Source organism: Battus philenor, unplaced genomic scaffold (assembly GCF_028537555.1).
Source record: "Battus philenor isolate CCGP_79_NKW_IND1 unplaced genomic scaffold, ilBatPhil1.0.hap1 SCAF_1, whole genome shotgun sequence".
Lineage (NCBI taxonomy): Eukaryota > Metazoa > Arthropoda > Insecta > Lepidoptera > Papilionidae > Battus > Battus philenor.
The window spans coordinates 773,206-1,042,157 of record NW_027181661.1 but is presented as its reverse complement, the minus strand read 5'-3'; the positions used below and the strand labels follow the sequence as shown (position 1 = coordinate 1,042,157).

The window sequence follows — 268,952 nt, the reverse complement described above, 5'->3', positions numbered from 1 at the left end:
ACTTAATTATTATATCTCTTTGAAGTTAATAAATGAATACAAATGACTATAATATCAGATAAAATATAAGATAAAATACATATATTCAACATTGGAACTTTTAACAGAACTCTTGTTGATCGTCAACTTATTTATTTATAACTCTACTCTGCTCTGCAAGGTATTATAGTTGTGGAGAAGAAACAGGAAGAAACTTTACAACAACATATCTTATAATAAAGTTTAACGATACAGATTTTTACATATACACTTTATCAGGTATAGCCTAGATCAACATACCCGCCAAAGTTTCTTAATTTTAAGTACTCGTTTATTGAATAATAAGCCTTTTCCGTCAATTTACTTTTAATATGCGTTCTAAATTTTATCGAATCTTATTCTGGTTTTAACACAATAATTACAGTTTATTTTCAGACAAAACTTTGATATGGTCAGTTTTTCACGGTGCCTTGTACCTTATGTGTACCTTCAAATTTATTGTAATTCGTTGAAGTTTAAATTATTCTTTTTTTATTACCGACAATCGCCACGCCGACAGTCGAGTTGATATCAATTAATTTGGTACATCTGATGATGATTTTTTTTATTTTATTACCTCGCGAATACAAGATCAGCGAGCTCCGAGTCCGGCGAAGTAAAAGCAACAAAAGCTATCATCGCCTAAAACAAATCTAATATAGTCAAGTGTTTTAAAATATAATTCATCAAACATTATAATGTTTTTAAACAGAGGGTTTTATAGTCAAATTATGCATCCTCCATATAGCAAACCATTTGTAAATCTCTTAAATATGAAATCTATATTCCGGATTAATGTAGTGGCAATTTAGTTACGTTTTTATTTTTATTGTTTTTCCATTGTTTCACTATAAATCATTATATGTTCTCAGTGAGATAGTTATAAGGTAACAACTGTAACTAATTTTATATTTTTAAGCTTCTAAGTTTTTACTTTCTTACTGCCTTTTGTTACTGTCTATCTCCAATAAAGTAAATAAATAAATAAATAAACTATAGAGGCATGGTAGACACAGCTTTTCTTTCTGAAAAGTGTTCTACCTTTCAGTCGATAGACGCCCATTGCATGGTATAAGCCTTTTTCAATGATTGACTCGATGACAGGTCCTTCGATGCCTGCACTTGGCGAATTTCAACTACTTTAATTACTTCGTCTGTTCATTTAATGGAAGGTCAATACACGCCACGTCTAACGCCTCGTATAGAAAGTCTAATAACAATCAATTGTCTTAAAACACTCCCTTGACAATATTAATGATAAAATGAATACATTTAAAAAACTTTTAAGTTAAACGGTTTTTTGATACCCATATTGTGGTGGTTGTGGAAAAATATGTACCTAGTCCGCCATATTGGAACGGCGTACATCTTGAATTTTAATTTTTGACATAATCATCGTGTTTTACTAGTGTAGCCCTTTCATTTGATACCCATATTAAGGGGGTTAAGGAAAAATATGTAATCCGCCATTTTGTATCGGCGGCCATCTTAGATTTATAATGTTATTGATTTTATTATATTGTATTGTCATCTAATTTAAATGTGTGTACCAGATTTCAGATCAATCTGACAACGGGAAGGTGCTTATATTTCAATTTCTAATTTTGACCCAAACAAATAAATTCCGTACGGGTCTAACTAAATAAAACCGTTTAATAAGATTATTTAATAAAAAAAAAAACACAATAACATGTAATATAACATTTATAAGAAACATACAATTTTAAGTAGTATATTTTACAACTATACCGCAACATAGTGTAAATTTAAAAGTACATTACATAATCAAAACTAAATAAATAACGGCTGATATACAGCGTGATTTATTATATGTATAAAATATTTAAAGATGTGAATATGTAGCGAATTTACCAGTCAATTGGTGTACAAATATCCTTGTACCAGGTGCCGAAGCCCAAAGGTACCTGGTACAAGGTACGACCAGGGTCTATCAGCTGAAAAGAAGATAATATGTCCTTGCAGACTTTTGTATTGCAAGAAGTTATACGTTCGCTTTTCAATAATAAAATAACTATAATATATTTCAGAGTGATCAGTTTATAACGGTTATTCGGTTTAACTTTTTACACATATAATCAATCATCCTGTATTGTACAATTAACTTTATTTATGTATATCATCACTGTGTTTGTGATGATAGACCGCAAAATGTGTTTAGCAAAGATAAGAGTTTCGTGAAGAGTTCAATCCGCGCTGAACACAACCGCATTCGGCAGGCTAGATACGAGAGCTCGGCTCAGGGTCGATATACCATAGGACTCCTTTCGAAAATCACCGACAGAAAAACGCTGCGAAAACTCATCAAGACATTCCATCTTACACAACTACTAAGCGGGCACGGGTACTGCAAGCAGTACCTGCACCGTTTTAAAATATTCGATAATGAGACTTGCCCATGTGACGACTCGACAGTACAGACTTTTGATCACTTACTCAGACACTGCTCCCGATTCGCATCCAAAAGACGTAACCACGTGACCTTATGTGAAAACCTTAATATACCTTCGTTCAATTTACCGGACCTTCTCAAGAAAAAATCTACAGCAAAATCTTTTGATGAGTTAGCCCGGCGCATTGTCCTAAATCTCAAGGCATTTAACGGTCTGTAGCGCTTGGGCAGCGACTTGAAATAAAATAATGTAGCAACTAATATAATTGAGTATTCCAAATTGTATTGTTGATATGTATCAAATTTAGTTGTATTTAGCCATAAGAGAAAATTGTGTAAGAAAAATTGTAAAAAATTAAAAAAAGGCTCTCGTGCCTCGCAGCTGGGAGAAGAAAGATCCGTATCAAATAGCGGCAACCCTCTCCCAACTGTCTGCGTTTAGTTAAAGTGAATAATAAATATTGTAAAAAAACATGCGATACAAATTAGAATTAATAAAAAAAGCTAAGTTATGAGGTCTAAATTAAGCGCCATCATGCACTAAAGTTACTAAGCATAGGGTCATAGAAATCTCGACCGGGGCCGTTATGTTATTTATTTTATGGAATTGGGAAACCGCCAAGCTCTTCGGTCGCTTAATATAATGCTGTATAAGTAAATTGGCGCATTGGATGTTTCACATTGTACATTCTCTACTTCTACTGTTCTAAAACTATCTCCATTTTACATTCTCATTTAATCTGCATGTAAATATAGATATACTTATTATATATATGTGTGTGTGTGTAATAGATCGGTACAGCAATCCCAGTGTGTTCGAACACAGTTCAGTTCAACATAACGTATTGATATAGTTCAAAAACACATGCATTTGATTTCATAACTTATTGCGTAAAAGATAAAGTATATATCGCGTCGGCAGCCGAGTTAACAATGCCTGCGCTCATAATTCAACACGGATACAATTGTCGCATAGAATGGCGAGTTATCGATTTGAAAATAATTCGTTTTCTTACGCCGATAATGTTTTCAACATCACATCGAGAGTTTGATTTGAAAATTGTGTTCTTTGTAGGGCTGTCGATTGTTCAAAATTATCATAATTTAATTATTTATTTTCGAAAATAAATACCATATTGTTTATTTCGTTATATTTATCTATCCTTTAGATTTTGCATGCCAAAATAAAAGTATGTTTTTTTTTCGATCATCATCTTTTTGTCAGCCGGTGGTCGCCCACTGTAAGGCACATACCGCCCACAAAGATCGCCACGATGTCCGGCCCTGCGCAGCCTTCTATATCGGTCGACGTAGTGAAGAGCCTATCCACGCTACGTCTACAGTCTCGTGGTCGCCACTAGAGAAGCCTTCAATCATTATTATTATTTCAGCTACAGGTTTTCTGCAGGAAATAGGCCTCCATGGATTTCTCATAGAACCCATTCGAAGTGGCGTACATTCCAAAAACTTTAATGTTCTCGTGACTATTTTCTGTTCCATACGTGGCCGACACACCGTCACTTGAACTTGCCACTCCGCTTGACTTAATAACTTTTAAACAATCAATCTCTAACATGGACCTACACAAGCTACAACTGAGATTGGAGTCGCTCGACGAATGGAACAAGAGCTATGTGGAAGGAACGACGGCTTCAGTGACGAGGATATTTTTCCCGGACGCCATCTCAGCCTACCGCGTGCTCCGCAGTGTCGAGGTGAACGCGGTCTTGGTCCAGCTCTTCACGGGGCACGGGGGGTTCTCTGAGTACCTCCACAGGTTCAAGCTCTCTGACCCCTAGTGCTTCTGTGAACCGGGCGTGGACCAGACTGTGATCCACCTTGTGGCCCAGTGTCTCTTATTCGGGGGACTCTGGTTCGACTTCGAGTGCCGGTCTGGTGTGAAAATCAGGGAGGAATCAATAGCCTCCCTGATTAAAGAAGAAAAACAAAGGAGGACTTCCTCTCAGTCTGTAGAATAATAATTAGCAAAGCAATTGATAGAAAGAAAAGAAACAAAACTAATGTTAAATAAGGTAAACAGAAATAAAATAAAGAAAAGTAAATGAGTAATTAGGGCCACTAAAAAAAATCATGGACCTACAAACTACAATTTTCAATTTTCTCTATGAAATATGTTTATTTTTTTTTTCTATAAGAATCTTTATTCGACGTTTCAGCCCATAAACACCCACTGCAAGGCATAGGTCTTCCCTAAAGATATCTATGGGGAGATGTACCATAATCGCCACGTTTGGCAAACAGGTTTAGGGAATGCAATGTGGTATTATGGTACGCAGAGGATGCTGCTATCTATCCTCTGGAAACTTGTATGTGAGCTGTGGCAATATATAATTTAGGTACTAAATGTGAATTATATAAAATGGTATCCGGGGAATCGAAGCCGCGATCTACGATCTCAAGTCTTTTAACTTACAGTCTCAAGCTGCCATATGATAGCTAACAGAACAGTTTTCATTTCAATCGCATTTGTTAAAGAGTACTTTAAAAAAGTTAAAAATATTATTTGAGTTCAGTTTTAAAACGTATCATGTATTTATTTACTATATAAATACATTTAAAAAACTTTTAAGTTAAACGGTCTTTTGATACCCATATTGTGGTGGTTGTTGAAAAATATTTACCTAGTCCGCCATATTGGAACGGCGTCCATCTTGAATTTTAAATTTTGACATAATCATCGTGTTTTACTAGTGTAGCCCTTTCATTTGATACCCATATTGAGGGGGTTAAGGAAAAATATGTAATCCGCCATTTTGTATCGACGGCCTTCTTAGATTTATAATGTTATTGATTTTATTATATTGTATTGTCATCTAAATAAAATATGTGTTCCAAATTTCAGATCAATCTGACATCGGGAAGGTGCCTAAATATCAATTTCTAATTTTGACCCAAATAAACAAATTCCGTACGGGTCGAACTAAATAAAACCGTTTAAAAACAAATACGAGGTACCCGATTTTAGATATAAATTCTGAATAGTTACTTAGATTTTAAGTATACGCGGTTGCATTTTGCAAGTCGCATTCCCGTCTGGGGGCAACAAAATTATCTCCGACTTGAGTTTTGCTCCAATGGGAAATTATGTTTTAACATACCATAATGGTACCGAAATGCATTGCCTCGTTCGTTTTTGGATTGTTAAATCAAACATATTTATTATAGCATATTCTATTATAGAAAACAGATAAAAAAGAATTATTAATAACCATGATGTAATGTTTTGTGGTTTTAGCATTTTTTATCGTGATTATTTTTATTATTATTATATCCTTCGTTTGTTATCTCATTGTTTTGTTTATTATACAATATATATTATTCCATTTCGTAATTACTGCTTTGAGTCATTATTTACAATTGCATGCCAAATTTCCAAAATGTATCTTGATCTATTTTATAACTATTTATTACTTTAATTATATCATATTTATAATAACTTCTCCATACTTAATTTATTTCTTCCTCAAATTTCATTAAGCTTACCCTACCTATGATTTTACCTTGTTTTATTTTGAAAAAAAGAAAATACCTTTTTTAATTTTTTTTATCTGCCTATTTGTTCAGGTTAATCTGAAATATCTGGACCGATTTTGACAGGACTTATACAGGCAGATAGCTGGTTTAATAAGGAGTAACTTATGCTATATTTATCTTAGAGAAATTCGTAAACAAAAAACAAAAATTGTTTATTTTATTATAGTTATAAATGAATTTAAAATAAATTCACTGTTAAATAGATTCTGAACTATGCAGCTTTTAAACGGGAATATAAATTTGCAGCGTGTGGTGAACTGTCAAATGCGAAGTTTGAATGGAAAATAATTTTATGTACAGGTATAATTATTAGATATTAGCCTGCGTTTTTATTTATTTATTTTCCGTTGTACGTCATAAATATTACAAACGGTGTACACACCTTAAATAAGCAGGTGTGCAACAGAATTTTTAATGCATCTGCTACTGATGCTTTTTCCTAAATAGATATTATTTATGTATTATATTCTCTAATATATTCTATTTTATATAAACTTGACCGTTATGTATATATTTTTTTTGAATCTGATTTATTAAAACAATATACGTGTATGTACGTACGTATATATTTACTAAAACTTATATTGAATCACATTTTATATGTTCGTAAAATAACACCCTTTATTTATGAAGACTGCGATCATTTATTGTTTCATGCGTAATTTGAATAATCAACACGGACACAAAAGCCATTCATACTAGTGTTTTTCTCTTTGATTACAAACGGGGAATACCCCGCTGAATTCCACGACATTATCCCACCATCCCCTTTCTACATCGTCGTTTACCAACAGGCGAGTCGGTAGTCAAAGTTGGACTAATAACTGATAACAAAAAATAGAATCTTCTTCATTTATCCACTTCTCTCCGTTTTAAGCATTGAGAGTAGAGTTACTACCTTACACCTTCATATGGTCTTTCTTGCAGTCTTTTCTGATCCTTAGATGAATGCACCAGTAATATTGTTTTCTAATAATGAAGCCTTCCACTTCCTATTTCAATATATCAAAGATCGTGACCTTTTGTATATGATATTGGGGTAGTAAAAATTACGAAATAAAATATTGCAAGATATTATACAAAGTGCCGACTAGGTTAGGTTTCCTATACACCTTCCGTTTCTTACTCTACTTCCGTTTATTACACTATAATTGAAAGTATATTTTTAAACAAATCTTATTAAAGCATTCAAGAGTGTTTATTTGATGGAAATGTGTGAAACTTTATGTGTTGATTCATTTACATAATTGATATTATATTGTACACAAAAAAAGTTATTAAACTTCATTTCAAAGAGCAACTGTTGACTTTTTAATCGGCTCTTCTCAACAGATCTTCGTTTCGAATCGGTGGTAGCTTAATGCTTATAATGTTAAAATAATCGAAGATTCAAATACGCATGTATATTCCTACTTGAATAAATATATTTTAAAATAAAAACTTTTGATTATAGGAATATTTGAATTTTATTTGTTGCTCTAATTTCTGTATTTATGGTTTATTTAATTTTGGAATTATTGATTTTTAAATATTTATTCAAGCACTTGTCTTTGTCCTTCTTCTAAAATGTGTATATAAGGAAAGTAATGCAGAAGTAAAACTGACAATATTCGATGTTTTTACATGACATTTGTGGCAATATTCTAATTGGTACTATTTACCTTTTATCTCTACTTATACATGCTTGCGCTTTTTATAGATAAGTTTGTAAGGTTTCGTCGTTTCATTGACGCCCACTGCAAGGATTAAGCCTTCCAATGACATCTACGGGGGAAATAATAATCGCCAATCTTGGTTGAAGCGATCTCAGTGTGGTATTGCGTTACGCAGATACTGCACATAGGTTTAAACTCAAGGAGAGTCTCTCGTACATCTGTGACAAGACTTTGTCACACCCTGGTCACCGGCTGTACCGTTAGCGCGCTAAGTTCGTACTACCAGTTTCGGTTGCAGCAAGGGTTCGAACAAAGGAACATCACATCACTTATGGACAACGAAGAGAGTCGCAGGATCCTAAAGTCCTGCAGAAGGGTTATATAAAAGACAAGTAGGCAAAAAAAAGTGTCTAAGACTGGTCAAAATAAATACTTAAATCTGTGATAAATATAAGGAAAATTGAAATTAAAATTTAAAGGAATATAAATGCATAATGCAAACAAAGAAATAAAAATATAGCAAAACAGAACAAAATGTAAACCTGTATTATTCTAGTAGGAAGGCGTTGAAAGTGAGGTGATGAATGAAAGGATTAGGAAAGAATGAATAAATTCGTGTAAAATAAAAGATGAATAAATAAATGAATGAAGGAAAAAGATGAGTCCTTGTACGCAAAACAAGGAAAGTACGAGAGACCACCAAATTTGGCGCCAAAAAAAGGTGCTGCTATCCATCCTCTGGAAACTTATTTATGAGCAATGGCAATCCTAGGTAATTCCTATATAATATTGTATCCCTGGAATCGAACCCGCGATAGCCTCACTCCTACCGCTGGGCTACTAACCTCAAGTAACTTTATAAGGTTTATATTATTGTAAATAGTTGTACAACTTTAATAAAAATACATAACGTATTTAATAAACAAATTATACATCATGTAAGTTTATTAAATTACCCATTAAATATTAAAAAAAGTCAAACGAAATCACATTACATTCATGTTAATATAATATAAAATGAAAGAAACTAATACAAACATTGTTTTATCGTTTAGGGTGAAAAATAGTAGTTACTTTTTTTTTTTAATTACTAGCGGAAATTATAGCTACAGTGCACAAGGTCGGCCGTTTATTCGTGTAGTAACATGGACAGGCTATTTTATAGTCGAACCAACGACCCCCCGTGGCTCCACCCCGCCGTTCTCTGCACGTCAATCGGGGACAAACTATATTTTATATGAGTAAACATTTACTTATTTCCTAAACGCATGGCACGGGTAATGGACTAAATGCTATCGACTGATGGTTCTAACGAAATTATAATTGCTCCAACGGTTGTAGATAACGATCTATTTATGTGTTTTCATATAAAGATCGATGATTGTTCTCGTCTTGTTTCTGTTAGACTTTTGTTATAGCTTTGATTTCATTGCTCGCTGAAATTTTAATTTCTTCCACTACTAATTTTAATCGATCTCGAGTGTTCCTACTAGTATTATTGTGGGTAGCAGTTTCTGTGCATCTCAGTGTTGAAGTACTCTTTCTGGGGACCCTCTAATCATGTCTATATCGTGTGGTTAATGTTGTAGGCTTCTTTGGTCTTAGTTGGCGGCGCTTGTGTTAAATCAAAAATCATTATTTCACCAAAATGTTTATATATAGGTCTCACCGATAGATTTATAATAGGACCGGTCGAAAGCGCCTTGTATTCAGTGTCTTTCGATGACATTAACTAGGTAGTTTGACCAGGTCTTCCTTTCAGAACTTTAAATACCCACTGGCCATCTACTTTGCGCGCTAAATATTTTCGCGTTAAATAAATAAATATATAATAGTGGTTATAATTAACTTAATAGAAACAAGTGTTTATCTTTAATGGAATCAGGCGTTGCCTTGCGGAAGTCCATCCTAAGTAAGAAAAGAACCAATATTTAGCCACTTCCGCCCATGCAGTGGTAGTCGTGCAACAAAGTGCACCGCCCGCCAGCCCGCTGATAAATGCGTATGCGGGAAACAATGCGAATTACACAACTGCCACCGTCAAATCACTCAACACGTGTTTCACCCCTCCACGGGGTATCTTCAGGAGTTATGTTACACCGATTAGTGCCGTGTTTATCTATAGGTTTTCAGACTTATGTCTTAGATGTCACCTGAAGTTATGCATGCAATCGCATTCGCTGCAGAGCTGTTTATACAAACTATAATGTGAGATATAATTACTCTCTTTCAGAAAAGTATAGTAAAAAAAAAATAATTTAATAACTGATATATGTGTATATATTCATCTTGTTAATTTATTAATTAAAAACTTTTTTTTGCAAAACAACGTTTGTGGAATCAGCTAGAATTATTATAATTAATTAATTTAAAAACTTATAAAAATCTTTTCATAGTGTGAAGGATTTTGGAAATGAAATCTCAGAAATTAATTTCCCTAATATATATAAGTATATTGTAAACGTACCAAAAAAACCCCGTCTGTGTTCATTTTAACAAATTCACCTCCATACACATTGTTCACTATAAATCAATCAATTTGAAATAGATAATTTATTGAACAAATATCACTGTAATTTTTTTTTATGCCCCTAAATCTATTCCTGCATGAACCGAACCGAAAAAAAAAAGAAAGAAAAACAAACTCTGTGTCACTAATTGCGTATCCATAGCTCTAGTATCAACACATCCCATCGTTTGTGTTCTGAGATTTTTAAAACGTGAACTATATAATTTATGACCTATGGTTTTTGAAATAAGGTTTATATTACAACGTGGGTAGTGTAAGGGCTGGCGCCAAGACATCTGTCATCGTTAATAACAAGCAATTTGAGACAATTTCGCATTTTTAGAATGTAGGAGTGAGGCCATGCAGGAAGTGTGGCAAAAAAAAAAACAAACAGTAAATAAGGTGGCGGTTGACATTATGCCTTTTTGCCCGGGCTTGCGCGTCGCGTGGAGCACGGCGAACATGCTCGCGCGCGGTGCAACGATATTTAAGCAACATATGTACGTAATTAATATTTACGATGGATCAGATAACGGATCGCTTCAACCGACGATCTGTCTAATTGGGCTTAAATTAGACGAGGAGATTCTCTACTTGTGACGTGACGTCTTACCATTATTAATATTTTATTCTGTACCAACTTTCCTATATTATACAAATTTTGTGCTAACATGTAAGATAAAGGACATTCAATTAAATTAAATAAAACGTTTATAGGGAATGAACACATTACTAAATAAAAAAAAACTATAGCTATAATAACCTATTCGTGTAGTCTATAATATGAGAGCAAAACTATCTAAACTAAGTAATATATATATATAATATATGTGCGCGTGTACGTGTGTGTGTGTGTTAATAATAATAATGGCCATCGTAATCTTAGAAGAAAGTGCAACTAACATTGTCGAGAAGATAAGCAATGGATTCTCCTCACTATCTACATGTCCACAGCTGGACATAGGCTTTCCTAAGGAGACATCTAATAGGAACATTTGGATACAGACTTCATACATCTTCGATGGTCTTAATGAAGTCATCAGTATACCTTGAGGGCTGGGATAGAATAGTAGTATGTAGCAACCGAAGCTCAGACACCCTCGGAAGATATAGAGCTTCGCCAAAAACAAGGTCCGAAAAAATCACAAAATAAAATCTTTATATTAAAGTAGGAGTACTACTTGTTCTATTTTGATATATTTCAATTGATTGTTTTATAATACCGTCTTTTTACACAGAAGTTTATATTAAAAGTATATACAGTTGCCTACAACTGCTTTAATTTAAGAAACATAAGAAACACTTAAAAGGTAGAGTTTTCTTATATCTATTCTACCTTCCCTTTAATATTAGATAAGTAAAAACATAATTAAAATACATTTATATAACTCTTGCATTGTACAAAATATTCAAAAGATTTACGTAAAATATCATTTATTATCAAGACATTAATTAATAAGTGAATAAAGTTGAAAATTGAAGTACGTATCATTTATTTAATTTATTATATACAATAACATTGTAAGATTTTATTTAAAAAGCTACTATTGAATTTCTGGACAGATCTTCTTACTAGATCATCATTCCGAGCTGGTGATAACTTACTTACAAGTCACCTTAAACTTTAAAAATAGAACATTTAATTCTTTATTGAAAAGTGAGAGAAACGTCTATTTGAATAAAGATGTTCTAAATTTAAATTTGAATGTCAAATAACTTTTTGTTTTTTTTTACAGTATTACTGTGTATAAGTAGAAATTTACATTAACCACCTTTTTCGGAGCGTTCGAAAGTCGCGAGTAACAAAAAAAAATGTACAAAAAAAAAAGTACAAAGTCGAACGCATCCGCGCGCCTTTTTCGGTTCGCGTATAAAAAAAAAAAGAGCGACGAAATAGAAGGCAAAACCGCACTCACACAACGGCGGTCGTCCGCGAGGGACGTCCGCGGGCGCCGTGTTAGCGCGTTGATTAAACACGGTCGCATTGCGAATGCAGGCGGACGGATACATCGCGGGCCTCGAATTCTGATTGTTTAGAGAATTTATTACACTCGAGCCTTGTACAGTTAATTGAATTCGCCTGTACAACGTCCGTATTGCCCGGCAGTCGATGCCGTCTTCCCGTTACGCATACCGCTTTTGTTCATATTAGCATTGTCCACAACTGTGCCCCGAAACCCTCTTAGCATTATGCAATTACCACATTAGAACCCAATTAAGTGACTATCCAAGAACTGTCCAACTCCATTCTATTATTTTTAAGCACAAAAAACAGTTACAAATAGGATGTAAAATCTAGTTAAAGTCATCGAAAAGTATTTCCGGCACTATTTGAAATATACGGTGGAAGCTTATGTGCAGAAGTAGAAGTTCTTTAACTGAAACGATAAGAAGAGTTACAATTTTTGATAGAAGATTACACAAGAAACGATCTAAGTTTATACCTATACTGAATTCACATTGAATAAAAAAAACATTAAAAATTTGAAGATATACGATAATAAGAGAGATCTACAAGTATATACAGCTAATTGGTTAAATATATTAAAGGTATGAATGTATAGCTAGTTTTTCTGCAAATAACCTATTATTTATAAATTCGTAAAACTAAATATTGTTTACTATCTGTTCATACAAACTTAATACTGTAGTCATTGATCTAATTGTATTCGTATAAAAAAAGTAAATTAATGACATATTTGATAAGTGCAGTACTTTATACAATGTAATTGAAAATAAGTTTAGAAGTTTCTAAGCGACAAATAAGCTATATATACATTATTGATTTAAGGCTTTTAAACCTATCAAATAGTTGCCTCATTTCCTTTCTTCGATGATACAATAAGATGTACGGATTCACGACAGCACACGATTGAAATTCCTTCAACCTGCACTAAGCGTTTTGCTAAATATTTTATACGGACAGCCAAGTAGTGGAACAACCGGAATCATTGTTTCCAATTATAACTTATAAGTCATCAAGACCACAGTGAATAGGTTTCTTATAGGCAAGAATGTACCACCGTAGATCTCTTTATCATCTAACTTATTTATTTACTTTATTGGTGATAGACAATAACAAAATGCAGTATGATAGTACAAACTTAGAAGCTTAGAAATATAAAATTAGTTACAGTAGTTGCCTTATAACTATCTCACTGCGAACATATAATGATTTATAGTCAAATAATAAAAAAACAAATAAGAATAAAAACATTGCTAAACAGGGATCAAAGACTATGGTTTATATATTTATATTATGGTCTAAATTGCATTGTATGTACTCAATAATTTCAAACGAAATTGTTTTTTTTAAAGATACAAGAGAGCACGAGAATATATCAATATCACTAACATATGAATTGTGGAAGTCACACATTCTGTATAAGGGTGCACGTGTACCGATATTTGTCCTAGCCGTTGATAAATAAAGAGAGATCTAGAACGCGTTCTTGCTGCAGGAATTCGAAAGTTTACTTCGGACAACAGTTCCGAACAGTTAACATTGCCACCACAAATATTTTTAAGTGTTGTGGCGTCCATTAGAGAACGTCGATCCTTTTCCATTATGAGAAGATCAAAAGCTTCGTATTTAAGGGATAAAAAATAACACATTGTTTAAGTTCTTTGTAAGTTAAATTCTTCAGGACATAGCCCACTCCCCCACTGGTTTTGGGCTGCCTGTATCCAGGGATTTCCTGTGACCTAACTATATCCTAGTGGGAGGCCTATCCAGGCCGCGTCTTCCGGCTCCTGATCACCTCTGGAGAACGCCCACTGCTACTTTATACGTTAGATTACGATGTATTAATCTTCAATTTATTTAAACCTTATATAAGTCAATTAAAAATCTTTCCAAGTTAAACGTACATCAGATGTAATTGAAAGAGGCAGTGTAATAAATTTTAGTTCAAATCGATTAGGATGAAATCATTAATTACTTAACAACACAACATGCGTTATCTGTGTACAAAACATTATTTATTTAGTTCGTTCCATCGTTCATTCATCATCGCACTTGTCGCCAATCAGCATTGTTTATCTGTGGTACAATGTATAGATTGAAAAAAAAAACGTTCGAAACGAGATGATCGATTGGTTAAACTACGATTTATACTTTGTTAAACGTATATTAGAATAATTTACTAATAAATATATTATTGTATTTGAAGAATTTTAGCTTTCAAAAGTCAATGTTTAGCATTGAATGTACGGAATAATAATGATGAAAGTATTTTTTTCGTAATTTCACCAGTTTATGTTTAATTAAACATTTAACAGATAATATATCAATCAGTTCTGATTTATGTCCATCTGTGGGCGCCCTACGGGTGAAGTAATTATGGTAATGGAGTCATTGATTACAATAAAATATAGATTACTATAAAATGTAAGTTATGTATATATATATTTATATATAATGTCCGTCTGTCCACTTTGCAGGTGTACGTCCTTAACAGCACTTTCCGAGCTGTGATCTCTACTCTTAAAGCCTTAAGACCATAATAAAAAAATAATAAAAGCGATGCAATAAATAAAAAATAATATCTTTATATAATAGACAGCAGTTTTTTTTTTAATGTCATGTTCGAGTCATGAATAATATCCAAGACAAGCAATCTCTAGTTTCAATTCGTGGGTTTTACCCATAAATGCTTTTGTTTATTTAAAAAGAACGGTATAAAGGGTGTTCAATTATTTAACATTCGCTCCGTAGTGCTGGCCACTACGACCAGAATACATTTATGTCAAATTATTCTTGAGCGTTCGAATTTAAATATAGAACGCCGATTTGAATTCCGACGCCATCAGTGATGTGGTCACCGCCTTTGCCGCATTATGTACATATGTGAATACACCTTCTTCCATCACTCTTGGCTATCATCTTCCTCCCGCAAAACGCGTATTTATTGAAGTATGATCAGAAACTACAAGAGCAGTAACACTCCTTTGTTTCTCGCGTACAGTGATATTTTTAAAAGTTTTAATTATGATAATATGTAGATTATTTAATATGTGGTTAACACTATCCAAAAATCGATTATTACATTACGGAATATTACATATTAAAATCAGTTATTTTATCTGTCTTCACAAACTTCGTACTGCCAGAAGTTTTTGGCCGGTCTAATTTCAATATAAAAAAAAAATATTTAACATTTTTTAGGATCACTTACTACCAGCGTTTCCCAACGTGGGCCCCACACCCCAAAGTAGGACAATATATTTGTTAAGAACTGCAAATCGAAAAAGGTTTTGAGATTATTTAAAAAAAAACTTAGGTGGGACATGATCGAAACGATTGGGAAATGTTGCTTTATACAGAGTGATTTAAAATATCTTCAAAAGCTATGAATTTTTGGGCTGATAAATATAAGCTTTTAAAGTTTTTACACCTATACCTAATCACCCTGTACGTGGCCTAATATTGCGTAACTAATCTGTAAAAAAAAAATGGCGGACGGATACCGGAAGTAAACCGCACCACTTATGTATCCCATCTGTGAACACGTGTCGTCGACCTCTTCATTTGCGTTTTCAAAACAACCGCCTAATTGCGTCTTCAGCCCCGGCTTAAGTGGACAAAGTGACGGTTTGCAGTCCATTTAAAGCGTTTCGTTGTTTTGTACATTTACAATCTAAGTATATATAAAAGAAAAACCAATGTTTTGTTTAATACCAAAAAGTACATGAAAACCTCCTTAAACCACAACTTTACAAGTACTAAGTATAGTCAATTATCCAAAAACCGGCTATGCTGTGTTTCTTTACTCAATCGAATCAAAAATGAGGTTATCCGCTGAACCAAAGTTACAGATTTTGCTTGCATGGATTGGCAGTTGACGGGGCATATTTCTCGTGCAGCCGAGGGCCGTTTGGGCCGAAAGAATCTGGAGTGGTGACCAAGAACCGGTAGATAGTATAAAATCAGGGAGGAGACAATAGCCTCCCTGATAAGCGGAAAGGAAACTAGGGAAGAATTCCTCTCATGCTGCAAGAAAATAATTAAAAAAGTTATACAAAAAAATAAAAAAAATAGACAATAAGAAAAAAGGTGATATAATGTAACTCAAATGTGATATAAAGTATAATAAAAATGTAAATGAAAGAAAAAAGTTAAAATATAACAAGTAATGAGGGAGGAATGAAAGGACACAGAGCAAAAGTGAAAGAAAGCAGAATTGTGGCATAAAAGAATAGAATGAAAGATTATGTGAAGAATGAAAGTAGAGAATGAAAATAAAAAATTATGTGAAAAAAATTAAATTGCCAATAAAGACCCTGTCCCACCTAAGATAGGGGTACGAGAGGCCCCCAATAGCGGGGGCCATAAAAAAAACTGTATCCAGAGATTTCGCGGGAAATCTCTGGATACAGTCAACGCAAGGCCGGTCTTCATGGCACAAAGATCGCAAAGGTCTATACCTTGCAGAAGGCTTCGATAGGCTGATATTAACAAAAGAATAAAAAGTTAATGCCATCTAATTAAAGTATTCAAAAGGCGTAATTTAGTGACAATATTGAATTATAAAATTACTATTTTTATATAATCAATTCAATTCTTCTTCCATTGGACCTCGAGAAATATTTTCAACACTTACTAAGCGTTTTGATACTACACTTTTATAGTGCGAACAGCGAAGGAACAATATACCAACAATCTTCAAGATAAGAGTGAATAGGTTTCTTCTAGGCAAGCATGTAGCATCATAGATATAATTATTGCTTAACATTAGTAAGAAAAGGACTAATATATAGCTACTTCCGCCAGCCCGCTGATAAATGCGCATACGACAAACAATGCGAATTACACCACTACCACTGTTAAATCACTCGACACGTGTTTCACCCCTCCATGGGGTATTTTTTCTGAGGATGGCGGTGCACTTTATTCTACTACTGCTGCATAGCGGAAGTAGCTATATATTAGTCCTTTTCTTACTTAAGATGGACTTCCGCAAAGTAACGCCTGAATCTATTAGACGCTTAACATCAGGCGAGATAGTGGTCAAATGATTTGCCTTTCTTTTTAGCTAATAGGCGCCCGCTGCAAGGCTTATGCCTAAGTTAAATATTGCCACCGCACTCCACCGACAAGATGCAACCTTGACTATATCTGTATGGCTAATGGAATGAAATGAAATGGGAAAATTGTAGAATGAAAGAAATAGTACGACAGATAAGATGATATGAAAGAGAAGAATGATAATAACAAAAAAAAAAGAAATGAATAAATTACTAGAAAGAAAAAAAAAGTTAAAAAGTCCCTGTCCCACACGAGATAGGGGAACAAGAGGTCACCAACAGCGGGGACCATTTAATAAAAAAAAACCTTGACTATATCATCAGTCCATTTTAATTGTTTGTACAATAATTTTAAAATAAAATATTCTCGGGCATGTAAAAAAGCAAGCGCAAGTTCCGCAAGCAATATATCGTACGATTGGAGACGGGATAACTTAAATCTCTTACGGGTAAAGTTTATTTCGAAATTTGTCGAGTCGTAGGTATAGTTTCGTAGACGCTGAGAGCGTTTCGAGATGAGCCGACGGAATGCATTTACATGTCATGAGGCGCTGTGGGAGCCGAAGCACGTGACGTTGATTGTCTCTTGTACTTGCCCGCGTTTGCACCGTGTAACAGCGGAATCGATTCCCGGTTCGTCGACGTTCGATTCCCCGTTTGATCTCGTGCCTAGATCATTAAGCCTCCGCGTGTTTGTACATAGCGGTACGCCATCTTGTCTATGTTAGATTCGCCTTTGAGAATCTCACTGAAATTTCAATCAACTACAATCGTCTGTGTGTTTATACAGCGTGTCTTTGGTGTTTAGTATTGGCCTATATTTAGCTTTGAGACAATTGAACGACTATTTTAACGACTTTATATATCACCAACTTTTACAGCTATATATTAAAATTAAACAAGAATTATTTAGGTTAATTTGTCAGTTTATTTTCGAAAAAAAAATATTTTTTGAAAATTTCAAATAATTACCGATCTCTGTATTAATTCTATGGCATGGTGTCTTTCAAAATAGCATGTAAAACATATGGCCGCCTAGTTTTTAATGTTTTGAAGTGGAGATCAATAACAAGATGAATATATACTGCTAAGAACCAAAGATATTGCGGGAAAAGAAAGAAGAAGAATTAAAGAGTTTATCATAGTTCCTATCAAACATATAGGTAGAATGACCCTTCTTAAACGAGGGTTTTAAAAAAGACAGAGAGAAGACCTTGTTATGGTCGTCGGGAGATGCTGGATTACGGTCTCTATCAACCAGTTCTATTTGAAGATATCTTACGTCTGAAATGAACTGAGTTATTTTTGGAATCATTTCATCTTTACCAATTCGGTTCAAAAATATTTTATTTGAAGCCAGAATGAAATCGAATTCGCCAATAATAACATCTTTTGATTTAAATTACCTATACAGTTACAATGGTACATGTTGCGATTGCCTTAAACGAATGTAACAAATATTCATCGAACATATTCAAATTCAAAAAACACTTTATTCAACCTATGATGGAGTTCTTCTCTTTGTGACGTTAAATTTAGTCCATCACCTATTCTGATTATAAATGCTTTGAGAAGAAACTCATTGAAACTATGTATATATATAAAATAATTTAAAATTATATTTAACATTGAAATGACCTGTAAACCATTATTCTCAAGATGTGCTTTTTTTACGAAATAATCTTTAGCACGGGAAAGAAAGCTCACTTCACAAGAGAGCTCAATGTCACCCACATAGCAAAATAAAAGTCTATGGTCGGATTTCCGCGAGATCTAATTAGAAATGTGGGCCGCAGAAGACCTAAAATCACCGAGGTAGCTCGAAGAATTGCTCGTCTGAAATAGCGCAACGAAAGAGCGAACACGAGCCCTTAAACGCGGCGTAGATATCCCCCCACTAGTTCAACCGACGACATAATTAAAGTTGGTGGAAGTAGCTGGATACGGGTAGTACAAGAGCGGTCATCGTGGCGATATTTGCGGGAGGACTATGCCCAGCTGTGGACCTCCATCATCTGAATAGAAGATCTAGTAGCATACGAACGAGATACTGACTAGAACGGTTAAATAACTCCGTGTCAATAGGACGCTGAATAGATTTTGGCGAAGACATATATACCCTTGTAGTGGTTGTCTCTCATGACATGATTGAATATCTTTTTCAATAAACGTTATATCAGAAATATTACATAAAGTAATAACAGTATAGTAAGAAGATAAATAAAATTGGATTACTGCATAGATCATTACTATTAAAATTAATTATAGTCTACCATTTGCCCGTCAACGTGAGCACGAATTTGGTAGACACGGTGGTTGGCTACTAGGTGAAACGACGACATTGTTACCAGCGACATTGCGTTCTTTGGGGTAGCAATATGCCGTGCAATAGGCATATATAGGCTTCTTCTTCTTCGTCCTTCCCTTTTCCCTTTATTTGGGGTCGGGTCTCCTTATCAATTTGCGCCAGGTCACTCTATCCTGGGTTGTCCCTGCATCAAGTTGAAGGGTTTCCAGTTCCTTTCTGATATTAGACCACCACGTAGCTTTTGGACGCCCTCTCCCTCTTGGGAATAGGCCGAGAGGGAAAAAAGCCTCCACGCACACAAATGTTCTTTGAAAATTTGATTAAATCAAATTATAGAAACGTACATTTTCCTTGATAAAATTCGCTGATTCGATGATCAACCTTAGATATACAAAATCGTTTTCGCTCCGATTGTTTATATTAAAATTATTTATAAATAATTCACAATTATCCGTACATTTAATTGTACATTCATAATTGCATCAATCACATGAAGTTATTTTAAGTAAATAAATTAATAATATAAAGTAATTATATACACTTTGATAATGCAGTAAACATTTTGTTTATATCAAGACAGATAGCACCAAAGTTGATTATATCGTCATGCAATAACACTATAGCCTAACTTTCAATCTTGATACTAGTGAAGTGATCTATTTGAACCAAATCAAACTTTGTTATATATTATAAATCGAATTATTTTATTTTACTACTTTTAGATAGGTGGTGGAATTTTTATAATTTTTTTTTTTTAAGTTTACGCTAAAAAAAATTAATAACCTAATTATATATTCTAAAACAAATGATTAACGATATTAAGTGTAATTAAACACTCTAATGATTTGTAAATGGAAAAAGAAAACTTTTTTGAACAATATTATATATGTATATCTGTAGTTATATATATTAACTGTTGGCGAATATAAATGCTGTATATATATGTACGTAACACGTATAGGTAACAAACAGAGAGGTTCAAAATTCAATCCGTGTTTGATTCAGAAACACCTCAGGATGGCAAACTAATATCTTGTACAACTCCCCTTTCAGTACCGCGGGTTGGGGGTTACAACTTGGGCCGTCGTTGCTCCTTTAATATATTCTGTGTTTAGAATAAGATTATAATATTAAGGAGAGAAGGGGGCTTGTTGCGGGGGACGAAGTAGAAGGGGGGGGCAGCGAGGCAGAGGAGGGGGCGTCCGGATCGCCCTCCGGAGCCTTACCTTTCACTATTCACTGACGAATTATAATTGGAAATTAGTGGAACCCGATGGCGATGTTGGACATGACCGCATTAATCCCTTGTTAATTTTTAAATTAAGAACCGGATGTAGATTGGAAGATCTATATCCGGTTTAGATAAATAAGCTTCTAATAGAACGTTGTTAGAAAATACAATACGCGATTTGATGTTTTATTTTCGTACTTGATCGATTCAAAAATAATATCCGTAGTCTAGCTGATTGGCACGTTGAAATGTTAGTGTTGCCCAATATCACATCACATGTCACACAAAACAGGTAGTTGCTGGAGTATCCACCCGATCCTCCGTGGAGGAAGCATTTGTGCAACTGCATCGTATTACCTCCATGCATAATAGTCCGCGCGGAGGTTTCTAAAGGAGCTGTTGGTAAAGAGGTCTATATTGAGTGCCTTTATAACTCTCTCACTTTACATCCGGCAAAGCTATGAATTCTAAAGAACAAACATCATGTAACTATGACAAAAAGTAATGCCTGTTGATAACAGAACATCTCAGATCTCAGCGCGATAAACGGCGAAGTTACTAGTTAAGACAACAGCCAAGTGTTGCTCTGTGGCCTGCAAATGTATGCCTCCCACAAAGTTGGCAATGATCACCGTTCTCACGACCTCATATCTTCAGTCCAAGAGGACAATGATCAATTATCACTTAAAACTTTTTAAAAAAAAATGGAATAGATATTAAAACTGATCGCTGCAAAGTCTATATATATATCTAATATAACTATAAAATTCTCGTGTCACGGTGTTCGAACTTGAACTCCTCTGAAACGGCTTGACCGATTTTTACCAAATTTTACATGCGTATTCAGTAGGTCTGATAATCGGCTACTATCTATTTTCTATACCCCTAAGTGATCAAGTTTGTTCACACTTAAAATTTTTTTTATTTTTTTAACGAATTATTTTGTTTTTATTTTTTTATGATACAGCATACAAGAGTATTCTTGTATACTGTATCATATACAATGTAATGATAATGTAAAATGTATGTATATACAACCATAAATTTTCACCCCTCTACGATTAACGCTTATTTTTTTTTTGTAAATTAAAATATCATTTTTTTTTTGCAAAACAACGTTTGCGGGATCAGCTAGTATATATATATATTTATTTATTTGACAACCAATTCGCCTGTTGGAAAGCTACAATGTAATGGAAGATATAATCCAAGACTCAGTAAGTGCCTGTTTACAATGACCTGCCGAGTTTTATTTAATAAACATTATAATAAGTTTATCATTGAAATCATGGATCGGCGATAGCATAACTCTAAATACAACTCTGTCACTACCGAAGAGAACGCGATAAAAGGTGGGATACTAAAACACAAACCGCACGTAACAGAGATATCTAAACTTAAACGATGTCCTTTATTAACCAAATAAATAATCAAGGTACAGACACTCGTATAAATTTGGTTAGTTTAAAAGCCGGAACACGATAATGCGAGGGTATCTGTCGATGTGTGAGCGAAGCACAAGAGTAGAGCTGACTAAATTGTTCATTCACAAAGGTAAACGACGCACCATCGTCTCGCCTTATCTCGGTTCATTCATTTCCATCTTGCGTCGCGTCCGTATTGGAGTCGACGGGCCGAAAACGCATGACGCCTATATTTTTTTGTCACCCCACTTAATTACCTGGATTTATATGACGATAAAATCAACCGTCGGGACCAAGCGAGTTTTTGGTAAAAACAAAGGAATAAGAGAATCACCTTCGAAAATGAACCTTTTACCCTGATTGATCGAGCGTCTGTTACTATAGATATTTATATCCGTAAGTTTTTAAAGTTTTGACCCCGGCCCGAAGGCCTTTTATTGACTCTTTTAGATAACGTAGATATAAGTTTTTTTTTTAACACGTTCACTGCGGCTTGAGGCCGATTCAGCCTCATGGTAGACTTTGCACTGGTGCGGCGCGTAAAACTCGTGTTTTCTCTCTAGTGCGGCGGCTGTTTACACTCAACCGTATGAGGTATGACAAAGACAAATATAGCTTTCTTTATGTCTGCGAAGCATTGACTCAATATTGTAAAAAAATATTGATGAACATGAGGCAGAAAAGGCCTCAACCGCACTACTAGGAAGTTCAGCTTGAGGCTGATTCGACCTCAGCCGCACCAGCTGAAAGTTCTTCAAAATTGGGCCCGCAGTGAATGTGTTAACGAAACATTCTATTATGTAATAATGAATCAAGTTACATACACACGAGTTATTATTTTTCTTTAATGACCTTATGTTATTCTATCGTCTATGAAGAATTTATTCACGTTTTCCTAATGCGAATTTATCAAACTTATTTATACAAGTAAATATATGAACATGATGATTGAAAATCTATGTGAAATCTTTAAAAGTATGAATTTAAAGCTCTAGGCATAGCTTGCTTGGTTTCGGTTGAAATGGATGCTGTTAGCCCGGGGATTATTACAGCTTCATCGATACTGAGTTCACGGAGCGGAAGGTTCTTTGAACTTAAATCAAAGCACAGACCTCTCCAATATATCTATAAGACATGCAGGTGGATTATCGATTGCAGTGTGGTTTTATAGTACATAAACACGCTGATGTCCATCCTCTGAAAAAAAAGTTTAAATCCTTTATAGCCGAAGCATTTGACCTCTGTATCGCCTGATGTTAAACGATGACGAGGTCCACGATGATACATGCTTGACTAGGAGAAACCTATTCAAACTTTTCTTGAAGATTCTTAAGTTATAATTGTCTGAATGACTTTTTTCTTAGCTGTGGAATTATATGCGATTGTGTTCCGGTTGGAACCCACGACTTACGTTCGCAAGTCTAAGTCCCTTACCACTGGGCTACTACTAATAGGGTATATATATATATTAATTGGTAGTCAATGTGCTATACATTCATTAAAAACACATATTTCCAATCAACATATTCCATTAGTAATAATTTACGTATGTTTAGTTGTTTGGTATAGTTCTAATTCGTGTTCTAAATTTAAATATATTTATTAGTAAAGTTATAATTGTAATGTTTAGTAATAATATTGTGTTAAATAATTATATTAATTTTCTAATGCTTAAAATTAGAATCATAAAGGCTTTCAAATTCATATGAATAGACCACAATTAACTTAGTCGTACTTATATACCCAGCTTCATTCTGTTTTAATTTTTTTAAATAAACATTTATAAATTTATTGCAAGATTGTTTATATACACTACACGGGTCTTATATTAGCGTAAATAGTTGCTTCGTCATTTCAATCGTAGAATATTCGCTTCTGAAGGCATGGAGATAAAAATAAAAATGTACACGTTATGTCTGTGTTTTCGATTGTTACTCATTAAACGGTTTTATTTAGTTCGACCCGTACGGAATTTGTTCATTTGGATCAAAATTAGAAATTGAAATTTAAGCACCTTCCCGTTGTCAGATTGATCTAAAATTTGGTACACACATTAAATTTAGATGACAATACAATATAATAAAATCAATAACATTATAAATCTTAGATGGCCGCCGATACAAAATGGCGTATTACATATTTTTCCTTAATCCCCTCAATATGGGTATCAAATGGAAGGGCTACATTAGTAAAACACGATGATTATCTCAAAATTTAAAATTCTAGATGGACGCCGTACCGATGTGGCGGACTAGGTACACATTTTTCCACAACCACCACAATATGGGTATCAAAAAACCGTTGAATTTAAAAGTTTTTTAAATGTATTTATTTATTTAACTAAGGTGTAAGACTTTACGTCCACCGATGGACTTAAGCCTCTCTATAGGTTTCCAACAGTATTGAGTGGAAACGGAGCGAATCAAGCCGCCTCCGACCTTAAGCTGTTGATGGAACTCCATCTCAATACACTCACTTTGCGTCGTGGTTACGTTCCAAAAAAAACACGACGCAAATTGAAACGCCGCATAGTGAATTAGGATTTTCTATAGCAAACCATGTAAAGATCGAAGATATGTTCCAGGGTCTCGAAAATACTACTTTTTATAAGGAAAATTAAACAAAGTATACATTTACAAAACAAAAATAATATAACTCTGCCAATAAATAATTCGAAAAAATATTTATATTTTCTGTAACCAGAAAAAACACGTTTAAATTTATATAAATTGATTATCCTCTTTTAAAAAAAGCACAACACACTACATTATAACACACTACGTAATTGAAACTGAACTCTAAAATTAGTAAAACAAAGTGAAAATAAAATTGTGTTCAAATTGCGTTGATTATTGGTTAGAAAGGGAATCCCCGAGTTTTGATGGCATGGCGCAATTAGAAACAAAAGTGTTGCCATCTATTAGAAAATTTCAAAAAAAAATTAAAAACTCGAACCAAAAACAACCTCGAAAATCTAACGACGCACAACGAAAACTAGTACTAATTAAGCAGCGATGCAACTTCAAAAAAAAACGCAAAACGTAACGACATAAAGCGAGATATTGGTGTAATTAGAATAATTGAAAAAATTTAAACGACCGATGACCGAGGCTTGTGATCATAGGTCGCGGGTTCGATTTTCGGGATACAATCTTATAATCATATTTAGTGCATTCAAATTGGATTGCCATTGCTCAAACAAATCTCTAGGTGATTATATTTAATAATATTTCGATCGCCAAAGTGTAGCGATTATGTTACATCTCCCATAAATATGTTTAGATGTGGCCTATGGCCATTGGGCGTCTGTGGAAACATCGAAATAAATATCTAAAGTGATAATAATCGAAAATTCAAACATAGAACGTGTTCGATTCCAATTTTAAATTTAAAAAAATAACGTATGAGAATAGTAATTCTTTAATAAAATATTTACAGCGTATACGCGCTTCTAAGAGATTTCAGTTATGTTTGTTAGTGATGGATACGTAATAGAAAATTCCCGTTACTCACCGCCCACAACAACTGCGTTCCTTTACAATCCTCTGCCACACCTTTATTGTTCTGTCAGCTTGATAGACTAACATGCATTTGCTTTCGGGGAATCGAATGAAATAATCACATATAGAAACTTTTCGTTCAAATTATTTCCTATTTTATTCTAATTTAATTATCTTTATTTTACGTAACATAAAATAAACAAATTCATCTTAAAATAATACACAATTGGCGGTCTTATTTATTTATATATTTAGATCTACAACATTAAAAGTTACCACATAAATAATGGTTCAGTTATGTGTTCCTTTATAAGCGAAACAACATTCAAAATTTACTTTGTACAACACTGCAGAAAGATCAGATCGCATCAAATCAAAATAGCGTGATCGCACGTGCCATGCGACTTAGACATCAAAAGAGTTTTTAATTTGAAAATGTTTATTCCAGTCTTAGCACTCAATGGAATCCACTGGCGATCATAGTATGGTATCATAGGTAAGAAAAGGACCAATATTTAGCCACTTCCGCACATGCAGCGGTAGTCGTGCAATAAAATGCACCGCGAATGCACAATGCGAATTACACAACTGCCACTGTCAAACCACTCAACACGCGTTTCACCCCTCCACGGGGCATCTTCATGTTACACTGATTAGAATGACTCTGTGTTTGGCACTAATCGATGTAACATAGCTCCTAAAGATGCCACGTGGAGGGGTGAAACACGTGTTGAGTAGTTTGGCGGTGGCGGTTGTGTGATTCGCATTGTTTGCCGCATACGCATTTATCAACGGGCTGGCGGGCGGTGCACTGTGTTGCACGACTACCACTGCATGTGCGGAAGTGGCTAAATATTGGTCCTTTTCTTACTTAGGATGGACTTCCGCGAGGTAACGCCTGATTCCATTAAATATGGTATCATAGGACATGTAGTCGGCTTGTACATACAAACACACGCGTATGTATTAAATATAAATGTATTTATATAAATAAATATCATAAAGTAAGGTGAGATTGTCATTTAAAATTTCCGTACTTTAGTGAGATTATCTAAAACATTTGCCAAGAGTCAGTTTAAAAAAGTTATAACATCATTTGGCTTGGAACGTTTTATATATGTTAACAATATATGTGTCTACAATACAATTACGCGATTTTATAACGCTGTCACGCTGACATATAATATATTCATTAAAATAAACTACATTTCGTACTGTTCCAACAAAAAATAAACTTATGTATATACTATGTCAAAAAATAAAGTGAAATTGTCATTCAGATATTATTGACACACAGACGAGTGTCATGTTCGTAAAATCAAAAATTTGGTGCTTGAAAATAATTTATATAGACAATTAGAGATATCGCTGATAACGTTGGAATAACATTTGGCTCAATCCAAACCATTGAAGGGTGTTATGTGTTTCAAAAGCTTCAAATTTCGATTAGCCGATGTCATACTGCATTGGTTTTTCTCATACTCCCGTTCCAAAAACTCGACTGATATCGTTCCGCTACTAACATATTCGCCTGATTTGACTCCATATGACTTCTGGCTATTCAGCAAAATGCCAATGCGGGGATGTCTTTTTAAAACTATTGACGATATATAAACGGAATCGAAGATTTTAAAGGCTATACATTGAAAAGACTATTCCGATAGTTTCGAGGAATGGAAAAAGCGTTGGAAAAAGTGCGTTTTATCGGGCGGGAATTACTTTGAAAGGGATGAAATTGATTTGGAAAAATAGATAAAAAAATTACATTTTGTAAACAAATTTACACTAATTTTTGATCACAGTATTACACACATCTATATGTTTATATATACATATATATAGATATATGTATGTATATATATTTAACTCGAATAACTTTGCACCTGTCTGAAAGAGAAAACGGATAATTCACAAAAAAACTTTAATCGACGATTAAATAGTCGCGGTTATTCCTCGAATTAAAATTTCTTCACAAAAAATCCTACTAAGTTTGATGATCAGTACGCATTTAAAATCTCACTTCATCATCAACTTGAATACTAAGTCACTTTTATGATTCGTGAGTCTTTATTAGTCTCAATCATTTTCTATGTTTGACAACTTCAACTAATGTCGAACGATGCTGATAAAACTTAACTAAAACATCACTTACAACAAGGTACAGTAGCTTAGTCAAGTGATACTTGCCAAAAGCAACTTGCTCACTAACGCACTGGACCCGAATCTCCAAAGATTTATGCGAAGGAATTAGAATACAGTTTATGATACCATATACGTTGTTGGTTAGCTAGAAGCCAGTTACTAATTGCCTTGTGTGGGCGATAGACCTATCTGAATACATACGTGAATTGCTTATATTACTCCACTGTATTTACTTTAAGATATACCAATTCAGTATGATAACAATTTACTATGCAATTCTTGTCTTAATTAACATAAGTAAAACTTTGCACACGGCTATTATAGTGTCCTTGCAATTACGGTTGACCTCATCAAGCCATCTGTTCTCATGTCTCATGTGCGTTTTGCGAAATGCTTCCTACCCGTCAACTTTTTATATGCCTCAATCAGGCTATAGTATGCATGCAAATGCTAGATCATTGTTTCAGTATATATGCGTCCACTTCAAGATATACTCCTGGGATATCTATACTCCTAATATATATACCGCAATTGCCACGGGGCAGTCAGGTTTGCGGTATTATGGTATGCAAAGATCGCTGGTATTCATCCCCTGGAAACTTTTTGGATGATTTTTGGAATTTGCGACCTACAATAGTAGGCCTCTACCGCTGGGATACCAGTGCAGAGATATGAAGTATCTCGTGTGCGTTCTGTCAACTGTGCCTGTCTGCGTCTTACCGCTCACAGTTCAGCCTGTGACATTTGCACAAGTTCCAGTCACCTCTTAGAATACGTGACCGGCAGAAAGAAGATGCACACGTCAAGATGTTTGTTCTTATATATCTCGTGTGCGCCAATTGTGCCTTATATACACACATTCTCTTATAATATCATATCGGTTTATAGCATTAAAGATTTTACATTTTCCAGCAGATCTATAGTATACTGTAATAATAAAAATTAAAAAGAATTTTATTAAAATGTTTATAAAATAAAATTTTACGCATTTCATAAATCCAGTCTAAGTTGCCACTGAAACAACCTTAATAAAATGTAGTTGAGAGAAATTGCCTCGGGCCGTACAATTTTAAATTCCCTCTTAATTTCTTTTACATTATCTACTACTGTCTTTGTTTCGGTGTAATTATATCAGGGGTGTACCTTTTAAAAACGGCTTGTCCGCTTGGAGTAAAACAATATTTTTATTAAAGGAATTTGTAATGATAAATGCTATGATCTTATTAGTGGGTTCATCCTGGCAGAACACGTATATATAGATAGATCTAGTACCGAAACCGATATACCGCGCCTTAGGTATGCGCGCGGCGAGACGGGGGAGTCAAAGCTCACAGTGGCAATGCTAATGATCTTTCTTCGTCTTCTCTCACCTAACTACGCTTTTCTAAAACACACTACAGTACTTTGTAGGAAGGTAGTGTTCTCTATACAACTTGTATGTATGTTTACTCGCATCGTCAATCTTATGAGCAACTTTTAATGGAATCAGGCGTTACCTCGCGGAAGTCCATCCTAAGTAAAAAAAGGACCAATATTTAGCCACCGATATGTTTGGCACTAATCGATGTAACAACATAACTCCTGAAGATCCCCGTGGAGGGATGAAACACGTGTGGAATAATTTGGCGGTGGCGGTTGTGTGATTCGCATTGTTTGCCGCATACGCATTTATCAGCGGGCTGGCGGGAGGTGCACTTTATTGCACGACTACCACTGCATGTGCGGAAGTGGCTAAATTTTGGTCCTTTTCTTACTGATGAGCAACTTGTCCGGATCCCTGCCGGTGCTGGCTTACGGAGTATCTCTGGCACTTCCACTATAGCAAAGGTGGCTTTAAAAGTTTTCCCGATAAACTTAGAATAGAACCTAGATTGCCGACTTAGATGAAGGAAATGCTCATTTGAAGTAGCAATGGGCGGGAACGTCCTCAAGTGACGACTACCAGCAGGTAGACGTAGGTAGACCAATGACATAATTAGGATCACGGGGAGTCGCTGTGCGGCGCAGGATCGGTGCTGGCAATTTTTGGGGCAGCCTTTTGTCTAGCAGAAAGCATCCATCAGCTGCAAAGAAGATACTGATCATGTCAATGCCCTTTTGTGTTCTCTCGAATAAAGATACAAGATACGATTTATTTGATATTTAATGGAATCAAGCGTTACCTTGCGGAAGTCCATCCTGAGTAAGAAAAGGACCAATATTTAGCAATAATGTACGGAAGTAGCTAAATATTGGTCCTTTTCTTACTTACGATTTATTTGATAGTCAAATTTAAGATCCTTTAATAACTAAACTTGATCGTCTGCTAATTCGGTATTATGAGTAATGTGATGGTACGAGCTGATGCCTCTGTTGTAGCCTTCGAGGATAGTTACTGTATATAGATCTGGATAAAACGCCTTCTAGATTAAGACACCTCGAACTCTGTTAAATTGTTAATGAAAACGACCATACAGTATTTACTGTTGACGAAATACAAAAAAAATATGTAAACACTAACCTACATAGAAGTGAGTGATGTATGTTAGCTCTCATCTTTATATATCACAGTTTTGTACAAAATATAGATTTATTACGTATAATAGAGAATAAGATGCAACATCTTAACATCACAAGTAACTTACTCCTGAATTAAATAAAGATGGAGCGACTAAATAGTAACAATAGAAGAAAAGAATAGGAGATGGAAATTGAAGAATAGAGTAGTTTTGATTATACCTAGTGGGGGGTCATGTAAAATGTAGCTAATTTAAAAGAAAATTTTTTTAATGTTGGAGTAATAAAGTCTTATTATTATTGAGAACAACGTTTTTTCCCGTTTTTTATATACTATTTTTATTCTTTCCAAAAGATAATGAAAAATGTCGCTGATATACGAATCCAGTTAACAAAATCAGCATCAACGTTTTAGTTTTAAAAATGAACAATGAACTCACAGCGATATTTCCAGAAATGTTTTCAAAAAATATTCATATATTTATATAAAACGCATTAAAATAATAATATAGTAAATAATTTGTTATTTTCGTAAATACATTTGTACGATTTAACAAACTAATCGAAGAAATAGATATCGATGGTCGAATGTTGAGATTTAAGAACGACCTGTATAATGTTGAGACAAATCCCCTCTCTGAATATCCTTCCTCCCTCGCTCCCCTAGCGATTGTTTAATCCGCGACATGCATTTTTCGAGAATCTCGCATCCTTTGTTGCGTCGCGTCGGCGGGGCCAGTGGTCATCCACCCGCGCGATAATGATCTCGCATCCAAATGCCCACCCTCGCTGGTGGCCGACGCACAAAGGCTCGATGCCATCGATATTCCGCCAACGCTTTTTATCATTCTTATTTCAACGCTTTTAATTAGTTCGGTAAATATTCTCACAAATAAAAACCGCCCCGAGCGGGGAAGGTCCACGCTTCGTGCCCCCGGCGACTGTTAATGGAATGATATACCTGCGTTATTTCGTTTGGCTCCTGTATTGACGATAAAGTACAGTAATAACTGTAATTAGTCTCCTCGCTTAACGATTGCCCGTGATAGCTTCGACGAAATATGCTATAAATGCCCCGGAGCTAATCGACGTCGCGCACCTATAAAATACATATTCTATTTACTTTTTCGCCTCTGAAAAACTAACTGCGTTTCTCTATATCATAATTATTAAATCAAAAGAGAATTTACAATTCTTAAGCAACATATTTGAAAGAATAAAAAAGATACAAATTTAAATCTTTTGAAATTATCTCACGTGTGTTTAAATTTAAAACTAAAGAGTCACTAATAGATCTCAAAACCTTAAAGAGGTGAATGTCATTAAATCACAGGAATCCCCCAATGATTTCTAAGGGGGGATATACCGTAACCATAATCGCCAAGTTAGGCATATGGTTTGGCGATCGCAGGTTGGTATTATGGTACATAGAGGGCGCAGCTGTGCATCCTCTGGAAACTTGTTTATATGCTGTGGCAATCCTATATATGAATGTGAATAATATAAGAATGTAACACGGGAATCGACTTGGCTATATATATAATTTTCTATCAATGTATGCTAAAGAGTATCGAAAATGGTTTCAGGAGGATAGTAAGAAAAAATGTTTTCAAAATTCAGATAACTATATATTAAAAATAATTAATATCTACTATGTGTCTGTACGGATCTTGTATTACTAGAAGTTATTGGCATGTCGAATTTAAATAAAGTTTCACAGTGTTCACTTGTCAGCTAAAATTCTGAAGATTTTTTTTAAGCTACACATTCAACACTAAAAAGTTTTTACACGCATAACCAATCACCCTGTATAAAAAAATAATTTTAAATTTCCTAGACAGTTTTATATAATTTGTATATATTGATTTTGTCTTGTTTTATAAATGTAACTTTTGAGTTTTTGCTCCTTAAATCGCTAAGGTTTCACTTTCTTCTGCTAGACATCCTGCGAGGCTTTTCAATTAGGCTGGTTTCTTATAGTTCCGTTTTTGGGACCTCTAGTGCAATCCCTATCATGGATGGACAGGGTCATTATTTACATGATAATTTTTAAATAATTTTAATTACTTTCAATACTCGTCTACCGTTTTTCTCAATGTATTTCATTCTTTCCTCGAATTTCCTTCATGATATCTGTCATTTGTGTTCATAATCCGCCTCGAATTCTTCGTCAACTCTCCTAATTTTATTTCTTTATTACCTTTTATACATTTGTTAACCAATTTTTTTATACTAAATTCTTATTTATTTTATTACTATCTCTATGGCAATTTATTTACTTTAACTATTCTTGTTATTTTTTTATTTACTTTTCGCTTTCCTTTTTTTCCCTATTAAAATTTTCCAGAACTCCAGAAAGTTCTGGCGATACCCCTCTTTCACACCTATATCCTGCACCTTCCATCGAACTGAACAATCATCTGTAAAAAAAGCAAAAACCAGTACGGCTAATACTAGTAGTAAGATATGACCAATAAGCAATGATTTGAGGGAACACCTTGACCTGGAGACACATAGAAGGATCTAGAAAAAAGGTTAGAGGTTAGAGTCCGACACTACCTGGGCAACATTCCCAGGTGTCCAGGAGGATTTTCCCCATTTGCTAATTAGCTCGACAACATTTTATATTAAAAAAAAAGAACAATCATCTGTCCACCTGATAGACGCCCTATGCTTTGTCTGCTGGCCTGCGATCTCCGCTACAGAACTTGAAGTCCCAAGTGGCCAATTGTGCTGCGCGCACCCTGGCCACTGCCACTTCAAACTTAACGAATCCGATGGTTTATATTGGTTACTTCACATTCCTCATTCAATTTTATAGACAATAGCTTACTTTGAGGTTCGTTTAGCTGTGAACTAGCTTATAGGTAACCAATACATCTAATATATAAAATTCTCGTGCCACGGTGTTCGAACTTGAACTCCTCTGAAACGGCTTGACCGATTTTTACCAAATTTTATATGCGTATTTAGTAGGTCTGAGAATCGGCTACTATCTATTTCATACCCCTAAGTGATAAGGGTTGTTCACCCTTAAATTTTTTTTTTTTGACGAAATTTTGGTTTTTATTTTTTTATGGTACAACATACAAAAATACATACAACCCTAAATTTTCACCTCTCTACGATCAACCCTTATTTTTAAATTGAAAATTAAAAATATTTTTTTTGCAAAACAACGTTTGCGGGATTAACTAGTTAAAAAAAGAGATCATTAAAATAGCCTATTCATGTAGTATATAATATGAAACTCAAAGCTAAGTTTAATCAAGAAAGAATATATATTTGATATATATGATAATCGTGTTTATGTGATTGACAAATTTAATAATTCTGTAATGGATCGGATTGAACGCATACATATTAAAGTTACACTAGATATTTTAGACCAGTGTTTTTCGTGGATCCCACGCCCAGCAGGGGGGCAATTTGATTGTTAAATGGTATAATTCTAAAGTGAATCTGACACCAGTTTAATCCTTTATAAAAAGTATTTATGTTACATAGGGAGATGTAAGAATTATAGAAAGGTTAAGAAGGACATTGCACAAAAATATGTGAAAATACTGTCTTAGACCTTTCGTTTCTTAGTTTTGAATCTACAATTAAAAGTATGTTATTAAATAAACCTTATTACCACATTAAATAGTTTTTAAACGGTTTTTTTTAGTTCGACCCGTACGGAATTTGTTTATTTGGGTCAAAATTAGAAATTGAAATTTAAGCACCTTCCCGCTGTCAGATTGATCTGAAATTTGGTACACACATTTAATTTAGATAACAATACAATATAATAAAATCAATAACATTATAAATCTAAGATGGCCGCTGATACAAAATTGCGTATTACATATTTTTCCTTAACCCCCTCAATATGGGTATTAAATGAAAGGGCTACATTAGTAAAACACGATGATTATCTCAAAATTTAAAATTCTAAATGAATGCCGTACCAATATGGCGGACTAGGTACATATTTTTCCATAACCACCACAATATGGGTATCAAAAAATCGTTTAATTTAAAAGTTTTTTTAAATGTATTTATTAGATTATCGAAATGTATTGAACTTCATTTGTTGACTAACATGTTTGATGTAATAATGTAAATATAAAAAATTGTTAAATTTGATTTAAAAAGAGCAACCGTCGTGTTTCTTGCCGGCTGTTAACAAATTAGCATTTCGAGCCGATGGTAATTTACTACTTATTATGTAATAATGATGGACGAATTAGCAGTTGTATCCCAGAGGTTGAGGACTGAGATTTGCAATTGCAGGTCGCGGGTTCGTTGTTCACAAATAATTTTTAGGATGCAACAGCGTCTTCTGCATACCCTAATACTGTATTGTGATTGTTCACCCACTTCTCTAGTATGGAGACTATATTATATCCAAATAAAAGTTCCAAATTTGAATAAATTACTTTCATCTGTATCTTTTATGCTTACAATTATTGACGTCTAAAAGATCTTATATAATAAAGCTATTTTAACTTTGACTTTGAAAAGCGGGCCTAGCCAATGGAGCTTTAGAAGCTTTCTTCTTCTATTCAGCTGATAGATGTTCACTGCAAGACATAACCCCAAAGATCGTCATGATTAAAGATCTGAGTTGTTCTCATAGTGATCGCACCTATGTCGTTGATCCACCTAGAAAGTCTATTGTCTACTACTGTCGCCAATCAAGAACCTTTCGGCCCCAACTGCCATTGGTTATATTGGTTGGTTGCTAGAAACTAGAAAATAAAAAGAGCTTTAGTAAAATATGATATTTATACATTGTATTCTTGACAACGAATCCACTACTGAAAATGTAAGCGATAAATATAAACCACATTAATTACGATTGAATTTAATAAAGGCAATTGTGTTCGGAACTGTACGTAATTACTTGTCCCCGGGCGAACGAACAGGAAGGAGCCAAAATGACCATATGCGTGTTTAAGAATCGAACAAAACCATATTCTTGTTAATTTTCACGTTACGTATTCACACATAAGATTGGCCCTGTTGATTTATAAGGTATACTGGCTCACATAACTTAATAACATTGTATTAAATAATAACGTGTAATTATAACTTACCTGCAAAGATAAAGAGAGGGACAGAGGAGTTTTTTAAAAGCTGTTTACAACGTCCATAAGCGGCCGTACAAGCGCCGACAAAACTGTTTTTGTTACGTTGAAATTATAGCAGTAAAGAGGTAATTAATAGTGTTGACTCCGTGAGATTGCTATCAGATATACCTGTTATAGAGTAACCCACAGCTTTGTTTCGTCGATGTTATTATTTGGGAATTGTGGTTGTGAAAACAATTCACATCATTACCTCGTTATTCATATAGAAAAGTGTATAGCGGTTTCATATTTTACATTTCTAGTTACATGATATAAAGAACAATGGTGTTGTAAAGATTGGACGAAGTTTTTTAAATATTTCAAACAATGTACATTACATTGTAAGTTTTTTTTAAGTACTTCTATCACTTTAAAATGGCATAATTTAAAACTTCGTTAATTATTCTAGAAGTTATGTAATAAGGTTAATTTCAATTAATATAAAATAGTAAATTTAATATCAAATCTTAGGTAAACATAGTTTATGAAAACACTACTATATACTTGTTACTTCCCCGCGTTCCTCCGCGTGTATAGCTAAGGCGCGGTACATCGGTTCCGGTAGCATATCATCATATATATTATACAGAGATGGAGTTAGGAGTTTAAAACATACCTGTCATACGTATTGAACAGAAAGGTCCGTTCCTCGTATGTAATCTAAATTTCTACGTCCAAGAGTATTTTTTTAGGCTTGATGTACACTGGCGTCTTATTAGTAATAATAGATTCTGAAAGCTTGATGGTACAGCGCGGAATAAATAATCACAGCTTGGTTTACGTAATTTAACTCCAGGGCACCTATTTTGGAAAAGCCATGAAAAAGCGTTCAAAGAACTACACTGGTAAAACATAAAGATTTAAATATCATGTCTCCTTCCTAACGTAACAATCGCTGACGATATGATACGAATGTATAGCTAAAAATCAATGGGTTCAGAAATATATATATATTTTATTGATATGTGTGCATGTAGTAAGAAAAAACTTCAGTGTTATTGTTATCTATCTGTCTCTTAATTTGTACTTCCTGAAGTTATATATTATATATTCTAAATATGATTGAAATATTTAAAACTTTTTGCCAATAAATGTGCATGTGAAATATACAGTATGGTATAGAAAGAAAATAAACATGCATCAATGGTTCAAATGTATTGTCGTATGTATATATACATATATATTTATATATATATATATATATATTTTATATTTAGTGTTCGTTCTCCATTATTTGTTGAAACCGTTCCGAATGGCTTACTATAACACACCGTTACCTCGCGTGTTACCGTCCGTATGTTCGCGCGAAACATTTGTTCTCGACTCCATAAACATGGCACAAGTGACATTTCTTAATGCTATTGAAAATTAATACAGTTCACGGCGCATACATAGTAATACGAAGAAAATTAAACGAATGCAATTGTGATATCTCATTAGGTTAGATATATCTAACTAATATTTGCGATTAAAATTAACAATTGAATACTGGCACATGGAGTTTCGTTGAAGGGATACTGATAATCCATATATATATATATTTCATTAATCTAATCATAAGCCTCCAAATTTCATCATCGTCACCATTTTACAGGCTTACAATAAGACCGGGTGGTCTGCATCTAGCAGCACCTTCGAACTTAACAAGGCAGCTGCCAAACCATCATGCAAATTCACTAAGAAAAAGTATTCAGTAAGAGTAATCGATAAGATAATTTTATATATAATAGTTATTTTGTGACTTTTATAGTACACGATTTTTTGGCAATTAATTATTCGTTATATAATTTAAATCTGTTTTTTGAAAAACTACCAAAAAGAACCATCGACTAAATGTCTTGATAACAAAAATCTGTGGAGACTTCTTATCGATCATTAACTTAGATTTTAATTTTTAATTTCCCTCTTGTCGGGGATATCTAGTTCTCACCTGCCATGTATATTCTTTCATTTCACTTTCTCCTTTTATCCTATACAATGTCTTATCTTCCATCGCTTATCTTCGTCCAAAAACAAGTTTGCTACATTATCACAGTTTTAACTCAATTTTTAATTTTCTTTATTACTAAACCTATATTGCATTATTCATAACCAACTTGGGATCTTGTTCGATCCTTTAATTTACTTGGTAGTTTTATTATTTTCTATTAAATATAGTACTATTTTTTTGAAGAATTGTAGGAATATAGGGCGACATTAATCGTAGCCCATGAGGGAGGCGATGCTGACATCTTCAATCCTCTTCTCCATCAGAACGAAGTCGTCCAACCACAAGATTTTATCATTTCCTTATTTTCGATTCGTTGAAATATTTGACATAGCTAATAAACTAAACATAATAAAAAAACATGACATGATTTAGATATGGAGAGTTTTAAAAATTAATAACAAACATAATTAAAACGATTTTCAACGCTTAAAACGGATTATTATAAATAAATATCGTAAATAATATTCTCATAACACGCGACGAATTTTAAAACGAACTTTTATTACGTTCCAATAAAGATACATTTACAACGCACGACTTTTGAGAAGCGGACGCGTTTTGAAATAATAAAAAAATAAATAAGAATTATAAAAAAAGGTTGTCGAAATGAATTACGGCAAACAGATGACTTTTAAGTCACTTCACACTCAACGACACGAGATAAAGAGATGGCGCGACTGGTTATTTTATGACGGGACATGTTTATGCATCATATGACAGGTCAAACTGAAATATAATGTTTAATTTTATATGACCGGCGATGATTTAAGAGAGGAAGGACATAAAATTATTAACAACGTTACAACAGGAACGTCCAAGCTCCCGGAAAGTCCGAAGCTTTTTTAATAAAATTTATTTTTACGTTCCACAACTGAATAAGAAAAAGATATTAACAATTAATATTATACCTATTAAATAAATATATGTATTTAATTAAAAATAAATTAACACCTTTGCTTCACTTATCTTTATAATTCTTTTTTATACTGGCTAGTTAACACAGTTCGATTTTTTCACTGCGACTTTTAAAATTAAAAAAATTGATTCACATATCTATGTTGTTCCGGGATAAATCTATTAATAATCGAAGCCAAAAATACTTCAAAGAGTCGAGTGTGAAGCAAAAGTTCCACACCCGTGGATTTGATCATTTTCATTTTAATTTTCATAATGTAATTGTAATAAGAACAACGGCTCAATTGTGGAGATAGTAGAGTGTTACTAGAACTTTTTGGAATTCTTTAAAATGGTAATAGGAAAAGATAAAGCAGTAAATAAATAAAAAAAAGGATTATAAAATGACTGTCATATTAAAAATGTAAATTAAGTGCGATATAGGTATTAAGAAAGAAGAAGGAGGAATAGAGATGATGTGTGAGAGGAATGTATGGAAGCGAATCAAAGAAATTGTGATCGAAATTATAGGAAAGAATGAAATACACTGAAAATAACGAAAGATGGGTATATTAACAACTCTGTATATATATGTTCGTAAAACAATTCATTCCAAAGGTTTAATATCACTTAAAAACCCTTCACACAATTATATGCTTTACAAGATTTTCTTTACAACGGGCCAATGGTAGCCTTAGAGGACAGAGACTTGCTCGAAGATAATAATATTATATAATTCACACTTTGTGTATTAATTATGTAGAATTGAAACTGCTCACGCGTTTCCACAGAATGGACAGCGTATCTCGCGTACCATAATACCACACTGATCGCCAACCCATCTGACAAACATGACGATTATGGTATATCCCATAGATATCTTTAGGGGAGCATATGGTTATGCAGTGGCGAATATAAGCTTAAAGTGACGATGGTCAATAATCTTTGATTATTTTACAGGTATGAAATATATATGAACATATTAACGTCGTCGGAAGACACAGGATAAAATTAACAGTATAACAATACACTCCGTATTGTAATACTGTACATTTTATTAGAGAGAGACGTAAGAAATTTATCTGTATTTATAGTACTAATCTTACAAAGATCATTGTCTATTTTAACCGTATTTATATTTTATGCACACAGACCAGATCACAAAAAACGTCCATAGTGTATTATTATTGTACAGAATTCACTTGTCGTCCGTTTTAAAACCTTTACACCTATAACCAATCTTCCTGTATATACAGGATTAAAATTAATACCAGCAGTTAAAATGCTGGAAGGCTAAAATTATATCATTGTTGATAAAACTCATCAAGTCTGTAATTTAAAAAAAAAAGGTTTTACACTCGTATTACACATAAAAATATGTTTTGAAATGAAGAAAAAAAACATTTTTGTACACCTGTATTAACTGTTTTAAAGCTGTATAAGCTGTATTTCTATTAATGTATATATTCTCTCGTCCACGTTGAAAATTGAATAAAGATACAATATACAGACACAAGTAAAAACCTAACTGTACACACGTTATGTTATAATGCATCTGGGCTAAAAAAAGGAGTTTATTTTCTTTTTGTTTGAGCAGAAGTAGCGTGGTGGGAAACTAAGACTTTCGATGCAGGTCACCGGTTCAATTCCCGAGATAAAATTTTATGTAATTCACATATTGTTAATTAATTACATATAATTGCCTGCTCACAGATAAGTTTTCAAAGGTTGGACAGCAACGCCCTCTGCTTACCATCATACTTCACTGTATATTTCTCCATGGATATCTTTGGTGGAGACTTTAGAAATATATGCCTTGTAGTAGACGTCTATAGGCTGAAACGAAAAGGACGACGAAATATTTTTTTATTTTTTTTTTTAATATTAGACTTACAAAAATACATTTTTAGTCACTGGATGCAGATAGTGAAAGACATGTGATCGTGGTGATCTTTGGGAGAGGCCTATGGGCCTAGACGCCCACTGCAGGGCATATTTTACAGTGGGCATCTAACGGCTGACATGATAAAGGATGAAAACTACTAAAATAAACAGAAGTATTAATTAGGTCACAGCTATTTAAAATTCGAATCAATTTAAATATAAGCTGTCAATAAAAAATCAATCAAATCAAGTCGCGTGTTATTCAATCGAAACGTTTTTTTTTGTTATTTCAAAAATGGAACACGCGACGCGATCCACGTTGAATTGACGCGACGACGACGGCGTGACCCGTCGCTCGCGACGACGGCGTGACGCGGCGCGAGCGACCAGATCACGACGGGGCCGATAAACACGCGCGCACCGCGCCGTCGGTTCCTTATGAATAAATTATTACGCAGCGGCAGGTGGAATGACCTAACACAAAATGTTTTGATAGAATTGTTTTAATTGGACGCTATCTCGGTCCGCCCATCGTTCCTCTTTAAACACGAGATATGAATTCATTTAACGCCGACGATATTTCCTTTAGAGCTCATCCGTCTAAATATTGATTGCAAAGCAAATATACGCCCGTAAACAGTTTGATTTCATTATTTGATATGATTGCGTGTTCTTTAATAATTCATTGGATAACGGTCGCTTTGACTAACATGTGTATGTTTTATATGCTTTTATAGGCTTTTTTTTACGCTTCATGTTAATATTCTATTGATGTATATTAAAATCCTACATCCATTCGTACTCTGGAAACTGTTATAAATATTAAATTTAGAAAATTATGAAGAATTTACGGAAGATGTTATATGACATTCGTCTTCTCAGATAGTGGCGTTCAATTCGATTTATATTTATAAAAACCACGAGGTTTATAAATGTGCAATAATTGTATAAGAATCCAAATCTGATTAAGTATTTTTTATGATTACTTCCATATAAACTCAATTGAGCAGTGACTTCCCAGTGGTAGATGACTGACTTGCGATCTTCCGGGAAGTCTCGGGTTCGATTCTGAAGTATCTTATATAATTTATAATTGTGCATTAATTATGCAGTGTCCCCTGCATTCCAAAGGCCGGCGAATATTTTTTATCCCCCCATAGATTTCTTTGGGAAAGCCTTATACCTAACAGTGGCCGTATATGTAATGTAAAAACTATTAAGTACTTAATAATTATTTTTTTAAAATTACAGTTAACACACCCTGTAAACATAGATAATATATAAAGCGTTCGTTAATCTTTATTCTAAAATGAATAACTTTTTTTATATATATATATTATTCATCGAACTTATCGCGGATCTTGAATGATCAAGGTAAAAAAGGCGTCCGTCTACAGGTGTAGAGGCAAGTTGGAATTAATTAATATATTGAATGATATTACATCGAAGTATTGAGTGTTTATTATGCGTATGGATTTGAAACGCGGTTTTACTATAGGCATCATGATAAGAGAATAGAAAGAGTCAAAAATGAGAAGATCCGGGGAGGATCACGAACAGGTAGGCGCGGCGATGGTAGGCTTTCTAGGTAGACCGAAGATTTAGTCAAGGTTGCCGGAAGCCGCTGCTATACCTTCCAGTGGACATCTGTCGATTAAAAAGAAGGAGTAAAATGTCATAGTAAATAAAATGGCGGGACTCCGGCTCGAATTCGAGTGCCGGTCTGGCGTTAAAATCAGGAAGGCGTCAATAGCCTCCCTGATAGGCAAAAAGGATACTAGGGAAGAATTCCTCTCATACTGCAAGGAAATAATTAAAAAAGTGATACAAAAAAATAAAAATTAAAGAAAATAAGAAAATTTTTAAATAGACAATAAGAAAAATGTGATAAAATGTAATTCAAAATGTGATAAAAATGTAAACGAAAAGAAATAAAGATAGAATGTAACATGTAATGAGGGATGAATGAAAGGTCACAGAGTAAAAGGGAAAGATAGCAGAAATGTGGCATGAAAGAATATGTGAAGAACGAAAGGAGAGAATGGAAATAATAAATAATTATGGGAAAGAATAAATTGGCCTTAAAGTCCCTGTCTCACCATAGATAGGGGTACGATAGGCCCCCAATAGCGGGGGCTATAAAAAAAATGGCTAGTTGCTGCTGTGACAAGTATATGTTTTGTTGTTCAAATTTCAACATAGCCCCGATTTTTAGTAATTATATTTAGAGACATTTATACATGCTACATAAGGACTGTATTTAAATTAAAAAATTATGAAAATCAAACAGATATATATCTTATTTATCGTCGAAATTCAGGTAGCGTAAGTCATCGTGAGGATTTTTAGTGGAGGCTTATCTTTTTTCTCTGTTGATGAAGTTGATGTTAGCCCGAAGGCTTTTACAGCTTCATCGGAGCTAAGTTCACGGAGCGGAAGGGTTCGTGAACTTAAAAATTTAAAAACAAAAAAGCTGGACTTGTACTAGTTGCATGAAGACGTTTGCACGTATCAAAGCGCTCTACCCATGTAGAGCTGTGTATTGTTTGTGTTGGTGTTGTGTATTCGACTTGGAACGGTAGCGTGGATCACAGGTGAGCCAAGGAGTAATCCAGATTGAAATCCAACCACGGTTCATCCACGCTATTCGCGGTTAGCGAGTGGGCGGCCGCAAAGAAGAAACGGGTGTTGTAATGGTACGTGGCGTTTGGTTCTGTTGTGTGTAACCCGGTGTCTTGTGCGAATTGTCGCAGATGCAGTGGTTGCTGATGCTGTGAGGTTAGCTCTTGCAGTGTTATGAGTATCTTCAGCGGGTGTGGTGTGATATCTTTTTCGTGGGAACACTGTCGAGGCTTATGAATTGCAGAGTATATCTCTCAGCTGATATAAAGACGATGATACGTTGTTAAAAGTATATAGATGTCTATTAACAATACCGTTAATTGTTGTAATAACTAACGGAATAATAATAATAACAATAAAATGATTAAACATTAATTTACTTAATATTATTATCTATTTATAATAAGGAATGGAGATAAAATGAAATTAGCCGACTGGTAATTTATAGTGGAAATAGGCGGGCCATAAAACGCGCGGATTACATGGCCGTTGGGGCCTTAAAGTTGTGAATAGTACGGATCAGCAAACACAGTGGACTTACTTCCAAGAGGTGGACATGTGGGAATGTTAAGAAAGTGCTCCAAATAGTTTTTTTTTAATTAGTTTTTGTTGACCTCTCATTCCTATTGCCATGTTGTACGGGTACATTATATTTTGGGTTAATAGATTTTTAACGTCTTTTTTTATTTTTTATTTAAATACTACTCCATTCCTTTAAAATATCTTTTATGCCATTCTATTGACCTTCATATGTTATATCTTTCCTCATTTGCAAATCTTCTGTACGTCGCCTTTCTTCTCTGAACACAATTTTACATTAGATATATATTTTTATGGCCAATTTATTAGTTCTAACAGAACGAATGATGAGCTTGGAAATAAGAAAATTTTTTGAAAAATTTATCATATATATGACCCTGCTTACACATGGCAAGGAATTCGGAGAGGTACACGAAAACGGAGGCTTTAAAACAGTTCTATTGGAACCTATGGTCTATAGTCATATCTCATCCTGTCTGAACACGATTATATATTAACTTATTTTTTTTCTATTGAAAGTCTACACGACAATAACTTCGAGAAATATTTCATAGTTAACTTATTTATTATAAACACCTCAATTTTTTGTAACACCTAATATTTCGGATTGATTGATTGCTTATTGAAAATAATTTATTAAAAATATTTAGTAGTCATCATGCACGAAACTAAATTTCAATAGATATGTTACTTACGTCAAGGTAAATTAAAATATATTTCCCAGCAATAAAGTTATTTTTTAAGATATTTAATTAAAGCCTTTTATAGTCAAAGGGAATATGAATGTTCGACAATGCAGATATATTACGTAACAGCTTAAGTTAAACATATAATATATAAAGTATATATTAGATTTAAAGCTTTCACATATATGTTACATTAGTTTATTATTTTTTATTGGAATGCGGCAGACCAATAACATATGGCTGTAAAGAATCTGCAGAGACAGATAATAAACAATTATTAAATTAAATGTATATTAATTCGAATTTTAAAAACTTTTTTTTACTTTGTTATCATTAGGTTGTTTATTGTTTTTGAAATCATCGATTTTTGGATATGAATATATTATTCGATAGCAAATGAGCTATAACTTCCCTCGTTTAAAGTTTTAACACCTATAATAAATCATCCTGTATTTATAAATCCTTTTAAAATTTACATGAATAATTACATAGCTATAAATAAATTCACTTACTAAAAATTTATGCGAATTAAAGTATATATAATGTAAATCGGCGGCGATCAACAAAGGAGAGTGAAATAAAAACGAACGCCTCGTATTATAATATTAACATAATTATTTAATTATAAAGAGAACAATGTAATTTTTACATTTTCACATTCGTTATTGGAGAAAATAAAAATGTAATTTTTTTTTTCAAGAAAATTATTCGAATTTTATTATTCCATTTGTAAAAATATTTAATATATACAGTAGGAATGTATTTAATAAGCCGGTTTTTTGTATGTATATATATACATATATATGTGTTGCATGAAATATATAACATAATACGACCTTGTAGAGGACGCGAAAAGAGGCTTGATAAAAGATGCTTTTAACACGTTCACTGCGGCTTGAGGTCGATTCAGCCTCATGGTAGACTTTGCACTGGTGCGGCGCGTAAAACTCGTGTTTTCTCTCTAGTGCGACGGCTGTTTGCACTCAACCGTATGAGGTATGACAAAGACAATTATAGCTTTCTTTATGTCTGCGAAGCATTGACTCAATATTGTTAAAAAAATATTGATAAACATGAGGCAGAAAAGGCCTCAACCGCACTACTAGGAAGTTCAGCTTGAGGCTGATTCGACCTCAGCCGCACCAGCTGAAAGTTCTTCAAAATTGGGCCCGCAGTGAACGTGTTTACGAGCCCAATTGGAAGTCTATAAAAAAGGATTATTCCAGCTGTGGACTAGCGGATCATTATATACATGTATATAGCTTATCACCACCCAGCTTATCACACCCAGCTTATCACAACGACAATTTATCAATCCGCTGGATACGAAATAACCCAGTCATTACTTTGTTCATTTCAGGCAAAAGATCACTTGTGAGTTGTACTATGTTTTGTTGTATTCTTATGAACAACACTATTTGCTTCAATCAAAGTTACGCGATGGATACTTCAGTGGCTTCCACTCGGACCTCTAATTTACTAATTATATCGGATTTTATGGTCCCTTATCTCTAAGGTTACTCACGAGGAAGCTTGCTAGTGGCTAGGGCCTCAGAGAGACGATATAAGCTCAATATCAGTTACCAAGCGGATTGTCCGGAGAATTTCACGGGCACGGCTTTGGCCCAAATGGTCTCTGAGCACGGGGAATCGATGAGTCTCTCATGTACCTGTGACCCAGCGTTGGACCAAACCGTGGTGCACGCAAGAGAGAGATGGGAGTGAGAAGTGGAACTGGAGGTACGGATAGAAATTGGCACCATCGCTTTCATCATGGGAAATAATAATGCCGCCAATTTTTTTTAAACATTGAAATAAAATGATATATTTTTTATAAATTAAATAAAAAAAAACTTAATACCAAAAAAATTATAAACTAAATAGTGACACAAGGAATGCGGCGAATAAACAGAGGCGATATTTGAAAGGATTGTGATTGAAAGAAAAGATTATAGAAGAAAATGTAAAAAATGAAAGAAGATATAGTAGAGTGCAGAACTTTTAAATAATGATAAAAGATAAAACTGATAAAAAAATACTTTAAAAATACTAGAAACAAAAGTCTCTATCATTAATTTAAGAAAAAGAAACAAAATTTAATAAAAAAGTTAAAACTACTTTCATCTGAACATATTTAAAGAATATATTTATTGGTTTACCTTTGAGTAGGGTTATAAAGTTTAGATATATTGTCACAGAGGCATATATTAAGCAAGAAACGTCAATGCTGTCAAACACAAAATGTTTAGAAAGGTTCAAAGAAGTTTGTATGACTAAAATCCATTAGAACGAGTATCCAAATAATAGTTCTTTAACGACTGCAGAGGTTTTATATTGCAGCTGGCTTGCAAGAAAATTGACAATGTCATTTAAACTTTCAAATATAAAAATTATTACATACTAGAATATTGTTGATGACTATAAAAGCCGATACTGAAAGTGAAAAACAAGAAGACTCATTATAGTGAGAACATCAAGGAAAATGCTGCAGTGGGCTAGAAACTCCGCCAGTTTCGTTGCCTGAACTCTACAATATTAAAAGGCGAGAATGCATTTCACTATCCCAAACGTGGGTTTGGGATCGACTGTGGATTCGGGACAATATATTGCAGATGTTATAAATGATTTGTTCGTAAAACAAACACAACTAAAACATAGTAAATTAATTTCGAATTTTACCTGGGCATTCAATTCGCTTCAAACTTATTTTAATCTATTATGTATGACATAGGAACGATCTTATTTAAACAAATATTTGAAAATCGCTCTTAAATTTATAGGTACAAGGTTCAAATTGAAATAACGAATTATTGTTAGTTTTTTTTTTCTTCATGCCTCATGTAAAAAGTCTTCGGTTATGCATCGTTGTTCCACTAACGAGGAGATATTAAAATACGAACGCAGTTTTGTAGCTACACCATATCTTTACCACTTGTTGGATCTTTTGTTTCAATAAATACAGAATATTAGTACGAAAAGTAACATTTTAAAAGCCAAAAAAATAATTGCTCTTCTTTTTTTTCTATCGATAGACGCCCACTGTTGGGCATTGTTCCCCAGCCCCCAAATAGATCGCCAAGATCAACAGTTTTGCTCTGTCATGCAGCGACTTTTTTCAATATTTAAAAATATAAAAAAAATATATGCAAAATTATAATTTTAATTTTTCACTGTAAACCGATCCTTATTACATTATATTCCTATGTACTCCATAATTTTTATAAGATCGCCAAAAACACACCATTCATAAAACTATATTTGTAAAGAGCAATTGTTGAGTTTCTCGTCGGCTCTTAGCAGAACTGCCTTCCGAGCTGGTGGTAGCTTCCTGTAGGGAAAACAATGCCGGTATAATATTGGTTAACTTTAATAGAATATTTTTGATCCAATAGTGGATGTGACAGCCTATTCGGGTATATTTTTTTGACTTTGAAAAGTGTAGTTTGAATAAGTCAATATATCGACATAGTATCAGGAGCATTTATAAAGGTGATCCCAAAAAAAATCACTAAAAACGTGATCCCTTTTAACAACAGTATGCGTTTGGATATTTATAAGAAGGTTACCATTATTAGAAAACTTAATTTGATAACACTCTCTATTGTGATTTTTTTATCACTCACCCCATCTTTGACCACCAGCTCTCCTATTTGAAAGCGATGATATAGTCGAAGATGAAACACGCAGACACATTATCTGTTCACTTCGACCTTGAAGAGGCTCTGGATTATAGATATAAAGAAACTCCATCGTGTAAGAGTGGTAGTGAAACATCCTTCTCGTCCTATAAGTGCGGCTGGTGGAGAAACGTCATTCAAAATGAATTCCGTAGATCAACAGACTCGCTACTATCAAGTGATCACGGTATAATGTTCGCAGAGGAACCAAGGACTTAAATAGAAGAAAAGGTTATCTGAAATGGCAATGGGTGAGATAAATCGCTGACCCAAGGAAGCCATTTAGGTTAAAACGACCTGGAAGTCGTGGCGTGTGTAGAGAGGCCAACAACAAGACCTGTCGTAGTGGTGATATTTGGGGGTGGCTTCTGCCTTGCAGCGGACGTCTGACGGCTGATGTGATGAGGATAATGGTGATGAAAAATTAAATATCAGTCTCTGCGCTTAGTTAGACAGTAATTTCACATATGTATTATAAAGATTTGTTTTCATGTACCGCATTGTAATGTATCAACAGAAATCATAAATCAAACATAACAAATTGAAGACGTGAAACAACATTTTAATAACGCGTGGATTTGTAAATAGAGATCATTGTTCTAGAAAGTTCGCGTGTGTATGTGTTTTTTTTTTAATGGCAACCACAAGGCGAGATGCTCGATACGGGGCGAACAAAGCGCTTGCGATTTGCGAACACACCGTAACACGCGACCCGCGTAACGCAGGGTGGGAATGTTTTTTTTTTTAATAAATTACACACATTGTAAAACTGTACGGAGGTGACAAAAGTCAGAAGCTAAAGTTAACACAATACAGTAATACCCCGCTTTACGCGAGGGATACGTTCCAAAAAAAAATCGCGTTAACTGAAATTCGCGTATAACGAGGTTCATGATTAAACATAGTCAAAAATTATTACAAAAAAAAATACAAATCATTTTAATCAATCGCTTTAATTCTAGGAACACTTTATGCAACACATACTCTTATTTTTCACGGAAAAATACATCTATTGTCTTTTGGGTAAGGTTTTGTTTACGTTCTTGTAAAATACGTTCATAACACCCAACACTGTTTTTAATTGTTTGACAGATAGTCAAGACACCATAGAAAAGTTGATGACTACATTATATTTATATGCACTCTTTCGCGAAATTTGCAATTCGCGTTATAGTGAAACCGCGTATAACGGGGTCGCGTAAAGCGGGGTATTACTGTATATGCGGAACTGTCTCCGATATTTCTTTGTACCTTCATTTCAGCTGATGAACGCCTTTAAGGCTTTGACCACCACCAAAGATCATCGTGATGAACGTTCCTGGCTGCCCGCATCTAGCAACTTCCCATGACCTTACTAATACAAATACAAATGCCCCCCATTTGTATGTAAAAGTAATAATGACAGTAAAACTGATTAATGGTGTTAAAAGCCAGCATATATCCGATGATATTAATTTTAATAGAAGCTTGCATTAGTTATAAAATATACAACCAACTGCCGCTTAGAATGACAAAATGGAGGAATCGAAGGGTTTTCTCAAAGATATTCAGGCATTTTTTTACAGAAAATAGACATATAATAATAATAGAGTAAAGTAGATAGAAATCATGATAATAATAGAGTGTAGATACATTCGCTTTTTAATTAATTTTATTCTATTAATCTAAGACAATTATATTACATTGTAATTTAACTTTATTTTACTTTAAAAAGATAAACTTTTCGCAAACTTTTGAAGTTGAAAAGCGTAACGGTTTTAATTCTGTCGTATATACGTAGATATAGATGACAAAAATAGACAGCACAGATTGTTTGAGTTGAAACGGTAATAGTTATAGCTGTATCTCTTGTATATATAGATATAGATGATTGTAGAACTAGGAAGAAGTATTACTAGATTATAAATTGATTTCTAGAAGATATAACACAGCTTTAGTTTTAGACGTTTCATAAAAAAGGACATTTTATTAACAACACCAAAATGTGAATATAACTTTTTTAATACAGCATGAGAATGAATTTCTCTAGTCTTTGGTTGTAGTTTCCTGAAACTGCATTCAAAACTGTTATACCCTTATTAAAAGTTTAAAGATTTAATCATAGTAAGCTGAATTTGATTCTAATTCCTGTCAAATTATTCTCACCTTCTACACAAAGCATCACCAAAAATGATTCACAATGAATAGAAGTAGACCTAACAATCTCTTGTATACATAGATATAGATGATTGTAGAATAATGTGGAAGTGTCAATTGATAGTAGATTGATTTGTAGAAAAGATATCAAGGCTTTAGTTGAAGACGTTTTTTAGATTAGGATACTAGTAACCTACTCTTATTATCCTCTTAATTTTATTTTTTAAAATACAACATGAATAGAAGTAGATCTAGCTATCTCCTATATATAGATATAGATAATAGAAGAATTATGTAGAAGTTTCAACTGATAGTAGATTGATTTGTAGAAGAGATATCAAAGCTTTAGTTGAAGACGTTTCTTAGATTAGGATACGTTCAGTAACCTACGTTTATTATCCTCTTGATTTTATTTGTTATAATACAACATGAATAGAAGTAAACCTATCTCTTGTATATGGAGAAATAGATTATTGTAGAAATGAATGCATGTGACGAAAGTCAATAGCGAAGTGTTAGTAAATTCTATCATTGCTGTGGATTGGTGAGTATTAAATCCGTTAGCAAATATGTTAAAAGTTCCAATATTGAAAGTTCGTTGGTCGCATTCGTCGTCTATAATCGATAATTACGTAATTTTTCAAGTTCGCCACGGCGCCGAGTATGTGCCCGTATTAATTATAACAGGAAACACTTTGCGTGCGAGCCGATGGCCGACTGAATTATTTATAAACGTATTGTGATTATCATGCAGTAGGCTGGTTTATTATCATTTATGTTATTATATTAAACGTTGTATTACTCACCCTCGAAAGGTTAAGCCTCGATAGGAACGATAAGGTAAGGAACCCTTGAGCGTTTGTATACCGAGAGCGGAATGCTAATTCTCGGTGTGTCGCCCGCCTTACACGCAATCGACTTTTTTTTTATAAGCAATTTGTAGTCGTTATTCGCTGTCGAAGAATTTGTAAAGGTTTCGTCGCACCTGTCTTATCCCTATTTGCGAATGGTGTCAATGATTTTACATTGAAAACTGTGACACTTTCACATATAAAAGTGTTGTGAAATGTTCACAGTTATTTTCTACAAGGTGATTGAATATGTATGATCTTCTAAATGGTAAAATAAAAGAGGTAATATATAAAGAGAACAAGATAGAGAAATTGAGAAGGACGTAAGAAGAGCGTAAGCGAGGAAATTAAATCATAAAGTGAAAAATTATTTAAAAAATTGACCCTGTCTACCCAACAAGGCAACGTGCAATAGGTCTCCAATAAAATGGATCATAAAAAAGGATATCATACCTCTTTTGCTGTCATTTTAAAAATAAATGGTTTAAGAAATAACGTAACGATTTATATAGTAGAAAAAAACATTTTTAAAATTATGATTAATACATATCAAAATTAATTATTGTTAAAAGCTACTAGCCTTTTGTAATTCTATTTAAAAAATATATTAATGTTACAAAATTTTAGGTGATGACTTTAAATAGTGCGATCGACAATGAGTGTATATAGACAATCAACCTTCAAAGCTTCTAGATAAATTTCCTATCATCCTGTATAAGCTGTGTAGACCTTTTTAGGACTCTCTGATCCATAAATATCAATCTGTATATCTATTTATTTAACTATATTATATTCTCTTTTTCATCACTTATAACAAAAAAATTGAACTGTGCATATTATACAGAATTGTTAAGAAAGTAAATATCAAATATTTATTCGTCATATCATTTATTATTCGAAACATATTACTTATTACGGTTGGCTTGTTAATATATCAAATCAAAAAGGTTATAGAAAGAAGGTTTTTTCCGGAAAACTTTGTTTTTTTTTTATTTCAAATCATGATCGTTAACTCAATAAGTGCAGTTTTTTTTTATCGATGAATATAAAAATAAATTCATTTATTCGAAATCGGCACTATTAACATCGACAAATTATTATTTTTTAATCTATTTTAATTTTAACTGTGGAAATGTTACAGTTGTGGAAAAGAAGCAGGAAGAAATTTTACAGCAACACATCTTATTATAAACTTTAACGGTACCGATTAATACATATTCACTTAACCGGACATAGCCTAAATCAAAATAATCAGGCGACATCAGCCAAGGATTCTTGTCATTTAAATATTCTTTAATTGAATAATAAGCCTTTTAAATCAATTTAATTGTAATATTCATTTTGATTTCTAGTTTAGCAGAAAATAATTATAAAATCTGATGCAGTTTAATAAAAATAAATTAGAGAATTGCTGTAGAAATTTATGAAGCTAGTTTTTCACGATTCCTTGTAAATACACTATGGATGTCCCCTATTTTTTGTATAATTATAGTAAACTTACAAAATATTATCGTAAATATATTGTGAAGCACTGTGAGAATATTGACCTCCTTAAACCGCTTTCGAGGAAATTTGCGGCCCTAAGCCGTAAACTAAAGGCTCTCTTTTGCAAAAATAATATATTTTCAATATTCGCACAAAAGCATCAATCATAATGCTGTGAAAATGACTAAAGTACACTATCCTAGCAGTGTCAATCAAAAAGCAGTATTTACATCGATATCAACATTAACAGCTTCTTTTTAAGTTTTTTTTTATTAATTCTAATTTGTATCGCTAGTGTTTTTTTACAATATTTATTTTTCGCTTTAACTAAACGCAGACGGGAGAGGGTTGCCGCTATTTGATACGGATCTTTCTTCTCCCAGCTGCGAGGCACGACAGCGTTTTATAATTTTTTACAATTTTTCTTACACAATTTTCTCTTATGGGTAAATACAGCTAAAATTTATACATATTAACAATACAATTTGGAATACTCTATTATATATTAGTTGATACATTTTTTTATTTCAAGTCGCTGCCCAAGCGCTACAGACCGTTAAATGCCTTGACATTTAGGACAATGTGCCGGGCCAACTCATGAAAAGATTCTGCTGTAGATTTTTTCTTGAGAAGGTCCGGTAAGTTAAACGGAGGTGTATTAAGGTTTTCTTTTTGAGTTAAAAACTTAACAATAAAACAATGGAAACATTAAAATAAAAGATATAATGAAAGTAAATAAAAAATGTATATTACATAACAATTTTTTTTTCAAAAATCTCATAAAAAATCTCGAAAGGTCGAGTCGTGTTTGTCGACCTCGTTTCAGATCATACATATCATTTGTTCGATCAATAATTGTTTCAAAAATTTTTTTCAAAGATTAGCAACCTCTTAAATACAATATATGATTAATTATTACGCAGCATTATAAAGAAGATAGAACTTATATAAGAAGATTTGGCTTCTCCATGAAGTATACATGAAGACGTGCTTTTTATACCGTTTTCTAGTAACTGCAAACGATTTTACTCATTGCAACGCATAAGGCAAGTCTCTAAGATATCTATGGGGAGATATATCATAATCACTACACTACGCAGGGAGGTTGACGATCGAATTACGGTACGCAGAGGATTCTGGCTATACTCTAGAAATTTATTTGTTATCTGTGGAAATTCTTTATAATTAATGTACAATGTGTGTACTATAAGAGATCGCAAGTCTCACTCCTTACCACACGTACACTGCTCACGGTCAAGTAGTTCCAAAATAAAAACTTAACTTTACTTAAAATTACTTTTATGTGTGCCGATCCTAGGTTAGAAGCGACCTGCATCTAGAATCTTCTGGTCTCTCACACAACGCTAGAAAACACGTGGTCTTCATTCAAAACCTCTAAGTTTCATGTAAAGGTAATATAGTGTTTGTTGCTCTACAACAAATAAACGCTTATTTAAAATAACATTGTTGTTTTTATTTGAATTCCTTGATATTCGAAATATTATTGCATACCAAATTTGTTATACCTTTCGTGTTTGACCGTTCCTTCGCTGCCTGAATCCACATTCTTAACTATGTCTTCGATCTACCTAGAAAGAGATCTACCACCACTGCGTCTACAAGCACGTGGTCACCACTCACTGAATGTTTCAACCCTAACAGTCATAGGTCGCAAGAGCGATGTACCCCGCCATTTTAGACAAGCAATACTAATAACAATAATCCTCTCATTTTTTATTCGATCTCGCAACGAAACTTTGAGCATAGCCCTCTCCATTGCTCTTTTTGTATATAGAATTAAATTTAACTTCCTTATAATGGTGTTAACTTAAAAGTTTTGACTATTGTAACACAGTAATCTGACAATTTTTTTATGTCATCATTTTCGCAAATATTCTTAAAATTTATTTCTAAAGTTTATATTTTTAATGGTATATGAATTAAAAGTTTTATTTATTATGTTACTGCATCGTCATATGTAGTGTTATAAATAAATTTGTTTTTGAATTGAGCTTTTATTTTCGTCAAAACATTTTTTTTTTAGCTAGGATTAAAATAAGAAATAAATTTATCCTACTTTCAATAATGATATTTTATAAGTGCATCTATTTTCGTCAAAACATATTTTGTATCTAGGAAATAATTAAAAAAATCTAAATGTCTTTATTCGAGTTTACATTAACACGCACTTTCGAATCGTCGACTTTTTTAACATTATAAGCAGCAAGCTATCACCGATTCGGAACGCTGATTTGGTAAAAAGAGCCGACCAGAAACTCAACAATTGCTCTTTTAAAATGAAAATTAAAAATATTTGCAGTGTGCATTATAATATCAATCATGTAAATAAGTTTTTAAACAAAGTTCCACGCATTTCTATCAACTATAAGCTATTGAATGCTTATTAATTTTAGAATTTCAAAGTAAGAAAATGAAGGTCTAAGATATCTAGTGGAACTTAATTGCGTGGTAGTTCAAAGACATTACAAGAGAGTTTATTACAAAACACTATACGTTCGAAGTATAATCAATTACTATACTTAACAAATAGGCTAATTAAAATTTTATTGCCGTACGACTAATTATAAAATCGATTTATGAAAAAAAAAACAACTGTTACGCATTCGTTTTGTGGAGTAAATAAATAAAAAATCGTGTTTCTTCACCGCTTACCCAGTCGTGTGAAGCCCAGCTGCTCCTTAGTGTTGAATTTCATTAAAATTACCGGTCGCCGGGTAAAATAATGCGGGTAGTTGTTTAACGTGCGGACACACGTGTCCAAGCGGCCACTTGGCGACACCTGAACGATACTGGCTTTCTCACGAAGCACTTTCGAAGGCGGATGGGCGTAATGGACAAAAGTGGTCAGCACTTGTAGAATAACGACTTTGAATAATCGGTTTCGCACATTGGATACATCCTTAACACTTACTAAAACCAGTGACATGTCTAATGTACATATTAACATGGACATACCATTAGTAGTCTTTTAAAAAATTAACTACACAGGTGGATTGGTCATAGACGTAAAAGCTTTATTTTTAAATAAATTTATTCATTATTAATAAATACCGTAATGATAATATAGTACATATATAAAATCGTTTTAATAACTTCAATTACTACATATATTTAATTATTGTCTATTATCTATCCTGGATTTCGTATTGAAATAGTCTCAGTATTATTTTATAAAGAAACGATTGTAAATATGGTGGATAAGCATTAATGTTTTTACCCATGTGACAATTTTCATTACATATAAATCAATAGTAAAAGTTTTAGATGTTCATAAACATAAAGATATTACAGATCATTTGCGGTCACTAATGAAAGGCAGATCCTGTGAAAAATCAATCATTTTATAAATAATAAACAACGTGATTATAATATATAGTATAAAAAGGCATTTTCAAAATTTAAATTACTATAAATATTTTTTTGTCTAAAATCTGTCCTGGAATTTTTACTGATATGAATTAATGATATTTTGCATTCAAATAGAGGAGGCACAGAGTCGTTTTATAATATGAAAATAAAAAATATAGTTGAAGAGCTTTACAGCTTGCAATGTAGTAATTCATGTTATATATAAATAAATAATCGAACAAAGATTAAGTAAATATAAAATAAAGGTTATAAAAATAGTAGAAAGGTATATCCACTGTATGATAACAAAGTGTAAATATTGAAAATCGCACCAATCCCGTACCTTGATGATGACCAACGTATACGTTTGAGTTAATCAAAACTTCATTACGTTACGTTCACGTTTAAATATACTTAAAGGATGTAAACACAGGAAACGTAAAAACAACGCAACAGTAGCCGATGTAAACAGTTACATAGGATAAATAATTTCTTAGACCATAACGCGGTTTTTTAACCATCGCGTGTTTTACGTTCTTGAATAATAGACTAATTAATTACTTACATTTTAAAGTTACTTAACATCCATAGCATGATCGAAGGCTTAGCGGTTGAAGCCATGAAAGCACTGGGTTCGAATCCTACGCAGTATAAATTATATATTAAAAGCCTTAGTTAACATTCTGAATTTGAAACAAATAATTTATTTTGTGTTAAATATCACAATCATATTATAGTCTTAACTATATCATCCCTAGATCTAGGGCAGGGTCTGCCCACGGCGCGTCTTCTGACTAATGGTCACCACCCAAAAACCTGTCAGCCCTAATGGTTGCCTGTTCTCCTCATTTTTATAACATTATACCATTAGCACATATTCAATTTACTTTGAACAAATTGATATTAATGTTGTATATAATGTTAATCATATTAGTAAGTCGAAATGGCAGCGAGAAAGCCGCATAGCGCGAAGAACATATGTGCCACTTGGACCCTAAGCTTCTAGTGTACTTTGTCAATTCACAATTTAAGTATCAGAAGTGAAAATTAATTTTTTACAGGTAAGATCCGAAGATTGTCGAGTGACGACCACGTGCCGGTAGTAGCCACTTATCTTCTGGTGTGGACTATTGCTTGCTCTTTCTGAAAATCTAAAACGGTGGCCTATATCCAACAGTGAACATGAAAGCCTACAACACTTACAGCTGAAATCATAATGACAATTATTCTTTTTGACGTAAACATTGGTCTCAAACTGCGATATCTCTAACGGGTCTAAAACTGGTGTTATCGCAATGATCCTTTTGCAAATTCCAAGTTAAGGCAGTTATCGTAAATCTGTCTTATGAAATCAGAAAGAACCTTTAAAAAGGTGATTACGTTTATTTAATACCATCAACACATTGATAGTCGAAGCACGTATGCGTTTCCAGTTTACTGCATTGTTTTTATCAGCGTCTAAATTAGCTCTCAGCTCATTATTAGACTCGTTGACTTTTATGATCTACAGTTAAACTTGTGATTGATTGAATGATTATATAGATTTTTCTAGAAATCTAACGGTGTCTCCTTTTCCGGTGTATAATTACTTGGAGTAATAAAATTGTTATTAATATTTTTTTGAACGAGATTGACGAGTAGAAGGTTCTAGAAATATGGATCGAGAAGCGCAGCATAGGGTGACCACACACATGGAAAAATCACCGGAAGGTGAATACAGGGTGATTGTATCCTGGTAAGGGTTTTGATCAAAATCGTAAATGCATAAAACCTGACAGTACATGATGACATCTCTTGGTGACCTTTCGTCTGGTAATTGATTTATTTATTAATCACAAAAGACACTAAAGGGTGCATCCTACCGTTTCTGTTGAAAAACTACGAAAGAGGTTTAGGTCTACTATTCTACTTTCAACGCCATATATTTTTTATTTATATATAATTTATAATGTCTGCTTTGTTGTTCCTATAGAAAGCTACCACCGGCTCGGAAGGCAGTTCTGACAAGATCCGGCGAGAAACTCAACAGTTGCTCTTAACAAATATAGTCTTATATATGTCCGCTACAATAATTAGCTTTCAGCGTGAACATCTAGAACATTTAATTCCACACATTAACCTCAGTATAGCAATCTTGAATATATTAATGTACTTTGTTTAATATTGGTTTTTAAATCTCTCCAGTGTCAGATCTGAAATCGATTATGGAATTTTATTGCACATATGTGTACTTTGTATTATAAATAATATATTCAAGTTTTGAAGATGAAAACTAGGAGTATATCGCTTATATTTATTTATTTAATTAACAATATATGGCTGATAAACAAAACATTATTATAGATATATTGAATCACAACAATAATACAAGCTTTATTAATAATTTGCCTCGCACTGCACTTTTTTGAATTACAAATAATGACAATGTCTGCAACATTGCCCCATAGTGATATACCATAGGACAATACGCTATGGAAGTAGTCAACATAAAGGAGTCAGGCTGTATCAGCATCTGTAAGATGTCTGATTGCTGTCTTTAAGGCTGTAGCAGCCATGAGGTAATTGTGTAACACCAAAAACCATTTTATAATGTTATCTACATAAATAAAAATGAATGTATATCTGTATGTCTTTTACTTTACCGATAAAGCGAAATAAATATAGTTCAGATTGAAAAAAAAAATGGAGTAATGTTAAAATAAACAAAATTATTACTGTGTGATGGAATAACTTAAACAAAAACAAACATTGTATCAAAGTTGACCATTAAAACTGTGAATTTTTGTCTGTATGTCCTTTATATAAATGTAAACTATGCATTTGATAATATAATGCTTTTTGGCAAAGTTATTATACACGAGCTCACAGAGGTTTCTAAGTTAGTACAATTAATTTTATACAGATGGCACCACTGCTATTTCAATATATTTCATATATCGCCGTGACAGTTCATTGAATTGAATTGAAATGAAAACAGCGAACGAATGATGATGTTTCGAGTTGTGAATGACGAAAGAATTAAAATAAAAACGAAAAATAAAACACTTATATTTTATTTTCCTAAAATGTGTGCAGATGAAGTCGCCAGACGCGGCTAGTTTAAATAAAATAAAATTGTGTTAGCAACACAGTATATCCCTCAAATATATACAAATGAAATAAACGTGTGTTAACAAGTAAAAACACTTTCGATTTGATGTAAGTAATCTAAAGCGGTTATAAATCTGGTAACAACTCGATCTAAACAATTTTATCTTGTACACGGAACACTGTTATGCAAATGAATGCAACTGGCTCAATCATATCTTGCTGTAAAATTACATGTTTACGTATCTATAAATTTATTTTATATATTATATTATAGAAATCAACAATAATTTCTTCAGAAATAGTATATTAATTAATATGTGAAATAAATAATAAAACAATTGCTCTGTGAACTAATAACTTATAAAATGACGGAGCAATCGCGGTCTTAAGTCACGGATTCGATTCCCGGCATACTACTACTACTACTACTACTACTCCGCTAGCTCAGTGACCCAAAGTGGGTCTTGGCCTCCGAAGCGAGAGACTTCCACTTTCCTCTATCTTGCGCCATCGTCTGCCATTGGTTGACTTTCAATTCGCGCAAGTCTGCCTCAACGCGATCGATCCAGCGATACCTGGGTCTACCCACTGGTCTTCGACCCCTCGGTTTTTCGAGGTACGCTACCTTCACGCTCCGATCCGATCCCATTCGCTCCAAGTGACCAAGCCAGCGGATTCTTGAGCTTTATATTTGCCAATGATATTTGGCTGTCCCGGCATACAATCTTATATATTTCATACTCTGTGCATAGATACAGGATTTCTACCACTGACTAAAGTTTCCAGAGGATTGGCAGCATCGTCTGCGTACCATAATACCACACTGCATTGCCACCCTGTCTGCCAAACGTAGCAATTATTGTATATCCCCCATATATATCTTTGGGAGAGAGATAGATATCTTATATGTCGATACAGAGTGATTAAAAACAGGTAGTAAAATCTTTAATATATTCAAACATCTCGTATAAAGTGATCATTTTGAAATGTTAAATTTTTTATAACACAAAGGAAGAGACATGTAGTAATATGAATATATAATGTGAATTTCGCAAAAGGTTTATTTACGTATTTATGAAATTTCACGTACACAGAAGTAGTATTTGTAGCGCTAATAATTTAAAAAGCAGCTAAAAGGTGGAAGGTCGAGGAATGAGAATTAAAAATTTATCAAATAATATCACGTAGAAATCTTTTTGATGTAACAAAAAATCTTGTGCGCTAAACGTCAAGCGAACGTAATAATAACGGTTGAACAACCTGTCGTATTCCTCAGTAAAACAATTCCTACATTAACAGACTTTAAACATGAATTACTCAAGACTGCGCGTACGCATCGAAAACATCTGCCTTCTACTCTATACATATATAATGTATCCATATATTATGCTCCTACAAATCATACAGTCGTTATAAAATTAACATATTAGCCTCGGGCTCTAAATTGTATTAATTATAAAATAATTTTAATACTTTCAAATGATTATCGTTAAACAAAGAAAATGATACAGCGTGTTTGATTACAGTTATAAAAACTTTTATGGCTTGTTATTGTACTTGCTCTTTTTTTGTCTATTACATACGAGATACATTGTACAATAATCAATGGTTTTATATATAATAATCGTTTTAAAAATTATGATTACTATATCTCAAGTTAGACGCTCAGTTCTATTTTTTTAATGTCCTTCGTTTGTGGAGGCCTTTCGTACCCTAACTAGTTTGGGATAGGGACTTATATTTTCTTTTTTTTTTAATTTTTTTACTTAATTTTTTTTAGCTCTTCTTTCATACATCTCAAGATCTTTCATTCTTTTCGTTACTTTCCACATTTCATCTGTCTTACCCTTCCATTCAATTTTCTATTTTATCTGATGCCTTTCATCCATCACCTCGTTCCTCAGTTTTTACAATATTTATTTTCGTTATATTTGAGAATTATTTCTCAGTCCTTTTTTTTCATGACACCAGCTATCCCTCTCTCGTATCCCTAACTGTTTTATGAATTAGGGACTTTTATTTTCTTTTCACAAATTATTTTATTTTTACGCTCTTCTTCCATGCATCTCAAAATCTTTTCCGTGCTTTCTACATTACATCTGTCCTACTCTTCCATTCCATTTTCCCTCTTTTACTATATCTTTCATCCGTCACCTCGTTCATTAGTTTTATCTATTCTGATTTTTATTTTATTGTACTTGTGCATATTTTTATTCCTTACATTTACTTTAATTTTATTTATTCAATCCTATTATATGATCATCATTGCCAATGACATATACAGTTTGTATAGAGAGATGTCAGATAGAATTATTTTATAACAAAAATCTAGAGGGAAAATAGTTTTTACCTCTTTTATAGAATATTTATAGAACTTTAACATAGCTCTTAGGCTTCTATTTGTATTCTTAGGGAGGATTGAATATTAGTGTAAAAGTTTAAGTCGACTGATTGTATTTTTGCTGCCAATTAATGTATGATGCACTTTCTTTTTCAGACGATAGATGATCACTGCTAGGCATAGGCCTTCCCTGAAGATCGACACGGTGACCTGCGCTGAACTCTCAATTAGCTGTTAATTAATGTATGATGCACTTTCTTTTTCAGACGATAGATGATCACTGCTAGGCATAGGCCTTCCCTGAAGATCGACACGGTGACCTGCGCTGAACTCTCAATTAGCTGTTAATTAATGTATGATGCACTTTCTTTTTCAGACGATAGATGATCACTGCTAGGCATAGGCCTTCCCTGAAGATCGACACGGTGACCTGCGCTGAACTCTCAATTAGCTGTTAATTAATGTATGATGCACTTTCTTTTTCAGACGATAGATGATCACTGCTAGGCATAGGCCTTCCCTGAAGATCGACACGGTGACCTGCGCTGAACTCTCAATTAGCTGTTAATTAATGTATGATGCACTTTCTTTTTCAGACGATAGATGATCACTGCTAGGCATAGGCCTTCCCTGAAGATCGACACGGTGACCTGCGCTGAACTCTCAATTAGCTGTTAATTAATGTATGATGCACTTTCTTTTTCAGACGATAGATGATCACTGCTAGGCATAGGCCTTCCCTGAAGATCGACACGGTGACCTGCGCTGAACTCTCAATTAGCTGTTAATTAATGTATGATGCACTTTCTTTTTCAGACGATAGATGATCACTGCTAGGCATAGGCCTTCCCTGAAGATCGACACGGTGACCTGCGCTGAACTCTCAATTAGCTGTTAATTAATGTATGATGCACTTTCTTTTTCAGACGATAGATGATCACTGCTAGGCATAGGCCTTCCCTGAAGATCGACACGGTGACCTGCGCTGAACTCTCAATTAGCTGTTAATTAATGTATGATGCACTTTCTTTTTCAGACGATAGATGATCACTGCTAGGCATAGGCCTTCCCTGAAGATCGACACGATGACCTGCGCTGAACTCTCAATTAGCTGTTAACTAATGTATGATGCACTTTCTTTTTCAGACGATAGATGATCACTGCTAGGCATAGGCCTTCCCTGAAGATCGACACGGTGACCTGCGCTGAACTCTCAATTAGCTGTTAATTAATGTATGATGCACTTTCTTTTTCAGACGATAGATGATCACTGCTAGGCATAGGCCTTCCCTGAAGATCGACACGGTGACCTGCGCTGAACTCTCAATTAGCTGTTAATTAATGTATGATGCACTTTCTTTTTCAGACGATAGATGATCACTGCTAGGCATAGGCCTTCCCTGAAGATCGACACGGTGACCTGCGCTGAACTCTCAATTAGCTGTTAATTAATGTATGATGCACTTTCTTTTTCAGACGATAGATGATCACTGCTAGGCATAGGCCTTCCCTGAAGATCGACACGGTGACCTGCGCTGAACTCTCAATTAGCTGTTAATTAATGTATGATGCACTTTCTTTTTCAGACGATAGATGATCACTGCTAGGCATAGGCCTTCCCTGAAGATCGACACGGTGACCTGCGCTGAACTCTCAATTAGCTGTTAATTAATGTATGATGCACTTTCTTTTTCAGACGATAGATGATCACTGCTAGGCATAGGCCTTCCCTGAAGATCGACACGGTGACCTGCGCTGAACTCTCAATTAGCTGTTAATTAATGTATGATGCACTTTCTTTTTCAGACGATAGATGATCACTGCTAGGCATAGGCCTTCCCTGAAGATCGACACGGTGACCTGCGCTGAACTCTCAATTAGCTGTTAATTAATGTATGATGCACTTTCTTTTTCAGACGATAGATGATCACTGCTAGGCATAGGCCTTCCCTGAAGATCGACACGGTGACCTGCGCTGAACTCTCAATTAGCTGTTAATTAATGTATGATGCACTTTCTTTTTCAGACGATAGATGATCATCATGGTCGTTGGGGCCGAAAGGTTACTCAGGACCACGTAGAGCGACGATATAGTTAAGTCGCTCAATGCGGGCAGCGCAGGACCGGAAGTCGTGGCGAACTTTGAGGGAGAGCTTTGCCATGCAGTGGGCGTCGATCGGCTAAAAGTAAGTAAAAGCAGAACCTCTCGTATTAAGAATACAGAGGATGTCAAACTAAAGCCTAAAAAAAACAATCAACAATTTTAAAAAAGTAATTAATGATATTCATTCCAGTTTATATTTAACAATGAAACTCTAGAAAATTCGAATGGAACAAACAAAGTTTTAAAAAGCACTTCTACAGTTAAAATAAGACGGTACGAGTTTTCAAATATCAAGTTTCTAACCAATAGTTTTATCTTTCGACTTCTTGAAAGTTCTTCCTGATTCCAATAAGGCGGATTGATTAAGCTGGTCTAAACTTTATATAGTATCAAAGCTGTCTAGACAGGTTAATGAATATATTAAAAGAAGATTATCTAAGAATAACCTAAAAGAAAAGAAATGATAGCTCGGAAAAACTTTTGATCACCGGAAAAGTGGAAATACGGCGACCAGAAGGACACAGCCCTGTGCAATGGTTCTATGAGGTCTAAACCAAACATACCATAGTGACCTAAACAATACATACCACCATCGTCACAGATGATGTATCATAGTGCATTAAGAACTTTCCAGAAAGGGCTAAAATTAGTTCAAGTAAATGATGCAATGAGGTAGAATAATCTGTGATTCAAAAACATTCAGGTAACTTGAAAAAACTAATTGTAATTACAAACATTGACAGATGGTGTCAAAAAAGCCATGTATCATAGTGGTTTAATATCGTCGAAGTCGATGTTGTTTTAGTGGGCGATGCTATTACAAGGCATGTACCTCCCCCAAAGACATCTATACGACCTGTGATCTCAAGTCTCTGTCCTCTAGTACTGCTATAATATTCATATTGCTAAAGACCAGTAGGGTAATCCCCGAAAAAGATGGCGTGAAAAATAATCTTAGATCTCTCATGTAACGTTTCTAAATCATCTTTTAATAAATTTAAAATTTCATTAAACAAATACAAATGTTAAAAATTTGAAATCTAAATAATAAGGAATGTTAAAATATTTTCTCTACTACTGTATTATAAAAGTGATAAAAAAAATATAATATATCGTCTGAGTTGGTTGTGGTTTCGGCAATAACTAATTCGAGTAATAGGGGAACCGGAAAGTTATGTCTTTTATGTTGACATATTTTATAGAAACACCGATTGATTTGTTACTTCTCCGGTATTGATTTTGTATACTAAATGGCAAAAGGTTGTTGATAACGAAGGTGAATATGTTGTTGATTAGAAATAAAAAGCTTGTTTAAGATTAGTCGTGTGAATTTAACTTAAGAAAGCGACATTACTTTCCAGTTCCCATAATAGTTGTAGTCATGTAGCTCTTGAAGCTTCGGTTGCTTCAGTCAACTTTATTATAACCCATCCTTTACTTGATTGGTCACTAGAATAGATCGTCAGACAATGGTGATTGTTTGCATTCTTAATTAAAATAGACTTTAAGCGCACGATTTTAAAATAAATAAAACAGTAACACCCTGTATCATGCAAATAAACGGGATCACAGTCAATATCTTTGACCGCGAGATAATTTTATTATAAAACAGAAAATGAACCGTTCGATTGGGCCGTTGTACACTGAGAGTTGCGATGCATATGTGAATTTAATAGCAAACGTGTTCCATTGCTGCCCGAGGCCATTTGTTAGTAATGGCTAATAGAGTCTGTATTTTAATCACGAATTGATGGAAGCTATACCTATCCGCTATTTCACTGATTGTTTTATTAAACCGAGTACTTATTACCGACAATTAAGCGTTTTAACAGTAGCTTAGGTATGTAATTTCCTTTGAATACATTACAAGTTTTATGGGGCAAGTCTATATATACAACCTCGCCTTTTCACTCAATGTTCAATTTTTACAGTTGGGTTCCTGGGGCTTTCGTCATTAAATTATGTGTGATCTTATAATATATTACTTACATATTTAAGTTGTAAGGTTCATTGTTAGTATATATATATATATATATATATATATATATACTTTCAATTCTTGAATATTGTTTTCCAGTCTACCTTGTTAAGGTCAACGAAAATCTCTGGATACAGACCGCAAGTAATGAGGAATGCTATAGGGGAGAGCTAAGCCCACGTGTGGGCATCCTACTGAAATAACGATCATGTAAAATATGTCATCGTCGTTGTTTCAGCCAATAGACGCCTTAGACGCCTCCGGCAAAGCGTGTGCCTTACTCAAAAATATCTATGAGGGGATATAACATAATCGCCTTGCTTGGCAGGCGAGTTGACGATCACAGTGTGGTATTATGGTACGCAGAAGACGCTGCTGCCCATCCTCTAGAACAGTGATTCCCAAAGTGGTCTATATCGACCCCTAGGGGTCTATGACAACTTGCAAGGGTCTACGCCAGCGAAAAAAAATTTGGGGGTCCATGGAATGAAAATGCGGGTCCACGATAGTGGATCTCAACACATTCACTTATAGTACCTATTTACTTACATCATACTATCTTATAATATCAAAACATTTACACTATTTATAAAAGTACCAATGAATTAAAAAAAAATGTTTATTTAATATTACGTATATTTTACATAACGGATACAAAATTTTATTTTGGGTAGTTTTAATTTAAATTTAATAAATAAATGTATAAATTTACATGTGTTTTTACTAAAGTTTAACACTAAACTTCACTACAGTTAGTAATTTACAGGAAATCAATATCAGGTAAGTAGGGGGTCTACCCAACACAGAAACACATGGCAAGGGGTCTACAACACAAAAAAGTTTGGGGAACTCTGTTCTAGAAGCTTATTTGTGAGCAATAGCAATACTATATAATTAATGCTAAAATTGTGAATTACATAAGATCGTATCACGGGAATCGAAACAGCAACTTACGATGTCTACACTATAAGGTCTGACATAAGATATGCTGAAAGAAATTTCGTCACCGCTTCAATCTTTTAAAGGAACAAAATATGCCATAACTGATCTCGAAGGCTTCTATAGGAAATGCATTGGATTAAAAAGAAGATAGAGAACTAAATGGACTCCAAAACTAACAGGATTGAAGATCCTGAACATAGAAGACGTGAGTGATATTAAGTCATTAAAACTGTGATCCTGTAATTGAAATGGATAACTGAAGTGTTTGAGGATGTACGAAAGGAATTAAATGATTGAGAAAGGAAGGTGGAATTGTAGAATGATAGAAGAAGTAAAAAAGATATTGTGTACTATGGAAGACAAGAACGAAAATAAAAATTCTAGTGAAAAAAAAAATATAGAAATACAAAACCCTGTTTCCAATTAAATAGGGGGTGGAAGGAGTGGTCCCCAATAGCGAGAACCATTAAAAAATATATTAAGTCATGCAAGATGAATCCAAAATGTGGAGATCAACCTGTAGTTCAACATTGCGTCATCATCAGCGGCACACCATTGTAGGATACTTCCTAAGGCTTTATCCTAAGGTTCTAGATATATTGACTACACATTCGAAGTAGAATTGTGTTTATTCGAGCTTCGTCCGTATTTATAACAACATATATGAACAATTTTATTTATATAGAATTCCCTTTTTTCGATGCGCCGCTGACAATATATGCCTTAATACCGATTTAAATAAAGAATTATATTTCTGTGGAATTCCCCTTTTTCGAAGCGCCGCTGATGATGACGTAATGTTGCACCTACTGAAGAACCAATATCACCGATGTGGTGAACAATTGCTCATCTGAAATGGCAGTGGGGGGGACATATTGCTCGTGTAATCAACGGCTTACGAGCTGGTAGACAAGGCGTGGGTGGTCTTCCCACTAGGTGGACAAAAGTCGGTCACAGGAATTCACCGGATGCAAGAAGTTCACGACTATAATAGTGGCTATTTTTGAAGCGTTTAATATGCAGATTTGATGAGATAATAAAGCAAATATGTGTAACGTGTGCAGGAGAAATAGCTTTTTGCATACATCGTCCATTTAACTCCCCGACACCCATAGACATTTTATACGATATCTAATCTAGAAAACTCGAATTCAACAGATGTTACATTTAACCATGTGGCACTTTATGTTCGGTAAATTGAAATCAGATAGTAATGTTTAGAATGTTATCCATATATGCACCATTTGGGAGAAACGCTTAGGTAAACATATTCACTTGTTATGGATTATTTTAAAGAGAATAAGTTAATAACACGTGTGTTAATCATTGTTGACAATTTTGTATATATAAACAATGTTTTGCAGTTAGCAAAACCATATTCCAATGTGCCATAGCTTTATATAGATAATTAGTAATAGAATTGTTGAACAAAGGTTTCTTTGGTCACTATATATTTATTTGAAACTTAACTGATACATTATTCCATTTTTATAACCGTTCATTAATGTTTTACTTAAATAAGTTTACCAGATTTGCTTTCGATTTGATACTACAAGCAAGTATACGCGGCGTGGGTAGATCCCCCTGTAGATGTTAAAGTTGGTGGATGCATGTCAACCTGGTCAACGAGTTATGATGGGCGACGACAACCTTCGCCCATCATTCCTATCTTTCGCTCGTGTGGTGGCGAGTGATACGGTTGAAAGAAATAAAACTGTATAGAATAAGGTACTTAATAAACTCTGCACAAAATAAATTGTTAACTAATAATAAGAAATAGAAAAATAAATGTGTAATAAATAATCAAAAAAGTAAAATAAATGTGTAAATAAAGATAAATTAAATATAAGATAAAATTAAATAAAATGTACCTAGCCAGCTTAGAGTGAGAAGATGATGGAAGAAAGGCGAGGAAAGAAAGAAGGTATAAAAGACCAAAATTTGTGTGTATTATTGTGAAGAACAAAAGTAAAGAATGAAAGATATTGTAACGCGTGAAAGAGAGAGATAAATAAAGAAAAGACTGAAAAAAAAATTATTGAATAATAAAGTCCCTGAGGTCAAAAAGTTAGGGGTACGAGAGACCCCCAATAGCGGGAGACATTAAAAAAACCTGGTCAACGTGATGATCTTTGAAGTAGACCTAAACCTTGCAATGAGCGTCCGTCTAAAAGAAGAGCCCGTAGCATATAAACGGAATATTATCACACCTATAAGCTATAAGTTTAACTACCTCAAAGTCAAGTCGACAAGAAAAAAATTGTAATTACATTTAAAAATTGTATCAACAAGAAATCCTTTTGCATAGTTACGTAACTGTGGAAAAGGAGTTTAGTACGAGTGTCGAGTGCGTGTCATTTTGTATAATGCATCCTCCCCGCGGGTGGCTGCCGACGGCGACCAACTTTAAAACCGCTAATGCTCTCATAAATTACATTCGCAAAGCAAAATCAACTCTCTCACTTAAGTGTAAGGAATATTTTTATTCGTCAATAAAAAGAGTTCAACGCGTGCTTTTAGCGTCTTAAGAAATACCCTGGTAACGTATAATGTAGAATTTAATTTCATATAATTATATCAACGTAGGCGTACGTGTGATTATTAAGCAAAGTTTTTTTTACTTTGTTAGCAAGTAAATTTCAAAAGGGAATGCCTTTTATTAATATATCAAATGTAGATGAATATGTTTATATTGTACTTTTAAAATGGTTTGAGTTATTTAGGCAACATCGCCACCCTTTGTGGAGGTTGGGGTAAAGATAGAAAACGGAACTATCGCCTCGTTAAAAGATAAAACACACCGCCACATATTTTTATAATTTTGCCATAAAATAATAAATATAAATAAAAACTATAGCTAAAATAGGAATACTAATAGAAATAGAGATAAGATCAATGAAAATTGTTGAACTAAAGATAGTGGCGAAGAAAGAGAAGCGATGGGTGTAAGAATTGTAAATTATAGAAAAGAGGACATAAAAAATGTAATGTTTGAATGAAGATAGAATGAAAGAAATTGTAAATAACGTGAGTTGATAAGATGAATTAAACGAAAAAACTATTCTAGAAAAATTCTCAGTTAGATATAAAATAGAGGGAATTAGAGGCCCCTAAAACGAGTCAATATAAAAAACCCAGCGCTTTCCGGACTCACCCTACCCCGTGCTTCGTTAGGTTCAGCCAGACACGGTGCAGGTCCAGATGTTCATGGGGGATTCACCGAGTACCTTTATAGGTTTAAGCTCAGGGAGAGTCCCTGGTACACCTGTGACCCACAAATTAACCAGACCGTAGTACACCTAATCACGGGCTGTTCTATATCTAACGCTGTAAGAGCGGATTAACAGTTTCACATCCGGCGAAGTTCCCGCTACCTATGTAGTCAGTTCACTCAATTCGTGGTCGCCACTTGAGAACTTTTCGATCCCAACAGCCCTTGGTTATACGAGAGATGTCACCTGCCTACTGCCACTTCCGACGTGAAATTTTCCAAGTTACTTCAGTAACCTTGACACCAGCAATACATGCTGGTGAAAGACGTTCGTTTATTGGACGGGAAGATGTTTCGGAGCTTTCTTTTTTCAAATGCTGGCTATCCGAGTAGGATTTCATGAATTATATCTTTCTGACAGTTTATCTTTCTTAAATATATATATATATATATATATATATATATATATATATATATATATATATATATATATATATATATATATATATATATATATATATATATATATATATATATATATATATATATATATCATGGTCACGGCTATTTTGACTGTCGTTGGTAAACTATTTTTGGTTTGGTTAGTTATTTGTTCGGTATTAAACCGTTAATTATCCTTAGAGAATATTTGGTTGGCATGTCAAATACTGTGTAGAAAAACAATACGTAAATATTAAATACAATATTAAAAAATTTTCATTAATGTAATATCATATAGTTATCTATTAAAAAATTAAATTTAGAACAATTACAAACTCGTTAGATTTTTTTTTAAATTACATTCCTTCGGGTAACTTGCCATAGATAATAAAGCTAATGAAAAAAAATGTCTCATATATTAATTCTTGACAACTGTTATCAGGTAGCTAGTGGAATAAGGTATGATAAGATGATCGCTTTTTTTCCAATGAGGCGTGGCCAAAAGCCTAGATCTGTGTACACATTATATAATATTATTTTCAAGTGTTTTCATCTGCGTTTAACATGCAATAACAAACACGCAGAAAAAAAATTACTTTTCATACTCTATCATACGGTTTTAAAATAAACACCCGTGTGATGTTTCTGAATCATAAATAAATATAATCTTATTATATTTAAGACTTGATTGAACAAAAATTGTAAAAAATCGTAAAGGATTATCAATGCTCTTGTATAACAAAGGAAGTAAAAACCTGCTTGAATTATCTTGTACACTTAGAACAGCGTGCGTTTGTAACTGTTGTTGCTTTAAATTGAAGAATATAACCATTTTACATACGGCAACCGCACAGACATTGGCGTACAACCTGAGAATGTCAATATGGAGTTGGGATTAGGTTAAAACTGTACATTGTTATGGAGTCATTTTTAAAAAAATATCAATGTTTTAAAAAAAAATAATTAGTTGACTTCAACTTAGTTTTAAATAGTTTACGATTTAAGTTAGTAAGTATCTTAAGAGAAATAAACAATGTAACATGACAAAAGGTAAGTAAAAAATATCAAAAATATTAATCTTAACAAATGCACGGATGCTAACATCTATGAAATATAGATCCTTATAAAAAAAACTAAAGTATAGATGATATCTCTTCAAATTATCGTAAATTAAAACATATGTTCTGGATAAATAAGTAAAGGACCAATATTTAGCCACTTCCGCACATGCAGTGGTAGTCGTGCAACAAAGTGCAGCGCATGCCAGTCCACTGATAAATGTGTATGCGGCAAACAATCTTTCTGTCTCTTGTTTCTAAATATTGGTCCTTTACTTAATTAAGATGGACTTCCGCAAGGTAACGCCTGATTCCATTAAATATGTGTTCTAGATGTCTTAAATACCTTTCAATTTGAATACCACATACCACGTGAGGGTCCAGGACGAAATTTATGTTTCCAGGTACTCACAGGTTCTGGAATGGAGATAGACTGGAATGGACAGTCTGCATCAAGATTATCGGAGATTGGATGCAGCTTTCAAATAATCCTATTTGAAATCTACGAAGGAATTCCATGTTAGTCGACGTTCAACTCTAAAATTATGATGATTCTATAGAGTATAAGAGTAAGTGATACTAGCTTAACGGGTTCCAAATTCATTTGATAACTTGATTGTATACATCTCTACTATTATATATTGTGGCTTCCTTATTTCTCGAAAATAACTCAGGTCTCTTTAAGGCCATAGTGCTGAATCAAAGTGTTTCTTCTTCGATCACATTATCGCTTTCATTTAAGCGAGTTGATGTGTTCATGTCAAACATGAACAATCAAAAGTTGAGAAAGATATCACTAGTGTTTGTTAACGCGAAAGAAACCTAACTAAACTTAATGTTTATATATTTTTTAAATATATTACATTGAAATATCCTAGAGGCGGCGAACATATAACTCATATCTCTCTGTAAGGTTTTCTATGAAGTAATTTCGTCGTCATAGTTTTAGCCCATACACTCTCACTGCAAGACCTGGGCCATCTCCAAAGATGAGCGATATACCGTAATCGCCACACTCAGCAGTTCAGTTGGCGATCGCGTATTTTGGCACTCAAAGTAACCTGTTGCCCATTCTTTGGAGACTTATTTCTGGGCAGTGGCAGCCGATGAACGTCATTGCAACGCACAAGACTGATCCAAAGATCGACACGACGACCCGTCTGCATCCAGGGACTTTCCGCGATCCTTACCGTGTCATTGGTCAACCTAATGAGAGGACTACCCACGCCGCGTCTTCCGGCCCTTGGTCGCTACTTAAGAATCTTTTAACTCCAACGGCCATCGGTCCAACTGCCCCTTAAAACGAGCTATGTCTTTGATCTTGGTTATACCGCGGATCTCCTCATTTCTGGTTCGATCTCGAAGCGAAATTCCGAGCATAACTTTCTTCATTGCTTTCTTTGGGTGACATGGAGCTTTCTTATGATCTAACCCGAGTCTTCTTTAAGACATGAACGTTCTTAGACAGTTTTTTTTAAAACATATCAATGTAAATTTTATATGTGATCTCCATTCCAATCTTACAAAACAAAACTTTTACAAATGGACTTAATAAAGTGAATTGTAACAAGAAGTTGAAATGTGAAATATCTCAATGTATTATACAGTTGAAAACATCAACGCCTTTTCAAACTGAACTACAATACACGCGGGCCGTACTGCAAAGTCTCCCTCGGGTGACTTTACGAAATTCGCTAAAACTTGGTCGAATGTTTCAGCCCACCTGTGCTATTTGTAAGCGGAAGTTGGCGCCGTACAACAAGAGAGTTTGTGTCGCGGATTAACCAACTTCCAGGTGTCGCAACGAAACTATTAAAACTAATGGTTGTTTACTTTTTTTATGTCCTTTCACTTCTTCGCGATCAACGCCCGGGAGCAAATATATCTTTTGGATTCTTTACATTTCTCCGCGATTGTTATCCGAATCACACTATATTTTCACAGCGATCAATGTTCGCATATAAATGTATCTATTTCATTATTTCCATTATTACTCTTTTAGTATCGGAATCATACATTTTTCCGTGATCAGGCGTCGTGTATTTTTTTATTCTTACGCAGATAATATAAATAAATTATATTTACTCAACTATCCATTATTTATACTTCTACTGTCTACTATACTAAGATTGTCTGTAAGAAATTGTCTCGTATGATAAGACCGTCAATCGTACTTTTTTGTTTATTATTATGAAACTATAAATGTTTTCTAGGGTGTACAGTAAGGAATATTAAATTAAAATTATATCAAGCCTTTATTAGGACGTCATTGCAAATCTATATATTGGCAGAAGTTTGTTACTGGACATAGGCTTACTTCTTAGACTCCCAATGGGATCGAAATCGGCCTGCAATCAAAGCTTTCCCACATGTGGGGTAACCTTCGCTGCAGCCGGGCCGTGTTTTCTGCCCTAGAACTTCAACCTGCCCATACACTAGGATATATTTGATGGTATGGTTAATTTCGATACGTTTTTTTTTTCACTGACCACCTCCATTGATTGCCTCTCCCTTGTCGTATTTATGGGACAAGACATTACAATCTTATTTATAACACATAATATTCTTAATTGAAATCTTTATTTATTTTCAGAACTAAACAATTTTTGCATATTTACATGTTTCTGTTTTGTTTATTTTAGCTATATTTATTTCACATTAGTGTTTTTTTTTTCTATTCTTTTTAATTACTTATCCAAATACTATTTTTACCTTTATTAATTACGAAGTCAATTATCGCTCTGTAACATTTGAGTAACGCAGACCTATTTTCGTATCTATTTATCTTTTTTCTTTACTGAAATTTTTTTTTTAAATTTCATTACTTGACATATCATTATTACCCGTATAGAAAACCCGACCTTATCTATCTCCATGGTAAATTTATAATTAAGTTTAGTGTTGATGTGACTTTAATCGTTTATTCAGTTTAACCTACTAAGAGAAAATTCAATATAATGGCGCCCACGTCGAACATAATTGAAAAATGATCAAGGCAGTTGCCTGCAATATATAATTTGAGTTAAAATATTCAGTGTAATTAAATAAATACTAATACCATAATAAAAATTATTCACTGATAATTATATGTGTATAATAAATAATATATATTAAGGAACTTTTATTTAAACTTTAGTTAAAACTTTTAAGTGAAACACGTCACACGATTACAATGTCTTTAGATGACGTTTCCTTTTTTTCAATTTTATGACGACTGAATTAGAACTGCAATCATTCCAATTTTAAATATACAACGTCTTGAAAAGGTCGTTATGTTTGTTATTATTGTCGTTTCAGCCCATAGATGATATATGCAAAGCATAGGTCTCTCCCAAATATATTTGAGAGAAGGATATACCATAATTACTTTGGCAGATTGGCGATTGCAGTGTGGTATATAAAGTTGTTTGTGAGCAATGACAATACTATATTAATTACTGTACAATCGAATCCACGACCTAACACAAGTGACATTCCTTACCGCTGGGCTACCACTGCCCAATATATAGCTTATAGCAATGATTTTATAAAACATATCATATATATAAATAACATATTTTTAATATAATAAGCGATTTTAAAATTAGAATCACTGTGTTTTAGAAGTAATAATCATTTATTTACAGTTTAAGTACTACCAGAAGTTACTGATTTGTCGCATTCTAATAAAAAAATATATTTACATATTTTAGAACGATTATTCAGAATGATTGGATAAATGAGCATTACATTCGCACATTTAAGTTTGTACTAACAAAAGTTCTTGGACTACCGCACTACAATATAAAATATATATCGATGTAACATATTTTAGAGTGATGAATTTATACAGGGTGATTGAAAATAAGTGTAAAGGTTTTGAAAGTTTTACACGTGTAATCAATCATCCTGTATCTATTAAAAATAATATTTTTTTCATGATAGTATTAGAAATCAGTGACGCGAATTTATCTCGTTTGAAAATTGAACAAACGACACAATGCTGGCAGTTAATAAGCTACTTTAATCGATTTAAATTAAAAAATATATATATTTATATAAGCTCCTGTAAGCTTAAGATTTAAATAGTGTAAGTTTATGGTCTGTTAAATTTATATTAAATTACTATTTAATTTATGATCTAATGTATATTTTACAGGTGAAAAATATGAAAACCCAGAGATATAAAAAAAGAAATATTTATAAACATTTTCTTGTACGTAACATGTTTAAATCTTTATAGATTATTTGAATATGTATATATTTCTTGTAACATATTAAAAGATATAAAAATGTATACAAACTAAAGAGCACACGTGATGAAGTCGGAGAAGTTTTTCATGGCTGGCATAATAAGAATAAATCAGATAAATATTTAAATTCATCGCATTATTAAAATTATATATTCGTCTTTGTAAGCGAAAAGATAATGCATACGTTTACGTCACGTAATTATGTACGTGAAAAATGCACGCAAATACAGTGTTTTTATTTATTTTAATACAGTATGCAATTATCAAACGAACTGACGAATATATATTATCTGTGGTTATTCTCGTACCCTTATAAAAATCTTTGTTTCAGTTTTTTTTTTGTTATTCTGTGAACGTTAATATAAAATGCATTACGAAGTATTTATGCATGGATATAAAATATGCATTTGATAAGATTGGCCGATTGATAAGATGCTTATTCTTGCGATCGTGTTTTGAAAATAATCAGCTATAATATAATTTGTAAAGTTTTAATTGTTTTCGTTATATATATGTATGAACTCTTTACATTTGAAACTTGATATTTATAGTTATATTTTCGTTCCACGATGTCGGGTTTGACGTACATTAAGTATGTGAATATAGCGTATATGTTAACATAGTTTAAAAATATATTTTGTGATACAAAATTTTTTTGGACCTTGAGCTCCGTCCTAGACTATATGTGAACGATAAACTTACGTCCTGCTGATTAAAGAAGTCATCCTGTCCCTCCTCGCTGGAGCACCCCATGTCCTGGAGCAGAGGAGTCACGTGCCGCTCCCAGTCATCCATTTTTAAAAGAACAGTTACGGGTGAACGCGAACAGTTATCACCTGATTCACCAGTCGTTCATTGCTCACCGGCGCAAGACATTTCGCGCCAAAAACTTCGTGTGGTCACGTGACACTAGGAGTCCGCTATGGCAGTGGCTCCCACCCGCGCCGGCGAACGGAACAGGAGTGCGGCCGGCTGGGCTGCACGCCCTCCGCCGCCCCTCCTGTCCCTCTCGCACTCCCGCCGCCCTCCTACCGGCGTCCCTCTCGCGCGGCAACACGCCACGCGCCTCCCATGGGCGGCCGCGATTTCCCGCCGTCCGGCAACATGGCCGTAGGTAACGTGACCATCGAACAGTTTTTCACACAAACAAGCTCGCAAACAAACTTCATTCTGAACCTCCAAAAACTATCCGATACAACCAATATCTTTTAACTATGATATTTATTTTAGCCCGACCATACACACTTATTACAACTAATATTTATTCAATGTCTATTACAGGTGTCAAAAGTTTTAAAGGGGTGAATAAATATCTCATTTATCAGCAAAAAGTTTTAAAAGCTTTTACACTTATATCCAATCGCCCGTGTAAAGTGATCACCTGTGACCTCTGATATATGTTTCATTAATTTTTTTTTCCAGTTAAACAGGCGAATAACTTCTGGCATTACAAAGTCTGCATGGACAGTAAATATTTATTTTAATTTGTAATAAATATGAATTTTTCTTACCATATTTTCATGTGTACCACATGTCATATCAGCGATTCACAGCTAAACCAATCACCATATAAATATCTATCTAAATTTCATATTTTAATATTTAATTACAATTCTAACGTATCACGTACGACGCTTGTACAAATGCCAATTTATATAGCCTTATTATAAATTAAGGTTATGTTGAGGTTTGAACCACAACACATGACCTACCAGTCTCAGCTGCAATCAACTATTTTATAGCAACTTCTTAGGCAATAGACGCCCAGTGGAAGATAAGACCTCCTTCAAAAATAGTCAGGATGACCAGTCCTTTGCTGCCCGTATTCAGCGACTTCCAGCGTATCTACGTCGTCCACCAAGTCCAAAGGCTCTTGATAAACCTTTCCGCCCAACGGTTGAAGGAGGTTGTGTCTACCCAATGCCACTTCATACAAACAATCCTTCGAGCTACATATGAGTTCTTGGTTCGTCTACTGATATCATTTTTGAGTCAATTGTCATTGCTTTCTGGTTGTCTTTTATATTTATAATGAGAAAGTAATCAAAATTTCTAAAAATACCTCGTAATGGAATTGGAAATATTTTTCAATTTATTTCGGCTTTAAAATTACTAAAGATACAGCAGAGTATAAACTTTTGCTAATCATTTATGTGAGCATGTTTGTTTGTATACAAAAATAATATTGTATAGTAATATGTACAAAGTATAATGGTCCATCTAGTGGGAGGGCTATGTAATATAATTTAATGACTTCGTAGATTTAAGAAAATATTATGAAACGAAATTATTTTTCAGTTAAATATATCGTTGTTTATTTTCATTTTCAATTTCCAGACGTAACGAGTGCTCTGCTAGCTGTACAACGTCATTTTCTATATTTGACAGACCATAAATACTTTTGAAATAACATCAGTTTGTTCTAAAATTCGCGAGACTATTAAAATTAATAACACAATAATCTGGCTGTGTGTTACCATCGATTTGATGCGTAGAACGTTCATCTACAAGTTCCCCAAACTTTTTTGTACCGTAGACCCCTTGCCATGTTTTTCCATGTTGGGTAGACCCCCTACTTACCTTATATTGATTTCCTGTAAATTTCTAACTGTAGTGAAGTTTAGTGTATGTTCAAAATGTATTGCAACCACAAAGCGAATACCAACATCCTACAATTTACACAATTTTATAAACATTTATAATAATTTTTTTACTTCATAGATACTTTTATAAATAATGTAAATGTTTTGATATTATAAGATAGTATGATGTAAGTAAATAGGTACTAGCAATGTATGTGTTGAGATCCACTATCGTGGATCCTCATTTTCATTTCATGGACCCCCAAATTTTTTTTCGCTGACGTAGACACCTTGCAGGTGATAGACCCCTAAGGTCTACAAGGCGGACAGACGTAAGGACCGATGGGAGCCGCTTCCAACTGGTCCCGTTAAAAATATTTGGAGTATATTCATGTTACGTTACAGTTGAATTGATTATGAAGGTTCGTTAGATGCTGCATTAGGAGAAGAGAATTTTTTTTAAGCGTGCACGCACACCATCTTGATCATTGCTGGTGGGACACGGATGTCCGAAAGAATATATTATAATACACATTTACATTTTCTCACACACACATCTGTACACGCACAATGATTCATAACCATAACCAAAAAAGTATATATTATAGAATAAGAGCCATTTTAACACGACTTGTCAGTAATAATGTATGTCAGTCTATACTAATAAAAATGTATAAGTAGCTCTGAAGCTAGATTAATACAGTAATCGTTGAACGAAAACGAGTAGAGAGAAAACGTTTTATCTTTCGTGAATATTTTAGAAACTGTCAACGGTTTTAAAAATTTTTTCGACGACAATGTGACTAAGGAAATGTGAAAAAAAATAAATATGCTTCGTATGTTAAAACATTTCTGTATGTATTTCTATTTAATGACCACGTAATAAAAACATATATCATACATTATTTTATTATTTTACCACCGAAATAGGAACTAAATTATCCGAGAGTACCAAGCGAATTGACGAATTGAAGTAGGCAGGCGACTGAAATGGCATTTGGTTCGCGGGCTCCCAGGCTCCCACCATCTTCCACTGAATGCGAACCCAATAAGGGCAACAATGCGAAGTGGTCTCGTGTTAGTACCGTACAGCGAGGACGCCGGGAGAGGCACAGCTTCCTCCTACTGGTGGTTGTCTGGACTGAGTAGCAGCTACGAGTTCCTCCTTCAAAGGTACCGAAGACAAGGGGGTTTTCTTATGAAGGAATCTCACTTAACCTTGTCCTTTCCCCAAGACAGCGTATCTTGCATCCATCCAGAATATTTCCTTCTCGAGAAAAGAAAGGCGCAGAACTGTTAGCTGGAGCTCTAAGGTTCTCCACCGGAGAACATCATCATCGCAGATATATCGCCGTAGACAGATGACCGTACTAAAGGTGCTCGATGCAGACATCTTTCATCTAATCTTATTGTAAATGTAGTCGAGAATCCTATGTCCAGTGATAGACGCACTGAAACTAGGGCGTATATATATAACACATCATAAATGTTAACTTACTTCAATCTGTCTGTCCACGTTGTGAATAACTTGAACGTCGCTGCATATTGACCACATCCAGCTGATGGAAATCTATGAGAGGCCTATGACCAACAGTGGACTCTTTAATTCTGAAACTTTCATTTAAAATATTTATACACATATTTGAAATTGGAATGTCTTTTTATAATATTAAAATAACAGCTTTTAATTAGCATATCAATATATATACGACAAGTATATAAAATAAAATTCTTTATTTAAATTTTTGTCTGTCTGTTTGTCCCGGCTAATCTCTGAAATGGCGTGACCTATTTTGACGTGACTTACACTGGTAGGTAGCTGATGTAATGTTAAACATCTAAGACTAAATTAATTCTAAAAAACTAAATATTTTTTGTATAAATCCACGCGAACGAAGTCGCGGGCACAAATAGTATAACATAAATATGTTAAAAAAAATATTCAGGTAAATTTTAAAAAGTTTCACAGTAATTGAATTAAAATTTAGTTTTAATGTAATGGATATAACTATAAAAAAATTCCAAAATCCACAATATGTTTGCTTAGAATTCTCTAGTACTGCGTGTAAAGTATGCAACACCATCGTGCAAGCATCTTTAGAACTTTAAAAAAAAAAATTCGGTAACTATCATGTTTTATAGCATACCTAGTTATGAATAAATAGCACTTCTTTTCTTTCGAGTTTTGTTCGATTTCCATGGAGATCTTGTAATGAAATTAAGCTTTATTTATCCAACAGGCTAAAGCAAACATTGTTCATAACGATAACAATCAAATCTAGTTAGTTGTACCCGCAAACTTAATCTTAGTACATCTAAAATGGTAATTCTGTAATACAGAGTACTTGTTCGAACTTTCTCTTCTCATGTATAACAGTACAAGAATCGAATGTAACAAACATGTAGAAATACTTTAAAATTAAAATGTTATTTAAGACGAATTTTAATAATCGTGGTATGGAATAGTAGATTTAAATGCTTCATAATAAATTGGATACAAAAATAAATATCAAACTTTCGATTTCCGCGCCATAACTTGATAACGATTTTAATTGCTCTATCATATTTTTAAATAAGTTCTCTTATACTCTGTGCAGAAGTTTGACAGTTCGCAATGAATTTCGTCCGTTTGACAGTTAGGTATGAACTTTGTACGATTGACGTGTCCCTGTGAACTTCGCTCGTTTGACAGTTCACTATGAACTTCAGCGTTTGACAGTTTGCTAAAAACGCCGCACGTTTGACAATTAAGTTTTAATTTTTGTTCGGCTGACGGTTCGATATGAACCTCGCTCGTTTGACGGTTTGTTAAGAAGCTCGCTCGTTTGACAGTTCGCTGTGAACTTCGCTCGTTCGACGGTTTGTTAAAAACCCCGCTCGTTTGACAGTTAAGTTTGAATTTTTGTTCGATTGTCAGTTCGTTATGAAACTCACTCATTTGACAGTTCGATATGAACTTTATGCGTTTGACAGTTCAGCCGCTTTTAATTTATATTGTCGTTTAAAAGCTGCATCGGTTGCTATTGATGTTGTGATCGGTAAATATTATTTATTTAATCTAATTCTGTGATCATATATATATATATATATATATACATATGTGTTATATATATATGTGTGTGTGTGTGTGTGCATGTGCGTGCGTGCGCGCGCGTGTGTGTGTGTGTCGTATTAGACATTACCCGTAAAGATGCAATTACCTACGTCATACGTATATATTTTTGTAACGACACGGATGCAGTATGTACAGACACGTAAATTGAACTTTACGCAATACGATCCGTTATTCGCGAAGCAGGCAACATTGTTAAACACTCACGGTGGATGGAGTTTCCGAAGAGAGTACAAGCGGCCAATTAAAAGTTAAATGTCTAATTCTTGTTAGACGCGGGAAGTCCGCAACTGGTCGGTCGGGTAGTGAATTGGAAGTTAGCGGCGCTTCCCCGGCTAGGTATGACATGGGCGCCTTTAATTATTAACTCCTGTAAGCGGTCTACCCAAATCCACAACCCGAGAACTGAGTAACCGCACAATTTAAAATGTAATAATAACATAAACCTAACATATTTGATGAACGACGAGTGAATGAATGAATGCTAAAGATTTTTTTTTTATGACCCCCGCTATTGGGAGCCTCTCGTACTCCTGTTTTGTTTGGGACAGGGACTTTATTTACAAATAATTTTTTCAGGGTTTTATCTTTATTTTTTTAGTTTTATTTTATCCTTCACAATATCTTGCAATTTTTTCTTTTTTGGTTCTTTCATTCCTTCTTGCTTTCATCGCCTTCCTTTCCTCATCTTTTTTACTCTTAGGTGGCTAGGTACAATTTTATTTCTAATCTTTATTTTATTCTTACATTTCTATCATTATCTTTTGATATTATAGATTTGTTTAGATTAGACTTTTTTCTTTTACATGTGCATGCTAAAGAATTAAATAATAAAAGGAGAGGAAAGTTAAATCATTTGACGAATAAATAGCAGTAATTAAATAAAAAAGTATGTATACAAGGGTCATAAAAAAAAATCAAGCAGGCCAAGAACGGTCATCTTTGACGAATATATATATGTGTATACATTCAACTTCATAAAATAATATAATAATGGCATAATCTATCTAAAATCAATGTTTTCTTTATTAATTCTAATTTGTATCGCTAGTGTTTTCTTTACGATTTTTTTTTCGCCTTTACTGAGCGCAGACAGTTGGAGAATGTTGCCGCTATTTGATACGGATCTTTCTTCTCTCAGCTGCGAGTCACGACACCGTTTTATCATTATCAAAATTTTTCTTATGGGTTAATACAGCTAAAATGTATACATATAAACAATACAATTTTAAAGTTTTACTCAATTATACAATAATTGGTACATTATTTTATTTCAAGTCGCTGCCCAAGCGCTACAGACCGTTAAATGCCTTATGTTTAAGACAATCTGCCGGGCTTAATCATCAAAAGATTGTGACGTAGATTTTTTCCTGAGGAGGTCCGGTAAGTTAGGAGGTACATTACGGTTTTTGAATAGGGTCACGTGGTTACGTCTTTTGGATTCGAATCGGGAGCAGTATCTGCGTAAGTGATGAAAAGTCTGTACTGTGGAGCCGAAAATCAATGGTAATTAATAAACAACGTAATGATAATAAAGTAAGTAGTGGACAGTGGTATAGGACTGAGGTTTGAAATCATAGATCACGAGTTCGATTCCCGTGATACAATGTTACATAACTCACACTTTGTGCATTAGTTATATAGGATTGTCCTGAAAGAAGGCAGCAGCGTCCCCTGCATACCATAAAACACACACACACACACACACATATATATATATATATATATATATATATAGTCTTTGGCGTAACTGTTTGTCACCTGTGGAACTCCAGAAGAAAAGTTTAAATGCAGACTAAACTATAATAAAACTGGCCAAAATGGTCGAATTCATTTTTATTGATATACAATGATTTTCGGTTGCATTTAACTTGCTTTTTGCTTAAAAAAATTCTAATTAAAACAATTAATATAAACGAAATGATTGTACCAATTAATTCACACAAAAGCATCCAACAAAGTTTATTGAAGTTAATTAACCATGTCTGTATTTAACAGCTACTTCGTTTCTGCATGGCTGCATTTTGCTGTTGCTATAAAAATTGCTATAGCAATCATGAGTAAAAATGGCTAATGGAAATTATCAGTAAAATAGCCATAGCAGTTTTAAGGTAAAAATAACTAAAGCAGCCTTAGGTGAAAATAGCAGAAGTAGCTTCAGTTAAAAAAGCTATAACAGTTTTGGGTAAAAATAGCTAAAGTAGCATTAAGTAAAAACAGCTGTAGCAATCCTGCGTGAAATAGCTATAACAGTTTTGGGTAAAAATAGCTACAGCAGCATTGAGTAAAAACAGCTGCAGCAATGATGCGTGAAATAGCTATAACAGCTTTGGGTAAAAACAGCTGAAGCAGTTTTCTGTAAGAGTTGCTAATACAAAGAGTGAAAGTGGAAACGTAACAAACTTGGTGGAAAATAGCTGAAACAGCTTTGGGTGAAAATAGCTAAAGCAGAGTTTGATAAAAATAACTATAGCAATTTTCGGTTAAAATAGCTTATATAAAGATTTAAAGTCGAAAAGTAAAGGGTAAAAATAGCTGAAGCACCTTTACGTGAAAATAATTACACCAGCCTTGGGTAAAAACAGCTATACCAACCTTAGGTAAACACAGGTATACCAGCCTTGAGTAAAAAAAAGATAATTTTCAATATTATAATACATAAATGAATAGAATCTGTATTTATACTCTAAACTATACACATTAAAACCCTTTTGATAAATTTAAATATAAAATAATATGACCGCGTAAGAATTCTTGAGGAATAAATAGAGAAATAAAAATCAATCGACACACGTTTTTTATTTTGATGAAATTTATTTTGGGCCACGCGTTCCACTTTTGTGATGCCGTTTATAAAGTCATATCTGAAGATACATTTACTATGAATATCTTAACCTGTGCATTTACTTGTATATTTTTATCGTCGTCATTTTAGCCCGTAAAACTTCCACATAGGCCTCCACCAGGATTGCGACCAGAATTCAATGCCCTTCGACTTTAACAAAGACATATTTCCACGTGGACGTACTACGGTGCGCTTAACAGTCCGGTTGTGTGACATTCATTTTATCCTATGTCCTCAAGATGGAACAGAGGGCATCCACAGTACGTCGTCATCCAGAGCGGTCTTGAGCCTCGAGGTTTACTTCGCTCCGCGTCATTCTAACTGCCTTCACTTCAGTGATCGTCCGCTGCCAGGTTTGCTTTGGGCGGCCACGTCTTCGCTTTTCTTGAGGATCCATTCTAGAGCTTGCCGCAGTATGTAATCAGGGTCCCTTCGGAACATGTGCCCCAGCCAGTTCCACTTGCGGTGTTAAATCTGTTTGTCACTCCTGATTCCGACACTACGCTACCGAGGTAAGTGAATATGTGGATTCTCTCCACTCTATTTGTGCCAATAAGTAACAGCAAAAAACCTGTTGCTTCGCATCTCATGCCTTGGGTCTTCTGGGTGTTAATTTTAAGTTCCGTCTCCAAAGCCTTTCGTTGTAAGTCGTTAATTTTAGCTTGCAAGTCGGCCTGTGTATGGCTCAACAGGCATAGGTCATTGGCATAGTCCAAATTTTTCAAGACATTGAATAGTCCCCACTCTATGCCACGGCGCTTGCTGTGACATGTAAAGAACAAATCGGAAATATAAAGTATAATCGTAAAAACAAATGCACGAACGCTAATGTCTTTGGAGTATAGAAAAAAATAACAAGAATTTATAAAAGATTTTAAAGCTGAAAGCGCTTAAATTGCCAGATGTTAAATGTACACAAACTTCTTGTAGCGCTTTACTGTAAAGTGTCACATTGTCCACTTAAGTCGGGGCTGAAGACGCAATTAAGCGGTTGTTTTGAAAACGCAAATGAAGAGGTTGACGACACGTGTTCACAGATGGGATACACGAGTGATGCGGTTAAAGCATTTCCGGTCAACGTTCGCCATTTTTGACAACGTAATGTACATTTTTAAGAGGTGAAATTTTTTGAATCTGGAACGTGTGTGAATGTAGAAAAATGCCAAGCATCAAAAAAAAATGATCAGTATTTTGCAATCTTTCTAATATTCTTACGCCCCTTTATAAAATACATAATTTTTAAATCGAAGCGAAAGGGTTAAACTCGTATCGTGTACACTTTCAAAATCATATTGCCCCCCTATGGGGCGTGGGCTCCACGCTAGGAAACACTGACATAGACTAAACATTCGATATGTTTAGCTATTTCACAGGCTGCGTCAATATACTTCGTCCTGACAGAAATTACTACCTCGCTACAGTGAAATATATAAAAAAACTAATTTCATAGTGATCTCTTTATATATCAAATATCTATGCCCACGACTTCGTCCGTGCAATGTAACAAAAAAAATATTTTGTTTCGTTTAAGAATTTTTCTAAAATAAATGTAGCCTAAGTTACTCCTTTTTACATCAACTACCGGCTAGAATAAATCCCGTCAACAGTTGTACAGACAGACAAAAAATTTTTATAAATGTAATTTTGGTGTACGTATCGCATGTATATCCATATGAATGTAGTAAAAAGTGTTGATTTTAGTATTACACATACACCTTGATGTTACTTATTTCTAAAAATATTAACCAATAAAATATAGTTCATTAAGATATTTTTTCTAATAACACTGCCAAAGGGTACAAACAAATTATCCACTTAAAACTTTCTAAAATTAACACGACTCCAAATATGTGACAAAAAAGTTCTGATTAAAGAGACGTGTAAATAAGATACTAATTATTTTATTAAAAAAGGAAACTATTTTCGGACTCTTTCTAACAGACAGGTGTAGTTTTTCGTCTCACTCGCACACAGGTATCCATCTATAAAAGCAAACTTGATTCCTGCCTAAGCGCGTCATTCAGTTAAATGTCATTAAAATTTAAAACAATAAAACGTGACCGCTCTTTAAAATTCTGCAGTATGCCAAGGTTTTTGCAAAAACCACCAAAAAACAACCAAAAAAACTCGTAGTTATGTCTTTTAGATTCAAATCTGGAATAGTATCTGAATATGTGTTAAAAGGTCTGTACTTAGAGCTGTTACATGGGTAGTCATTATCGAAATTTTTAAAACAATATAGGAACTGCTTGCAGCATCTGTGCCCGTTCAGCAGTTGCATGAGATGGCATAGCTCCCCTTTACTTTGGACAGACTTTCACTACTGCCCAAATGGCATTTTCAGATGAGACGGGTATGAGGTGGCAGCCTGGCCTATAGTCTCTTTTAATATAGCAAAGCTCGAGGGCTCCCGATGGAGCCTCGGTTCGGACCAACGTAGAACATTTTTACCGGTTTTGAAGACCACCGAGTTTCTAAATCGCTTTGTTAAACGCTCCATGTACCCCAAACTCGATAAAACCCACGAGAGGACCTCGGCTTGAGCTATCACTCTCCAGTATTGCCCGCTTAGAATTCCGACACAAGAGTGCACGAAACGGTTGAATCTCAAGAACTTAGTTCTCTTACATAGGCTTCACGAAACTTACTGAAGGCATTTCGTACTTGGAAATCTATGAGAAAGACCTATATCTAGCATTGGACATCCTATGGCTGGAATGATGATGATGTGAATACTTTTTAATTAAATTTTCTTTTTAATTAATTCCAGTTTAATAAATAATCATCGATACGTACACTATGTTATAAATAAAACGCAAAATATGCGTTTTATCTCATCATTGTAAGCGTCGTTTCTGCCATTAAACGCCCAGCAAGGCTTCTCCAAAGATATCTACGAAGGGCACACACGCCACGCTTGGCTGGTGAGTCAGCGGTGGCAGTGTGGTATCATGGTACGCAGACGAAACTGGTGACCATCCTCTTAAAACTTGTTTATGGGCAATGGCAATCCTATATAATTAAAGCACAAAGTGTTAATTATATAAGATAGAATCCCGAGAATCGGACCTCTAAGTTAAGTTACCTCTATCGAACCTCTAAGTTATAGTCCTTAACTAAGTTGGTACTGCTCCTAACATTTTATCTAACAAATTTAAACTTCCCGAATCGAACTACAGAAGTTCTAAATTCAATTGTACGAATCGAGTTGTCAGTTATTGACGCATTGTTCCAACAATAAAACAAAATATAGTAATATTTCTTTTTATAATATATGGCAAAGGTATAACATGGAATACGTGTTTTATGATAAATAATACACTATAATGAAAACACGCATGAAAACAAAATTAATTATATTATTTTAATTGGCTACTTTTAATATGAATTTATCTGAAAAAAAAGATGTGTGAATTAATTCGTGGCTGTATGTAAATACATTCCTTTGTCACAGACGCCGCATTGTCGAACAAACAATTGACAAGTTTTTTCCGTTATTCGTCCCACATAATCTATGGTTGACAATTATAAGTGAATGACATCACTATTTTGGCAAAAATTACCTATATAAGAAATAATTCGACAAAATAATATAGTTAAATTATAAAAAATATACACTATGAAAGATGATTTAAAATTAATTTCTCGAATGCAAAAATAAATCATAAGCTCATTTATTTCACATCTCATATTATAAAAGTATTATGCAAAGAAATTTTGGGTACCATCTATTATTAATAGCAAAGATGTCGCCAACTTAGGAGTTGACATTAAAATAAGCCATATACAATATTTTTATTCGAAAAATAACTTTTTTATAAAATAATTTAAAAAAAATTAATAAAAAAAACCGACATCATTCTTCACGATCCAGCCTTTGAGCAATGACCGTTTTTAAAAATACAAATTGAAAGAACAATAACACAATGTTCACCAAAAATCATTAATATAGTATTTAATTACCTATACAAATAAATAAATTTGGAGTGTTTGTTTTTAATATTATAATAACAGTTTTTTACTACATATATAAGAACGTATACACGGTTACAATTTTTTTTTTTTTCAATTTTTGTCTATCTGTTTTTTCCGGCTAACCTCTAAAATGTTAGAAACAATTTTGACAGGTCTTATACTGGCAGGTGGCTGATGTAATAAGGAGTAACTTATGGTAACGTTAACGTAACCTTATGGTTGTAGAGTGCAAATCACGGACCAGTAAGCGCAGCGAAAGACCACCAGGTGGACCTGATAAGGTTGTGGTAAAGCGTGCGAGCCGTTTGAACCAATCCAGTTGAAAATATATTTGGAAGGCCTGTGTCCAGCTGTGGACGTCTCATGACTGAAATGATGATTAATTGATCAACCATCATTTTACATAAGAAATAATTAAGAAATGGTTATGTAATTTTACTGATTATAAATGAATTATTTATTATCTGTATTAAATAAATATAGAAATTAAATTGTAAAAACATCAAATAAAAATATATGGTGTATAAATATTTAAAGATCTAACGTTAAAAAAGCGAACATCGCATCAGAACGCAATCAAATATTAAGTCGTCTCGTATTTGCGAAGTCAAACAAGCATATAGAGGCTATAAATATTTATCCAAACAATTCCCTTTCCGTCGTGCAATCCATTTACGTTATTAAGGAAATTGTTCTTGAGCGAAAAGGCCACACGCCGCGCCACTTCGTACACTGAAGTGAGTACACGGCATGATATTTGCACTTATTTGCAAAGAGACCGGCAACTGCCACATTTTCATCGAAATTCCAATGTCGTACAATTGAAGAGGTCCATTAAATCAATATATAAACGTATCCTCTTTGGGACTACTAGTCACTTGTTAACCAAGGTGTCACGCCTCATTAAGGCAAATTGAATTTAAACACGAATGGAATATTGGCAGAAACCACTCCCGATAGTGCTCTACCTTTGTAGACAATAGACTGACAGAATGCTGTTAATTACACGCAATCTAAATTTAGATAGATTTAACAGTATTATTACATACATTAATTGGCTTCTAATGCAATATAAAACGAAAGTTTTTTTAACATTATTAACCTACAGTTAATGTCAATATTAATTTGTTGTTTTCAGTTGTATGTAGAGGTACATACAACTTAAAACGTAATAAAGGTTGTAATATAGGGACCAATGAATTTTTTAAAGTTTATTTCCTTATTACGTGATATTTTCTGGCTGGGTCCTTAATTTTCTCTGACGCCGTTTTTTGAACAATATTAATGAATGTTAAAATAATTTTTTTAAGATAAAGTTGAATTTGTTTTCTTATGTATTAAATTTTTCTATGCTAAATCGCCATTGTTCGATCAGTTGAACTACATAAGGATCTATTTTTGTGTTAAACAAATTAAATTTAGCAAAGAAATGTTAATTTAAACTATTTCTAGTTACATTCGCACAGTTAGTATTTAAAAATGTATAAAATCAATACTGTTTTGATGACTTCAAAACATACTAATGCGTGTAACGGAACGTGAAATCAAAGTTTACAAAACTCGTGCCTTGCGCGTCACCTTCAGTTTGACATTTGTGCCAGTTAAAAACATTTCGCACTGATTCATGTAAATAGTTATCGCGATGTCGGCGCCGTCTGAATTAAGTTTTGACGAAATACTGAAATTCATGTTAGCCCACAATGGCAAAGTGACGAACCATGAGTTAGTTAAACATTTTAAAGTGTTCTTAATGAATCCCGATATGCGAGGTGAGTAAAAACTTTCAAAATGTGTCTTGTTTACACCGTGTTCTATCTAATTCGTAAATTGTAATTGTAGATGAAGCGAGAAATACTTTCAAAAAGCACGTGAACGCTCTGGCCATTATAAAAACTCAAAATAACGAGAAATGGTTGATTCTTAAACGGAAGTACATGCCGAATAACGGTAAAGACGGTGATGATGTTAAGGAAAGTAAAGTTTCGGAAACAATTACTAATACTTCAGTCGATAATACACCAGAGCCGGTAATTACACAAGCTCCTCCATACCAACCACCTCCTCCTCTTCAATTAAATCAGGATTTCAGTATTCTAGAAAATATTATTCATGACAACAATTCAAGTGCTGTTTCAAAAAGTTCAGACACGTCACACAGTGAATCAAAAGAAAGTTTATATACTTCAAATGAAGACATTCCCCCAAAAGTTCATCCACGGAGGAAAAACATTGAGAAATTGGAGAAAAACTCCAGCATACATTCTAACAATGGAACTAGATCCTCAATCCCCAACCAAGATACACCAGAGCTAAATGACAGTATGTCTCCATCGCTATCATCATCTCGTAGTGAAAGTATGTTAGTAGACAGTGAACACAAGATATCAGTAAAGGAGAGGAAGCAAATGTTCAACCGTATGGCTTCAGAGAGTGATGTGCCGAAACATAAAATTGGATTCAACAATTTGGTAAGTCATATCTTTTAATATAGTTATTCTCATTATTATACAGGGTGTAACATGACTGAAGTCTTCCATTATTGTCTCAATGTTATTTAAAAATTTTACAATAATAATTAACTGAGGTTATATGGTACAAAAGGCCTGGTATTCAAGTTACTTAATGGAAAAATATCACAAGCTTAGTTCTACCAGCTATGTTGTATTATATAATTCTTTGAAGCAATCAAGTACAGCCCCAAAAATCCCAAAAATGAATAATTGTGGTTAAATGACACAAAAGGCCAGGTATTCAAGCTAGCTTAAGGCAAAATATCACCAGCATAAGTTTAACAGCTAAATTGCATTATAAAGTTCTTTGAAGAAATCAAACAAATCATCTAAATAACATAACTGATATATAGGTTATCATTGGCATTTATTGCCGCATGCGGATTTATCAGCGGGCTGGCGGGCGGTTCACTTTATTGCATGACTACTGCTGCATGGCGGAAGTAGCTATATGTTGGTCCTTTTCTTACCTATCCACTGCCCATCTGTATAATGCAATACCAACTGACCAAGTTGAGGTTAAAGTATCATAGGCGCCCCTGTCTCCAAATCCTAAGCTGACATTATTGAAGAGTGACAGTCCAAGCCAAGGTCATGGGATCCCTTAAGAACAGTCAATCCATAAAGCAACGATCTAGGAGCTCAGTCTTCCAATTTGGTGAATGAGTAGCATGTAATGATCCAATCCGAGGTTTTCCCTTGAGATTTGCTACCTTATATAACATCTTAGACTAGGTGCCCTTTTCACCCTAACAAATCTGCAGAATTGGCAAGTTCTTAGGCATCAGTGAGAGTCTACTCCTAATTTCTCTAATTCTATATAAGCATAAAACTAAAACTTTGACATTTCAATAAATAGATCAATTACCAGTATAGTGGTAGGTCATAGGTTTGATTCCCAGGATGCAATCTTATATAATTCACACTATGTGCATTAATTATATAGTATTGCCACTGTTCACATAAATATCCTCTGCATGCCATAAAGCCACACTGATCGACAACCCGCTTGCATGAAAATTATAGTATATTCCCCCATAGATATTTTTTGGGATAGGCAAATGCCTTGCAGTGGGTGTCTATAGGCTGAAATGACATGAAATAAACCAACAAATAAAACTCTAGATCTACATAAGCATTTCTTTCTCCTATTTGAGTTGCTGAATTTTATGTCACAAAAATGCTTGTATCAAATGTCTATTACGCATAAAGTTTTTAGAAAATAGTAGTAACACAGTGCTAGACAGTAAAATAATAAAAGAAATGTAAATAAATAAGATGAGTCTGCAGTAAAATATAATCAATGATAATTAATGTAAACTGTGATCTAGGAATGTAGATAAAGGAAGGAAGGAGATGCAAGAAAAAAGATCATGTGAAGTGTAAAATAAAAATTAAAACAGTCATTTTAGTGGCGTCTCTGCATCCACACAAGGCATGGAAGACCAGATGTACCATAATTAAGTCGTAAAAAAATCATTTCAAATGATATATATATTTGCATAAATACAATACATTTACTGCATATAGTGATAATATATAAACAAGTTGACTAATTACTACATGATATGTCAGAATGTCATCAAAACAATTACTTGCACACACAGATAAGAAGAATTATGCATTTATTGAATCATAGATTGATACATTTATTTATTTAAACATTTTAGAACTGAAATTTCCTATTTTTTATAAAATAAGCTGATATTTCAGATTCCTTTAGTAAAATTTTTAAAAACCCTTAGCAACAACCACAATATGGTTCCAAGATACCTCATGCCTGCCAAAAGACACCCACTGCAAAACTTAAGCCTCCTTCAAAGATAACCACATTTACCGATCTTGCACTGGCTTACAGTGAGACTTCCCGCAACTGTAATTATATAGTCAGAATAGTGGGAGGCTATGTATATATATATAATCTTATCAGACATAGTCTAAATAAGCAAATGACATCATTGCCAAGGATTCTTGTCATATGAATTATTTATCCATCAATTTACCTATATGTATTTTAAATTGTGTATATTGTAGTCCAGTAACATTTTGCAGAATTTTATTGAAAAATCTGATTTCGTTTATTATAAATGTGTTAGACTTTTTTTAGTCTAAACTTTGAAACAAACAGTTTTTCTATGGATATCCCCTATTTTGTTGAATTAATTGACGAAGAACTTCCGTAATTCTGTTTGAACAGTCTCGCTGCAGTCCTAGCTTGATCTATTTTAGAGAAAGCCTGTCTAAGGATATGGGTTGTGCATGATACCTCTGCTATGTACTATGAACCTCCTCCAATGGTCTACGGCTATATACAACGAGCAACATTTCTATCCCCACTAATTTTTCTTTATTGGGAAGTGGTTAGCCACAGATACAGGACTGAGGCTTGCGATCATAGGTTGCGAGTTCAATTCTCGTGATACAATCTTATATAATTCACACGTTTGTGCATTAATTATATAGGATTGCTACTGCTCACATACAAGTTTCCAAGTGATAAGCGGCAGCGTTCTTTGCGTACCATAATACCACATTTTTTTTATAATGGCTCCCGTTTTTGATTATCTCTCGTTCTCCCCATGGTAAAGCAGTGTCTATTTACACAATTAATAATTTTTACCGAATATCATGCTTTCCTTTTCGTACATCGCCTTGCTTCAATCGCCTTTTCTTCAGTATCCTAATCAAACTGTGTAATAATTATTTAGGATTGTCACTGCTCACAAGTTTCCAAGTGATGAGCGGAAGCGTTTTCTGCGTAACGTAATACCACAATGCGATCTTTAACCCGTCTGCCAAGTCAATGTTGGAGGCGTAAGCCTTACTTGAAAAGTCGATGAAGATTCACTAATATATAAGAACTCTTTGAAGAACAATACATAGATTGTAAAGGGGACTATTTAGAAAAAAAAATGTCTATAAATTATTTATAAGTAATTTTTGGGGTTCCGAAAACTTGAGTGTCACATACATATAATTACGTGCCGTCTTATAAGAATTAAAAACGTTTATTCACAACTCACCGGTACGCGGAGCTCTAATCGTACTTTAATTATTACTCTCGTCTCTCATTCCATTGTAAATTGTATTTACTTACCTAATTATTACTTTGAACGGTCGGCTAATTATAAAAATTTTCGTGAGCAGTCTGCTAGACGCACCTGCCTTGTGTTTTCACTCGTAAATGGTGTGTTAACACTGACAGCTTTTACCTACCAATGTGTCTAACGATTGCATCCATTGTATAAACACGCGTACGAAATTTGTCTATCGCTCGACATCTTAAGCAGGTGTTTGATAATGTGAAATTTTAACGAACCCACACTTGATTGTCGAATATTTATTAGCGTTATAAATATGAGTTATATAAATATCATCATATTAATGTTGGTTTTCTTTGTGTTTAAATGTTTTTAATGAAGTATTTGTAGAATATTGTTTAAATTTATTGCTCTATGACTAACCGTGAGTTTAATCGGTTAGTTATTTTGTGTCCACTACGAAGTACATTGTTTACGGGATGCTCCTACAGTAATACCCCGCTTTACGCGAGGGATACGTTCCAAAAAAATCGCGTTAACTGAAATTCGCGTATAACGAGGTTCATGATTAATCATAGTCAAAAATTATTACAAATAAATACAAATCATTTTAATCAATCACTTTAATTCTAGGAACACTTATTTTTTACGGAAAAATACATCTATTGTCTTTTGGGTAACGTTTTGTTTACGTTCTTGTAAAATACGTTCATAACACCCAACACTGTTTTTAATTGTTTGACAGATGGTCAAGACACCATAGAGAAGTTGATGACTACATTATATTTATAAGCACTCTTTCGCATAATTCGAGGCATTTGAGCGCGAAATTTGCAATTCGCGTTATAGTGAAACCGCGTATAACGGGGTCGCGTAAAGCGGGGTATTACTGTATATTGATATTCCTTTATAAAATGTATCCTGTAAAAATTGTTACGTCCAGTGTATGGCTACTAAAATCACTGATTTATTAAGGGCTCCGGAAAGTAATGTCATTTTTGTGGACATATTTTTACAAAGGTGAATATATTGTTGATGTGAGAGATGTGAATGTCTTTTTTGAAAACCCGAAATTTTGATAATGCCTGTTTCATATATATACAATAAAGTCAATCTCAATTTAAATATACAGACATTTAATTAAAACGATTACAAAAGTAAAGCAATGCTTTAGCTTAAAATTAATTCCTATAACTTGGGAACTTACTTCTAACTGAATAAAAACTTGTAATATGAATGTATACATATCAAATAGATAATTCAAGTAAATATATTGTTTCATACACACTGAAACTCTCTTGTGTTTACAGTAACCGGCGAAAAATATATAACATCGACCTTTGGAAAGAGACAATCGGCTCACTTCGGCTTTGTAGAGCGTTATCTCTGTCGCACGAAATGCGACTGACAAAACGTCACATAGGTAGTGTGGAACAGAGATAGTGTTCTACGAAGACGAAATTAGCCGATTGTCTCTTTCCAAAAGTCGATGTGAAATATTTAGGTTTAGTTTTTAGTCGCCTTCAATCCTATGCCGCTTAATGGTGGAGACCTATAAAAAGGGAAAAAGTTTTCAAGTTTTCTTATTTTACAATATACGTAATGTAATACGCATCGCTCGTGCAATTGAAGGCCGTTGAATCAGAAAGGTTCTAGAGTGGCGATCAAGAGTCGATAGACGCGGCTTGGGTATGCCCCCCCCCCACCACCACCACCACCACCACTAGGTGGATGGACGGCATAGTTAAAGTCATAGTAAGTCGCTGGACGCAGACAGCGCTGGACCATTGAGGCAATGTTTGGAAAACTCTTATGCCTTGCAGTGAACGTCCATCGGCTGAAAAAATGGCAGTGGTAGCTCAGCGGTGGACTGAAACTTGAACATAGGTCGCGGGTTCGAATTCCTAGTTGCAATCTTACATTTTAAACTTTGTGTATTAAATAGATATGATTGTAACTGTTCACAAGTTTATAAAGGACGTGCCGCATCGTCTTCTGAATACTACTATAACCAGAGCGTGGCGATTATGGTATATCCCCTATGGATATCTCAGGGGAGACATATGCCTTGCCTCTTCATACATATATATATATATATATATATATATATATATATATATATATATATATATATATATATATATATACATATATATATATATATATATATATATGTATATATATGTGTGTGTGTGTGTGTGTATGTATGATAAATGAGTTGAAGCTCTAAACTTTAAGGGTTTTAACAGTGTTATCTTTTTTTTTGGGACTGGACCGTCACTGTTGCCCAAATGGCATTTGTATATTCCGCAGGTTTGGAAGCAAAAGCGCCTAGCTTTCGACCTCTTTTGAGGTAGCGAAGGTACTGCTCTCGGGGAAGTCCCGGACCGCTACATATAACCGTATTGAGATTCCTATTAACGTTCTAATTTCGAAAAAGCGTACCAATATGGTGTTTTTTAGTGATTACCTTCATAAATATTTTCCTAATAGATTGGCAATTCATTGTCAAGCTGGATTATTGACCGAGGATGTATATACACTTTGGGGTTGTAAACATCTGTCTGTTTAGTTCAAAGATCGGCTAACGTGTGGTCAATCAGCAGGTGTTCCTTCACGTGCTCAACGATTTAAAAATGTAAATAAATTTACGTAATTAGTATTATTATTGTTAAATAAAATGTTGGCTAAATGTATTCGAATATATTATTTTATTTTATTTTTACGTCTATAAGGTACAAACGCTAAAGAGAGAGGAGATTTTTTGTTGCCAGCGAAATTACAAAAGGTGTTGCCGTACATAAATATGAGCATAACGGTCAAAAGTAAAATGAGAGGAAATCGCTTTTATACGAAGTGATATATATATATTTATGTTACCTCACTTTGCGTCGTGGTTACGTTCCAAAAAAACACGACGCAAAGTGAATTAAGATTTTCTATAGCAAACCATGTAAAGATCAAAGATAGGTTCTAGGGTTACGAAAATACTACTTTTTTAAAATAAAATTGAACAAAGTAAACATAAATAATATAACTCTGCCAATAAATAAATTGGAAACATATTTACCTCTTTTGTAACTAGGAACAACACTTAAAAATTTATATAAATTTATTATTCTCTTACCACGTAATTGAAACTGAACTCTAAAATTAGCAAAACAAAGTGAAAATAAAACTGTATTCAAATTGCGTTGTTTTTAGTTAGAAAAGGAATCCCCGAGTTTTGATGGCATGGCGCAATTAGAGACAAAAGTGTTGCCATATTTTAGAAAATTTCATAAAAAAAATTAGACTAACCTAAAACAACGCAACCTCGAAAATCTAACGACGCACAGTGAAAATTAGTATTAATTAAGCAGCGACGCAAATTCGAAATAAAATGCAAAACGAAACGACGCAAAGCGAGGTATTGGTGTATACATATGTTTGTTAGTAAAAGGCTTCATAGCCACTAGATATCTAATGAATCTTCCTTGAATATTTCAATATAACCTATGTATATATATGTTACATGTTTCGTGTGTGTTTTTATATCATTTGTGTCCGACGTCGTCGACGTATTTTATTATGATTATAGAGGCAATTATAAAATATAAAGCTTTAAAGGTGTGAATGTATAGCTCATTTGGCAGCAAAAAGGTTTAGCGGTTTTACACCTATTTCATAATACCCTGTATATCACTATGAAAAACGTAATATTATTTTTTTTTTGCAATCCGACTGGCCAGTAACAACTGGTACTACAGTTACAGATAATAAACTATAATTATTTTAAATATGAAGTAATACGGATGTTGTAAACGTTTTTAATCTGTGATAAAAAAATTATAATACTGTGATACCGACTTAAGTTAAAACAATACAAAATAAGAATATAATATAATGTGAAATTAAAGTAAATAAATTATTTAATCGAAACTGTATAGTAGCGTTCCTGGAGGAACGGTGAATGATATGAGGCAAGGTATGAAAGGTGATGAATTAGATAGGAATGGAAAATAATGTGACTTATAAAAGAATAATGAGTGAGAGATATTAAGAACATGAGAAAGAGTGAGAGTGAGAAATTAATAAAAGGTATTTGAATAAATGATTAAGCAAAACTGTCCAAGTGAAGCTAAGACCCGTCTTAGGTTACTTAGTTTAGATTTTTGATGGTTTTGTAAAATTGATTCACTTGGTTTAGATTTTTTATTCTTAATATGTTCTTAATATGTACAACGGGTTGTACATATTAAGAATAAAAAAATAGTTTTACTTACAATATTATCATTACGTCATTATTTATAATACATATATATATATATATATATATATATAAAGCTATATAAAGTGATCACTCTAAAATATAGTATGTTAATTGATTTTTTTTGTATAGCAATCTGACAGACGAATATAACTTATGTTAGTATAGAGTATGCAACGACATATAGTAAAAAATAATTAATTTTAATATAACGCTTATATAAGCAGTGGTAGCTTAGCGGTAGAGGTCTGTGTATTGCGATCGTAGGTCGCGGGTTCAATTTCTAACATATCTAATATATAAAATTCACGTGTCACGGTGTTCGAACTTGAACTCCTCCGAAACGGCTTGACCGATTTTTACCAAATTTTACATGCGTATTCAGTATGTCTGAGAATCGGCTACTATCTATTTTCCATACCCCTAAGTGATAAGGGTGGTCCACCCCTAAATTTTATTATTAATTTTTTAGACAATTTTTTTGGTTTTTATTTTATTATGATACAGCATACAAAAATACATACAAACCTAAATTTTCACCCCTCTACGATCAACCCTTATCTTACATTTGTTAATTAAAAACTTTAATTTTTTTTTGCAAAACAACGTTTGCGGGATCAGCTAGTAATCTTATATAATTCACATTTTGTGCACTAATTATATAGGTTTACTACTGCTCACAAACAAGTTTACTGTCACATTGCGAAGTGATTACGGTATATTCATCTGTAGATATCTATGGGGGAAGGCATGTGCTTTGCAGTGGGCTTCTATGTAGTAAAATGACGTATTTAAACACGTAATTATAATTTTAAAAATGCTTTTACTTACGATTCTATTATTACGTTATTTATGAAGGATATATATATTCAACCGTTTGCAGCTTTTACACACACCCTGTATAACCTCCTCAGTCCAAACGTCGCCATAAGGCGACATACAACGCCATCGAGGAAAGGTAGGTAAAAGCCTTGTATTTTGAAGCAGCGGCAGTACGTTGTAGTAGTTTCTTGCTCCTCGATATATGCCGCTACCGCTCATTTATAAGTTTTGTCATAAAATTGCACCGCTAATTTTATGCAAGTGATTGAAAATCAGTGCGCGAAAAAAATTCATAATTGGCGATTCCGGCCAAGGTAAGTGCAAACTGTGTACATTATTTTATGTTTCATATTGAAATCAAAGTAGTTATCATATTTCTCAATAGTTAGACTAACTATTGCGCGAAAAAAAACAAACGAACTTGTTCATTCCTGTCACACGCACACATAGAAACGTGTATGTCGCCTTTTGGAGACTCTGGGTTTTAACCTGTAAAAAAGTACATTTTTGCCATATAATTTCGTACCTCCTTTTTTCCCCCTAATTTAGATATTTTGGTTATATTTCCACGAAATTTTTATTTATTTGGATCTTAGATAATATACTTTTTCCAGATAAGGAACTGGAGGATGCCCTATACGACGTAATCACTGGGGAGGACTCTGATTTAGACTATGATTTTGGTGATGAGGATATCGCGGATGATCCGGCCTATGTTCCCGAAATTACTGAAAAAGATGACGAGGAAGATGAAGAAGAAAATGAGGAAGAGGATAACAGCCTTTCTACAATGGTTCGCTCTCATCAGTCGACATCGAGTCATGTCCCTTCCACACCAAGTACTTCCGAAAGACGTGTATTTTGGAAGTCATCAGATAATTTCGATCCATTGCCACCAGCCCCACGATTCGAATAACCGAACACTGTGGCAATCAATTTGCCTCCTCACGACTATGTGGCAAAGTATTTAACGAGCGACATTTACGAACAAATTGCATTTCATAGTAACCAAACGTACCTTAGTAAGACGGGCACTAATTTGAACACATCTGATAAAGAAATCAGAACATTCTTTGGTGTAACTATCATGATGTCATACCTTCGATTTCCTAGGATCAGGATGTATTGGGATCAGAAGTCCAGAATTCCAGCAATTGCAGACAGAATAACTAGAGATCGGTACTTCAAACTGAGGGCCTCATTGAAACTTCTAAATGATTCCGAAATTCCGGAGGAAATAAAAAGTAGCACCAAGTTCTGGAAGGTCCAGCCCTTGATTTCTTGTGTTCGCAATGGGTGTCTTCTGAATTCCCCGTCGGCAGATGTTTGCATTGACGAGCAGATGATACCTTTTTATGGGAAACATCAGGCAAGGCAGATGATAAAAGGAAAACCCAATCCAGTGGGGTTGAAAAATTTTGTCTTAGCCTGTCCTAAAGGATTGCCACTTGATTTTTTTCTTTACGAAGGTAAAGGTGACAGCGTAATTGAAGATGATAGATTCCAATCTTTAGATATTGGTGGTAAAGTAATAATGCGCCTGTCCGCCCGATTACCTCCAGGTTGTTCCATTTTTATGGGAGATTTCGGGGAGAAACTGCTATAAAAACTACCACGAATGAAAGTAACGATTCTTTGTCCCAACCAATAACATTGTTTTTTATTTCAGTTGCTTACAGTAATTACTTTTTGAATAAAAGATTTCGGAAAATATATGGAGTTTTTTCAACTTTTTAAAGCATTGAGACCTGATGTCGCCGTATGGCGACATATTGGAAGAGCATTTTCCGCATAATTTTTATTTTCCTTGGGTCTTAACAAACCTAGAAATATATATATTGTCCATGGTTACCACTTTTTACAAAAAATACGAACAAAAATATACTCGGGACTGAGGAGGATAAATTGTCACCGACTGAGTAAACATACAGAAACAGTTGCGTTATATATAAATGTTTATTTATTTATTTAATATTCTTTATTGTACACGATAAGATACATAATATACAGATACAATAATATGCAGAAAAGTACTTATCACACAAGGCAATCTCTTACAGACAACCATAGGAAGGAAAAGATAATAGTAATTATAAAGGGTAGTTCATGTGTACAAAAAAAATACATATTTTATTTTATATTATGTTTATTATATAAATAGAGCATTGATCGATGTTGTATTAGTTGAATAAAGCTATGAATTCACTTATAAGATATAATAAAATCGGTTTGAATATTAAAGCTTATTGCCGTGGCCCGGGAGGTTTCCCTTCCACACCTGGCTCGGCTAATTGAATTGTAAAACACTCTTGACCCTTTGGCGGTCAGAGCTTCGATCTGATTATTATCGATAATCATTTTTCTTGATCTAGCCGGGATACGGAGACGGAAAGGGAAATTGCTAATACGCTCATAAAACATCTTATATACGTAATAAATGGAATGCCTGTCGCCGTTTCAAAATCCAATGATGCTTCTTTAAAACCATTATCGCACCGTGTACACAACACCGAATATTACACCCAATGGTGACATTAAAAAAAAATAATAATAAAACCGAAGAGGGATGTTCATTGCCGTTGCAAAAATTTCATAAAAATAATTTCGCACGCAAACGGGACTTTCCCGAGGGTTGAACAACGCCATCTAATGACAAATATTAGGCCGAAATGCTACGCCTACATACACCTAATGGATTTTACAAACGCTCCGTACTCGACATTCATTAATACCCATGAATGATATTTAAACTGGATCTATCTAAATTAGAACCTATCTTTCATTTATGAATTTTCTTTTATGAATTTAAAAAATTATTTCAAGCCAATAAGATGTCTAGGGAACTAGGTAGACCGCTAACATAGTTAAGACTGCAAGAAGTCGTTATCTAGATACGGGCAACGCAAGACGGGTAAGATAGCCACTGTTGTCAAGTTTTTAGAGGATGAGCAGCTGCATCCTCTGCGTGTCATATTACCACACTGACCGCCAAACCGCTTGTCAAGCGTATCGAATATATATATATATATATATATATATATATATATGTATATATATTGTATAGAGTTGAACAACAGCTAATTCCAATATTGCAAGATATTCCAGATTCGATTTCATTCATGTATCATATATATCAGCCTTTGCACGGAAAAGTCAGTTTTACGACTTCCATAAAACCAAATGTTGACAAAAGTTTCGCTATGATATTATTAAAGTACTTCGCATTTTAACGTTTTTATACATACATACCTATATGTATATATAGCCGAATTAATTCAAGCTTAAAGCTTAAGTTTTAATGTTACATTACGTTTTAGTTGAGACATATGCCTTTCTGTGGGCGTTCATCAGCTGAAAAGAAGGAGTCAAGGTCAAAGGTGATGCACATAGAAGTAAAATAGGTAATGCAGTGAGTGTCTTTCGACTGGCATGATGATAATAAGGTCTTAGAGAAAACGCATTTTAATGAAAGAAGTGTTTTAACTATATCGAAGCGTTTGCGGACGTGATATAGGATTGACGGTGTAGTGAAACGGTCTCGTATGAGCGGGGAAAGTAATAAATTATAAGTAACCTATCCGTCTCACAACTAATACGCCACATTGCCACCCGTCTCCAACAATCCTGAAGCATAAATCAACACTGAAATAGATCGTCGACGCTCGCATCCGCCCGTCATTCTGTGTGCGCATGAAAAAAATTAATTTACAAAGATTTTATGAAGTGTATCCCACTTCCAAGGCGCAATAAAAAGGAATGCTTTGTCATCTAACGGTTTTAAACGTTCATAATTTCGTTTCCTTTGATTAATATGTCAAGCTCTCTCCGCGCTATGCTTTACGTTCAAACTGGAATATCTATATGAAATATTTGCCTATATATTTTTTTAATCATAGATTTATATCTATACTAGGTTGATCGTAGAGGGGTGAAAATTTATGGTTGTATGTATTTTTGTATGTTGTATCATAAAAAATAAAAACAAAAAAATTCGTAAAAAAAAAAATAAAAAAAAATTTTAAGGGTGAACAACCCTTATCACTTAAGGGTATGAAAAATAGATAGTAGCCGATTCTCAGACCTACTAAATACGCATATAAAATTTGGTAAAAATCGGTCAAGCCGTTTCAGAGGAGTTCAAGTTCGAACACCGTGACACGAGAATTTTATATATTAGATTTTATATTTATTAAGAAGTGTTTTTACTCTATGATCAAAAAGTAAAGTTAAACCACTTCGGCAGATTTTTTCTCACAAACATAGATATATAAGATTTAGGTTCTAAGATGAGTATTTTAAATGGAATTTGTGTTAAATGATTAAATGTGTTTCAAATGTGACCCTCAAGTCGCTATTCTCAAGTGATATTTGAAACTATATGGATTCAGCTGCTTTTGATTCTATAAGCTTCATCTTATCATTTAAAACACCAGGGCATTATGAAGGCAGGTCAATTTTAAATACAATAATGCGATCGCCGAGTACATATATACCGTAAACTATAATCGCCGCCTTCCGAACGCGGCGATTATAGTATATGCTCCTATAGATATCTTTAGGGAAGGTGTATGTATATTCATGTATGTGTGTATATGTAAAAAGTCTTATATAATTCACACTTTAAACACTATTTATAGTATATCACTTCAGAAATATCTTTAGGTAAGGCCCTTACTTTGCAGGGGGGTATCTATGGGCTGAAACGTAAAACATGTTTGATTTAATTTTTTGGCTTAAAAGTTGGAACATAATTTAGCGTTGAATGAATGAATCTAGATATTGCTAGAGATTAAACACGGGGTTATATCATACATACAGAGCACGGGGCACTGTCCCGTGCGGGTCAATAGCGCCATCATTATTCATGGCGCAGACCGTATTGTATTCGCCCTCGTGATCGTTCGCCGATTGTCCCTGACGTCCAACGTCGTGTTCTGACCTCACGTGAGGCGTATGCGACGCTCGTGAAATCCGTAGCTCGTGTTACTGGCACCTAATTATTCCTTTGGTTTTTGTATGACATCGTTTTACTTATTAGAAGCTATAAACGTATCATTATTTCTGGGAGGTATACACGAGTGACGATGTAGTTGGAATAACATAAATGACTCCTTTAGTCTTTTGTAAACAGGCGACGTAATTAAGATAGTCGCTAGATTCTGGCAGCGTAAGAACAATCACCATGGCGATCTTTGAGGGTAGCCTATATGCCTTGCTGTGGGCGTCCATCAGCTGAAGAAGTCTGTGAAAACAGTCGTCTATATGGAGAAATTTTTCGAACTTTGACAAAGATATTTATGTCAGTCGTAAAACGTACAATGCTGAACATAAGCTTCCTCCGTAAATTAACCATAGGACAGTTTAGAAGCGGCATCAGGCGTATTTGGACAACTTTACGTAGATTTACAATAGGACAGTTTAGAAGCGGCATCAGGCGTATTTGGACAACTTTACGTAGATTTACAATAGGACAGTTTAGAAGCGGCATCAGGCGTATTTGGACAACTTTACGTAGATTTACAATAGGACAGTTTAGAAGCGGCATCAGGCGTATTTGGACAACTTTACGTAGATTTACAATAGGACAGTTTAGAAGCGGCATCAGGCGTATTTGGACAACTTTACGTAGATTTACAATAGGACAGTTTAGAAGCGGCATCAGGCGTATTTGGACAACTTTACGTAGATTTACAATAGGACAGTTTAGAAGCGGCATCAGGCGTATTTGGACAACTTTACGTAGATTTACAATAGGACAGTTTAGAAGCGGCATCAGGCGTATTTGGACAACTTTACGTAGATTTACAATAGGACAGTTTAGAAGCGGCATCAGGCGTATTTGGACAACTTTACGTAGATTTACAATAGGACAGTTTAGAAGCGGCATCAGGCGTATTTGGACAACTTTACGTAGATTTACAATAGGACAGTTTAGAAGCGGCATCAGGCGTATTTGGACAACTTTACGTAGATTTACAATAGGACAGTTTAGAAGCGGCATCAGGCGTATTTGGACAACTTTACGTAGATTTACAATAGGACAGTTTAGAAGGAGTATTTGAACAACTTTATCAAGTTCGTCCACTATAGGTAGGCCTTTGGTTATTAGACGTCCAACGCTGCCCTTCCTGATCTGTTGTGTTTACTCTAGTTTAAGAACCAGCGGTCATGTGTTTTGTGAGCTATGTGATCTGTATACTGCCATTTCAACCTACCAGTTCAAAATTTGTTTGGACAACTGTTATGGTAGAGTACTGCAACGAATATATGATTTTTGTACATTATACTGTAAACAAGTGTTACATAGCGTTGACTGCCCTTAGCTTGGACTTCTTTACGCACGAAGCCATATGAGAAGTCATCAACAATAACAATACCGTTATGGGTGGGCTGTATTGAATTGGAGCAGTGTTCGAATGGAGGCAACGTGTTACGTTAATATAGGCGATACGAGAGATAAGCACGGTTCGCAGACTACCGGCCGGCTCATTGTTCCTCGCCAGAATCACGAGTACATCTGCAAGACGCAATTAACGACCCTTGTCATGCAATAGGAGCGAATGAATTAGCCGTATGATAAAAAGCGAAAAAGCGCTTAATACGCTCCGTGGGGTAAGACAATTGAAAAACCCTATCGATGCTTGCATCGGATTTTTTTGCTGCATGCTATACAATGGTAAGGCAATTGAATTAATACGTACAAATCGGGTTACGTAGTTATCCCTACACAGGATGGTTTTTTACAGGTCTGAAAGCTCTCTTCTTGTAATATTAAATTTTGAAAAGAGGAGCTTTGGCTACCTCATTTGTAAGCAAAACACAATCACTATATAAGGTTTCACGATGAAATATGTCATATTAATATATTTTCTCCATTGGAATACAACACTCAAAAAACTTCTGAAACCAAAGTATAGATATAGTAAATAATAATTAATTTTTATGTGCAGTAATCCGAATTTTGTAAACATTTTTTCTTACTATATTATGATTATATTGTTAGTTCTTAAACCATTGATTTTGTAAATTAATAATGAAGCCTTTACTCCTATAACAAAACAATCTATATAGCAGTCTTAAAAAAGTTGACAAATTCTTTACGAGTATGGGTATAGTCGAGGTATGTCAGTATTTTGTTTTATTGTTATAAACCTAAAACTATATGTATATTATTAAATCAATGTTATTGTAGTTTGTAGTAGCAACATTATCGTCAGCGGCACATCGAAAAGGGGAATTCCACAGAAAGACTGTTTTTATTTAAATCGGTATAAATATGGGCGAAGCTCGAATAAATACACACGCTTCTTTGGACTTCATGCTGTTATGACCTCTAACCATTACGTTATCGTCAGCGGTGTATCGAAAAGAGGAATTCCACAGAAATACTGTTTTATTTAAATCGGTATAAATATGGGCGAAGCTCTAATGAATACACACACTTCTTTGGACTTCGTGCTGTTATGATCTCTAACAATGGTTAGAGACGTAATGACGTTATCGTCAGTGGTGTATCGATAAGGGGAATTCCACAGAAATACTGTTTTATTTAAATCGATATAAATATGGGCGAAACTCGAATAAATACACACGCTTCTTTGGACTTGTTGTTATGACCTCCAAGACCTACCAGCCCTAGGAACAATCCTACATTATACCGATGTATATAAAGAATTATATTTCTGTGGAATTCCCCTTTTCGATTCACCGCTGACGATGACGTAATGTATCTCATACAGTGGCATTCAAGAGTTTCTAGTTGATCGAAATGTACGGAACTTGGTTTGTTGACTCATTTACATGTTAAAGATTATAATGTACACATAAAAATCGTTATATTTTATTAAAAATTGCTATTGTTGAGTTTCTAGAAGGCTTTTATTTACAAATCAGCGTTCTCAGCCTGTGGTAGCTTAGTGCTTACTGTTAAAGTAATCGACGATTCAAAAGCTCATGTAAATGCCGACTTGAATAAAGTTATTTTGAATTTTTATACTTACTTTTGTTTAATTTCGAGAGTTTATAACGTTTGAATTTTACGTGTTAATGTTGAACTGAAAATAGAATACGAACGTATGAATTCTACTTTACTATCTACCAATTAAAACATAAGGAAAACTACCGTGTAATAATATAGTAAATTTATATATAATATAAGTTAATGGAACGTTCTAGACGGATCGAAACGGTATTAAAATATTAACCATCCATGTTATCATATGCAAATTATATCGGAACGAATAATCTTAATTTTTTATAGCCGTTATTAATATAACTGCTATTTATCGCGTCCTCACTGTTAATTTAAACGATTTTTATAAATTCTCATGCTTATTTACTGTTGTGCGCGTAGAAATTTCGAGAATTAAAAAAAAACGAATAACTTTGATAATGTTAATCGATTATACCTGTCTCCTTTCGTTATCTTGTTCCGGTCGGATCGATATCTCATTTATTTTATTATACAAGAAATTAATTAGTTATTTATCGTTATAATTATCAATCATGTATGAGCGTATTTTGAATTTCGAGCCAACTTAAAATACTTACATAATACTTGGGTTATATCTCTATTATACAGGGTGATTGGATATAGATGTAAAGGCTTATAGTTAATTAATATATTCCTATAATTATGTTTTGTTTGCCTGCAAAAACATCCGAAATGAATTTAAAAAATCAGCGATAGACACGTTGTAATAAAAAAAATAAAAATAAGCTGTATACTCTTAGTTTACGTCTTAAAAAATTAAATAAATCATTTATGGAACAAGGTATATTACGGGTGTATATATTAGGGGTGCCGGAAAGTAATGTCGTTTCTGTTGACATATTTTATTGGAAAACAGATTGATTTGTTACCGCTCCGGCATTGATTCTGTATACTAGATGGCAAAAGGTGGTTGATAACGAAGGTGTATATATTGTTGATTAGAAATAAAAACTTGTTAAAAATGTAGTCGTGTGAATTTAACTTAAGAAAGCGACATTTTTCAGTCCCCCTAATACAATAAAATTCCACAATCAATCCAAATCTGCCATTGGTGAGATTTAAAACCAATTTTAAAAATATTTTCTATCCAAGAATACTGTACTGATGTTATTGTGTGGTATTAAATGTTGTTGATGCTCAATCAGGAAGCTAATTATTGTCGCGAACCCTTTATAAAACTATATTTGTAAAGAGCAACTGTTGAGTCTCTCGCCGGCTCTCAGCAGAACTGCCTTCCGAGCTGGTGGTAGCTTCCTGTAGGAACAACAATGTCGAAATTTTATGTTAATCGACAATTAGAAAATGCTTGTATTGACTATTCGAATAAAGGTTGATATCGAATAATGATTTTTACACACCCGTACAGGCTGTATAGATATAACCATCCTGTATAAAATGACCACTGTGAAACTCCATTGGAATGCAATATGTCAGTCATTTCTGGCTGTACAAACTCTGCATGTACGGATAGTAAATTATGATTAATTATAATAGTTATACGAATTATAAAAACTCTTTTTTACTATAATATCAATACATTATTTCATTATATATAAAATCATTGAATTTTGAATTGCCTATGCAATACACTAATTGACAAAAAAGTTTTTAGTTTTTTACACCTTTTAGAAATGAGAAGTATATCTAATTTGGAATACTTCAGTTTTATTCGGTAAGATGTCCACTGCTGGGCATGGGCCTTCCCTTGAGATTTCCATAGGCAGAAAGCTGTCGGATTCAAGCGTTTTCCAAAGACCTTATTTACTAGATTTTATTTTTCTTAACCTAAATTATGAATATAATTAAATAATTTAGAGCTTGGAGCATCGACAAAATGTTGCCAGTATATATATATATATATATATACATATATATATATATATATACATACAGACAACAAGAAGTACGGATTCAGGATTTAAATTCTTTCCACTATTACTACTCGCATTAAGCGTATTGCTAATACTTTTAAGTACGAACAACTTACCGGCGGACTTGTTTTCAGATAATTATAACTTAGAAGTCTATTAGACTAGAGTGAATAGGTTTCTTCTAGGCAGGCATGTAGCTGCGTAGACTTCTACATCGCTTAACATCAGGCGAGATAAAGGTGCGGTTATAAAGAATAAAAAAAATTACGATTTATATATCTTTATATTGAAGGCCAATAAAATTTTATAGTATATCTTTAATGGTAGGCATATATAAACATAAAAGCAATGATAATTATTTGGCACATATAACACGTTGGTGATTCAATATATGTATGGTGAGAGCGTGCATACGTCAGTATTATACCCTATCAGCCCCCAGTGCGAAGCCGTCGCGGGTCCGGCGTCCCGGGGCGCCCGCCGGAGCCCTACGGCGACGAGCCGTCCGACCCGGACGTCGACTCCATACCATAGAAGTCACTTTGTCTCCCATAAATAAATAAGCCAGTGACACCGACGATTGTTTTAACTCATGACTTTTTGGTTGGTTTATTTCATTTCTATACGCTGTTTGAACATTTCTATAGGGCTTGGAGCGTAATAAATTTTCTTCTTTTTTTTAAAAAAATATCGTTTATTGACTAATAACCGTTATATACTTTGATAAGTAGATAACTTGACTTAAAACGTCTTTGGCTAGGCGCCATCTATACTCATTTCAACTAACTTAGACAAAAAAATGTAAGTAAATAAAGTAAAACTATGATGAATGTATATGAAAGTAGGAAGGCGATGGAAGAAAGAGCAAGGTGCAGAAGATAATGTAAAATATGAAAGAGAATGCAATAAGAACGGGGAACGAGAGACATCCTATAAGGGGGACTATAAAACACTTTGTCTATGAAAATTACATACAAAAACTGAGTGACATAGTCTATGAAACTAGATATGTTTACATCCTACTTGTATAAGTCAATTTGTATAATATATTCACAAGTTCAACTCAATAACGTACGGTATTCCTCAAGCATCTATTGTTGGATCTTAACTTTTCTTAATTTACATAAAAAACAGAGGTCATTTATATATATTTGAATCCAGTACAGGAAACGTCTTAAACGCCATGACATCCAGAGACTAGACGCTCGATGGTGAACAATGAGTGTCTCCCGCCGGGGAGACCCCTTTCAAAGCTATAACCACTCAACAAATCCGCTTATAGTCCTGGGACTGATCGCAGATGAAATAAGGAACACAAAAAAAAATTATATAAAAAAGACAATGGACTCCCCTGGGTTTAAGAGAGCTAGTACTCTCATGTACATGTCCTCAGTCTACTGCAGTAGATCTAGTCTATCACAGCCTCAATGCAGCTGCACTCGCAATAACAAACTGACAACTGACTCAAGTCACGGTTCAATCTTCCCCGATACCTTTGAGTGAAATTTTGCCGCCTCGAGGCATGGAACGAATCGCTCATATGACCATATAGAGACTGAGTTCTGAGCTAAAGCTTGTGATGGTGTCCTTGTTCCCTGCTGTCCTGCTGAAAGATGAGGTTTAATCTACGCTCTATCAGAACCTGTCGCTCTCAAATTTGACAATGCCAATAGTGAAACAATTAGTTAAAAAACAAGATCTATATGACACGGGTTATTTCGGTGAAAGACGTGTTGTAACGCCGACATTCCTTACCTATATTTCAGCATGAATTGTAGAAGTACAGAGAAGACGCTTCACAGGTCTGCTCGTGTCTAAAACTAACCTAACCTAACCCAACCATAGCTTGACGGAAACCAAGACTTCCTCCAACATTGACCAACGTAACCAGATTTATTTCTGCCCGAATTTACTGGCCTGTAGCATTCAAATAAAAAAAGTAAATGTGACGTTATTTAAAGTGATCGCTTTTTATTATTAAATGGTTAATTTAGGAAATTATTTTGTGATCGATATATACTAGATAACGCAGCTGTTTTTTAAACGCCACGTAAATCTCCGGCAAGTGGACTGCCAAACTATTAATATATATGTATGTATATATAAATTATTAATATATGTATATATGTACGTATGTTTTGTCCATGTGTACAAGTTAACAATCCGTTATATACCTCTCTACTGTTTCCATGCTTTGGTAGTCTGTGCGAAATTGCCTCGTGCGACAAGACCGCTCATTGTACGTCTTTCTGTACTATTATGCAACCATGTATATATATTTTAGCGTGTACAATAAATAGTATTTTAAAAACGCAGCTTCCAACGTGACCATAGGAATTTATTTTTTATGTACTACAGCTACGCCCCGCGACTTTGTCCGCGTGGAATAAAAAAATAGTTTATTTTTATTTTTATGCGAGCCACACATGAATTTCACAATTAACATAAATACAGAGGTCACCTACAATTCTAAACATAATCATTCGTTCGCTGTTTTCAATTCAAATCAGCGTGAACAGTCACGGCGATATATGAAATTCATTGGAATGACAGTGGCGCCATCTGTCGAGGATTAGTCGTACTAGCTTAGAAACCTTCGTGGGCACATGTACAATAACTTTGCTGAAGATTGTCAAACGAACTAATGCATAGTTTACGATATTATAAAGGACATACAAGACAAATATTAATTTTTATACATACATATAGATCGATGTGAATTATACTGTGATGATATCACATATCTCTTAAACTATTCTTGACATCAAAACAGTATCCACCTGACTGCCATAACTTCGTCATTTTAAAACATAATACGCGTTCAACTCCCACTAGAATGCCCATCGAACAATGGAATGTTTTATTGGATTACCCCGTAATTGTATTACCAGTGTTCATAAGCAGATGTTAACTACACTTAGTATTCTATACCTGTTCAATTAATGTGATGAAGAATTTAAGATCAAAGTGTTTACCCTAAAAGCGCATTCGGATACATACACGTTGACATTTACATCCTTAAGGTCAAAATTGTGTCAAAAACTCGACTGATATCGTTCCCCAATCACCGATTTGCTTTAATATGGCCCCATGTGACTTCATCCATGTGAATTCTCTTAGTTTTTTGATCGTACTCGATTCAAAAACCATACGTAGTATCTCGGCCATCATGCAAGACGAAGGGGAGAGAGAATGCTTCTTCAGCTACTGCAGGAAGGTGGTAATAAATGCAATAGGTAAAAATAAAACGAACACTAAAATATAGAAACAAAAGGAATATAGTAGTACCAAAAATAATGTAATAAATAGTATAATATAAGATGATAATTACAAAGAAAATAAGTGTTAAATATTTGAATAATAAATAATGTTGCAAAATAAAATAGTAAGGAAACCTAGAATGTAATGGTTGAGGATGGATGTATGGCTAAAGGAATGAAAGAGAAAGACTGGGAAAATTGTAGAATGAAAGAAACAGTACGACAGATAAGATAATATATGAAAGAGAAGAATGATAATAATAATAAATTTGAATAAATTACTTGAATTAAAAAGTCCCTGTCCCACACGAGATAGGGGACCGAGAGGTCCCCAACAGCGGGGACCATAGAAAAAAAAAACCATACGTAGAATCCTAGTGAAAATTAAATAAATTAGGTATATACCCGAGAAGGTGTTTACAATATTATTATCTTAATTAATTGTAAAATTTTATTCAAAAAGCGTGAAAAACTGTGAGGGACGTTCCCACGCCGCGTCTTACGGCCCGTGATCGCCACTCGCGAACCTTATGGCCCCAACGTGCCACTTTAGACATGCAATTCTTCGAGCTAAGTCTGTGACATTTATTCTTATGAGGTTTGTCGTTACTACGTTTTGGATCGGGAATTCGAACACAAAGTCCTTCGTGTTCAAACATTGCGATATTTTGGACGAGAAGAGGTTAATGAAAGCAGTGATGCGAGTGATGAAATTAAAGTAATAATTTTTATTAGCGTGTAATGAAACGTTTTTAAAGATTAACACTTTAATGAGAGTGCACGATCCGTTCCCGCGTATCCGAAACGCCGGCGTGGTACAAACTTAATCTTATTATTAAATCAAACACATCACATTAAGGATGTTATCATGTCAATATCGAAGTCCCTTACAGTGAGGCCAATAGTGTAGACATAAATATGCAACAACAGGTGGTAAAGTGGTCATGCTGAGAGGCGCACGCCCGTTCCACCGTCTCCGAAACCGACAAGTTAACTTTACCACCAATGTAAATTCAACCATACGCGGAACTACACAAGGTTTATAATACGTTTAATCATAAGATGTAAGTTAATACCTTTACACCGCGACAACGTACTCAGCGCGGGCCCGAAGACGGGAGAATTCGAATTTATTGACCATTAATTCAAAATATTATTTTCACAATATAAGTACTCATTTATTAATTTTGAAATATTAGGTTCCGATTAATTTATATGTGTCTTTATGATATTTATTATGTATGTAAATATGGTTCTTATTTATTGTACTAATCTTTTGTTTTCGTACGTTAGGTGTGCGTTCGAAAGTTTATTGATAATAGCTCTTACATATATGAAAGCATGCGATATAGTCCAAAAGTTTGGCAGGTTGATGTGACGATGAGCAGGCCATACCAGGCCACGCAGCAAACAGATGGCTGTTAGAGCCACGGACAGGAACACACAGCGTTGATGTCCACCCACAAGGTGAACAGGGCTGCCTTTATAAGGTCATCGGAAGACGCTGCATATAGGACCTTCTTTCTGATAATGTGGCGTTTGTCTTAAAAAGCATATATTTGTCGAAAGGAGGTGATGCATTCTCTGAGTAGGCGTACTAACTCTGAGGAATATATCTCGAAACAGAGAAACACTTTGGACCCAACTTTGATTAAAAATAGTTATTATTATCCAAAGTTACAGTACACAAGCAGGTTGGAGAATGATCGCAAGGCTCAGGGGCTAAAGCGCGAGACGGTCATCGTTGTTCATCCAACAACTGACACCCTCGGAATGTATAACAGTGTCCAGTGTGGTGGTAGCAATATCACGTCACACGAACTCGGGAGTGCATTACACGGATGAGACCCAAGATGCATCGATGTGGCGAATACGGAAACCACAACAGACACTGGCCCACAACTTGAGGATGTCAATACGGAGTAGGGATGAGGAAGAGGTCACACGAAATGTAATCTTAAAAACTGGACATTGTTAGGGTATCGTTAAAAACAATCAAGATACTACAATATTAGTAAATAGTTTCAGAGACTTAGTTTCACTATAACATGAAAAAACGTGAGCAAATAAATATTTCAGAAATATTAAACGTATTTGTAAAAACAAAAGCACGGTCGCTAAAATCTGTGGAATAAAGATTCTTATAAAAATTACGGTTCTATTGGAAATATAAGCTATGAAATAAATTTACACGAGGAAACCTTTCATTGCTTTACGACATTTAGTTCCAATTTACCTCTTTCAGTTTTCATTTTGTAAATCTATCAATCAATAGTTAGTAGTTGCCTTTGTTCATTTACATGTTAATGGAAATATTACACATATTTATTTTACTAAAATCTTTGTACTTTGGCCATATCGATCCCATCTAATTATGTCCATTTTGTTCACAGAGCGTGGACGAGGAAGATAGAGTGTCTGTGAGTATGAACAATTTTATCTTGATTGTGTATCATTGTAAGAAAGTTTCTGGAACGTTCCTCGCAATTGCAGCTGGACCACAAAAGTGAAACAGACCCCCTGGACTCGAAGCAGAAGCAATGGATTCTCTGCTCGGCTAGGGGAGAGTATCACACCCTGGCAAAGATGTGTAAGGACAATGCTAAGCTCGTGCGAACAAAGGTATGTTTTTTTATTGCATTCTTAATATCTCTGTTGATGTTTTTAGCCAAGTCTTCAGTCTTATGAGATGTTTCTTGTCTTAATTTATTATCCAGGGTCCTATAACGCCAGTTTTTGATTTTTAAATATAATATTGTGAAGTATGCTTATATAAATTTATATGATAAAATTTGCAAATTTTTTTGTCCGATGTATAAACGGTTGAGCCGATTTTGATAGTATAATCGGTAATTTTCGCAACAAGATCAATGTACAATCGATAATTGAATAATGCATCATACTGTATACATTCCCGGAGCGTAATATTTACAAACCGACAGACGAAGTATACTAGCCGAAGTCACACGAAGATAAATTCAACCTGTATGTGTACATGGTAAATGTACACGAAATTCACTTTGAATATTTTGTTAATAACTTTTTAATGACAGATTAGGAGCTCGATACGTGTTTTTTATACAAACCAAAGACAATTCATAGATATTTTACCTGATAATACTTTTGTGTAATTATTTTTGACTACGTTTATATTTCGTATTATAACAGGTGGCGCAAAAGTAAGCAAATGTCATAATGTGAATGTGACTTAATTTTTACAAAAAGCGCCAATAGTCACTGCGCTTTTACATTTATGATGTAGGTATATAAAGAATTAGTTTTCAATAAGCGATGTAGCTATACATAATACTGCGTATTTGTCAAATCTTTAGTTTGTTGTTTTAATGCAGCGTGCATTTCGTTGCCCATCTTCTATTTTATTTGGAGCTTTTTAAAATTCTCGTATTTACCGCAACATACCACGCATTTTACAAGCCTTAAAAGCTAACCTTGAAGAAGGTATAGCCAATTCGGTGCAAGATGTTTTGCACCAACAATTCAAAATGCTTTAAAACGAGCGCAATTGTACATCTACTAAGGAGGTGGTAACTTGAACAATATCTATATTTTTCAATTCATTTTATAAATCTTACACTTTTAAGTAAACTTTTTTTTAACAATTGGTCACTTTTTTTCTATTTTTTACAAAATGACTGCCGGTTTAAATTATGACATTACTTTTGCACCACCTGACAAAAGACTTAAGTATTTAATGGAATCAGGCGTTACCTCGCGAAAGTCCATCCTAAGTAAGAAAAGGACCAATATTTAGCCACTTCCGCAGAGTGTTTGTTTTCTGAGAGACTCTGTGTTTGGCACTAATCGGTGTAGCATAACTCCTGAAGATGCCCGGTGGAGGGGTGAAACACGTGTTGAGTAATTTGGTGGTGGCGGTTGTGTGATTCGCATTGTTTACCGCATACGCATTTATCATCGGGCTGGCGGGCGGTGCACTTTATTGCACGACTACCACTGCATGTGCGGAAGTGGCTAAATATTGGTCCTTTTCTTACAAAAGACTTAAGTTCACGAGATGTCGATTGATGCGAGCAGCACAGACCTGTTATCGTGGCCATCTTTGGAGTCTATTCCTTCAAGTGGGCATCTATCGGCTGTTATGATGATGAGGTAGTGATGTCATTGATTTCGGCAAAATTTGAGAATTAATACAAATTTCTGATACATCTTTATATTCCAGTGGCTCAAACTGATCCGATTTATGATTCCATAATAACAAAAATCCAAATCCAAATACTAAGTAAATAAAACTAAACAATTATTTTTTATCAAATAGGCTATCTAACCACACGATTTCATAAATTTGGTTCGAATACATTAAGTGATTTTACAACGCTATCAACCTGACTTTACTTGTAAAAACTGATTGTTAATGTTTTGGTACGAATTTCCGTGGTGTTTTTATTCGGGCTTCATTGACAAGTTCATCGAGCCTTTAAGAAGGTTATATGCTTGGATATAGACTTTGATTAGGTATGAACTTAAAAAGTAAGTTAAAAGTGAACTTAAAACCTAACTATGTGAAATTAAAAAGAGTTTAATATTGCATATGAGATCATACGTATGAAATAAATTTTTTTTTATAAATTTTCTAACGGAGGAAAATCTTCTGTGATTGAATGTAAGTTAGAATATGTGTATGTAAAGACAAATGCCTATTTAACTACATTAAACTTAAACTTAATGTCATCGGAAGCGATTCGTATAAATCTAAATAGGTCGTATAGCAAAAAAAATATTCGAACGATGGAATTTTCTGGAAAAAAGTGATAAACGTTAACGGATGTGCCGGTCCCACATCCCCGGGTTTTCGGGTGTTAGTTAGCGCCAATAGCACATGTCCAAAAGGTGTGCGTCTAATTGGGTCCCGATGATGGGGCGCCGGCCGCCCCCATATCTTGACATATCTCCGGACGTGGTGCCTCGTTTTATTTTACGAGCGATCTCTCCGGGGCCGTCTGTTTTTTTTTTTTTTTTCACTCCCATTGTGCTTGCGCTGTTAGACCATGCACTTGAAATATGGACGTCGTATTTCTATACGAAGATCGCTAATTCACAGCGCGTTCCACTGATTTATTCATATACCTCACGTATATTAATCGGGAGACCTTTTGCCGGGGTGTATCTATACCTTAATGAGACTTTAATTAATCTGAACGTATTAAGTATGTACTTAAATCATTTATGAATAATATAATGTTTTATAAAAATATTTTTAACAGTTTTATTTTTAATAAAGAAAATATAACTTTGGAATTTTTAACAGAACTCTTATTGATTATCTATTTTATTTTTAACTCTACTTAGCAACTTCACAACAATACATATTTTAATTAAGTTTAAACAAAGGTATATAGCCTATATGAAATCGAAATAATCAGGCTAAATTACAACCAAGGATTCATATAATTTAAATACACGATTATTGAATAATAAACGATTTACGATAATTTTTTTTTAAATTTCAATTTTAATACAAAATAAGATAGTGATATGCAAATATTTTAATTTTTATACTTTTTTATCGCTTATTGGCCGAAGCTTTTGACCTCTGTCTCGCCTGATGATAAGCGTTGACGAGGTCTGCGATGCTTGCCTAAAGAAACCTGTTCACTTTTGACTTGACTCCTTAGTTATAATTGGAAACAATTACGTCAGTAGATTGTTCCACTCTTTGGCTGTTCGCAGTGTAAAAGTGTTAGCAAAACGCTTAGTGCGGATAGAAGGAATTTCAATCGTGTACGGATGTCGTGAAACCGTGCGTCTTGTTGTTCGATAGGAGAAAGGAGATGGAGGAATTATTTGGTGTAATTCCGCTTCACAATCTAAAATGTCTGTGGATTTGAGGTAAATTAGCAAATTTAAAGCTTAAATTATTTACATATATGTGTGTGTGTGTGCATACGTGCCTTCGTGCGTGCGTGCGTGTGTGTGTAACTTTAATTAAGCTATTTTAGAATTACATATCAATCGAGGATATTTTGTGATTTCTTATTGAGTATGAAGGCTTTGTGTAAACACTTTAGAGTACTAAATAAAATTATAGTTTATTAATCTGTAAATTTTGAGTTAACTATCGATAGCTGTATTAGTGAAGCTATCAAAAATAATTTTAAGGTCGCCCGATGACTTTAATTATGTCGTTAGTAGACCTAGTGAGGTTTGACTTGTGAGGCTTTAATTAACTTACATGAATGTACACAATGAATTGTTTGTCTGAAGTGACAGTAATGGAAGTGGTGGAAGTGGTTCTCGAACGACGCGCTTTAGTTGGACCGACATAGTACGCAGGCGATATTTGGGGCAGGCCTATGCCATTGAGTTGGTGTCTATCGTATGAAAATAAGAAGGTATAAAGTACTGTGAGTTTTTTTTTTTGCCTGTAGATTTAATTTTATTGAATGCGCAATAAAATCGAGGTAATGTCGGCTGTCCCTTTTATTGGTCACTTGTAAATCAAGGGTCGATGCAATTTGATTCGGAATTTTATTGGCGTCATTTGCTCGAGAGAGTAGTTGTTAAATGAACTTGATGAGATACGGGCTCGTTTCGTCGAATAGATTTCCATCTAATGGTTAACTGGCACGTCTAACTGAAAACTTTTACAATTATTCTGTGACATATGTAGTTTGGAAGTGAATACACTGCACTGTGTTGAAGACACTGTGTAGGTTGTCTGACAATTTGAAACACGTGTAGCAGCTGGATCGATGTCTCGATGTCATATCTCGCCTCAAAAAAACCCTTTGATGATTATTTTCGTTTTCATCTCTCGATGATTGAAATATAGATTTGAAGAAACATCTCTGTGTCCACACACTTCTATGCTCATATTATTTTTTTTTTCATCTCCCGTATGCTTTAGGAATGAGACACTTTAATATGTCATCGTTGCTTCCTATCTAAAGAGTTTGAATATTTATTAATTGACTTAAGACCGCCCGCGGCGTTGCTTGTTCATTTACTAATATTATAATATTTCTGTCGACTTTAATCTTTTTTTTCTCTCGACATACGATCACTTTCTTTGAATAACTAAAAATAACTTGTTATACAGACATTTTTATAATGTATACCTCATGTTTTTTTGTAAAAAAAAAAGCGAATTATGAACGAGGACATTCAGAAAATAAAACTAAAAAAAAAAAGTTCGTTCGAGATTTGTAATTTATCTATTTAAGATTAAAGTCTGTGCGATTTTTTTGAATCGTCTCGACCCATTAGTTTGGGGCTAACAAAATGCCTTTCTCGTATTACAAACAGATTACAGATACTAGATAAAGAAAAAAAAAAGGTGTTTTTTTTTTCAGAGTATATGCGTCATAGGGGTGGTGCACGATATTCGAATATTGAAAATCGATGAATCGGATTCTTAAAATCGAATCAATAATATTTAACAGGCCACTAACGACCGTGTAATTGTGACGATAAAGGTTTGTTTAGTCAATAAAAATAAAGGAATGCTCCGAGAGTTTTATTGTTGATTTACGATTCATCGATTCAGAATGGGGTGGAGTCGTCGGTGCGGAGTAATTAAATCGAAATGATTCGATTGATTGCCTCTCCAACGATTATCTTTTACGTTCCGTAATTAACGTAAGTATCGGTTGGCGCATGTCATTGTTGGTTTCATATATAATTTTTAACGAAAGTGATATTTGACCTTCGCGTTCGGAAATAAATTTTTAATGGCCGAGTAGCACAATCACCCCAGGAGGTCTATTCACATATAACAATGATCTTAAGTGATTTAGATTTAAAATATTACGCGGGAGTTTTTGAATTTCGAATTGTAACCGACATTGTTTATTCTTTATATTGACAGTTTAATGGTAGAACGCTAGTAGACCATTCGCAAATTCTATTTTTAATTATTTACCCTTCGTATTAAGTATGTATGTATGTATGTAAAAATATATCTTTATAGAGGATTTTAAAGTTAAGACAATTTTCGACTGAATTAAGGCTCTTCTGCTACTACTATTACATACAGAAGTTTAAATAATTCAAAATAAAATATGCGGCGTATTGCTACCGAAGCCTTTGATTACAACTTAGGTGTTAGGCGTTCAAGCTCATTTATCCTCAACCCCCACCTCACCGCATTTTCCCAAGGCACGGTACAGCTGTTTCGGTAGCACTATATCAATCATTAAGCAATGGATTAGCGAGATGAATTACGATCTTTGAGGGTATAGTTGAAATAAAGTTTTAATAACACAAAACTTAAGACCGAAAATGCATAAAATTTTAAGATAAATATGTGCAACGTTGTCGTTTCAGCTCATAGACGCCCATCGCAGAGCATAGGCCTACACCCAACATTATATATATATATATATATATATATATATATATATATATATATATATATATATATATATATATATATCTGCATCGGGATATACAATAATCGTTACACTTGGCAAGCAGGTTGGCGATCGCAGTATGGTATTAGGAATATGATATAGATAATGAGTATACAAAATAATTTTAATGTTAAACTAAGGCAGATAAATGTAAAAGCCAAAAATAAAAGAGATTTTTAATGGATTCAGGCGTTACATTGCGGAAGTCCATCCTAAATAAGAAAGGACCAATATCTAGCCACCTCCGCACACGCAGTGGTTGTCGTGCATGAAAGTGCACCGCCCGCCAGCCCGCTCGTAAATGCGCATGCGACAGACAATGCCAACTACACAACCGCCACCGTAAATTCACTCAACACGTGTTTCACCCCTCCACGGGGCATCTTCAGGAGTTGTTACACAGATTAGTGCTAACCACCACTCCACTCGGTGTTCGGCGGGCGGTGCACTTTCATGCACGACAACCACTGCATGTGCGGAGGTGGCTAGATATTGGTCCTTTCTTAAATAAAAGAGAAGCAAAGTAGGCGATGGAAGTGAGGCGATGTACGAAAGGAAAGGTAAGAAAAGGAAATGTAAGTTACTGTGAAGGATAGATAAGATAGGAGTATGACAATAATAATATTCAGTGCAAAAATTATTAATTGTATAAATAGTGTCTGCTTTACCATGGTAGAGCCGAACGGGAGGTCACCAAAATGTGGTATTATGGTACGCAGAGGACGCTGCTGGCTATCCTCTGGAAATCAATACAAAAATTCAAGAAGAATCTTTATTCCTCAACAATGACAGGCCTATGTAATTAATGTACAAAGTGTGAATCATATAACATTGTATCCTTGGAATTGAACCCGTGACCTACGATCAACTCTTAGTCCTCTACCGCTGGGCTACCTACCACTGTTCAAAATATGCGTATAGATCTATTTAATAATCCTTTCAATAGACAATATCGTAAAATCTAATATATAAAATTCTCGTGTCACGGTGTTCGAACTTGAACTCCTCCGAAACGGCTTGACCGATTTTTACCAAATTTTACATGCGTATTCAGTATGTCTGAGAATCGGCTACTATATATTTTCCATACCCCTAAGTGATAAGGGTGGTCCACCCATAAATTTTATTTTTAATTTTTTAGACAATTTTTTTGGTTTTTATTTTATTATGATACAGCATACAAAAATACATACAAACCTAAATTTTCACCCCTCTACGATCAACCCTTATTTTTAAATTGAAAATTAAAAATATTTTTTTTGCAAAACAACGTTTGCGGGATCAGCTAGTATTGTATAAAAATGGTTGTTTTTTTTTTAAACTAACTTTAAGTGTTATTCCAGACTTAAAAAATCTCAAAAAAATACTTTTAAATGCTCGCAATAAAGTTAATACGCGGAAACCCTTTTTTTTTCTAACGCATGGCCGTCGAACATTAGAGGGTATGATAAAAAAAGTTTTGAGGCGCCCGTCTTAGGTTACACTTGCACGAGCAGTTGACGCCGGGGCCGAGTGTCCCTGGGATATGCTAATCCTGATTTACTCCAAGGACACGACCACATCGATCCAATTAAGACAGGCGCGATCCTTAGATGATTTATTCTCATTGATAACTTGCCTATTGGACAATTACATAGGCACCTGACATTTGATAACACTCAGTATATAATTAAAATTTAGCTTGTTGATGTTATTTTTTAATATATATTTTAAAAAAATCAGGGAGGAGTCAATAGCCTCCTTAATAAGCGGAATAGATAAAAACTCATTCATAGCCCTCTGCAAAACAATTGCAAAATATGCCATTGAATGGAACAAAACGCAAACACAATAAATAAATAGAAAATAGATTTAAAAAAAAAGGATAAAATAGAACCAAAGTGATACATAAAACTGTGATAGAGAATAATTATAGGATAAGTAATAATAATGTAAAATAAAAATGTACAATAAAAAAAATGTAAAACGAAAAATGTAATAACAAAAGAGGAAAGAATGAAAGATTAAACAGAGCAAAAGAGAAAGATAGAAGATCTGTAGCATGAAAGATAGATAATAGACCGAAAGAGACAATAAAGTACGAAAGAAGAGAAAGAAGGCCCGAGAGGCCCCCAATAGCGGGGGTCATAAAAAAAATATATATTTTAATCTTTAATAATAAGTTAGATTCATAAATACACCACTGACACCTCAGACGGACAATAGTTCGAACGAAAAAAAAATAGAAACTAATTGTGATACATTAGAAAACATACTATATGTGACATAGTGTTAGGAAAATAAAAAAGTAATAAGTAAATAAACATAATATAAAATGTATAAATTATATAATAAAGAAAAAGAAATAAAAATGAACGAATTAAAAATATACTACCTGTAGTTATTCGTCGAGGGAAGACGACGTAAGTATGAAAGGAATATAAAGAATGAAATGGAATACAAGAAATCGTGCCGAACAGAAGAGGAATGAAAGAATAACATTAGATGGAAGGAAGAAAAGTATGTAAATAAGAAAATTTTGTAAATAAATTATTATTGCAACTGTTATTCCTGTGTACTCGAAACAGTGAAAGTACGATAGGCCTACAATAGTGGGGCCATAATGTTTTTTTTTTTCTAATTTCTTTATCCATTGCTATCTGGGTAACATTGAGCGTTCTTACAAGCCTTACAAAGTCATTAATGGTTAAATACACTGCTCAATGATTTTTATCTTCTGATATTTCAGTATTTCTGAGTCGCGGATTCACTAAGCTGTCTATTCTAGTTGGATTTGGCGAGTGATCTTTTGTTATATTATATTTCACGGACCCTTCTATTCTTTGAAATCATTACAGGATTGTGAATTGAAGAAAATAGTATAGAAGTAAATGTAACGAATGAAAAAAGATGTAGTAAAAGAACTTGAGAAGGGTGACAGAAGAGATAATAATAAAAAATTTACTGATAGAAGAATTAATAAAAAATAACAAAGTACTCATTACCGATGAAGCTGCAAAAGCTTCCTGGACTATCAGGATTAATATCTTCCAAGACTATAGACACGCTATATATAAATATGATGATATATGATGTACATCTTAATGTCTTGGTGTTATGAAAAATTCAATTCGATAGAATAAATATTTGCTTCAAAGTTTATTGTAGTTTTAAATACAGCACGTGGTTGCTGGAAGCTAGTGGTATAGACTAAATAATAGATAACTTTTATTTAAGCATTGTTGTATCAACGTCCTATGTCCTCGAAGCCCATAGTTCACGGACCCTTCCGCTCCGTGAACTCAGTACCGATGAAGCTGTAAAAGCCTTAGGGCTAACAGCATTAACATCTTCAGGAACAGTAGAATAGATCGAAGCCCGTGTGTAACAATAACTAGTTGCAAACATAATGAATATCGGATGAAGATGACTTTATTCCTAACTTGGACTCGTGATGAAATTGTTCCTCACGAGACTCCCTAAATCAGCATTACTAGTACAGAAAATCAGCATTATTAATATATAACATTATTCTCGTTTAATACTTTAATTAGTGTAAATTTTTTAATAAAGAAACTTCGAAATATGTATTTAAAAACTGTTGGTTATGTTCCTCTATGATATAGCCTTAAGATTCCTGGATATTTACAGTAGGGGCCCTAAACTCCCACTACTTTTAGCAACTCTGATGATTTTTCAGGGGTATAATGAACAATGCATACCCTTAAACGGGTTATCTAAAATGGAATATGTTGAGAGACTGTAACTAGACTCTCCGAACAGAAATATAAAAGTTTTTTTATCAATAAATCCAATAAAATAGAGGAAGTTCATAGTGTTTTAAAAGGCACCGTTAAAATCTGGATATACCAGTTTTGATTGAAAAAAGTCTATAATTCATTTGTAATTATAAACGGAATCAAATTTTTCAATAAAATTCCGCAAAACATTATTGAACTACAAAATGTAGAACGCATATTAAAAGTAAATTGACGGAAAAATCATGTTATTCAATAAAGGAATAATTAAATCCTTGGCAATGATGTTGTTTGATTATTTTGTTTTAATTCAAGGCTATACCTGATAAAGTGAATGTATATAAATCTTTATTGATAACTTTATTAAAAGGCGTATTGTTGTTGAGTTTATTCCTGTTTCTTCTCCACAACTATAACATCTTGCGAACTAGAGTACAGTCAATAATAAAATGGATTTAGGAGTTCTGTTAAAAGTTAAAATATTGAATAAATGAATTTTATCTTAAACTTTTAATACAGTGATGAAGTTTTTTTAGTGCACTGCTGACCGAATGGCATTTGAAGAGATGCACGGGTCAGGCATAGGGTGTTGATGGCGTTTAGTCTAAATTCTCTTTTAAGGTGGCGAACTTAACCCTTAATAGCCTAGAGTTTCAATTTTGATACCAATCTTTTAAACCGCATGTTCACATTACTATTAGTTTTTTTATAGGTTAGCTATACGAATTTTACTGTTGTATAATATTCTTTCCAACGAAATTAAAAAGAAAAAAACTATTTTACCTTTCATCTAGACCCTCAAGCAAACACAGAAATATTAAAGAAAATTCACTTTCGTAAATCAGGCTATTAAGGGTTAAAGGGCTGACCCTGGGGTGACTACGCTCGGACCGTTACATATTACAACTTTGTTGTGTACTTCTTTATATAAATTCGAAGTAAATATGAAGTATGAAAGAGATATACCTACTTTAATATAGTAGAGAATGAAATGCTCTAACCGATTAGTATTCAACATAAAAATCAAATGAAGCTGCGTAGGCGACAAGACATAGGCTTCTCCCAAAAATGGATGACCTGACTTGCTGTGCCCTCATCCAGAGATCTCCAGCTACCTTAACTATGTCGGTCTACCTAATGGTGGCCCTCCTTACGCTGCATCTACCTGTTCGTGGTCACCTGTCGAAAACCTTTCACTCACTGCCGAAATATAAATCAGAGATTTGTTCTCAATATTTTTAATGTTACTGAAATTTATCCAAAGCACTAGGAACTAGTAAAGAACAGTAAGACTTCATAAGAAGGCACGAGGTTACCCACAGAGCAATGGAGAGGGTAATCTCGAAGTTTCGCTGCGAGATCTAATCAAAAATGAGATGTGCAAAGGAAACAAGATCACTGATGTGGCGCATAGAGTTGCAGGTCGGTAAGTTCAGGACCATTGTGGCGATCGTTGGGGAGTCCTATACTTTGTAGAGGGCGTGTATGATCTAAAAAGAAGAAGTAGGAACAAATTAAGACGTGTACGTATCGTGATTTAGTAACCAAAAAATTTTAAAAGACTCGTCTCATTAAATTCGTTATTTGACTTGGCTATGACGTCACTAAGCAGCCAAGGGTCCTCGTTTGTCACGCTCGATGACAAGTCGAGCGCGTCGGGCAGGAGCTTTTGTATGTGCTGGTGTTACTGCATGTGTGTGTGTGTTTTTTTTTTTTAAATGGGTGTGCTAAGTTCTCGAATATTCCGTCCGGCGCCAACGCGACGCAACCCGAGAACGACGCCTCGCCTCATTTGACCCATCAGGCGTGCGCTATTGTTTGAATATTAGACACGGCCCGAGGCGACAAAGGTTCATTGCGATTAGCTTTGTCACCGATCTTTTGTTTATTTGTGTTTATTTCACTAACTCCGCAATCTACATTCGTCGGTATTTCCTAGAAATGACATGTAATATAATGACAGATATCTATTATTTCTTACGACGTAATGATGGTACACTGATCTGCGATCCAGAGAAGTCTTCAACTCTGATATCGATTGAGGAAAATGTGTCCAAAGAAGAACTTCACGCCTTCCTCCGTCATCGCAGTAGCATAATTAGCGCGGAATGACCGGATTATTAGTCTCGATTGCAAGAAAAGATCAAGCAGGATACCATCGTCTCACTAGTGGGCAATAGAGTCGCAGGACCTTCCTACAGAAGTATGACCTACTATGGAAGCCAAAAATGAAAAAGAAATAAAATTGGAATTAACTGTGATAGTTAGGAAATAAAATGAAATCAATATTAAAAGGCAAATAAATATAAAAAGCTGAAATAAAAGAAAATGTGAAAGTAGTATCCTGCAAAGAAAGCGATGGAAGATGAAAGGCGATGTACGAAAGGAAAGATAAAAAAGAAATTTAATACAATGTTAAAGTAAAATAAGAGAAATGAATTGAAGATATTAGGAAGGTAAGAGAAGCATGACAATAATAATGTTCATTGGAAATTGTATAAATAGTATAAAAAGCAGTGGATTTACCAGAAAAAGAGGGAGAGACGAGGAGAGAAAGAGAGGTTCAGAAAAACATGTACCATTTAATAGAAAAAAGAGTGTATATCAATACGTCACAATTGACATAGTTTCTTTTTTATATTACCTAGGTAGTTTTGTATCCGTGAATCCGACGAAATCCAGAATCAGCACCGGACACCAAGCGAACAAATATCGTGAAATATTTTATAGTAAATTTACTGCGCACTATTAAACATAAATACATGGTTTCTAGCATAGGCCACCCTCAAAGACATCCATCGGGCGATTTACTATAATCGTCACACTGGAATGTGCGATCCCAGTGTGGTACTAAAAAAAATATTGTAAACAAAACACTAGCGATATAAATTAGAATTAATAAAAAAAAATGTTTGAACAAAAAAATTCACCCCGTACCAGTGTTATAGATACCGGAGGTACTTCAATGTGCACATAGGAGTACTTTAGTAGTGTGTAATATATACAGGGTGATCAGTTAGTATAAAAACTTTAAAGTGTGATTATTATTTATTTATTGTCAATTAATGTATGGTGCACCTTGAAAAATTAATTGTTTCATAAATAATAATTAACGTATATATAGTTAATAAATCAGTATTAAAATTGATTCTTGTTTATTATCTGTCTTTGTAGACTTTAAACTGTCAGAAGTAATTGATCTGTCGGATTTCAAATTGAAAAATAAATTAATGTAGAAAATTTAGTTTTCACTTTGTACGTAGTAATTAAAATGATAGACTTTTTGCTGAAAATATAAAGGCAGTTATAGATTGTACATATAATTGTTAGATAATATTTCGTTATACCTATCTAATATATAAAATTCTCGTGTCACGGTGTTCGAACTTGAACTCCTCTGAAACGGCTCGACCGATTTTTACCAAATTTTATATGCGTATTCAGTAGGTCTGAGAATCGGCTACTATCTATTTTTCATACCCCTAAGTGATAAGGGTGGTCCACCCCTAAATTTATTTTTTTATTTTTTAGACAATTTTTTTGGTTTTTATTTTATTATGATACAGCATACAATAATACATACAACCCTAAATTTTCACCCCTCTACGATCAACCCTTATTTTTATTTGTTAATTAAAACCTTTTTTTTTTTTTGCAAAACAACGTTTGCGGGAACAGCTAGTATTTATATATAGAAGCATCATCGGATGGTAATGTTTCTCGGTTTCGTTTATTTGTTGCCTGGATGTTCTTTTTCGATTTTTCTAGAACAAAATCCGGCTCAGCCTCCACTTACAAGGCTGTGCCGAAGTTTATACGCGGAAATCTTTGTAAAACTAGCGTGGAGACTGTATCAAACTGTAACTACAGATCTTGAACTCTATTTGTGAATAATAAAAGAATAAACACGTACAGTGTCTTTTGGAAAGAGACAATCGCCTTATTTCGCACTCTGTCGCACAACTGACGAAACGTCACATATGTAGTGTGGGACAGAGATAATGCTCTACGAAGCGGAAATTAGCCGATTGTCTCTTTCCAAAAGTCGATGTGCAATATTTAACACCGGTTACAGTACAAACATTTATTATTCGTTTATACTTCTCTGCATATATTTGTATATCTAATATATAAAATTCTCGTGACACGGTGTTCGAACTTGAACTCCTCGGAAACGGCTTGACCGATTTTTACCAAATTTTATATGCGTATTCAGTAGGTCTGAGAATCGGCTACTATCTATTTTTCATACCCCTAAGTGATAAGGGTTGTTCACCCTTAAAAAAAAAATTTTATTTTTTTGACGAAATTTTTTGTTTTTATTTTTTTATGATACAACATACAAAAATACATTCAACCCTAAATTTTCACCCCTCTACAATTAACACTTATTTTTTATTTGTTAATTAAAAACTTTAATTTTTTTTGCAAAACAACGTTTGCGGGATCAGCTAGTTTTAAATAAAAATCTTTTATTGCAAAGAAAATATTTCGACCACTAAGGAATATTGATAACGGAGCTTTCGTTTTAAGTTTGTTCGACTTTAATGTCTGAAAGCTTTAAGCCTTGTCCCCGTACACGACCCGCGTCGTGACGAAGCTGTATATTTTGAAGTTCATAATGCGTAGAGTTATGGATTGGTGTAAATTACATGCTTTTGATATACTCCCGAGTTTGACATGGGGGTTTGTAACATTATTATGTGGTAGGCATATTGCTTTACCAGTGTATCTGACACTGATAAAATCTCTCGTAGATAGAACTTTAATTATATCATCTACATTCAAAATATTACAAGTACTTTTGTATCGTCAATCAACATGAAATGTAGGTATTATTGTCTTTACAGAAAGCTTACCACCAACTCAAAAGGCAGTTCTGAAGAGAACTGGGGAAACTCAACAGTTGATCATTACACATATAGTTTTGTAGAGTGCTCGATAATAATTAGGAAACTCAACAATTGCTTTTTTGTAGAGTGTTCGATAATAATTAGCTACCTAAGTGAGCATAGATAGATAACATTTAATTCTATACATTGACACCAGTATAGAATTCTGGAATACAAATGTACATTTTACAATAATATTTTTTAATATTGGTTTTAAATCTCTCCAAACAGCACTGAAATTTACTAAGAATATAATTTAATTTGGTAAAAATCTGTCAAGCCGTTTCGGAGGAGTACGGTAACTAACATTGTGATATGGAAATTTTATATATTAGATAATGTTTTGCTGAATTTCATTAAGGAAATCTTATTCGATTTATTACAAATGAATTAGAAAATTTTTGCAATCGAAAATTTTCGCAACTTGTAAATACACTATGGATGTTCCCGATTTTTGGAAATCTATCGTGTTTATTTTAAACGAACAAAATATTATCATAAATATACTATGCGGCCACTGTAAGAATGTTGATCTCTTTAGAACGCTTTCTCAACGAGATTAGCGGCCATAAGCCGTAAATAACTCGTTTAGCTTCCTCGACCAATTCTTCTTATCGTCGTCAAGATCGAGTTGCTCCATCGTTTATTTAACCTAAGATTCATCTTCACCTTATGGGAATCTTCCTAGGGCTGGTAGATCTCGGAGAGTAGTAACAACACGAAGTCCGAAGTACAAGTGTGTATATTGATCAAACGTAGCCTATATTACTAGAAACTATAAAAACAATGTTCAACCAAAAAAAATATTCAGCCCATCACAAGTCTAGAAATATTGTAGAACGATGTCTTTCGCCCGATGTGTAATTATATTTCTGCGGAATTCCCCTTTTCGATACGACGATGACGTCATGCAGCTCCTACAACCTTGTTAGTAAATCTCTCTATGGTCATTGTATAAGCTTTCACAATAGTATTACATATAATGTTAAAGCTTCTATTGACTTGAAGAAAGGTTGTTAAACAATGTTTGTTTGTTATGACTTCCTAGAAACACACTTTGTACACTGTATATTAACCCTTGCCATTCCAACGTCGAGTGTCACTCGACACTGATTTTGTTCCACAAGCTCCACTGTCGAATGATACTCGATATGGTGTAATACTTCTTTTTGCGGAAAATTTTAAAACAGGAAAGATTTTTGTTACTAAAATGTTTGAATCACGAATGAATGAAATATATTCTAGAATCGCAAGTTACTATAATTCAATTAAATTTTATCGATGCTACAAAACAGCCTTGAAGTGGAAAGGGTTAAATATGGAATTTTATAGGCACGAACCACGTCAAATTGTTGGGGTCATTGGATGACTTTGGATGCAGATCTCGTTAAATCGATCCTATTTGATATCCATGGGAGAGGAGCTATACCCAGCTGTGGACGACCTTTGGCTAATGATGATGATATATTTATAAAGATATATACTCGGGCTTAATTTCTTTCACCTGTTCTTTTCAGTTCTGAGCCATTAATCATCCAATTAGATGATAAACTCATGTTTAAATTTTGGTCTGACGAAACATTTGGCATTTTAAACCCCTCGCAATATAACACTAGTTCATACGAGAAAATGAACGCTGTGTTTCAAATGATCATATTGTCTAATAAGTCGTTAGACAATCATCGGCTCGGCAAGATGCCTTGACTTGTCTTTGACCCATTTTAGGACAGTTTGTAAAGCACTTTTTATCTTTGCCGATCTTCGTCTGTGTGATTTGCTTCAGCTAATATAGTTTTAACCGTTCGAATCTGTTTCAACCAGAACATGGGTCTGCGGCTACTATTTTTCTAATGATCAGGATTTTACATGTTTTCGCCGCGACCATTCTGTTTCCGCAAAATCATTTCGACGAATCTGAGCATATCTGAGGATTTGCAAGATGGGTAACTCCAGCTCTACCCTAAGACGTTGAGACACTAAGCCAACGCGGTTAAAACTGAGGTTATATCGTATGTGGAAGCATTTCCATAATCTAAACAAAAAGGCTAATTAAAATTTTCCATGATTCGATCACGTCATTTTGAAAAAAATTCCGACTATATAATTGTATTTGCATAGTTATTGTAGCGTTTACCTTTTTTATTCATATATTTTCAGTTCACTTTTTTGTTTCCCAGCTTATAAATTCAAATAGGAAAAACAGTTTTCGTTGTATGTAATTTAAATAAAAATGTTGTGCACATCTATTATTGATGTAAGCACTAGATAAAGATTTACTAAGTTTTTTGTGCGTGTTCGTGTAACATAGTTGAAATGGTTCGACTTATAAATAAATACACCTTGACTTAATAATCAGCTGTTTCCGTGATGTCCTGTTTTTTGAACTTGCATTGGTAATGGAAAGTACCGTTATTGGGTTGACGAGACCAGCGAGTAGGTGACCACCTTCGAGGTATTTCTTCCTCTACTATATAGTGAAAGTTATTGTTAACCAGAAGAACTTATCGATATCTTGATTTTGAATACCTAGAGGCTCAAAGGCTTTTTGTTTGGTTCCGTTTTTAGGGGCCTTTCATTAAAATCCTTTACTTGGGTGGACAGGATCTTTATTTACATTGTTATTTTTCAAATAATTACAATTAATTTTAATAATGTCTTTCATTCCGTTAAATTATTTCCTTCTATACTTCGTCTCACTTCTCTTTACTGTTGTATAATTTTACGTTTACCATTTTTATCATTTGTTTATTACAATTTATTTATTTCTAATATCACAGCTATTTCAACATCCTTATTTATTATTTTCATATTTTTTTCATATATTTATTTATTACTTTATACTGTTCCCTATTACCTTTTAACAGAACTTACTAAATGTCTGCCACTCTCTTTGCACATCAGTGAGGCGATGTTCCTTTTCACTATTATCTCTCTTAAACCAGACTGGTAGTCTTTTCATTTTTTTTCTATTTGGGACCTCTCGTTCTACCTCCTATTTTATTGGGAACAGGGATTCACTCACTTTTTGTTATTTTTATACTCTACCATTTTTCACAATCTTTATCATTCTGTTCTTAATTCCATAATTCAGTCAATTTTTCTCTTCCGCTGTAATATCCTTTCATCTATCCTCAATTACAGCAAGTTAATTTATCTATACAATTTATATATGTCGCAGCTTTTTTAGTTAATTTTACATGTTATACATATAGACTGGTAGTCTGGGGTCCGAAAGATTCTCGAGCGACCACGGTAAACACGGCGTAGATATGTCCACCATTTGATGAATCGACGATATATGTCGCGAGCAACGTTACAGTGTTGCTCTATGAATGTATGAAGATTGTTGAATCATAGGAATTTCTCTATGAAATCAAATCAGGAATGACAAGATTCGAAGACAAGCGAAAGTAACCGATACAGCCCAGGAGCTGGTAAATTTAAGTGGCAGCAGATTATAAAGTTCGCAAAACAGACGACAGGTGTTGTTTTAAGTTTACGGAGTGAGAAGAAAGAATAATTGACATTAAGACAAAAGAAATATGAGGATGTAAATTATAGAATTCTATGAAGAATCCCTGTGAAAAAACGAGGACCATATTATTAATACTATTTATTTTTGCTATTGTGATTGATCTACACTACAATATACATAGATGAGGAAATTAAATAATAAACAATGGAATTGCGTCTGTAATAAATAACAAATATAAAACGGTTTCACTCTCCCGAAACGTTTGACGTGAATCGAAACTAGCCGGAGCGAGCAGAGTCTGTCATAAGGCACCCGAATCGCAAGTCATCCGACAATAAGTGATTTCGAACACGATGACACGGCGTTTTTATAATGGCTGTTTGTTTAGCGGTTCTACCTTACTCGTGTATCGACCTAATCATATATTCCCGTAGTTTTTGTTTTTATACGGTCGCCTCATTACATTTCATGGGCGTGCGATGTTGGCCGCGATCGAATTTGAGACGGGGCTATAGATGAGTTGGTGATTTGTTACTGGCGCCGCTGAAGTGTTGGCACCACTTTCATTTGTTTTCGAATTTGGATTTATATTCATGTTTTTTTTTTTAAATATTTATTGGCTTATGGCAGTTCTTTGCGAGATATTTGAACACAAATAAATACTAACTACAGTTAAGTATGCGTATGCGGCAAACAATGCGAATCACACAACCTCCACCGCCAAACTACTCAACACGTGTTTCAACCCTCCACGGGCATCTTCAGGAGTTATGTTACACCGATTAGTGCCAAACACAGAGCTGACGGGCGGTGCACTTTGTTGCACGACTACCACTGCATGTGCAGAAGTGGCTAAATATTGGTCTTTTTCTTACTTAAAATGTATAAGCGGGAGTTAAATTAAAAATCGTTCATTGTTATATAAATAAGTAAAGCACTGTAATAATAGGATAGTATCACCTTTTTTATGAACATATAGTATTAACGAACAAGTGGTAGAGGATTGAGATTGTAATGCTCCACACAAAGCAGAGGTAACAAGATTCTCATTTAAACGAAAACTTGAACTCTTTGATCACAAAAATCTCATAGCAAAACTGAGTGATACAAAAATCTCTGCTATATCTAATATATGATCGCAAACTAAGCGGCTTCTATCTCCCACTATTCTAGGCAAACTGATATTTACTCCCTTAGACATAGAAATCTCTGGAACTGCTCTATACATGTTTACATCCTACTTGCATAAGTCACGTTGTATCATATACTTTTTTTACTCGTGGAGAAATCCTGTATGGCTACGAAAGGGTTATATGCCGGATTCCAACAAAAACCCCACGATCTTCTTGAACGCCTTTTGTTAAAACTACGGGACCGCTTTCGCATACTACCGCAGTATTAACGGCGATGACCCAGTGTCAACTCCTTACTTACGGCGGATTACCCCTACTCCTTCGCCAAGACCATGCTAAGGGGGTTCGAGAAAGGCGCGGTATAACACCCTCCAACGTCCAGGTCTTTAACTAAGGATGGGGATCTCAGATGTTTTTTTTCTCTCTCTCTCCGCAACCTTCTTCTGCGACATCAAATTGTATCATATACTAGTTCAACTCAATAACGTATGGTATTTCTCAAGGATCTATTGTTGTACTTTCACTATTTCTAATTTACGTTGTACCTTACGGTGTCCATCATACGGTGTCCATCATACGGTGCCCATCATACGGGTTCCAGCATACGGTTTCCATCATACGGTGTCCATCATACGGTGTCCATCATATGGTGTCCATCATACGGTGTCCATCATACGGTGTCCATCATACGGTGTCCATTCTACGGTGTCCATCATACGGTGTCCATTCTACGGTGTCCATCATACGGTGTCCATCATACGGTGTCCATCATACGGTGTCCATCATACGATGTCCATCATACGGTGTCCATCATACGGTGTCCATCATACGGTGTCCATCATACGGTTTCCATCATACGGTGTCGATCATACGGTGTCCATTCTGCGGTGTCCATTCTACGGTGTCCATCATACGGTGCCCATCATACGGTGTCCATCACACGGTGTCCATCAAACGGTGTCCATCATACGGTGTCCATCATACGGTGTCCATCATACGGTGTCCATCAAACGGTGTCCATCATACGATGTCCATCATACGGTGGTAGCGTATCACGTCACATGAACTCGTGCGTGTATTGCACGGACGAGACTCAATGCGATCGCAAGGTTCATGGGGCAAATACGGCAGCCACCGCACAGATTCTGGCGTACAACTGGACATTATACCATACAAAAACTTGAGCGAAAAATTCGAAAAAAACTAGACGTGAATGTAAAAATAATGGCACAGACGATAATGTCTGTGAAACATTAATCCTAATAATAAAAAAGGATCTAAACTTGTTAAATGAATGTTTTAAATACAATGTATAACATTTAACACCGCTAAAATATCTTTAATAATTTTTGTTGCACTATGAACAATCAGAAATTACAACGTTCAAATCAAAGAAAACCTCAGATTATTGGTCGAGGAAACATCAAAATGGAAAGTAGACATTAATATCAAAAAGAAACTTTTGTCAATATATGAAGCTTTACGGAACTTTGCAAACTGTATTCCGTACAAAGTCCAGCATATACAATACATTAATAGAATCTAATCTGTAATATCTTGTAATATTAGAATCAGCTGTTGTTTATTCTATGGGATATATGCCATAATCAACACGCTTGGCAGGCGGGTTGGCGATTGCAGTGTGGTGTTATGGTATGCAGAAGATGCTGCTCCCCATCCTCTGGAAACTTATTTGCCAGCAGTGGCAATCCTAATTAATGCACAGAGTGTGAATTAAGATTGTATCCAGAAAATGCTAAAGATATCTTGCGTCTGCTCCAAGTCTTCGTTAACAACAATCTTCGTCGTATTCTCGGTAAATACTGGCCTGAGAAAGTCTCCAACGTAGACCTCTAGAAACGCTACGGTGAGATGCCGATCTACCGGCAGATCAAACGCTGCAAGTGGAACTGGATAAGCCACACGTTCCGAAGGGACCCTGGTTATGAAAACCTCAATGAAAGTGAAGACGTGGCCGCCCAAAGCAAACCCGGTGAAGCCTGGTGAACCAAGTGAAGGCAATGACGTGGAGCGAAATAAAGCACAAGGCTCAAGACCGCTCGAGATGGCGACATACTGTGGACGCTCTCTGTCCCATCTTGGGGACATAGGAATGAATGATCACGATGAATGAAAGGTCACAAGTCTCACTAGTGACCCAGTGCTAATATAAATAAATTATCTTTTACACGTACAAACAATAGCAATGTATTATTAAATTTTCAAGGTTCTATTAGATAATTTTCTTTATAATAGTTTAATATTCGCCGACGGTTTCGATTCGGTCGTGCGGGGCCCGACTTCTGTTTCGCTTAACGGCAAATTCATTAACTACGTTCCTCTTGTAAAACCTCCGGTCTGTTTATATTCGGGAGTTTCGAATGGATTCGCTAACAGACCTCGGCGTTGCGGTTTTAATGAAAACGTGTCCGAATTTGAATTCGGAACGCGCGTAATTAAACGAATGTGAACAGCCTTGAATAGCCTTACGGATCCTATGTAACGTTAGCTATGAAAATAAATATAACCTTGTTATATCTTTTCTCTATGCTTTATAATATTCTTAATTCTTTTTTTGGGACAACTGTGTATTACAATACACTATAATGTATTTTTTTTTGGTTCCAATTTTTGGGTACATCTCCTTCCATCCCTATTTATGTGGGAACAGGGATTTTATTTTTCATATTATATTTATTACTTTTATATTTTTATTCTCTTGTACCATTCCTCACAATATCTATCTTTCTGTCTCTTTGATTAAATAATTCATTCAATTATTCCCTTTTTTGACTCCCGTTTTTGGTACATCTCCTTCCACCACTATTTATGTGGGAACAGGGATTTTATTTTCCGTATTATATTTTTTACTTTATTCTTTTTATTGTCTTGTTCCATTCCTCACAATATCTATCTTTCTGTCTCTTTGATTAAATATTTAATTCAATTATTCTCTTTTTTGACCCCCGTTTTTGGTACATCTCATTCCACCCCTATTTAGGTAGGAACAGGGATTTTATTTTCCGTATTATATTTTTTAATTTATTATTTTTATACTCTTGTTCCATTCCTCACAATATCTATCTTTCTGTCTCTTTGATTAAATATTTAATTCAATTATTCCCTTTTTTGACTCCCGTTTTTGGTACATCTCCTTCCACCTGTATTTATGTGGGAACAGGGATTTTATTTTCCGTATTATATTTTTTACTTTATTGTTTTTATTCTCTTGTTCCATTACTCACAATATCTATCTTTCTGTCTCTTTAATTAAATAATTCATTCTATTATTCTCTTTTTTGACTCCCGTTTTTGGTACATCTCATTCCACTCCTATTTATGTGGGAACAGGGATTTCATTTTTCCATATTGTATTTTTTACTTTATCATTTTTATTCTCTTGTTCCATTCCTCACAATATCTATCTTTCTGTCTCTTTGATTAAATAATTCATTCAATTATTCCCTAATTGACTCCCGTTTTTGGTACATCTCCTTCCACCTGTATTTATGTGGGAACAGGGATTTTATTTTCCGTATTATATTTTTTACTTTATTATTTTTATTCTCTTGTTCCATTCCTCACAATATCTATCTTTCTGTCTCTTTGATTAAATAATTCATTCAATTATTCTCTTTTTTGACCCCCGTTTTTGGTACATCTCCCTCCACCCCTATTTATGTGGGAACAGGGATTTTATTTTCCGTATTATATTTTTTACTTTATTATTTTAATTCTCTTGTTCCATTACTCACAATATCTATCTTTCTGTCTCTTTGATTAAATAATTAATTCTATTATTCTCTTCCGCATTTAAAACCCTTCATCCATCTTCAATCACTGCACTTAGGTCTAATTAATATTTATTATATAACAGATTTTATTTTTATTTTCCTCTTATACGTATATCACAGTTCATATTACACACAGTATTGTTAGTTGTTACATTTTCACTTTTCCTAATGTAATTAATATTAATTCTCATTTTTTCTTAGCTATTATACTTATTTATTTTTATTTCTCACAGTTATTGTCATCAACCTGCAGAATTTGAGGAAGGATTCTATTCCTTCTTCTGTCATAATGTAGGCGATGGTCGCCTTCTACTATGATGTAATTATCTTGTAATAGATTTAAGAAGTTTTATCCCAACTACAAGGTATAAGCCTTCAAAGATATCTACAGGGGGATATAACATCGCCACGGCAGGCGGGTTGGCGATCGCAGTGTGGTATTATGGTACGCAGAAGATGCTACTGTCTATCCTCTGGAAACTTATATGTGAGCAATGGCAATCATTTATAATTTATGAATGCACAAAGAATATTTTTTGACCCTTTGATCACCAGAGCCGGAGTTAGCCGGCATTCATTTGCCGTTCCTTATATTGCATTGTTATTGAATTAATTACTTTTAGGGTGCAATCAGTTTTGTTATTGAATGCGCCTTCAGTTGAAAACAATTCTTTGCAAATGTAGTGAGTATTTGGAAACTAAAATTAAAAAGTAAGAAAATATATTAAGAAATCATTACTCAGCAAAATTCAATCGGATATTAAAAGTTTCGTTACATTGAGTTAAAATAATTATTTGCTGTCTTGTTTATAAAATATTATTACACCGTTATTAGAATGTCATAGAAAAGATCACGGAAAATTTCATTAACTACAGAGTTGAATGATTCTGATAATGACTATCAAAATAATATTACACATCTAAAAAAAAAACTGTAATTTGGGCCGATGTGTAGATCACTGTTTAAAGATTTATGACAGCCAAATGAATTACTAATAATTATACTAAGTTCTATTTTTAATTAATATACAAGTAAGACCTTTAAATATGTAACAATTAATTAAGAAAACTCGAACATCAGCTTACCACCATGCAAAATGCACACTTCGCGGCGCGCTGTCCGATTCAGTGGCGGCACGGAAAGGGTTGAAGGTTTTTTGCTGACATGTGAGCTATATATTCACCCCCCTCTAAAATTTCATAGCTTGAAGCATAGACCAGTTATCACCAGTTTATCGGTGTTCTATCAGCAATTTGGAGTGTGCAGTGGAAATACAATAAATAATTCCTCCATCTCTTTCTTCCATCAGGCAACAAGACGTACGGATATATATCCGTACACGGTTAAAATAAGCGTTTTCATCATACTTTTATAGTGCGAACATACAAGGAGAACAGCCTACCAGCGTCATTGTTTCCAGCGAATGATATCCTAAGATTTATCAAGACAAGAATTAATAGGTTTCATATAGTCGTCATCGCTTCGCCTATAAATGATAAAATAAATCACCCCGTACACATAGACATATAATATACACTTTCTAGGTTTCTATTTACAATTCGTCCAAATTAATCATAATGTTTTTATTGTAATTCAAATTATTTTTACACATATATGTCTGAATAAATTTGTGTCATCGTTGTGAATGGCTGTAACGGACATTGCTTTCTGTTCACCATATATCACAGCGCCGCGATCACAATAAACATTTAAACCGGCGTGATGATCGCCATTAATTCTCGAATGTTCCGTAAAGATGTTTTCCCGAATCGGTGAAGAAATTGTTTTTTTTTTTTATTCGACAATCTCGTTTTAAAGGATACAGGCGTGTGGGTGTTCGTGTATCGTGTCTGAGGTGGATGTACAAATAAAGCATTGAAGATTTCAATTCCGAATTTCGGTTTTTACTTTAACCATACACTCTAATGGCGTTTCGAAGTCGATGCAATGTTTTTATTCTAATTCGTTTCAATCATAGGAAGTAGTTTAAATGAGATAATGTACTTTTGTATCCGGTCCGTTCATTGTTTTCAGTTTTTCAATTTCTATTAGACGACTGCGTTGAAATAACATTTAACGTGCTATAAGACTTGTAGCATCGTCTTCACTCTAAAAGTTTTTATTTTAATTAAGACATTTTCACACGAACAGTCGATTTATACCTAAAGACGCCTAAACGTAGGTCTCCCTTAAAGATATCTATGAGATATACCATAACCACAATGATTAGCAGGCGGGTTGATGATCGTAGTCTGATATTATGGTACGCAGAGGAGAAGGTTCTCTCGTCTTCTTTCTACCATCGGACAACATTACGTACGGATTCACATGTGTACAAGAATGAAGTGCTTTCTACCCCTACTAAGCGTTTTTCATTTTTAAGCCAAGGAGTGGAACAACCCCGGCGTCATAGTTTAGTGAAAGCAAAAGATTCTTCTAGGCATGTATGAACCATATTATGCCTCGTCATCGCCTTTCATCAGGCAGAGACAGAGGTTAAGTGCTTCTTAAATAAAGGATAAGAAATATACAATGCGTGAATTATACAAGATTTCATCTCGGAAATAGAACTCGCGACATACAATCGCTTATACCGCCACTAATGCTCTCTATATTCAAAGTTTAATATTTACAACTATAAACACACACACATACACGCACACACACACATCTGTACGTCCGTGTTGAAGGACTTGCGAAAAATAGAGCAGGAGCGGAGGAAGCTGGCCTGAACAGCCAGTTTATCAGAGAAAGCTGCGGCTAAATCCCCCCCGCGAAGTAATGCCTAGCGGCCATGCCGCGGGGATCAGGGATACCGAAGAAAGAGGATTGTTTTTAGTCGGTATTGACGTCTAGATCGAGTCCGACATACGCGGCGCCACCATCAGGCCCTATGATACGTAAACGTATTTTTAAACCTCTTAGAAAAAAAAACACACACACACACACACACGGACGCACACATAGTAATGTATCTATTTGTTGAGCGCCTTGTCAGTTTAAGCCGCGTTAACCATGGTTGGATGACAGCGTGTAACATGAGAACTATAAAATTTGTGTAAATATAATAAACAATAGTCTTATTGCTTATTGGCGTCATGTAGCTCCTACATATTCATTTGGATAAAATCTTATTTAGATGAAGCATTGGCCTTACTTAGGAACTCCCTTAAAAATCAGCGTGGCGCTCAACGTGTTGATGTTAATGCTCTAGCAGCTTCATTGGAACTCCAAGGTCATGGTACTAACTGCAGAGATGAAAGCTTGGACTACTCGGAGCTCGTATAAGATACAGGTCTTTGAATCGCCATCGCCGTGCGGAGGCGGGAGCGGAATCAGCCGCTCCAATAAGCGAAGCGATTTGTGAACTATGATCTTTTTATTTTGGTTCTCGTGTTTTAGTGTGATGTGTCATAAAATAGTCACAGCGTTCTGAGTGACTGAGATATAGTGGGATACGTGGGTTGAGTGATGAACCGATGGTCGTTGGGGACGAAAGTTTCTCAAGTGGCCACCAGGAGCTGGTAGACGCGGCGTGGGTAGGCCCCACTAGTGGACCGAATTAGTTAACCCTTTCACGACCACGGGGACGCCGGTGTCCCAAGCAAAAATCATGGATTAATTAAATATTTACGTAACCATTGTAAATTATTTTTTTGTTTTAATATTTCAGCAAGTACCTTTTTATTATTTTTTACTGGAAATACATGATAACTAACACCGTTTATTGTCTATCGTCACCGGAACGTTAGAGTTCTTTTGGCGCGAATGATCTGCTGTTTGGAATAAATAATTGATATTGTAAAAGTGCTTTTCTAGTTTTTACAGTGTCAAATTATCATTACCTGGTAAGTAAATTGTTATTCTAAATATTCAGTAGTAATGTATTTATGTTGTATTCTGTGATAAATCGTTATAAAGATTATGGGACACGGATGTCCCTGTCGGCGTAAAGGGATACATTTTATACGGAATTTTTTAACTTTTGGCCTAGTGATATACCAAAATGCTATCATTTTCTTATTCATATTTTTCGCAGAATATGTTTCGTAAAGGACTTGAAGTTTTTGAACTTCGAAAAAATAAAATTCTTCAAATTTTTGTGGGTGACAATAGCGATCAGGAAGATGACTTAGTGCTTGATGACGAAGACCAAAGACTTCTAGTACAGGATGATGACCAGGAGGTATTTGATGTCGAGGTTGAAGAAACGACGACTCTTCAACGGCAAGAATCACCTGAACCTTGAACATCTCAAAAAAACAATCCATCTAATCATTAACCAATCATCTAACAACAGGAATTGTTTCGCCGAGTACCACAAATAACTTGCCCTATTATATTTATATTATTCATAAACAAGTAAAAAAGGTACAATAAGTAACAAATGTACATTATTTACAACAAAACAGACTTACCAATAAGAAAACCAAAATTTAGATGTTTAAGTAGAAAGTAACCCTTAGTGACTATAGGGACATATTTGTCCCATAAATTTCCAAAAAAAACGTAAAAGTTTTTTAAATTTTTAGTGTAAATTATGTTTTTAGGATGCCTATTAATTCATTATATCTAGCTAAATTGATTAAATAAGGTACCGTAACCTTATGGTCCTGAAAGGGTTAAGGTCGTGAGAAGGGGAATGCCTATGCCTTGCAGTGGGCTGAAAAGAAAATAGTGGGTCGTGTGATAGGGGACATGGAATGACATTCTCAAGACGCCTCTTTCTGGCCTTGAAGTAGATTAGGGAGAGTAAAGGATATAAGATCGATATGTGCGAAGAGTTCCTGGGACGTTTCGGAGTTTGAGATGATTGTAGTGATCACCAAATAAATTTTAATTTAGCCTATTGTCATAATAGCAGTTTTATTTAATCGTTTGTATATTATATTAAAAGTTTTTTTTTCGCAATAATGTTTCAAAAGCTTTTGTATTGACTTGAGTTGAGCTGGAATACGTAACCTATGATAAAAAACCAGAGATCTAAGCGTTCGGTTAAATAGAGTCAAAACCAATAAGACAACAGACAACAAAACAAATTTATATATAGATATGTGTACGTATGTAGTTACATTGTCATCGAGTGAAGCCTGTTTGCCGAAAGGCCTCCCAAGCCCCAGGGAGCGGGGGCATTGTATTCACCGAACTGTTGGCCGCTTGTTGCAAAATATGAAAGCTAATTGAAATTCAGTATGAAAGGGATAATCGGAGCAATGCCGGAGTGAGTATACCATCCCTCTTCATCCGCCACGTGGCTCTACGATTGCCCAACGTGGGGCCTGGAGAAACCTTCGAACATTCGGTTTAGATACGTCCAGTAAAATATTTTTAATTGTTATAAAAATATAATTTATTAAATAATACAAGTCACACATTATATATATAAACATACTAGCTGATCAAAAACAAAATTGATATTTTAATTTACAAATAAAAAATAAGGGTTGATTGTAGAGGGGTGAAAATTTATGGTTGTATGTATTCTTGTAAGCTGTATCATAAAAAAAAAAATTCGTTAAAAAAATAAAATTTTTTTTAAGTGTGAACAACCTTTATCACTTAGGGGTATAGAAAATAGATAGTAGCCGATTCTCAGACCTACTGAATACGCATATTAAATTTGGTAAAAATCAGTCAAGCCGTTTCAGAGGAGTTCAAGTTCGAACACCGTGACACGAGAATTTTATATTTTTTATATATTTATTAGATAAGCACTTATACGCACACACATGTACACAATAACATACATAAAGAAACATACACATACATTCAATGTTATTATTACACAAGTCATCCAATACTAGACATAAGTCTATGTCATTTTTTACTACGATATTGTCGAACGTACCACGTTTTCCTTTCGTCATTGCGTCCATATATAATGTCATTAATATAAATATATAAATAAACATAATATAAATACAGTAATACTCCGCTTTACGCGACCCCGTTATACGCGGTTTCACTATAACGCGAATTACAATTTTCGCGCTCAAATGCCTCGAATTACGCGAAAGAGTGCATATAAATATAATGTAGTCATCAACTTCTCTATGGTGTCTTGACCATCTGTCAAACAATTAAAAACAGTGTTGGGTGTTATGAACGTATTTTACAAGAACGTAAACAAAACGTTACCCAAAAGTCAATTGATGTATTTTTCCGTAAAAAAATAAGAGTATGTATTGCATAAAGTGTTTCTAGAATTAAAGTGATTGATTAAAATGATTTGTATTTTTTTTGTAATAATTTTTGACTATGTTTAATCATAAACTTCGTTATACGCGAATTTCAGTTAACGCGATTTTTTTGGAACGTATCCCTTGCGTTAAGCGGGGTATTACTGTATATAAACCATAGTCTTTGATCCCTGTTCAGTAATGTTTTTAATCTTATTTGTTTTTTCAATGTTTGACTATAAATCATTATATGTTCTCATTGAGATAGTTATAAGGTAACAACTGTAACTAATTTTATATTTCTAAGCTTCTAAGTTTGTACTTTCTTACTGCCTTTTGTTACTATCTATCTCCAATAAAGTAAATAAATAAATTATAATGTATCTTAAAAAACTTAGGTGATTATAGTATGGAGTTGATAAGATAAATGAAGATGCGTATATTTAACTGAAGGATTTAAAAAAATGTAAGACATACAGGATCAATAATTAGGATCGTCATTTCAAAGCGGACTCGATCTGATTGTTTCGATCTAAGGCAGTATCTCATTGAAACAATCCAATCAGATAGTCGCGGTGCGAAGTCGGAAATTCACTGAGCACGACACAATCTTATCGTGGGCATTGTAATACGATAAGAACATTGACGATTTCACGACAATGTTTTAAACTATATATATGCTGTTATATATTGTAACTAGCTGATCCCGCAAACGTTGTTTTGCAAAAAAAAAAATTTTTAATTTTCAATTTAAAAATAAGGGTTGATCGTAGAGGGGTGAAAATTTAGGGTTGTATGTATTTTTGTATGCTGCATCATAATAAAATAAAAACCAAAAAAATTGTATAAAAAATAAAATAAAAAATTTAGGGGTGGACCACCCCTCATCACTTAGGGGTATGGAAAATAGATAGTAGCCGATTCTCAGACCTACTGAATACGAATATAAAATTTGGTAAAAATCGGTCATGCCGTTTCAGAGGAGTTCAAGTTCGAACACCGTGACACGAGAATTTTATATATTAGATATACCTTCATCGTTTTAGCCAAATTATGTTCACTGATGGGCATAGGTCTTGAACACGAGCGATCACTCTAGCTGTACGCCATGATTTAAAAAAATAAAAAAATCGATTTTATAATTACTTTTGATATCGATTCAAAAAATTTAGTTTTAATATTTCAATTAAAACTCAAAATAAATATCATGTTTATAGAAAATTGATCGAATAATATCGATTATAGTCTGCATTGTATACGTGTATAAGATTGGGATTGACTTTAGTGGACTGTATTTAATTAAAAGGCCTTGGTCCAGAGAATGAATTAATATATTAAGACTTAATTTCACAAGGAAGCGAAAACACGTGTGCTCGCTAGCGGTAGGGAGCAGAGAGAGAGCACAGATAAAAACATATTTTACAAATTTGCCAAACCATAGGCAAGATCTTACCTAAAACATTTTTGGTTGGTACTATTGCGAACAATACGGGTCTCAGGTAGAAGATGGAAAGCTAGATTATTACTTCATATATATCATCATCACCAGCCGTAGAACATCGAAACCATTTCATCGTAATGCTATTTATAAATAGAAATAGTTATTTGTGTAAAAGATTTATAACGGTAAATGTATAGTTCATTTATTTGCAAAGAGATTTAAGATTTTCACACCTATTTCTAACCACTCCGTATAAAGGCCATGGATGCACGAATACTGGTGATCCGCCAACAGCAAAAATAATACTCTCGTACATTCGAAAAATATTGAATTCTATTCCAAAATTAAACCAAAAAAAAAATATGTTCGAAAAATAATTTGAATTTCGCGCGCGCGCTATTTGAATCTTTATATAAAGTTCAAAATGGTAGAGAAATCAAGAATTTTCTAACGCGGTGTGAGCAAGCGAGATAGCAATATTCCCGAATTCCTGATTGCTAGCGTAAATACACGAAGCTTCCAGAGTCGTATGCGCGGTATAAAAGCCACGGTAACCGCAGCGACCGACAGTTCGGTTTTAATTTGAGTGAAGTGTCAACAGAAAGAAATAATAATAAAATAAAAAAATCGAAACCGCCTTGCATATGAAAGTTTGGATGCAGTTCTACGTGTTGCTACAAATAAATTTGGACCAAATATAAAAAAAGATTGTAAGAACTGTGCAGTGCCGCGATTCAAATTAATAAATTCTTTTTCAATTTTTATAAATTATTATCAATTCTTTATTGTCTTTAATTACCTATACTTCTGGCGGCCCGCCATCAGTTCATGATTTGCCCGAGTGGCCCCTAGTCTTAATAAGTCTGTGCAACCATGCGATAGGCCAATAACTTAGTACAAAATTTGGAAGGTATCTATATTATCACTAGCTGATCCCACAAACGTTGTTTTGCAAAAAAATTGATATTTTAATTTACAAATAAAAAATAAGGGTTGATCGTAGAGGGGTGAAAATTTAGGTTTGTATGTATTTTTGTATGCTGTATCATAATAAAATAAAAACCAAAAATTTCGTCAAGAAATTTAAAAAAATATATTTAGGGGTGGACCACCCTTATCACTAAGGGGTATGGAAAATAGATAGTAGCCGATTCTCAGACCTACTGAATACGCATATGAAATTTGGTAAAAATCGGTCAAGCCGTTTCGGAGGAATTCAAGTTCGAACACCGTGACACGAGAATTTTATATATTAGATAGATTACGGTATTTAATATTTCAAAAACAATTGATAGATTATATATTCACCCCTTTAATGCTTTTATATCTATTACCAATCATTCTGTGTAAATATAAAATTGCGATACGTTTAAAAGAACGCCAAGTCCGCGCAAAGTTAAAGTTGTATTCAAACACGTATGAAAACCGTAAAAAGTTCTCAACGAACGAGACGGCAATGTTATTCGTGAAAAAGAACGAATTCATACCCCACAACTCACACAAACAAGTGTATTTATCTCGTGTACATTCGGGAGCGTCGAATTTTAATTTGGCGAAATTGGCGCTATCGCACATTGGGGAGATTGGCGCGCAATTTACGAATACCCGGGGCCGTGGGGCGGGCGGGGGGTGGAGGGGATCCTCGCACTTTACCGTGGAACATTAATTAACCGAACCGAATCTACATACGGCGCTGGTAGATTTACTGCCCGCTCGACCGCCATCTATCCGGCGCACTAATTGCACTCCGCTATTGTTTCTAAACACCGAGCGGAAATACGGCAGCCGATAGCACTCGATTCCGGTCAATTATCCGATTGTTGGTGCTCTCCTATCTTGGCGTGCGCCGATTCAATGACAGATGACCTTTCGTTGGCCTATTCTATTTGAATTTCGCTTTTCATAACGCACCACCACTAACAATACGATCTAAACCAATTGAATATAGTTAGGTGGATAAACTGCGTGTTTAAATACTTAACTAAGTGGAATGGTTGTCTTATCGAACGCTCTTGGATCGGAATGCTAAGCGGATATTATATACAAGTGACAGCCCAAGTCGAGTCCCCTTGTGGGAGCCCTTGACTTTAGTCAATCAATGGAACGTTCACATAAGCGATCTAAGAGCTCAGCTGCCTTGTAAAAAAATAGTAGGTTGTAGCGGCCTCAACCAAGGCTCCCGCGGGAAACCTCGAGCTTTGCACTCTGCACCCTGCTACCTCATACTGTATCTGCAAATGCCATTTGGGCAACAGTGAGAGTCCTAAAAAAAGGTGAAATGACCAAGTCAAGATCGCCAAAGTCAATAAGGGAAACGTTATTATAATTTTATATATGTGCTTCTGGCTTGCTTTTTCTAAATAAGTTTTTTTTTTTATTAAAAATTAAATGCAAACAGCTTTTGACTGTACGACGTTTCTCGGGTTAGCGAAATATAGAAACATGTTCACGGTTCCACGTAAATATATGTCATCATTACGTGAAAATAGGTCTATTTACGTTGGGGTTGAAAGGTTTTTGGATGGTAAACACGAGCTGATATCAACTGATATGCCCCCTACTAGGTAGACATACGACATGATCAAGGTAGCTGGGAGTTGCTGGATGTGGGCGGCGCAAGACTTGTCATTGTGGCGATCTTTGAGGTAGACATACTCCTTGCAGTGGACATCTATCAGCTGAAATGAAGAAGAATCTTCTAGAATATATATTTTTATTGCTTTCTATTATACTTATTGAGAACTTAATTTAAAAAGAATTTCCTTATATACAAGTTTTTCTTTATGTATACGACACGAATTTAGATATATAAGTTTATAAGATATATTTATATTTATAAAATAATATAAATAAGTGATTTAAAAAAAACTATATTTAACATATCGTTTTCGGCGTTTCCGTTCATAGCTGCCCACTGGTCTAGACTCCCTCAAAGATATCTATGGAGGGATATACCATAAATATTTAATGGAATCAGGCGTTATTTTGCGGAAGTCAATCCTAAGTAAGAAAAGGACCAATATTTAGCCACTTCCGCACATGCACTGAAAATTGAAAACTCACTTTAAAATGTATAAAATTAACACTCTTACCTAAAAATGTATATTTAAAAGAAATACAGGGATATCTTTAACATGCAAAGACATCCCGTAAAAATTTTATGACAATAAAACAGGTTAACCTTACGAACCTCTAAATTACGCGCGCACACTAAAAGTCATAGCATTAAGGCGATATATATTTATAATGTAGTAATAAGATATAATGTATGTACAAAAAAATATCAATTCTGCCACTGAAGTGATTTAAAACCAATATTAAAAAAATTATATTGAAAAAAGTATATTAAGCAAGAAAAGAACCAATATTTAGCCACTTCCGCACATGCGGTGGTAGTTGTGCAATAAAATGCACCGCCCGCCAGCCCGCTGATAAATGTGTTTGCGGCAAACAATGCGAATCACACAACCGCCACCACCAAATCACTCAACACGTGCTTCACCCCTCCACGGGGCATCTTCAGGAGTTATGTTACACCGATTAGTGCCAAACGCAGAAGATCTGTATTTTGCACGACTACCACTGGATGTGCGAAAGTGGCTAAATATTGGTCCGTTTCTTGCTTAGGATGGACTTCCGTGAGGTAACGCCTGATTCCATTAAAAAAAAAGTATATTATTCTATACAAGAATACTATACTAATGTTAATGTGTAGTTAAATGTCGATGTTCACGCTAAAAGCTGGCTTATTATTGTCGCAGATTCTTTATAAAAATATTTGTAAAGAACAACTGTTGAGTTTCTCCGGTTCTTCAGCAGAACTGCCTTCCGAGCCGGTGGTAGCTTCCTGTAGGGACATCGCCGATAATTTATCTTGATTGACGACTTAAAAATGTGCCTATTCGTATAAAGAATTGTTTTTGAATTGCGTTTATAACTGATGTCGGTTACATATAATCGACTTAGTGACTGATTTTCAAGGTCGAAACATATTCTAACTTGGAATTACTAATTGGAAAGTAATGAAAATTACTTTAAATTTAAGTGAGTTAGATAGTATTATATTCAATTATATTTTTAGTTATTTGTCATCATAATTTCAGAAGAACGACATTCACTATTGGATATAGGCGTCCACCTTTGTATTCCAATAGGAATTGTTAGAGAGCTGTTGGCGTTCAGCTTCTTTAGGCGCCCTTAACAATGTTTTCAGTGTGCAAATCTTGTAAAATAATAACCTCATTATGTGAAACGTGTGGCGGTTTCGTGTGAATCTAAGATAGAAGAACATGAGTGCCGTCGTTTCGAGTTTCGGAAGCTGTATAGGAACTTCATTTTCTAGAGGCCATTTATGTTTACTTAGATTATACTTACTAAAGTGACAGAATGACAGCTTTATATCTAAAGTAATTACTTGACCATCTAAGCATATTAACCAATGAGTCCTTGTTAAATATTAGTTGAGTTCTTGCTGTTAACCCTTAATAGCCTAGAGTTTCAATTCTGATACCAATCTTTTAAACGTACTGTTCACATTGCTATTAGTTTTATAGGTTGGCTGTACGTATTTTACTGTTGTATAATATTCTTTTCAAAGAAATTAAAAAAAAATCTATTTTTCCCTTCATCTAGACCCTCAAGCAAACACAGTAATATTATAAAAAAAATCACTTTCGTAAATCAGGCAATTAAGGGTTAAACTAATTGGTCTGTCTAGTACAGAATAAATAATATCTCTCAAGTGACAACCTTTCGAATTGATGCACAATTGTGTTCGTTTTACGGTATTTTCAATTGCTGCTAGCAAAACATCTGGCTCCAAATTGGCGATAGCTTCTTCAAGGTTAGCTTTAAGGCTTTTAAGGTTCGTGGTTTGATGCGGTAAACACGTGATTTTTTACGACATATATCACACTGCGTTAAAACAACAGACTAAAAATTTGTCAAGAGAGCTGTAACAATAATTCCACGTTCTTTAGATGTGTATTGTCCATCACTTATTGACAACTAATTCTCTATATATCTACATCATATATATCAAAGCGCAGTGACATTTGGCGCCATTTGAAAAAAATTAAGGCGGTTTCACATTATGACATTACTTTTGCGCCACCTGTAACTAATGTAATAGATTTTTCTGGAAAAAATTAATAAATAACACAGAGTATAAACCTTTTATAGCATATATTTACTATTTAAATTGAATATATAACAGTTCGCTTTGTGGTTCTAATTGATTATTCATAGCAAAGACATGTCTATAGAATCAATTCCTATATATATATATATATATATATATATATTGCAGGCAGTTTAAGACCATTTATTGTTGTGATGTTTGGTGGAGGACTGTGTTTTCAGGTCTGAATAGACAGACATGATAACTATATATGTTAATTGTAATTTTGTATTTAAAAGTGATTTTCACCCATATATCAGTCGCGTCCTGAAAAGTTCGTGATGTTATAAAACTTGTTCAATTGCGAAGCGCATTAAAATGATTGGATATTTTATTAATATAATCTATGTTGATTATAAGATTTATAATAGTTTTATAGTACAAATATGCATACAGAAAGTGGTGAATATATATTTAATTAGGAATCAAAGTAAACCTTATCCGAACAATTATAACGCAGAGAGAGTTGAGAGTACATAGCGTCGATAATGTTGGAATATGTGGGATTACATCCCGGAAATGTACTTGCGTATGCCTGTAGTAATCTGCGTGGGAGGTAGGTTCGGGCCGGGTGGGTGATGTTGGGGGGGTGTTTCGACTGGGCGTGGGGGTGTTTGGGGTGGCGAGCGCTCATGTCGCCGCGATGGCCGCCGGCGTACACGCTCCCGCTCGACGGTAACCCACACGTACCTACCCCCAAGATACACGGCCAATTTTCGCGCTGATATTGAAGAGCTATGAAGCATTAGTGGATGCATCATCACTGTACTCCGATCGAATTGAAAAATATATATAAAACTAGCTGATCCCGCAAACGTTGTTTTGCAAAAAAAAATTAAAGTTTTTAATTAACAAATGTAAGATAAGGGTTGATCGTAGAGGGGTGAAAATTTAGGTTTGTGTATATTTTGGTATGCTGTATCATAATAAAATAAAAACCAAAAAAATTGTCTAAAAAATTAAAAATAAAATTTAGGGGTGGACCACCCTTATCACTTAGGGGTATGGAAAATAGATAGTAGCCGATTCTCAGACATACTGAATACGCATGTAAAATTTGGTAAAAATCGGTCAAGCCGTTTCGGAGGAGTTCAAGTTCGAACACCATGACACGAGAATTTTATATATTAGATATAGTAAAATTATATGCAATACGGTTGAAATTCCCTTCACCCGCACTAAGCGTTCTGTTAACACTTTTATAGTCCGAACAGCTAAGGAGAGGACAAACCATCTCTATCTGTCAAACTTTTGACAGCGATAGAGAGAGAGAGATTGTACAGCGGATTTACATGAAATAAGTCCCCCATCTCTTTCTTCCATCGGTCAACAAGACTCACGATATCCATACTCGAGCACAAAAATTAAAACGCTTGGATGAAAGATAGACGCAGTTTATTTAAAAGTCATCCGCCTACAACTTTAGATAAACCAACGCCGTAATAAATTATTTGTCATGCGAATGAAATAATTTTTACATAAAACTTTCGCGCGTTTTTAAATATTAAACATTGATTCAAAATTGATATAGGATAGCATTTAATTACATATTCCATCACAGCACTAAAGATATAATACAAATTCACAAACAACGACACATATGTCACTTGACGCCGTTCGCCATTATTATATTTCATTATATTTATAGGCGTGAGACGCGGTTTTGACAACCGCTTACAAATCATACGCCGCGCGTCCTTACATTCTGCGCATGCGTAGACCGATGGATTGACAGATAAGCGAAAGCATTTTGACAACTTTGATTATTACACTACATTGCACTTACCACCAGTTCCTTGTTGCTTGCACCAGGGTCTGATCCACCGCTGGGGTCACGGATGCACGAGGGACTCTTCCTGAATCCGTGAACAATTGGGCCAGAACCGTGCCCGAGTGATAGCATTATACAGGATGATTGAAAATAAGTGTGAAAGCTTTAAAGCTTTTCGTTGACTAATGCTGTTCTCATATCAAAATATCCATGTAACTTTATTTTAAATCAGTTTTGTAGGACAGGTCAATTTGGATTCTATTTTCAAATAAATTTGGTTCTTCCTTTATTCTTCTCATGATATAAAAAATTTCAGCCGTAAGATGTTAGATATAAGCCACCCTATAGATTTATATATAGACTAGCGGTAGGTTTTTTCAACCCGTGGACGTCCACTGTAAGGGATAGGTCTCTCCCATATGTCGCTACTATGACAGACACACAGACACTTGCCGCGACTAAAACTATGTCGTCGATCCACTTAGTGGTGAACTTACTTAATGTTCTTCTGCCACGAGCATAGCCCTTTGCTCTCTGGGTGACCTTGAGCCTTCAATGTTTCAGATCCGTACGACATCACCTTTTTACATTTGTTTATTTACTTATACACAGACCGTATATAGATATGACCATCGCTAATCGTTCCAGTGATTTAATGAATCATTTTATAACTGTAACATCTCTCTAGTGTTACGTTGATTGGTGATTCAGAGTTTAAGGTTTATCTTTAATCCGCGAGCGGAGTCTGATGCGGTTCGTTTTACAATGTTTAAATCTTAAAATAACGTTTTAACCGCCTATCGGGCTAATCTCCGGTCGCGTACAGGCGTCAACTTGTCTCAATTCGCTTTCATCTCGATCCGTAAGCTCCTAGCCGGCGGTTATTCAAAGACAAAAATAATTACGAACGCGCAGCGGTAGGCAGAGAGCACCGCTAAGCCGCCGCGATTCGTCCGCGCCGAACAGCGCCCTCTGAATCAAAGGGATTCTAACATAATTAATGTAAAGACTCCTTTATTTATGGAGGGAGTCATTCTTGAAATTGCTCGCTTAATACGACCCCTTAAAAGCTCGATTAACACGTGTACCGCACTATAATTGATTCGGAAACAGCTTCGGAACTCGCGATGTAGGAATTGAGATCGCCGGGGCCTGTGGTAATATTTTCTACGTAATAACTTACGAAGAAGAAGCTGTTGGGTGTTCCTCAAGCAATGTTAAAACCTGGTACCTCCTTTGTAATATAAATAATTTCTATATTAAACCGAAAGGGTTAAACTCGTGTCAAGTTCATTTTAGAATTGCCCACCTCGTTGAGAAACGCTGCTCTAAAGAAACGAAAGTCAAACTAATGGTTTACAAATAAGATCAAAGTCATACAATAAAATGAAAGAATTTACAAAGAATGAGAGAGAGTTGGTGAAAATAATTAAAAAAGGTTACAGGAAAATTGCTGAAAAATGTATTTCAATCCCTGAAATAAAATAATGAATCGAGAGGTCCTCAATAACGGAGATCATTATAAAAAATATTTTTATTCATTAGAGCCCGACTAAAATAATATATACCAGGAATAAATACCTGCTGAAGTAGTGACAGAAGTCACAGAGTAAGCCACATGGAGGAATGACACCATGAAGGTAGCGAACAGCAACTGAACCCTAACTGCCTGGAACAGGGAGAAGTGCAGAGTCTTGTATGTAAATAAATGGTATGAGAACGACAGAAAATATGAATAATGAAAGAAGAAGAGTAGTAGAGATTGTGAAGAACGAAAGAGGAGAGTGATAAGAAAACACGGAACTGAAAAAAATATTAAAAATAGAAAAGTCCCTTTTCTCAATGATAGGAGGTACGAGAGGCCACGAAAACGGGGCCATAAAAAATACTCGAATATATCTGTGTACAAGCAACAGTTTCACAAGTGCTGTTCGGTCGACACCGTTATATGATACATAAATATGTCTATTTGATAAATATTTCATTTGTATATATGACATAAATCATAGAAAAAAATTTCAAGGTACCGTTTTGGAGTTTCATCTTGTTTGAAGTCCTATAAACATCGTATTGCTAAGCCCAACTTCGAGAAAGAGATCACTCCCCGATCAAACTCGAAATGGTAACGTTCAGGAAGCTCTGAAACAACTTCTTGTCCAAAATACCGCAATGTTTGAAGATAAAAGTCTTTGATCAATGTGTGTTGCCGGTGATGACATACTGATCCGTGACGTGGTCACTTACGACTGGCCTCATAAATCTCAAGGTCACCCAGCAGTGGAGAGGGCTACGCCCATTGCAACGCTTAGGCTACCCCAAAGATCGCCACGGTGACCGATCCTGTACTGTCTGCGACTACAACTCGTGGTCGTCTCTAAATCACTTGATTCTAAATTTGAATTTAATTTATATTCATTATAATATACCGAGGGAGAGAGATAAGTACCTCGAGATGCATAGAGAGGGCTTTGCTCGGAGTTTTTGACGTTGTTCCAAAAATTGTTTGTATGAAGTGGCAGGGCACATCGCTCGTGCCACTCATGGCTGCTGGGGCCAAAAGGATCAGGACCACCAGACGGTAGACGCGGCGTGGCTAGGCTCCCCAATAAATGGGTCACTGCATGAGAGTAGAACAGGACCGGTCGTAGTGGTGATATTTGAGGGAGGCCTAGGCCATGCAATGGGCGTACATCAGCTGAAAATATGAAAAAGAAAAATCTTATTAGTCAATGTCTCAGAGTAAAAATTATTACGGAATATAACATCGCGACAGGCAAGAAGTATTGCTGAACAAACTCCTCGATCGCACTGTGAAACTCACAAAGTTCAAGACAAGGAACAATAGAACAGCTTTACTCTTTCGGACATGTGTACAATACTGTACCCGTGTCTTTGGGATCGATCGAAGCACCAGCACTAAGCTTTGGACAACGAGACGTGCTAACAGGTTGTTAAAATTCTTTGGTGACCGCATCACTTCAGAGCTTGGAGCATCGGTGAAATGTTGCCAGTTTATCAGTGTTCTACAAACTGTATTTTGGACAGTATGCTATGAAATTACACCAAATAAACTCTCCTGTCTCCTTTCTTCGATAGAGCAAGATGTATGGATTCACGACATCCGTACACGATTGAAATTCCTTCCACCGGCACTAAACGTTTTGATAGTGCTTTCTTAGTGCCTAGAACAAATGAGTGGAACAACATACAGGGGATATTGTTTCCAATTATAACTTAGGAGTCTTTAAGTCAAGACATCGACCTCGTCAGGCGAGACAGAAGTCAAACGCTTTGCATATAAAAGATAAAAAAAAATATCGAGCTGAAATCAACTACATATGCATAAAACATGAAACAAAATAAAATGTCTTTGCGAGTTAATTAAAGTAATTGTTCAAGTTAGGATTGTGATACACTAAAGCGATCGTCTAAGAGTAGTTTATGGTTTTTTGAAGAGAGCAAGGTTTGTTGTGTGTATGTGCCCTTACATTCGTAAGGATATAAAAGGAGGATGCAATAAAAATGCTATTAATTTGTTTACCGTATCGTCAGTCGCGCGGCCCGTCACCTCGGGATCTGTTTCCGAGTCGCTAACCGTGTCCCCGTGTCCGGGTTATTTCTGTACGATCGGCGCTTTTAAATTTAGTGTCACCGCGACTCCCCGGAGACGCTCCAAACATTTGTCCGGGAATATTTATCGGCTCACGTCGCCGAGTATATCACACCGCGGCCGCTGGGGCAATCGATCAGCCTCCGCTCTCGACCGAATTGATTATTTATCCCGGCTTAGTGGAGTCTCGCGCGGTCGAGTTATTTGTAGACTAAACAGGCAGGAAATTGTTTGGACTCTATTAAAGCGGAATGAGTTCGCGTCACGTTATATTCATCGTTTGTCGTCTCGGCTAATTGACGTCGTTGCAGTTCTATTTGCTCTGACCGTTTTATACGTGAGATTATTTAATTTATATTGTTTTACAGTTTAAATTATTTATATTTAGCTAATTGAAATCCGATATAATATTAATCATAGTGTACATTTATATGTTAAGTTTCCTAGTAATTTTCCAATGTAACAGATTCGAAGCGATCTTCCAGTGCCTTCCAAAAACTTTAAATATCCATACATTCATATTAATCAATAGACGTTCAATACAGGGCACACGCTTCCCCCAAAGATCGTCTCATTGACCGATCTTACGCCGCCCGTATCTAGCGAGTTGCAGTGACCTTTATCATGTCTTCTGCCCACCTAGTGGAGTAAAAACCTTCAACGTTGCTATCTTTTCGTTTTCGCCGCTCGTGAACCTTTCGGTCTTAACATAAAATAGATGTAGTAAATTAATTATAGATGTAGTCTACACTTCTGCCTAAACACGTATATAAACAATTAATAATTAATTTAGTGTCTGAGAATTTAAAAAATATTACTTATGCAGTCTCTTTAACTTTTTTAATTACATTAAAGTATTTAGAAATGTTTTTTTTTTTTTGTTATTCAATCTCTTATCAGTTGCTTGTAGTTGAAATTGGAATTTGTTCTGTGTTTTATAAAATACTTTGTTCATTCATTCATTCCGGTCATAAAGGAGGCTTCGCACTAGGCGTACCAGTCCTCGTGACGACCTTTTGGTGAAGGCTATATCTTTATGTGGGCATCCATATCACCAATTGTTTGAGTAACCTAACTTTACTCTGGGCGATTAGGCGACTTTCACTTAAAATCATTGCAACCGACAATGAAATGGCTAAGTAATATTAAATATTTCATCCCCAATAATAGATAATTGCTCATTAAAGTAGCCCGTGTACGTAACTACCTTTTGCCCTCGTGTTTGCCCGCGCTGCACTTCTTCGGATACAACTCGACGGTCCTCTCAATTATATTACAGAGGAGGTTAGGGAGGGCCGCGACGTATGACCTCCGGGCCAAGCGGGGACGAGCGCCGCGGTCGGGTGGAAATATAAAACATGTTCATTATTTTAAGGCTAATTGGGCGAAGCCTGCCGCCCCTCGGCAGTACCGAATTCTGGCGCCGCGTAACTGTCTCATTATTCCAACACATGTGTATAGACAGCGCTTCTGCATTAAGCTGAATTACATACGCCCTATATACTCTGCGCTCCTGGGAACTCCCGGCGTCTAATTAAAATTCGAAAAAGGTACTTCCCCCCGTGAAACTATGATATAGAAACATTAGGCCATACCGTCTCCAAATCAAACTTCAAAAGGGCTGAAGAACTCGATAAACAGACGGGCGAGTTTTAGAGAAGAGGAATAATCCGCCCACCCGATGATCAAGCCGCCCGAGGCGTGTACGTTATTGTGAAACTTTTATATTTTGTTGCAGATCGACCGTTGTTTTACTGGCGAACTTCTCTTTATAGAATAAAACACAAAAGAACTTCAGTGCGGTACAACCCTCTGAGTTAAGATTACTCTTTTCCACGCGAAACTTTTAATTAATCAAATTGAAAGGGACCCTGTGAGATGTCCCACCTAAATCTCGCTCCAAACGCTCACAGGCGTATATAATTTTTTTTTTAATCTTTACCCTTTTGCAGAACGTTCCGGAATCGAAAACGTTTATTCGAAATTCACTAAGTACCTTGGTGAAAAATGTAACACTAATTTATAATTGTTTTGACCAAAAATACAAAAATGTATATATATATATATATATATATATATATATATATATATAAACTAGCTGATCCCGCAAACGTTGTTTTGCCATGTATTTTTTTCTAGGAAACATTAATGAAACATATAAAAATAAGGGTTGATCGTATCATATCATCGATCGTTGTACGTATTTTTGTATGCTGTATCATAAAAAAATAAAAACTAAAAATTTTGTGTAAAAAATAAAAAAATTAGGGGTGGGCCACTCTTAACATTTAGGGGGAAAAAAATAGATGTTTTCCAATTCTCCACCCTGGCCGATATGCGCGGTAAGATTCACGAAAATCGGTCGAGCCGTTTCGGAGGAGTTCAATCATGCACACCGTAACACGAGAATTTTATATATATAAATGTATGCCTATATATCTTGGTTAAGCCATTGTAATTTTTTTAGTTGCCCAAAATCTCCTTCAAAATTATTAAAAAAACACAATTTTCAGTGCGTTTTGTATTTGCATTATAAACAAATAAATACGAACGATCTCACCTATGTCCAGTTGTGTTCCTCTACGACTAAAGAGGTGGTTTTATATATAGCCTTTTTGTATGTCGCTTGTTCTCTTGTCAGAAATGCCTCGATGTCGTTCCATCCCAAAGACGCTTACTGCAAACCATACGTCTTCAAATATATCTATGGGAGATGTACCATAATCGTCAAATTTGATAGACAGGTTGGCGATTGCAATTTGTTATGGTACATAGAAAACTCTCTGGAAACTTGTGAGCAATGACAAATCTATGTATACTGGGAATCAAACCCATGACTCACGATCGCAAATTTGTCTTCTATCGCTGGTCTATCATTGCTAATTTAGTTTATATATGCACAAAAAATAGATTAAACAATATTGTTTAACAAAAAGCGTTAAAATAATCATTAAATGTTTTTAATAACATTTTTATTAAATATTTTCGTATTGATTGTTCATATCTAAGACAATAACGTATGTCAGAATAATAAAAGTTTTTTAAAAGATAAGAATCCTTGGCAGTAATGTCGCCTTATTATCTTGATTTAATTTAGGCTATGTTTGATAGAGTGTATATATTCAAATGTGTTTTAAACTTTATTAAAAGATATGTTATTGTATAGTTGCGAAGTTTAGTAGAATCAAAGATACAGCAGGTTAAAAAATACACTTTTCATTATCTTCCATTCCTATTCACTTTTTCACTTTTACCTTTCACCTTTACCTTTCGTACATCTCCTCTGTTCCTTCACCATTCCTTCAGGACTGCTACTTTATAATACTCTAATACCTCGTTTTGAGTTTTTTTCGAAGTTGCGTCGCTGCTTAATTTATACTAATTTTCACTGTGCGTCGTTAGATTTTCGAAGATGCGTTGTTTTGGGTTCGAGTCTTTAAATTTTCTAAAGATGGTAACACTTTTGTTTCTAATGGCGCCATCCCATCAATACTCGGGGATTCCCTTTATAACTAAAAATCAACGCAATTTGAATACAGTTTTATTTTCACTTTGTTTTGCTAATTTCAGAGTTCAGTTTCAATTACGTAGTGTGTTGTGCTTTTTTTTGAAAAGAGAATAATAAATTGATATAAATTTTAACGTGTTGTTTCTGGTGACAAAAAAGGTAAATATTTTTACAATTTATTTATTGGCAGAGCCATATTATTTTTATGTTTTAAATGTTGACTTTGTTCAATTTTTTTTAAAAGTAATATTTTCGTAACCCTGGAACTTATCTTCGATCTTTACATGTTGTGGTATAGAAAATCTTAATTCACTTTGCGTCGTGTTTTTTTGAAACGTAACCACGACGCAAAGTGAGGTATTGGTGTATTTATTTTGTTTTCTATATTTATTTAATATATTAAAATTTAATTTCTAATTTTTCTTTTATTGTTCATATCTTAAAACTACATCGAATAGTTGTCGAATCGAATCAAATGTGATATATCACATAATTTCTTAGGCGTAATTAACAACTCATCACATTTTCTTTTTCGCTTCGGCTTTTATTATTTAGTAAAAAATAAAATAGATTAAAAACATATAAACATTAATTAGGCGATCAATAAGATTCTGTTGATAGTTACAATTTTTAATAAACTAATTTAATAAACGGAAGTAGTCCAGAAAGATCAGGCGGTTTTCCCTCTTTGTTTAACAATGAGGCGATGTTTCTTTCATCTAATATTTAAACCTTAACGCGCTTAATACGAGACGACCCGAGATCTTAGATGGAATATCTATAGAGATACTGTAAGGTAAGTCACTAATGGAGACTTTGCCTCTAGCTGTCACTTGAAGGTTTTTACTAATTTCTATTTACGTAAATCAAATTGTGAGAAAACCGATAAATAGTCGATAAAAATTCTGCAGGGTATGTGGGACGTGTGACATATAAAAAAGAGTGTAATAACAGGTTTGCATGAACAAAACACAAACCGCATGAGTGGCGAAATTGAATTCGCGGTCGGGACGCGGCCGGCCGGCGAGCGAAACCGGGGGCGTGAGCTTGTTAATAACCATTCGCATCTGCGATGAAGCTCGCTTGTAATTACTCCGTGTGTGGATTTAAGCATTATCACCGAACGGGAGGAGGGCACCGTTTCGAATTTATCCCTCTCGGCCGATGCGGTGGTGGCGCGGAAAGCTATTAAAATATAGCTGATAAGATCACATCTCGCGGACCGGGAGGGCGTGGTCCGGAGTGCCTCGCTACCTCCGGACGTCCCGTATCATTCATATATTTACAATTGTCTAATATACCATCGGTGCCTGCTCTATAACGTATGTAATTATCTCGGGCTTTCGCGTTCTTATTTGTAATTTATTTCTTTAATTGGCTTCCGATTATGAATTGGTTGTAATATTTTTAATTATGTTCACGTCGCGTCGTTGCCCGGTTCGGTTTATTAATTTCTGTGATGATGAACACGGGTCGTCGCTTCGGCGTTGCATTTAAATGAGGCGTTTAGTAATAGATTTGTACGACGGGATGTTGCCGATTAGCATTCAAGCAATGTCAATGTATATTATTTGAATCAAATTCAGTCATACACAATCTAAATTCGTACCGATACTTCGATGATGTGTAATCCATGTACCGTCTAGATCAGAGATGTCATTACTTTTCGGACCACTTCTTTCCCCCGTTAAGGCCCCTTCCCACAAAGTACTTACAAAGCTTGGCTTGGTGGACAAGACGACCTTATTAAAATCAACGCAAAACGCTGAATGTTCACTGCTTTTAACGTCCTCCCTTTGGATATCAATCAGGCATTATTTTGCGGAAGTCTATCCTAAGTAAGAAAAGGACCAATATTTAGCCACTTCCGCACATGCAGTCGTAGTCGTGCAACAAAGTGCACCGTCCGCCATTAGTGTTAGACTCTGTTTGGCACTAATCGGTGTAACATAACTCCTGAAGATGCTCCGTGGAGGGGTGAAACACGTGTTGAGTGATTTGACGGTGGCAGTTGTGTAATTCGCATTGTTGCCGCATACGCATTTAACAGCGGGCTGGCCGGCGGTGCACTTTGTTGCATGACTACCACTGCATGTACGGAAGTGGCTAAATATTAGTCCTTTTCTTACTTACATTAAGTTTATAAGTAATATCCTACCTTACACTTGAAAAGATTATATGATAAGAGCTGGTTAGAAACTCGACAGTTGCTGTTTTTTAATTAAATTTAACGATATTTGTTGTATACATTGTATCAACCATGTAAATAAGTCAACGAAATTTCACATTTTTCGATCAACTAAAAACTTTAGAATGCTATAACATTTCTTTAATAATATATTAGGAGTACTGGAAAGTAATATCGTTTCGTCGCATATCGATGTTTGATTTTCCTTTCGTAGCTCATTACATACTTGGAAGACGTTGTATATTAGATGTCAAAAGGTTATTGATAACGCAGGTGAATGTATTGTTAATTATAAATAAAAGCTTGTTAAAAATATAGTCGTGTTAATTAAACTTACGAAAGCGGCATTACTTTCCGGTACTCTGTATACTTTAAATTTTGAATTTAAAACTGAGAAAACTATGTGCTAAAATATGTTACGGAGTTTTATATGTTGGTAAATACAAAGAACTGTTTTATCATATTTTCACTAAATGCCTACTAGATGGCGCTAGCTGGTAAGCCTTATGAACGTGGTGCTGATTTACCGACGTTCTTTCTTTAAAATCACTCAGAATGCATTTAATGCTTGCTCCTCAAAATATATAATTATGTATCTGTCTTCTTGGACCTTATAAAACTAACTAAGATTGCAGCATTGATAAGAGTAGCTTATCATCGTCTGCAGTCGTTAACTAGAGGAAATTGGCGTTAAAAGTTTATTTATTTTTATTTATTATTTTTATCACGTGTATGAAGCAACGGTAAAATAAAAAAATCTATTTCTAACAGTGGCTGTCCTACGGCTGAAATGACACTGATAATGACTGTTTTGTATACAAAATAAATTTGAAATAGATTGACAGGAATATTTGTTGTAAAAAATGATTCAAAAAAAAACTCGAGAATACGCAATGAAGTTATGTTGAGAAATTTGAAAATTACAAGGAATTTTAAAAAGAGTCACTTCTCTTTTCCCATATAAACCAAAGAGACAATAGTTAGTTCAATTTTCCGGCATCATTGTTTTCAGCTACAAACAGGTTAGGAGTTTTCAAGACATGAGTTAATAGATTTTAAATGTCTTTGATTAACAAAACAAAAAAATCCGTTAACCCTTAATAGCCTAAAGTTTCAATTTTGATACCAATCTTTAAAACCGAATGTTCTCATTACTATTAGTTTTTTTTTATAGGTTGGCTGTACGAATTTTACCGTTGTATAATATTCTTTCCAACGAAATTAAAAAAAAAATCTATTTTTACCTTCATAGACCCTCAAGCAAACACAATAATATTTAAAAAAAATCACTTTCGTAAATCAGGCTATTAAGGGTTAAGTTTTGCTTTGTACGAAATTAAACTAGGATAATTGTCTTTTTAATTGTACTGCAACACGCCAATAACTTTTGTCATTATGAAATCGGTACTGATGTCAGATAAAAAAAATTGCAAAAATAAAAAGTTCCAAATTCAAAACTCATCGGCGGACGAATCGAATTGGGAGTCGAACGTATAACGGACCAGAGCGACCGGGGTACCTTTCGACAACGGCGGTATAATATACGATCGTAACTTATACGCTTTTTAATTAGGAACTGCCCACCGACGCCGGGTAAGAGGCGTCTATTTGTTTTACCAAACGCTACAAGGCAGATTTGGGGGCATCGATAACAAGCGGAATACTCTTTACGTTTTATTTTTCAACGACGATTTGGATTTACACAGGAGCGACGAATGAATTCGCGTATCGATGCGAAACCAATCGAATGTATAATTAAGAAAAAGTTAGTGTATTACTTCTGTTTGTTTATAATATAATTCATATACTAGATAATATAGCAGGAGAATGAATTTATCTAACTATAAACAAAGATAAGCATGTGATAGTTCTTCTCCAAAGATCACCACGACGACAGGTCCTGATCTGCCCACGTCTACCAACTTCCTGCAACCTTAAGTATGTCGTTGGTCAACCTCGGCTCGAAGTCACTTGGAGAGAAATAGAGATTGCTATGATCGGAAATTCATTAAAAGTCGAATCAGAAATGAAAAGGTCCGCAGAAGAAGCTAGGTCACTGATGTAGCTCAAAGAATTCCCTCGTATTTAATGGAATCAGGCGTTACTTTACGGAAGTCCATCCTAAGTAAAAAAAGGACCAATATTTAACCACTTCCGCACATGCAGTGGTAGTCGTGCAACAAAGTGCACCGCCCGCCAGACCGCTGATAAATGCGTATGCGGCAAACAATGCGAATTACACAACTTCCACCGTCAAATCACTCAACACGTGTTTCACCCCTCCACGGGGCATCTTCAGGAGTTGTTACACCGATTAGTGCCAAACACAGAGACTCTTTTTCTCTGTGAACACTTTGTTGCACGACTACCATTGCATGTTCGGAAGGGATATTGGTCCTTTTCTTACTTAACATCCCTCGTGTAATGGTTGTTAAAGCCGAAATATTCCCGAGCGGCGACCAGGAGTCAGGCGTGGATAGGTGGCGCTAGATGGACTGACAACGTAGTTGAAGTTACGGGAATTTGCTTAATGCTGGCAGCGCAATACCGGTCAACGTGACGATCTTTGAGGAAGGCATCTGTCTTGCAGTGTGCGACCACAACAATAATATTATGAAGAAATCATTAAAATCAGACCCGACCCCAAATAAAAGGAAAAGGGAAGGAAGAAGAAGAAGAAGAAATTATTAAAATCGTGGGTGTTCGATATCAAATTTTTACTACTAGTATATGTCCGTTTCTTTATACTTCTTTCGTTCCAAGCATAGCTAGCGTTGTATACAGGATGATAGGTTTTTTTTTATGACCCCCCGCTATTGGGGGCCTCACGTACCCCTATTTGTGGTGGGATAGGGACATTATTAGCATTTAATTTTTTCACATTATCTTTTATTTTCTCTCTCTTCTTTCATTCTTCACATTCTCTTTCGGTCCGTTTTCTATCTTTCATGCTATATTTCTACTTTCTTACCCTTTTGCTCTGTTCGTCTATCATTTTTCCCTTTTCCTTTTTACATTTTTCGATTTGTATTTTTATTTTACATTGTTACTTATTCTATAATTATTTTCTATCACAGTTTTGTTTCTATTTACATTTTTAATCTATTTATCTTTTTATACTCTTTTTGCTTTATTTCTTTCTATCGCCCTTTTGGCGAACTCTTTACAAAGGGATATGAATGCCTGTTTGTCATCTACGCCTATCAGGGAGGGTATTGTCTCCTCCTTGATTTCAACGCCAGACCGGCACTCGAAGCCGTGCTGGATGGATGATAGGTTACAGTCTTTCACAGCCAGTTATGATACTGTATAAAGTGATCACACATCTGAAATATGTTACATTTCTTTTTCTATTTTAATACGGCAAACCTATAACATCTCGAAGTACAAAGTATAGAGGAACAGAGACTAAACAATAATTAATTTTTATATGTTATTAATGATAATTTAACAAAACGCATTTTTGGAAGTCGGCGTCATAAACAGGATGATAGGTTACATTGTTTCACAGCCAATAATGACCGTATATAAAGTGATCACACATCTGAAATATGTTACATTTCTATTCAAATACGGCAGACCAATAGCCTCTCGAAGTACAGAGACTGCAAGGCCAGAGAGTATATATACGAGTATGTAGTGATGATAATCTAAAAAAATCTTTTTCTTACTATATTATTAAGCTGTATATTATTTTTGAAACCGTTGATTTTTGGATGTGGTATATAAAAGTTTATACATCTATAAATAAACACGCTGTAAATTAAAATTTCAATGATCACAATACATCGCGAACTCGTACCCAATTGAAATACCTTATTCGATAAAAAATAAAACGTATAAAAATACGCTACATTTATTACGTCGACTAACTCGACCGCATCCGGTTCGCCGCAAAGCCACCCACTTCGCCGGCACTCAAAAAGCTCACTCGAAATTTTATCATCGAACTTATTTGCTTCCTAACGTTTTCCTGTTCCTCTGTTGTAATAGAGAAGTTACCAAATTGCTGCGTAACAAGATTAATGACTAACCTTCGCAGCAAATTAAAGTTCTCTTTAAGATTTTAATAAGCCCTTTGTCGACCTAAAGTTTCGGGGTTTGTGTAAATTGCAAAGTTAACTAAGGGAGTGAGATACCTCTTTTCATTATCTAAATCACACGTATAACTTGTAAAGCATATTTACATACAATAATAGGCCGTCCCGCGGTTCGCGCGCGCAATAATTCTCCGTCGAAACGCTTTAAGCTCCCGACGCGAAAGCTCGCCATACACGGTTGCAATTAAAGGCTCATCGTCCCGCTACCGCTCGTGTATTGGCCCGAGGAGGTAGCGGTATACGCCCGCCGGCTTTATAGTAATCGATGATATGTTTTTACATTTTCAATTTATCCCTGGTTCATTCGCGGATGATTTATACGACGCGGTATTACGACTTCTGTTTCCTTTTTTTTTTTAATAACCAACATTTTTTGTCTTGCTACTGTGGAATTGACCGTGGACAATTATATCCGGGATTAAATTCGAGTTCGTTTCCATTACTGTCTACCCTTGACTAACATATCAACGATGAGTTAGTAAAGAGCAATGATTAGGAAAATATCTACTTTGATCGCCGCTATTTCTTTCAGTAGCTTTTCTTCGAGTTTTCTGGATTCCACTATATCCATATTCCGATATCCAATGTTATCACTGCATATGGTCGTCGTATGCTCTTAAGTCTTCTTTCTCTCTCATTTTCATTGTCCCAATTTAAACGACGTAGTTTCTGGCTATTTAGACCATCCAAGAGGCCTTTTCAATCCTGTGGGACAATTCCGCATGGAATACCCGACCGCTACGGAGGCAAAGATTTAGTCACACTCCTACTGGCAAAAATCTGCTGTTTTCTTCAACTAACTTATAAATAGGAGAACGCCTTTGCATACTGATCATTTTACCGAACAGACTCATTCTTTATTGTACATAATGACTCGGTAAGTCAAAAGAGGCTCGAAGTTGTAGACGATTATACATTCCTGGGACAAACCGTCCAACTTCGAGAAAGAGATCACTCGCCGAATCCAACTCAGATTTGCAGCGTTAAGAAAGCTCCGAAAATTCTTACCGTCCAACATACCGCAATCTTTGAAGACGGAAGGCTTTTATCAATGTGTGTTGACGGTGATGATATACAGATCCCAAACGTGATCACTTACGGTCTCATAAGGCTCAATATCGCCCAGAGAGCGAATAGAGAGAGCTATGCTTTGAGTTTTGTAGTGAGATTAAATCAGAAATGAGATTCTAACAAGAACCAAGAACACAAAGTAGCTCGAAGAATTGCTCGTTGGAAGTTGCAGTTGGGCACATCGCTTGTGCAACAACGAGCAGGTAAAAGCAGCTTCGGTATGCCCCTCACTAGGTGAAGCTACGACTTAATTAAGGTAGCGGGTGTAGCTGGATGCGCAGGATCGGTAATCGTGATGATATTTGACGAAAGCCTGAACCTTGCAGTGGAAGTGCATCGGCTAAAAAGAGGGAGGATTATTAATTAAAAAAATACCACTTATCAGTTTGATATAGGCTTTTAAATCAGGAAACATTGTCGTTTTAAGTTATAAATGGTAATAAGGTGGAAGTTAATATGATTCTAGATACCATCAAATTGTACTCTTCTAGTATTTTTCTGCCATTTGTCTTTTGTACTACATGCCAAATGTTACTTCAATTTGTCAATGTGCCGAGTCTTTATTGTTATCGATATTTGATTCCATCTCATAGATGAATCCCGAGCAATAGGGATCTCCATAGTTCGTTGAGCGACTATATATCTCAATGGTCTGTAGCGACGTCAACTAGCTTCGTTCGGTATCGACCTCATCTAACACACCGTTGAAGCGAATTCAGGAAGGTGTCCATAAAGCCTTTGGTATGGATCAGCAGAAAACTTCACTCCGTTCGGTGGTTTCTAATTTTTGTCAAGTTGGCGCCTCCGAAGACCAGGCGCGTCCGCTGGCACAACTGAGCGACGACATCGCGCCGAGGCAGTTTTTCAAGGGCCGGTGAGATAAGTGCATTTGCTTGTAGACACGTCGACTCCGGCCCGCCTCGGTGCCGCGTTGTTTTATTTATATACGCCCTTTTGTAATTAACGATAGTAAAAAGAAAGACATATATGACTGATTTATACTGCGCCGTGCTTTTAGGGTTCTAAAGTCGTTCATGACGGCGACTATAGATCTAATCGTGTGATAATCTAACCTTACAATAAACTCTCTTGTAATGTCTCAGATGTCTTAAAAAGTTCATCAAAAGATATACGTAAAAAAATGCAATTACAGTGTAAAGGATTTTGTACGTGATACAGCTTTTTTATAAGGTTCCCTGTCTTGTCCTTTCTTTTCCTTCGCAATTTTCTCCTGGACAGCTTTTTTAAAATTATGCTTTATTATTTTTGTTTATCTCTCTATTTTTAACATTCCTCCCTAAATATTCTGATATTTTTTATTATTATAACTTGTGTTACTACAATTTTTATTGCTAATTTCTTTATCACAGATTTTCCCCCGTCATTTCCTCCTGGACTGGTTTTTTACAAATTTTATTTTATCATTCTTTTTATCTGTATTTTTTTAACTATCCTGCCTGTATTTGTGTATATAATGTATTTTTATTTTATTTTATTATTATTACTAGCATTTATATAACAATTTTTTTTACTTATTTCTGTATCACAGATTTCGCTTCACCATTTCCTCGTGGACTGCTTTATACAATTCTAATTTTATTATTTTGTTAGTCTGTATTTTTATTAATTGATTTAATTTTAACAATACTCTATAATTTTTCTTTTCATTTATTATTATAACATATATTTATATTGCAACTTTTATTGTTTATTTATATATCATAGATTTTTCTTTACCATTTGTAGCCGCTGTTGCGTTTTGTTGTCTATTTATCACCTTTCTGGAATATTCCATGAAGGTCAGGCGGCTTTTCTCTTATGGTATAAGGGGACGACAATTTCCTCCTCTATTCTCTCCTGCAACCGGAACTGGCATTTGCTGAACCTGTTGAAAGCGGCATTTATCCAACGTCTTTCAATACCTGTGTAATTTCTGTGTTTCGGAATTTCCGAGTCACATCACCCGGCTGAATTTATTGTGACATTTTTGATCACGACGCTTTTGTAGCAACAGTGAAATTGAATTGTACGTACTATTATAGGAAAGGTTAATTTGAAAGTAAAAATAGCAAATTGGAAAGTAATGTCATTAAATAAATAAAAAGGCAAAGGCACACTAGTATTACTGTTTTGTGAAGAGCAATATTAATTTCTTTTTAATCTGTTCCCACTGGCATTAAGACCTGATGTCCTTTGATGTGTTTTTTTTAAATTATCAATTTTGTAAAAAAAAATCTTACCTAAACTTAACTTCCTTACTTTTATATATTTAATATTGTCATGTGTTATTTCTACTTCTCTTTTCCGCTCGTAGACACCCACTATAAGGTAAAGGCCTCCCCCAAAGATGTCTATGGGATGATATGCCATAGCCGTCGCGTTTGGCAGAAGTGTTGTCGATCTGTGTGATACGTTACACAGAGAACGCCGTTGATTCTCTAAATTACAACAGTATGTTACTAAATACAGTCAAGTAATTATTATTTCGGTTCTTTTTTCACATTTACTGCTGTTTCATTGCGTTTTATAAATTTCTGATTTGTTTTACACTATAATAAAAAAAAAAAACTAAAAAAGAATGCAATTTAGGTAAAAGTGACGATCTCTAACAGATAACCTTTTGATAGAGATGAGAGACATGAAGGAGAGGGCAGTTAAGGGTGTATATACATTACTATACACATATCTATATGTACAAATTTTTACACTCATTTATATATATATATATATATATATATATATATATATATATATATATATATACTCAACACGTGTTTCACCCCTCCACGGGGCATCTTCAGGAGTTACACCGATTAGTGCCAAACATATATATATATATATATATATATATATATATATAGCTATGTATATTGTTTTCAATTTCCGTATTTATTTCTTTTATCTATTAAATAATTTCAGGACAATGGGAACACTGTATTCTAAACTCCGGTTCGCTCTTGACGGTTTGTTTTTTCGAAAAAAATTTGTTGTCGTGTGACCAAAGACAATTTACCTCTGAGCGCCTTGTGGTGTGCGTTACCGAGTGTTAAATAAAAAAGGAAATTAAGTCTTTGTTAACAAAAATCGTGTGCGTAGAATGATTTATCCCGTTCCGTACCGGAAATCAATTTTTTTTTCTTGTTAAGTTCAAATCATTTGTTATCTGTTGCCGTATATTCATACCTCGTATCATATGCAGCAATAATATTATGATGTAGTCTTTGTCCAGTGTGCGGTGATGATTTACATCCAAGACGTGGTTTCCAACCGGCTTTATAGGAATGATCAAGGTCACCTAAAGAGCAATAGAGAGCAAATGAGGATTTCGAAGCACCAGTTACAGATATAGCTCGAAGAATTGCTCGTGTGGCAGCGGGCGGGATCATCGCTCGTATATCCGACCGTCGTTGGTGCCTAAAGGTTCACATTTCATGTTCTCGCAGCGAAGATCCATGCATACCACTGTATTGAAATGTGTAGAACTCAATTGTTGATTCTTTACATGGTTGATATTATAAGGTACAACAACTGTTGAGTTTTTGGACGGCTCTTATCAACAGATCAGCGTTCCGGGACTATGGTAGCTTACTGCTTATAATGTTAAAATAATCAATTCCAAAAGCGCATGTAAATGTGTACTTGAATAAAGATATTTTGTTTTTTTTTTTAATTTTTATGATGTTAACTCTTAAAACACCTATCGTAAATGACCACATGTAAGATATATAAGTCATCATCGGCAACACAAAGAACTTACTCTTCAGAGGTTGAAGTATTTCGTATATCTTCTTTTCCTATGTATGCCCACTGAAATAATTCAGCCTCCTCCAAATATCGCCATGATGGTATCTACGCCGAATATACTGCCTTGTGGTCACCACTCAAAAACCTTTCTGACCCAACGGCCTGCGGTTATACGAACGATATGCCTACCTATTCAGGCGAGCAATTTTTGGAACTACTATTGTGATATATAATAGATTCAGGCGTTACTTTGCGGAAGCCCATCCTAAGTAATAAAAGGGCTAATATATAGCTACTTCCACTATATCTTAGCGCATTTATCAGAGAATTGGCGGTGCACTTTATTACACGACTACTGCTACATAGCGGAAGTATATATTAGTCCTTTTCTAACTATTGTGATCTTAGTTCTTGTGCTGCTTTCTTCATTTTTAATTCGATCTCGCAGAGAAACTCTGAGCATAGCCATCTCCATTGCTCTCTACGTGACCTAGAGCTTTGTTATAAGGCCTGTTATAAGTGACCACGTCTCTGATCCGTATGTCATCAACACAAATTGGTTCAACGCACGTTGGTTAAAGATATTCGTCTTAAAAAAATTTGGATGCAGCTATATCTAATTTACTTAAAATGTCCTTTATTTGGAGAATTTTTACAATGATGATCATGTGGCAATTGATCGATTATTATGAACTACGTGTTTGCTACTTCAATTTACGCTGTATCTTGGAAAAATTTTACACACACACACACATATTTTATATATATATATATATATATATATATATATATATATATATATATATATATATATATATATATATACTCAATACGTAACATAACTCAACATAACTCTCAATGATGCCCCGTGGAGGGGTGAAACACGTGTTGAGTAATTTGGCGGTGGCGGTTGTGTGATTCGCATTGTTTGCCGCATACGCATTTATCAGCGGGCTGGCGGGCGGTGCACTTTGTTGCACGACTGCCACTGCACATGCGGAAGTGGCTAAACATTGGTCCTTTTCTTACTTCCAGAGGACTTACAGCAGCGTCCTCTGCGTACTATAATACCACACTGCCAATGATATATCCTCTCTTGTCTGTCTGTCTGAAATAGACACAGTTACTTGCATAAAAAAAAATACATTTCTATAACTTAGAGCATACATTATAATTTGATTTTGGATTGACGTCAAAAGTTTACCAGAAAGGAACAGTTTAAAATTTGAGTTGTAATTGAATTAACATAAGAGAGTGCAGCGGAATTACAACAAATAATTCCCTCATCTCGTTTCTTTCATCGGTCAAAAAAAGGCACGGATTCACGATATCCGTACACGATTGAAATTCCTTTTTTAAAGTGCGAACAAACAAGGAGTGTAACAACATACCAGAGTCATTGTCTCCAGGTGATTATAACTTAGGAGTCTTCAATTCAAGAGTGGATAGGTTGTTCTAGAAAAGGATGTAGCATCTTAGACCTGATCATCGCTTAAGATCAGGCGAGACAGAGGTCAAATGCATATAAAGATAAAAAAATATTTATGAAATTTGAATAAAGTAGAGAAAGTAATACAAATAAGAAAATAAATTGGTGAACGTGCAGCCGAAGGCTTTAAGAATCGAAACACAACACAATGATGGATCGACGACTTAGTTCTCATAAAGACCGATCATCTTGTTGATGATGATGAAGGAATATAAGGGAAAGGCCCCCTTATTACTTTTAATCATCTAAGTTGGGGCGCTTAATGTTATTAAAGAATTGAACCCATCTGGCATTATTTTGTTAGCAACACACTCGAAAGTACATTTTGCATATACTGGAACATTATGTTTCAAGCGGTGACGATGTAAAAATTTAATACAGCCTGATTGGTTACATGTGTGAAAGCTGTGTGAATGAATAACTTATGTGTCAGCAATGTGCTTATCGTTCCACTATGTTTGTCTATCACATGTTTACGAAATATTATTTTGAATATTTTATTCTTCATTTTTCTACTTCGTTCCTTCATTGTATAACTTTTATTTGAATTCTGTTCATATATCGGTTTCTATTCGTCTCAACGTTTCTTCGCCGTTACATTTTTATTATTTTATTTTCATTTTCATTTTTATTATTACTATATCATAGCTTTTTATCACTATTACCGGACCTTAGGTTTTGATCATATTTACGAATCTGATCATCCTGTATAAAGAAGTCACAGTGATATTTTTTTTCTATTATAATGCAATAGGTCTAAAACTATTGGCTCTTAGATAGGGTGTACCATAAATTGATTGATAGCAACGAAGCTAAACATTTAACTCTTTAAAGGTTTTGTACCTATGATTATTATTACTTATGTTGATTTATAAATCATCATTATTTTAGCAGTAGGATGCCTCGTGCTGGACATAGAGAAGGGCGTGTTGATACAAAATTGATTACAGTAATACCCCGCTTTACGCGAGGGATACGTTCCAAAAAAATTCGCGTTAACTGAAATTCGCGTATAACGAGGTTCATGATTAAAGATAGTCAAAAATTATTACAAAAAATTACAAATCATTTTAATTAATCACTTTAATTCTAGGAACACTATGCAACACATACTCTTATTATTTACGGAAAAATACATCTATTGTCTTTTGGGTAACGTTTTGTTTACGTTCTTGTAAAATACGTTCATAACACCTAACACTGTTTTTAATTGTTTGACAGATGGTCAAGACACCATAGAGAAGTTGATGACTATATTATATTTATATGCACTCTTTCGCGTAATTTGAGGCATTTGCAAATTTGAGTGAAACCGCGTATAACGGGGTCGCGTAAAGCGGGGTATTACTGTACTTTAAAAAAAAAATAAAGATATTTGTCATACGTGTGCGGCACGTTGACGATAATAAGCTTAATTGCGTGAGATTTATGAAAGCGGATCGGTGAAGAGTAAGGCCGGGTTACAATGCGAAAGAGAACAAAACGTGTAGCGAGCGAACGAAATGAAAATTAAACGAAGCGTTGATGAAATAAGAGAACTCGGGAGCGGGGCGTGAGGAATGAGACATCGACGCGAGAGTGCAGAGGCGTTCGAGCAGCTGACACCTGTCATCGAGCAATTTATTTGCCGCCCCGAAATAACGGTGCCGGCCGACGCCCCGGCGCTCGCCCCGGCGCGCGCCCCGGTATACGCCCCGGTGGAACAATATTACCCGGCAATTAAAATATCGATTATAGATCAATTTATATTTACACAGCAATTGTGTAAGTAGGCTGTTCGGAGATTTAAATTTTTGAAATGAGAAGGTTTGAAGAACGGTCGGCCGTTTGAGTCGAAAGGTTCTTGATCACGAGTGATCAACCGTTAATATAGTTATGGTCTTCTTCGTGAGGTGAGAATGACATACAGGCACTAAGAAACTTACTAGTTTTTAAAAATTCTTACCCTACTAAATGTTCCGATGACATAGTTATATATATATATATATATATATATATATATATATAGCCATAGCGAAATATGGCTATTTGAGGGATGTCTATGCCAGTTACTTGGCAGCCTCTACATAGCCAATACCTAGTTGGCAGGCCTAGGTGGACATAGTGAAGGTCGTAAGGAATCATCGTGCCGATCTTTGAGGTAGGCCTGTGCCATGTGGGCGATGACATGACGATTGACGGAGTTATTCCCATGTACCCCGTTCCTAGCCGCGCTTCAAGCGCTTAATATCTGTCTTCGATAGTTTGCGTCACCGCTTTAATAAATCGCTTCTTATTTTAGAAGCCCTCATTCAGCGGACTGCAGCCGCGACGGCGTGTCGCTTGCCCCGCACACGACCGACACCCGATGACTAATTGCGATTGTGATTAAGTTTCTCTCAGCGCCGAACGATATTTGCCTCTTTGTTCGCGACACGAGTATATTTATTTTATATACAGTTCACCGTTGTACAATGCCACCCGGGTTTTCAGTGGTGTTCGATGAAAATATTAAATGACGGAACGATGTCTTAGCATTGAACTAACAATTAGAATACAATATTGATAATTCAATATTTGATGCGTAGAAAAATAGTTACATATCTTCTTTTCAGTCGATAGATGCCAACTGAGAAGCTTATCCCTCTCCCAAAGATCGACACGATGACCAGTCCTGCGCTGCACGCATCTAGTTTACTTCTACTACTACTCCATTACTTCTTGCCACCTGAACTCCGTCGACAGTCCAACTATTTTTTTTATGACCCCCGCTATTGGGGGCCTCTCGTACCCCTATTTATGGTGGGACGGGGACTTTATTTGCAATTTATTTTTCACATAGTTTTTTATTTTCTCCCTCTTCTTTCGTACTTTATTGTCTCTTTCGGTCTATTATCTATCTTTCATGCTACAGTTCTTCTATCTTTCTCTTTTGCTCTGTTCAATCTTTCATTCTTTCCTCTTTTGTTATTACATTTTTCATTTTACATTTTTTTTATTGTACATTTTTATTTTACATTATTATTACTTATCTTATAATTATTCTCTATCACAAGTCTAACTATTTAGAAGCCTACCCACGTCATATGTTCTGGCCACTGCCATGGCAGTGGCCGGTGAACTTGGTTCTTCTGTGGATTTCACTTCCAACAATCAATTCGAACTTTAATAAAAAAATCTAAAACGTAGCGTTTAATTTAATGCCTTTATTACAACACATTATTATTCTAATAATAAGCAACAATAAATGTAAATTTACTTCAAATCTTTTGATCTAGCCTCACGTAGCTTATTCCGTACTTATATACAACAGTTGCTAACCAAAATCTCAATTTCCGGACACGCGTACCGCTTATTAATTAAGTTTCAGTTAATTAAGGAAACCTATAACTGACCCATGTCATATTTAAATTTCATTTACTGTTTCAATTAATTTTATATTGGTTTTTGTTTTTTTTAATAAACTAAAAAGAAAAGAAACTTTTTATTAACCACGACTGGGAATGTATTGTCTATGTGTATTTATGCTATAAAGCATATGTATGTAAAGTAAAGTTTCACAATAAATTTTAAATTTCCACTGAAGAAATTTAAAAGAAATATTAAAAATATCTTTCGAAAAAACTATATTATACTATACTGATGTTAATGAGTGGAATAAAATGTTATCTATGCTCACTGAGGAAGCTGATTATTGTGGTAGCCCATCGCTAGAGGACAGAGACTTGCGATCTTAGGTCGCAAATTCGATTCCCGAAATACAATCTTATATAATTCACATTTTGGGATAGGAACCAGCGTACTAAGGGTACCAAAATACCAGACTGATCTCTAACCCACCTGCCAAATATGGCGATTATGGTATATCCTATATATGTAAGTGTCTTGCGGATATGCGATCCTAGTGTGTAGTATTGTCGTACACAGAACGCTGCTGCTCATTCTCTGAAAAGTAGTTTCTGAGCTGTGGTAATCGTAATTAACGCACGAACTGTGAATTATACATACATATATATATACTAGCTGATCCCGCAAACGTTGTTTTGCAAAAAAAATTAAAGTTTTTAATTAACAAAGAAGGTAAGGGTTGATCGTAGAGGGGTGAAAATTTAGGTTTGTATGTATTTTTGTATGCTGTATCATAATAAAATAAAAACCAAAAAAATTGTCTAAAAAATTAAAAATAAAATTTAGGGGTGGACCACCCTTATCGCTTAGGGGTATGGAAAATAGATAGTAGCCGATTCTCAGACATACTGAATACGCATGTAAAATTTGATAAAAATCGGTCAAGCCGTTTCGGAGGAGTTCAAGTTCGAACACCGTGACATGAGAATTTTATATATTAGATATATATAACACTGTATTCCGAGATTGTAACCAGGAAGCTATGGTCGCAAGTCAGTCCTTTATCGCTGAGCTCAGCTACCACTAATATAGAATAGGGAAAACGATTCGTATAGATTCATCCATTTAAAATTTTATATCTATTACCAAAATTCTCTGTATGTTGCACGAATTGTTTTTTTTTTATAAAATAATAACTGTGAGAGAATTTATAATTTGAATGAAGCTAATGTAGCTACATCTGATATAAAAAGTAAATTTTGTCTAAAAATCGTATATATATATGTGTAAATATATATATAGGAGACCGCATCGTATGACGTCCATCAACAAGGTGAATAGTAACAGAAAAATTTCTTAATATTTTCGAAAAATGCTGAATGCAGCAAACCATCGGTCCTATTTGAAATTTTAAGGGAGGCCTATACACCGAAGTGAATGTTAATGTTGAAACAATGCTATTAGTGATTCATTTATAGATTTATCATTTGTTTTGACAAATTGGATGATGGAAAAATGGAATGGCAGTGATGTCGCTTGATTATTTTGATTTCATTTACACTATATCTAAGCGTATATTTCAGACTTTGTTAAACTTTATTAAGATATGTGTTGTTGTTTCTTCCTGCTTCTTCTTCACAACTATACCACCTCGCGAAACAGAGTAGAGACATAAATAGATAATAAGTTGACAATCAATATGAGTTCTGTTAAAAGTTTTAGTGTTAAATAAATTAATTTTATCTTTTTATTTTAAATTATATGTGTGATATATTTTTGAACATTATTCTCATTCGTTCACTCTTGTCAGTTTGATCGTGGTCATTTTCTGCTCCGATCCGATGACCAGCTCACGCTATGTGTTGGCATATAGCTCGTTCTTTGGCGTAGTGAAAGCATTCGTTTACCGAAGTTTTGTGATGTTAAACCACTATTAAAATAGTCAAAATCTTGAAGCATTATAAATTCTACTGCGATTTTCGAATCGAGTTTCAAAATATTAGTTTGCTGTTAAAAGTTCAGAAATAATCAGACGCTATTAAGCTGGCTCGACTGACTTCCCATAGCGCAGCCTTCGTCGATTCGGTTCAGATTACCAAATCGCGGGGCTAAACTGTAAAAAAGGAAGCAGAATGATCCATGTATATGTTCCCATGATCGAAGCGACCGTGGCCGGTTTAATGCGTCCATAATGGACTCCCTGATCGGGGCAGTGGAATATGTAATGCAGTTAATGGCCTTACCTCGGCAGCTACCTCAGCGGTGGCGGGACAATTTCGCTTCGATAATAAACTTAATATGCCGGAGATATGGCCGTGCTTGTACGTTCCAACGGAGATAATGGCGCACCGGCCTCCATACAGGATAATTCACCTGTTTTGTGTACATGTTTGAACACCGTATCGGATTTTTAGACGAAATTTACTTTTTATATCAGATATAGCTTCATTTGCTTCATTCGAATTATAAATTCTCTCACAGTTATTATTTTATACATAAACAATTCGTGCAACATACAGAGATTATGCCATTAGTGGAAGCTTAACGATAAAGGACTGACTTGCGACCATAGCTTGCTGGTTACAATCTCTGAATACAGTTATATATATATATATATATATATATATATATATATATATATATATATATATATATATATATATATATATATATATATATATATATAATTTTTTTATTTTAATTTGTCCCCGCTGTTGGGGACCTCTCGTTCCCCTATCTCGTGTGGGACGGGGACTTTTTAATTCTAGTAATTTATTCATATTTTTTATTATTATCATTCTTCTCTTTCATGTATCATCTTATCACTATTTTTGATACTACTATATTCCTTTGATTTCTATATTTTAGTGTTCGTTTTATTTTTACCTATTGCATTTATTACCACCTTTCTGCAGTAGCTGAGGAAGCATTCTCTCTCCCCATCGTCTTGCATGATGGCCGAGATATTCCTTTCCTCTATCTTTTTGCCTTGCCGGCATTCGGAATCTGCGCACAGTCTTCCGAACGCCGGTATATATATATATTACACGCTCACTACAAGACCTAGGCCTTCCCCAAAGACATCTATGGGGGTGATATCCTATAAATGTCACTCTTGACAGGCGGGCTAGCGATCTCAGTGATCATGGTACCCAGAAGACGCTGCTGCCTAACCTCTTAAAACAATAAACCTGTGACCTAAAGACGCAAGTCTCATTCCTCTACCGCTTGACTACCACTACTCGATAGTTTGACAGTTAATAAGCTACAAATTTTAATTGTTGTTCATCAGCTGCATCCACTATTACTTCTGGATATCAAAATCATTAATCTATTTCATATTAAATCAATAATCAAATCGATCACTCTGAAATATGTTACGTAAATTTGTTACATTTTTCTATCGAAATACGACAATTCTGCCAGACTTCTATTAGTACAAAATCTATCGGTACAACTACTATTTAATCTATTTATGTATTCACTTATGTGTTGTCCTTATTGTATGTTTAACTTACTATATACTATGTAAGTAATCGATCTGTGATTGGAATTGGGTAGAGGACTGGGATGTGCGATCTTAGTTAGCGGGTTCGATTCTCGGAATATCTAATTTATAAAATTCTCGTGTCACGGTGTTCGAACTTGAACTCCTCTGAAACGGCTTGACTGATTTTTACCAAATTTAATATGCGTATTCAGTAGGTCTGAGAATCGGCTACTATCTATTTTCTATACCCCTAAGTGATAAAGGTAGTTCACACTTAAAAAAAAATATTTTTTTAACGAAATTTTTTGTTTTTATTTTTTATGATACAATATACAAGAATACATACAACCATAAATTTTCACGCCCTCTACGATCAAAACTTATTTTTTATTTGTAAATTAAAATATCAATTTTTTTTGCAAAACAACTTTTGCGGAATCAGCTAGTAATCTTATAAAATTCAAATTTAGTGCATTAATAAGTTTCCAAAAGATGGGCAGCAGAGTCCTCTGTGAACCATAATATCATACTGTGATCGCCAATCAGACTACGAAGTGCGGTGATTATGGTATATCCCATAGATTGTCTTTTTTTTATCAACGCCTAAGACAAATTTTGGTAAACGTGCACCCTTATACAGAATGTGTGACCTCCACAATTCATATGTTAGTGATATTGATATATTCTCGTGCTCTCGTATCTTTTAAAAAACAATTTCGTTCGAAATTATTGAGTACATACAATGCAATTTAAACCATAATATAAATATATAAACAAACATAATATAAATATATAAACCATAGTCTTTGATCCCTGTTTAGTGATGTTTTTTCATTGTTTGACTTTAAATCATTATATGTTCTCAGTGAGATAGTTATAAGGTAACAACTGTAACTAATTTTATATTTCTTAGCTTCTAAGTTTGTACTTTCTTACTGCCTTTTGTTACTGTCTATCTCCAATAAAGTAAATAAATAAATATCTTTGATATGCCTATGCCTGGCAGTGAACGTATATGGACTGAAACAACGACTATCTATCCTTTCAGACTTTGTACTGCTATCTATATCTTATTAGTCTACAGAATTCTATTTTTAAAAAAATGTAACATATGTTTGAACCCTTTATTAGGTAGACTTAAAGTTTTTTGCTGATAAATTAGTTACATATTTATCCAATTTAAACTTTTACACATATTTCCAATCTACCTTCCCATATATATTCAATCATCACCCTCGTTTCAAATCTAGAACGTCAATTGTTGGAGACAGGTTCCAATAGATTTAGAAAATTGACGTATGGTTACATATCTTAAATAAGTAGCTGGTAATTGTAAATAATAGTAACATGTACATAAATTAAATTCTGAAAAATAAAAGAAATGTTGTAAAACCTGAGGAATGAGGTGATGGATGAAAGGTATGGAAAAAGAGGTGAAAATGAAATGAAAGAGTAAGACAGGTGAAATGTAAATATCTTAAGAAGCATGGAAGAAGAGCGCGAAAAAAAATATGCACGAATAAATTAACTAAAAGCCCCCAATAGCGTGAGCGATAAAAAAAAATAAGAAGCTGATTTAAAGCTTAGCCCTTTAGAGCTTTTACATCTGTAAACAATCATCTAGTATCTCTCGTCTCTTTTTCTCATAGACCTCGTATTTTTGCTATTTCATTCTCATTACGTCTTTTTAATTACATATAAGTTTCTAACAATAATAGAAAACAGTATAGAGCAGGCCTTCTTAAACTATGGGTCTCGACCCCAAATGGGGTCGCGTGGCAAAATTCTGGGGTCGAGGGATTTTAATGTAAAAGTAATATAAATACAATTTTATAATTTTTTGTGCAATTTTAAATTTTAGATTTTTGTATGTTACAAAACGAATTCTAAAACTATATATTTTCATATGTATATGCATAATGTTACCTAGTAAATAAATCATCAAAAAATATTTTTTTAAATATTTGTATGGGGTCGTTAAGAAACTTGCAATCATAAATGAGGTCGTGAATGACAAAAGTTTAAGAAGCCCTGGTATAGAGTATTTCTACCAGAGATGGAGAGAGAAAAAGATTAAATATAAGAAAAAATTCGCGATCTGTTCACATAAACCGTTTCGAGTGAAGAACAGAAATTATGTTGGTGTTTAATGACAAAATTACATTTATTAAATTCAATGCATTCGTGTGAATAACAGACAGTTTACTCTCGTGCTCCTCTCCTGCATACACTGTATATGCATATTACTAATTATCTTTCTCTTTTGTTTCAGGATCCATTCACGGTGAGTAGAAGTTTACTCCGGGAGAAAAACTCCTTGAGATATTATGGAGGTAGGAAGCTGTGGATGTTTGATAGGTTTTAGTGACCCCCGTGAAGCCTCCCGTATGCCTATATAAGTTCTGCAGATGTTTTTATTTCTTCTTTTTTATCTCTTAAGATCTCTGTCTTCTACTCTCAGTCATAGAAGCGAGGACATAAAAAATTGCCTGCCTTCGGACGAGGTATGGGTTTTATTAACGCAACATTATAGAAAGTGCGGGGCTTTTTGATTTGAGAGACGAAACACTTCAGCAAGACAGAAGATGACAAGAATCCTATTAAAGAGTCCTTTGATAAGAATATCAGAGCTCCAAGAAGACGATTTAAAAATTCTTCGACAGTAGAAGAGTTACTTCTGTGTACGTCTTCTGTGACAACAGAAAGTCCGAAGTAGAAGGGTGTATATTCATAAAGCTTAACCTTAATAAAGATTTAAAACTATAAAATGTTCAACTAATAAAAATCGACAGCCAATCACAAGTCGGGAAGTATTGTAGACCGATGTATATAAAGAATTATATTTCTGTGGAATTCACCTTTTCGATGCACCGCTGATGATGATGTAGTGTAGCTTTTATAATATTAATAAACGTAATCATAAAATAATAATTTACTGCGGACTTCTTAGATCAAGAAGCACTGGGTAACATCTTATCTGTAATCAAAAACAAATGTGAATTTGTTAGTAAAATGTACATTATATATTCTTCTAAATCAATTTCAACCCCTACAAAGTAATCTCTGTCCAATAAAACACACTTTTGCCAGCTTTTTCCAGGCCTCGAAACAGCCGGAATAGTCTTTTCCGGTACAGCCTTCAAGATTTTCTTTGATTCAGTTTTTATCTCCTCGTTCGTGTCTTTTGAGTTTGCTGAATAGTCAGCAGCACGGAGCCTAATCAAGTAAATACGGTAATTGCGGAACGATCAGTCGAGTTTATCACGCTTTTTTTAAAAAAAAGGATTTTCATACCTATCTAAACTTGACACGTTTCACAAAAACACGTGTAACTTTGAGATAATTACACCTTTTATAAATAGACATTTGGCGGATGTTTTAGACAGTCATAAGTAGGAAAAAAATTAACCCATGCTTGTAATGCCCGGGAGTTTTAAATGACAATTCCACCTTACTTTTTGATCACAGTATACCTTTGCAATTCTAGTTTTTGTCCAATTGAGGCCTTTCCTTTTTCTCTTACAATAATGGCCACTAGAAATGAAATAAATTGCAAAAAAAATTGTATATCGTCGTTTGGTGAAGTAACATCCCGAGCACTGCATTTATTTACTTTTTATTGGAGATAGACAGTAACAAAAGGCAGTAAGAAAGTACAAACTAAGAAGCTTAGAAATATAAAATTAGTTATAGTTGTTACCTTCTAAATATCTCACTGAGAACATATAATGATTTATAGTCAAACAATGAAAAAACAAATAAGTTTAAAAACATTACTAAACAGGGATCAAAGACTACGATTTATACATTTATATTATGTTTGTTTATATATTTATATTACGGTTTAAATTGCATTGTATGTACTCAATAATTTGAAACGAAATTGTTTTTTAAAAGATACGAGAGAGCACTAGAATATATCAATATCACTAACATATGAATTGTGGAGGTCACACATTCTGTATAAGGGTGCACGTTTACCGATATTTGTCCTAGCCGTTGATAAAAAGAGAGAGATCTAGAACACGTTCTTGCTGCAGGAATTCGAAAGTTTACCTCGGACAACAGTTCCAAACAGTTAATTTTGCCACCACAAATATTTTTTAAAGAGGGCATAAGAGGAGACATGAGGTCAAAGGGATACAAAACAGTTTTTTACGAGAGAGCCTTATGCCTCGTCCATAGTATATTTACGAGGCACTGTGATAAACTTTTTATACCAAAGTAACTGCAAAGTCTCTATTCATTTGTAATAAACAGAATCATAATTTTTAAAATTCCGCACTACTTTATTGGACTACAATTTACAAAATTCAAAACGCATATTAAAAGTAAATTAACGAAAAAGGTTCATTATTCAATAAACAAACATTTAAATGATAAGAATCCTTGGCAGTAATGTCGCTTGATTATTTTGATTTAGGCTATATGTGATAAAGTGTATATGTATAAATGTGTTAAACTTAATTAAAACATGTGTTGTTGTAGAGTTTCTTCTTGCTTTTCCGTAACTATAACACCTTGTAAAGGAGAGTAGAGTCAAAAATAAAATAAAAATTAAGTTGTCGATCAATAAGAGTTTTAAATGTTCCAATGTTGAATAAACTAATTTTATCTCTATCTTAACCTTGCATTGTCTATAGACAGATATAATGTACGCTCACTCCCTCTTATCTCAAATCAAAGTAATAGGAACCTTCTTCTTCTTCATAGTACACATGAGAGGTCTGGCATCATCAGAAAATCTGAAATTAAAAATGCCGGCTCATTCTCCATTTATGTCGAAATATTTTACCACACAGGCCGGTTGTGCAATGATTTACCGCTGAATATAAGACGTGCTAAGTAACTAACTTTTAAGTAAATGGTTAAGAGATATTTACTAGAACAATGATTATTTGTTCTGTACATTATTTATTTTTTCTTTCTCTGTTTATTTATCTTTCTAGGACAAGTACGATCCAAGTCAGTTTGATGTTTTTATTTATTATTGCATTAATAAAATGTATTGATCGTTGTTGTTTTTATAAATTGTAAGCTATATACATATGTATGTATCTATATGTACATGTTAACTACCCTTTGTTTATACTTCTACTGTTTACTATGGTTGTGTGAAAAAAATGGCTTGTATGACAAGACCGCTTATTAAACGGTTTTATTTAGTTCGACCCGTACGAAATTTGTTTGTTCAGGTCAAAATTAGAAATTGCAATTTAAGCACCTTCCCGCTGTCAGATTGATCTGAAATTTGGTACACACATTTAATTTAGATGACAATACAATACAATAAAATCAATAACATTATAAATCTAAGATGGCCGCCGATACAAAATGGCGGATTACATATTTTTCCTTAACCCCCTCAATATGGGTATCATATGAAAGGGCTACACTAGTAAAACACGATGATTATGTAAAAATTTAAAATTCAAGATGGACGCCGTTCCAATATGGCGGACTAGGTACATATTTTTCCACAACCACCACAATATATATCAAAAAACCGTTTAACTTAAAAGGTTTTTAAATGTATTTATTTCACTTTATTCTTTATAATTATGAAACTATATTTATAGGGTATACAATAAATGATTTATTAAATTAAATTATTTTTCCATGTTCCCGGCTCCGCCGTGCTTCCATCCGGCTCCGTGTCGTCGTCATCGCAGGGCGTGAGTATCCAAACACTTGGTTACAGTTCAAACAATGTAAATCCTTTGGTAATTACGCGTTGCACGCATACATCAACGTCCTGATACGCTCTTATGCATAATTACTCGCGCATGCAAGTTGACAAGACGATAATTAGTCGCGTCGAAGACACATCGCCGCGCGGGCCCTAATTGACGTACAAGCAAATGCAATCACTAGCTCGCCGTAGAGTGCATATGTACATCTCATTCCCGCGGACTCGCACGTGTCCCGTAAAATTGATGCGCACTCTTGGTCACATTAACAATGACACCATTACACCACGTCTTATATGTCTATCTGTATCTAATATATAAAATTCTCGTGTCACGGTGTTCGAACTTGAACTCCTCCGAAACGGCTTGACCGATTTCTACCAAATTTTACATGCGTATTCAGTAGGTCTGAGAATCGGCTACTATCTATTTTCCATACCCCTAAGTGATAAGGGTGGTCCACCCCTAAGTTTTATTTTTAATTTTTTAGACAATTTTTTTGGTTTTTATTTTATTATGATACAGCATACAAAAATACATACAAACCTAAATTTTCACCCCTCTACGATCAACCCTTATCTTACATTTGTTAATTAAAAACTTTAATTTTTTTTGCAAAACAACGTTTGCGGGATCAGCTAGTTTCTATATAATACAGGGTGATGAGCAGTGGTAGACTACTGAGCCTTGATATATATAGTAGTTCGCGGGTTCAATTCCCGAGGTATAATATTTTGGGATTGCCACTACACCGAAATAGGTTACCAGATGTACTGCTGCATCCTCTGCGTACCATAATACCACACTAACATGGCGATTATGTTATATCCCCCATACGCCGTAGAGTGCATATGTACATCTCATTCCCGCGGACTCGCACATGTCCCGTAAAATTTATGCGCACTCGTGGTCGCACTAACAATGACACCATTACACCACGTCTTATATGTCTATCTCTATTTCTATATGACACAAGGTGATGAGCAGTGGTAGAGTACTATGCCTTGATATATATCGTAGTTCGCGGGTTCGATTCCCGGGGTATAATCTTATGGGATTGCCACAACTCTGAAATAAGTTACAAGATGTGCTGCTGCATCCTCTGCGTACCATAATACCACACTAGCATTTCGATTATGGTATATACCCCATAGATATCTTTAGGGCATGTCTATGTCTTGTCCAGTGGGCGTTTATGGTATGAAACGACCACGAGTTTTTATGTATTTTAACCCAAATTTTATTTAAATTACAAATTCTGCATTAAATATATATAATTGCCAATGCTCACAAAGAAGTTTCTAGAGGATCAGCAGCAGGATCCTCTGCGTACCATAATATCACAATGCGATCGCCAACTCCCCTGCCAAGCGTGGCGATAATGGTACACCCCTTCGTATCTTTGCAGGAAGTAGTAGGTGTCTATGGGCTATTATATCTACACCCTATTTATATAATATAAGATAATTTTCACAAAGTTCAGTTTACTACACATTAAAATGAATTATTATTTACTATCAGTCAGTGTAGAGTTTGTACTAGCGGAAGATTATTTAAATGCCTCCGTTTTAGGGTATCTCTCGTTCTTCCCTATCATGTCATGCTCCTATTTCATCCTTCTTAATATCCTCCAATTATTTCTCTTATCCTCTCTTCACTATATCTCGCATTCCTTCTTTTACCTTTCTTATCGTACATCGCCTTACTTCCATCACCTTCCCTACAGGACTCTATGCTTACATTTCCTTTTTTCTTGATCAAAAGTTATTGACTTGTCGTATTTTAATAGATGTAATTTGATGTAATACACATTGTTGTAGAGAGTGCTCTATAAGATGATTTGAAATAAAAAAGAAATAAGTAATCAACCTATATATGTATTCAATCGTCCCCATAACTTGAACTGCTGGAGAAAGGTTCTTATAGGTTTCCAAAAGGAAATTTATTTATGGTAACACCCACTCACATATATATATATATATATATATATACGTACTCCTAGGAAAGCTATACTCGTTTGTAACAAAGCTCTATTTTAGTGATTATGATCTAATGTGAATCTATATAATCAAATGTAGAGAAACAAGACGCATGGATATTTGTTTTAATTTTCTATACATATTATTGAGTTGTTATTCTTTAGTTAAATTAATATTTAATGATTGAGGAGATAATTCGGCATTTTAGGTAAGTCAAGGATTTGTTTTCTACTGCTGAAAGTAGGCTTTCAAATATTTCCAATAGCAAAGGTTGAAAGTAACCAGTATCTTCGGAAGTTTTACTCTGTGGGAAGACGTTGGCTGGGTATCCCGTACCGTGATCTCCAATCCAGAACCTAAAGTTTCCATACGCCATCCGGCTCCGCTATGTGGCCTGCACACTGCTATTTCAACTCACTCATCCGCTAATAACCGCCGTATAACTGAAATAAATTTCAGGTTGTTACCGTGACGTTTATAATAATTGTGATGTTATTCTAAACTCAGTGCAGTCATACTTATATATGGGCAGCGGTAGTGGACATAGATTTGTGATCTAAGTCCCGGGTTCGATTCCCGTGACAAATATTATATAATTCAGACTTTGCGAATTAATTATATGGGATTGTCACTGCTCATAAATAAAGCGATACTGGTGTGGTGATTATGGTATATCTCCACATAGATATCTTCGGCTGAAATGACCACGAGCCGTTCTTATATACCTATATATATGTTTACTTGATATTTTGTGGTAACATATTATTAAAATTGTAATGTATTTATGATAAGAGGCATTTAGGATTAGATAAACAGCTGAAAACAAATTGATATATCAAGAGTGTAGTGAATTAGACATGTTTCTATTGAGAACCTATCAGGAAAGTTAGGTTTCCGAAGTTATAATTGCCTTACAACACCCATTGACAGGAGCGGAATTGAAACGTGTAAAATTAGTTTTGTATGTACGTATGCGTTATTAACAAAGTGCAGACCCTTGCGGCGGTTAGACGGTTAGGCGGTTGCTTTGAAACACAACATTGCTCTTTAAGCGTTTAAAATAAAACGATCAGACAATTCACACCTCGCAGCGGAAGTCTGGATCGCTTTATTGACAATAAAACCGACGGACGAAATGTTCGCGCGACCGTTCTAAAACAACGATAATGACTGTAGTATTCGGACGTGTCGGCGTTCGGTCGTCGATTAGCGTCACTCTAGCGTGTTTAGCGCTCAGTGTGCGTCGCGGTCCCCGAGGTCCGCGAGACAGTCCGTGGGCGTGGCCCCGATGTTTTAAATTAGTCTCGAACGCTAGAGACGAGCCGGCGTAGATTTATGCGGGCCAAATTATAAAGCAGCGCTTTGTGAGAGAACCGCGTAATCCCGTTTTAAATTTAGTACCGGGGCGCGCAATAAATTAGCGAATTCGGTCGCCTACCCGGAAACGGGTAGTTAGATCTGTCTCTTCGCTCCTCCTTCGTACCGAAAACAAATTCTTTTAATTAAGATCTTTGCGCGACGTTAAATGAGTTCCCTTCGTTACGCCGGAGGGAATTCCCCTCTCGGTTTCTTTATGGCAAGTATAGTTAAAGCGATCTGATTGATGGAAAATTCCGCAGTCGGAGCCAAGGTCATCTTGTATATCACAGGAAACACCAACGTCCAATTATTCTAGATAAAAATGTTAATGGAATCATGCGTTATTTTGCGGAAGCCATCCTAAGTAAGAAAAGTACCAATATTTAGCCACTTCCGCACATGCAGTGGTAGTCGTGCAACAAAGTGCACCGCCCGCCAACACAGAGTGTTTAAGACACAACACTCTGTGTTTGACACTAATCGATGATTTGATCTTTTAGCAATACTCCAAGCATAGCCCTCTATATTGCTAACTAGGTGACCTTGAATATTTAATGGAATCAGGCGTTACCTGACTCTGTGTTCGGCACTAATCGGTGTAACATAACTCCTGAAGATGCACCGCGGAGGAGTGAAACACGTGTTGAGTGATTTAACGGTGGTAGTTGTATAATTCGCATTGTTTGCCGCATGCGCATTTATCAGCGGGCGGTGCATTTCGTTGCACGACTACCACTGCATGTGCGGAAGTGGCTAAATATTAGTCCTTTTTTTATGTTTCTGGAATGTCTTCCGCCACTTCCGGCGTTAATGATTTCCGATGCAGTGATGTAAGTCAGGTAACTGAGACGAAATTAAACGGGTATTATCGACAAGCGACAGCCCAAGAGGTGGTCTTCTACTCTTGAGTCTGATCACTTCATGGAGAGTCCGCCGAAGCGCTCTAAGAGTTCAGCAGAACCCCTTGGAAACCCACAGAATCTGCAAATGCCATTTGAAACGAAATCTACGTACAATTAAAAACACTTTTAAATATTACATCCTCTCATAACCCTTTCCACAATAAGACTATATGTAAAATTTTGTATATACATAAAAACATCCATTGTTTACTATTTTTTATCAATTTATACAGTAATTTTATTATTATATTTCCGTTTCTTTAATTTATCGTAAAAATATAAACTTGCATTATTATGATCAAGGCTGTGTATGCCTATATGTGACCTATTTAAATTTGTACAGTGTTATACAGAAGTCATATACATGCCTCTCTATTCTCTCCGATATCCTCATTGTTGAGGGTCGTGATGCCTTCGACTTGAGTAATCTTCGACTATATGCGACACCAGCAGTTCATCAAAAGTTTTAAAGCATGGTAACGCGACAAGTCGATTACTTCTGACTACAAAATGCAGAAACAAAGTTATAATTAAAATTCTAAACTTATCATATTTGTGGTAAAATTATTGGGTTTTATAAAGGGTGTTCAATATGTTAGTTGACAGTAAACGACCTATACGTTTATAGCTTTTACACGTATCAACCTATATACAAACTAATAATTGTAGAAATATATATAAATGTAGTTTTTTGGTCAAATGTGTATGTGTTTGTTTTTGTTATTTTTAACTAATCAATGTTTTTATTCTTGCATGTACTCTACGCTACCGTGTGTGACGCAGTATGTAAGTATCTTTAACTTATTTTACTTAGTTTACATGTGTTTTTTTTTCAGAAATTTATTGTTTACCTTTGTGGTATTATATAGTTTAGTAGTCAACTGTAGAGCGCCAAAGATGCCTTTAGTTTACACCGATTTACTGATACTGAGTTAAAGGTGTACCAAGAAACCTTAAAGGTTTTCCCTTTTTATACCTGATCGGCGAGCCACCGTACTCCATAGGTCGTTGAAAAAACAAAGTAACTAGAAATTAAGATCCTCGAGAGAAAGATCTAGGCATTGTCTTAATACTTGAAAGACTTTCGGCATTTTGATTTGTAGCAGATGAACTTAGAATTGATCCGTTTTTAAAAGCTAAAAATCACTTGGTCACACTTTGATGTGATGTTTATAGCCGAAAAAATTTTAAAGGGGTGAACGAATAGACCATATTTCAGCTAATCCAATCACCCTGTATAAAGTTATCAATGAAACAAACTATTTATTTTTTCTATAACAATGCCAGAAGCCAATAATTTCTGATAGTACAAAGTCTACAGGGACAAATATTGAACAATAATTAATTTTTATTCTACAAATTTTCAGACTGGTTTTATTACGTAATTTATTATTTATGAATAATCTGATATTCGGATATATAGTACCATACGTTTATTGTAAATACGTAATACTCTCATTCTTTCAAAGATTTTACATCTATTACTAAACAATATATAACGAAATTACATCAGCCATTGAATAATTTTTAAAAATAGAATTCATCGAAAATAGTAAAGGAGAGTCAATGAAGCGGTTTTCTTAAAAAAAAAAACAGCCCATTAATCCCATTCAAGGTAAACGGTTTATCTTTCTCTCTCGCAGCGGTTATTTAAAAAAGAGATAGTGAGACTACGTTTTACGATCACGTATATCCGGTTATACGCATTAAGTACAAGCCGCTCGGGAATCGAATTGGGAATCGTGTGTCGTTATTCGGACATTAAACCTTTGTACTGGGATACGGATAAGAGAATTATTTTGAGCATATATGAACTTTTATAATTGTTTTTGAAAATCGAAAACAGGTATGACGTCACACTGCTGGGTATAGATCTCAAAGATTTCAGAATCATAAGGTCTGACGCCTTACACTGCGATTGCCGATCAATGGTATCCATTCCAAAACCAACAACATACTATATACTCACACACTATAAGAATCATTCCTAAATTTTTTCAATATAAATCAAAACATCTTTTTAAATACCTGCACCGTTTTAAAATAATCGACAACGATGCCTGATCATATACAGGCACCGAAGTACAGTGTCTTCAACACTTACTAAGTCATTATTCCCGATTCGAATACAAAAGATGTAATTGGTAACCCTTAAGTCTAATGAATATATACATATTAGTGGGACCGGAAAGTAATGTCGTTTCTGTCGACATACGGATAAACAGATAGATCTGTTACCGCTCCGGCATTGATTTGTATACTAGATGACAAAAGGTTGTTGATAAAGGTGAATATATTGTTGATTATAAATAAATACTTGTTAAAACTGTAGTCGTGTGAATTTTACTTGAGAAATCGACATTACTTTCCGGTCTTCTTGATATATATATATATATTCATGATGGACGCTCAAAGCAAAACAAAGGTCTCTCCCAAAGATCGCCACTATCTAACGACGTTAACTATATCGTCGATCCATCTGGTGAGGGCTTACAAATGCCGCGTCAACAGAATCGAGAACGCCATAAATGAACCTTCTTGCCCCAACAGTTATCGACAGCACGAGCAATGTGCCCCACAAACCGAAGACACGACGAACAGTTGTTCGAGCTACGTCTTGGTTTTTCTGCGGATCTCATTTCTTATTCCTCGGTCGGTATCACCTAGTCATTGGTCTACCAAGAGTGTCTACCGGCACCTAGTTGCCGCACTGTAATTCGAAATTCAAACTTCGTCAAACAATACTAAGTTTAACTTCCCAGATCGCTTCCGCAGTTACAAGGTAAACAAACATCACGATATCCGGCTTATATTTGCTGATAACATTTTCCGAGATTAATTCGATCGAGCCGAGTTATCTAGTTATAATTTAGCTCCCGCATATTGGACACAGAATAGTCTACCCCATCGATACATGGACCGAAAATGCCCTCCACCTATACGGACGGCCGCGGCGAGCTCGGCCCGTGTACACATCTCATAAGAAAGCGGGGGCGTATTCTGAACACTAGTACTATAACACAACAGATAAAAATAGAAATAACAGTTACGGTTTAAAAATAAAATGAAATAAATTAAGAAGAAAACAAAACAATATTGTAAAAAAAGTAAACCTAGAATAGACCAAATGTGAGAAGTAAATTGAAATAAGAATTGTAATAGTTAAAATATGAGGAAAAGAATAAATGGTCGAATTAAAGGAAAAGATAGAACTTTAGAAAAAAAGATAATAAAATAATGAAAGATCATATGAGGAACGACTGAAGAGCGCGAAATAAAAATACTATATGAAAAAACTATTTAAAAGAAATAAAAGTCCCTAACCTAAAAATAAGTTAAGAGTACGAATAACCTTCAATAACGGGAACCATAAAAAATACTATAACACACAGATCAGGTAAGAAACTAAAGGAATATGAATAAAAGTAAAACCCTGATGTGAAATAGATATAACAGAAAGTTATGTAAGTAAGCAAAAATTTTAAAATGTGAAATCAAATAAGTAAATAAACTACGCAAAAATGTAAATAATAATAAAAGTAATAAATACCTGTATTTTAAATAGTTGAGGAACGAGGATTGAGGTGACGCATAAAAGAAAAGTATGGTATGGAATGTTAGGAAAATTGTAAACGTAAGACTAAGAAACAAAATACAACGAATGAATAATGAAATAAAAGATTACTTGAGAAAATAATAAGATTGTAATGCCCTGTCCCATAAATACGATACAGAGAAAAAGCCCCTGATAGCGGGATCCATAAAAATTACTATAGTACTGAAAAAAATTACCAGTAAATGCACAATCTATCTCAGTAATTAGCGATAATAAACTAAGGACGTGTTTACACGGAAGGAAAATTTCAAATTACTCCACGACTGGATGTATTTGACTTAAAAATTAAATACATCGCGGTCTGAATCGAGCGAAAGTTGATGTTATACTTGTGTGTGAAAGTACTAGGTTGGGCTCCCATGTCTATTTTTGACTCCAAAATATTAAGGCTCCAACGCCTTTCTGTTTTCCACACTATGCGGGAAGCCTGCATTTAGCAGTCGATGACAAATGTCTGAGATAATAACGCTTACTTCTAGAATAGTTTCAATTTTTTTTTTTTGTAAAATTTTACGAGTTTTTGCGACTCTTGACTGACAATTACAATTCCCTTAGTCAAGTCCTATAAACACCGCGTAATGACGTCGCGTCATGACACGGATCGTGGAGGCTACGGCAAAGTAATCTCATCTAAATTCCGCCACCGCTACGTATACGGTACGGACCGGTTCCTGTCGGTGACGGAACGGTCTACCGAATGGACTGTCTCATACATTTCCATACATACATCTTTTTACCTGATACGTTTCTATTACGGTCCGTTTTAACTCTTGTTTTGTCTTTATTACTTCTAATAGAACACCAATTGGTATAACCAGCTACACCAAAAAATCATCGAGTCTCAGTTTCTGATGGCACAATGTTTCGCTTTCAATGATTGATGATTTATCTACCTATATCTGTAGCCCATAATTATCACTATTTTTTATTTTTGTTTTTTTTTTTCGTAAAAATTAATTATGTATATTTACAAGACAGTTCAGGAAACGTCAGTTTTTCTTTAACGGAATATATATTTATATGAGCCCCGTTATTTTTGTCCTCTCCATTCTCCCTATCGTATTTGGGATAGCTATTTTATTTGACAATATTTTTTTTCATTGTTACCATTTCATGTTCGTTCTCCTCTCTCGTCACAATTTCTATTGATACATCCTCTTTCGTACATCACATATTCTTTTGTTCACTTTTTTTCATTCACATTCTTTACACGCATCGACTCTTCCTTCGCCACATATGTACACTTTTATATCATCTAATTTACAATTTCAATTATAATACCTGACCTTATGGTTTTTTAATATAATCTTTATTTTTTGTTATAACCTCCTTGTCAACTCTCATGCAGGCTTTTTTATGTGCCATTAATGGAGGCGATGGTGCCACTTTGTTGTTTAACGTTTTTTATTAGTTAACATAATAAAGATTAAGATGCAGACGATCGCTATTTATTTTGTGCAGCACGTATTACAAGGCATACAGAATGTTTTAAAAAAAACGTCTGTAAATTAGTATTATATATTAGTATATTTTTGATTAGCGCCATTTCAACGAATCCGCTGGCTTGGTCACTTGGAGCGACTGGAATCGGAGCGTGAAGGTAGCGTACCTGGAAAAACCGAGGGGTCGAAGACCAGTGGGTAGACCCAGGTATCGCTGGATCGATTGCGTCGAGGCAGACTTGCGCGAATTGAAAGTCAACCAATGGCAGACGATGGCGCAAGATAGAGGAAAGTGGAAGTCTCTCGCTTCGGAGGCCAAGACCCACATTGGGTCACTGAGCCAGCGGAGTAGTATTAGCAGTAGTGTGTTCTTAGTGAAATATGTTAAAACAGTTCTACGTATTTACCATAAGCCGGCACTGTCTTGTGCGATCGCTCCCGCTTCCGCAGTTAATATAACCAGCGGTTATACGTGGAAAATCGCACGAGCAACTATAGCTCGCACGAAATTAACAGCGCTTCCCTCGGCGCCAATATTTCTCCGTTCGACGTCGAACTTGGGACCGCCCGCCACTAACTACCCCACTGAATCAGCGACGATCACGCCTACACCTTGTCGATGCTCCGATTGGTAGGTAACAAGCTTTTAGTATAACGTTATATTAAATGTTTACTCTGCAAAACGAACAGACGCCGAATTTGACAATCGACAAATTAAAAAAAAATTACTGTTAATTATTTTTCATCAAATAACAATGAATCAAGAAAAAGGAATAAAAGAGAATGTAAATAATGAAAGAAGATACAGTTAACGAACTTGAGAAGGATGATAGAAGAAAACGCTAATAAAAAGTTACTGAAATATTATTTAAAACAAAAGCACGTCGTATACATAAGATAGAGAGAACGAAATTTCAGCAATAGGAATAAAACTGCCGGGCGTAGGCTTCGTCCTTACATTTATTACAAAAACTTAAAGCCACGATAGTCAAATGTTTTGCGCGCAATATGGTCTACCCGCTGTCACTACGACCAATCAACTTTCTTTCTACGAACCACCTTTGTGTTTAAAACTTGTAAACAGTAAATTAAAGAAAGTGGTAAAGAGAGCAGCGAATAAGTCTCCGAATGTGCGTAATGGAAAAATTAGAGCGTGAGGAGTGCGAAAAATGAAAAAGAGAAATAGTAATCTGTACATGTGTTTGTAAATGAGGGTGAGAAATAGTTCAGATGTGCGTGTGTTTTAGGAACTCTTGTACATCTCTTGGGTTCACAGGAAAAATTTTTACTCAATCGTTTATTCACGTTCGTTCTTAATATCTCTCGTTTATTCTTCTTTTATCCATCATATTATTTTCCATTCTTATTCATTTCCTGCTGCTTATCCTACACCGTTCCTCCTGAAATGCTACTTTACAATTTACAATTAATGTACTTTTACCAATAATAACTTATTTTGTTACTTAAATTCATTATTATATTTTGTTATTCTTTTTTTTATTATTTCACTTGTTAGTATATCTCACTCATTCTTTTTATATACGTCACAATGTCTTATTTATTCCTTGAATCTTCTACTTCACCGTTTTTCCTAGATTGATATTTTACAGTTTTAAATTTACGTGTTTTATTTACTGTATTGGCATTTTCTTACGTAATAATTTCCCAATTTTATTGTCTTATGTCTATATCACAGTATCAAGGTAATGTATTGAAGGTCGAGCGCATTTTCTCCACCGCATAAACGGTTAATGGACCAAAATCTAATTCCACAAAGTGTCGGCAATTTCATAGCGTCCATAACTTAAATAATATAATAATGTTACGCGTATTATTATTAAAGTTAAGAACTTGCGACCGGTCCGGGTGAATTACGCATCGCCTGCTATATAGCGTTTTCCTAAATTATAACGACCGCTGCTGAACGCGAGCTAATTCCTATAACTCGGCTAATGGCGCCCAACTTCAAAAAATATAATCTTTAATCTGAATGCAAATCATTCTAATATGTTCCGATCGCAAAGAGCTATCATTAGAGAATTATATTGTCCATCAAGTGTTTTACATATATGAAAATAAAAGGCAGCCAATCATGTAATTTGTCGGACGTCCTATTAAAATCATTTCGTGATAGGAACGTGTTTCGCTTGTGGACTTGAATATTTCGCGTTCGTGTTTGTTTATTTGCGTTTCGACAGTTTTTTTTTAGGTAGCTGTCACGAATCGTACGGCCGGCGCGTCAGCTGTCAAGTAGAAAGAGTTTAAAATCAAAATCATCGGCATTATTGTCCCCACAGGGAGCTACCATCGTCTAGGAAGGCAGTTCGGACTACATATTCCCGCGTAAAGTCCCTAGCTGAGTCGAACAGCTGAACGACAGTTACCCGATATATAATAGCTTAACCCTTTCGCTGCGAACAGCGCCTTTTGGCGCTCGGCTATAGACGCTCTCCCTCAGCGAACAGCGCATGCTGACGCTCGGCTATAGACACTTTATCTCAGCAAACAGCGCCTTTTGGCGCCCGGCTATAGACGCTTTATCTTAACGAACAGCGCCTTCTGGCGCTCGACTATAGAGACTTTACCTCAGTGAACAGTGCCTTCTCGGCTATAGACGCCTTATCTCAGCGCTCGGCTTTAGGCGCTTTCTCATAGCGAACATTGCTTTCTGGCGCTCGTCTATAGGCGCTTTATCTCAGCAAACAGCGCCTTATGGCGCCCAGCTATAGGCGCTTTATCTCAGTGAACAGCGTACATTGTTTCACATTTTCGTATCAATAATTGCATGATCATGGTCATTAGTCTATTTGTCATCAACGCGACAGCTGCGCATACGCTTCTTGTGACAATCTACTATCGCGCCGGCTACTGAGAGAATAAATCATTTTTAGGCGCTCCGCAGCGAAAGGTTTAAACAATAGCATGTATTATCCTCTTTACTTCACCTTTTAAAGTTGGCTACCACCACAGCTCAAATGATTGACTAACTCCAAAGTCATCTGTCCACATCATTAGAATATTTTTTTATCACTTTTAGTCGTCTTAGTATGATTCCTACTAATTCGTGTCATTTTGTTTTGCAGACGGCAATGCATTGGGCGTGCAAGCGTGGTGATGAAAACTTGGTGAAGCTACTGGCCGGCATCGCTCGTCAGCTCGTCAACGAGCGTTCGGTGAGTGATCAACTGAAACGCTGCGTTTGATCTGAACAGATTTTACTAGTTGAAATACAGAACCACTATAGTCTTGTGGAATTTATAATAGTTAACCACAGTAAGATTGAATCAGAAATGAGAAGATCCAAGAACTAATATTACCGAGGTAGCTCGAAGAATTGCTTGTCCGATGGCAGTAGACCGATGGGACCTAAAGGTTCTTCAGTGGCGACCACAAGCCGGTAGACGCGGCGTGGGTAGGCCCACACTTGGTAGACCAAAGACACTGTTAATGTCGCGAGAAATCGTTGGATGAGACCCATTCCTTGCAATGGGCGTCCATCGGCTGAAAAGAAAAAGAAGGCATACACAGTAGCATATGTGAAAATGATTATGAAATTTAAAAAAGTCAGTTTCTTGAAGGCTGTTCTCTGGTCTTTTAGAACACTACTAGCCAGATATTAAGTTTTTAATCTGAAAGGCGTTGTTATAAGAGATTTCAATATATATTTTTTTATATATGCACATGTGATATTAGTAAATTATGTCATACAGATAGTTGATTTTTGATTCAAAAATATACATGGTCTATTTGTCCTTATGAGGGAAGTATATGTATGTAATAATAGACATTTTAAAGCTGAAATATTTATGACCAACAGTAGGACTTGTATATGTCATTATATGATCAATGGTCTGTTGTTCTCGATTAAATTTAAATACGATTAATGTAATATCGATACAAGAGAGTCGATTTAAATCGATTCTTTTAACAGATCGCCGCGCTAATTAGGTGTTTACATTAATACGTGTCGTAACTTTGCACTCGACGACGTTTTACCTAGAAGTTTTAATGTCCAATCAAGTTTAGCTCCCCCCGGGGCTATTTTGCCTCTTTTACGCCGGCAGTTAACATTTCATTGCACACTTTCATGTGGCGTTCGGTGTCGATATCGACGGATGCAGAATGGGGTGAGTAAATTTTATAGTTTGACTACTTGTACAGTCTTTTTTCAACAAGTACATCAGTTCTAACAGATACGAATGTCTCTGACATGTGGTTTAAAAGGCGCCACATGTCACAGAGGCATCGAGGCAAATTATAAAGGATAATTGGTTATAGATGTAAATGCTTTTAAGGAGTGAATAGCTCATTTGCTGTCAATTAAAGAACAGTACATCCTGTCAAAAATCAATGGTTTCAGATATATGTCATAACGTATATATGCCTGCTTATTCTATTATATTTTTGGAGAAATCTTTCAATGTTCTCGCTGTCAGGTTATGGAATGAGCTACCAGAACCAATAAGATGCGCTAAATCGCTGTCAGCATTTAAAAAATGGCGATAGAACACTTTTTTGGCTTCTATAATAGCATATTGTGTAGCATCTGTTATTTATTCGTATTTGTGTGTAATACCTTCCTCACGTATATATGTATATATAAGTATGTATGTATGTATTTGTATGTATGTACACCCTAAACTGCCCTCTCCTTTATGTCTCTCATCTCCATCCAAAGGTTGTGTCTGATAGAGATCAACACGAGCGATAAGACTGCCTCTTGTTTTTTTTCTTTTTTAAATTAATATCTATTGTGTACAAAAAAGTGTAAATAAATACGTTAAAAATAAGGTAATGATAATATTGTAAGAAAAAACTTGTTCAAAATTATAATTTGTAGAGATAAAATTTAATTATTGTTATCTATCTGTCCGTATAGATACAGGGATAATTATAAATAGGTATATACATTCATCCTTTTTGAAGCTATCACACCTATGACCAAACACCTGTGTATTTTTATGTGGCGCCCGTATCTGTGGATGTCTTATTTTCCACGAATATTATTATTGTCATGCTTCCCTCTCATACTTCTTAATGTCTTCTGTTCATTTCTCTTATCCTCTCTTTACAATATCTCGCATTCCTTTTATCTTTCCTTTCTTACATCGCCTTCTCTACAGGATCCAGGATTTACATTATATTTTATTTACGGTTTCTTACATTTATTTGCATTAGTAAAAGAACATCCTGTGTATTGCATAGGAATTCATACTTTCGCAATTACACTAAATCTATATTGATAGAAATTAACACTGTCGAATTAAGTAAGAAAAGGACCAATATTTAGCCACTTCCGCACATGCAGTGGTAGTCGTGCAATGAAATGCACCGCCCGCCAGCCCGCTGATAAATGCGCATGCGGCAAACAATGCGAATCACACAACCGCCACCACCAAATCACTCAACACGTGTTGCACCCCTCCACGGGGCATCTTCAGGAGTTATGTTACACCGATTAGTGCCAAACACAGAGTGCACGACTACCACTGCATGCGCGGAAGTGGCTAAATATTGGTCCTTTTCTTACTTAGGATGGACTTCCGCGAAGTAACGCCTGATTCCATTTAATAATGTCGGATTAAGTTTTGTAAGGCTATTTTAAAAATAGGCTCTATACTGGGCAGTCGAATCGATTGCGGTCCTTAAATTCAATTCGAACCTGCGAAAACGAGGTTAAATTTATTTATAAAGAGTCGCCGTGTAAATCCTTTTGTATATTTTTAATAACTATCTAAAAAGTAATCTAATATATAAAATTCTCATGTCACGGTGTTCGAACTTGAACTCCCCCGAAACGGCTTGACCGATTTTAACCAAATTTTACATGCGTATTCAGTATGTCTGAGAATCGGCTACTATCTATTTTCCATACCCCTAAGTGATAAGGGTGGTCCACCCCTAAATTTTATTTTTAATTTTTTAGATAATTTTTTTGGTTTTTATTTTATTATGATACAGCATACAAAAATACATACAAACCTAAATTTTCACCCCTCTATGATCAACCCTTGTCTTACATTTGTTAATTAAAAACTTTAATATTTTTTTGCAAAACAACGTTTGCGGGATCAGCTAGTAGAACTATAATTGAAGGCTCTGAGATTTAATATTTCTTGCATTCGATTGAAATGTTTTAGTTTAATATGTCGTTGATTGTAACATGTAGTTTATTTATAACTGTGATCGCGGCATCTTTCGCATGGAATTTAACAAAAAATATATTGTTTTTTTTTGTTTTCATTTAAGAATTTGTCTAAAATAAAAGTACACATACGCTACAAATTTATATTTACGTTTGGCAGCTGCATAGTTCAGTATCTATTTAACAGTGATTATTATAAATTTATTTATTAGTAGTTTAATAAAAAAATAGGTAGTTTTTGTTTTCGTTTAAGAATTTTTCCAAAATAAATATAGCCAAGTTACGCCCTAATACATCAGCTACCTGCCGGTATAAGTTAAAATCGGTTCAGCCATTCCAAATATTAGCCTGGACAAACAGACTGACAGACAGACAAAAATTAAAAAAAAAAATTAAATTCATTCATTGCAACAAGGGGTAAATTTAGTATTAGAAACAGATACTCTAAATATATTTATTCGTGTTTATAATGACTTCAGGTTTGATGTGATATTTGATCATTGGATCTAAATAGATACATACTATTGACAATAAATTAATATCTTTCATCATTATTTCAACAAGAAGACGTCCACTGTTGAACATTAGATATATGGATAAAAAATGTGAGAATAAAATAAAGATTAGAAATAAAATTGTACCTAGCCACCTAAGAGTAAAAAAGATAAGGAAAGGAAGGCGATGAAAGCAAGAAGGAATGAAAGAATAAAAAAAAATTGCAAGATATTGTGAAGGATAAAAGGAAAGAATAAAAGAAATTGAGAAGAATGAAAGTGAGTTTAGAATAAAGATAAAACCATGAAAAAATTATTTGTAAATAAAGGCCCTGTACCAAACAAAACAGGGGTACGTTTAAAAAAAAAAAACATTAGATGTATTTTGCTTCTTTCCTGGTGTGGGTGATCAGGCACATTGCACACACACTACTACACTACCATTGAGCAATCACTTCTCAAAGATTTCAAAAGTCATATTACAATTACGGTTGAATAAACAATCATGATTATAAAAATTGTTGCCAATTGCCAGAGACTCATCGTGGAATACGTACGTAATGACGTATTAAAAAAAAATGCCAAACAGAGATACGTTTGTAACAATCTATCGAAGTAAGAAATTTCGGATTCGGTTACATCTGTCACATTGTAATATTCGGCGTGATATTCCGATTCTAATATTAATATCCGGAATATTATTCGATATAAATATTCGAAACGATATAAAGGTGGCAGATGCGAGGTATGATTCGAGCGATCCACATATAAGGATAGACGCACACGTACGCATGCATCACAGACTAAACTTACCAGTATACTAGTTTTATTTTTAATCTGTGGTTTTCATATATCATACGACTTTAAGGTTTAATATCGGAGTGATGAAACATGCAGCAGATATTGCAATGTTTTTATACTGACTATATAAATAGTTTTTACACTGCCTCACTACAGCGAAAGCCAAAGAAGGTGCTATGGGTAAACCCACGCGTGATCGACAATGCCCCTCATCTTCAAAGATATTTTTAAGCATGTTTGTTTACAGTTCGCATATACAGGGTGATTGTTTACAGCTTTAATCTTTATAGGGGTGAATATATAGCTCATTTGTCAGCATAAAGCTTATAGGAATATGTTTTTTTTATTTCATTTGAATGCTACTGGCCAGTAACTCTGTTCTGGAACTTTTTGATTGATACTTCGATAGTATGTACCATACATTGATTAACAAATAAGCTATACCTTCATTCCTGTAAAGCTTTTACATCAATAACCAATCACCCTGTATAACTCTGTCCTTATTTTAAGCGATGCTTCTTTAATATAAATGGCCATATAGGATTCGACGTTTATTGATTAAAATGAAGGCAATGTATGCGTATTGTTTCTTTAATACTTTGTTAGAAATGTTCAGAATTAAAATAGAATACAGTGATTTGTAATAATGAGAATGTAGTTGCCTGTTATACGAGCACTCTCTTGTGATATATTCATTTGACACCTTTAGGGCGGTATAAACAAATTATTCGAGCTTTGTTTTTATTTTGACAGTTGACAGTAATGACACGTGTCAATAGTTTTGACATGTGTCATTCGTGTCAATTCTTTTTACTCTTTTTAAATTCATATTTTTTGGACAACTTTTATGAAAGTACGAAAATAACTAACATTGTCCAGCTGATAGGATCATGTTGATGTGGCCGCCATCCGAGACAAGATGATCGACCATATTACTTCCACTCTAAAGGTGGAGAGATTTTACAACTGAAATGATGATGGTTATGCCAGCCAGGTCTTGGAAGTAATGACAACATGAAGTCCAAAGCAGAAGTCTGTTGTATATTGCATTTACTGTGTGTTATGTTTTGCTAGCCTAAATATGCTTTGTGCAGCTTCGTTGAAATTGAGCTCACGGAAACAGAGGTCCTGGAGCTAAAATATACTCAGGCAGATCCTTTTCCAATTACAACGATGATGTTTGCACGAAGGACTTTACCCATGTAGGTGTATATAGTATTATGAATTGACTGAAGGGAGCCACACGGACCTCTCCTGATCACCCTTGACGAAATGTGTATGGTGATCTATTGTCTATTCTATTGTTTCTGAAGATGTTAATGCTGTTATCCCTAAGGCTTTTACAGCATCATCGGTACTGAGTTCACGGAGCGGAAGGGTCCGTGAACTAGATGCGTGTATGTTGATCAAAATTAGCTCATATTTATATCAATTCTTAAGACTATGAAAATAATATACAACCAATAAAAACCATCAGCCAATCACAAGTCGAGAATATTGTAGAGCGCTGTCTCTTTCGTCCGACGGAAATATACAGAGCTGTACGGGAACCCCCGAGTTTGATTCGCTGGTGGCAGTGACGTAATATAGCTCCTATAGAGTAATAAATTCGATAAGAACTGTGTCTTGAGATCATAGGTCTCTGGTTCGATTGCATTAATACAGTCTTATTTATAATTCACACTTTGTGCATCAATTATATAGGATTGCCACAGGTCATCAAATTTCGAGAATATGGGCAGAAGCATCCTCTGCGTAACATATACTGCGAAAGCCAACCGTGGCGAATATGGTATATCCACCATATATATCTTTTGCGACACCTATGCAGTGAGCGTCTAGACTAAAACGACTACTATAGTATAAAAGGTTTTAGTGATAAGAAAACGAATTTATTCTAAGATTACATTATTATACAAGATGTCATTATTTAATTATATAAAGTGTATAATAATATTAAATAAATTAAAATCTTACATTAATACTAGCAGTAATATCATATCAAATTAACATAAAGAAGCATCTAAACCAGTAACATATATATAACATATACATGACCTCCATAATTGATATGTTAGTGATATTGATATATTCTAGTGCTCTCTCGTATCTTTTAAAAAGCAATTTCGTTCGAAATTATTGAGTACATACAATGCAGTTTAAACCATAATATAAATATATAAACCATAGTCTTTGATCCTTGTATGGTAATGTTTTTATTTTTGTTTTTTCATTGTTTGACTATAAATCATTATATGTTCTCAGTGAGATAGTTATAAGGTAACAACTATAACTAATTTTATATTTCTAAGCTTTTAAGTTTGTACTTTCTGGCAAACCCTTAACAATAAAACTGCCTGTAGGGGGATGATGATATATATATAAATAATCTACTACTACTACTCCGCTAGCTCAGTGACCCAAAGTGGGTCTTGGCCTCCGAAGCGAGAGACTTCCACTTTCCTCTATCTTGCGCCATCGTCTGCCATTGGTTGACATTCAATTCGCGCAAGTCTGCCTCAACGCGATCGATTCAGCGATACCTGGGTCTACCCACTGGTCTTCGACCCCTCGGTTTTTCCAGGTACGCTACCTTCACGCTCCGATCCGATCCCATTCGCTCCAAGTGACCAAGCCAGCGGATTCGTTGAGCTTTATATTCGCCAATGATATTTGGCTGTGCTACTAAAGTCTCAATTTCGGCATTCTTTCGGAGCCTCCAAGATCCGTCTTGATTTCTCGCTGGTCCCAAGATCTTCCGCAAATATAAAATATAAATAGTCAGTATATTAAAATTAATATTTTCGTACCACTTTAGTGTACGCACAGCCTAATCGTAACAGACGCAAGCGCGTCTATAATATATTTTATGCGTTTGAGATAGTATCAACGTATGCAAACATGTGGGACGTACCTTCTTCATTTCTTTTATTTTGAACGCGAATTTATTGAGAACTAGCTATGAACACCGCACGGCCTATAAACACATATATGAACGTATAAGATACGACATTTATTGGTTAAAATGAAATCAGATATATATATCGATTTTTTTATGCTCTTTATTTTACGTTCAGAAGCGAAAAAACTTTAGAAATAATGTAAATGTCTGAAGAGTAACGTCAATGGATACGAGACGTGGTCGTTCACGATAGCTCAAGGTCAACCGTAGACCACTGGTGGGCATGCTCGAGGTTTTGCTGAGATGAAGAGATCCGCAGAAGAAAGGTCACAGACTCGAGAAACTGCTCGTCTATGATGACCACGTGCTGGACTTTGTTAGGGCGTTGTTAAAAACAGCCGACGATTTAAAAAAAAATAACTTGAACTTATATTTAAATTTTATTTACGATTTAAGTAAATAGTTAAAGAGACTTAAACACTGTAATGTGCAATAACGTGAGCGAAAAAATTCGGGAATATTAGACGTACACCAATACCTCACTTTGCGTCGTGGTTACGTTCCAAAAAAACACGACGCTAAGTGAATTAAGATTTTCTATAGCATAACATTTAAAGACTCAAATTCAAAACAACGTAAATTTGAAAATCAACGACGCACAGTGGAAATTATTACTAAGTAAGTCGCGTAAACGGAAATCGAGACGACGCAAAGCGAGGTATTGGTGTATGATAAAACTATATTTACTTTATTGATGAATAGTTTATTTGTAATGTTAGGTTATATATAAATATATATATAAATTTTCCAAAAACATATTTTGAATTTTAGTTATATTTAACGATGGTAGACGTTGAATATTGAAATAAAATATACACAATTCTATTTTATACAAGTTTTAAATAACGTAGTTGACCAATAAGTATAAAAATACTTTACACGATTTTTTCATCCTAGCACTAATCTATATTTCTTTAATTCTAATTTTGAAAGTGTCTTGCAGAAACCTATCTATACAGATAAAAAAACACAATTGAGGGAATACCGTAAACCCCAAGGTATAAATAAGTAAACAAACCGTCGATCAGTTTGTCTAAAGATGTGTTGGTAAATTGGTCTATTTTATAAAGAAAACCAACCGATAGCGTTAATTACAATCGAAATTCTCAATTTGAATCAAACCCGACAACTGTCAGATATCACTGACGTATCTACTGACAATGGCATTTTGGTGCCAGTCCGTAATAAACTTGTACAATTTCTTTTTATTCCAAATTTGAATTTTTATATGTGTTCTATTTATGAACTGAAATTTCATTGTACACTAATTTGATTTGTTCTCTGAAGCTTAGACCTCATCAAAACGACTTTCAAACCTTCCCCTCTCTGTCACCTACTCTTTCTTTCTCTTTCCCTCTCACTTTCTCCCTTAACACCTTCTCTATGAGTACATCTGTGCATGGTGACTGCATATAGATGTTCTTCCAGCTTTTTAATCGAGTGTGTAAATAAATCAGTGTGTGTGAATATATATTTATAATTCCAGGGCTACACACCACTGCATATCGCTATGCAGTTCCGGAATGAAAATGTTTATAAGCTACTCATTGATGTCTATGGTAAGTCAGCTTTACCTATATCACTCAAAATTTAGTGACACAAAGTTGTCAACTAAACTTGTGTCGTCGTGAGCCTTAAATTTGGACCTTTGTGTATGTGTATGTATGTATAGTGGTGGGGTCGAGGTGACCATGGTTGATGCTATAAATGTAGCAATCTGTCATAATGTAATCAATTTGAACATATTACTTAAATTTATTTGTTTAGATACAGAAACGGGAATAAGATTGAGTTCCCCTATAATTGCATACCCCAACTTAAAATAATTTCAGTAAAATTACATATGTTTTCTATTGTATAACCACACACAGTTGCATATATAAGAGTTTCTAATATTATGCAGCCAAGAGAGAGTAAAGGTATTACCAACATAGTTTTAATTACTTGATATAAAGAAAATGAAAGTTCAATGAGTTAGCACGCCATCTGGCGGAGACAGAGAGCACTTTTATAAGTAAACTGTTGTTTGAGTTAGATGAATTTTAACTAGATGGCGTTAAAATAAGTATGCCAGTCACTCGTTTTACTATTTCTTCATTTCTGCTGCGATCTCGTGGATATATCTTGACCATACTCTTCTCCATGGTTCGTAGAACGATTGTGAACCTACCAGTGAAGCACAGAATGATCATTATATGTCTTTGTCCACTACAACTATCGCTCGCAATTCACTTGCAGAAGGGTAATGAAGACAGTGATATATTAGACCTTTATTATCATAATTTAAACTATGCGACGTCCTTGCTAGGCATAGGTCTCCACCATAGATATCCAATAGAAATTTCAGAATGTGTCCGCAAAGTCCTTGAAGAGTCCGCCCAAATCCAAGGAGCGCCCGCTCAAGCGATCTAAGTATTCAATGTTATCCCAAAACGGTGAAATAGTGTATGTGGCAGCCTGAGCCCAAGACCCGTAGGAGCCGCCTGGAGGCCTCGAGCTTATCTTTCTTTAAGAGACCTCAGGCTAGGCGACCCTTGTGCTCTGCAGCCACGTACCAGCAGAGTTAGAAAATGCCACTTGGACAAAGTCTGGTCAAAAACTGGTTTTTGGCTACAAGCCTCTTTCAGCGGACTTGCAAGACAGGGCCTTCCCTAAAGATATCTTAGAGGCATAACATAATCGACATGGCTGGTTGGCGATCGCAGTGTGGTATTATGGTACGCTGAGGATGCTACTGTCCAACCTCTGTACGCTTGTTTGTGAGCACAAGCAATCATATATATATATATATATATATATATATATATATATAGTTTACGATTCATTAGTTAGATATTTGTATAATTGATTTCAGATGCCGACCCGAACGTTCGAGATTGGTCCGGCAGGAAACCCAGGCAGTATTTGGTTCATATGGACACTTCACTTTCGCCCGGATCATATCGAAGTAAGTAGATACTTAATAAAGTAAATGTCCAAGAACAACTGTGACATTTCGCGCCATTTGTAAAAATCAAGTCACCTTCAAATTACGACATTAATTTCGCGCCACTTGTTATCATGGCGGACCCATACCGCTCGCAGCGGTGGTGATGAGGTTGAACAATTGGCAGCATTGAAGTGTTCTATATTTAAAAATTTTAAGTGTTGCCAACTTATCGGATGTTTTGCAGAGCCCACACGATACAATGTAACACGCCCGGTGACGTCACCGCCGGCTATAAGAGTAAACGCATACACTTTGCCGTCATACGCAAGTAAGGAAGGTCAATATATATATGTGTGTGTGTGCGTCCGAACTATTGGGGTATTGTAATCGAGGAGGATTTCATATTTAATCTTATTACATTTAAACTTTTATACACTCTGCACTGTTTTGCTTACGCTTAAACAACATTCTTTTTCATATATTTAATGTTTTTATATGAAAATATGGGTTTTGTTTCACTGTGTGTTTCTTCTTTCTGTATGTAGTGAACTGCTCCTTCAAACAGCGCACAAAGAGAACTTTTGGGTTTTTCGATCACATAACCAGATAATGCTGTGACAACTCGTACAAAATTTTGATCACTGAAAATATAGATGGAGGGTGACCACGAGGCCGTAGACCCGTGCACCAGGCCGATTAGACCCGAATAATACTCGATACGAAATCAGCTGATACACGTAACCGGCACGAATACACCCGGTGAACTACAGGGAGTGCCTTAAGTTGTCTAAGCGATGTCACATAGATCACTTCCGCTCCTACCGCGCCCCTAAATGTAGCGCCAACTCGGACCCTTCCAATTCCGCAGTCAGTTCCTTGATTCCCGCTTCGAGATCTCTCCCCTCTCTCTTCAATCTAAAGCCTGATAGCAAACACTTGCTTTAGTCGGATACATTCTCTGAACGTATCCCCGTCCGGTGAGAGTAGTAAAAACATCTTAATCTTGATCCGTACCTTAAAAAAAAACCGCCAACTGTGATTTCAATTATTTCGTTTCAAACAATTTGCTTTTGGTTAAAAGCGTCGATGTGCCAATTCAAAAGCCGAACAGGTTACAGTTTCTTCGGCTAATCTAGTTTGCGTTTTAAACACACATTGAATGGTAGGATTTAAAATTTGTATTTCTAGCGGTAAATAATGCCTTTTTTACGACCTCCGTTTTGGAGACCTCTCGCCTTCCCTGTCTTTTCGTGAATATAATTTAACATTGTCGGTATTTATGTACCCTGCGAAAGGATATTTTTTAAATCTCAATTAACTACTGCATATAACACCGGCAAACATAAAAAAACGAAATTTTTTTTTTTTAATTTCCTTCTAATTTTGAAAATAAAAACGATCGACACATGTAAGTATCGATATATTACTACTGATAAATCCAGTAAATTAGTAATTTAAATTTCCTTTTTCCCCCTCACAACCCAAATATGGCCCCTGGCGGACGCGATGCACCATCACAAGCACGGATCATGCACACATGACACTGGTACAGCACGGTGGTTAGTAAAGGGAGTCCTCGACTCTCCCCTGACCGCCGAATAGTCCTCTTCACACACACAATACACTTACAAAACCCGGCAACAAATATGGCACATCGACCTTTGAAAAGAGACAATCGGCTAATTTCGGCTTCGTAGAGCGTTATCTCTGTCGCACGAAATACAAAGAGTCCGATATCTATTAGGAACAGCTAAAACAACTTTCATTTGCTTCCTTTGATAATTATTTTAATTCTTTGTATAGAATACACCAATTTTTGCGATGTAAGTGGTGGCTATAGGTTGGGGTAAATAATAAAAAAAAACATGTTCACATTATGTTTACGCATTTAATTTTTTAGGAAAATTAAAACTGTACATAATAAAACTATTGTTAAAATGAGACATTGTACTAAAACCTGACCTTTGAGAGCACAGATAGTGAAATGGAAGTAACTGAGAATTAGAATTATTATTATTTTTATTACAATGTTTCATTGTATAAGTGTTAAAAGCGTACAGATCGGTTGAAAACTAAATACTAAGAAGCGAAAGACTAGACGTATCTTTGTTCGAATTATTCACAATAAAAAACATAGACATACACGTGTTAAATGCAACAAATAAAAATAAACTTATAACGCCTTTATTTCGTCTTTAAAAATTTAACAAATTCTACAAGAATCTTAGTGTATGCATATATAATAAAGTTCAATAGCATTCAGTAGTGTTTAATTGATCATAATTCGCTGAACTTGGTTTATTGGTTCATTTACGTTGTTGATATAACAATGTTTTTATCGAAAATTGTTGAATTACATGTAAAAAAGCAACTGTCGAGTTCGGAGATCGGTAGTCCGAACAGACCAGAAGATTCAATTGTTCATATAAATGTCAATTTAAATAAAGGTTTCGATTTTAGAGAAGGAGAGTTTCCTGCGCATCGGTTCGTTGAATGTGCGCGTTAAGAAGACGACGGAGGCGTTCAGCAACTTCCTGGGCGTAGGCGCGACTCGCTCATCCGCGTACGTACCGAAAATGCGCGACCGGGACGCGGAGAGGCGCTCGGACGACTCCGACCACCTGCACAAGTCCTGGGGCTCCGCTGACAACATTCAGGTACCCTTCAGCACTCCCCCGATTTAGAGAGAGGTATCAATAAACACATGCGAACACACAGACCCATGCATATATATATATGTATATATTACATATTTTTGCCCAGTTCGTTTGCAAAAATACTTCGCCACTTTTCGCAGTCCGAGCAACCCACAGTTTTTACCAGTGTGACTTCGATATATGTGGCTGCAGTTCTTCCAAGGTTCTCTCACTCCCATCGATGTATCCATTCTCACGTTGTTCTAGGATATCAATATTTCGAACCCGGCAGTATTGCATACAGTAAAGGATCCCGTAATATGCGTATTAATATATTTAAATGTACACTATAACAATGTCTTCACGTTTCGAAGATAATTCGAAAGAATAAATGTAAATCTCATTACAGTTTAGTATAACAGTTAGATGTTTTTATGTATTATTGTTTTATATTTGTAATATGTATTAAACCTTTTTTATTATAAGTATATATGATATATACGTATGTATGTATGTTTATGTTCATTTGTTTGTGAATATGTATTTTTTTTGTACACGTGAACTACCCTTTATAAATACTTTTATCTTTTTCCTTACTATGGTTGTCTGTAAGAGATTGCCTTGTGTGATAAGGCCGCCCATTGTACTTTTCTGTATATTATTGTATCTGTATATTATGTATCTTATCGTGTACTATAAAGAATATTAAAATAATTTTAATGGAGATGTATGAATGTATTCAGAAGGACGATAAGCTGATGCCGCCGCCTTTGAGCAGCAAGGTGCGTCGTCGGGGCGCCAGCGGGAGGCGCGGGGTGGGCGCACATAGTCGCAGCACGCCCTCCACGCCCGACCAGGTACACACCATATGGAATAAAACCAATGAATCTCTTCCACTGGACAGTTCCCAAGATTCACCTTCCAATAGACACCACTATACAATTCCCTAAAATCACCCCCTATAGACACTTGTACTGAATATTCCTGATTAAGTCCATCCTAAGTAAGAAAGCGACTAATATATAGCTACTTCCGCTATGCAGCAGTAGTCGTGCAATTAAGTGCACCGCCCGCCAGCCCGCTGATAAATGCGCGTGCGGCAAACAATGCGAAAAACAACTACCACCGTTAATTCACTCAACAAGTTACACCGAGACTTCTTGGTGTTTAGCACTGGTCGGTGTAACATTACTTCTGAGGATGCCTCGTGGAGGGGTGAAATATGTGTTGACTGAATTAACGGTGGTATTTGTGTTTATATATATATATATAAACACAAATATCACCAGCACATCCACCGCTAGACATACATATGTCCAGCAGAGGATGTCTTACGTCTGAAATATAGAAAAGAATGTATGCTTATATATATAGTTATAAATATATACATACATGTATATATTTATAAATATATATATATATATATATATATATATATATACTAGCTGATCCCGCAAACGTTGTTTTGCAAAAAAAATTAAAGTTTTTAATTAACAAATAAAAAATAAGGGTTAATCTTAGAGGCGTGAAAATTTAGAGTTGTATGCATTTTTGTATGCTGTATCATCATAAAATAAAAAAAAAAACTAAAAAAAATGTCTAAAAAATAAAAAAAATTTAGGGGTGGTTCGGCTACTATCTATTTTCCATACCCCTTACCACTTAGGGGTATGGAAAATAGATAGTAGCCGATTCTCAGACTTACTAAATACGCATGTAAAATTTGGTAAAAATCAATCAGAGGAGTTCAAGTTCGAACACCGTGACACGAGAATTTTATACATTAGATATAATTCTAAATATTAATCATTCCACTTTCACAGCCCCGGGCCCAAATAGGTGTCTGCGAGGAGGGCGATTCGGACTCGGATTCGGCAGCAGGCTTCCACTCTGCCTGGCGACAGCAGCGCGCCTCCCACTGCACATAACCACGCCCCCTCCAAGGGATCTACATCAAACAAACATAACCGCTGAATCCATTCAAATAATACTTTAAGTATTAATATGTGTTAAAAGGATAGAAAAGCATAGCTCACAATTAGCGTATATGAATCTAGATATAGTAAGAATTGATAGTATTACATACATCCACGGGATTTTAACAACGCCATCTATACATTCCAATGTAAAACTCATACTTAAATTCGCTCTGAAAAACAATTATCACTAGTATATAAGATATATATATATACTTTTCTAATAATATACGAAACGATGGCTTGATGCCGATTCGTGGAAGCTTAATTTTGAATTATACATCAAAATTTTAACTCACTTTTTAAATTTTTATTTGAGATAACAATCAAATAGGTTATATATGTCCTAAACATAGTTGTAGGATTTATTATATCTCGCTTTAAACCTTACAGTTCAAACGAACCATATAAATAGCATTTTTCAACGAGATCTTATCACAAATGAAGAGATACAGAGACGAAAGAAGGTAAAAGATAAAGTGGAATAAGCGAGCCATGGGGTCCTGGAGTGAAAATGATCTAGGAGTATATCTATAGGCAAGGTCTGTGTGCAGAAATGAACATCTAACAGTTGAATAGTGATCATGACCCTGAGAGTAGATATAAGGTTAAAATTGAAGACAGAAACAGATAGGAGACAGAGGGAACCTTTGTGGTCAAAAATGTTTATTGCAATAGTTGAAAGATGAACAAATTAATAGTTCTTAGAACAAGAACTAAGGTCACCTATGTAGCTAGAAGAAATGCTCGTAACGAGCAGGGACACCAACTATTTTGACAGATAGGAAGTCGTTTGATTCGGGCAGCGCATCAACACCATCTTTACAGAAGGAGAAAGATACCACAAATTAGGGATTTTTTCCCGTTGAAGCATTTTCAAAAAATCTGATTTTGATGAACGCCCTCTGGTGGAAGCTTTACTACATTTCTTCTACATTCCGAAAAACTCTATTAGATATATGACTGACTACTGAATATGGAAATTTGAAGTTTATAAGCAAATCTTACAGTTTTTTTTAAAATATCTGCCTATATTGATATCTTCTATTACAATAACACCTACCATAGATATCTTATCACATCTTTTATAGTTGAAATAGAAACCTTAGTAATTGACTGTATGAATAATAAAATTTATAATTGACTACTTTTAAGCTATATCTGAAAAGACATTTTTACAATCACCTCTTTGGTGTGTTCATATTCGTAAACCATATGTTTCTTACTAAGTCTTTTCATTTTCTATTTATTTATTTTTTTACTTTTTACAGTATATATATAGTAAATTTAATATGTCCATTATTAATATGACAATATCTTATTGTATTTTTAACTCATGCCACAAAAAAGTTATGGATCTTCTCTTACAGAACACACCGTAATAGAAACCCGTGGCACTCTAGGAACACTTGAACCAATTTAACCTTTTGCTTAATTGGTAATGAAATATATGGACTCACAACTATAGGAGTAATCCCTGTTTCTCCAAATTCTTCTCTACCCTTGTTTACATTTTAAGAATTATTATACACTGGTTCGTTTGTAAGATGACACTTTCAAATATCATTCCTCTATATGGTGATTGTAGATAGATCTAAAGGCTTTAAACGTGGAAATATATATCTAATTTGCATTCAATTAGTGTATTAATATACCAAATAGATGATTTCAGAAAAATAAATTAATATAGCTTATTTTTGGATCAGTGAACCTATTTAAAGCCTGTAAATCTATTTTCAATCATCCTGTATAGTTGTTTAATGTATTACACATCGTGTTCAGTATTATAATGATTATATTTTTTAATCATCCGTAAAGTAAGATATGTTTTTAATGCTCATACAAATAAGTGACTTAATTTTTTTTTTCATTTATATTCCAATTTCTACTTATACGCTATTGTATTTGAAATTTATAAATATGTTTTATATTTTGCTTATATTTTAATAAATGGTTTTATGGAATAATGTGTTTTTTATTATAATGCAGATGTTATCTTATTTTCAAAAATATTATTTGTTATATTTCTGTAATTTTTTTAAAAAAATTTCAAGTTTAGAAACAGAACTCCATGATCTTATCCCACTATCCCTATTTCTATGTAGAACGAGTGGGAAGTCGGCCCACTACCATCCTTATAGTGGGAAGTTCCCTTTGTATACGGTATACCTTTTGATTTGCAAAGCTCTAGTATGGAACAATCTGTCGGCCACCTTATTTCTAAAATATAACCCAGGTTTCTTCAAGGTCACCGTGAACAAGTACTTACCGAGTCAGCGTGCTTCATCTTCGACTACATCGCTTTCCAACGGGCAAGCTGATAGTAAGGCTGACTAGTTAACAGATAAAAAAATTCCTTACGACTGAATTCTATTAATATATTTAATTACAATGTTTTATGATTCTTCGCATATATCTTAAATTTTACAACGTAAAAAGTTTTCACACAGTATATATTGTTTTGATTATAATTTATAACTAAATTAGTATTAAAATTATAGTTGATATGTAGTTTTTTCGGGTTACATATTATTGTATTATATGAAGTAACTCGAATTAATAGGGTCCAAGAGATTTATGTGTGGCGACAACGAAAGCTAAGTGGACCCACGGCATAGTCCAGGTGGCTGAAGGTCACAGGACTTTACAACGGATGCCTATAGCTTGCAGTGGAACGTCTATCAGATGAAAAATAAGGCATTTTCTACCCCTGTCATGTTGAAGACAGGGTTTTACAATTTCTTTTTAATAATTATATTGATACTAGCTGATCCCGCAAACGTTGTTTTGCAAAAAAAATATTTTTAATTATCAATTTAAAATAAAGGTTGATCGTAGAAGGGTGAAAATTTAGGGTTGTATGTATTTTTGTATGATGTATCATAAAAAAATAAAAACAAAAATTTCGTCAAAAAAATAAAAAAAAATTTGTAAGGGTGAACAACCCTTATCACTTAGGGGTATGAAAAATAGACAGTAGCCGATTCTCAGACCTACTGAATACGCATATAAAATTTGGTAAAAATCAGTCAAGCCGTTTCAGAGGAGTTCAAGTTCGAACACCGTGACACGAGAATTTTATATATTAGAATACACTTTCATTTTGTTCCCTTTTACCTTTAAATGATCTCTTATTTCTACTTCCATTGTTTATGTGTATTACTGCTATTCTATTGTCTATTGAGACACACACATGCCGATATGCAAGCCTAACTGGACGATCTAAGACGAGAGGCTTTGGAGACGAGACTTAAAATTAACATCTGGAAGACCCAAGAAATGAGATGCAGAGCAACAGTTTCCTTGCCGTTGCTTATTAGCACAGAGGGAGTAGAGAGAGTCCACACATTCTCTTACCTCGGTAGCGTAGTATCGGAATCAGGAGTGACCGAAGAGGACACCACATCAAGAATCTCCAAGGGAAAGGCAGCCTTCCCACGGCTCCGTATACAATAGTAAAATATATAATAAACCAAATTTTACAACCTTCATCTTCCTACAATGCAGACATAATTCATATTAATAAATCTTTGACTAAGAAGTAAGGTTATAAAATTACAAAATAACCTAACCTCTTGTATGTCAAATAACTTTAAATTGACTTGTTTTATGTATTTATCTTTAATAGTATATGGAGCATTTCATTCCGAAGTTTAAAGTAGTATTATTTAACAAGTATTTCTTTAATAAACATTTGAAATTGCAAAATAATTCAGAATATTCTAAAGTGTATTGAAATATGGTTCAGTTACATGTTTTATTAATTTTTTTTTTAATATTAATTATTCCTGATAATAAAATTTTACTTAAAAAGTTAAAAAAAGGATGAAATTGAACAATTTTAAAGGGCAACAAAATTTTATAAATTAAGGTTAGAATTAAAAGCAAGTCATTGTCATTACATTGTTGCACCGGCTTCCTTTTAAATGGCGCCGATGTTCGACGTAGTGATGTCCAATAAGTCGATACGTGCACGATAGTAAAATATAACTTGTTTTGCTCAAATATATTAGTTTTAGTTTACATTTTAATTAATATTTTTAAACTAATGTTTATTACATACATATATTTTCTTGAAGATGTGTTACGTGAATAAATAAAATTTAATGTAAATGTCAATCTGTCAAACAGTCTGCTCAAATAGCTCGAAGCAACCGCACGCTCTGTCCGCGTCATCGCGACCAGCGCTGTTCGTCAGAGCTCTTCCAGTCGACTTCTTCACCAGCCAGCCGAATGCGCACCGTAACCCAGAACATCGTTCGTGTGAGAAGTGCCTATCTCCAGTTCTCTCGCAAAACACACACACCGTCGCGCCCAGTCGAATTCCCGCTCGGTACAGCCATCTCACGTGGCTCATCCCTCCAGCCCCCGCCTGGGTCCACCTGTATAGGACTTTAGTGCCTATTGATCAGAGAACGTCTTAACGTGTAAATAAACGATCACACTCTTCGTAGTCTAGTTAGTTAATTTGCTATGCAGTATGACGCCCGGCAACGGGGGCTTACCAAGCGGAGGAAACCGTAATTCACACCTCCGGTTGAACGGGCTAATTTCACGTCACCACCAAGCCGCGGCCAACTGCCTGGACGAGTGGTTTATTATTTAATGGAATCAGGCGTTACCTCGCGGAAGTCCATCCTAAGTAAGAAAAGGACCAATATTTAGCCACCTCCGCACATGCAGTGGTAGTCGTGCAATAAAATGCACCGCCCGCCAGCCCGCTGATAAATGCGTATGCGGCAAACAATGCGAATCACACAACCGCCACCACCAAATCACTCAACACGTGTTTCACCCCTCCACGGGGCATCTTCAGGAGTTATGTTACACCGATTAGTGCCAAACACAGAGTTGACTCTGCCTCTGCTAGCGGGCGGTGCATTTCACTGCAAGACTGCCACTGCATGTACGGAAGTGGCTAAATATTGGTCCTTTTCTTACTTAGAGTGGTTTATTAAACGGAGAATCGTCGTAAATCCTGAAAAAACCGAGGCTGTATATTCACCCGCGGGCTAAGGACAAATATCAACACAGCATTTACAAATAAATTAAAATGAAGGCAAAGTAGAGCACTCAAAGCTAAATTAGGAGTATGAAGTATTGGTAAACGTAATATTGGAAACCATGTCGACGAGTGGAAAATCCACACGGCGCGCAAGATGACCTCTGTGGTGTTTTTTGTGGCCTCGGTTTTGGGGAAAAACGAGATACACAGCCGCAATACAATATTAAATAGGTTTTTTTTAACAATATAAAATTGATTAATGTAGGATCCGGAACAACGTCATATATTATTTTTAACATTACACTATCTATTATTTAAATCCAATTTCATTTCTATTTGATCTAAAACATTGTTATAAACAGGTGTATGAATGTTTAATAAAGTTTTTACATAGTTTTAAATATCGATATGTGTAGTATCTTTCTTACACATCTCTATTCTTCAACTGCATTCCTTTCATTATTCTCGTCCGGTAAGCAGCAGGAGCGGGTGTGTTTGTTGGTGGTGCGCTTCGCCGGAGAGAGATGAAATCTACAAGACATTACACATCAGGTATGTTTTATTATTGCTTTATTATCATCCTTTATGTATAATTTTAATTATATGTAACGTTTTTTGGGCTCCGAGAACAGGCAAGCTCAGTGGAAAATTTTCAACCACGCGGTGGCAAATTCGAATGAGTCTTCAAGTCATTGTAAACGGTCTGAACTTTTTTAAATCTGTTATTTGTCGCGTGTCTGTCTGCTTATATTTGTGTTTAAATTTTGGCGAATAAATATGTTATTAAATATGCTATGCGAAACAGACATAATATATATAAACTTAAATTTATTAACGGTGTAACATTGCATGTTAACGTTCCAAATATAGGTTAAAATTTTTACCAAAATAAATACATTTAAAAAACTTTTAAGTTAAACGGTTTTTTGATACCTATATTGTGGTGATTGTGGAAAAATATGTAACTAGTCCGCCATATTGGAACAGCGTCCATCTTGAATTTTAAATTTTGACATAATCAGTAGCCCTTTCATTTGATACCCATATTGAGGGAGTTATGGAAAAATACGTAATCCGCCATTATGTATCGGCGGCCATCTTAGATTTATAATTTTATTGATTTTATTATATTGTATTGTCATCTAAATTAAATGTGTGTACCAAATTTCAGATCAATCCGACAACGGGAAGGTGCTTAAATTTCAATTTATAATTTTGATCCAAATAAATTCCGTACGGATCGAACTAAATGAAACCGTTTAAAAAATATAATTTTGCATGCAAATTTGGCGGGGAACTTAATATGTCAAGTGGCGCGGGTTCGTATAAGCGTGCTATTGGTTCAGCGGATCTTTGATTTTATAATAAACATTCCAATGCGCCCGCGCACCAGCCGCAGTAGTATAGGTTAGTTTTTATAGCCTAGGTCGCGTTCAATAGCTAGGTGACGCCTCACGCATCGACGCACTGAGTTTATGTCTGTTGCATTTACCAGCTACGTAGCATCTCACGCGCCGGGCCAACTCGAATATACGTAACAAATTCACATCTTGGTTCTTTTCATTCTCGGAGCATCACATCAACTGCTTTCGGCTTCTTCCCTTCCTTCATCGCAAGCCATCTTGAGGTTTACTGTTAGCGGAACAAATTATACATATATTTATACATGTATATTATAACTGTGACATTTTTTCACAGGTGCGAGTTTTGTACTAAAAATAACCTATGGTCAGAGAGGTTGAATTTATATGACCTCGCATCAGAACGAACGTGCTGCCGCCTGACCAGACATCGTGCGGCTGCTTATCGCCATCATCAGCGGAGTACCGAGGTGCGGTGTAAAACCAGACCAGGCCTTCTGCCCACTACCCTTTTGACTTACATTTTGCTTCTGTTGTCGAGTTGCTGTTTTCTTTTCACCTTACCACCAACAGTATATAACGGCACATCGTATTTATTTTAGTTAACATTTGTGTTATTAATGTAAATTGTTAATGGTTATCTGGCAAATGCAAGTTTAAATTACATAATATCCTTAAGGTGTTAGCGTATTATTTTAATTTTTACTTTTTGCATTTAAAGCAGCATTTCGTATTGCCTTTTGTGCGATTATTTTTTTGGGTGTGGTGTGCAAATTTGCGAATTCTTTTGCGATTTTTTGCGAATATATATCGTATGCCCACCTTGTATTTTTGAATTTGTTCAATGGTATATTGCGATATTATAAGTTCAGTGCGCGTGATTTTATTAACATTTCTTTTTTATTCCCTTTTTTACCCGCTTTGCACTGCTGCCATGTGTACAATTATTGAAATTTTTAATAAATATTTATTTCACTGTTTCAGGTCTTCAAAACTGACCCACGACATCTGGATTACAATGACTAGAGGTGCTAGATTACATGACATTAACAAGAACAGATGACCGCTAATGCCTTAAGGTTCTAATATGAATACCACACATAAAAGACCTGGTTAAGATGGTCGGAAGATGCAGGATGCAGGCCGTTTCCAATTGGTCTTATTCGAAATCTACGTGTTTCCTAAAATTTCCTCAGCACTATTTAGAAGAATACAACAATAAAGTGCATAGAAAGTCAGCAAGGAAAAAAGTTTTTGAATCTGCTTCATGGTTCAGCTGTGTCATGTTCTTCTCGCTTGGTTAAATCTTTTAGCAGCTCTATCTGGTTACATATTTAAAACATTGTGGTGTCAATTATTTGGATGCTTAAAACAATATGGTGGATGAAAGTCACTTTCGTAAGAAGATGTGAAGAGCTGAAACTGAAATCCAAAAGAAGCCCCGATGCAAGATCCGGAGACTACACATGGACGACGTCGGGTCTTGTTGACTGAAAATACACCCACCGCCCGCAAATGTCCATTTGTCGATTTACTTTTGGTCACAATTGTTTTGTTCGTTTACTTTTTGACTTTGGTTTTGTGACTTCTAAAAGCCACGATGTGGCTCACACCATTCATTATTTATATTCGGCATTTTAAAATTGCCACTCTTTACTCAAAATTAAAGTAACTTAATATATGATGGACCAATAATCTGTAATCGACATAGTCATCAAGGAAAAAAGTTTTTGAATCTGGTTCATGGTTCAGCTGTGTCATGTTCTTCTCGCTTGGTTAAATCTTACGGCAGCTCTATCTGGTTACATATTCAAAACATTGTGGTGTTAATTATTTGGATGCTTAAAACAATAAAGTGCATGGGAAGTCGGATTAATTTTGTGTTATCATTGTTCACCGCAAATAGCCTGTACTTTCAAGTCAAATGTACTTAAATAAGTAATCTTATAGAAGCCCCTATAGATGCTCTAGTGATTCCACATGGCCGATGTGTCTTAGTGTCCAAAAAGAATAGATATATCTAATTTGTTAGTAGTATGTTAACCAACATCCGCTTAATGTCTTCATTGGAGATGAAGGTTCACTGTCGTGTTCGTTTTGTAACTTTTATGTTTTACGTGAAGCCAATGGCTTATTAAAAATTTGTAAATCAATTGTATAATAATAATTCTATTAAAATTTCTTTGTTGAAAATGTTGTTAATTTGTAAATATTGGTTAATGAAGACTTTGTTTTGCTATTGGAAAAAGTGTCAAAATTAATTATGTATTTATATAATAGTCTAAACTATCCATTGTTATTTTATCCTACGCCGTGGTTAGTTATCAAAAATTAAATGAAACTTTCGGTTCACTCTTAAGAAGTTAAATTTTTAACTAACTCTGCTGTGTGATGTATTTTCAAGTATTGTTGCGTTTAAATACACCGTTGGCTTGTTTCAGACAAATCACAAAACGATTGGAATAAAAACTTATTTTGTGAATTTTTTATTGTTATTGTGAAATATAGTTAACTTTAGCAAGAAATTTATTTGAATTAATGTAAAGACAGTTGACAGATAATTGATTTCTAATTTAATTAATATCACAGTTGTTCTTGTGTTCTAATAATATAGTCATTTCTTTTGTTAAGTTTACACACGCTTTTTTATAACTTGGACTAATTTAAATGAATATTTTGCCCGCACGACGGCAAAAAAGTGCGATGAATTTACAAAATTTGTTGGGTTTTTTTTTGTTGTTGGCATAGATATGATCAAATGAACTAATTTTATGTCTTGTTATTCGCAGCTAAGCGGAGGTTTGTTTAGGAACTTATTTGTGATTTAATTAAATTATTGATAACGAGCTAAATCTTTGAATGATAAGATATTATATAATGTACTTGGGTTAGATATTTAATTGAATAAGTGCTACGAAAGTTCTTGCCTTCTAAGTTGCTTCGTTTCCGCAATCAAAGAGCTCTGCGCTCATTTGCATCGGAGCTGGCTTTACTCGAGCTAAAATAACTGCTGGAGAAATCCTATCAGAACCTTGATTCCATTTTTCGCTGTGTTGACTCCCAGTACGCTCCAATCTGGTCTTAATGACGATGTTCTAGAGGCGTATGCGACCATTCCGGATCCTCTCGTGGCCAAATCATTTGCAGTGTCATTACATCTGAATTCTCAATGATCTTTTATAATTACATATGTGATTAAGTTCGTATAATACATACATATATAAATATATAGATGTATATATAGATCAACCGCTCCCTTCTACCAGCTCCGAACATACTCATGGCCAGTTCAGTACCATGGTTGACTAAAACCCACTAAGTGTCTCACGTCGCTTGCTTCGCGCGTGCTAATCCGTGCGTCATTCACAGACTCCCAAGTCTTACAGGACGTGATACGTACGGCACAAAGGTCTCCGTGTAAACATTGAACTGCCTTTGTTCCCGACGGTCTCCTATGTGTCAGATATAGGGTGGGCCATAAATTTTTGCACTTTTGAAACATGTGTAGAAATAAAAGTACAAATGCTATTTTGTTTATGATTTATTTACCGTAATTATCATTTATTAAAATTTATTTTTTAAAAATTACATCGTCGAGATGTGCTCCGTCTCGCCGTTGGCACTCCTGTAATCGACTATTGTTTGTTTGTCATGTTGCTATTTGCAAAAATTTTTGGCCCACCCTATATTTCGGTGGCTGTCCATTTGACATAAAATATTACAATAGTGTCATATCGCAATATGAATGTAGGAGAGGCCGTGAAGCTCTGCATCGTCTCGTCGAGCACGTGCAAGGTTATCAATGTACCCGGTGATGTGCTGTAAGTCACTAGTAAGCTTTGAGCTACAAGATATCATCACAACTTTTTCCATTCCACACCTGACGGTTCTGAATTTACGTTTTAACAAGTTTAAAATCGCAGTGATACCAGCCTTATATAGCTGTTGCCTTTCGTTTGGCTTCCTTCCGCGCATAAATGAACTTGAAAATTTTATTTATGAGATTTTTTTATGTGACGGTTCTGGAATGAGTTTCCCAATGATGGTGTGATGTTTATCGCTAGTAAACTGTGAACAAGATTTGTTCGTCTCTTTGCATTTCACCTGAATTAACAACAATGGGTTTTTATTTAACAAATTCAAAACCACTTTCTTTCAAATTTTTCTAGTTCCTCATTTTCGGGTAAAAATGGGAGATTTGATCACGTCATACAGTCTTTTTCTGTGAAGTATTGCTGCACGTCGTGTTCGGTACGTTTAACCCTTTCCTTACGGCAGTCCGTTTCGCCGATTTGACGTTACTGAACCGGGCATGTGCGTCGCGAAGTGCGTACATTTATGGCGGTAAGGTGATGTTCGAATTTTCTCATTAGTGTTTCATATTTAAAGATTTTACTGGTATATTAATTAAAAATAGTAGTTAGGATAATTCTTAGTAATTTATTTGGCTGTAATAAATCTTAAAACACGGATCTACACATAAGCCGACATTACAAGGTGGATGCCGTCTAACTCCGGCGCTAGTAACGAAAGAGTTAAGTTCCAAATAAGAACTTGTGTTTATCAACACGAGTCGAATTTTAGTCTCTGTCGACTCCCAGAACCAGTTTTCCTTTACATCGATTCCTAGAGAACTAATTTCTCTCTCCTCTCCAAGGGATTGACGTCAACTAATTTGGGAATCTCTGGTAGATAGTGTAAATTAATTTGCATACATCGATATTTCGGGCACACCGAGCAGTTCATGCAAGGAGAAACTCCCCCTTGCCTATTGTTTATGTTCCGCAGATTATGAGCAACTCTTGCTTGCTTATTATTATGTGATCTGACAGAAAATGAAGTACACCGAATATCTTTGATTACAATGTTAAATTGTTGTAGAGTAGAAATATTCACACGTGCTCTCCTAGTGCGCTCGCAACTTGTGTGTGAGGTCTCGCATGGGTACGACGTTTAGCTGACAGGAGTGAAGCGAAGCTAAAACCCTTAACCATCAGTTGCAAGTGAGAATCCAACAAATAGTTCTCCTTTCTCTCCCCTGAAAAACCAGTTCCAGCACGGAGGCATGTAGATTCATATTTTTTGTATTAAACCTTGTTTTCATTTCCACGTCAACATAATTTACATTCCAAATGTTAGTTAGCCGTGTTGGTACAATTAACTTACTGGACTAACATTAGTATGGTTAGTTTGTTTTCCCTTGACGTGAACTTCGATACGACGAAGGTTTCCAATTTCATTTTCCAGAATTCTCTGTTTTTAGCAAGTGTCATAAAATTGTGCACTGCCGTTGCTACAATATCATCAGCCCACTGTTCCGCTGGTCTGCCGACGTTTCTCTTTCCTTTCTTATTTTACTCTTAGTGTTTTTCATTACTTGGTACCCATTTCAATGAATCCCATCGAAATAGGTTCTCTTCGCGAATGTACAATAAAACATAAAGTTTGTTAGTAGAAATAACTTAGGAAATATTTGTGTTAAGGAATATTTGGTACCTCATTTTTGGTTAAAATTGGGAAAAGTTATCATCTCATACTGACTTTCGAGTGACGTAATTGTCGATGTCTGGCAAAACTTACTATATTAGCGCTCTGAAAAGGGTTGATCACGGGTGTGCAACCCATGTGAGACACGACCCAACCATGAAAAGTTTTGTAAGTTGCCTGTCTTGATCTAATATTTTGTATGTGGCCGCACCTACTGCGGCGATCGTTCTGCGGCATCGAAGTCCACATGGAGGTCTTTACGAACGACGCGCCCGCGGCTCTTCGCGTCAACTTGTTTGTGTGTCTGTAAGACTGTCAATAACACGTTAGTTGGTTAGAAAGGAAAAAAAATGCTCTTCGAGAGGAACACCGCCACGCTTCTGCAGGGATTAATTTCGATTCTTCATTCCTGAACCATTGTTCCAGGGCGGTGACTGAGGTCTGGAAAAGTTTGATGATGGGCTGTACGGAGAAAATCCGTTGGTCATGGCCGCGTTAAAGATAAGGACTGAGATCTGTTCGACCTGGATTACCAGTCGTAAGGAGTTTGGCTACCTTAGTGGTTATCATCTAATGAATCTAGGAGGGGATCCCAGGAGCATCTTTCAACTTCGATATCCACTTTTCGCTGGTGATGATCTTTGTTTTGTCGCGTTTTCTGGAGTTATGCTAGTACTAGCATAATAATGCTTGTAGCACAGCGGCGATTGAATCGGTTGTTCATTCTCTTCGGATCCGTAAAGCTCAGCAGTTTTCCGGTGTTTGTTAATGAGGTCTTCGTTTCTTATATTACTCTTAGTGTTTTTCATTACTGGGCACTACTCATTTCAGTGAACCCCACCGTTGTGGGTTCTTCGCGAATGTACAATAAAATATAAATTTTGTTGGTAAAGATAAATAGTTGTGTTACACGAACAATGTTATGATGTTTCATTTAATTTTTACAAAAAGTACTAATATGTAATTACGATGGTAAAATATCATTTTTTGGAAGAGGCCTACGGAAAATGAACAAAGCCTGTAAATTAAATATAATTAAATACTATTGCTATGAATAAAATAATTATTACGAAATTATTTCAGTTGTTTTATTATTGACAATAGGCAAAGCATTTGAGCTCCGTATCATCTGATGTTAAGTGATGTCAAGGTTTACAATGCTACCTGTTTGCCTAGAAGAAACCTATTCACTGTTGTCTTGAAGACTCCTAAGTTATAGCTAGAAACAATGACGCCGGTATGTTAGTAGAATACCAATTTCTTTAAATACATCTTCCGGGGAGTCTCCTTTAAATATTTTTTTTCAATAATTTAATAAATATGATTATTATAAATATAGTACCTAGCATCTCGAGCCAAAATTCCCCATGGAGTCCGGAAGCTTCACTATCTTAAGAGATTTTAACCTAAACGCCAAATACTACCTATCACCTCTCGAGGAATCAGCAAATGTCACTTGGGGATTGTAAACCAGCTCCATAAAAACACAAACGTAATTTACACTTTGTGCGTTTAAAAGTTTTGCTAAAGTATACCATAGTAAAAAATCAAGATAATAATATAGAAAGCGGCAACACATTGCGACTTACTATCAATTTGTGACAGTTGTCACTTATTCTATTCTGTCCATATAAGCTTAGATGGCTTTCGTTTGTTTTTGTTTTGATATATCTTAGCAATGATTATTAAGTGTACTACTGTATTTCGTTACGTATGTAGATTAAATTATTGTACATTGGATCGTTATATATAATGTCTGCCAACAACAATAGAAAATGTAGAAAGGTAACAAAAAACAAAACAAATGTTAAAGATAAAAATGTTACCTATCAGTGGTTTCGAAAGCTAGGAAAGAAAACAGTCATTAAGTGATAAGATTCAAAATGTTTTTATGTTATATGATAAATATAATTATTCTTTATTGCGTGACTTAACTAATAAAAAAACTTCACTAGAAATTTGGTCAATTATGTGGCTGACTTACAAATATCATTTTGTCCTAAGTCACGACCAGGCAGAGATTGCCCAGCAGTGGAGGATTGAAATGAATGGACTTCCACTGCTCACAATTAAATTCCCAGAAGATGGGCAGCAGGGTCATATGCACACCATAATATCGCAATCGTCAACCCGCCTACAACGCGTAGCGATTATGATATATCCCACCATAGATATCTTCAGAGGAGGCATGTGCCTTGCAGTGGGCGTCAATGGGGTGACATCATGAAGTTTTGAGGGAATAACGGTAAGAAGTATTAGACTATATGTTATTCTAGCATGTAATATATGTGTGTGCAAAATTATTAGTAAAGTAAGTATATACTTAGAGTATTTTTTGCACACACATGAATTACATGGTAGAGAAACCATGTAATTATACCATTTATAGTTCCCTAGATTCAAATGTTTAATATTAAAGCATACTAATATATCTTTTAATATCATGTTTTATGATAAAATCTTTTGAATGTTTTTAGTTTTTGTTTTCAGTTTACTTTAAGCATTAAGTATCTATTTTAAACAGTTAACATTTCTTATAATTTCTCACTAATTATTTTGTTACAGACATTGCAAAATGGACTCATGATGAAACATTCCATGGAATGGAAAATGGAATGCAAATGTTATATTTGTTCCTGGATTCGCAGACAATCATTTATATTACAACATCACACAGCAGATGAAGATGACACTTGCCGAAGTGGAGATATTGGTAAAAATTGCACCCAGTAAGTGAATAATCTATTTATTATATAATTCAAGAATACCTACATACTTTTTAATGTTATTAACCCTCACACTGCAAACAGCGCCTTTTGGGTGCTCAATTTTAGACATTTTTTCACTTTGAGAACAGTGTATATATGTTTTACATATTTGTGTCAATAATTACATGATCATGATCATTGATTTATTGGTTACTAACATGCTAGCTGCATACACTTCCTGAGCGGATATATTGTCATATAACCAAATTTATGAAAAAATGGCTGAGAGAGTAATTTATTTCTAGGTGTTCCACAGCGAAAGGGTTAATTCACATACTTGAATCTTATACATAATATATATATATATAAAGTTAATTAACATGGTATAATCTGTACAACAAAATTAGTGTCTCTTTGTTCTGGCTAATGCTCTGGCTAGGGCTGGAAAATTTTAACTGAACTTATACTGGCAGGAAGCTAAGGAAGTGAAAAAAATGAAACTAAATAAACTTTTTTTTTTTGTTAAATTCCATCTAGATGAAGTTATACATTCTGTTAGTATAATATAATAACAACATACATGCAAGATTGAACCAGAAATAGAGAGATCTGCAGAACTATGGTCACAGACACAGTAATAGCTTGAATAATTTCTCATCTGAAGTGACAAGGGGCAGGACACTTTCTTTATGCAATGGATGGCCAGTTAATTGGGAAGTTCCTAGATGACGACAGCACAAGTTCAGTCAAAATGGCTATCGATGGGGGAGGTGATGATAATGATGATAGAGAATATATTTTACTTTGTTATGTAAAGATGTTTACACATTAAATGAAATTTACAGTACTGGGCGATAGATATTGCACATCAACCTTTGGAAACAGACAATTGGTTAATTTCAGCTTCATAGAGCATTATCTGTGTTCCACATTACCTTTGGGACATTTTGTCAGTTGTGCGACAGATACAATGTTCTACATAGCCGAAATTAGTCAATACAATAAGTAGCTATGTAGAGGTAGCCGAAATTAGTCAATAGTCTCTTTCCAAAGATGGATATGCAAAATTTATCACCAGGTATTGAAAAGCATATTAAAAAAAAATAACTTGAAATTTGTTTTTTTACTCTTAATAAGTTTTAAGTCTAATACATAACCGTCACTGCCTTACAATATCTGAGAAGAAAAAAATATGATACTAAATTCTATCTTATGTAGGTAGAATATAGTATCTTTTATTTTGATTTTGATGTAATCTTTAACCTTTATTTTTTCAGGTGACTTTTCGGATGACTTGTGGACAACGGATGCGGACATGCCTGACTGTTGCAGCAGAAAAGAATAATTCACCATAGGAAGCTCTTATTAATTATAATATTTTATGTGAAATTTTGAATAAATTAATAAATTGTACTAATTACTTTTGGTTTTTCATTTACAATTACAATCAAATGTTTACTACATAATAACAGAAGCATGAAGTGGGTTCATAATAATCGGATTGTATGGGGTTTTAATATCTAAAGACACAGTAGTTAAATATTAGTTTAACACTTTATACAAAAAATGACCCTGCTTCATGCAAATTCATCTTAAATTTCCTTTATTAGATATATTTTTGCTTATATTAATTTGTACATGTGCTAGTTTAATTGCTATTCCGCAGTGGCGCTACTGTGCTACTTAAATATATATACCGTGCAATACATATATTGCGTGTATATCTTAGATATAATATTATAATATTCTAAGGTAGTTACTATACTACTCTTTAGAGTAAAATGTTTCTCGTGGAGAACAATTAATGAATTATTTTTAATTCAAATATACTCCGTGTGGTTTCACACTTTTGTTTATCTATAGACAGTAATATTCCACGCTTGAATCTAAAGTAAAACTTAACACTCTCGTGTCTAAATCAAGGAAGAACTGTTGGAGTCTTAAACATGGCTTGTGCTCTTTTTATATTGAGTGCATTAAAAACTGTAAGGAGAAATAATAAATGCCACAATGTGAGTTTACTGTGGTGTAGTCTGAAGCTATTGACTTTCAAGGTGACTTAGATCTCAAAAGAATAGCATCGTGCATAGCACAAGCTCTTGGCCAGTGAGAAAAACTGCACGGAAACAGTGTTAAGTCAACTTTTACGGTAGGCATTATTTATTATCATTTCTAGGACATTGTTCCATATAGTTCTACACTAACGTTCTTCTGTAGTTATAATCTTGGAGAAATAACAGATATTCCTTGATTTTATTTTAAAATGTTATTAGGTACAATAATTATTCAATTAACATAAAATATATACAATGACCTAAAAAATGTAACCATTATAGCAATAATATATGAGAATTGCCAGGCTCATCCATCTTAGCTAGTATGGAATCACAAATAAAGAATATAAATACAAATAATTTATGTTCTTTTCATCATTTAACAATTAACTTCTTCACTTACTGTAGGAAATGTTTAGCATGTTTGCTTGAATATAACAATAAATTTCTGTTTAACTGTTTTATGATGCTATAATATAAAAGGTTTATACCAAATTTATTGTTACATTGAGGCAAGATTCATTTTAGCTTTTTATTTGCTTGCAGTAAAGAATCTTTTCTGTTTGCTCATACAGTCCACAAGCAGCTTAATTCTGCACACAAGCAACTACAACTTTCATGTGAGATGCCTATACCATGTAAGTTGCAATTTTTTCTGAGTACCCCCTTTTTTTTCTCTAGTAACAAATTATGCTTTTGGTTAATTTAGAAATGACCTGTTATGTACAAAAATAATGTTTTGTATTATCTGAAAGAAAGTCTACATGAAAATAACATTCAATAGCAGAGAAAAGCATTATTTATTTTAACAATGCACTCTCTATTACAAAAATTTCTCATAACTGTGTATTTACTGCACTGTTGTATTCCAGTAAAGTATAGTATTAGTTACAAAAAAACATACAGACATACAACTGTAGACATCTTATTGCTAGGATCAATACATATTTTACATGTTAATGCTATAATCAACACACATTTTACATTTAGTGCTAGGTCCAACATACATTTTACATCTTACTGCTAAGCTCAACACATATTTTACATCTTACTGCTATGATCAACACACATTATACATTTACTGCTAGGTCCAACATACATTTTACATCTTACTGCTAAGCTCAACACATATTTTACATCTTACTGCTATGATCAACACACATTATACATTTACTGCTAGGTCCAACATACATTTTACATCTTACTGCTAAGCTCAACACATATTTTACATCTTACTGCTATGATCAACACACATTATACATTTACTGCTAGGTCCAACATACATTTTACATCTTACTGCTAAGCTCAACACATATTTTACATCTTACTGCTATGATCAACACACATCTCGCACCTTGCTGCTGGGCACAACTCACACATTTCAGTTCACTATATTATATACATTGCGAGATGAATGAACAAGTCTTGGCTGTTAACATAGTCAAGACTAGTTCATCAATTTCTAACCTGCCTTGCTACCAGGTTTAACACACATCTTGCACCTTGCTGCTGGGCACAACTCACACATTTCAGTTCACTACATTATATACATTGCGAGATGAATGAACAAGTCTTGGCTGTTAACATAGTCAAGACTAGTTCATCAATTTCTAACCTGCCTTGCTACCAGGTGTAACACACATCTTGCACCTTGCTGCTGGGCACAACTCACACATTTCAGTTCACTACATTATATACATTGCGAGATGAATGAACAAGTCTTGGCTGTTAACATAGTCAAGACTAGTTCATCAATTTCTAACCTGCCTTGCTACCAGGTGTAACACACATCTTGCACCTTGCTGCTGGGCACAACTCACACATTTCAGTTCACTACATTATATACATTGCGAGATGAATGAACAAGTCTTGGCTGTTAACATAGTCAAGACTAGTTCATCAATTTCTAACCTGCCTTGCTACCAGGTGTAACACACATCTTGCACCTTGCTGCTGGGCACAACTCACACATTTCAGTTCACTACATTATATACATTGCGAGATGAATGAACAAGTCTTGGCTGTTAACATAGTCAAGACTAGTTCATCAATTTCTAACCTGCCTTGCTACCAGGTTTAACACACATCTTGCACCTTGCTGCTGGGCACAACTCACACATTTCAGTTCACTACATAATATACATTGCAAGATGAATGAACAAGTCTTGGCTGTTAACATAGTCAAGACTAGTTCATCAATTTCTAACCTGCCTTGCTACCAGGTGTAACACACATCTTGCACCTTGCTGCTGGGCACAACTCACACATTTCAGTTCACTACATTATATACATTGCGAGATGAATGAACAAGTCTTGGCTGTTAACATAGTCAAGACTAGTTCATCAATTTCTAACCTGCCTTGCTACCAGGTGTAACACACATCTTGCACCTTGCTGCTGGGCACAACTCACACATTTCAGTTCACTACATTATATACATTGCGAGATGAATGAACAAGTCTTGGCTGTTAACATAGTCAAGACTAGTTCATCAATTTCTAACCTGCCTTGCTACCAGGTGTAACACACATCTTGCACCTTGCTGCTGGGCACAACTCACACATTTCAGTTCACTACATTATATACATTGCGAGATGAATGAACAAGTCTTGGCTGTTAACATAGTCAAGACTAGTTCATCAATTTCTAACCTGCCTTGCTACCAGGTTGAACACACATCTTGCATCTTGCTGCTGGGCACAACTCACACATTTCAGTTCACTACATAATATACATTGCAAGATGAATGAACAAGTCTTGGCTGTTAACATAGTCAAGACTAGTTCATCAATTTCTAACCTGCCTTGCTACCAGGTGTAACACACATCTTGCACCTTGCTGCTGGGCACAACTCACACATTTCAGTTCACTACATTATATACATTGCGAGATGAATGAACAAGTCTTGGCTGTTAACATAGTCAAGACTAGTTCATCAATTTCTAACCTGCCTTGCTACCAGGTGTAACACACATCTTGCACCTTGCTGCTGGGCACAACTCACACATTTCAGTTCACTTCATTATATATATTGCGAGATGAATGAACAAGTCTTGGCTGTCTTGCTACTATAACCTGCTTTGCTACCAGGATAAATAACAGTACCCACAGCATCCTATCGCTATTTATATAGTTTAGATGCTGTTGATGATGGTGCTGAGATGAAGTTGCTCAAGAGTCTTAAATCCTGCAAGTACTATGATCCATTTTAAATTCAGATTTGAAATATTGACACAAAAGTTATCTATATTGGAATATTTGTGAAAGTAAATTGGTTTACCTAAAGACTTGTTTATTGTAAAAAAAAACAGATCTCTTTTCACTATTCTTCAGAGTTTGAAGACCCAGATCCATAGGAATTATGTTTTGGTGGCTCTTTATAGTGTTTTTCGAGCTTTTCTTTATATTTCGTTCTTAGAGTTTCTTCTACCCTTTCATCTAAGCCAGGATGCTATTGAAAGGTTAAATTGTCATAAATCCTAGCTATATCTTTTGAATGTTCAGTTACAACTGAATTTCTTGTTTTGAACACTTGGTAAAGAGTTGTTTGACCTTTATTATACAAACGATTGTGACAATATTAATAATACATTTGGAATTGCATTGAATATAATTCGTTGGCAGTGATGAAAATAATGTTGAAATTTTAAAGTTTGTAACGGGAAAAATCATTGCAAATCTTCTTTATATGTGCAATGGGATATTATATTAGTGTATAGAATTAAAATTCAGGGTATTGGTTCTCAATTTTTATATTTAATTGCCTTTTATGTTTAACCATTGTAAAAACCAAAAAAAGAATACTTTAGAGAAAAAAAAATTCTAGTATATTGTGTAATGTTCAACTATGTGTTCAATTTATTTCTAAATTGAATTATCTTTAATTGTTTAATTGAGAATTGTACAATTAATACAAAATTTTCTTACATCAATTCAATTTTTGTCTCAGTTTAACAACTATGTTGGAGTGTATGGTGGTAGAAGAAAATAAAACAAACAATTATGATTATGAACTCTTTTAATATGATTTAACTATTGTATCTAAAGTAGTACAAAAAAAATATATGAACTTCTAACAGGGTATAAAATATATGAACAAAACACATTCAAAATACAAAATAGATTCTATCCAAAACTATATAAAAGTAACAAAAAAAGTGAAAAATCACAGCAATATGTATTAGTTATAAACTTTTTTGTGTTATATGATTTTGGTAGTAAAATTTAGACAAAAATGTTGAATTTACAGTTATTTGTAAGCCAGTGAATGCCATTGATTTAATTATGTCAATGTGTACAAAAGAAAGCATTTAGTTGTTTAAAGATAGTAAAATAATTGATAATAACCATAAAATGCGCATATAATGGTGAATATCGATACTATTATAAAAGGTGCTCTATGAGAAAATGGAGACGGTTCCTGGTAAGTATGCTCAGGGTATGGTTCTTCTTCGTAGGTTATGTATCGACTTAGATGAACGTCGATAGCGATCGCTGTTACGTTACTTGCCCACGCGATCGCTCCTGTTTCTCCCGTGGACGGTGAACGTTCTTCGAGTCTACATATTATCATGCGGGATATTTCGCCAACGCTCTCAAAGTTGATACTATCGCTTGTTGTGTAGAATTGTACAATTCTGGGCAATTCGAACACCGTTGCATGCATATGCCAATGATCGAGCTGCACGAACCCACGCCGCGTGTTGTAGTCAACGGTAATGATCAATCGGTTTGCAAGGTCAACACCAACGCTGCGTAGCTCTTCCAGCAACGCCTGAGGTTCATCAGGTAGATAGAGTAAAATCGAATTCCCATATCTTCTGTTCATTTTGAAATACTATTTTCTTTTAATCGAAGTTAAATAAAGTACAATACCGCTATTTTCTGCTCCGATTTCAAGGATACGTGTATTACGCGTGCGATCTGCGATCGAAAAGGGATGGGAAGCATTTTTTCACAGCTTATATAGCCGCGTGCTAAAGAGTTGTTCCTTGAGGTAAACAACGGAAGCCTAGGCCCTACCTTTAAATCTAGAAAATTGAAAATATCATCAATTAATTACTTTTACGATAAATTAAATATTTAAAAACGTTACACATTAACTTTATGATTTTATTTTCAATAATAATAAAATTAATTGAAATAAAATCACTCCCTTAAGGTGGACCATGAAGTCCAAAGACGCTCCCGTGGCCATAGACACCATAGCACGTGATCACCAAACTCAGGGACCAGGCCCTGTACGACGGATTACTCTCCAAACAATGGAAAAATACTAAATACGTAATAGATTTTTTTTTAATCTCTACATAACCGCAACTAATACATCGATCGATAGATCCATAAGTATGTATATTTTTGTCTTATCCCAATGGTCTACAGTTATAAGCGAACAATTGTTATTCAGTGTGTTGTGCTTTGGGGCAGATTTTAATTTTGCATAAATGCATATAGGCTCAGGTAAGAGATGACGAACTAACGAAAAGAGGAAAACGATGCGAGAGACGAAAGGTCACTTTGAAAAAAACAAATGTAAATGTTTTGATCAAATTCATTTCAAAAGGTAATAATTCAAAAGTGTTTCAATGTTTTGTAAAACGTGTTACGTGCATATTATGTCGCATAGACGGTTACTGTTAGGATTTTACTTTCCTTAAAATTCGCCACGCCGTATCCAGTGACTCTAAACAACCGTAGTCTCTTGAAGTGCAAACCATGGTTGATGTAGACAAAAGTAGCCTTTATTGAGGTCCCATGAGCGTCCATCTCAAATGTTTGCTTCTTATTAGAAAGTGAGTGTGAAGTAAGGTATTATAAATGTTACTTTTATTAATAAAAACATTAATGTATTGAACAATTTCTACAAGATTGAACGATACTGCTTTCATATAATTTGTATAAATACAAATAAAAATGAGCAGTGATGTGTTGTCTATTATATTAATAAAATTGTGTAATTAACCCTTAAATGCGTATTGTTGTTTTTAAACAACATACTAAAAACCAGAGATAAAATTGACGTTCTTTTATTTTTTTGTTAAATTTGACAACTAGTTCTTATTTGTGAACTAATTTTGTACAATTTTTAATGTTAGCACTATCCAATATTTATAAGTATTGTAAAATAAGTTAATTTCAAATGTCACTTTGAAGAAAACTTTTCTAGTGGCGCGAAACAAAGTTTTGTAGCTGTGTTTGGACTGATAAAATATCATGTAAGTATATAATCTATATTTTTATTTGCTTGATTATATCTTCAATTACATGTTCACGTTGTAAAACATTGAAAATCACTTGATGCTACAGTCGAATAGGGCGAAATCTGGTATGTTGTAGGAAAACTACAATGCGCATTGCCTGCTAAATAAATGCATGTTTGGTGAAGGATTTTTCTTATTGTTTTAACCATGCCGCGATTACTATAAAGCAAAATTACAAATTATTTAGAAACTCTTGAAGATTCAGAAGATGGTTCAGACGGGTGAGACTCCGAAGTAGAGGATGAAGGTTACTATTATTAAATCGCTCGAGATGTCCTTCGAGACCTTAAATATAGTGATGACAGTGAGAATGTCCAGCCTGATGAAGTGGATGCTGATCCTCTTCTCGTTATCGACAACGATGAAAATATGCCAGACCCTCCTATTTTGGAAGCCGAAGAAGCAGCACCCCAGAGTAAATCACAAGGGATTCCTAGACGACCTCTGGTTTGGCGAAAACGAAACCTTGTTACTGCTGAAGACAGCCTTATTTTTAGGGGAGAAACTCAGATAACAGAAGCATTGGTCTCTTGTAACACGCCGTATGTTTTTTTTTACATTTAATTTTACATCAGATCTAAAAAATAAAAATGTAGAACAAAGTAACTTATATGCAGCCCAGAAACAAATCTACTACTGCAAATGCGCTAAACGTGGTCGACCTAGTGGAAGCACTATACAAAGAGAACTTGTAATAAAGAAGTTCCGAGGACCAGCCCAAGCAATTCCTTTGAAAGACGTCAGATTGGATCAGCCATGTCATTGGGCAATTTGTCTGGATAAGCAGCAGCAGGTGCAAATTCCGAAAATGTTCAGGCTTTACATTCAAAATGTGCCAAAAATGTCGTGTATCTTTATGTGATACGAAAAAAAGCAATTGTTTTTGTAAATATCATAATGAAGCATAAATAAATACTTCTCAAAAACAATATCCACGCTTATTTTACCCATACTTGCAAAATCTCAATGAATGCGCAATGTAGTTTATAAACAACATTCACATTATTGCAAAAAAAGTATAGTAAATCCATGTCTAGATTTTTTTAATGATTTTTCCTACGCTGTAATACATGTCCATTAACAAATATATTTTTTTCAAATGTGAAACAAAAATCTTCCATTTAAGGGTTAATGTCATATAAAAGAGAGAAAAATTGATTCTAATAATTCGCATAATATTAATACAGAACAATAAGTAATTTATGATGCTATATTTCAAAGAAATTTGATAACTATAAGAGCCGGCGTTTGATATGGCACTTGAGAAAGAAGAGCAAGGGAGAGATAAACAGGTATTTTAAAGTACTATGTTCATCGTACTGTATTTGAAATTCCCTACAATACAAACCGAATGATCTCTGTCGCAGTCTCACTCTTCTGATCGCTGTGTTTAAACTGACTTTAGTTAATAACGGAAGAAATATTGTTAGAGTTTATACATACCTTATTTAGCCTTCAGTGTGCATATTTAACTTTAATATCTATAATAAATGCAGATGGGCATACAATTGTTAAATAATAAGTGTCATTTGCAGTAAATTACTGTTTTAAATATTAAAAATTGAATTTTAATATTATTTTACATATATTGTACAATATCACATTGAGAAAAACTTAACGTAATCAGAGAAAAATTTGGGTGCATAGTTATCTAGTTTATGTGTTGGCTTAGCATGGAAAGCGCTTTTGTAATGATAAATGCATGCAGATTGGAGAGAGAGGCAAGTCATTTCCCCTGTAGTCAATTAGGAAGTCTGAGGCGGTTTCCATAACTTCTGAGAGATAAACTAGAGTTATCTAATTTGTGTTGGCTTAGCATGAAAAGCGCTTTTGTAATGATAAAGGCATGCAGATTGGAGAGAGGCACATTATTTCACCTGTAGTTAGTGTACCAATTAGGAATTCTGACGCGGTTTCCATCACTTCTGAGAGATAAACTAGTTTGGTAAGCATCTGAATATACAATCTCTTGTTTTTTATTGAAAAATTTTAATTACAAAACATTTTATAAGCAATAATACAAAAAATAGATACTTTAGTATGCAACAAATATCATTGATAAATTTTAACATTTCAACACAGTAAAAACCTTATGCTTAAGTTTTAAGTTATTATAATATAATCATGTTATGGGAAGTATTAGTGGGACTGGAATGTAATGTCGCTTCCTTCGACATTATTTACAGAAAAACCGATTGATTTGTTACCGCTCTGGCATTGATTTTGTATACTTGATTACAAAGGTGAATATATTGTTGATTATAATTTTAAACTTGTTAAAAATGTAGTTGTGTGAATTTAACTTAAGAAAGCGACATTACTTACCCGTCCCTCTAATATAAGCTCAGGGATTCCCAACATATCAACAGAGGATGGAAAGGATCCATATGGTTTGAAAATGTTAAACAAGTACTTATTTGAAATCTTTTGATGCTGTGTAACTTGTATCAGCTTGTTATAAAAACTACATTTTTTATATATTTTAATCTTTTGTTTTTATTGAATTGGTGCATGCATTTTAATGAGAAAATTACTCCAACAAAATTTTTATTGTATATGTTTGTATTAGTTTATTTTAGAAAGGGGGTCCTTTTCTGTGCTTTAATAATAATGCATTAAATCTAGAAAGATCCCACTCACACTATAGGCTATAAATAAAATATCGCATAAATTTTTTAAAAATTCAAATAAAAATCATTCAGAATGCAACCAACACTACATGCAATATATATTCATATCCAAGTAATATCATGATAACTTTGCTTCAAAAATGTAATTAAGTTGTATATGTGAAAGTAAAACTGATAGATTTAATTTCCCTATGAATCCCAGTGTTACAGATAAATTTCATTTATTCAACATGGAAAGTTTTTATTTTTGACTTTTCTCTGCTTCCCGGTTGTGAAGAAGAAGCAGAAACTCCTCATAAAAACATTTTTTAAACAAAGTTTAACAATATTGATACACACATACACTTTCAAATAAAACCATGGATTTTTGACATTTAAATATATGCTATTAAATTTTATAAATGGCTTGTAACTTGTTGAATTTTATTTTAACTAGGCATATGCAGTATTATATATTTTTTGTTTTTATTTCATTGATTTTATAATCAAAAAGTTATTTTTATATATGTTTTTTTTTTCGAAATTGGACCATGCGTCAGTTTGGAAATCACTGGTTGCATATAGCATATTTCGTGAAACATATAGTTGAAGTGTATAAGTGGATATTAAATAATATTTTCAATTGCTCAGAAAACAAGTTTTCTATTACATAAGTAATCAATATACAACTGTGATCAAAAAGTAAGGTGATTATGGTTGCAAAATGTAAATTATTTTTTTTTCCAAATCAATTTAATCTCCTTGAATTAATCCCATCTGATAAAACGCCTTCATTCCACTAAACAGTCGGAATGGTCTTTTTTATTCCTGAATCTGTCAAAACAGTATCCCTGCAATGATTTTTTGAGTTTGCTATAGCCAGAAGTGGCAAGGAGTCAAATCAAGTGAAAACAGTGGTGAAAAAGTCGCAAAGAACCAATGCTGTATAACATTGACCAATCAAGACTTGACTCGTTTCAGACATTTATATGATATGTGTGATATATAATATTCCACCTTTTGACATATGCTTGGCAAAAAAATTTCTGCCTAATTCCTAGGAGTTTAAAATCTCAATTTCACATTACTTTTTAATTACAGTAGTAAATGTGTGTGAGTTAGTAATGATATGAATAAATAATAAGTAATTTTATTTTCAGGAGGCGTACCAGAAAGTGTAACATGGTGCGATTGCAAGGATGACACGATTTTGGAAGTGCCTTTCTAGTTGACATACTATATGAACGGCTCATTGTGTAATAGATATTAAGTGAATATACTTGTTTAATCAATTTAATAAATAAATTATGTTTAAATTGATATGTTTTACTTATATCCCATCTCCTTACATTTTACCAGGTAAATTCTTATTTGACCACTTTAAGATAGTGCTATGTTAACTGATATTAAACCATATAGGAAATTACAGAATGATTGAATTTAATCACCAAAAAGAACTAAGTTATATAAATTATTCTAAATGTCTAAGTTTGCTAAGCTACAATATATAGCAACTCAACAAGACTACTATATATAGCAAACAACTGCATCCCGTATATTTGTTATTGAAATTTCAAATTGTCAATTATTATGTATGAATAGGATAATTGTCCAATAATTTAATTCAATTAGCTATGAGAGTCTGATTGGTATAATTTTCTTGACACACTAGACCTTCAATTGCCTGCTCTAAAATACCAAAATCCTTGTTTGAATTTATTTGATTATTCCTTAGTTCCATTGAATAATAAATTTTAAATGAGTTAATAAAGCCATTTTATTTTTGTAACAATTACATATAAATCTAAGGAAGGCTAGAGACATGCATTTGCAATAAATGTAAACAATTTATCATCAACCCACACCTTGTCTTAACACTGCAATACATATGCATGATCCAGTGCTGATGATTCAAAGCTTCCAGCAATAACCGCGCGCCGTCACTGCAGCCAGCACCAAGAACCAGATGGAACGCCTGGTGAAGTCTTTATAAACACCTACAACAAATATCAGAGAAAGAACGATCAATAATAATACACTTTTGAATAAAATTATTTATGAAATCCTGTGAGACCGCTTCAATGTGTTTTTAATAAATATTTCAATAAATTTAATTATTTTGAGAGTATCAACGCCGAAGTAGTTTTATCATATCAACATTAAGTATGTCCAAAGCTGGACATAGTATATCGTATTCACAATTAGGATATATGAAGGTACAAATATATATTGTAGTTTTACAAGAGTATTCAAAGCCATGTAAATCTGGTTAAAAATTCATAATAAATAACCAAATTTTCATTTTCACTTTTGATCAGCTTGATTATATTTGACATAAAACGCAACACTTATAACGCTACCTTGAGTCATAGTGGAAGGGTGGCGGTCTGATTTCAAAGCCTTTACATAAAGGGCTATATATATATATATATATATATATATATATATATATAAGCCTTTATATAAAAGCCTATATAAATATATATATCTAATATATAAAATTCTCGTGTCACGGTGTGCTTGATTGAACTCCTCCGAAACGGTTCGACCGATTTTCGTGAATCTTATCGCGCATATCGGTCAGGGTGGAGAATCGGACATTTATTTTTCAACCCCCTAAATGTTAAGGGTGGTCCACCCCTAGTTTTTTTTTATAATACAGCGTACAAAATACATACAACCTTAAATTTTCACGATCATACGATCAACCCTTGGAAAACGTTTGCGGGATCAGCTAGTATATATATATGTATATATGTGTATATATATATATATATCATAAGGAATGTCTGTCTGTATGTCCTTTATAGAATCGTAAATTATACATTTGATCATGTGATGATCTTAAACGGAGTTGTTGTGCATGAGCCCAGAATGGTTTTTATGTTAGTATGATAAATTTTCGACAGGCGGCGCTACTGTCATTGCAACAAATTTCATATATTGCCGTGACATATGCTGATTTGAATTGAAACGAAGAGTTGTGGGTGACATATATGCATAGGTAGTTTGTTTATAAAATGTAAATTATTTATTTATTATCTTTATATATATAATCCCCGTCCGATGAAACGCATTTTTGTCAATCTGTTTGTCCGGTCCATAAAAAAAGTAGGAAAAGTCTTTTTCCGATATAGCCTCCAAGACCTTTTATTTGTTTTTATCTCCTCAATTGTGTGAAAACAGCATCTCCACATGTCTTTTGAGTTTATTGAATAGCCAGAAGTCTCATGGAGCCAAATCAGCGAGTACGGTTGCGGAACCATATCGAGTTTTTGACGATTTACTTGCTCTAAACTTGACGCGTTTAATAAAAATACGTGTAACTCAGAGATGATCAAATCATTTGACAAAACAAACGCTTGGCAAATTTATAGACGGGACAAGCCTAGGATAAAATTTACTAGCCTGGGAGTTTTAAATAAAAATTTAACATTACTTTTTGATCACATTAGTACGAGTACTGTTTTATAATTACACTATATATGAAATAGTGTGTGCAGACGATGGTAACTAAGAAAGGGACTAATATATAGTTACTTCCGCTATGCAGCTGTAATCGTGCAATGAGGCACTTGGTGTTTGGCACTGGTCGGTGTAACATCTGAGGATACTCCATGGAGGGATGAAATACGTGTGGAGTGATTTAACGGTGGTAGTTGTGTTTCGCATTACTTGCCGCACGCGCATTTATCAGCGGGCTGGGGGGCCGTACACTTCATTGCACGACTACTGCTGCATAGCGGAAGTAGCTATATATTAGTCCCTTTCTAAAAATGGACTTCCGCAAGGTAACACCTGAATCTATTAGACATACGATGGTAGACTGCTCTTCAGGGTCAAGGAAGACAGAAACATTATTTTGTGGACCTATACACGCATACAGGATGATTTTAAAGAGAACAGATCGTCGGTAAGTCAGTACTACGTCTATAAGGCTTACTAACTAGCGCCATCTAGTAGAATTTTAAAGGAAATATGATAAAACAGTTTTATGTATTAAGAGTGAAATTAACATGTTCGCTGTTGAAATTAAATTAAATAAATACACAAATAATGTAGAAGCAGTAATTCAAGGAATAATTTCTATATATAAAGGCGCAATGCAGGCATTAATTAACACAAGTTTTAATATTTTAAAAAGGTCGTTTTCCGCTCAGCTATCATAATCATATATATATATATATATATATATATATGTATATATATATATATATCTTCAGAGTTTTATGTCATAGACACCCACTGTCATCCATAAAACCTTTCCCAAAAAATATCTATAGGGGATATACGATAATCACTCTTAACAGGTTGGCATTAAGTGTGATATTATGTTACGCAGAAGGTCGCTGCATCCTTATACTTATTTGTGAGCAATGGCAATCCTATATAATTAATGCACAAACGTATGAATTATTTAAGACTGTATCCCGGGAATCGAACCTGGGGCATACGATTACAAATCTGTCCTCTATCACTCAGCTACCAATTCTCTCTATTATAAACTAAGTAGACATAATTAATATAATATCACAATAAGCTAAGTTATATCAACTTAGAACAAACAAAATGAATCGATGAACTTCAGGAATATATATGTTTTATTGCAGTACATATTATACTATTTATTTTTGATTAAGGTCCAAGTGGCACTTATACAGCGTGTTGCTTTTTGGTCGTACTATTTAATTTAAATAATAATAAATAGTGTTACGCACTGTGGGTTCTGACCCGAAATGAAACACCACCGTTTCACAAGGAGTCCTTTATTCACAAATCTGATGGTCACCTTATTTTAACACAATATAATTTCGCTTAGTCCAAATCGCTCAAGAAATCACTGTCCAAATAACTTACCAAATAGTCACTTTGTATAACTGATAGTGAATCTTAATCTTATTACTCGAGCAACGACACTGAATTGTCGACATGGGAAGTACACTTATTTGTACTACGAATAACGTTCTAGTAAGTTCGAGATTGTACTCGGTTAGAATTTCCGAGATCCGTACACAAAAATTTGTAAATAACTTAAAGTTATTGTGTGTTGTATGTTCACGGGAATATGGCACTTATGTATGTAACACAAGGATGAATTTCCTATACAGTACATTTTACTAGAACTATATTTTAGTAGTGCTGACTTGATCCTAGGGTTCAGTGTTTATTGTTTAGAGCAGTGATTTCTAAAGTAGTCTATATCGACCCCTAGGGGTCTATGACAACCTGCAAGGGGTCTACGTCAGCGAAAAAAAATTTGGGGGTCCATGAAATGAAAATGGGGGTCCACGATAGTGTATCTCAACACATACACTGATAGTACCTATTTACTTACATCATACTATCTTATAATATCAAAACATTTACATTATTTATAAAAGTACCTATGAAGTAAAAAATTTAGGACTGGACATCATTAGCCGAGGAGATTTAAGATTAACCCTTACAAAATTAACGCCAAATGTTGTTAATTTATTATTAAAGCATCAGGTTCATCCTTCTCACTAAAATATTGACTTATTGCTTATGTTATTTTATTTATAGTTTATTTAATGTTACGTATATTTTACATAACAGATACAAAATTTTATTTTGAGTAGTTTTAATTTAAATTCAATTATAAAATGTATAAATTAAAATGTGTTTTTACTTTAAGTTTTTAACACTAAACTTTACTACGGTTAGAAATTTACAGGAAATCAATATCAGGTAAGTAGGGGGTCTACCCAAGACGGAAAAACATGGCAAGGGGTCTAAGACACAAAAAAGTTTGGGGAACTCTGGTTTAAAGCGTTCTGTGGTTCATAAATAACTTGTGTTTTGTAACAATAGTTTCACATCTCTAAACAATTGTTTGTAGGTTTGTGTAATTGTTTGACGATCGCACAGAATCCCATATGATTAATACACAAAGTGTGAACTGTATAAGATTGTATCCCTGGAATCTATCTCGCAACCTACAATAGCAAGCCAGTCTTCTACACACTGGGATATGATTACTCAATATATCCTCATAGGAATTCAAATAAAATCGCACAGCTGCCATTATACATCATTTCAAAGAAACAACAATATATAAAGCAAAGGTAAATTAAAAAGTACAATGGAATGTACAGTGAAGCTTATAGAAAATATTTTAAATATTACATTTAGCAATACAGAGCAATCATATAAGCAACAGGGCGAAGCATATACACATTAATTATACAAGTTTTATTTTAAATTAAAAAAAATTACAATAAAAAAACAGTCATATTATATTTCAAACATATTCTTAGAAAAATGCAACATACTTCGCAATGGCCAGGTCGGATCATGAACAATATACTACAGTAATACCCCGCTTTACGCGAGGGATACGTTCCAAAAAAATCGCGTTAACTGAAATTCGCGTATAACGAGGTTTATGATTAAACACAGTCAAAAATTAATACAAAAAAATACAAATCATTTTAATCAATCACTTTAATTCTAGGAACACTTTATGCAATACATACTCTTATTTTTTTACGGAAAAATACATCAATTGACTTTTGGGTAACGTTTTGTTTTCGTTCTTGTAAAATACGTTCATAACACCCAACACTGTTTTTAATTGTTAGACAGATGGCCAGGACACCATAGAGAAGTTGATGACTACATTATTTTTATATGCACTCTTTCGCGTAATTCGAGGCATTTGAGCGCGAAATTTGCAATTCGAATTATAGTGAAACCGCGTATAACGGGGTCACGTAAAGCGGGGTATTACTGTATATACAAAGTATTTTTTAAGCAATATAATATAGAAATTATTGAACAAAAGAACAGATTATAGAGACGGCTTTAATAACTAACAGACAACAAAAGCAACTGTCTGATGTCGCTACCAGCGCATCAGCTATAATTTTTTGTCTCACTCGCACATATGCAAAATTCCTATCAAGCCTCTATTAGAAACCTTCAATATCGTAGATCATAAATATCTAAAGTTCAAGATATATTGGACACAAAAGTATATTCCATGATAACCAATACTATTTAATATATATAATTCTGTGAAAAGTGCCTTCTATAATATGCCAACATATATATGTGTCAGTGTATCGGATTGTATGTCCGTCATCTTGATATATTAACTACCAGGCTGTAATGTTGAATTAAAGCCTGTTATTTATATGTTAAAGAGAATTCAACTTATTTTTGTAGATGAAAAATTATTACAGGGGTGGCCAAGCAACTGGATAGTTCGAAATTTGAAATTATATTTATTATACTTTTGACGTATAATTTCCAAAAAATTATAATTATTGAAATTATGTGACAAAAGTGCTAACTATGCGTATTTAAAATATATATATGCACATATATATGACAGCGCTCCTAATAATACTCAAGATGCCGGTTAGTTAATTATGATCGGTGCTTGGTTTTCGCTAATTTTATATTGGAATAATAATTATTATTATTCGCGCCAGTAATTTGTTTCGATTTCACAATTACTGACATAGGTTATATATATTTAAATATTGAAATAATTCGATAATCAATTGGAGCAAAAAATAATCTTAAAGTTTGGCCACCGCTGCTATATAAGATGTCATTGAGTCAATATTATAACATAAATTAATTATTTAGCCTACATTTTATCATCATCATTATTATTTTAACCCTTAGAACGTCCACTGGTGGGGATAAGTATTTCCCACGAATTTCCAGTAAGACTGGTAGAGGCCTACGTTCAGCGATTTCTATAGACCTTGACAAAGTCACTTGTCCAATTTGTGGACCTCCTAAACTGGGTTTCCCAGTTCGTCATCTCCTCTTAGGGCTCCAGCGGTCACCAATTCTGTGTCACTAAACATAAACCTTCAACTTTGCTTATAGATATAAAGATCACATATCGAAGGCACATACTGGAAACATTCAGCGGGCAAACATAATACAACAATGCATTGCAAATTCATTAAACAAACAGATTAAAAATATTTTTTTATATTTCGCTAAGACACATGCTGAGCTTTCATATAAATATATATAATTCGCCAAATTTGTTGTATATGTCAGAAATAATAAAATAATGATCATATATAAAGAAAAAAAAATTTCAAAATTTAAATTATTGGACATAAAAATATATTATTTACTATCTATTTATAAATACAACAGATGGCTCATTGCAGATTAATTTGCATGCAAGAGCTAACATATATTTTTTACATTATTTGTCATGATGTCTGGAAAATGATGCAAACATTCAAGGTCGAGAAATACAACTCATCAACTCAAGGGACATCAGATGATGATAGAGTCCTAAACTTAGACTCCAGGGAAATCGCTGCTCATCAGCGTTCTAACTTAGATTCGCAGAGTCCCAAAATCTACTCAAGAGAAATCACTCTGCGTTATAAATAGTGTCCCAATATTGGATTATAAGTTCAGTAAATTTAATTAATTTCGTTTTTAAAATAGAAGTCTCAAAACAGTTCAACTCAAGTCAGCTGGTATTGTATTTTTAATTTATATATCCGTAAACACATGTAAAAGATTTATGTTAGTATAAATAAATGAAATATTGAAAGTAATAAAATAAACAATTTTATTACTTTCTGATAGAGGAGCAGGGGAAAGCATAGGCCTAAGATATCCACAATGACCGGTCCTGCGCTGCACACGTTCACCGACATTCGTTCATTCCACTTAGTGGGGAGCTTGCCACGCCGCGACTACCAGGTCATAGTTGCCAATAAATAACCTTTCAGGTCCAGAGGCCATCGATTGCACGGTGTGCCCAGTGCCACTTAAGACGAGTAATTCTTCGTTCTCCTACGGATCTCCTCTTTTCTGATTCGATCTCACATAGCCTTCTCCATTGCTCTCTAGCTGGCCTCTGACCCGTAGGATCCGTATGTCTTCAAATATTACGGTGTTTTAACCGATACGAGGTTACGGATCTTCCTGAACGCTGCTCATCCGATTTGGATTTGGAATTCTATTGTGGCAGTATTTATATTTATATTTTATTTTTCTAAACATAGAGTACCCACCACCTCACCATGTACATACATACATATATATATATATATATATATATATATATATATACGGCATCCACCATGACATCCACCGCTGCACACATGCCTGCCCATAGACTTCCAATAGAATGGGTTGGAAGCGGACATTTCTTTTGACAACATTAACTCAAATATGGGGGATATATATATATATAAATATATAAATATACGTATATATATATATAATATTATTCAAAAGTTAATTATAGATGTAGTCCTTACTTCTGTCTAAAGACAACCACTTCAAGACATACATATAACTAAAACATATCTATGGGGAGATATACCATATTCACCAAACTTGGCAGGTGAATTGTCGACCTCAATGTGGTATTATGGTACGCAGAAGACACTACTGCCCATCATGTGGAAACTTATTTATGAGCTGTGGTAATACAAATAATGGATATAGTGTGAATTATTTAAGAACATATCCCGGGAATTAAACCTGCAACCTACAATGAAGGTCTCATTCCTCTACCGCTGGGATACCATTGTTGCAATATAAATATGGTAAGAACAATACTCACTTGTAAAAATTATGTCGCCATGGTAGATTTGAGTGTAAGACCAGAGCTGCATTCACTTTGAGGTTGTTGCGGCAAAAGCAGAATGTATGTTTTCCACCGAGTTGCTGGAATAATCATATCAGAAATTGTTAGGTAATGTTACAATAAAATTATTTACCAGCTGCCACAACCATCAGTATTAAAAACAAGAGAGGATAAAGTGGTAGGTATAGGTGTAAAAACTTTTAGCCTAATGAAGAATACAACTGTATATGGCAACATTGATTCGTATACTGTACATGAATTGCATTTCTTCTTCATTTTAGCAGATAGATGTCCATTGCAAGGAAAAGGCCTCCCAGGCCCTGATGTTATTGCTTCACCTAATGGTGAACCTACCCAATTGACGTTGAAGTTATGTTATGTCATCATTGGATAACGTTAACGTGATTGTCTTAAATGTCAATGGAAAATAATTACTTTTGTATCATAAATCAAAATCTAGCTGAAAAATTGTGATAGGTTAGGTATGAGCTGCCAAGGGAGATATATTTTTTTTTTCTTTTATTTGTCTCATAAATCAAAATCTAGCTGAAAAATTATGATAGGTTAGTTATGAGCTGCCAAAGGAAATTCGTTTAATTTTTTTTCTTTTTAAAACAATTAGTAATTAATAAATGTTTTGTCAAATTGTATAGTTTGACAAAAATTTCTTTATGTCTTTAAAATTGTACAGGGTACGTTACGGACAGCTCCCTAAACAGCGTGTGCCTGGTCTTCTAGGATGAGACTGCTTTTCATGTACTACTTTTGTGTAATTAGGTAGGACCCTACAGACCAACCCATCTCATCACCTATACACTGAAGTAGTACATAGGCAGCAATATCATCCTCTTTCAGGCACGCCTGCACTAAGGCCTGCGCATAACACCTAATATAAACATATTACAAAGACCATGACTGGTTAAAATCCCTGCCTCCTGGCTCAGTCAGGGTTTCATGATGGAGAGCTGGCAGCTTATGGCAGGCATTGCCTCTTTCGCGAATCAATACTCCTCATGGCTCATCAATTGTTCAATGTGTTGACTCCCAGTACGCTCCAATATATGAGATCTGGTCTTACAGATAGGTCATTGGATGAGGAGTTCCAGGCCTTATAAGGCCATTCTGGAACCTCTCTAGGTCGACAGATCTATAGCATTGCACTATAACCTTTTACCCACTGTAGTGTTAGAAGGTTGTTACTACTTACCTCAATTATGTACATTTCAGCTTTTATAAAAATACTGAATATCTCGCACTATCCATGAGAGCCTTTTTTTCTAATCTAAAATGTCTGTCTGTCAATTTATTATCTACAATGCCTCTTATATTACAATCACATGGTGCGCTGACATAAATCTGATCATAGTCAATATTTTAACCTGTACAATGAATTTATAAACCGTTAAGTTGTATACATAATGTTTATTGTAAAAATACTTACATAATTGACACACGAACATGAAATTTCTTATATTTCTCAACATATCTCCATTATCAGTACGACTGGATATCTTTTGATTAAATAAGGCTCTTTCAAGTCATAACTCAGCGATGCTTCGGTACAATTCAATCATGATTCAAATTAGAATCATATGGTGCATCTGGAATTAAATATTAAACAAAATTACATTATTTCAGTAAAATTACTTTTGTAAATTTGTATTAAGTTTTATAGATAAAGCTTGGTATTACAATAAAGTTAATGTAGGCATACGTGGACTCTATGTGGGAAGCCTATGTCCAGCTGTGAATGTCTTACAGCCGAAATGGTAATGATGGACCTTTTGTTTAAAAATCTACAGATGTGTTATATTCAAATGTTACATGTTAGCGCAGTCGGAGCAGAAATTAATGAAATTGCATTTTTTTTAGTACCCGCCTTTTATTGATACAAAATTTTTAAAAGCCTTTTGCAATAAAACTAGTCAAAGTTCATTAGGTAGCAAATCCAGAGGGCTCCCGGAAGAGCCTTGCCTTTGGAAGGCCTTTAGATCGTCTTAGTGGTCATTCTAAGTAGTAATTAAGTTCAGGGACCCACTCCAGAGGACCACGATATCGGTGTCTATATGGCTGAACCCTGCTACCACCTCGAAAAGCGCTGGCAGTTTATAAAAGGATTACGTTCAAATACCTTAACTCTTTTTCATCAATCTAATGATTGCACAATAAGACCAATCTCTAATTTGTTTTTTTTTAATAATACTTTTTAAATAGTACTATGTGCCCTGTTCCGGCTGTCGCTACCTTGACAACGACTGGAGGCAAGGATGGTCTACCTGTCATGGTCTCTTTAACATCTGTTTATATTAGGTGCCTGGAAGAGGAAGAGACTGCTGTCAACATACGGTGTATCTATATATCTCGGATCACCGAGATGCCATTCTGGGATCTCTGGCAATATCAATGGTTCAGCTGATATCTTGAGGAATTGGAGTGGCTTGGGCAAAGCTAACTAAATCAGCCCAAAGAGAATCTAATTCCTTATTCAATCCACAACTAAATACTGAATGTTGGACACTTTGACCTCGCTATCCACTCAGGTCTCTATATGTACAAGACCATTTGTCACTGTACACTCTGGTGATTTTCAATCATGATTGAAAGTAATGTCGTTTCTGTCGACATATTTTACAGAAAAACCGATTGATTCTTACCGCTATTGAAAATTTATATATTAGATGGCAAAAGGTTGTTGATAACGAAGGTAGAATATATTGTTGATGTGTATATTTAATTTATTTATACATAGTTCCAATTTTCATCATATGCTACTGCCATATTATATATATTGATTCTATTTAAAAGAACATGCATATATGTTGACAAAGATAGGAATTATTATATGTTCACCAAATTAAAGTACTATATATTTTCTTAACTTAAATTTCGATATATTATGGTTTTTCTCTTTAAGATATGCAGAATATCATGCCATAGAACAGAATAACAGAATAACATATTATATATTTTTAACTATACTTGTAAATCGTCTAAGTAATTTCTTACCTTAATTTAGCCTATTGTGCATCTTATTACACTCAACTCTTTTTACACGGTATATACGTTCTAAAGCTTATAAAAATATCGTTTACAAATTCCTCAATACGTTCCTTAAACTTTAAATATTCATGTAAGATGAAAGAAATCTAAATATTTTCCCTTAAAAAAGTGAAAAATTAAGTAATAATGATATTCATATTACATAAGTACATCGTGTCGTTGTCGAGTTCTTTATTACTGTCGATTCTACTGCGCGGTTCCCCTTACATATGTTCACTGACAAGTAACGCCATCTGTTGACGCTGAACGAAACTAAAGAGTTCCTAGATATGTATTTATGGAACAAAAATAAATATAAAGTTTACACCGCTACTTCATAACAAGCTGCCTGCTTATTTTGAGCTTGTCCAAGAAAGATATTGTCAGATATATATGTCACAACTGTCGGGTTCGATTCAAATGAAGAATTTCGATTGTGACGCCATCTATTGGTACTTTTTTTAATTATAAAGTAGACCAAGTCACCAACACATTTATGGTCATAAGCTGACTAATGTTTCGTTTACTTATATCCTATATCTTGGGATTTAGGATATTCCCCCGATTGTATTTTGTTACTGTATAGATAACTTTCTGTAAGGCTGTCAAAATTAGAACAAAAAAAAAATTAGGAATTTGTACTAGATCAAAAAATTTGTGTAAAATATTATGTTTATGTTTATTGGTGAACCGCGTTATCTTAAAATAGTGTATAAATAGAGTTGGGTGTACATGATCTTTAATGTTTGAAGACTACAATTCATTTAAAATATTTCAATTTAACTCATCTTTGTTATAACTTCTAGTTATTTTAGTGAAAACTGCATGAATCATTTCAGTTTTCATTTTAAATCTGTCATTTCATTCAATCTTCAATTCAGATTGTGGAGATTTTAATTCTATATATATATATAGCCCATAGAAACCCACTAGAAGTCTAAAGCCTCCCCCAAAGATGTCTATGTAGAGATATACCACAATTGCCATGTTTGACAGGAGTGGTAGCAATCGCAGTGTGGTATTATGGTACTGCCTATCTTGTAAATAGTGGCAACCCCATGTAATAAATCCAAAGTGTGTAATACATAAAATTTTATTCTGGGAATCGAACCCATGAACTATGTTTGCAGGTCTCAGTGCTCAACAGATACAGTAAGCTGAAATAAAAAATTCAAATACTAACACATATTTGAAAGTAACATCATCGTACATTAATGTTCAATATTGATTATATATGTGTAACATATGTATGAATTAAAAAATTGTAATATACATGCATTCTGTACATACCTTTATGATCACATTTGGTAAAATAGTCCTAAATTGGCAGCAAATTTCTTAACAGCCTGAGGAACATCCATTTTCATCTGCAACTGAAATGATAATAAAACAATTATTAATTATTTTAGTATAGCATGTTTATTAATTTTCCATTCATACTGAAATCAACTGAAATAACTGAACACATATGTAAAATCTCTATAAGGGTGAACATATACATCAAATGTTTTTAATTTTAATTAATATATGTATTCAGTTTCAGGAATAAATTACATAATAATCTATATAAATAAATAAAATTGGTGTGTATGTTTGTAATATTAAAATTATTGCTTTTTACTATATGCACCTGAATATATATATGACACATACAATAAAATTACATTTTAAGTAAGAAAAGGACCAATATTTAGCCACTTCCGCATATGCAGTGGTAGTCATGCAATAAAATGCACCGCCCGCAAGTCCGCTGATAAATGCATATGCGGCAAATAATGCGAATCACACAACCGCCACCGTCAAATTACTCATCGTCTATCTGTTCCTGGTAATCACTAAAATGGCTAGATTTTAACAGGAATTATACCAGCAGGTAGCTGATGAAATAAGAAATAACTTAGGCCACTTTTATATATAAACTAATTATATATCTTTTGGTAAATTCCGTATGAAATTGCGTGCACAACTGGCATGTAAATCTGCACATTAAAAAAAATGTTGTTTACATCTGTCACTACAGATATTACTGCAAGTTATATACTATAATCACCACACTTTCACACATGCAGATGTTATTGCCCATCCTTTGTAAATTTGTTTGTAAACAGTTGCAATCACGTATAATTAATGTAAAATCAAGTGAATTTAAACCGCAACCTACAACCTCAAGTTCATACCAATAGGCTAGTGCTCTATAAGAGATATAATCTTATATGATTCATACATTACATGGTAGGGTCGAATAAAAGGTCCAGAGCATTAACAAAACAAATTCGTGTAAAATATAAAGCCGCGCGTGTGTTTTGTATCAAACAGTATTTTCCCTTCTTGGTTATTCAACTAGTTCACACTACTATGTACACAGTGAGGATATTTACTATGTTCTCCAGACATATTAACACTTCACTATTAGTAACAGAAGTTCATCTATATTAATATTTTCATAATTTTATAAACTGCGCATAATTTTAAGCAAACGTTTGTGAACGTCAAATGTGCAATAAGGTTCAAAATAAACCATTATCCGAGTTTACCCAACAACAAACTTGAATGGGTTCTTCCCTGTTCAATTGAACTTCAAAAGTAATTACGTGATTTTTTCATAACCTATATATACGTTTATTGATACCATAGACCAACTGTCTAAAAAAATTGCTTAAAATGTACCATAAAAAGTTACTAATTTTACCAAACTTATATATGTATCAAATATACCTTTGTTATATTTTTGATTAAACTTTTCACAAGTTGTTTAAGACGATGATAGTTCGAATTCCGATGTGATTAATGAATTGGTCTTTAGTGTTCTTATTGAAAGTTACCGCTTCTAAGGATCCATCACCAGATTTTTATAATTGATACTTTGTACATTAATTATATATTGCCAGAGAATGGTCAGCATATATTGCCAAGTTTGGCGATTATGGTTTATATCTCAGCCTACCCCATAGATATCTGCGAGTGCTGAAGCGATTTTCCTTGGTTAATATAAATCGCTGTTGTGTACATTTGACTTTTTAATATTAATTTTTTAGACGACAAGCCTTTAAACTAAATTTCTCATTCTGGATATGTTTTTTTGTATTTCTAATGGCGCCCACTATTGAATGCTCTCCCCAATCATATTTATATGGACAGGGAATTACAATCTAATTATAATATATAACATATTTAATTAAAATACATATTTACTTTGACAATTACACATTTTTTTCATATGGTATAGGTTTATATTTTGTTTATTTTACCTTTATTTAATTAGAATTAATGTTTATTTTTTTCTATAGCTTTAATTTTGTACCCGACATATCTATTATCGTTCACTTTGCAACCATATTCATATGATACTTGCTAATAAGGCTACATTACGAATGAAGGATATGCAAAAAAGATCTGCAGGTAAAGAATAATAAATCATGTGAATTGGGAAAGGCATTGATACAAGATATTGTGACAGACATAAGAGAATGTAGAAATAAAATTTAAAAATTTATTTCAGTCGAATTTGTAACATCCCTTTCCCGGTCAAGGCATGGGGAGCTAGAGACCCCTATAAACATGTTATTTATATATAAAAAAAATTAATACTACGTTTAAAATATTCAATCAACACTTGCATGTCTTCATGGAAGTGTTGGAATTAAACGCGACATGTTCCCAATTTGTCATCAACATATTAAATAATATATATTTTTTATACATATTATAATTATAAATTAAATCATATAAATTTAAAGACGACATCGATTCTCAGTTTAAAAAGAGAAAAATTTAAATTTACGTAATTTAATAAAAAAATATTTTTTAACATTTTAGTTTTAAATTAATTGCAATCGCATTGAAACGTCGCCATTTTTTATTAGTAAGGCAACACGCTGGTGTTAAGGGCGTCGTCATTCCTGTACCTCTGCTCGATCGTGCGGCTGTTTGTGAACGTCGAAGTGCTAACTCTGATATTACCCCAGCAGAAGCTTTGAATTAGTCATGAGGAATTTACCACCAAGCCAGATGATGAATGGCCTTTGGTTGGGTTTTTCGGCGTACATGAGCGATATCGATTGGAAAATTGCGAAAGAACATTTAGTTAATGTGATGATTGTTTTTGGTAAAATCGTCACAGAAGACCAAGTCGACCGCATATATGAGAGATTCGTTGGTGACGGATCGGGCAGAATTGGGTTTGAGGATTTCGTGTCCATCATGGAACATGCACAGCGTTTCGATAATGCTATTGAAATATTACGCGCTGTTTTTAGATATTACGACCCGACAGGGATGGGCCTCTCAAATGGCTACTTTGTACGCAATATCATCAGGGACCTCCCATCAGTCGTCCCTCCGTCAGATGTGGACTACGTCATGGATGCCCTGGGCCTGACAGACAGCAGCATATTCAATTACGAAATTTTTTGCACCTTCGTCAAACAAATTTATTTTGAAGAAAATATTTAAATTGTCTTCTTAATAATTACTTTCTTCATTTAATTAATGTAATGTTGTTAATAACAAAATTCATTCGTAAATGATTATTCTGAATAAATATAATATATTATCTTGTTAATTCCTAATAAACGAGTAATAAAATATTGTTGTTTTATTTTACAGCAACCACATACACATCTTCCATACCCATAAAAACAATCTTTCAAGTAAAGATATACTTTTTTTATAATTAAACAATGCAATCATATCAATTGAAAAAAAAATTATATGAGACACAAAATAAAATAAGTTTCTTAATAATTAATTACAGTCAAATTTAAAATATATGAAAGTAGACAGTCTGTTATGTTATATGTAACTTCTTTGCTGCCAATTATTTTATGTTCAATTCTAAACTAAAAAGTTTTCAGTAATAATAAATAGCGCCAATATATATATTTGCACTTTGTATTGCCTGAAATTATTGGCATATCATATTGGATTAGAAAAATGAAATTAATTTAACATATATCTATATGTAAAACCTTTTTTACATCACGCTATCGGAGATGTGAATGCTTAATAGCTGTTTACTAAAAAGTAAACCAAACATTCACACCCATTTTCGCTTTCGCAACTGTAACCTTGAATAATAATTGTGTTTTAAAAAATATGTTGTAACAAAGTTTTAAGAAATAACTTTCGCGATCACATCCAAAGACGGTACTGCGCCTAATTTTCGATTTCTTATATTTAATACCCTTTATTGTACACGCTAGAATATAACTTCATAATAGTAAATAAAAATGTACAGTCCAATAACACGAGATAATTTCTTTCACACAAGAATAGTATCGAAACATTATAAGTTAATTATCCGGTTGTTTACGTATAACATATATACAAAATCGGCATACATATACATTTATATATGTACAAATATATTAATATTTTTATACTTATAATAAAAACAGTATTATACGTAATTAATATGAACATCAAACTGACTTAGATCGCGCTTGTCATATATAAATGTAAATATTTCTTTTCTAAGAAATATTTACATATATATTTCTAAAAAAATATATATTTTTTAAATAGGTAGAAAACTTAGCATGTCTTATATTTAGCATTAAATCATTCCACAATAGAACAGCTTGTGTGGTAAATTATTTTACTATGGACCAAAAATAATTCGCCGCCATTTTTTAATAAAATTTTATAGACAGTGAGACGATTTAAAAGAATATTATACAGTTGATAAACGATGATAAATTTCGAAAAAGATGTATGGATGAACAATTTAAACGGGAAAGTAGATGATCATACTTAAATCAAGTTCAGTGTGTCAGCAGTGTGAGACTGAAATGTTATGCAACGTATCATGAAACCTTATTTCTCTTGTATAGCAAATTTGAATTGATTATTCTTATAAATTATTTATTAGTAACACTCCACAACCTCGCCTTAAAATACGAATCTTTTGAAATTCATTCAAATGTTTATAAGGAATCAAAACGCTGTAATAACGAAAATTTTACGACGTCCAACACTGCGGTAACCCATTGCTTATTGCAGTCCATCGCACCGAAAAGTGTGCACATTGCATGGCAGCACATGGCACATTGACTCTGTGTTTGGCACTAATAGGTGTAACATAACTCCTGAAGATGCCCCGTGGAGGGGTGAAGCACTTGAGTAATTTGGCGGTGGCGGTTGTGTGATTCGCATTGTTTGCCGCATAAGCATTTATTAGAGGGCTGGCGGGCGATGCACTTTGTTGCACGACTACCACTGCATGTGCGGAAGTGGTTAAATATTGGTCCTTTTCTTACTTAGTATGGACTTCCGCAAGGTAACGCCTGATTCCTTTAAATAGGTAAACTGATGTTCGATTTTTCTCATTTAACAGACATGAGTCAAGGTGGAGGCCGACGCTGGTATATATATGTTTATATATATATATATATATATATATATATATATATATATATATGTATATATATATATATATTTATATAGCTCGTGTGTGTCGATAGCTTTTTATTTTTTTTATATCGAGGTTGTAAATTCATATCGTCCAGGCCATTGTTTCCCAACGTTGGGCCCATGCTCCACGGAGGCAATTTTATTGTTAAACATGGCGATTAGAAAGTGTACTCGACGGGTTTAACCCTTTTGTTTTATTATAAAACATGTATATATGTTACATAGTGCGTGAAAATTTAAAATAGGCCGTTGAGGTGTTGGCACTAAGAAGTTTAATACTGCTCTTATATGAGCATATTACCTTTGTCGACGAAAGTCTTTATTTCTGATTTGATCCCTAGCGTACCAACTTCGTTGTGCGATCGTGGGTTTCGTTTAATAATTCTAATTTTATTAAAAAAATCATTCGATTACATTATGATTTTTTGCGTGTCGCTGGCTAAAATGTCCTTGGTAGCATCGAATTTCTCAAATTATATTATTCTAAGGCAATAATTTTAATAATACGTGAAGAAGATATATTTATTATTTTAGATTTAATCCCCATACAGACAAATTCAGTCATGACGTTGATTTATGGGACACCTTTTGTAACATCAACAAATCAGACTTCGGTCATAATTTTACAGCTGAATTGATTCGCCAGTCACACAAAGCAGACATTGTTAAGACAGAAGAATATGTAAAGAAGTAATAAATTGTTAGTAAATAAATGACTCAGTTATCGCCGTGCAAATAGATAGTTGATTTTAAATTGCACATTTTTATATCAATCGCATAGCAGCATGTAAATAACACTAAGCAGGGCCTTCGCTTTGCAAGGAAGTGAGAAAAAAAAAACCAACAAAAACATGCAGACATTTTATTTACGGTGCATGAATAAAAACATAGGTGCGGTGCAATGTTTAAGCCGTTTGAATGCCGCGTGACGTTTTACATGGGCTAATTTAAATATGTCTTTTTTTAACATAAATTTGCGCCTTCACCATGACATATTCAAATTTGTAGCCACATGTGTAGCCATTGTAAGGAAAAATCATAAAAAAAAATTATTAAAATCGATTTATATTTGTCCGAGTTGAGTAAAAACGTATCGCGCAGTTTTAGCGAGTTCATGCAAGAATTGATCAGCATTCAAACGATTAAAAATTTATTCCAAAGCATGCTTACAATGTTAACACATGAAACATCCCAATATCACACATTAATAAGTGAAGCCTTACCAAGCATTAATATGCGGTCACTTTTAAAATACTTACTTGTTAGTAACTTAGAATTGACTTCAGTCAATTAATAAATGAAAAATTAACATATTAACGCCCATACGATTCGTTGGCTATTTCGATGTAAAACGTGTTCTCCAAGAACACTTATTCATTTGGATATATAAGTACATAAATTAAAAATAAACTGCATATTATCGTATAATCATAAAAATAGACTAGCTGATCCCGCAAACGTTTTGCAAAAAAAATTAAAGTCTTTAATTAACAAATGTAAGATAAGGGTTGATCGTAGAGGGGTGAAAATTTAGGTTTGTATGTATTTTTGTATGCTGTATCATAATAAAATAAAAACCAAAAAAAATTGTCTAAAAAATTAAAAATAAAATTTAGGGGTGGACCACCCTTATCACTTAGGGGTTTGGAAAATAAATAGTAGCCGATTCTCAGACATACTGAATACGCATGTAAAATTTGGTAAAAATCGGTCAAGCCGTTTCGGAGGAGTTCAAGTTCGAACACCGTGACACGAGAATTTTATATATTAGAAGAAGGATAAAGGAAAATAGCAGTGATACAAAATGACTGATAAAATATTTTTTTTACAGATGATGTAAAAATAAAATAAAATAGCATTGTAAAAAAAAACAGTCGAGGTGTAAATGGTGAAGAAAAAGAGGTGATGCATGAAAGGTAAAGGATTAACTATAATAAACTTAAAATTCTTTCATTTCTTTTCTTTATTTATTATAGTATTCTACTATTACATCTTATATTTATTCTTTTATGTTATATTTACAATATCTTGCTTTTACTTTATGAATTAGCCTAAATACGCCCAATGCAAGATATAGGCCATTTCCAAAAATATCGGTTTTGATATACCATAATCGCCATTCTTGGTGGGAAGGTTGGCAATAGCAGTGTGATATTTGTGTTTATCTTGTTTATTATCAATTGTAATCCTATATAATTAATGCAAGTATCAATTATAAAAGAATGTATCCATGGAATTGAACCAGCGACATACAATCGCAAGTCTTAGTTCTCTACCACTATTCTACCATTTCTTAATTAATACTTACTTTTTTATAATATAGCATATAATTGAAAATGGATTTTTGGTCCTTTTTTCTACTATGACAATCTAAAGTTTTAAGCTTTAGTTAAATATACATCTGGATAATGGATATATGAATTTTATACAATATTAAAAATAGAAGCGCAAGCAAGCATTAATATATGTAAACCGCTTGAGCTATTCCCACATGTATCACACACAGTTTTTTTTGAATCTGTAACAATACAAGATATAATCACAAGGTAAAATTATATGCCCATGTTAATTTATCAATTCGCAAAGGAAATAATTTTCGTGTTAAATTTAAAGCATTTTCATGTATATATCATTTAAAAATAACACACGTGTACAGTAATTGAAACTGTAAATAATTATAATATCGCATGATAGCATAATATAGTTGAAAATACTTTATAATCTGTGACGACCTCGCTACAAGTTCACATGGGTTTTCTTATGCATGCATAAGATAGATAGAATAAATACATTTAAAAAACTTTTAAGTTAAACGGGTTTTTGATACCCATATTGTGGTTGTTGTGGAAAAATATGTACCTATTCCGCCATATTGGAACGGCGTCCATCTTGAATTTTAAATTTTGACATAATCATCATGTTTTACTGGTGTAGTTTTTTCTTTTCATTTAATACCCATATTGAGGAGGTTAAGGAAAAATATGTAATCCGCCATTTTGTATCGGCGGCCATCTTAGATTTATAATGTTATTGATTTTATTATATTGTATTGTCATCTAAATTAAATGTGTGTACCAAATTTCAGGTCAATCTGACAACGGGAAGGTGCTTAAATTTCAATTTCTGATTTTGATCCAAATAAATTCCGTACGGGTACAACTAAATAAAACCGTTCTAAAAAATATCTAATGTCCCATGGTACATGCACGGATTGCAACAGTATTTTAAGTGATCAAACCATTCGATGTGAAAGTGGGGTGATTTCAGTGGAAACTACCCCTATCCTGTCATCGGACTGTTTGTGAATTAGGGCAGAATTAAAAAATATATATGTATAGACGAAAGATATGTTATATATTTGTATCTATTGACTATTGTAAGAGTTTTTTTTCTTTTTTATCATGGTTTATACATATATATATTTTTAAAAGTGAACACTGCATGTAATGAAAATAAGTTACAGTATCAAAGTAATTATTCCTAGCTTCACTATATATATATATATATATATATATATATATATATATATATATATATATATATATATATATATATATAAAATGTTTTTAAGCATATTATAAAGTTTACACATGCGGCTAACCTATGTGTTAGTAGTGACCATAATTGATTAGGTAGAACAAGAATATTTAATTTTACACTTACTAATTGAAACGAAAGAGACGCTTTGCAACTAAGCCGATTGGGGACATATGCCGATTGACGTCCATATGTTGACAGACAGGAGACCAAAGTGGCAGTGCCTGAAATAATAAAGGTTAAATCTTTATAGTAAATATCTTTTATTTTCTAATACTGATAATTGTATGTTTTAATATATAGTTTATTATTACATCACTTGAATTTACAAGAAGGTAGTTATTCCAAATTAATTATTTTTTTAAATTTGTATGGAACGGAGGCTTCCAATAAAAATAGCATTAGTATTTCAATTTGTATTAAAATTTTACAAAGCAGAGCAGAGTAAAGCAATGAAGCCATATTCAACTCGCCATGGGGGCCTCGACCTCCCATAGAATATAAGCTGCTTGGCCATTCAGCCAATAGAGACCAGGCCAACAATCTTCACACTGCAATAGATCTGACAGTAACTTACATAGTGAATCCATGGAATGCTTTCTTGTCTTCACACCACGGGCTGCTTTCCGAAACCAAAGGGGACTTCGGTTATTTTGCATCAGGGTTTGCTTTACTCAAGCCAATCCAACTCCTGGAGAAATCCCAGTAGACCCTTCATGTCGCTGGCATGGGGGCATCTCCATGAAATGATAAAAAGTTACATCTAAGTTAAAATGTTTCATACTTTCAACCACTCTGTTACTCAATTATGTAGTTTTGGTATTTGTTCACAAGATACCCTATCCTATGCAAAGATAGAATATACAAGATTAAACTTTGAAAAGTAATTTGAAATTTAATTATTTATTTAATTTTCTTTATTGTACACGTTAAGATACGTTTAATAAATTTGACAATAATATACAAAAAAGTACAATGGGCGGCCTTATCACACAAGGCAATCTCTTACAGACAACCATAGTATGAAAAAGGTAAAAGTTCTAATAAATGGTAGTTTACGTGTACAAAAAATACATATTCACAAACAGATGAACATATACATAGACATACATACTTAAACATAAATACATACGTATATAACATATATACTTATAATAAATAAGGTTTAATACATATAAATTTTGTACCATAATAAATAAAAACATCTAACTGACTTCGATCAGTATGGTTCGATCGCACTTGAAAAGAAAGAAACAAGAAGAAAAAGAAATGAATTAAGAGATAGATAAATATAGCTAGGCTTACCATAATTACGAAGAGCCAAATCGGGACGCAGAAGAGAAAGAGGCTCATTTTCATTTCGCTTTTCGCTTAATTTGTGTTTTTCATATTTTTAAATGCAATCAAAATTATTACGAATTGAAAACATATAAATAAATGTGAATATATTTTTTATTAAAAATAAAAAGAGACAAATTACAATTAATACAAACAACACTAAAAATATGCCCGGTTTTATAATACACCCACGCTTGCTTTATATTTTTCACTAGAGTGCACTTTCTTCAGAATCGTTTTGTCGTGTTTCATTTTGTCATAATATTCACTGCATGACATGTTCAAGTTGAGTTTGCATGTAAGCAAGGCTTCCACAACGCAATCTTCCATCCTCCCCCGATCGTCAGACCACATTTTTTTTATCTGTGAAAAAATTCTTTCCACTGGCGCTAAAGTACCGGGCAGACACATAGCAAACTCCATAATTTTTTTTAAATTCGGGACTTCAATATGCTGCTTGTGAAAATGGGTGAATAGCTTGACCCATTTCTCGGAGTAATTAGCTTCATTAGAATTTTGGAAGAAGCTTTTTGCCAATAACACCTCATCAAACAACTTATCAATCATTATTTGGGTTTTCGAATGAGGTTTTTGAATTTTATTTATATTTTCTGCTGCTTTTTCGATTTCACTCCAGTTGAGCTCATTTCATGCAGATCCACTCCAAATCTTCAGCTCCGTCGAAGTTCGTTTCCCAAAATGTTAAATACGATATGCAGCGCTCATAAAAATCGTGAACGTCACTTCATCAAGTTTTCGACATTTATGGACTCTTTCAATTTATTTAAGAGTTGTTTAGCTGCTTGTTGAAGAAATTTGTTTTCCATCCTGTTTTGAAGATTCGTTTTTAACTTTGCCAACTCCATACATACATCTGTCGCCGTTGAGTTAGTCTTCTCCATAGACTCAATGGTCTTGTTGAATACATTTAACTGTCCGAGCATAAATCAAAAATAAAGTGCTCCAATTTCTGTTGTGAAGAACTGCCGCAATGCAATGAGCAAGAAACTAAGATTTCAAGCCTTCGTATAGCCGCAGGATCCTTTCCACAGCTAGTAATAAAGACAGAAATCTTGTATTTCCATGTTTCACTAATTTTTTGTACTCTTTTTAAGTTTGTGACGCGTACAGTATATATACATAAATATTTGTATATTTTTACAACGATAGCCTCTATTTCGACAGGAAGACCATCAAATGCATGTTGAATTGTATTGTGAATGATGTGTGCGCTTCAACCAATGCCTTTTATGTTAGCGCCGTTGTTGGCGCCCCGCCTGTTTACCCCTCCGAAATTCGTATTACAGTTATCAACAATGAAAGCAGCCATTTTGTTTTCCATTTCGTGTCTTTTGATTATCGACGTTATGTGATTTGCCAAGATTTCAGACGTTTCTCCGACGACAGATCGAAAATCGAATAACTTTACAGATATACCTCTCACAGGTATAAAGTACCTCACAACTATTGGTGCCAATTTTACATCATGTCTGTTTGATATATCTGTTGAAATGTTAAAAAAATTGCATTCTTTTATCTCATCGTGTAATTCATCTCTTGCCACCGGTGCGATCACTCCCGTGACCATCGCTTCGCACTTGGTACGCGCAGACCCGAATTTGGGCCCAAATAGCTTGGATATTAATTTTGAGAAGCAATCAGATGTTTTAAAACTTATATCGTGCTTTGTTGTATGGAATGCAGAAGTAGCTTCTTTAGCAATGGATAGTTCATTTTCTGCGGGTTCGACATCTTTAAACAACATAGTTTATGTTATGGTAGATGAGTTTGCAATGGCAAGTACGCAGGCCTTGTGTTTCGAGCAATTTAGATGATCCTTGATATCCTCTTTCATCGTGTGCTATTGAAAACTCTGATAAATACTGTTCACATTTCACTCTGTCGTTATGACCGCAGAGCTTTTTAAGAAACGGATAGTCATATTCAAGTTCTTTTGTGAATGTACAATTTCGTTTTGGCATGTTGAGCTAGGAAAAATCGTACGATAAATATCTGTTTCGACGAAAAAAAGTCAATATAATAGACACTTAATTCATCACAGGCGGGCGACGAGGACGTGAAAAAAAATTGAACGCAACACAGTTTAACAGTGGACACGCGCAGTAGACGCGCTTGTTCACAACTGACTGAGGTTATAAAGTTTCACGCTCACACACGCGGTCGGTTTTACTCGTTCTCGCTCGCTTTCGATTCGTCTTTGGCGCGGCTGGCATGGGGGAACGATTGATTGGGGTGTCGGTGCTGTTCAAGTTTCACCGGGACGCCGGGACAGGGATCTCAAATCGGGACTATCCCGGTCAAACCGGGACGTATGGTAAGCCTATTTATAGGTCCAATAAATGGTTCTTAACCATTTCCTTGAAAATAGGTAGTGAGTTATCACGTCTTATATTCAGCGGTAAATCATTCCACAATCGAACCGCCTGCGTGGTGAAAGATTTGGCCATAAACGAGGAAGAATGTATGAAATGTACTTGTGAAAAACACCAGTTCTATTTAGAACAGGTACATGTTCTTTTATCCACGAATCGCAAAAGTTTCAATGAAAAATTGTTAAATCACCACCGTTTACTAATATTTTGCGCATGTCACCACTGCACTGTGGTGTCACCATTGTAATTTGGACACAGTATTGTGTTTAGTAGCAGTTACAAAAAATATACATAATGAGACTTCTAAATATAATATGTACATACAGTTTCACAGTGCTCCAACAGTTCGGTAATTTCGGAATCTACCAAAATTGCATAAGCATACCTCGCATTGCGTTTTTCGAAATCGCGTGGCTGCTAAATTAGTACTAATTTAGATACTAATTTAGCAGCGTTGGCAATGTTTTGTGTTCATGTCTTTATTTATTTTTTTAATTCTCTTTTTGTTTCTTAAACATGGCAACATATTTGTTTCGAATTGCGTCTTGTTATCAAAACACCGAGATTCCTTTTCTACATATTTTATAAATCAATTCAATAGTTTACTATGTTTTAATTGAATACTTTTTTGTATGTTTGATATAAAATTATGTATTATTTTTAAATGTTTACATTGTTCAATTTTTTTTGAAAAAAGTAGTATTTACGCAACACTGGAACCTACCTTCGATATTCACATGGTTTGTTATAGAAAATCTTTATTAACTTTGCGATGTTTCAAAAGTTGAGTTATTGGTGTTCTTATTTCCAATGTGCCTAAACAAATGTCGAGAAATTATACATTATTAAGACGACTGGAAAGTAATGTTGTTTCTGTCGATTTATTTTACAGAACAACCGTTTAATTTTTATGGCTCTGGCATTGAAAATTTGTATTTTGGATGGCAACAGGTTGTTGGTAAAGAAGGTGAATATATTGTTGATTAGAAATGACAACTTGTTAAAAATGTGGTCGTGTGAATTTAACTTGTGAAAGAGACATTACTTTCCAATCCCCCTAATATTTTACTATTATCTTGACTAAAATAAAATAAATAAATCATTTAACAGTAACTCATGATAAAATAGGCGAATCTGTGAATTAGTACATGTTTGCTGGTTAAAAATTTTGTTATGATTCTAACATATTCTAGAAGCCCAATTTCTGTCCAAGAGACCAGATATACACAACAGCAGATGTTAACAAACAAGACATACATACCAGAAGTAAATGGACTCCATCTTCCATCAATCGATCCATCTCCATATTTAAAAAAAAAACTTTATTCAATCCTGAAAGTAGAATGACATTATATCTTGGATATAATTAAATACATGTACACTTTTTATTTTACTCCAGAATTCACTGGCAATCCATATAAACTACATAAGCGATAGCCAGTATTGTAATAGATTGGTTAAAAAAATAGATTTTAAAGGAATGAATGTACTGCTCATTTAGTATGGGTAGGAAAAGATGGTAGCAGACACCAACATTCTTGTACACAGCCCAACATGAAGAGAAAACTGTATGGTGCACCCTACCTAAAAACTAATGATGTCAAAAATTATAAATAATGTAATGATCATAGTAAGAAAGGGGCTAATATATAGCTACTTCCGCTATGCAGCAGTAATCGTGCAATGAAGTGCACCGCCCTCCAGCCCGCTGATAAATGCGCATGCAGCAAATAATGAAGAACACAACCACCACCGTCAATTCACTCAACACGTGTTTCGCCCCTCCACGGTGCATCCTCAGGAGATATTACACTGACCAGTGCCAAACATCAAGTCTCGGTGACTTCATTGCACAACTACTGCTGCATAGCAGAAGTAGCTACATATTAATCCCTTTCTTACTTAAAATGGTCTTCCGCAAGGTAACACCTGAATATAGTAATGATCATAGAGTAAGAAAAAGCATTTTCTGAATTCGGGTTATGACAATTTTTTTTCTGTCTTTTTATAATCAGCCAGATTAATTACATTTGACAATAAGATTGTTTGATGAAGATTCAGTCAATCTAATGTTGATCTTTCTTTGAATGTTGATTCAGTCTAATGTTGATCTTAAACAGAATACACTTTTGTGTTCATCAAAGAACTTACCAAGTTCCTATGACATTACAATAATTGTTTCTAGACCTTACAAGATTTTTTAATCAGTTTATATACAGTTGGCATTTCTAAATATTTGTGAACTTGTGAACTTCTTCTTTGCCTACCGCTACCACCACAGCTTGGAGATACTGGTGTTTAAGGTCAAATAATATGTATTGTTTAATACTGTCACTGATCACTATTGTAGCTTCTGTGCAACATTCTATCTGGGTCATTAGAAAATTATGTATTATATCCATTTACACTAATTTTTCTTGAGTCAGATATGTCTCTGAAATTAATAAAATTTCAATTTTATTGTGATTTGGGAATAATTATTATTCTAGTTTGTTCAGAGCTAATGCATTGATGATCCATGTGAGAATCAACAGTGCCTTCATTTTTGTGATGGCTATTAGTATCATAATGTACCCATCTGTTGTATCAAAGTATAAGTTTTTTTTGATTGTTTGATGATAATTTGTTGAGAAATTAATGTCTCTGGGTTTGTGAGAGCCTAGGGTCAGGTTGTTCAACCACTGCCTGTTGTTCAGCATTATTCCTCATTTAGCTCCACCTGGGAGACAAGTTTAGGGTGGGCCTAGGTTAAGGTAGTAAATCCTGTGGACAGGAGGAACAATTCCCACCTCTGGATTGTAACATATAAAAATGTGTTATTGTTTCTAATAAAGTTAATAACAGCAGATAGTTTATTGCAGATTAATGCGCAAGCTAAGTTATATACAAAATTTATTTCTTAGACTTCTCTTTAGTGTCCAACATCCTGTCTGAGAAAAACAACACAATGACTCAAGTGGCATTGGATGATGATAAAGTTAAAAATCACTGCTCACCATACTTCTACTTTAGAGTCACAGGGTTCCAAAATTGGCTCTTAATAAGTTTGACACATATATTGCAAAATAATTACAATGTCTTACATACTTTTTAAAAATAAATCTCCAAATGATAAAACCACCTGTCCCTGCGGACTTTGTATTAAGTAGAAGAAATAGAAATAACAACAAGAATATAAAAAAAGTAAGACTATTTTTCAATTAAACATATTTATGTAATGCTAATTCAAACAGTGAGTATCTCTCTATATTTTAATATTAAAACAATTACTTACAACAAATATCATTATTTACTAGAGTACTATTTTATTTTTTAGAGGTTATATGATTCATTTGACGTGTAAACAATGTTAATTGCAGATTCTTGAGATACAATCTGTCCACAATTTTAACATATATTTTTTTTAAATAAATCACTGCTAGTTACAAGTATTTATTTTCGGTATTTTATTAGTGCATTAGAAAATTAGTACAAATGTGCCGTATCTATCAATTAAAACGTAAAGAGTTATATGTTTCTGTTATAATATTAGATTAAAGCATTATATAGAGTGTATATTATTGAATGCAGTATTATCATTCGCAAGATAAAGCTATTAGATATAACCAAATAATACCAGTCTCGCGTACCTCGGGAATGTGCAGATTTCTTTAATTTATACACATTTTATAATACGTAATGTATTGCACTAAACCATCATTTACAATGCCTTCTTAAATATTGACATAACGACTAACGACAACGATTGGAGCGTGAGGAGACCCGATGGCTGTTTTCTATTGTCTATTGTCTCATGTGAAGTTTTTGCTGTTTGCCTAGCGGCTTTTACAGCTTCATCGGAAATGAGTTCACGGAACGGAGGGGTCCGTGAACTATATATGGCTGTTTTAATAGACACGTCGTATTTAAAGTTGACGTATGCCTGACAGAAGTAAATCATTTTTGACAATTAAAACCTAAAACACGAGTATATTTTAAATATGTTATTTAAATAATGTTTTAATTATGGAAATTTATCAACCAGCAGTTATTAATAATGTTCCGTATGGAACTCCAATACAGCTAACTTCACACAACAGTCTTTCATCACATTTAGAATAGAATCTTTGTAACCTTAAGCCTATGGTATATGCATTAAGGATCCTCGTAACTCTGTGCGGTATTTCATTATAATAATTGGGCAATTTAAGTTTTACTCTAAATCGAGACAATATCTTTTCAAATCCCTTGTAGAGTGCATTTAGAAACTTTACCTGTATGGTCGTTCTTGAATAAATTGTACCAGATGTAGAATTTATATTTAGAAAAATATAAATAGTTGTAAATATGAATAAGTTTTAAGAATTTATTCATAAAATCCATTCTTGGTAATTTTTCACATACCAACAAAAATACTTTGGCCGAGTATTATACTTATAACATTAGTTAGAATACAATTTTTTTAACGACGCCACAAAAAACTCCTTGTGGTTGGAATTTCGTTCCATCGACGCGTTTCATGTCTCTGCCGCTCAAGAAAATCAATGACTGTAGTTACCGCCACCTATCACCGCCCTTAGATCAAGGCCAATGTTGGCGAGCGTATTGACTGTATAAAAAATAAAATAAAAATTAATCAAATAATGGTGGTTTTTTAAATATAATTTCACAAAACTAGGTCAGAGTACATTGCCGCGTAACAATAGACTATTCTGAACAGAAACACGTGTACGACGCCTAGCAACACAACGTGTCAAATATAAAAAAGGTTTTAAGCGGCCCAGTCAGTCGCTAACATTTTGTGCTAGTCTCCGGACGACGCGAAAGCTTAATCGTTGGCTTATTGCGGTGTGCGAATGAGTGGGTGAAACGCATTGCAACAACTGATTATGCGCAGATTTACTTCGAATATGTTTGTTCCACATATAGCATCTGGACTCATGTCGAAACCAGCCTGTAATAGAATTAAAAAAAAATGTAACAAATCCATCAATCAGATCTACCCTCGTAGGCAGGATAGCCGTTTTGGAGGCGTCTTTTATAAGTCATAACATTTTAAAAAGTAAATGAGGAACTAAAAAAACTGTTAAAATGACTAGGTATTTAGCGTGTGAGCATAGAATTACTCTAAAAAAATAAAACAAATTAAATGGAGAAAAATTGTTTATTCTTATAAATTTGTAGTTTTCTTCAAACTTTCCAAGTTGTCACATTCAAGTTACAATTTTAATTAATATTAGTAAATCAATCATAAACATTTATGAACAATATATTATCTATGACATATATGTTGACATCGCCCCTTTGACATCTCAAATCGAAAAGACGGGAAATTCAACACCATTGTCTATTTAAATTCGTAAGTCATGCAATTTGGTTATGAGACAGACAGTAATAAATATGTCTATATTTAAATGGGAACATTAAATCACTTTTTTTTTTAAGAAAACATAATTGTATATAATTTATATTTCATAAATCATATGGCACCTGCTCTTAAATAATTATATACACCCGTAAATGATTCAAAAACACTTGTGTAAAAAAAAACATAACATAAAAATATAATAATAAATATTTTGCCCCTTCTGTCTGTCAAAGTTTAAGCAACATAACAATAAATCCTATTTCTGAACAAAATAATAATGAATTATATTAGTAATGCTTTTTTCTAAACAAATAAAATATTTCATACTTCTATATAATATCTATCTTTATAATTTAAGTAAGACTGAGAGGTGGTCTGGTGGGTAGTGTGGTCAAATCATATTTGAAAAGAGTCCTAAACAAAATATCACAGCTTTCTTTCATTTTTTTAAATTGACCCTCATTTTATTTGCCACATCAGGCAGAAAAATTAAACTTATGGCTAAGATCAGCTGGGTTCATTCTGTGGAATAGGTTAAATTGTTTGTGGTCTTATAAGATCAATATTTCCGATATTCCTAATCAAATTCAAAGGTACTATGACAATTATATATTAAATTTAAGGGGAACCCTTGGAACTTACTATAATTTTTAATGCATAAGTTAGACTACATGAATGTAGATTGAAAATAAAGGTAATATCTTCTTACAATCATATACTGGTAATAATAATTTTGTAATACATTTTTAAATACATCACAAAGTAAATATTTTTTTGGTTTCATACAAATTATTGGCTACCTGGCTTATGGCCAAAATGAAATTACTTTAACTTTAATCACTTACAAATCTAGCGTACCTAGTACATTAATTCTTGGCATATACAATTAGTCGGAGATTGAGTAATTGGCAATAATTATTCATTCTATTTATTGTCTCAATTATTCAATTCAATTGGTTTAACACAGCTTAAAAATTAAGTATAGACACGTGACATTGGCTGGAGGGCTTTTTGCTACCTCACTGCAAATGTAGGGAATAAGTGATATAAGCTTAACATGTTGAGCGCTATGTCAGCCATCGGTGGCTTACAGCATGTAACACGAGAACTAAAAAATGTCCATTTTACGGAATAACAGAAAATTTATTTAAAATTTACTTAATTTAG

At 34.4% G+C, this 268,952-nt stretch overlaps 2 protein-coding genes and 3 long non-coding RNA genes across 6 annotated transcripts; 4 read left to right on the top strand and 1 right to left on the bottom strand.

The window, feature by feature from the left end:
* Positions 1–89,045: 89,045 nt before the first annotated feature.
* Positions 89,046–195,889, top strand: sowah (sosondowah). Its single transcript, XM_068766812.1, has 6 exons — positions 89,046–89,205; positions 89,276–89,904; positions 113,576–113,602; positions 113,676–113,804; positions 179,971–179,982; positions 195,770–195,889. Exons 1-6 carry the CDS (start codon positions 89,079–89,081, stop codon positions 195,887–195,889), a joined length of 1,044 nt encoding a protein of 347 aa, XP_068622913.1. The 5' UTR covers positions 89,046–89,078.
* Positions 195,890–196,786: 897 nt separating this feature from the next.
* LOC137933223 (uncharacterized) lies at positions 196,787–210,853 on the top strand. 2 transcript variants are annotated; one of them, XM_068777082.1, is made up of 7 exons: positions 196,787–196,813; positions 204,575–204,647; positions 205,943–206,035; positions 206,262–206,345; positions 208,478–208,674; positions 209,397–209,510; positions 210,477–210,853. In XM_068777082.1, the coding sequence occupies exons 1-7, from the start codon at positions 196,802–196,804 to the stop codon at positions 210,579–210,581; spliced, it is 678 nt and encodes a 225-aa protein (XP_068633183.1). In that variant the 5' UTR covers positions 196,787–196,801; the 3' UTR covers positions 210,582–210,853. The 2 variants fall into 2 exon arrangements, with proteins under 2 accessions (XP_068633183.1, XP_068633192.1); XM_068777091.1 differs by lacking the exon at positions 206,262–206,345.
* Positions 210,854–216,105: 5,252 nt separating this feature from the next.
* LOC137919361 (uncharacterized) lies at positions 216,106–219,145 on the top strand. Its single transcript, XR_011106728.1, has 3 exons — positions 216,106–216,186; positions 217,333–217,465; positions 217,980–219,145. It is a non-coding gene; the product is annotated as an uncharacterized lncRNA (long non-coding RNA).
* Positions 219,146–224,151: 5,006 nt separating this feature from the next.
* On the top strand, positions 224,152–226,578 carry LOC137921339 (uncharacterized). Its single transcript, XR_011107476.1, has 3 exons — positions 224,152–224,727; positions 225,048–225,211; positions 226,468–226,578. It is a non-coding gene; the product is annotated as an uncharacterized lncRNA (long non-coding RNA).
* Positions 226,579–247,167: 20,589 nt separating this feature from the next.
* Positions 247,168–259,439, bottom strand: LOC137921512 (uncharacterized). Its single transcript, XR_011107481.1, has 4 exons — positions 259,285–259,439; positions 258,834–258,931; positions 250,050–250,132; positions 247,168–247,321 (listed from the first exon to the last, which is right to left on the bottom strand). It is a non-coding gene; the product is annotated as an uncharacterized lncRNA (long non-coding RNA).
* Positions 259,440–268,952: the final 9,513 nt, after the last annotated feature.

Coding starts and splice junctions, on each gene's coding strand:
- LOC137933223 (XM_068777082.1), top strand. Junction 208,675..209,396: donor GCTCCGCTGACAACATTCAG/GTACCCTTCAGC, acceptor GAATGTATTCAG/AAGGACGATAAGCTGATGCC. Junction 209,511..210,476: donor CGCCCTCCACGCCCGACCAG/GTACACACCATA, acceptor CCACTTTCACAG/CCCCGGGCCCAAATAGGTGT.
- sowah (XM_068766812.1), top strand. CDS start 89,079: ATGTCGGCGCCGTCTGAATTAAGTTTTGACGAAATACTGAAATTCATG. Junction 89,905..113,575: donor AAATTGGATTCAACAATTTG/GTAAGTCATATC, acceptor TTTTGTTCACAG/AGCGTGGACGAGGAAGATAG. Junction 113,603..113,675: donor ACGAGGAAGATAGAGTGTCT/GTGAGTATGAAC, acceptor TCGCAATTGCAG/CTGGACCACAAAAGTGAAAC.